General features: G+C 32.7%; 7 protein-coding genes, 1 long non-coding RNA gene and 1 pseudogene across 8 annotated transcripts in view; 4 read left to right on the plus strand and 5 right to left on the minus strand.

The window, feature by feature from the left end:
• Positions 1–44301: 44301 nt before the first annotated feature.
• KdelR (ER lumen protein-retaining receptor) lies at positions 44302–66177 on the minus strand. The gene is made up of 4 exons (XM_035372433.2): positions 66003–66177; positions 56863–57122; positions 48255–48507; positions 44302–45377 (listed from the first exon to the last, which is right to left on the minus strand). The coding sequence occupies exons 1-4, from the start codon at positions 66091–66093 to the stop codon at positions 45343–45345; spliced, it is 639 nt and encodes a 212-aa protein (XP_035228324.1). The 5' UTR covers positions 66094–66177; the 3' UTR covers positions 44302–45342.
• A 935-nt stretch (positions 66178–67112) lies between these two features.
• On the plus strand, positions 67113–112832 carry LOC118200477 (uncharacterized). The gene is made up of 6 exons (XM_035372432.2): positions 67113–67723; positions 83882–84089; positions 90734–90902; positions 100871–100957; positions 106270–106315; positions 111861–112832. Exons 1-6 carry the CDS (start codon positions 67216–67218, stop codon positions 112190–112192), a joined length of 1350 nt encoding a protein of 449 aa, XP_035228323.2. The 5' UTR covers positions 67113–67215; the 3' UTR covers positions 112193–112832.
• Positions 112833–115051: 2219 nt separating this feature from the next.
• On the minus strand, positions 115052–200630 carry LOC146996949 (uncharacterized). The gene is made up of 2 exons (XM_085817939.1): positions 200522–200630; positions 115052–115638 (listed from the first exon to the last, which is right to left on the minus strand). The coding sequence occupies exons 1-2, from the start codon at positions 200579–200581 to the stop codon at positions 115267–115269; spliced, it is 432 nt and encodes a 143-aa protein (XP_085674065.1). The 5' UTR covers positions 200582–200630; the 3' UTR covers positions 115052–115266.
• A 14949-nt stretch (positions 200631–215579) lies between these two features.
• On the plus strand, positions 215580–225109 carry LOC118200475 (uncharacterized). Its single transcript, XM_035372430.2, has 3 exons — positions 215580–215678; positions 222823–222882; positions 224131–225109. The coding sequence occupies exons 1-3, from the start codon at positions 215670–215672 to the stop codon at positions 224578–224580; spliced, it is 519 nt and encodes a 172-aa protein (XP_035228321.1). The 5' UTR covers positions 215580–215669; the 3' UTR covers positions 224581–225109.
• A 3182-nt stretch (positions 225110–228291) lies between these two features.
• On the minus strand, positions 228292–232926 carry LOC118200476 (uncharacterized). The gene is made up of 3 exons (XM_035372431.2): positions 232819–232926; positions 230304–230351; positions 228292–228869 (listed from the first exon to the last, which is right to left on the minus strand). The coding sequence occupies exons 1-3, from the start codon at positions 232822–232824 to the stop codon at positions 228438–228440; spliced, it is 486 nt and encodes a 161-aa protein (XP_035228322.1). The 5' UTR covers positions 232825–232926; the 3' UTR covers positions 228292–228437.
• A 19670-nt stretch (positions 232927–252596) lies between these two features.
• On the plus strand, positions 252597–253243 carry LOC146996950 (cuticle protein 10.9-like; annotated as a pseudogene).
• Positions 253244–256863: 3620 nt separating this feature from the next.
• LOC118205740 (uncharacterized) lies at positions 256864–261390 on the minus strand. The gene is made up of 3 exons (XM_085819385.1): positions 261282–261390; positions 258876–258923; positions 256864–257441 (listed from the first exon to the last, which is right to left on the minus strand). Exons 1-3 carry the CDS (start codon positions 261285–261287, stop codon positions 257010–257012), a joined length of 486 nt encoding a protein of 161 aa, XP_085675511.1. The 5' UTR covers positions 261288–261390; the 3' UTR covers positions 256864–257009.
• Positions 261391–269940: 8550 nt separating this feature from the next.
• The window catches only part of LOC146996951 (uncharacterized), a 311932-nt gene continuing 293514 nt past the window's right edge, over positions 269941–288358 (plus strand). The window contains exon 1 of the long non-coding RNA XR_015041818.1: positions 269941–270019. This is a non-coding gene — a long non-coding RNA (uncharacterized LOC146996951). The remainder of the gene's footprint in view (positions 270020–288358) is intronic.
• Positions 282259–286948, minus strand: LOC118193701 (cuticle protein 10.9-like). Its single transcript, XM_035364827.2, has 3 exons — positions 286840–286948; positions 284259–284306; positions 282259–282830 (listed from the first exon to the last, which is right to left on the minus strand). The coding sequence occupies exons 1-3, from the start codon at positions 286843–286845 to the stop codon at positions 282411–282413; spliced, it is 474 nt and encodes a 157-aa protein (XP_035220718.1). The 5' UTR covers positions 286846–286948; the 3' UTR covers positions 282259–282410.

The raw sequence follows: 288358 nt of genomic DNA on the forward strand, positions 1-288358 counted from the left end.
GCGCAGGCATTTTTGTGGCTTTTTTATTGTGTAATGTGTATACGAGCCAGTTTTCCATAGAACGTCCTCCAACGAATGTATCGCTTTTCTTAGGCACATAGCTCTCTTCTGCTTTGCCATAATCAAATATACCAAAACAAAACAAAACAAAATTTGATACTGATCATCATTTAAATTTCTATTTCTCAAACATTTTGACTTTACATATCATATTTCGAAAAAACTGAAGGCTCAGTTCCCGCGCCCTGGAAACCCGCGTGAATGTTTATCCAGTGGTATCTTAAGAATATAAAATGCTAATGATGAGGTTTCGTTATTTGCATATTGATTATATTAACACAAATACATGGTTAACTAAATTATGTAAATATTAAGCATACAAACAAAAGTAGAAGCCAAACCATAATCAAAAGGTTAACATACCACCTTAAATTTGCTAAAGTAATTGCTGCGGTTTAAGCGTATCGTTCAGATCAGTCCCTTTTGCACTTGCACACATTAACTTCACCACTATCTTCTTTACCAGTCGGACAGTAAAAGCGACAAATTATTTTATATATTTTTTTTTAAAACACAAGAAAAGTGGTAACTAATTGTTTGGAAATAATATTTTTAATATAAAGCATTAAAATTGGTTTGGAATATTTAATTTCAAAATCCATAGCCTCTCCTAGTGAAACTTATTATACAGAATTTTTCAATTCATTCTGATGTTTCATTTTCACTGAAGAATGCGACAAAAACAGGCGTCGTGTGTCAAAAAAGATAAATATGATCTTTCTGTTATCATGGATATTATAGTAGATTGTACATTGCTGCATACTATAGTAAGTTAATTATCTTAATTTTTACCTAATTTTGTAAAAAAACTTTGGAATTGATCCCTTAAAAATGAAATATTGAAAAGAATACAGATTTTTTTTTTACAATACCGTATAACAGATGAATTGAAACATTCCTTACTCTGCATCTTGTTCTCACATTCATCTGCATAATTTGCTGCACTCATAGGGATACATTGAGATAAAGTTGAGATTGCAGACTAAATGGAACGAAATAAATGAAAAAGGAGGATATACTACTTTAAATTAATACGTAAAAAATTTAAACACAGCATTAAAAATCTAATTCACTCAATTTCTACCAATGCCTTTAGTTTTTCTTATTTGCTAGCAATACCCTTAATTATAATTATTTTTTAGCAATGCGCGTTTCGTGCACAAACTTGCTCGCTCTGAACATGTTATTAACGAGCATAGGTTCGCAGGCACAGCGAATAGGCTTCTTGTAAGGGGCGTGATAATACAGAATTTATAGGGCGTGGTCTGATATTTTAATTTTCAGATTATTCAGATACTTATATATCGTATATAAGCTGCAAGAAGAAAATGGAAGTCAACTTTCATATTTTGGACTATTTTTTGATTTAATATTCGTAGTAATGTTTCCGATCCCTTTATTAGCATTTCTTGATATTTTCGTATTTATGAAAAAACGGAATCTGCAGCATTGAGATTTTTTCCATGTGTATCGTGTATACTGGGGAATTTCTCTTAGAAAGACCAGGAATGTATCCCTTCCCTTCGGCACATAACCCTTGAATTTGCCTTTATCAAATAAAACCAAACAAACCAAAATCTGACACTGAGCAAAATTTAAATCAGTGTTTTGCAAATATTTTGGGCTTTACCTCTTATCTTTAGTAAAAATTGAATGCTCTCCGCCCCCTCCCCCTGTAAACCTGCATCTATATTTGTACAGAGGTATCTAAGAAAATAAAACCGTAATAAAAAAAAAATCTGATAGGTTTCAGATTTTAAATTACGTCCAAAGGGGCGTTTTTTAACGTTTTGTGTGTTACCTTTATTTATTAAATATCATCATGTTCTTTGCACTTAAACCATAAAATTGAGTTAGATAGCAATGTCGCAAAATAATTTTAAAAATGAGCCTATCTTTATCTTTAGAATTTCCGAAACACAGTCCCGCGCGCTGGAGATAAAAAGATTTTTTACCCCCGCCGTAGAGTGTTGTCATTACTCGCTTTGAAATCGTTGAGTTTGTTAATCAAAAATTCATTCGATGGCTCTATGCACCGTTGTTTTATCACAATGCGAGAAATAGACATACATTTATGCATAATTTTCACCATTTAATTTCTTCAAATATAATGCAGGACTCTAAAATTTGCTGGCAAAAAACGGACATATAATAGTGATTCAACGCAAAATCGCAAAACGAAAACGATAGTCCTTCAGGGACAAAGCCCCTTTCGACTAATAAAATTCTGTAATTTGTATTGTAGAGTCATTAGGATTTTTTGAAGCAGAAAACGGGAAAAATAAGCAATATCCTCCCCGGAATTCGAACCTGGACTTCTCGAATACCCGCCGAGTGGACTACCATTACACCACGAAGACCTTGCTCGAAGGAGGGATGACGGAATACCTTATAATATATTGATGAATTTAGTACAAATTTGTAGTTAACTAAATTATATAAAGAATAAGAATACAGTCGCCCAGACCTTATAGTGGTTAGGAGAGCCCAATACGATACCGAAGGCCACGGGTTGAATCCCGGAAAAGACACGGATGTTTGTAAATGTATAGTGTCGGTGCGGCATGGGGGTACTCTAAATATGCAGGGAGGCAAATGTCCTCTCGTGTAGATTGATGGAAGGGGAGAGGTGTGGGAGGAAACACGTTTAAATGAAATGGAGCAAAAAAAATATGTATAATTTTATATGCCGTACAAGAAAGTCTTGTGGTGACCACGTCAGATATTTTACTGCTCATATCCGCTTTCCGCTAAATAAGCGACAGAAATACTAAATGGGAGTCTTTAATTAAAATTAGAATTATAGCTCGTCATTTACTCATAACTAAAATGCTTCTGAAGTTTGTCGATGCTTCTGAAATAACGTTGGAAAATGGGTTCGAAAGCTGATCAGTTAAATCCCGAAAGGTTATTAAAAAATCTTGAAATCATTTCTTTTAGTCACAGAAAAAAAAAAAAAAATCTGAAATGTTTCAGATTTTAAATTACGTCCAAAGGGGCGTTTTTTAACATTTTGTGTGTTACCTTTCTTTATTAAATATCATGTTCCTCGCACTTAAACCATAAGATCCAGTGCAACAGCAATATCGCAAAATAGTTTTAAAACGAGCATATCTTTAGAATTTCCTATACAGAGACTCACGCGCTGGAGATAAAAATGTTTTTTCTGCACAACGTTGCCATTGCTCGCTTTGAAATCCTTGAGTTTGTTAATCAAAAATTCGTCAAAGTTTTAAAAAATAGGAAATCGATCATAAAACAAATTTCAAATTTCAAATTTGGTCTTCCACATGCTCATATTCGTTGGAGGATTACGCTATTCAAAATTCGATGACTCTATGTACCGTTGTTTTATCACAATACGAGAAATATACATACATTTATGCAGATTTTTCATTATTTAATTTCTTCAAATATAATGCAGGACTCTAATATTTTGTGGCAACAGTTTGAAAAGTGAACCGACATTTATGAGTCCGACGCAAAATGACAAAACGAAACTAATAGTCCTTCGGGATTCAAATCCCTTTGAACTAAAAAATGTTATTATCGTTTTCAACAAATATGCCAAATTTCAAAACGTGCCAATATATAAATTCACGTATATCTTCTGAAAAACTCAATTTTTTTTTAAGTATGCTCGAATTTTATTTGGAATGAACCTAAATTTCAAAATGTGAAAGGAAGAATCAAATAAGTTTAATAATAATAATAAAAAGAGAGACTAAGTATATTCCAAATTTAATTAACATTGAGGAGCTAAAATTTTGCGAGCTAACTTTTTTAAACTACTCGTGCGAGTTTTACAAAACTTGCCAGTCTGGCATAACTTGAGTCGTAGAATCTAAATGTGGAAAAACATTGGCATGTCATTTCAGAAAAGTCCGATTTTGTGTCAAAATACCTATATTAGAACAACGCTATATATAAATCTAATACATATCCTAAGTCTCGCTTTTGAGTCATGAAAAACACAAGTTGAATTTCGAATTTCGCCAGTCGGCCCAGTAAAACAGGAGATATAGAACTGTAACTTTTTTTTTCGCAGTGTACTTATAATTATCATCTGTACCATACGTTTAAATATGAAGATTAGAAAACTTAAATTTTGTAAATGTTAAACGTGTTAATAATATTATCAACATATAGTCAGAGTATGGATTTAATGTATTTTTTAATATGTACGTAAAATAAATGTGTCCTTTACATGTGCGAAAAGAGGAAAAGAGTGGAAAAACTGTAGCGTCACTTATCACACCAGAATTAAAAATGCCGGTTTCCTCAGTGTCGCTTTTTAAAAGGTTTCCCATTGATATATACTATTTCACTCCTTTCTGAGAGGTTGAAGCAAATGAGAAAGTACTTCGAATATGTCAGATGATTTTTTTGCCATATCGTTTGAAAGTCTCATAAACTTTGTTTTGCACTTATCTTTAATTTTCCTTTAAAAAGTGATAAAAACAGAATGTTTCTGTTTCTTACTTCTTATATGTAGTTCATGTCCGTAAAACATGAATTCCAAAGACATGGAATTATAAAACTCCCTTTAAGTGATCATGTTATAAATAGCAACCTATTTTTCTTTCCTTTTTTTCATTGCGCACGAGTATAGGTTGCATCGCTCATACTTTCAAATAATTTTAACAATGCGCGTAAGCCACATTTGGCCTTATCATCGCTTATAACAAATATGCCAAATTTTAAAACGCTCCAATATGTAAATTCACGTATATCTTAGGAAGTTTTGAATAAAAAAAGTCTAATTTTTTGTAGGAATACATCTACTTTAAGATAATGATAAAACTTTTATAGGTTTTATTTCAAAATATTTATATAAAAATTATTTAAAATACAAATTATAAAAATAAATCATAAAAAATGGGCAAATGTTATTTGGAATGAACCTGAATTTTGAAATGCAAAAGGAAGAATCAAATAAGTTTAATAAAAAATGAGGTACTAATAAATATATACCAAATTCAATTAACATGGAAGAGCTAATTTTTTAAAAACTACTCGTGCGATTTTTATAAAACTTTGCACTTTGGCATAATTGGAGTCGTAGAATCGAAATATGGAAAATATTGGTATGTTATTTCAGAAAATGTCCGATTTTGTGTCAAAATACCTATGTTAGAACAACCGCTATATATAAATCTAATATATATTCTAAGTCGTGCTTTCGATACATGGAAAACGCAAGATAAATTTCGACAAGCGATTCCGTAGAACGACAGATACAGAACTGCACCATTTTATTTATTTAATTTGTGTGGGTGTGCGTGTGTGCAAAGTGTACATCATCGTTTTTGTTTTCCAAAGTTGAAAAATTTGGAAAGTGTCTGAATTCACCGGTTCTCAGGTTTCCTTTATGCATAATGGAACTCGGCCGCCAAACGTAGAAATTACCTATTTGGTTTTTATTAGATTCAGATCATCGCATAGTAATGGAAGGTTCGTTTCGTTGAATTTATTAAACCGTTTCTGATGGATAAATTACATGTTCTTCTGAAATTTTCAAATTTTCTTTTAAAGCATCATCTTTTTTCTTTCCCCAAAACTGTTTGGAAAAACGACTCAAATAGGTTACGTTTAACAGCCAATGAATTTTTTGTATGAACAAGCGAAGTCTGAAGTCTTTATTTTCATTACAGAATAATTCAAGTAACTTTCTGTTCACAAATTATTTATTATTTTATTCAATGCTTTGATTCTGAGATAGAGTGAACTAACTATGTAAGCGTTCACTGCCAATTTTCGTTACTAGATATTAACAATGAATAACACAACCTATGGCCAATATATGCTTCATATGTACTTTCAAAAATGTCATAAAACCACTCCACCGTCTAACTATTGCTGAAACAGCATCATTAGCAACTGACAATATTTTAATCAAGTGAGTTTCTTTTGAAAAATATCTTTCATAATATAAAATAATGATTCTCTTTTAGTATTAGTTGGTAATGTTCGGACAAATAATAATTGTTTGCACATATTTTATGCTTATTATACTCACATCATTAAGAAGTAAGACTCGATTTCTTGACGAAGTCAGCTCATCAATTTGTATTGAAAAATGAGATGATTTCCAAAGGCTACGTTAAGAGTTGGTAATGCTTTAAGCTATCTAACTTATACTTCCTTGAACTCTCTCGTTACATAACGTAACTTTTGTGTAGATCTCGACTCTTACATTATCTTATATTACATTATTAATTATCTTATCTTATCTTACATTATTAATGTAACGTCACGCGCGTGTGGATTCGTATTCTACTGAATTCACACAGAACCGATGATAGCTTGATAAAATTTATTTTCATAAAAGAAACACTTTACAGTTCGGGAACTTTTAACAAAAGTACTCGTACAGCTTTTCTCAGTATAACACAGCACAGTATTTACCATTTCAGATTAATAAGAACGTTAAACACAGTGCAACCCAAACCACCTCCCAAACAAAGTAGCATCGCTCCTTCTCAACGACAGCACATCCCGGGCTGTACGGTCCCTGGACAGGAAGCCATACTTACAACTAAAGAAAATTCATTCAGTGCCTAAAAGAATAATCTCAGTAAGTAATGTACAAAAGATCAAATACTAAATTAATAAATGAATCAATCAATCAATCATGAAATTACAAATATTTAGATACACATAGGATCATAGTCTTAATAAAACTAATTACATTTTTTACACTGTGGGGACTACATACTGTGGTGATAGTAAGAAGCTTGCCTGCCATAATGAACGAGTTTAGACCATGAACCTTATAAGAGATAGACTAACCCAGTGGACGGGTCGCGCGTCACCGACATGTCGGCAAGAAAGAGTAGGGACGATCTGGTTTACTTTAACACTGAAACCTATGGCGTCTGTATCACATAACTCTTTTTAATTATTAAATGTGATACGTTGTATAGTGATGAGGTTATGAAAGCCACAGTTTTTTCCAAATAGGATTTAATATATCTCATTAAAGCACTTTTTACTGCATTTCGCGCATTTTTTTCACGCGTAATTCTTGTAAAAACATCTTTACTTTGATAAAACTCTAAGCACAAAATTTATGAACTTAATTTTGTATAAAATTAAACTAAAATTAAATAAGATTGATAGTACGTGATGCTTTGAAATAAATAAGGTAAAATTAAACAAGATCTGATAATTTTTTTAAAAAATTTAATGAACGTTTTCAGGCAGTGATTTTTAAAACTATAATAACATTACAAAACGATCATATTTATTTGATTATATGATCATTAAATTATTAAAGTGGATTAGTTATTTTAATAATTCATAAATTTCGGAGCATAAAATTTTCTGAGAGTAACGAAGGGAAAGAAAAACGATAAAATTAAATCTAGAAGCACTAAGATTTTATATTACGCCCAAAAAGAAAATTTTTTTAAAGTTTTGTCTGTTATCCATATTTATTGGATATCATGTTCTTCGCCCGTAAACAACATACATTTGAAAACAGCGTATCTTTAGAATTTCCGCACTGGAGATAAAACTGAAATTTTCTATTAGTTCAGATTTAAAATATTATTTTTTAAAAGAAGTAGTTACAAATTTACTTACAGCATAGGAAAAGCTAAAGGAATATCCAGCCCTGAAAGCATGCAATAGCTTTATAATTATTTTGAACTTTAATTATGCTTGATAAATATGCTAAACTTTTAAAAATCAATAAAAATATCTATTCTAATTTGTGAAATGAGGCGCTGCAACCAGCTTTTTTTTTTTTTTTTTTTGACAATTATACAAGCTGCAATAGGTAACCAATGTTAAATTTCTGTAAGGTCGTCCCTACTCCTCCGGATGTGATCAAGGTGACAGCCGGCAACGCCTCAGACGAGGAAGAAAACCCGTTTGGGTTAGTCTATTTCTTATAAGGTCCATGGTTGCAAGGGAATGTGCTAATATTTATTTTCCAATGCTTTTCTAGAAGATTCAAAAACACTTTGAAAGAATCAAATATTGAATTTTAAATTCGGATATTTTAATCGAAATATCACCAAACTGAATTAGCATCCCCAATATTTTCAAGCTGAAGAAAAAGTTTGAAGCTGGTAATTATGCTATACGCAAGACCTGAAATTTTCTGCACAAAAACATACATTATATGTGAATATAGTACAGAAAATACATTATATGTGACATTAGAAATGTTCTTTCCTTAATTTAGTATTTTAAAATTGAAATATAAAGCATATTATTAAGAAATACGTATTTCATTTTTAAATCTCAGAGTTTATTACACGTAGATAATCACTATATTCATAATTTGAAGTCTAAATTAAAGATCTTTTATTACGTTCAATAGCAACATTTATCATAACTGGCATTTTGTCAGGTCATGTAAATTATCACAGCATATATGAAAATTAAATGTGTACATCAAAAAAGAAAATCATCTAAGAAGTTTTCTGCTATGCTTAGAAGCAAGGCAGACATTTCGCAGCGATGTAATTATGTACAGCATTTCTCTTAAAGGTCCTGCCCACATCAGCAAGAATATTTCGATTCCTGTGTATTTTATATTCTTTTTCGGTCGCTAACAGTTCCTGAGAAAAACGTTTGAAGTGTTATTGGCTAATGCTCCAAGACCGTTAGGGAAGAAATGCTTGTGCAAATGATGAAAACAAGGGTTTTTAGAAGCATATTACATGGCACTATATCCGTTCAATAATCTAGAGTGTGTCCATAATTTATTCATTGGAAATATATGTTTTAAATAATACAGAATAAGAGACGGGGGGAACTGACTGAATTTTATTTAGCACTTCAAATAATTTTATACTAATACACTTCAACATGAGCACCTTTAGTTAGTTGCTCGATAATACCAAGTCTGTTCTCGATCTCCCTCCAGATAGTATTAAGCTTTCGTGGAGTCACAGTAGTGGTTTCTGTGGTAATTCAATTTTTTAATTTTTTGATGCTGCGAATCTCAGCAGCTTAATCTTGTTCTTCAAATGTCTACAGAAAAAGAAGTCGAATAGTGTAGAAAATAGAAATCGACAGGAGAACGGGGTGGTCATGAAATTGGTCCACCTCTACCAGTCCAACGGTCTAGGAATGTTTCATGAAGGAAATCTCGCAATGTGTAACTCAGTGATAGAGGGACTATTTTCTGAAGAAATTGATCATTATTACTGATACGCTTAAGAATGGCTTTAGAAAACTTCTTACGAAGGAATGATTAGTTGGAAATCTGGCAACATATGAGCAGTCAGTTTCAACCGTTCATGAACAGACTAATCAATCTGAATTATGAATAGTCGACCTTAGAATTCTGTTTGCAGATTGGCACTGCGAATGGATTTACTGGAATTGCACACAAATACATCTCGAATGGCAGAAGCATTTTCATCACTGACGTTTGGCATACCTGCACCTCCATTATACAAAACGTGTCCTGTCTTTCGAAATTGTTTTACCATCTTTTAATTGATTGTTCCGTTGGTGGAGGTTTATTAAATTCTTATTCGAATCTCTCCTGTTTTCGGAGAGTTCGTGTTCCATAACCAGAGTAGTTCGATACACAATAGTCACTTACTCGTAGTTCGGATCCGTAAGTCATCAGATTCCAAGTCTAAACCATGGACCTTATAAGAAATAAACTAACCCAAAGGGGTTTTCTTCCTCGTCTGAGGCGTTGCCGGCTGTCACCTTGATCACACCCGGAGGAGTAGGGACGACCTTACAGAAATTTAACATTGGTTACCTATTGCAGCTTGTATAATTGTCAAAAAAAAAGCTGGTTGCAGCGCCTCATTTCACAAATTAGAATAGATATTTTTATTGATTTTTAAAAGTTTAGCATATTTATCAAGCATAATTAAAGTTCAAAATAATTATAAAGCTATTGCATGCTTTCAGGGCTGGATATTCCTTTAGCTTTTCCTATGCTGTAAGTAAATTTGTAACTACTTCTTTTAAAAAATAATATTTTAAATCTGAACTAATAGAAAATTTCAGTTTTATCTCCAGTGCGGAAATTCTAAAGATACGCTGTTTTCAAATGTATGTTGTTTACGGGCGAAGAACATGATATCCAATAAATATGGATAACAGACAAAACTTTAAAAAAATTTTCTTTTTGGGCGTAATATAAAATCTTAGTGCTTCTAGATTTAATTTTATCGTTTTTCTTTCCCTTCGTTACTCTCAGAAAATTTTATGCTCCGAAATTTATGAATTATTAAAATAACTAATCCACTTTAATAATTTAATGATCATATAATCAAATAAATATGATCGTTTTGTAATGTTATTATAGTTTTAAAAATCACTGCCTGAAAACGTTCATTAAATTTTTTAAAAAAATTATCAGATCTTGTTTAATTTTACCTTATTTATTTCAAAGCATCACGTACTATCAATCTTATTTAATTTTAGTTTAATTTTATACAAAATTAAGTTCATAAATTTTGTGCTTAGAGTTTTATCAAAGTAAAGATGTTTTTACAAGAATTACGCGTGAAAAAAATGCGCGAAATGCAGTAAAAAGTGCTTTAATGAGATATATTAAATCCTATTTGGAAAAAACTGTGGCTTTCATAACCTCATCACCATACAACGTATCACATTTAATAATTAAAAAGAGTTATGTGATACAGACGCCATAGGTTTCAGTGTTAAAGTAAACCAGATCGTCCCTACTCTTTCTTGCCGACATGTCGGTGACGCGCGACCCGTCTACTGAGTTAGTCTATCTCTTATAAGGTCCATACTTGCAACTGTAAAAATTCTCTCGCGAAATATTTCGCCTAGATTTGAAGATTTGTTGTACGCCATCTATGATTAATAAAGCGGACTAAAAGAATTAAGAAGGAATTGTTTGTATGAATTATTATTCTTTGGCTTCATTCTATATGCAGTTTCAATTTATGAAAATATCGTTAACTGCACTTGACGTTAAATACGTTTTGCATATGTATTTACACGGCCGGTACGAGAGTGAGGCAGGTGAGGCACTTGCTCAGGTGAACAAATAGAAGGGGCGCCAAATTAGCTATTCGATCAAAAGTTCAGAAATTTATTTTTAAAACTTATACTTTTTAACCTTTAATTTCGAAATACATCAGTTAATATTAAAAGAATTTTGTGTTACAATAAATGTTGTTGAATAAACAATCCAGCTAAAAAAAGAAAAAGAAAGCTAATAGCATTAATTTATTCTCAAAAGACATGAGATTTCACAGTAGTGTATATAATATTTCCTAACATTAAAATTTGTTATTAAAAATAGCTTTAAGGAACTAATTACACTTTGTGTAACGAATTGTATACGTAAATAAATAATCTTGCATTGTATACAGGGCCGCACATTTACTACAGTACCTCAGGTGAAAAAATATGTAGACACGGCTCTGTGTATTTACATATTTTTATCTTGCCAGCTATTGGTGCAATGATTGAGCTTTTTTGTTTTAAAATTTTCTTCAGTACCATAACATAATGTAATCCGACATATATTGATCAATCTAATAATTACTCAACTATTAGAATCAATTTGCACAAATCGTAAGCAAAGAATTATAAGAAATCTAAAACTTCTGAAATTATAACACCTCCATAAATTAGTTTTAACAACATCAATATTTTCGAGCTTGCAAATTTTTTATTTAATCATGATTCACATTTATGAAAATAGGCTTTTGTGTATTTTCACTTAAAACTTTTGATTTTTATGCCTTAAATACTATATTTAATCATTGTTAAGATCACCAACATTTGTATTTTAAAAGCTCTTTCTTTTTCAAATTCTAGTTTCAGGTATAAAATGTGCCATAGATACAATAATAAATTTGGCAGGAAGTATAATTTTTTTTTTTTTTTTTTTTTTTTTTGCAAAAAATTTACGTTCTTAACAGTTTTTAATTTCAATTAATGTTCTGTACAAACTTAAACCAGATTTTTTATAAATTTGATAAGTCATTCTACGTTAATATACATTTGCAGACTTAGGGAGTTTTTTTTAAAGGAATATTTTTAGAACAGTTAATTAAATATTTCTGCATGAACTGTTGAATGAGAATATGTTTTAATTGATTGAATGGGCTAAAAAAATTCCGTCCTTGTAAATAAAATTATTTGAACAATTAATATAATGAGAACAGTTTCACTGTAATTTTTATTTGATATGTCGTGTTGTTGTGACTTATCTCACTTGTCTGGCAGTAATATCAAAACCAGTCTGCGAATTTTATAGTGACAAGGAACTCAGTATTGGCATCTGTCGCTGGCATGGACCTTAAGCACCGTATAAGTGATAATAAGATTTTGCTCAGTCCGTTTCAGTTTTGAAGAACAAATTTCCCAGGGAGACGGATTAGAGGGTCTCTTCCCTCTCTTCCCTTACGACCAAACCACTCGAAAAAAACTTTTGACTCGCCAAGTATTTTGATTCCTCAAGTGCCACCAAAACTTTATACTCTTACAAAGATCCAAACATTCCCCAAGTTTCGAGCCCAGATCCATTGATATGGCATCCAAATTCGCTAACAACTATACCGATAAGGTTACCAGTTATTTAATATAACTGCAATATATTTTGTATATAATTTATATCTCCTATTCAGAATCAATTCGTTCAGTAAAATACTTTTTAATTAAATCTTAATTGATATCTTTATTATAAATACTGCGAAATCCCTTTATATAATATAAAATAATGAATATATAACAACGAATTATATCATAACAAATATTTGTACTGATTATTCACTTCAAGTGGCAAATAATTTTTTGCATCTCTCTTACATTTGCACAATAAATTCTATCAGTTACAATAAGATTTCGAACAACAACAAGCCATTCACTAACAACTCCGAGATTACTCAAAATGGAGATTGAATACACAGAACAATCAAAATTGGCATTTCAGCCAAATATTGAACTGCCCATTAATGCAAATGTGAGCATTTTTATATATACATTTGCAATACTTAGCATTTTTATATATACATTTGCATCAGTTGCCCATTAATGCAGCTGATGCAAATGTATATATAAAAATGCTAAGATAACCCAAACAAAATTTCTTGGAAAAGTCAGTAGTGAATTCCTAAAAATGATCCCCAAAGCTAAAGACGACTCACGCAACCTCACAATTACTCCAAAAGCATTGAATTTTATTCCCAGCCACCAAAAATACGTCAAACTGTCATTTGATGACTTTCGATCAACATTTATAAATCAGAAATGAATGCTGGAAACGTTTCGAATACGGAAACGGAAAACGTTTCCAGATACTTAAAGTAGCCCAAACGCACTAAAAAACCATACAAAAGCGTCCATCCGCATCTGTCAGGTTCAAGATTAGCCCACTAAAGATGTCTAAGAAACATGGGAAATTAATATCTATTAATGTTCTTAGGTACAATTTAAAAAATACATAGGAAAAGAACCTCTTCCCACAACTGTCAGAAATGGCATCATTCTTCCGATAATTATCACCTAAAATCATGTTGCGTTAAGAGCTCATTAGAGCACAATATCCAAATACACTCATGTCCATAAATTAAGGATAATTCGGAGTCACGCGGAAACTGAACTCTAAAATAAATATATCACCTGTAAAATCACTACACACATCTTCAAGAATCATATGCAAATTTCAGGAAGTAACCAGATGACACCGATGGTACGTCACAATGATGAGAGTGTAAGAGAGTGATATATAAGGAATACAGGCAAAGAAGTAAAATTGTTCGCAGGCGCTTTATAAGCAATTCAGTGCAATAACCGAATAGTTAGGACACAAAGGACGCATTTGGATGATTTTTTACGTGGTAGAATTATTGGCCGTCTGGAATGTGGGCGTACCCAACTGGAAGTGTCAGACGAATTGCCCACAGTGTCATCTCCAGGCTTTGGCAACGATTCCAAGATAATGGTAATGTGCGTAGACGTAGCACAGGTCGCCCCAGAGTTACAACGCCGAATGAGGACCGGTATTTGGCAGTTACTGCCAAAAGAAACAGGCGGAGCACAGCCTCAGACCTGTCTCGTCAGCTCTCTTCAGCCACTGGTACGACAATTTCAAGGCAGACCGTGTACAGACGCTTAGGGCAGATTGGTCTATATGCTCGTAGACTTGTCAGATGCGTTCCACTTACTGCAACTCACTGTCGTCTGCGGTTAGCCTGTAGTAGAGAGCATGCATTGTGCACACCGCAACAGTGGGCTTGTGTGATGTTTTCCTACGAGTCAAGGTTTAGCTTGCAGTCTGAATCTCGCCGGACGTTCATATGGAGAGCTCCAGGTACCCGTTACTACCAAGAAAACATCACTGAACGACACCATTACGGTGGTGCAGGAGTGCTCGTTTGTGGTGGAATTATTCTGGGTTCCAGAACTGACCTGCATGTTCAAATTGGAACCATGACAAGCCAAATCTATCGGGCCGTCATTCTGGAACAACATGTACGTTTGTTTCGGGGCGCCATGGGCGCACAATTTGTGTTTATGGATAACAACGCCCGTCCTCACCGTGCAAACATCGTAAGCGAATGCCTTCAATCGGAGGATACCGTATGGACCGGGCAGCATTCTCACCGGACTTGAATCTAGTAGAGCGCGTGTTGTGCAACAACATATACTGCATGCTGTATACCGCTAGTGTTTCACTTGTGGGTATTGCGCACATTCTGCGCAATGTGCCTAGTACTGCCACTGTAAAGTACTTTCCCTGAAACTATACTGAACTGCCACTATAACTGTGCACCTTATAAGTAGTTTTATGTGTTTAATGCAATGTGTGTGTTTAACGTAATGTTTATATATGTTTTATGCTGTTTAATGTCGTCTTGTGTGTACTTTGTATCATTGTACTGTTATGTTTTGTATATTTTGTGTTGAACTGTGTTTTCTCTATGTATATTTATTTGTCATGTATTTCAAATGTGTGTGCTTAATTATGTATCATATTAATGTGTAATGTGTATATGTAATAATGTATGTATATAATGTGTATGTAATTATGTATCATATTGATGTATAAGTAGTATTTTATGTGCAAGCAGTAACCCAAGTGTAAGCAGTAATTTATGAGTAATAATATGTAATGTAATGCATATATTTAAGTATATTAATGTGTAAGGTAATGGGTATATGTAATTATGTATCATATTAATACGTAAGCAGTATTGTCTGTACAAGCAGCAAATCATGTGTAAGCAGGAATAAGTGTGAGCAGTAACTTACGTGCAAGCAGTAATTAATGAGTATTTTTGTATCATACTAATGTGTAAGCAGTAATTAATGAGTATTTACGTATCACACTAATGTGTAAGCAGTAACTTATGTGTAAGGAGTAATTTATGAGTATTTATGTGTCATACTAATGTGTAAGCAGTATTTCATATGTAAACAGTAACTTATGCGTAAGCAGGTACTTATGCATCATCAGTAGGCAGCAATTCCTGTATACGTAGTAATTTACGTACAGTGCAACTGAATATGTATGTAATCTTATACATGTAATTTATGCATAAGCAGTAACAAGGTGCAAGCAGTAACTTATGCGTAGGCAGTAATGTATCATATTAATGTGTAAGCAGTATTTGTGTTATATTAATGTGTTATCATGTATCATATTAATGTGTAATGTAATGAGTATATGTAATTATGTATCATTTAAAGTGTAAGTAGCATTCTATGTGCAAGCATTAATTCAAGTGTAAGTAGTAATTTATGTGTAAACAGTAATTTAGGAAGAATAATGTGTAATATAATGCATATATTTATGTGCATATGTAAGTATATTAATGTGTAAGGTAATGTGTATATGTAATCATGTATCATATTAATATGTAAGTAGTATCTTCTGTGCAAGCAGCAAATCATGTGCAAGCAGCTTATGTGTAAGCAGTAATTAATGAGTATCTATTTAACATAATGTGCAAGCAGTATTTCATATGCAAGCAGTAACTTATGTGTAAGGAGTAATTTATGAGTATTTATGTATCATACTAGTCTGTAAGCAGTAACTTATGTGTAAGCAGGAACTTATGTATCATCAGTAGGCAGCAATTCATGAGTACGTAGTAATTTATGTACAATGCAACAGAATATGTATGTAATGCAATGGTATAACGCAACTATGCACAATGCAGCTATGTAATATACTCCCTGACTGAAACAGCATGCTGTTTCATACTCCGCACTGAATAACCAAATACGTGTAAACTGTGATCCGAATGTTGCGATATGTACAATGCTATATGTAATAATGTATCATATTAATGTGTAACCAGAATTTTAAGTGCAAGCAGTAACTTATATAAGTAATAATTTATGTGTCATCAGCAGGCAGTAACTTATGTGTAAAGTAGCAGTTATGTATAGTGCAACAGTATATGTGTGTAACGCAACGGTGCATTGGAACTATGTAGTATATTCTTTAACTGAAACAGCATTTTGTTTCATACTCCGCACATAACCCAATATGAGTGAACTGCGATCTGAATGTTGCCATATGTACAATGTATTATGCAATTGTGTATCATTGTGTTGCAATGTGTAAGCAGTATTTTTCAGTATTTGTATCATTATAATGTGTAATTATGTATCAAATTAACGTGTAATGTAGCATGTATATGTAACTGAGCATCATATTAATGCACCATATTAATGTAGTCATATTAATGTAAGCAGTATTTCATGTGTAAGCAGTATTTCATGTGTAAGCAGTAATTTATGTGTAAGCAGTAATTCAGGTACAAGAACAAGCAGTAACTTACGTGTATGCGATAATTTACGAAAAAGCAGAATTTATATGTTATCAGTAGGCAGTAATTTATGAGTAAGTAGTAATTTATGTTGAAGTATCGATAAACTCCCGGTGCGCCCTTATGGGGACACAGGGAGTTGTTGCGTCTGGATATGGGAGGGTGTGGGACTTATGCCTGTTTACCTCTGTTAGACGCCAGGCGTCCCCGTCCTCCGTCACCTGTCACCTGTGGAACATGTTTGGCCGACGATTTGCAGCCCGTCAACCTCCTCCTACATGTCTACCGGAACTTCGGAGAGCATAGCTTTTTGAGTGGTGTAATATCCCCCAAGATCAGATCGATATTTTGATATTCAGCAAGCCTAGGCGTTGTACGCATCGTCTGGGAGACATACAATGTATTAACAATCATACCAACCATGTAATATTGTTTTTTTGTAAATAGGTTTTTTTTTTTTTTTTTTTTTTTTTTTTTGTAATTTGCTCCAAGGAGACTCGCTAATTTGTTTAATAATATCAAACATATAGCATCTTTTTTTGCTCTTTACCTTTTGTTTAATAAATAAGCTTTACAAATAAGTCAAATTTGTTTTGCTTCTAACTTTTTCTTTGCCTGATTTTGCATTATCTTTAATTTATGGACATGAGTGTACTATAAGGATAAAAAATCCGAAGTGCATTAATTGCCAGTAAATAGAACATCCAGCTTCTCGTCTCGTTGCCCAAAATATATTAAAAGCAAATGATACCCAAACTCTTTTTCAAAACCATAATTAGTAAGGCTAACACATAATTAAAAAAAAAAAAAAAAAGACAAACCTTCACTCTGATCAAACAACAATTTACAATACAGGAAACATAATACCCCCCCCCCCGATTTAAAATGCAAATAGTATGCTTGAGGTTGCTAGCCTTAATCACTCATACAACTCTCTTGAATTTTTTAAAGCAATGAAAGAATTAAAATCTATCTTTGAATTATCACAGATTACACTTCTAATCACCAATTACCCAGAAATGCTGTAACATCAATGGACAAACTTTATACCTTATTCCTCATTCCTCATCTTCGAAGAGCTAAATATACTCCCGATTAATAATTAAGCACATCTCCTTTACCTTATTAATCATTCAAATACTAACTAACTAAGCGGCCATAACCAGATTCCCCATAATTTCTTCAAATTTAAGCAGTGAAAGACGCAATCAAAACTTCAGAATGTTATCCTCGAGTCTCAGAGAGAAGTTAAATGCGATTATTAGCAAACTTCTCAAGTTCTGACAGTTTCTTTATCTCCTTCATATTTTGTTACTTTATTAATACTGTTCGTTTTAATATTAAACAAATTTTTAAAAAAGAAAAGGAAAACTTTCCCCAATATTCTTTCAAAAATTAGTTCCCCTCAATATTCTATTGATTTCTGCTATGCCTTCAAACCACTTTGGACCCCATTAACACTTTTCCTCCACAATATTAATTTTTACTTGCCAGAGTCGTAGCTAGGGTTTTCAGCGCCCAGGGACAACTGAAGATTTCGCGCCCCCTACTGCTTGCCAAGGATGGAAAACATTTAATTCTAAAATGTCGTAACATCAGTTCGGCGCCCTTTGGATTCTGCGCCCGGACAGATGCCCCCCTCTAGCTACGCCCCTGTTACCTGCTTCAGTAATTTATCTTACCCCATCATTTCTAGTCGTCGCTTTCTATTCCTAGTCCACTGGAATGCCGATAGATGGCACCAGCTGCAATTTGCTTATCTCTTTCCAATTCTTACCCATCCATTCAGATCAGTAGTTTTAATTAACTTATCAGTAGTTAAATTTAACTTAAGTAACCTTTCAAATTGTGATCGTAATGTATTTTCTTTCTTATTTCACATACTAAATCAGAACTATGTTAGGTAAATTGTTTGAACAATGATTTGAGTACTGATTGCTATAGTGTCGAATTTGAACAAATTGATTTTAATTTTGTTATATTAATGCTGTCTTTCTTATATGAATTGGAGAGGCTCTCTATTGGTACGAATTAAAGGAGGATCCCCCCCCCCTTTAGCCGAAAGGGGCGTTAGACCCAAAGAGCTATTAGTCTCGAAACGGCATTTTGCATCGTTTCACTCTTTGCGTTGGTTCACTTTTCAAACTGTTGCGACCAAATATTATCGCCATGTATTATATTTAAAGAAATTATTTAATGAAGAATCTGCATGAATGCATAAATGTTTCTCCCATTGTGAAAAAAACAGCGGTACCTAGAGCCATCATATTTTGAATAAAGTAGTCCTCCAACCGAACATGGGCACTTGGAGAACCGAATGTTGAATTTCGAATTTGTTTTATTGTCTATCACAAATTTTATAAAACTTTAAATATTTTTAATTAACAAACTCAACGGTTTCAAAGCTAGCAATGGCAGCACTGTACGGGAAAAAGAAACATTTTTTTATCTACAGCGCTGTGTATCATAAATTCTAAAGATATGCTGTTCTTAAATATTGCTGTTGAATTTAATTTTATGTGTATTAATGTGTATTAATTTAATGTGTATTAATTTTATGTGTATTAAGTGCGAGGAACATGATATTTAATAAATAAATGTAACACGCAAAACTTTAAAAAAAATCATCCTTTTGGGCCTTTTTTTTTTTTTTTTTTTTTTTTTAATGAAGCGAGGGCATTCGCAGGCGCCAGCGCCGGATCTTTGATTTTTCTGATGTGGGTCAAAAGCTGAAACTGCCGCCCTCACCCATCATCCTTTAAGTTTCTTTAACAAGTTTTAATTTGTATAATAAATACAGAAATAGGTAGTGTTTGAGGTAAAAACTTAAGCTTCAATCCTAATCATAACTCTAATATTGAGTGCTTCCTAACCCTCCAGTCTCCGAAACCATTCGTTTTTCCGCTCTAGGGGAAACGGGCATCTCCTAAGCTTCTCACTATTACATGCTATTGCATACTGGTTAAATTATATGAATATATCAAAGACAGGAGGGCTGTCTGCTTAGAAGAGAGGTGCTTTCGTGGAGGAACTTTTTAAAGGAAACTGGCCTGTATTCACATGAGGAAATCCATGAAAACAAACCATGCAGCCAGCCCATTCTCCTGGGTTTGAACCCAAGCAAGGTCGAACTACCAGTATTCAGCGGTCTTAATCACTCGGCCACTGCTGAGAACATTTATCTGATGATTTACTATGTGTTTCGCCATTTGGCACTGCATGGAAAAGGAGGAATGCCCCGGGGAACAAAATTTGTAAGGGAAACTAGCTCGTATGTAATTACCTCAATTACACTCGGGGAAAATCACGGAAATGCTCATACAGCCAGCACATTCACATATACTTGGCCCTCGGACCGAACTACTAGTGGTCAGCGGCTTTTATTGCTCAGCCACTAATTCTGAAAAGATTATACAGAATATGGGCTATCACCGAGAGCATTCGTACTTCCTGTCTTGTTTTTCATACTTCCCATTTCATAAGTAATTTTAAGTTCTTACTTGCCTTAACGCTATTAAAATATCACGGAATTAACAACAAAAATTAAAATTTTACTCTGTAAGCCTTTTGTTCTGCAAACAAGTACATGGAATCGTCATAATTTGATCTGCGGTTTGATATTTCGGTTGCCAGAATCGCGATACTTGATAAACGCTCCTCGCTCACCGATGATCGTAGATATTATTTAATATGTTTTAATTTGCTGAAACTTCTATCTGAACAGGTTGAAGTGTTCGGGATTCGTCCTCAAACAGTTCATCAGATTGCTTTTTGTGCTTTGGAATTTTTTCTTTGTCAGAATAGACTCAATTGCAATTTTTTCGGCTACTGTTTTAGACTCTTGTCTCCAATATTCCATAGGATTTTTCTCTCATTTTTTATAATTCCTCAGTTTTGGTCAGTTCTTTCGTTAATTACGCAGAACGCGGAAGAGGAATTCCCTTTGAATTTCTATATTTACTCGATTGAATTCTGGAAAAATATTAGCTCAAATTTTCAGGTTGACAGTAAATTAAAAAATTTTCACAGCATGTACCAGATGTTCTACCTCGTGCTTTGATTCCGCATCAAGAGAAATATCTTTAATTTCTTTTAAATAATTTAATATTTCCGGTAAATTCATTAGAAGGAGTTTCACAGCCACATGTTTTGCCGACCACCTTGTCTGGGTGCTTCCTTTTAAGTTGAAATTTGTAAATTTTTTCATAATATACCATCGAGTAGTGAATCCGACAAAAATGCAAAATATTTTCTGAGTAATTCCAAACAGATCAACTGATTCCGGGCACGAAGAAGCAGAATGCACACCGACAAGATACGAGGAGTGAGCCAAACATGGCACGATTTCCTCCTGCTTATTCATTTCTGTAATCCTAGCTTGTACTGTTTTAGAAATGCCAGCCATATTAGACCCGTTGTCCTAAGACTACCACTGACGATTGTCCAATATCTAAACCCTCAAGTGTCAGTTAAGACAGTAAGTTTCTACAATGCATTGAGAAATACATTCTCCTCTCTTTCCACCAACTTCTATGAAATCAATTAAATTTTTCTTTATCTCACACACATCACCACACGTTTTTACGTATTGAATCAACTGGTTCATTTTTTTCTGTTTGAGACACATATGGAGCGCAATCGAACATTATTCTGTAGTATTTGGCTTTTTTAATATCGTTTAAAATACTACTTCAGACTGTTTTGCCTTTAAGTTAATAACTTCATTTTGAATAATCTTTGATAAATATGATTCCTTTCCCTTTGTTTGGTGCTTTGGTACTTAAGAGTTGAATTATGTTTGGCAAACGGAGAGATTAAATTCAGAAAATTTCCTTCGCTAGGTCGAGGACACTTTGTGAACAGTCTACTTTAGATATCATCAGACCCAAGAAAAGAATGACAGTTTGTTGAAGGATACAGTACCGCATCCATGACTATATAGAATGTCTCTCCATTTTTCTTTGTGTGAATGAGTCGCTCAGCTCATTCGCTGATCTTTGTGTGAATGAGTCGCATTAATCGTGTTAATGCCGTGATCGATGCCTTAACACGATTTCATTTGTTGTACTCGAATTTTTCACTTAATCGTGCACCTCTGTGGATTCCAGACGCTTCATGCTCAGTTAATCTTGCTAAAACTTTTTTCCAATTAATGAATCCTGTAGTATGGTGTAGCGGCAGCACCATATTTCTGATAAATCTTGCAGGGTGTACAAAAAATTGCATTTTTGTTTTTAGAATATGTAAACCAAGATTTTAAGCTTTTCATTATTTACTAATGGTCCGTATCACATGTCAAATGTCTGCCATCACGTTGAATGGGACTAAGGTTTAAGTTTTCTGGCTAATAATACTGATTCACTGCTTAAGAAAGATTGTTGGTGATCTTTTATTTTTTTCTATGACCAGCCAACTGCATGGGTCCTACAAATCAAAAATTTTTAGTTTTTCGTCTTTCTGCTGCCCGCCCCCATTTAAATGAAAAGATCTTTATATCATGGTTTATGTCCTCCAGCTATTCGTTTGATGTCAATGAAGAAGGTTGTTCTTTCAAATGCTGACTTGCAGATTGTTTGGGAATGATATATGCAGTCATGTTTGGTCGTGTAAATTGCAAGAAATGTTAATACCCTCTAGAATCTCAAAAAATCGGAATTGCGGCAGAGTCTGACAGTTTACTTCTTCCGTAAAGTTATTATTTCATTTAGCTGAAATTTGTTTTCTCTGTTTGGCCTTATCTTTGGCTCGTTTTCTATATTGCGTCTTTCTCCCCCTCGGCGCGTGGATGGTTTCTTTTAATCTAAATGAAATTCACTATGAATTACCTTAATAAGAATAACTAAGAATTGACGTAATTACACTGAACAGTCCTAAATAAATGGTCACTAATAAATGGCTATTAAAAGCAAGCATATCTAAAAAAAGAAAAAAGTACAGGAGAGACCTGAAAACTATATATATATATAAACATGATAAATCTAGCTTTAAAATCCAAAATGCGCTCCACTGTTCCGAGTCAAACCAAAGGTGAGCCTAAATTGCCGACTGTCTGCAAAAAAAACTAAATGTCTTGCTTCATCTTGAAGACATAATGATGGTGTCTTGTATATACTCGACGAATATTAATTTGAATTATTTCATTTCTCCAGGATGGCCCAAGGTTAATTTTTTTGGGTTAGCTTTTAGAAAATAGTTACAATGCTTCTCCATTTCCCAGTAGACTTTGCTATGGAAACCAGGCGACATTTTTAACAAGCTATCGTTCTGTTTCTTATTTATATACACCTCGCCCAGACAGGAAACGATAGAGGAACTTCAGACGTTACTGATAGGGTCAGTCTGATTCTATCAGTGACGCCTGGAGTCTCTCTATTTGCGTCTTTCTTATCTTATATTTATAGTTGTAATCGGCTGTACATAACTTTATCTTAATTTTTTAATACTAAGAACCCTTTAAAAGGGTAGTATTAATTATATACCCTTTTAAAGTATTTAATTATAAATATAATTAGTATTTAATTATAAATCTTCTTAAAAAAGGTTTTTAAACTTGGTCTTAAAACTATTAACATTGTACTAAAATTACAGAGCTGTTTTAGCGAACAGCATACCAAATACGATCCAGCGTTATATTTGAATTTGCCGCCCGGGGGCAAAAACCCCGGCTTGCCCCCCGCTAAATCCGGGACTGGCAGGCGTTTATTATAACCAAATGAACTATGGCTGAAATTCAGCCGGAGCCCACTAGAATTCGGAACCAGTGGTTCACGATTTTTGGGCGAAATTGCTAAACTTCCTGTAGTGATGAAACTGCATTTACACGTACCACAATGCAGAATAATGAATGAATGACAATGTTACACAGACAATTAATGAAATTCGATTTGAATATACGTCTAGTTAAGACACCTTGTATGTTTAATACCTCTTTATTTCATTATTTTTCACGAAATTTAAAGATAGAATTGAATACATAATATGCAGTTTTACAGTAATAGAGTTGTACTCTTTGAGGACTCTCTGGATAAACATACGAATTTTTCTTAAAATATACCAGTTATAAGTTTATTATAAGTTTATTTTAGTAATACAAACTACATTTTGACTTTCTTTCCCTATCGAAATTTAATTTCTTCTCTGATTTAATTTCGAAAGAAAGAGATTTTACTACTAAGACGTTCGTTATAACGATTTCCTGTGTGAAAGGATATTATAAAAAAAGTATTTAATGTAGTATCATCATTTTGAGATTTTGGCCCCGGCCATCGTTACGAAATTGTAATGAGTGTCGACTGTATTACTTCCTTCATCAAATGCGCTTTTAAAATGTTTAAACAGCTTTTGTATGAACAGAAGGAAGAGAGAGATACTAACTCATTTATTTATTGACAATGCTGAAAAGGCACAAGATAAATAAACGTAAAATATCAAATGAAGAAATATATGTCAAGGAAATGTATTTTGAGAGCCTAGTTAAATAATACTTATTTTCTAATTTAAAATCTGACTTTCATATAGGAATATATAATTCGAAATCGAAATTTGGATGGATACCCGCGGATTTCATCTTTAATTAAAACAAGATAATTTAAATTCTGATGTTCAGAAGTTGATGAGACAGGAATCTGCCACATACAGCTAGTATAAGGAGCGCTCCTTATGCTGAACAATAAAAATGATTTCAACTAATACTATAAAGATATACAAAATAAATAAAGTAATTAACAAAAAAAGAAAATCTGAAAGCTTTCAGATTTTATATTACGCCCAAAAGGACCTTTTCTTTAACGTTTTATGTGCTGCATTTATTTATTAAATCGCTTAAAAACCCTTAGTGCGATTTGCCGTAATTAAATGTACCAAATTATTAAAAGTATTTTAAGCCATTCCTAGCCATTTTTAGCCATGGCTATTGGAGGAAGGAAACATTTACTGACTCTGTCTTCTAGCATATCCCAAGGAAGTTCAGTGTTCTTGAGATCAGGGAATGATACCAGATATTCAAATACACTTTCTTTAAATCACTCTGCATCAGTTCTGTGGTATGAATTAGTGTCCTGTAATCCTGATAATAGGCATATAATACCTACTTCGCCTTCTTTGGAACTCACTGAAGCCGAGCTCCGACTGCTTTAAAGACCTGCATCCTGCGAAATACAAAATTTGAATAAATGGGTGGAGTTAGCTTATTCTTAGTTTTTGGCAGTGATGTGACCAAAAAAATGATAAATATTTCTAGGGTATTCCATGACACCGCATGCCGAAATGTCGCGAATTCACCTCTGTGCGAGAAACAATCCGCCTGTAAACTCCTCCAAAAATGAATTAAGATGGTGAAACAGCACCAACTGTTGTGCGTCAAAATACGAGCCTTCAGCCATTCCACTTACCATCCCGCAAAGTAATGTATCTTAACAATCAACACAAAAGCATCATCAGCTAGTCACTGGCTACGTCCATGACAAAGGCATGTGCGCCATGGATTTCTGCATATGTGGGGAATGAGGTAACCATGACCATTACAATTTTTGATTGTGATAAGACAGAGGGTATGCATCTGATAAAGCCACGCAATAATCTACTTCTCTTTAAAAAATATGCATTAAAGAATAGACATCTTAGAACCTATATTAGAGACATTATTTTACATATTCGGAGGATGGATATTTGTCAAGTGTGCAGAGACTGTTCGCACATTTTTTAGACGATTTTGCTTTGTTCTAAACAAATCGTGGACTTGGAAATCAGTTTAACTGCAACTATAATTTTTGAAGGTAAATAATCATATGCTACTTAACAGTTTGCTTTTATGCAAAATGGCACTTTTAAAGAAGCAATGGATGGAAGGCTATGCTTGTTCTTTTTCCAAAGAAAATTTTCTAGTTATTAAAATATGCTCTAAAAGCAATGGGTTTTAGGCAACTAATGTTACGGTAGGCAAAATTGTCAACTTTTCGTTGTGAAAAAAAAACCCTTAAAGTTTGGCTTTGTGAGGATAAATTGTTCCAGGTACACATCCAAGGGGAGAAAAAGGAATGTTTCGACTGTTGCAAAGGCAAGATTTTTAAATATTAAAAGAAAATCTGCCAAATCAAAGGAAAGATACAAAATCAACTGCTCAGTGTCAACTGTAAACAAAGTCGTTAATGCTTATTTGAATCTTAATATAATTTCATTTCCTTTCGAAAACTGCAATTGGGTCCAAACTGTCCGCTGCTTTTTGGCCGCAAAGGTTCATTTATAGTAATTCACAAACTCCATAACTCAATACTGATGGCGAAACTTCCAAGGACTTTACAACTTCCCCCTTAGAAAAGGCATTTGAATGAACATTTTGACACCTCAACTGCACAAGTTTTCAAAGGCAATCTCTTCTCTGAATTATTTGTCTAGCTATATGCTCAAAACTAACCAGCCTGTATAGCGGGCACCAACCAATTCTTTGGTACTAATTGCCGTGCCAACAGTCCAAGTTTGAAACTCGGAGAATTCATGGGGGCATTCAAACAGATGGCGAGCTGGAAATCCTCGACAGGTTGTGGTATGGGAAGATGAGTGGGAGACCCTTGGACTGGGTCCCCTGATGTGTTCTTTCTCAAAACTGGGAAGGAAGCTTAACAGTTAGCTAAGTTCAGCAATCCCGAATTACCTGTGGTACTGCTGAGGTGCTCACCTAGCTTCTAGCTTCTACAGTGAAGGTTAGTTGACAAGGGTTAAGTTACAAAGGGAGCTAAGTAAATAGAAAAATAATAAGATAAAAAGACAAAATATGCTAAATTCTAAAATGCTGTATAGCTTAAAAAATGTGCTGAACTTTTATTAATGGATTGAAAGATTACTTCCTTAGATTTTTATACTAGGAGATAAATTTTAATTTCATATAAAAAGTAAAATTTATAATTAAAAGTTTTATTATCTTTATTTAAAATATGCAAATGTATTAATTTTAAAGCATACAGTGTTTTTGTGATATTACATAATACAGCTTCAATGTACAATTCACATTTCGATAATTTATTCAATATTCCGCTTTCATTTTTAATAAAACTATATACGAGGGTAAGTTGAAAAATAAGTTTTCCCTGTCGACTGTGGTCAGAGTTGTGTATGAAAGTCAAAAAATAGAATGAGACATTAAAGATATGACATAGCTTTATTTTTCCACATAGGTACGAAGTACATTGAGGCATTTGTCATATCGCTTGATAAGCTTCAAAAAGCCCTCCAGGAAAAAATCAGGGCTTTGCATATGGAAGAAGTGTTGAACGGCTATGGGCGAAAGGCGAGACAGCAGTAAAACGCGCAAGTCACCGATACACCATTGGGTAAAGGTCGCTGCAAATCAAGCAGATGGCGCTGTTGCAGTGCCTGCGCAAAGCAGAGACCAGCCTCTCATTTGAGCCCCGGTAGGTATGGAGAGAAGGTGCATTTTGAATTCGTGATCAAAGGAGGAAGTGAGAGCGGTTATCCGCTATGAATGGGCACGTGGAGTATCAGGAACAGAAATTCATAACCGCCTCGTGGAAGTCTATGGGCCAGGTGTGATGTCGAAGCAAATGGTGCGGAGATGGTGTCGCACATTCAGTGATGGACGTCAGCAAGTGGAGGACATACCGAGAGCTGGACGGACGCGCACGGCCACTACAGATGCAAATGTGAGGAAGGTGGATGACATGATTAGAGCGAACCGGCGTATCACCATCGTTGAAGTAGCGGAAGAACTTGGAATCTCACATGAGCTCAAAACATCATCCACGACATTCTTCGATACAGAAAAGTGTCAGCACGATGGGTGCCCCGACAATTGATCTCGACACACAAGGAACAACGCATGGGGGTCAGCCTGGAACATCTCGTGCGCTACCATGAAGATGGCAATGACTTTCTGTTTCGGATTCTGACGGGAGATGAAACGTGGGTCCACCATTTCACGCCAGAATCGAAGGCCGCATCTATGGAGTGGAAACATCCGTCATCACCTGTCCGAAAGAAGTTCAAGACAACTCCCTCTGCAGGTAAAGTGCTCCTCACAGTTTTCTGGGACAACCAAGGAGTTTTATTGCTGGACTTTTTGGAGGTTGGAGCCATCAATGCTACGAGCTACTGTGACACCCTGTCGAAATTGAAAGAGGCGATTCGGGAAAAGCGGCCTGGCCTTCTCACATCTGGCGTTCTGCTGTTGGATGACAATGCCAAACCACATTCGGCGACTGCAACGCAAAACCATATTGCAACTCTTGGTTGGGAGCGCCTACACCATCCGCCATATAGTCCTGATCTCGCACCAAGCGACTTCCATCTGTTTCCGGCTTTGAAGAAAAATCTCGGGAGAAGGCGCTTTGGAAGCAATACTGAAGTGAAACAAGCCGTTCAACGCTTCTTCCATATGCAAAGCCCTGATTTTTTCCTGGAGGGCTTTTTGAAGCTTATCAAGCGATATGACAAATGTCTCAATGTACTTGGTACCTATGTGGAAAAATAAAAGTATGCCATATCTTTAATGTCTCATTCTATTTTTTGACTTTCATACACAACTCTGACCACAGTCGACAGGGGAAACTTATTTTTCAACTTACCTACGTAGTTAATTAAAAGTATTAATTCAGTAACTGTAATCTGAAACTTATTTTTAAGAGCTACATATTCAACTTTGTTTGGGTTTTAAGGAAAGTTTTCAACCACGGAAAACAGTTTGCGTTTTGTGTTCAGTTATATTTTGTCAAACGATTTTTGGCACTTGAAAGAATAAGACTTACTTTAGTGCCGTGCTGTGAAATTTGTAAAAAAATATTGTTATCGTTAAGTACAAGGTGAAATGGAACTATCATGCTACCAGATTAAAACCACCATTTACTTCCAGTTCTGTTGCAAAAAGTCAGCTACACAATGCCACGACATCATGTGTATAGCGTTAGATACTAATGTTGCATCATATGACACAGTGAAGGTTTGTTAGCATAGTTCAAATACAAGGACTATGACATTCAAGGAGCAGAGCGCTCTGGCCAGCATACTGATGCTGATGAGGCCCGCCCGCGAGAATGTATGGAAGATCAGTATGCAACCAATTCAAGAGCTTGTTAAGGAGTTAGACATTAGTTGCACTAAGCATAAACCTGACGTACAAGTTCAATCGCTGAGTGCTGTATCAGCTGACTCAAGCAGATAAGGACAGACATGTTAGGTCTGAACTAATCTGCTCTATCAATGCAAGGACAAAATTTTGGACCGGATCGTCACTTGTGATGTAAAGTGGATTTACTTCAACAACACAGGACGAAAAGGGCTTGGTCTGCTCTCGGTGAGCCCGTCGGCAGCATCGCAATTTGACTAACAAAAAGATCATGCTTTGTATCTGGTGGGATTGTCGTGGTATCCACAAAGAATATCTGGAAAGCGAAAACTCTCTATAGTAAGAAGCTAGTCTGTGATGATGCTGCTACCAAGGATAAATTTCAAACGGAGTTCCGATGCAAAAAGGTAATCAGGGTTGCCACTCAAACAGGAGAATGAAATTCCCTGATATTTCCAGGTGTGTTTTAAGAAAATTCCAGTCTATTCACATAATGCACGTTGGCTGTGCTAAGAGGTAAATTAATTATGGTACCACTTGAAAACACAAAAAATTTCAAATTACATACAATTTACAATTTATATACATATATAATTCCCAAAGCATTATTATTATAACAGCAGTTGTTTTCTCCACTGAAGACTGAGATTAGAATCTGCCAAATCTGGATTAAAAAAAATCTTTTTTTTCAGACATTTTGCAGCTAAATGAAAGAAAGAAATATATTTAATGACATTTTAAAATAAATTCGGATATTTTATATTTATTTAGTAGCATACATAAGCAAAAAATATGTGCATTAAATTTGGTGATGGTATTCCATCATGCTGCTAGAATTAGCTTCAGGATTATGCCAGAGAAAATTTCCCAAAATTTGGAAGTCTTATTTACTAATAATAAATAAATTTAGAGGGAAGAAGCAACATTAAATGATACGAATAACATTAAAATAAAGATACGAATTGAACTAGAATAATCAACGATATTTTGGCAAATATAGTTATATTAAATTAAATGGTTAGCCTAGGTGACTGACAACTATTTTTTTTATTTTACTGCAAAATGACAAATAAGGCATTTATTAAAATGGCAAAAAATGGTTTAAAAGAATTTGCAGTAAAATCCTATTATACACTACGGCCTTGGTACGATTTTGAAACTAGTCGCCAACACCAAAATGACCCGTTTATGGCTTATCGTACTGTCACCAAATCCCGTGTGTATCGTATATAGAGGGTAGAATAGAATACATGAAGGCAACTAACCTCCATAGTACCATATACTAGGATTAAACTAATTTTGTTTTATATGAGAATACGTATTTTTTTTAGTTCAACATGCATGTCTCCGATTCTTGAGGCTACTGGAAAGTTGCTTTGTCTTTCTAAAAGATCCAATGTCGGCACAAAACTCGCTTTTTTTGGGGGGGGAGGGGGGAATCGCCATATTAAATTTTCCGACTTTTCCAGATTTTAATTAAAATATTTAAATTCCCTGATTTTTTTGGTGAATTTTCGAATTCCCTGACTTTTCCATTTGCCGGGTAGCATGGCAACCCTGGTAATGTCCCTTCACGATAATGCAAGACCACATGCATCTGCTGAACTCTGTACGGACTGGGATCAAAATGGGATCTTTTGCCATACTCACCATATTACCCCTACATCGCTCCTTTGGACTTCTACTTTTTTTTTCACACCTCCAGCTACATCGTGCTGGTGCTATCTTCCGTTCTGCACAGGATGTCCGAAATGAGGTTGATATGATTTTGTACTCGTGGATACCAAGTTTCTGGGACGAAGGTTTTGAAACTATCAAAACATTGGCAGAAAATCAGATTTTGGTGGTGATTACTATGCATACTTAAAAAGTACAGCTTTTGTGTGTGTGTGTTTTTTTTTCCAACTTCATTAAGAATGTTTTATTGGCAAAAAACTTTCGTTACAACCAGATATTACATATATTTGTACCTGCTTAACTTTTAGCTCAATTCTGACCCCCTTCAAAAACTTTTAGGGAGAGCCCGCAGGGGAATGGGTCTCCCACTCATCTTCTACTACCAACCTGTCCAGAGGACTTTTGGCTTTTTGCATACTTAGAGTGCCCTTATAAATTTACAAACATCCATGCCTTCTTAGGGATTCACACCCATGCTCTTTGGTTGGCAGTCACAGTTACTAACCACTATCCCGGTTGGGTGGCTCTATTTCATTTAATTATCATATACCATAGAAACTTTCACTAAGTAAATAACTAATTAATTTTAGATAAAAATTAATTTGAGAAAAGTCTTAAATCAGGGTATTTTCTTCAAAATAATGTTAAAATGAAAAAGAATAATAATAATAATAATAATAATAATAATAGCACTTAAGAGCTGCTGAATGATTTTAAATTCCAAATCAAAAACTGAAGCAAGAAAAGAAAAATTATAATCAAAGAATAAATTAACTAACTCCATATTTAATATCCCTTTATCTCGTAAAACATCATTCTGGTTATGCTATTCTCTAACAGGAATAAAAAATGAATTAACTAACTCCATATTTATATCCCCTTATCTAAAAAACATAATTCTGGTTATGCTACTCTAATGGGAAGTAAAAATCTGAGTTTTACTCATATACGTATAGGGTCAAATCTCTACCACTTGACATTTCAGATAGTCTTGAATTCTTGGATCCTTGAAGTGAGATAGCAATGCCTTGCCATTTAGCAAACACTGCCTAAAAATGGGAGAGGGGAAGAAAAAAAAAAAAGAAAAGAAAACTGTTGTCCTGAGAGTATTTATTAATGGGAGGTTTGACTTGCCTTAAAAAGAAATTTTATTTATCCTCCAAAAAAGCATTATGTCTTAAAGGCACAAAATTATTTCAGGAATTATCACAGCTATAATGTATGTGCTGACTTAATAAATATACTACAGTTCCTTGAAAATACAGACAAGAATAATCAGGACATTTCTAACAAATCATGTTGCAAATCCTTTTGCCGTTTTACAATGGCAAAATAAATATTAGCGCTATATTTAGGAGTTTTTACTTAAAAAAGTGAATGAATGGGTTTAAATAACTAGTACTTATTTCCACTCATTAATTAAGTCACTTCTGAGGGAGATAACACACAAATATTACTGAAGCAAAGTCATGAATGAACAGGATTTCTAGAAAATGAACTCCAAGCAGCAGAGTCTTTCTGAAGATTCTTCTGGTAAAGTTATTAGAGATAATCTGTTAAATTACTGGACATAATAGAATTCTTTACATTCCATGAATCATTATCTTCTAGCAGTTTCTCATTTCCAACACATGTTAGTACACATACTTCAAGTCCTAAACTAATACTTTAATTATTAAGTAAAAAAAGGAATGTCTGTTGTTTATATCAAAATATCTTGCTCTTTACTCTAAACTAAGGCGAAGAAAAATACACTCAATAATATAAAAAGCAAGACACCAAGAAGAAATCTAAATGGGATGAAAATTGATAAAAGTGATGTACATGTATTGAAAATGAAATACTCACAGCATTATAGGAATTGCGTATTTTATACGGAAAATGCAGGTACAAGAGGAAGAAAAAATCACTAATGTGCTGGCCCTGATGTGCAAGCTGTTATTCAGTTGGGCACTGGCTCGTAGAATGGGCACATGTCCTCTTGTGAGATTGCTTGCCATACACATTCTGATCAGGGAGTTAGATCAGTGCAGACAGGATGGTCGATGCGTGCTTATCACAGCCAGGGGTGTTTGTGGGACCCCAAAAAATCCCCTGAAACTTTTACGGACTTATTACTGACATTTTGGAGTTTCGAGAAGGGGGGGAGAGAAATGAAAAATTACAATTATGAAGTATTGAATGACCTAATTATAAAAGTTCAATGAATTACTTTTTTTTGCAAAATTAATAACCATAAATTTTCAAACATATAAACTAATACATTTTATGTAAATATTTTAAATTACCTGAATTAATTCTTTAAAAAAAATTATCTAATTTCTGCTGCTTTTTTTTTATTTTCTGATGTTTGTGGGCTTGTCTTTCTTTTGTGGTGAACTTCATAATTGCAGGAAGGTTGACTTTTATTTTCCTCATTTGCAGTTGAAGAAATTTCTTCGAGAACTGCACATGCAGAGGTAGAAGCAGTTTGCTTTTCTGCTAATGTAGGTTTTTCAGAGACTTTTATAGGTGACTCATCTGAAATACATGTTTTTAAGTCCTCTTGATATGTTTTCCAACTTCTGTTCATATTCAATAAGAGATCTTTGTGAATTGGATCAGTCATTGGATTTTTTTAGCCATATTTTTCACATGAGGTTTCTTTAGAAGCCATTAAATCATATTTAATAGTCTGCACTGCATCTAGGGAATCAATCTTAAGAGAGGTTCTATAGTCAGTGACAAGTGTATCCATTAAGTTGAATGCACTTTCCACTAATGGGCCATGGAAGCAGCTAAGGCAGGCTTTGACCAATTTAGCCAATGCAGGATAATTATAATCATTTGTGAAATCATCTGTTAAATGAAAAACTTTAGACCAATATTTATCAATTGTACACTTGACTTGATTTCCACTTTCATCAGATGTGTAGAGCATTTTTTTGGTGATATCAATATCACTCTGGTATAACCTTATTTCAGCTTCTACTTTTGACTTTTCATTATCACTAAAAATATGGGACATAAAAGATGATAATTTTTCAAAAGCTAATATTGTACTGGTTTTACCTCTTAGCTCTGGATCTAATGCTGTAAAACTAATTAGATATGAATTTTTAAGGGGTAATTTCTGTTTCATATGCTGTGCTGTATTAGTATAAGCTTTCATCAGAAACATTTGGAATTCTTTTGCTATTGGATGATTTTTTGATAATTTCTTCAGGAGAGTGGAAGCTTCTGCACCAGTAAATATTGCTTTGCTAGGTAGATGGAATTCTGGATTTGTGACATCAACCTTTAATAAATCATTATAAGATGTACACTTTATATTTTCTGGCTTCATAAAAAAAGAGAAAAATTTTGCCATGAATTTATAAATACTGGAATGTATTAAATAAAGCATTTTTTTTTCAAATAATTTAATATATGTGTTGAACTCTGGTAATATTGCTGAATATAATGCCATATGCAATAAAGTTTTGTTTTGCATAACAAATAACCCATTTAGTATTATTTTTTTCTGAGCTAAAGCATCCTTTGTGAGTTGCTGGGAATGCAAGCAAGAATACACCCCTTCAATAATTTTTTTCTGAGCTGCAGAAATATTTCTTTTATTGTATACAGTTTCAACATAAGAAAAATAATCCCCTTTATCAGTTTTATCCAAGTAGTGAAAATAAAATGCAATAACAGCATCCCACAGATCTTTGATTCTTTCTAAAACACATAAAATGTACACCCACCTATGATCTGGTCTCTTCAAGGGCTTAAGTTTTTTAATGGCAAGGGATTCACAGATTTTGAAAACATTTTCTCTTTTACTGCAGCTTTTCATATCAAAATAGATGTCATCAAACAAATCTTCTAAGTATCTATCAAAACATGAAGCAAATTCTTTTGCACAGTTATTAGCTGTGTGACATGTGTCACCATCAATATCTAATAAGTGGGGTGCTTTGTTTGATCGTAGTCTGGTTTCAACACCCTTTTTTTTTCCACGCATGGTGTTACATGAGTCCATTAATACACTAATTAAGTTTGCCCATGGAATATTATTATTTTCAATAGTATTAACAACTGCTTTAAAAACAGCTTCTGAATTGCAAGATTCCATCTTTAGAGATGCAAAATGATGAACTACAACTTCATTTTGATTGTTGTCATAAAACTGCACCAATATAGCCAGTATACTTTCTTGAGCATTGCTAGTACTTTCATCCAAATTTAGAGAAAATGGAGTCTCCTTTAAAGTTTTAATGATATTTTCCTTAATAGTTTTTGCGAGCCCATATTTCATCTTATAACATGCAGTAGTCCTGGACATTTCCAATGAGTTTAGTGCCGTCTGATCGCGGCTCAACTGTTTGCAGAGTTCAATTAAATTGGGAGCTACATTGAAAGAAAGAGAATTCTCGGCGATAAACGAAGTTATTAATACCTCTTGGCGTGCTTTCCTTGTCACTATATCCAATGGCCGAGCATCAGTCTCCAGTAAGTCATCAGTATTTTTTGAATTAGCATAATTACTTAAAGTCATTGAATGTCTAATGCACTTTAAATATTTTATGTGCGTCACAGTTTTAGAATGATTTGTGAAAGCCTTGAATCCTTCCCCACCATACTTCAGCAGTGAGTTACAAAAAACACAATATGCTTGTCCAGCAGCATTTATTTTCTTGCACCATGTGCCGATGGTATCCCCATTACCATCTCTCCGTTCAATCCAATTCCACCTAAATGCATTCCGGACACCTTCTTCTAATTGTATAATATCACTATTTATATCGAGAAATTTCATAGTGAAATTCTCTTGCGTACATAAATAAAAAAATATTTCAATAAACGAAACGAAGAATTTACACGTGCATCAATAAATGAAACGAAAATTTTACACAGCGGAGAAAAAAAAGTTGAGGAGCGATCAATGACAAATAGCTAATACAGCGAAAAATCCCCCTTCTCTACTTATTGGCGCCATGCCAGGAGAAATAAGACCTTTGAACCCAGAGTCACGTGATCACATATCTGGTCAAACGAAGTCTCTCCCTTTTTTTTCTGCTGCGCCTACTTGCCGAAAAGAATCCAGAAGAGAATGTCCGAGAACTGGGGGAATGAGTCATAACTCGCAATAAGGAAAGAACAAAAAAGAAGTTTTTTCCCCCTTTTCACGCATTATCACTGCCTTTGGAGAAAGAAAGGAAAAGTTTTCACCACACACACTGACTTTGCGTTTTCTGCTTTCAAAGCAAACAAAATTACCCAGATCAAAATAAATAATTCATTATTATTCCTACTTCCTTTTGAACGGCCATCCCTGGAATTTCTGGGTATCGAAGTTCAAAATCCCGGGAATTCCGGGGTTTCCCCGGAGCACAAACACCCCTGCACAGCTCAAACATACTCCGTTGGGATGAGATATACCGATTGCGTTGGCCGAAGCAGTACTGTAGAAAGACAAAGACAAGCAGTAAAAAGGGATGCTATGTGCAACTAGGCATTATCCTGTTGAAGTGTATGTCCAGGGGTCAGGATTTACTTACATTTTCTATTTATTTACATTTTTAATATCAAAGATTAATTTTAGCATACAAATTTTATAGAAATATCATGACATAAAAAAGAAAATATATTTCTTCCTATTTAATAACATATCATAAAACATGCTAATAAAATAATCATTACCTTTTTAATTTATATTAAAAATAATAAGTTAGAAAGCATTAGTCATTAACATGTTTTAAATACTTTAATTAGTTTCTGAGAGTTATTGCCATCTGACAGTTTCTGCACCAGAAAGGCAGCCCTGATTGCTATTCATTATACCCCTCTTCGAATTATTAATGACATATCTGATACAATTTTAAAAATATAAAAGATACTTTGTACACTGCTCAAAAAAAAAAAAAAAAAAAAAAAATGGGACTGCTATATCTCCCGTTCTACTGGGGCGATTGACAAAATTCAAACTACGTTTTTCATGTCTCGAAAGCGCGACTTAGGATATATATTAGATTTATATATAGTACTATTCTAACATAGGTATTTTGACACAAAATCGGACTTTTTCTGAAATAACATACCAATTTTTTTACATATTTCGATTCTACGACTCAAATTATGCCAGAATACCAAGTTTTGTAAAAATCGTACGATTAGTTTTTAAAATATTAGCTCTCAAAATTTTAGCTCCTCAATGTTAATTGAATTTGGCAAATATTTATTAATATCTCTTTTTTTATTAAACTTTTTTGATTTTTTCTCTCACATTTCGAAATTTTGGTTCATTCCAAATAAACTTTACCCATTTTTTGCGTTTTATTTTTTAAATAATTTCTATAGATTTTTCGAAAAAAATTTTGAATTATAACCTATAAAATTTTTACCATCATCTTAAAGTAGGTGTATTTTTAAGCATATCTGCAAAAAATTGGACTTTTTTACTCAAAATTTTCTAAGATATACACGAATTTACATAATTTCGCGTTTTGAAATTTGGCACCTTTTTTTTTGAGCGATAATAACGCCAAATGTGGTCTATGGATTTTTGTTACACTGAACTGCCACAGCTATTTTAAACCTTAAACTTCAAGTAAAATTTTACGGAGAATTAATTATATGACATTTTTTCCCCTCAATGATGCGTAATAAATATTTATTAATACTATATGAAAGGCTATTTTTTAAACTATAGATGATATTATTCAAATTTTTAACTATTTTTTTTTAAATTTCTCTCGTATCTTTTTTTTTTTTAAAAAAATTTAAGAGTAAGTTTTTGTAAGAGTAAATTTTTACCTTCGGCGTTTTATCGTCTGCTACTTTACTTCGTTTAAATCGAATTGTCTAAAACTGAGAATTTTCGTTTGATATTTATTTGAATTTTATGACATTAACTGCATAATTTATTTCTAAACAAACTGTTGCTTTTGAAGTGGCTGAAAGAGCGGCTGATACTATTATCCATATTTTTATAGAATCATAATATTTAGAATAATCATTTTTTATAAAAGTCAAATTATGATATAAACATACAACCCTCTAGAGACTGAATTAATGGAAGTTCAATGGTTATGTAGAAATGATCTGCAGCTACTTAATGGCTGGATAAGTCAGCAGATTCTGTGGACAAGTAAGAATAATTATATAAACGACACCAACATTCTGGATTCAATAAACAACGAGGATACGATGTTTACTAAATGAATTAAGAAGTTTTAAAATATAAAAAATCAACTGATTTTTTTCCTAAAATGTATTTTTGTGCGTAGCGTATTTTCATTATATCCTTAAAATTCTAATTTAGAATGTAATTGTCAAGAACTGAATCCTAATCATCAGTAATATAATAAGTAATTATTGCTGTTATTAATAAATCCTTCTTATAAAGTAATTGCAAATATTTCAAAAAACTTTCTGTCTGAATGAAAATATTTTTCTATGCAAATATTTTTAATTTTATATTAATCAAGATTGCACACCATATTACTTATTTCCACTTCAATTCTTACCATCAGTTCTAGTAGAATTTACAAATCAATTATATTTAAGGATTGAATTGGATTATTTAATTATGGCAAAGCACATGAGGGCTATCTGCCTAAAGGGAGGGATGCCTTCGTGGAGGACTTTCTAAGGGAAACTGGCTCGTATACACGTTACACATGGGGAAAACCACGAAACCGCCCATGCGGCCAGCCCGTTCGCGGGATTCGAAACTCGAAGCGAACTACCAGTGTTCAGCGTCTTTACCGCTCGGCTGTTGGTGGGCTATTTAATTAAGGAATGACCATCTAAGTTAAGAAACAGCGTACCGTAACAACATTTCAATTATTGGTTCCGTATCTTTCATGTTACTCCCGATTGGCTAGCTACAGGATTTTTAACGAGTATTCGGATTTTACTAGTAACTTCACTTGGAAATCGCGCTTAAACTAGGTTAGTTGGTTATTTGAACATAGAAAGAACATGGGAGCTATTTGATTAAGATGCTTTCATAGAGAATCTTTGTAAAGAGAACCTAAAAAACTACAAAAACCAACCATGCAGCCTGGGTTAGACTGAGCAGCAAACAATTAGTATTTAACAATATTTTCTTTTTCAAATGCTAGGCAACTGATGAGGCTCCAATTAAATCTCCAATTTAATATTTTATTTGTAAATATTTAAAATATTGTTGTATTCTTTGACACAAAAAGCAGAATTTAAGTTTTGTTAACTCGTTAGTAAACTACCAAGCCGTAGTGCAAATGAATAATCAATTTCTTTGGCAATAATTGTATTCACTTAATATTCTTGGAATATGAGCTAAAGAAGGAACGTTCTCGGAAGAATAAAGAAGTGTTTAAATCCAGTGATATTAGGTTTGTCTTACAAGCTCAGGATCAAAACGATTCTGCAATTGCCCGAGTAGTTGACTTGTAAATGGATGTGAATTAAGCAGATGACTTTTAATCTTACGTTATTCAGCCAAAAAACGTATTCCAAATGTTTTGTATTGCATGACAATGCATCTTTTCATTATTCAATAACCAGTCGGAGAACTGCTTGTGTTCGGAAAATAAGTATGTATGTTCAATCGTCCTGCATGTTCTTCAAATTTGTCTTCTTGTGATTTTTTTTCTTTCTCAAAAACTAAAGTTGCCTCTCAAAGGAAAGTTTTTTGACATTGAAGAGACAAAATTAATATGACATCTACTTTTAGAGGCATGTCAAAAACAGATCTCTACAAACTTTCTCTTCCATTACATGTTGTGCAGTCAGACAAAAAGTTACATCAGCGTAAATTCTATAATCTATTTTTATTACACTCTGATTACTTTATTAACATACAGTGAATATATACTAAATCTTTTACATCAGCTTAAGTAATTCGGAATTTTTGACGGAATTGTTGTCGGAACTAGGACTTAGAAGATAAGTCAAATTAAATATTTCGATAACCCAGTAAATTCAAGTTCGAAATTTCAATATTTTATTTTCGGAGGGAGGGGAAATGTTTTCAGTTTTGGTCCATTATACTAAGTATATTTGCTTCGATTTTTTATTTTTCCATAAAAGCGAAAATTTTACGCATGGTATACATATAACACATAGCTTCAAATTAAAATTTAATAATATACAGAGTGGTTATAATTAAAGTTCCACATTGAAACGGTCATAAAAGGAAAACTACTGGATCAAATGTTACCAAACTTGGAAATCGTGTAAAGGAGGTCATGGGAATTTATTTTCCGCGAAAAAAGGAAGTTCGAAACCTCACCACCAGGGAGGGAAATGGCGCTGTATGCAATATTGTTAAACGAAATATGGGTCGGAATCTAACTTAACCTTTTGTTAAACGGGTTTAATATGTTGTATACCCTTAAGAAACTTTGAAGTAGGCAAATTATTATTTAAAGACGTTAAATTCGATAAATGTCGAGTGCGCCATCCCTGTAAGCGAGAATTTCGTCCGTGAAAACCACGAATTAGCGATTAGAAAATGTGAGATCGCACATCACTCTCACAAGTGCGTACAATCTGGAAATAGTTTTCTTACAGATCGCTAATTTGTAATTTTTTAAGCCTGAATTCGGCACTAAAACATGAAGATACTGATTCAAAACGCTTTTAATCGATTTGGGCCAAAGAAATCTCTCATGTTATCTATCTAGTTCCATTTCATTCTCCTATTGCATTCGATTGCATAACAATCATTTCACAGCGTTTACTGTTGAATGACAGCTAGTTTTATAACTGAACCATTTTTTTCTGAAGAGCAGTCGACAGCTGGACCACTGCGATTGCAGTTCCTTAGAGCCAATATTAAAATGTTTCGTGATACATGAACTGCAGTAACGTGGCATTTTAGATACTATGATTTTTATGCAGGGCTGGGCACCACCTCAAGAGTGTCGCATAGTTACTTAGGCAACATTTCACGAATGAACGTCTTATAGGCCAACACTTCCCTTCTTCCCACCAGACCTCAACCTCTGTGACTTTTGTCTATGAGGTTATTTCAAAAGCACTGTTTATGGTGATAATCTAAACAATTTGGCAGAAATGAAAAATGTGATACACCGATAACATTCCTCCTGATATGCTATGTGTAACGTGTATACGAGCCAGTTTCCCTTAAAAAGTCCTCCACGAAGGCATCCCTCCCTTAAGGCAGATAGCCCTCGAGTGCTTAGCCGTAATCTAATAAACCAAACCTGATATGCTAAGAGCTGCTGTTGAGAATGCAGTAACATGATTTAACTTGCTTTCGGAAAATGTTGGACGCTACATCGAACATGCTTTGTAACACGTTTCGGAAAATATTAAACACATTTTAAACAGATGTTTTCGTGTCTTATTTCATTTAACAATATTGTATACAGCGCCATTTTTTCCCTGATGGTGAGTTTTTGAACTCTTTTTTCTTTTTTCCGCCGAAAATAAATTCTCATAACCTCCTTTACTCGATTCCCAAGTTTGATAACATTTGGTCCGGTAGTTTTCCTTTTATGACCATTTCAAAGTGGAACTTTAATAATAACCACCATGTAAAATAAGCTTTAAAAGTCTGACAGTTTGGTTCAAGTCCCAACTTTAAAAATATATATATATATAAATATAAATTTTTATATTAATTCTCTTAGAAAGCATGTTTTAAGAAGCTAATTTTTTCTCTCGCGTTATAGATTGTATAAAAAAACATGATCTTTAATATGATTTAGATTGTTTCAGCCGATATAAGAATCGGGTTACTCTGTGGTACAGAATAAACCCTGCTGGACTGTTTTATTTCTTTGTCATTTAGCAAAAAGCTTTTAATTAAATTATTTATCCTTTGGACTTGGCTTTAAACTTTATTTATAGCTAAAATGACTAGAAAATTAAAAGCTGTCTTTAGCTGAAACGCAATTCATATAAATGATATTTTAAAAAATTGACAAGAATGCAAAATGTATGGAAGTCTAGCAGTCGAAAAATCTTAATTTTCTTGTGTGAGCACTGAAAATAACTGTAGAAGGAAAGAAGAAAATTAGGGAGAAAAGTAAGCAAAAATTTGCAGGGAAATTTGGCTGTCAGACGTACCAAGATGTTCAAAAAGTTGGACGCTTTCGAATATACTTTCAGGATACTTCAAAGAATTTAGGTGTTCAAAGAGAAAACATTTGGACGAGTACACCAGCAAATACCATCAATTGAGTTTGTGTTAACAGAAAAGACAAAACGATATCATTGCAGATTAAAGTGAAGAGCGACTGGTTTTAAACTATATGGTTGTGTAAATTACGTTATAGAACATCATATCGTATCATAAATGGGGAATCCCATGATTTCCTCAGTCGAATTATTTGAAGATTCAGGAGTTTATCCAGTGATGTATGTGGATGTCACTTAAAGATGTTTTTTTTCCCTTCCTGATGAAACAGCGGCCGAGCGGTAAAGTCACTGAACACTGGTAGTTCGGTCCGAGGTTCGAATCCCGCGAACGGGCTGGCTGCATGGGCGTTTTCGTGGTTTTCCCCATGTGTAACGTGTATGCGAGCCGGTTTCCCTTAGAAAGTTTTCCAGGAAGGCATCCCTCCCCTTAGGCAGATAGACGTAGTGTGCTTTGTCATAATAAAATAAACCAAAACCTTTTGATGAAACCAGTCTTTCCTTTCATCTCATAGCTTAAAATGTTTAGCCTCTAAAGACTGATAAAGACTCTGACGAAATACTTCGTGAAGAACTTTCTAAGGGAAACCAGCTGTCATACGCGGTACACATGAGAAAATCCACGAAAATGCCCATGCAACCAGCCCGTTTACCGGGGTTCGAACCCCGGAGTGAACTACCAGTGTTCAGCAACTTTACCGCTCGGCCATTTGTGGGCCTTTATGAAATGGAAGGCAATAACTTTATTTAAAATGATTGTCAGAAATACCAAAATGTTTCGAAAAGTTGGATACTTTTCAATATACTTTCAGAATGCTTAAAGAAAAGAGAAGAAAAATAAATTTTTTCGTAAAATTTAGTATTCGTATTTTTTTAAATTTAAAACTTTTCAATCTTATGATATTTGATTCTTGCGATTTCAAAAATAAAATATTTGACTAAAATATGAATAACATTTTAAGAAACCAAATGTAGGATAAAATTGTGTAAAGCAATGGGCACAATGATAAAACTGTTTAAAGCAGTCTATGCAAGTCAGCCTAAGTTAAAATATCGGTTATACATCTCTCTTATTTATATATATTTTTTCTGAACGGAACATTGAAAGGCGTGTAAAACTGTGCTTTACTGTATTTTCTCTTTTAATATAGTATGCAGTTTTCAAATGCATCGTAGTCTGGGTTACAAAGTATTCTTCCGAAAAAAACGCAGTTCAAATAAATAAAATCAAATTCTGGAAAATTGATATTAATAAATATATTTAAAATGCTCAGTTCGAAGGAATAAATAGAAAATTTTAAAACAATTATCTGAAGAGACAATGCAACACAAACAATTAAAATAAAAGTATAAAAATTTAAAAAGGACCTAAAATAATAGCCATGACGAAAAATATATATAAAGAAAACTATTTGGGGAAAAAAAATATATATATATATACGCTGCACCTTTATTTACGCAGTTCGAATAGGTAAATAGAAATTTTTAAAACAGTTATTCGAAAAAAAAAAAAAAAAAAAAAAAACGTGCAACTTAAACAATTAAAATGAAATTCGAAAAGAAAAAATTACTTAAAATAATAAGTTATAACTAAAAATATAATATAAAGAATATTATTTGGAAAAAAGGAACGATGGTGACTTTTTTCCTAAGGAAACTAGGTTGCCATATATTAAGAAGTTCGCCAAGTGAAGTATTCTTGGCGCAAACTGACAAAAAAGTGCCAACATAAATTTGTGAATTTCTCCGTAAATTTCGCTCCAAATTTTACAAAATTTCATATTTAGGCGTAATTTGAGTCGTAGAATCGAAATATGTAAAAAAATTGGTATGTTATTTCAGAAAAAGTCCGATTTTGTGTCAAAATACCTATGTTAGAATAGTGCTATATATAAATCTAATATATATCCTAAGTCGCGCTTTCGAGACATGAAGAACGCAATTTGAATTTTGTCAATCGGCCCAGTAGATCGGGAGATATAGGACTGTCCCATTTTTTTTTTTTGAGTAGTGTACATGTTTCATATACCTGGCAGAGAGAAATTTGCTTTCATTCTGTTTCAGAATACTGGCTATAGCCTTTACCAAATATATTTGGAAAAAATATTTAGCTGTTATTACATAATAAATGTAATGATAGAAATAAAGAAATTACATTGTGATTTTCATAAATTCATCAAAATTATAATGAGACACTAACAAGAATACTGAAATTCAGTTTATAGTTAAAAAAATTCTTCCTTTTAAAAAAAAATGTCATTCTTGAAGCAAAACAAATAATACTGGTCAAATATACAAGTGAAACTTTTCTTTTGAATAAATATGCAAAAGCGGGAAGCTAATTAATATTTTTCTAATTTTTTAGGGCTAACAATAAATGATATCAGTTAATTTCCAATTTGTTTATCAAAATTTAATTACATGAGTCCGTTATAAGTACACCGAAATTTTATTCACAAATTAGCTTCCTTGTATGACAACTCTAGAAATTTAGAATTTAAAAAATATTACAATGTGCAAACAGCTTTTTTTTTAGTTTCTTATAAATTTTTTACTGTACAAGTTAGGAAAATATATATACATAAAATAATGAGTAAACGTACTTTGTAATAAATAAAACTAGACTAATTTTCTCCATATAAATATTTTAACTTTATTTGCAAAGCTTTCATAAATTGATGATTATTACTAAATTTTAATACAAATTAACACATGCAATCAACTGCATACAGAAAACAGGTTTTTCAGGAACCTCATTCAGAAAATAAGGTACTGACATGTTATAAGTGATTGCTTTTGCAATTTTTATAGCAAACATTAAAACACACTATGCAGACTAGCTTTTATTTTCTGCATGTCTTTATTACACAAAATGTCAGATCAAAGAAACGAAACAAATTTTTAATATAATCTTCAAGCAATGCAACAGGAAAATTAGAAAAAAGAAAATGACTGAAATTTGCAAACACACACACATATTCAAAATTATTTAAACTTAACCACAAAATTAAAGCACATTAATAAAAGTTCTTTTTTTTTTTTTTCCATTATACACTTAGAACTCAATATACATTTTCCACATCAAGTGGAAGATTTGCTACTAAGTCCCCAACCTGTAAAATCTGTGCATTCATTGCCAAATACATGGTACCTATTCATTACATTTCAAACCAATTCACAAGAAACAACTTCATACACACTCCTATAATATAAACACAAATTTTTTAACTAATTCCATGTAAGCAACATAAACGCACTTAAAAATTAAATACAATTGTCCACTGCAGTGACTTAGCAGCTGTAACACATGTAGAAAAATGTTTCCAATATAAAATAAGGTAAAAAGTATATACTTTAAGAAATTACATAGCAGTTCAAGATTTCTGAATTAAATAATTTAAAAAAGAGATTAGAAATGTACAGAAGTGAAGAAATGTCATGAAAGTAATGTAAAGGTACCAATAATACACAGGTTCAAACCAGCACCACGGAATGAGGCGAGTTTCAAAATACAAAAACACTGGAGCACACAAACCAATGTTATGAAGATTTTTCACACTCTCATAAAATCTCAGTTTATGAATATCAAGAAAAGTCCTCAAAATGCCAACTCCTACTTCTGATGAGACATGTGCACAATAGCTTTGATACCAAGCATGAACACATTCCTTATGCAGGTAACTTCAGAGCTTTACCTTTAATAACTGAAAAATAAATCATATGCAATTAGAAAACAATTCTACATTTTCTATAATCAATTATAATTCAATACAAGAGTAAATTCTAAATAAAATGACAAGGAATGGTAAAATATTTCACACACATAAAATCACATCAAGCATATAACTATAAATAAATTTCAAAAAGATAGACTATTCAAATTAGAATCTTAGTGAATATTTTAATTCCCACAAACATAACATTTTTTATTGATTTGATCGCATTTAAGAATTTGTTATACTTCATGATTTTAACAAATTATTTACACAAATTCCAAATATCCATGTACCTTTCATGAACATGTATTCTACTATAAATCACACTAATAATACTTACCTTAAATGCAACTTACATACTCCGTTGCTTACAGAACTAGCAGAGAAACTCTCTAGTCATTGCCCAACTCTTTTTGTTTTACTGCACTCACATTTGAAAAAATAATTTCTTGTAGTCTTCTTGGAATCTTCCATCTTATGTCAATTTTTTAACATGTAAAATTACATCGGTACTATTCCGTTTTGAGGATCGTAAAAAAAATTGTACTAACAATTTGGGAATATCCCAGTGATGAAAAGTCTGCAATAGAATTTTTTCAAAGAAAAGGCATCATTCATTATAGAAAATTATATTTGAACAAACAACGAGATGAAATAATGCTTTAGCGATAACTCGGTACTGAAATAGCGATGCAGGAATCCACTCAGTTATGATTCGCCTATTTTTATATAAATTATAATAATGATCTGAAATAGTTATTTACTCTTATGCTTCCATTCAGTTATGTTTATCCATTTTTACATAAATTATAATAATAAAAAATTTTATGAAATTAATCTTTTATCTAAATTAAAACAAAATTAATCTTAGATAGTTATTTACTATTATAGTTCCTTTCTTGCGTTAGGGTTGCCACAATTATTTTTGGCAGCACTGGCATCAACAATAAATAGTCTGGCGATTTTTTACAATTCTCAAAACGGAATAGTACCACTACATCTTTTTAACATTACCACCCAAACATTTCTTGAATACTTTTGCTGAAAATTTTCATACCAAGCAACATATTTTACAAATATTTTAAGACTAAACGCTAGGCAAAATTTAAGACTGTGCCACAAAGAAATATATGATATAAAGTGTGAATACCTAATGAAATACATAACTGTTTCAGTATTGTACTATACGCTATATAAAAACTGTGTTACATGTTTATTTGAGTTGATAAAAAAATACATAAAGTTAGCTTCCATTATAGCTGATGCCCAAGCATTTGGATACTAAATTAAGACTTTTGCAAGACAGCAGCAAATGATGTACAGAAGACAATCTATAGACTTTGATTCCATATTAATAAATTATCATAAGAAGAAGCCACCTTCAGATAATTCTAATAGGTAGTATGTCCAGTTTTCAGAACATCTGAACAAATGCGAAAATAGAATCCTCCCCATTACATAAAATTGACAAAAGCCCAAAAATTCAAGTTTTTAAAATTTATTAGTCACAAATGCTAAATTCATAACTATTTATAAATGGAATTATGACAACTTTTTTATAAATTCAATATTAAAGAAAATTACATTTAGGGTGACAAGAACATGAAAAATCTGATATATGTGGAAAGCAAAGTAAAAGCTAGCTGGAATGTATATGCAATACAGTAAACTCTTTCTAAATGCGGGGTTACATCAGTAACACACTACACTGTTAATATTTTGTGGAAAAAAATGGGTTAGGTTTGGTTCAGATTACAAATTTATAAGAGCCCATATATTACTATATTTAGACAAGAAAAATGAAACAAATTTAACTGAAAGGATTTCTATTACTGCTTAAAAAGGAGGTATATCATACAATTATTTTTTTAAAAAGCTGGGGATTTCTGCTTGAGACAATGCCTGATTCAACTTGTTAAATGCTTCATAGCAAAGTTTTTCAATACCTCAAAGTTTTTTAATATAAGTTTCCTCTTTGCTTTTCATCTGTTTCAATCTCCATTATTAAATCAGAGAGTTCCTGTACCTTTTTTTTTAACAACTCATTTAATTTTTTCTATGTTAAATGCTCTTTATCTTATTCACTATTGCTGCTTTCACCATTATTTCTTGTTATACATTATCCAATTCATTTGTCACGACTGTCATTCTCCGCTAATTCACTTCAATATCTGAAAATTCTTCACCACCTATTGTGCTTTTTTAATTTGTATGATTTCCTTGGCTTCCTTTTCGATGGATGGAAATTCTCTAAAATTGTTGATAATTTCTGGCCAATACTGATGTCAGCAAACATGCATTTTTGATGAATTCATTTGCTCCTACGCAAGTTTAATCATTTCTGTGCAGTGATGAATTGCTTCCAAAATGTCATTAGTGTGTTCTGCTTTCTTTCATTTAGTGCTTTATAGTCTATTATGTCTGGCAAAACATGCATGTAAACATGCCAGAGATAACATGCATGTAAACATGCCAACAGACTGAATATTTTTATGATTTCTTGATTCATTGGTTAGATTAAGGCAGTGGTGTTCAAATGAAACCTCTACATTGGGATTAAATATTGTGAGGGCAGTTCAGTACCCTGTCTTGGAGCATTATCAAGAATGGGAAGAAAATTAAAGCTCAGGTTCTACATTTCTAAGTAATACTTTACTTTTTTAAAAAATGAATTTTTAAAGCAATCATTAAAGAGGACAATCGTAATGCAGGCGATACTCTGCACCATATCATGTAACTGAAATTCTCACAATAGGAAATAGTAAGCAATTATGAAAACGCATATATGCAAAACTGTATTCTTCAAGGGTTTACTGTATTACATTTATTCAAAACATTACTATTTATCTTAACATAAATCCTTACCTTTGGTAATATATAAATAGAAAAAGTCACAGTAGAGAACTGTCTGTACAACACCAGCTATGATAGCAATTAAATCATAGAATCCTTCTGAATAGTAACGGTACACCCAGTTCAGTATGTAGAGACCTCTGTATGAACCCAAGCAAAAGAGGTAATGTGAAGTGATGGTTTCTGCTTCTCCAGTTTTTGACACCATAAAAAGTTGAGGCAAAATAGCTACAGATTCCAAATAGATTGAAAATGTCCACAATATCTAAAGAACAATATGAATATATCACTAAAAATATTCTATAATATGAGAGGAGAATTAATAATACCACAAACTACACAATTTAACAAAAATATTTTCTACACTAGAATCTTCCAACATTTTTTTCCTTAATTAAAAAATAAATAAATAAACTTAAGGGGGGGAACCTGCTTCACTGAGATTGCTCTATTTAACAGGCATAACAGAAATTTTCGCACAAGACAACTTAACAAAATTAACAGCATAAATGTTTTAAAGTTATATACATAATTAATTTTCCTATTTTTAAAAATTAATTTCTATGACATATTTTAAATAGTACTTAGCATTAATTACTCTGGAGTAGAGCAAAACTGTTTTAAAATTTGTAAATTAATACTTTTACAAAAATTTGTTACTTGCCATTAGCAACACCACCTCAAGCGGATTTTGTGCTAAACCACCTCTTAGTGAGTTTTTGCTCAGTAAATTTTCTCACCAAAAGAAAAAGTGAGCACATTGTTTTAGATATTTTAATGCATGCAATATTCGTTTTAGGACTGTTTTGTCCAATTTTTAATTCATTTTATGTTTAAGCAAAACATATATAATTGTTTATTTATTTATTTTTTAAACTCTCATATAAACACTTAAAAAGTCTTGACATCATTTAAGACAGTAGTTTCAAGCTCTAATTGCATGTAGGTTGAACGTACAACCTGAAAACAGCTAACAAGCCAGAAACCATCTTTAAATAAAAAACTATACGAACAAAAAAACAAAAAAAAGTTTAAATAATTTTTAAATATTCCTCATTAAATATCTGTCAAAACATACATAAATAATAATACTATCGCAAAAGGAAAAAAAAAACTCAAATTTAGATTTATTTTCTATCTGAAATCTAATGTTGCTACATGTTAAAAAAAAAAAAAAAATCTTTGTTGGCTACACTTTTCTGAAATTCAAATATAGTGAGTGCTAAATATTTAAATTCTTATGCTGACATTTCTTTCGAATATTTCCACCTTGTTTAATTAATCATTAAGTAACTTGCTTTAAATTAAGCTAAAAAATAAACAAAATTCTGAGATCTTTAAGTTTTTAAGGAAATTTGTCAAGTAGTTCAAAACTTGAGAATAAATAAGTGTATTAATTTTTTCTTCAATGAATTCATAAAAATGCATACATTTGTATGTACATAATTACATTCTTTTTTTCTTATTAAATCTTAACATTTGATAGCATTTTGATTCTGATAAAATTTGTAGCCTCGGACAAAAAGTTTTAGAAATTACCTTCATTATGGACTGTACATGCGCATTGGTTAGTCTTGTTATTTCTTATGAATTTTCAGCTGGGTATAAAATCTCCTCACATATAAAGGTATTCTCAAACAAAATGATTATTCTTGGTGCAAACATTTGTAACCGAGCTTATTTATTTTTTAGCGAGTATGAATTAAATTCTGTATGTTCAAATCTTTGAATAAAATTTATATCACACTGTAAATTAATTAGCTGAATTTATAGATTTTCTACTGCGTTATTCATATTTGTTTTTAAATGAAATGAAAATCATATAAACTCAGACTTCAAATAACTAGAAAGTTGAAATCCTGCAACTATTAGACTTGAATTCGCAGCAGATGCATAGAACAGTTCGCACCTTTTTTCGGATACTTTCATTTTCAGCTTTATTTACAAATACCAGTTATTAAATGTCAACAAAAGGATTTTTTTTTTCACATATAGTGGTCAACTGTTTTAAAACCTGTTTGTTTTGAAAAACACTCAAAAACGATTTTGGATAAAACAATTTTTTTAAAAAAATTCTGAAACTGAACTCGTATAAGTATTCGGACAATTTTAGTACACTGTTTATATTTAATAAAAAACACAAAAATAATAGTACACTCAATATTTTGTTGGATATCCTTACTTTAAAATTGCATTTTTCATGTTCTATGGCATGGAGTCAACTAATGTTTTTTAATTCAACTAATGTGTAAAAAGGATCCATTTGTCCCATTCCTATGCAAGAATTGCTTTTATTACAGCTTTCGAAGAAGTTTTTTTGTTTCCTTAATCTTTTCTTTAATTCACTCCATACATATTCCACAGGATTTAACTCTAGAGAACAAGAAGTTTTGACAATTTCAGGAAAGTTATATAATAAACAAAAACAAACATTTAAAGGTGCATGTTTAAGATTGTTATCCTGATAGGATTTGAATGCATTTTACATTCCTAAGTTTTTTGCAGATGCTTTCAGATTTTCATTAAGAATATTTGTGTATTTATACCAACTCCTATTATTTTCAATAAACATTAAATTTCTTATTCTGAAGTCAGTGTAGCATCCCCAAAACATTATACCTCTACCCCCGTGCATAGCAAGATTTTAAAATTCAATCCTTAATTTGGATTTCACTGTATATTAATTTGGCTATAGAACCCAAATACATTAAATTTTGACTTTCCTGCAAATAAAATATTGCTCTAATATGATAAACTACAGCTACTACATGCTTTATGAATGTCAGGCATATTTTCTTTGTTGATGAAGAATTTTCTTCTTTCTGATCGCCAAGTGAAATCAATGACTCTATTAAAAGCTTCAGGGTTAACTTTTATTGCAAACTGTGTTTCTAAATTTGCTTAACGGTTTACAGTGTTAATTTTTGGGTCTTAGTTGATTTCTCATAGAATAAACGTCTGATTTGTTAATGTTAGTTTGGAATACAGTGAAGAATTTACTGCATTTCTGACAGTTTCATGAAATTTCCTACATTTAATTACTTTAAAGACAGTTAAATGCTTTAAATAAATTTTTTTTGACTATTTCAAATAATTTTATTATTTTTAAAAAGATTAAATTTCTAACAGAATTGATGAGATTACAGTGTGTTCCCTCGCCACTTCGAGCTTCATGTTTTACGGCTTCCGGGTTTTTCCAAAATATTCATCAAAAAATAAAAATGAAAAAATACAACCATTTCGGCAGCCACATTGTGAAAAGGAGTGTTGTTTCACGTTGATGTGTGAGAGAGAAGGATCCCTGCATGTCAAACAAAGAGATGAGTTGACTCAGAGTACATACCATGGGCTTTCATAAAGGTGCATGATTGGTTTCTGGTGTGACATCGACCAATGAGAGTACGAGTGGATTTATCCCTGTGAGTTGATTGTCTGCGCATCATGGCAGCTTCACCTAGCATATTCTTTTGCTGTATCTCGCCAGTCTTGTCCATGATGTTGACGGTCTCGCATACTGTATTTTAGCGTTGTGTTTTTTTATTAATTAAGCCCTTATAATGCCACCTAAGCACTGTGCCCCTGTGAAAGCTTACTCTGGGGTGCCCAAGAGGAAGAAGATGATGACCATCAGCGATAAAGTGGAACTTTTAGACATGATCGGAGAGGGCAGAAGTTATGCATCTGTGGCATGCCATTAGGGGGTGAATGAATCTACAGTGCGGTAGATAAAGAAGCAAAACGTGTGATAACTCCGTGTAATAAATGCCCGATGATGACAATGAAGAGGCTGAAGAAGGTGTTGACGAACCTCAAGCCAGTAATAGCGCTGCCAGGAGAGATTCGCCTCCTTGAGGACAAAGATTTTCAGCCAGCAAAGATTGGTTTGAAAAATTTCAAAAAAGATACGGCCTCAGAAACGTGCTTTTGTTTGGTGAGGCTTCTTCTGCTGACAACGATGCTGCTTGTCGTTATGCGGAGGAAGAGTTTCCTAACCTCATCAGTAAGGGAGGCTACCTCCCTGAACAAGTTTTCCACATGGATGAAACATGCCTTCGCATACATTCTCTTCAAGGACGAAGTGAAGCGGCCATGCTTCAAGGCTCACAAAGACCATATGACTGTATTGATGTAGATATCAAGACCATGGCTGGCAATGCTGCACGTTTTATGCTCAAGCCAGGCTTATTTATAAAGCCAAAAAATCCACGGGCATTAAAAACAAAAATACGGCTCTGTTGCCCATGCTCTGGATACCAAAAGCTCTGACCCTTGAATGGTTCCTCCATTGCTTCATTCCCCAGGTGAAGCTGTATCTGGCTGAAAAGGGCCTCCCCTTTAAGGTCCTTCTCCTGATGGACCGTGCAGGAGGCCATGCAACAAACCTGCAATATGATGGTGTGCAGATAGAGTTTTCTGCCCCAGAACACTACCTCTCTAATTCAGCCAATGGATCAAGGTGCCATTCGTGCCTTCAAGGCACTCTACACTCGCTCCACGATGGAGGGCCTCATCTTGGCAGTTGACGATGCCAATGACAAATTCACCTTAAAAGCATACTGACGCAGTTACGACATTGCCTCATGTTTGTCTAATATTCAGCGAGCATTAAAGGACATGAAGAGTGAGACCATAAATTCTAGCTGGAAGAAATTATGGCCGAACGTGATGCATGACGATCCAGGCTTCACTCCTAAAGAAGTTCATCACTCAGCAGTGGAAAAGGCAGCGAGGCTGGCTCTCACCATAAGGAATGCAGGATTTGTCGACATGACAAAAGAAGACATCAGCGCCCTTATCGATTGCCACTCAGACCCACTGACCAATAAAGACCTCGAGATGACAAAGTTTGCAAGTGAGGAAGAAAACGAAGAGTAAGACGAAGAAGAAACTGAAAAGCATGGTCTTACCCTGGAGAATCTGCAACACTGTTGAAAATGCAACAAATTGCACAAGACATTGACGGCAATATGGTTCAAGCTGTCGAGTTCAGCAATCGCGTTGACGAGTTATGTCCTTGTACGGGGAAATTTTGAAAGAAAAGAAAAAACAAAGACAACGACCCCAGCTCTACTGTCAGTGCCTTGAGCAGAAGAGTCTCCGAGTGAGCCTAAAGCTTTTACGAGTCAAGTGAGAGCCTCTCCTCCGCCACCAACACGAGACTCTTCGCCTCTCTCAGAAAACAATATTGATTATGTTTATTAATGTATAAGGTTTTGTAATTAACCTTATTAATTAGCACTGACACATTAAGTAAATGCATATACTGTTGTAATTTTTGTCTTAAATGTGTAAAGTATAAATACTGTTTACATATTTAAAACATTCTTGTACCCGCATACACGAAAATCCCTAGGGGCAAATCCTGCTTCGCAGTTTTATCAGCTTTAAAGGAAGGTTCTGGTCCTCATTAACCGTGAAAAACGAGGAATCACTGTAGTTTGTAGTGTATTAGCATGATCATTTTAGATATGGAACTGTTACTATACTTTGCTGAACACGTATAAATTTTCAAATGCAGGCTATATTCATATGAAGTATATTCATTTAAAACAAAAAACATTATCTACCAAAATATTTCCACAAAAATATGGAGCCTCCAAATTATTATACGAGCTACTGCTAAACACTTTTTGAACAAATTATTTTACTAAAAGGAATATATTGATAATATTTATTTTATAATATGCAAGGCTTAAAATAGAGAAGAAATGGAACTTGCATAGTAATGCAACCACCTTACAAGTCGCCAAATTTTCAGAATGTACTAAACTCTGAGAACCATGCACAAAACTATTCTTCCGGCAATCATACTCATAATGATCCTTCTACCAAGCACCGCAGCAATTTTCAAATGCATTCTTTTTTGTCATATTCCAAGTTCCAATGGTTTTTTAAACAAATTATGATATTTTTTTGTCTTCAACTTAGTTTTAAAATATAAGCTTATGGAATTTAACAGCAATGGATGAAACTGCAGTAAAATTTCTGCAGGCATACAGAATTTTACTGAACATTTTCTAAGGGGAACAAGGAAATATGTTTCTTTGATAACCACTGTTGCTAAGAGTTGCAAGAAGTCGAGCCTCCACAATTTTCAGTTGTTTTTTTAATCGAAAACATTGCTGTGTACTTTGGGAGAAGAGCACAAAAAATTACAAAAAGAGTTGAAGAAGAATGCGTTTTATTTCTTTAATGTATCATGTTATTCTTATTTAATAATTCAAATCTGTATTTTAAATTCCTAAAGTATGTTTTCTTTTCACATGTTGATAATGTTTATTAGTTTATGATAACTATTGATGGTTTGGGAAGCTTTCTAAAAAGAGGAAAGAAAGGCGTGAAAAACCACTCGCACCTGATACGTAATTTTTACATTTTCATCTGTAAAAAATCATCAGGTGGCTGTGTTAATACATAAGCTCTGAAAAAATAATATATTAGAAAAAATTCTGAAGTCTACCTTTCAGTACTTAGTATGTAAGAGCTATGGAAATAAATTTAAAAATACAAGTAAAAAAAAAATGTGAGCCATCATAAATGAAATGTCTTCACTAGCTGCCAGTTAAGGGGAAAAAAAAAAAAAATGATTATCAAGTTAACTATTTCACACACTATTCAGGCATCATTCTGAAGTAGTGTTACTCAAATGAATGCCAAAAATTGCCATATTTAAAAAATAAATAAATAAAAAGTGTCTTAAAAGTTTTTTTTAAATACTTCTTGAAATCTTCATCAATACAAATAACTGCTTTTCTAAGATACATATTACAGAATAAGCTATTAATTACTGCAGTTCATAAAATATTGTTAAGATAAAGAAATCATGATAAAATTAGTTAAAATTATGTGAAATTTATTAAAGTTTGGTCAAATAATGTAATAGCAGTACCATAGATTATGAATTCCATCTAATGCCAATATTCTAGGTAACAAGAATAATTTGATTCGATAATCCAATAAGTATTAATGCATAATTTAAAAGAAACCAAATGCCTTAGAATAAATGTTGCTCTGTTTCAAGTATCAAAAATTTTCTGGAAGATCCATTTAGTACAAAAGCTACATGAAAAATACAAACAGAAAATATGATACTAAGTACTAATAGGAGAATGTATGAAGCAATGGCACATATTAAAATTTAAAAAATTTATTCATTTTCAGACGCATCCCTACTGAATAATTAAAGCAAAAATTTTTAGCATTAAGATGTCCTACCTGTCCTTGAAACTTGCTTAATTATACTGTTCTTTACATTTACCATAATTCACATAATGTAAATAAAATTTTTTACTGATTCTCCACTATTACTGGATAAATCTGCTGATTTGAATTATAAATGGATACCAATATTCGATACAAAAAAATTTTATTATACAGGATGGGGGGGGGGAACACTAATTCCAACTAAACATGACCCAATTTAAGAAAGTTTAATCAATGCTGATTTCTTCAGTATTTAAAGAATGGATATTTATATTACAGCCATGCTCCATTTGATGCATTTTTGTTTGTTTTTTTTGGGAATATTTTCTCCACACCAGGTGACCACAGGTTCAGGCTTTTTTTTCATTTACCACCTAATCAATTTTTTTTTTTTTTTTTTTTTTTTTTTACCTGTCCTTTATCAAGAAACGAACAAATGACTATCTTATTTTTTTAAGAATGAGATATTTTTTATAAAGACAATCGAATAACCACCTCATGAAATTTTAATTCTGACAGGAAGGGGGGGGGAATTCTTAACACAAATGTGGTTTGTTGTTGGATCACACATTATTTAGTTACTGCTGAATCATTTACTTAACAGTGTCAAGAGTTACTATATGTTTAGTTTTGTGAACAAAACATCTTTCGAATGAACCAGTACTGTTCTGTTACCGGGACAAGACTCAGAAATGTATGAATGTATGTATGTGCATATGTATATGTAACCACACACATACATTCATGCTTACATATATACATGCATACATGAACACATATGTCCATCCATCCATACATATATATATCTTTCTGAATCCGGTCCTGATAACAGAACAGTACTAATGAATGAGAGTATAACTGCTGATTGGAGTAGTTACATGAAAAGCATGTTGCAATTTTTTGTTATATGTGTCATCTTTAAAATCATTCAAAAATGGTTGAAAACTTTTTATAAAAAGAAAGAAATTACATATGTCATGTTCTTCTCTCAAAAAGGGTTTTAGGAAGACTTTTTTTTTTTTATGAAATCACAGACTTTATTGTTGTTACCAATCCTAAAGGTGTGGAGAAAGAAATAAGCTAAAATATGTCAGTATTGCACATAGTACGGCTTTAAACAAAAAAGTAAAACCTTTAAAATTCAATTTTGTCAGCTGTTCAGCTAGGAAAACACCAAACAGGCTAAATAAATAGTACAATAGACTTAAAATTCTAGTATTATGATCGCAGCCTTCAGAGCTTTAGCTACATTAAGTCTAAGTTTTCAGTATATTAATATTTTCCCTCCAAACTGTTATTTTCCTCTGGATAGGGTATACATAGAATATCATTTCATTAGTGAAAATAAAACACTTAATTCACCAATACATAAACTTAAAATCCATGGAGAAAATAACTAGCAAATAAAGATAATTACCTCAAGCGGAGTAAAATCATGATTTACGACAAGTGACAGAATAACAACTGGTATGACAAGGAATTCAATTCGAAAAGTATCGTGATTACGATCATAGGTGGCCTTGAATTTAATGTACATCAAATATAGTGTTGCATATGAAGTGCCAATAAAGAAAACTTTCATGACTGAATTATACACAGATATAAAATTGCTGAAAAGATCCAAATAACGAGTCGTATACACAAGAGCAAAGAGGATTTGGCTCCTGCCCGATATACCTGCAAAAAAAAAAAAAAAAAAAAAAAAAAAAAAAAAAAAAAAAGGTTAAAAACAAATATTTACAACAACTTACAGTATTTAAACACAAAAATGTACTTGGCATTAGATCAAAATAATTACTTCTTCATCCTATTCAGAAAAATAATCAGACTGGAATATATTACCTAATTTATGACGCTACAATGTCATTTCTCATGACTATCACGTTCTGTAACAGTAATATCTGAAAGTGACAATACTTCTTACCAATGAATAGCAACTGTAAAGCAGTTATCCCAGTACACAACCTTATTATATATTAACTGTAAAGCAGTTATCTCCGTACGAAATCAAAATTGTCTAGAATCATTAAAGGGTGTCGTAGGGAGGTTTCACTGTGCTTCAAAAAATTAATACACCAATTATTATTATTATTTTTTGACTGGGGGGGCAAAAAGAATGAATGAAAATTATACCTATTTTTCCCCTCTCATAAAGCAAAATAATATTAACAAGCTCTAAGAAAATTGAACAATAAACCCTGAAGTTAGAATTTAATAAGTTTATTATCAGAATTCAGTAAGGTAAAATGACAGATAATCTGCCTGTATGTCTTATTTACTTAATAGGCAAAAATAGGGAAAAAAAAAAAAAAATTACACTAGTTATTAAATGACTGATAAAAGATTCAAAAATGGCAAATATTAAAAAGAAATTTTTACTAAATTATTCTAAAATAAAGGAATATTTAATACAGGCAAGGCTGTATATATTATGACCTAGAATATATATATTTTTTTAATGTCTATAAGAACATATATAGACATGCATCTTGAAATATGTCCAAAAAATTAAGGTAGTATTATTAAAAGTGCATAAATCAACATATAAAGTAACAGGGATATTTTGGCATTAAAAATCAAGAAACTAGCTCTTTCTCATGGCAGTTTTCGGAAATTTGGACTTTCTTAGGGAAATCCCGTGCCAGTCAGAGTGTTAAAAACCCCTCAACAAATCCAAGCATTGGCTATTAAATGGTAAAGTTTACTTCATTTCTGCACTTTATGACCTGATGCTAACACTGAGGAATAAATATTGGAATCTTGTATTCTGAACTTTCACAATACTACATTTTCAATAAGTCATCTCACGTTCTGAGAACATTTAAAATTTTCTAAAAATGGGCCATTTTCAAATTTTGCTTACATATGCTGTCCCAGAGGAAATGAAAGAAAATTCCAGCGTAAATTGATATTTAAAGTTAAATTTGAAAAATGCATTGCATAAAGAAGACTATAAATATATTCTTACAATTAAAAATATAAAAGAACCAATTGAAAAATTTTAGATAAAAACCTTAAAAAATGGGTTCTTAGGCAAAAATGCCTTCAAATTTTATGTAATTTAACCTCTTTGTTTTGTTAACTTAATTTAATTTTTTCAGTAAAAAAAATTTACTTTAAATATGAACTACTAGTGTGTTATATTTATGATAAAAATTAATTATAGAAGCTTTTTTCCTTTATAAAAATCTATAAAAATAATTCATTTTCCACTTTGTGTCAAGTGGGTTAGTTAACTGGATTGTTAAGTGAAGTCTGAAGCTGATTTAATATGCTTAAAAAATGTTTTTATCATTAATCAGCAGTTCTCAGCCTATAGAAAATCCAAAAATAATTTAGAATTCAACGAAGCTCTTCTATATATTGTTTTCTCAGAAAATTATGCCAACAAATTCAGTGCAGACTTTTCACTATGGTGCATCAAGAGCTCAGGCTACTCTTTGCTATACAGGTGTCCAATATATTGGTGAGGAAACTAAGCCCATTTCTTTTTATACATTCTTAACAATTATGACCACAGTTCAGCAGCAGAGTTCACCTGAAGTCAGTGCTGGAACTGTTGAATTTCAGGACACTTAATTTTTGAGTCCTCTCTTGGCCTTTGCATACAACATCAAAAAAGAATTTTATATCTCTTTTCACATTCCTTTCTCTTTCTCTCAGTTAGTCTATATTTTAGGGTACCCCTTGGATTATTGCCAAGTTATTGTTTCATTTATGATAACCTGAGTATTTTACGTTGAATGTTATGGAAACCATATTATGACATAATTGTGGTGATTTTAACTTTTGGGAAAATATTTCTCAGGACTTATTTGAGTTCAATGCTGGTTAGGAAGTATGTTGCTTATTTTGTGTTTCACACAATAAAATACCTGCTGGTGGTACGATTAACATGATGTTTATATACGCTTTGGAATGAATGAGAAAGAAAACATCTATTGACTGGCGTGTAAATTAAGATTTAAGCGCCTTATTTCACTTCTCAGTAAATTATGCAGTGAGATTTAATGATTTGGAAACCAGAATTCATATCAGCAATATGGAAGGTATGTGGGGTGTAATAAAAAAAGATTTTCAAAAGAAATGCTACCAACATGAATTTATGTGGTGAAGGCAGTAGCAGATTCTAGTTCAGATAATTTTAAACAGTTTTTGGATGCCGCTAAGGAATTCTATGTGCAACACACCGAAGATACAGAAATTTCTAAATTAGGCAAGTCGATATTTCCTTTTTGTACTGAGCAGATTAGATAACATGTACTTCCAATTTTATGTTATTTCCTTGCTTTATTTCGACTGACAGTACAGTTTATTGAGATTATAATTTTCTTATGTTTTAATTATGATTTATTGCATTATGTTTTGGAGGCTATTTTACTTGGGAGGGTGTTTCACATAAACAAGAGTGACACTAAAAAAACTGGTTGATCTTTACATTACGGTAACTGGTAGTTTGGCGATATTTTGGAGGCGATAAAGGTTACTACCTGGGACTTTGGTAATAATGTGAGCAGTACTGAGTTCCGATTACGCATTATTTTGTGTGGGGGAAATGAGAGATCATGGGATATGTCATGTGATATTAATGGACGAATTACGGTTCTTTAATCGGAAGAGATGATGGGATATGTCATGTGATTTTAATGGACGAATTACTGTTCTTTAATGGGGAAAAATCTGGGAATTTTGCATTTGGCTTTATTCTGTGTTGTGTGAAATAGTGTTTGTGAATTTTTGGATCCCATGGCCGTAAGTAAAGTGAATTCGAAATGGGTATTTAGTGGTATTGAAAAGGATAGTAAGAAATGTTTTTTAAGATTGTGTGAGAGAGAAATAAACATGTTTTATTATGTTATTTATTTTACGTGGTATCTTGCTTTGAAAGATAAGTATGATTTTAAAGATTCTGAAAGAGAATGAAGAAAAGTGTATCCGCCACGTAATGAAGATTCTGAAGGAGATTAGGTAAGTTAGTATTTTTAATTATTTTTATGCATTGTTGGAAATGTAAGAAGGAAAGGAATTTGGTATTATTGGGAAAATTGTTATTAGCAATGATTTAGTTTAAAGTAATTAGGATTGTAAGGTAATTTTTATTAATTGAATGTATGTGCTCATGTATATTTTAAGTGGTGTTTTTGAATTTAATTATATTTTAATGAAATGATAGTTATTTTGTGAATTTTATGCTTGTAGGAATTTGGTTTACGTTTAAGTTGAAATAAACGTGCATGGAAATAATTTAAATATTTGATACTAAATATTTGTAATGCTTCATGTATGAATTCGTTGGTGACGTGTATAATGTAATAGATGATTTAGAGGTAAAAGTTTTTGGATATTTTATTTATTTTATATGTGGAAATGTTCATATTTGTAAAGGGTAAATACTTTTTCGCGATCAGGTAATTTCATATATGTTCTTTTTACCGGGTTTAAAGATTGAGAAAATTGTCATGTATTTTCGTGAAATTTTTCGAATTTATGAGAAAAAAGCAGTGTACATGGATATAGTGAAGAGTGTGCGCAATGCCATTTTTGTGCAATTCTGGGATGTTTTTTTAAGTAAAAATAAGTCGGCGTGTACATGGTTTATGTGTATGTGTTATTTTGAAAAACGCGTAAGGTGTATGGTATTGTGCACTTTTTCCGAATTTTGCAGTGAATATTTGTCATGATTAAGCAGTTTTGTTTGATAAAATTTCTAGCATAAGTGTAATTCGGCTAGTAGATTGTTGGAAGAAGTGTTCAGTAGATAAGAAGAAAAGAAACATGTCTTTACTTCGTGAAGACAAAATGGCGGCGGGGAAAAAAAAATAAAGGGTTGCTGTAGGGGAGTTGGTCGCCAAAAAATCGCCAAGTTACCGTAATGTAAAGATCAACCAAAAAACTTGCTAATTTTCACCAAGGGGTACCCTGAAATATATTTTCCCCCAATCGGACACATTTCGAAGCTATCTATGGTAAAGCAGCTGTTGATGACATAAGGGTGGTAAGTAAAAGAACAGCCAATAGCTTGATATCTTATGAAGACATTTTTTGGAGCCCACAAACTTTATCGAAAAATTCAAAGAGAAAGACATGTCAAGGTTTTCTTCATTAAGACTTCATTTCAGTACATAAACTCATTTCATTAAGAAAAATCCTAAGTATTTTTTGCCTTTTTTTGGCCCTGATCCTTTGTATGTATAGGCTGCTCATCATGAGCTGTCCAACAGATGTGAACAACAATATTTCATGGATGGATGATAATACCAAGCCAGAGACCCATCTAGTGAAGGAAAGTTGCATTGGACTACCATCCCAAGAATTCCTGGATAATTCAGATATGGAATATATGAAAAATAGACTTAAGGAGTTGGAATAAAAAATTACTAGTATTACAGGGACATGATTATGATTTGTCAGCAGATGAAACCAGTCACCGATATGGATATCCTTACGGAACCGTTGATAAAGAATCTTCAAATCCTCAAGGCACTAGCTGCAGAGATACGAGGTAAGTGTAATCTTCCTTGCTCTTTAGGCATTGCCCCCAGATTAATTTATGCGTTAACCCTTTGCGGCACACTATATGTTAACGTCAGAATTTCAACAAAAAAAGTTTTATGCAGTCTATTTAGTCCTAAAGGAGTATACAGGTAAAATTTTGTAAAAATTGCACTTACCGTTTTAATTCTGCAAGTGTTCCATGAGGTGGAACACTGCGCCGCCAGAGCTTTTAAAAGTGCGACTAAGCGAGCATTGCAGTGAAGCATGAAAATTAGTAGAAGCGTTTGTATAAGAATGAAAAAACTCTGTATTATGGCTGTATACATGGTTTCCTGGATATACACAATATTCTTGAATATATACGGATAAATGAGATAAATATCTATATACACAAGTCCTATATACAAAAATATTCACAAATTTTTTGAAAGAGTTAGACCTCTCTGCGCCATTTATGGAAAATTAATAATAAAAAAATTAACTACGATTAATATTAAGAATAAAGAAAAACAAGCATATAATATATACATACACGAAAAATACCTACACATTTATTGAAAATAAATGGGAATGAGACTAAAATGCGACAGCAAAAAATTCGCACATGTCTAAGTACAGATGAGTCAAGCTACTAATAAAATTCCCGCCTAAAAACTACTCCCAAAATATTCGAGATGCCAATATTAGGGCTTTTATAACACAAAACACACCTCACCCCTCAATACTCCTTTGTTTGAATTCATCCTTCCCCAAAACAACGGAAACAGAAAACGTAAACGATGGATGTTCTCTCCTAAGCACAGATGTTCTGATTCGTAACAGCACGAGATTGCTAAAGGCGCAGTCTTCCCGCTAATGGAACACTCGGTTTCATTCAATGATTCTGCGTATGGTTTTTGTATGAAAGATTAAAAAAAATATAGAACAAATAATTTGGAGTACAGCGAGCAAAATTATGCCTAATTTTTTTTCCAAATAAAATTTTTTATATCATTAAAAAATAGAGAAAATTACTTGAAAAAAAGAGGATTTTAATAACACATAATAAATAAAAATTCTATGTCTCCTTGTGATATGCTGCCATCTACTGTTTAAAAAGAAAAGTTCAAAGTATATTATAAAGGCATTTTTATCTATTTACGGTTGAATTTAAAGGTTTCAGAAGCAATTCAATTTGGGTGTTCCATGTAGTGGAACACTGAGCCGCAAAGGGTTAATAGAAACAGAAGAGAGTAAAGCTAAACGTAAAATTTCTAATAATTCTAGTAATATTGACAATGAATGATTTCAGTTAGCCACCAAAACTGCTAAGCAGCAAAAAATTGAAAAAATAAAATTAATATTGAATCAACCAATAAATTTAACGTTCTTAACGAAATTAATGAGAAGAATAAATTACCTAGTTAAGAATAGATGGTGCAACAGCAGCCGACCACCAGCTAACCACAGGCTATTCCTCCAATTATGGTTAACCCTGGTGAAATATCAAAGATTTTCTAAAAGAATTATTTCAGAAAACCGAGACAAAATTTTTAGATAAACTAAAGGGAGATCTTCTGAAAATATTTCCACAAAGTGCAGATAATCATCAAAACTTTAGCTCACTGTTTACTGAACAAAAAGTAGAGCATTATGTAATTAACGCTAATTACGCAAAACCAATCAAAGTTTTTTTCCGAGGATTACCTTCCACCACAAAAACACAAAACATTGTAAATGCACTAACTGAAAACGCAAAGTGACCCAGTTAACAAAAAGAAAAACCATAGCATCCATGCCTCTTTTTCCTAGTTCAAGTTATGAAAAATGAAATTGCAGATCAAATTTTTTTATGTTACTGATTTATTACTGTTTTCTGTCACTGTGGAAAAATATATCTCAAAGAATCAGTTGCCACAGTGCTATAATTGCCAGAAGTGGCACCACTCGTCAGAAAACTTGTTTCTTCACATCCAGGTGTGTCAAATGTTCACTAGAGTACAAAACACTGGATTGTCCTAATAAAGGACGAATAGATCAACCTAAGTGCAGTAGTCGTGTCATATCATGGACGCATAAAGTTCTCCAAAAGTAGATCAAACCAATCAAAAGAAGATTATTCAGTCAAACAGGAAATTTCCTTCACTGACATGACCAAAAGTCAGAATACTTAATGCACATCAAATAATTACCAATGCCAAAGAAAATTCTTTACTAGGAGAATGTCAGCTGTTACTTTAAAAGAACAGGATTTTGTGAGTACTTTCTCATGGAGAAATATACTTTCAAAAAACATTCTAGACAAAAAAGGAAACATCAAATACAAAACATCTTCCATAAAAAGATCTATTCCAGTTTCCATTTCTACTTAATACATATGAAAAATGAAATTTGGGTAATGTTACATTTAGATCTACAATATGCACTTATTTCATGTATAAAGAATGCATTATTTTTTTATATAGTAAAGCCTCAGTTAAGTGAAATGCTATTTTATATTTATGCATTTAATTACATGAGTATTTTTTAATATTCAATTTCAATAGTAAGTCATTTGAATATGAACTATATTCAAACTCAATATTAATTCATTTGAATATGAAATAATAGTTATCCTATCTTGGTTGAAAGAAAATTATTAGAGTGAACAAAATATACATAAATTTAAAATGTAAACAATGACAGATTTGACATTTGTTAAGTGATTGGGATCAAATCCGTTACCACTAAGTTTTTAAAGATATTTTCCCAATAATATAATTTTTTTATATTCTTTTGTCTGCCTGTTGCTATGTTTTGTAAGTTAATTTTATAGCACGTTGACAAAGAAGTTCATAATAATTTGACAAAAAGTCTTCTATTAATCATATTCTGAAGATCATTCACAACATGAAGCAAAGAAATTTAGAAAGTCCAGATGCCAAACCTTGTTTTGATAAGATTATCAAAATTTTGTCATATAACAGAATTAACGAAAATTAAATTTAACCAGGACAAATAACTAAAATGAATTACGGAAAGATTACGAGCTACAGTGACTAAAGTAACAATATGCAATCCGACAAACAATGCCTCGAAAATTTTCCACTGGTCTCTCTGGGAACCATTATTTAGTAGCAAAAATCTTTTTGGTACTCTTCTGTTATCGAGATCGGATTCAGAAATGTATGTAGGCATGCATAGGTGCATGTGTGTTATGTATGTGCACATATGTGTACGTACAAACATACAGTGAGCACATAAACACATACATTTCTAAATCTGGTGCCGATAACAGAAAAGTACAAACTGAATCTAGTAACTTTCTTTTCCATAGTTACTCACAGTGACACTCTGGAGCAATACCAAAGTCAGAGGTAGTGGTGTTAATGTGAAGGTATGAACAATATGTATTCAAATATTTATACATTCAATGACTAATTTATTAATCAGAAGTTACTGAGCAGATTACAAAAGGTTCCTCCAGATGTTAGGGAATCTATAAAATACAATGCTTTGAGAAAATAATTAGGTGAAAATCATGCCAATGCTTTTAAAGTCCATCAGCTTAAAATTTGTTTATAATACATAATTCAGCATATGAATAATGCTAAGCAATCATCGTAACTATCGATTCATTAAATAACTTGAAAATAACCTTACACAGAAATAAAACTTTGGTAGACCAAAATATGCAGATGTACGAAAAGAATTCTTCACTACACAACCGAGTCGATAATACAAAATAAATAAAAATAAGATCTCTTCCAAATTTGAAGTCTTCCATCATTAATTAAATTATATTTTTTTGATATGGGAAAGGGTAAAATGTTTACACATGCACATAAAAAAATTTACCAATCTTAAAAATCCACTAAGCCTAAAAAAAATGGGAATTTAATGTTTTCATCATCCAAATTTTATTTGAGAAATAAAGAGAAGCTTCACAGATGACTCCTAAACATATTACAGATTTCTTCCTCTTACTCTTTTATTAATCTTCTATCAGGGGGAACTTATTAAAAGAATCAACTATCATACCGGCTACCGGTTCAGCATTTTAGCTTTAACTATCACTCTATAATATCAGAAACAAATTATTACCTGCACACGATCTTGTTTTCCATATTTTTAGTAATAAAATTATAATAGCGAGAAGGTGAGACAAATCTCCCGCTAATCGAAAAACATTCATTTTGTATTAACAATTTATTAACCAACAATCAAGTCGGCGGCAGAGTTGGCAGGCATTCACTACCGTGACGTGGCTTGACATAAACAAGCATTGTGGGTACAAAAGGCTTCTTCACGTAGCAAATGGCATCAAATTTTCAACTTTTTAAATTCTAATATTGCTCCCATTGTAAAATGTATCTAATCAGCGTCTGCAATGGATAGAGATGTTAAGGGTTTCTTGGAAACCGAAATCGCTAAAGAAATAAATATTCGAGAATAAATCTAAAAGTCTTGTTTAGCGCTCAGACCCGTGGATCTTTATTAACGTAACTCTTATTTCAGAAATCAAACTAAGGTAAAATTGAAAATGAGTTATCCAGCAAAATCATTTTAGAATGAGTGTAGAAAAAATATGTTATAAATTTCATATTTATTAAGATTTTCCACAGCCATCTGATTGGAATTTATGATATTTTCTGAGCCTACTATTACATGACATTTTGTACAGAATACTTAAGTTAACATACCATATTTTGTAAGTAAAAAAATAACTCCTCAGAATTCATAGAAATTCAGTCCAAGGATGGAGATTTCAAGTTGTTCTGCATCAGTTTCCGGAGGTTCCGTTCGTTTATTCCTGATGAGATTTGAAATTCGTCACTTATGGTAAATAAAACTTTAAGAAAAATCTCCTAGATAGAATAAATGATCGCTTTTTTACTTTTTAATTGTGAATGAAACTCAATTTTCTTTTTTAAATATATGAGGATGGAACAGTGAATTATTTATAAAGTTTAATATTCCCCTCCCCCTTCTGCTGACCTTTTTATTGTGTATTATTAAAATTAGCAAAATTAGCAAAGTAAGCAAACTTCAGTGAAAGTTGTTACATAAATTATCACTTGTGTAATATGTGTAACATGAATATGAACCTAGAAAATTCTACATAAGTAGTAAGGTCACCTTTTTGTGCTTTGTCATTTTCAAATCACAAAAAATAATTATCAAACCTATGCACCAAGTTTTAGAGATTGTATTTTGTTTTGTGGCAGCATATGCTATTCATTGATTATTTTGAATTTTATGGCGTGTGCTTTAAAGTGAATTTTTAAAACTTTACAAGTATTTCATAAGTTTTGCAATGGTTGTGTGCCGTTATTATTTACAGGGTATTTGCCGTTTTGGTGATAGATGCCGTTACGAGCATCCGGAACCTGATAATGCATTTAATAAATATGAATATCAGAATAGACAAAGTTATGATACGCAAAATCGGGCGATGCCCCGACAGCAGAGATCCAGTCGTTATGATCAGCATTTTAACCAAACTCAAAATTTTGAGTCATTCAGTAGGTATGGTCAAAATCAGCACTATAACTCACCTAATAGATACGATACGAATCAGCGTTATATCTCGCCAGACAGATATGTAGAAAGATATAGTTCACCTGCTTTTGTACAGAACGAAAGATACGTTTCATCGGACAAGTATTCACACAATAATTATAATCAAAATCGTCGGCAGGACACTGACAGATATGGATTACAAAGCACGGAAACTTACAGGTCTTGGAACAATCAGAATTATACAGCTGATAAAACTAATGAAGAAGTTCCTTATAGAAGACGGAATTTGTCTAATGATGGTTGTAAGTATTTGAGTTCATTAGTTTAGTTTTTTGGAACTAGTAATTTCAACTCATGGTATCTGAATATTAACCTTCTTTTTTAATAATTTCCGATTTGAATAAATTCGATTAATCTTTAGTTGGCGATTTTCGGCGAAATATTTATTTGACAACAATTATAAAGTGGATAATCAATGAAATATGGTAGCTTGTTTCAGTACTGAAAGAAGAAAGGGCTCTAGTGTACAATTGGGTGCCCCTTCGATTAGTGACAATTTTTTTTTTAAATTTTGGCTATGAAACCTCATTTCTGGTTACCATGATAGTTATAACTTTGTTTTAGCTTCTTGATTTTTTTAAATGAAAATGTATTGATGTGTCCATGGGCAAATTTAAGGCAGTCCGCAATGCCTAGTTTGTGCAATTCTGGGGCAATTTCATCCGCAGAGAACCCGTTGGCGCCATTGAATTTTTACTCACCAAGCTTGAGCCGAGCCATAAATGTGATATTTTGTAAACATGATTTTTAGTGCATGTAAATAGCAGACAAAAAAATATATTAAGCATATGGTAGTAAATCCCAGAATTGCACAAACTTGCATTGCGCACTGCCTTTACTTTGTCCATGTACACATCGATATATTTTCACTTAAAAAGTCAAAGGAGCACCAAAGTCTACAATATAGGCAAACAAAATATGCAAAATCTCTATAAAATACATTTTAAACCAAACAATAAAATAACATAAAAAAGGAAAAACATGTTATACATTTAAGCACTACCAAAAGCAAATATTCACTTACCATGATTTTCGAGTTCGCTTTGTGCACCCAGAGCCACGTAAAAATCAAAATATCAATCATACTCAAATGACTTTTTTCAAACCACATGCTCTTTCTGATCGAATGCTTTGCATAGTGACCATCTGAACCTTTCTTCCTACGAACCCATTCAAATCCATCTAAACGGTTTTTACGTTCGACTAAACGCATATCCTTCCTACATACAGGATACTTATAATGGCTACTAAGTTAACCTTCATTTACACATCACTCAATTAAAGCTCTTTTCCCCTTTCGCTCCAAATCATACAGAAATTTCAAATTAATCTTACTACGTTCGGCCATTCTACCGTCTAAAGAATCAAACCAACACACACCACAAAAACGCTTACAAAACATCACACGATTCAAAATTTCCCAGAATCATAGACCCGATTACGTCACAATAGGGTTTCCGTAACATTCAACTACTCAGGCTACCACAAATCAAACAACTTGGCGATAAATCAAACAACAATTTCGCCATAATACAAGGGGTACCTTAAAGTCTACTCTACCCAAAAATTTATCTTAAATTCCAGTTAGCGCAGAAAACAATATATTCCTTATACCAGCAATGGTTTGCTAATTTTGATGACCATGGGGATACATGAAACTATTCTGTCATCTTAAATAATCAATAATATTTTTTATTTCAATTTAATCATCTATTTATGCCATACCTACCATCATCTGAAAGGTTATTGTTAGAAAAGCATTAACAATATACACTAACTTCTAAAAGCATGAAGAGGAAAATGCTAATTTCCAGAAGCCAATCAGAATTGAAGAGGATGCAATTCACTGCAGAGGTAGGTGGAAGTATGCAAATATGTTAGGTAACAGCCAGTCATGCTTTCATATTAAGACATATGCAAAAAGAGGCAGTCTTATAAGAAGCCAGCTTACAGATGTTGATTGTAAGTGCTGATAGAAGTGTTTTAAACTTTCATACAATTTGTTTTCAAGACATACATGTTTCTACGACTTCCTGAAGACAAATGGAAGATTCTGAGCGCTGGCGTGCTGTGGGGCACATTGAAGCAGGACAGTCGATCACAGATGTTGCTCTTTTCTTCGGCGTTCATCATTCTGTAATTTCACGCTTATGGAAACAATTCCAAACTACACAGACAGTTGTCCGAAGGCCCAGTCGCCCAAGGGTTACAACCCCCGTGGAATATCTATATATTGCTATTGTAGCCAAGTGGAATCGCAGAGTAGCCTCCACACGTGTGACATCTATGGTTACAGCGCCCATTGGTAAGGCGATATCTGCAGCTACTGTATGCCGAAGATTACATATAAGTTTACGGTATGCCCGGGTACCTCGAGTTTGTGTTCCTCTATCCGTCCAATCAAGAGGGCCACGATTACAGTGGTGCCGGGAACATGTCAATTGGAATGTGTCTGACTGAGGCAATGTCATGTTTACTGATGAGTCACAATTTGCTCTGGAGCTAGATGACAAGCATATAAGATTATAGCGTGAACAAGGAACATGCAATCAGTCCCAAAACATCACCGAACATCACACATTCTAAGGCCCAAGCATTATGGTGTTTCTCAGGGATTTCATTAGGATACTGCACCGACCTGCACATCTTTAAACGGGGTTCTTTGATGGCTGTCCAGTATTGAGATGACGTCCTAGAATCCATTGTGAGATTGTACACTGCAGCAGTTGGTACTACTTTTGTTTTAATGGATGATAACACACGTCCCTATAGAGCTGACATCATCAATGGCTACTTGGAGAGTGAAGGGATTGCGCATATGGCGTGGCCAGCATATTCGCCTGACCTTAATCCCATTGAAAATCTTTGGGATGCTCTCAGCTGTGCTGTATCTTTATGTTTCCCACCTCCAACTACTCTTATTGAGCTGGAAACTGCTCTACAAGAAGAATAGCGATTGCTTAATTCTGCGGTGGTTGACCACCTAATTGAAAGGATGGTCATAAGGTGTAAACTTTGTATACAGATGAGGGGGATCACATACTATATCAATTTTATCAATCTATTTCATTTTGTGCTGTTTATTTTCACTTTATACGTAATTCTGTTTAAGTCTCCAGTATGTCATTATCTGATAACTTACACAAATTTAATATTGTTTTCATTTCTGTATATAATTATTGATTTTGTTTTATGCATAAATATATATGCTACTTTCCTGCCGAATTTTGTGTCAATCAAAGCAGTATTGTGGAAACCTCATGGTTCTGCAGGCTTACAGCTATTAATAATTAAGAACACAACATGAACAGCCGTGTTACAAATTAGCATTCACCCCTCCCGCCATATTTTCTCCCTTTCATCCTGAAATGACAAACCAAGAACTGACAGCTATCTACAAAACCTTCTTTACTTATACGAAAATATTTCTATCTATTCGTTGTTGAAAAATTCAGAAAAAATAACGTAGAAAATCAGAAAAAATAATAATGAATAAGAGAAGAATAATATAAATCTGCAAATGCGAACAACGACGGTGATAATTCAACAAAATGAATGCAAGAGGAATGGTTGTAACCTTCCAACAAGCGAATAAGATAAATCTGCTGGATTACCAGGTTTGAACTATTATCACCAAAGTTGGCGATGTTTACATTTACCGGGTTCTCTGTGGAAGTGCTTCCAGATTTTTAAGTGAAAAATGATTGATGTATACATGGACACAGAGTTTGTGCAGTTCTTTGACTTCTTATTTCTGCATTTATACTTGCAATCTGCAGCATCTAAAGTATGCAGTAGAGAGTGAATGATACTTCAGTTTAGATTCATTTCTTCATCCACCGGTGATTGCCAGTTAGTGAAAAGGAATGATTATAAATAACTGTTTCAAATTCTTGCAAATTTAATAAATGCCTCAACATCAACAAAACAACATCAGTTTTATTTTGTTGTTGAGTACAATTATATTTAAACTCCCGATTTGGCTGTCACAAGAGGAACTGCAAAATTCAGCAGGTTCTTTTTCCTTAAGTATTGGAACCAGTTTGAATGGCAGGTTTCCTCAAATAAGAGAATTTTTTTTTTTTTTTTCTCTGCGTTGGACCAGTCAAAAAGAGGAAAGAATCATGGGATCAAGTACATGTAATTCCTGCAAGATGTTTCATCTGATTAGTTGTGGGAGTTTGTTTTCCAGCCTGATACCAACTTCAATTTCCTTTGACTTTTGTTCTAGATTTCTGCAAGCATTGGAAACCTAGCAGGGTTTATTATGTTTTTGATTTTTATAAGCTTCGATTTTGTTGCTCATTTCAGATTTTTCCTCAATTTGGTCAGTGATAAGGGGGTCTTGCCCATACCCTTTGTTTAACCCTCTAAGCGGCAGGGCCGTATATATACGGCCTAGAATATTTATTGTGATATTTGTAAGAACGTATATATACGTGCATATTAAAATATGTCAACGAAATTAAGGCAATATATCAAAAGAAAACAAATCCAGGTATGAAATACCAGGAGGGTTTTTACATTAAAATAAAAAAATAATTTATTCTCATAGTAGTTTTGGGAAATTTGTGCTTTCTTAGCAAAAACCTTGGCCGCCCAGAGGGTTAAATTTGCCTCTAATTTGCTAATCTTTTGTTTCTGCTGTTTGCTTGTTTATTTGTTAAAAAATGTCTTGCATGTCATAATTACACTTAGACTTACTTTAGTCTTTCTGTGTCTTTCTGTGAATGAATTTTTTATGTCAGGTTTTCTTTTGTATTATTTCGGATAAGTTAGTATGCTCAATAAATGTTTCCAGTAATTAAAAATGTTCTTTGAGTATACAGGTTTCAGATATGATAACAACATCCTCAAATTATAAGCCTTTAAGAGAATTTAACTGAAACCTTATGTGAAATCTTTATGTAAAATCTTAGCTAAGCTTAACATTTAATTTGCAAAACTTTTTGTGCTAGACTAGAGGTTTGCTACGGGGCCACTATTACCTCCCAGGGGAGTCAATAATAATCAAGGGGTTGATAGCAGAATATGCTTTGTCAATTGGTCGTAATCTGGATCCCATTGATTACAAAAAGTTTTATTAACATATTTGATAATTGTTTGATATAAAGCTATATCATATAGTAAGTATAAATGGAAAATTATTTATTATATGGTGAAAATCGTTTAACACGAAATTGACGGGACTGAAATATTTTTTCGTGTTAAAGGGTATTTGGAAAATATATATATATGTATATATATATTCAACAAAATTAAGTGTATTAGAGTACATTTTACTTACGTAGATATGTATATATGCATGTATTTAATAAAAATCAATGAAACAAAAACATCCACAAGAACTTGATTTAATACAAAATTTTCAAGTTTTTTGAAAAATAAAACATTTATTGAGTTTTCGGAAAATAATCTGAAATATACATCTGAAATGTACAATCTCAAATATGCATTCTGAAAATTACATCTGAAATGTACAATCTGAAATATGCATTCTGAAAATAATCTAATATATATTTTGAAAATTCACACATTTGGAAAGAATAACGGAATAACATTTGACATGTAAATATGCTAAATCCAGCTATGTGTATAAACTATTCTTTGCATTGTCTTTTTTAGCATCATGTTTGATGTCATCCATTTCTGTTATTCATTTCACAATTGGAATGTGCATTTAAATAACTGCATATACTTTTCATGACTCACTGATTTTACACTCACTGTGATGTACTCTTCACCGAATTTCCAAAGCCAACTGATGAGAGATGCGGTGTTTTCGTGTGGCATTTATAGAGGTGGAGGGTGAAAGTAGCTGAGATAAACAAAATTGGCTCCTGTCAAAGGAATTGGCTATTCTGAGAATATTTCAAAGCCAAGTTAGCCACTTTTCTATGCAATATGTGAAACCACCTTTCATTTCGCACCCCTCTTAAATCTTGCCTACGCCACTGGTGTTTTCTGTATTTTCCGAAGGGAAATATTTTTGTGTTAAGGGATTTTCATTTTATGTTAAAAGAAAAAAAAAAAAAAAAAAAAAGTGCATGAAAATACATAGTAGTTTATCGGAACCTTTGTATTATTTCGTGTTAACTGATATTTCATCCTAAGCATTTTTGCGTTAAACGTAGTTCACTATATTTCTTAAATGTATATTATTATTATTATTATTATTTTTTTGGTACTTGTCTTCTATAGCGGCCTTAGTGAAAGAAAATGGCGTTGGCACAATTTGGGCTTAAGGAAGTGCGATTTCTTGCCAAATGTTATAAGCATCCATGAGAAAGAAATTGACTACAGTAAAATATAATTCCTTCAATATCTGCACAATGTAAGTTATTTAATAAATACATATAGAAGGAATTTAATATAAATTTATATTTATTTTAGTAATCAATAATTTTGTAATTTACATACTGTTTAATTAAACAAATTGTAAAATTCTGGGTAAAAGTATAGTTTAGGGTACCCCTTGGCTAAACTTGGTGGTACATGGATACCGTGCTTGTGCAATTCTTTGACTTGTTATAGTGGCGATTTTTAACAAGACAAGCAATTGCACAAACTCGGTATCCATGTACACGTCGACCTATTTCCCTTAAAAAAATCCCAGGATTGCACAAAAATGGCATTGTGCACTCCCTGTATCCATGTAACACATCAACCTATTTTCAGTTTAAAAAAAAATTCCCAGAATTGCACAAACTTGCATTGCGAACTTCCTCCACTTTGTCCATGTACACATCGATATATTTTCACTTAAAAAGTCAAAGGAGCATCCAGTTCTAGATTAGAGTCAAACTAAAAATACATAATCTCAACAAACTACATTTTAAACCAAACAATAACATATAAAAGGAAAAACCTCTTATGCATTACACAAAGCAAATATTCAATTCACTTACTTTATTTAGAAATTTCTTCGTCTTCAATCTGTGGCACACAAAATTCCTTAACAGCATCCCAAAACTTCCTAAAATTATCTGAACTCGAATCTGTATATCAGCATCGCCACATAAGTTACAAATAGATAGTTCAGATAGTGACCATCTGAATCTTTCTTCCTACAAACCTATTGAAATCCATCTGAACAGTCTTTACATTCGACCAGATATATTTCCTTCCTACATACAGGACACTTATAATGGCTGCTAAGTAAACCTTCATTTACACATTACTCAGTTAATGCTCTTTTCCCCTTTTGTTCCATATCGCACAGAAACTTCAAATTAATCTTAGTACATTCAGCCATTCTACTGTCTAACAATAAAACAAAACCAACACACACCACAAAAGCACCTACAAAACATCCCATGATTCAAAATTTCCCAAAACCATGCACCCGATTATGTTACAAAAGGGTTTCCATAGCATTCAACTACTCAGGCTACCATAAATGAAACAGCTTTTCGATAATACAAGGGGTACCTTAACCCTTTGCGGCATGGTGGGTCAATATATGTCCCACCTAATTAATATTTATTTTCTCAGTTAGCAGTTTCCGTTAGATATTTTCTAATCTTTTAAAAATAATCTATTTTAGTTATTATTTTTCTCAGTAGATGTTACTACTATACCAGGGCTTAAGTTTAAAGCAAAAAATATTCAGAATAGGATCACAAAAGTGATATCCATGTATCTCGCATTTTTCAATATTTTAAAAATTTTTGTATACAATTTATGATATGTATGATTCTTTTTAATATTCAAAGGTATTTTATTTTCAAAAATCTTAATTGGATTCAATATTTTATAACATTAATTTTGCAGTTGAAATAAGTGGGTTAAAATTTGTACCACCACACACTTGAATTTTCGCTCAATAGATGGCAGCACTCACGATTATTTTTTCTTTTCTTTTTTCGTGATTGTGCGCATTTTTACATCCGTTGTATGCTCTGATGTGCTAAAATGTCTAGGAAAAAATTAACAACTCAGGAAGCTTTGGATCTTTTTGCTGAACTGCCATCTGATTGCGACTCGTATGCTTCAGATGTAAGTTCTGATTCAGATGAAATTGAAATCCAGGAGAGAATAACTGAGGTTGAATTTAATGCTGAAGAAGAAAGGGAAGTAGTTATAATTTGTTTCACTTTTTAAAGACACAGACCCATCTATGCATGTGGCACTGTAAATATGAATCGGAAGTATCTACCCCAAAATTTAAAAGACAAATGTATGTCGAGAATATATAGACTTTTCAGTTAGCGATGATTCAATTTATTGCATAAAATGGAAGGATAAAAGATCTGTTTCCATCCTGTCTTGCTTGGAAAAGGCAACTGAAATGAAAGAAATTAATAGAAAAGAACGAGATGGAAAGAAACAAAAAAGTACTGTGCCCAAACAGCATTATTTCATACAATAAGAATATGGGATATGTCGACTGATTGATCAACTGAAAGTACTACATAAAATAGATCACAAAAGCAAGAAATAGTGGCACATGATTTTTATTTTTTTAAAAAAATTTTTAGATGCGAGTATAGTAAAGTTTGTTCGTGAACCCTATCATGATGTAAAAACAATGAAAGATTTTCTCTCATTTATAGAAAGTCTAATGGCACTTGCAGGCAAGAAAGAGCTGAAAAGCAAACTGAAATCCCCAGTTCAAATAAAAACTAAAACCCCGTTCGTACAACCAGAAAAGACTAAAAAATGTAATTCACATGCCAAAGAGAACGAGCAGGAGATGTGCATATTGCAGCACATCGAAAGAAGAACGACAAACATTTTGGATGTGTGAAACATGTGAAGTGCCTCCATGCTTACAAAAGAATGAAACAACATGTTTTTCAAAGTTTCATGAAAAATGACTTTTTTTTTTTTTCAATTTTAATCATATATAAATGTTTTTGAATCAAGTGCCAATTTTAATATTTTATTTAGTATCATATGTACAAGTATCAAATTTTAATCTTAAAATAATATTCAAGAAAATATTTTCTTTTGTTCCTAAAATTTAAAAATATTAAATATATATATGCAAAATGTGCATATGCAAATTTTACAAGCATATATGCAGTAAGTACAAAATGCATTTTATTGTGTTTATTATGAATATTTTAGAATGCACGCTTTATTTTGTTTATTCATTCCATATATGATTTTTTTTTTCCTGCTATACACCAATATGCTATAAGACATGTGCTAGTTGTATGGTGGGACAAACGGTATCCCACCTTCCCCCGTAAAAAATAAAAGCGCAGAATTTTTTTCAAGCCTTAAAGGCACTTAAGTTAAGTCCATCTGACTTATTCTAAGGCATTTCTTTAAAGATTAAAATATATTTTAAATATGCGTGTCACAAAGGGTTAAAGTCTAACTAAATTCTGTTTATTATTTTATTTAATATAATTTTGTAAGCAATTTATTTTGAAAAATAACAGGCTCTACTCTTATATGTGCCCTAATTTCACCAAATGTGGCGATTTATGTTCTGTGCTGGTTTTTGGCATGGTTGCGTGTTGTATGGCAACCCTGTTGATGTTGACAAATCTTTTCCTGGGTAAAAGTATAGTTTAGGGTACCCCTTGGCGATTTTTGGCGGTACATGGATACGGATTTTGTGCAATGCTTTGACTCGTTATTTTGGCTTGCGAAGCGACGATTTTTACGCCAAAAATTGCCGCTACACAAAACCAAAATAACAAGACAAAATTGCACAAACTCCGTATCCATGTACACATCGACTTATTTTAACTTACCCCCCCCCCCCCCCCCCCGAATTGCACAAAAATGGCATTGCGCACTCCTTTGACTTTATTCATGTACACGTCGACCTATTTTCACTTTAAAAAAATTACCAGAATTGCACAAACTGGCATTGCGAAGCTCCCTTTACTTTGTCCATGTACACATCGATATATTTTCACTTGAAAAGTCAAAAGAGCACCAAAGTCTACAATATAGGCAAACAAAAAATACGTAATCTCAGTTAAATACATTTTAAACCAAACAATAAAATAACATAAAAAAGGAAAAACGTGTTATACATTTAAGCACTACTAAAAGCAAATATTCACTTACCATGGTTTTCGGGTTCGCTTCGTACACCCAGAGCCACATAAAAATCAAAATATCAGTCATACTCAAATGACTTTTTTCAAACTAGGTACTCTTTCTGATCGAACGCTTCACATAGTGACCATCTGAACCTTTCTTCCTACAAACCCATTCAAATCCATCTAAACGGTTTTAACGCACACCACAAAAACGCTTACAAAACATCCCATGATTCAAAATTTCCCAGATGCACCCGATTACGTCACAATAGGATTTCCATAACATTTAACTACTCAGGCTACCATAAATGAAACAACAACTTGGCAATAAATGAAAAAATTTCGCCATAATACAAGGAGTACCTTAAAGTCTACTCTACCCCTTTTCCTGGAGTGGTTTAATTGCTCGCTGGTTCGTGTCGTGCGTGTTTTGAAATGGCCTATGTTGCAATGATAGACGTGGTGGAATGATTTCAGTCATGTAGTTTAGATTGTGTGGAAAGTAAATTTAGTATTAAAAGGTACAATGTTGGAGATGTTAACAAGTCTTTTGTTCACGGGTGTGTTTATGAGGATTGAAGTGTATTTTTGGAATTTCTGTGTGACTTTTAAAATGGAGTGCAAAATTTCGGTTCTGGTATGAGAACTTGGACAAAGAAGAGCATTTCTGATAGTTCTTGTGTGGATTTGCAGTCAAATGGTTCAGCAGAGTTTAAGATTTGGATTGTGGTTTTGGTGTAGTAAGCTAAATTTGGAGGAAGTTTTTATCGTTACTTTCGAAATTATTAATCTCAGAAAGGCATGTGATATAGCAAAATCATGGCACTTTTGTTCAGAGATATTGTGTGACAGGCGAAATTTTATTCAGGAATGTATCATGCTAAGTGCATTTTATTTTACTGTTTTTATTTTGTAGAATGTTATTTTCATTGTTTTTTTCCTATGAATTTTTGTTGTTGTTGTTTTTTGTTTTTTTGAATTGTTTGTAATTTAGTTTATTTGGTTGATTTGTGTGCCTAGATTGTGCAGTTCATAGATGTTTTTTTAAGTTTAAACATTATGCTGTGTACATGGTATTCTTTGAAATTTATTGTTGTTATGTTAATTTATTGAAGCGATGTTTGTGTAGTTCGTAAATTCCTTCGCTGCCTAAAATATGCAATTCGTAGATAGATGTTTTTTGAAGTTAAAATATATTGCTGTGTACATGGATTCTTGTCAAATATTTTTGGTTAGAAACTTTATGATTTTGCTATCTAAATTTTTTTTTTTTTTTTTGGTTTCGGACTTTTGGCTTAAATTGTGTACTCAAAACGTGGATTTTGGAGACATTTTAGGTTTAAAGTTCGAAATGTAGAGAAAAAATTTAGATTGTAATATGGCAGCGTGGAGTTTGTTTGGCGAGAAATTTGGTGACCTGAGGGTGCATATAAGAGTAGTTCCAAATAACATATATAATCGTACTGGAAAAGTCATTTTGTACAAATTCTTTATCGAGGCTACAATTCAACAATTGTTGTTAAAAATGCCTCAAACACATTATCACGGCTAACTGGATGTCTGAACATCACCAAACTGTTTTTTTCCAACATATGATTGCATGTTATACCCATTTTCATTAATTCTATGGACTGGGAAAATAAATTTCTGTGGGAAAAAACTGTTTCTATTTCTGTTCATGGTATGTTAAATATAATATGTATAATTAAATATTTGCAATGAAAAACCATTCTTTTTTGAAACAAAAAAAAATTGCTAAAAGTATATTTTAGGGTACCCCTTGGTGAATTTTGGTGGTACATGGACGCCGAGTTTGTGCAATTCTTCAACTTATTATTTTGGCTTGCACAATGGCAATTTTTGAGCCAAAAATCACCACTACACAAAGCCAAAATAACAAGAATTGCATAAACTCGATATCCATGTACACATCGACCTAATTTCATTTAAAAAAAAATCCCTGAATTGAACAAAAATGGCAATGCGCACTCCCTTGACTTTATCTATGTACACGTCGACCTATTTTCACTTAAAAAAAATTCAATAATTGCTTAAACTTGCATTGCGCACTCCCTTCACTTTGTCCATGTACACATCGATATATATTTTCACTTAAAAAGTCAAAGGAGCACCCAATTCTACAATACAGACAAACAAAAAAATACATAATCTCAATCAACTACATTTTAAACCAAACAATAAAATAACGTAAAAAAGGAAAAACAAGTTATACATTTAAGCGCTATAAAAAACAAATATCCACTCACCCTATTTAAAAGTTCTTTCGTCTTTAGTCTGTGGCCACAAAATTTCTTAACAGCATCCAAAAACTTCTTAAAATTATTTGAACTCGAATCCGTATTTCGGCATTGCCACATCTGAAGCTTTCTTCCTACCCTTGGCCCGAATGATTTTGGTTGGCGATGCATATCGATATGTACATGGGCAAAATCAAGGGAGTGTGCAATGCCAAGTTTGTGCAATTCTCTGATTTTTTTTAAATGAAAATAGGTCGATGTGTACAATGGTACCAAGTTTGTGCAATTCTTTGACTTGTTATTTTCAAGTTGGCGATTTTGAGAAACGTGCGAAGCAGTGGGTGATTATGCACTTTTTCAGTTTGTCGCCAAGGGTGTGGGTTCTTCTAGGATTTTACCCATCGATCTATATTCACATAAAATGTCAAAGGAGCAGCCAACAAAAAATATATAATTTCAATAAGCTAAATTTTAAATCAAACAATGAAATAACATAACAAAGGAAATTTATCTTACACAAAGGAGATATCCACTCATCTTATTGACAAATTTCTCTGTCTTATGTCAAACAAAATTCCTTAACAGCATCCAAAAAACTTATTAAAATTATATGAACTAGAATCCGTGTATATAAATTCACAAGAAAAAGATTAAAAAATATCCTCCGTAGTGACGGTATCGGCTGACATTCGACCACACGCATTTCCTTCCTACATCCAGAACACTTATAATGGCACTAAGTAAACCTTCATTTACACACCACTCAATTAATGCTCTTTCCCCCTTTCATTCTAAATCATAAAGAAACTTCAAATTAATCTTTCCACATTCAGTCATTTTACCATCTAAACCACTACAGAAACTTCAAATTAATTTTGCCACATTCAGACATTTTACCATCTAAACCACAAAGCAAGCAATGTACCTCCTGACCAACACACACCACAAGCCCTTACAAATCTTTTCCCAATCATTCAAAATGTACCGCAATCTTACGACCGATTACATCCTAATAGGGTTTTCATAACATTCAACTAATCAGGTTACCGTAAATGAAACAACAACTTCGCGATAATATAATGGACACCCTTCAATCTACTCTAAACCCTGCTAGTGCATTCTTCTAGTGTTAATGTTTATTATTGCTTCTCCTGGCCAACATCTTTTTCATTTAAGAAGCTGTAGCCGTACCATTTCGAGCATCATCTTTAAGAGAATCCCATCCATCATGAAACTATTTAAACCTTTCATGAGCACATTTAAAACATATACCTTCGTCTCTGTAATCTTGCTTCAACATGTCATGATTTTCTTTCACAGATTTACTAAGTTTGAAACAGAACTTAATTTTTTTTTGCTTTATTTATAGCCTTTGCATATTGAGTGTTACTAACAGAAATCTGTAACACTTATTACTCTCTCTCTCGTGTACTCTGTGTCTTTCAGACATGTTCAAACATGTTATGGAGTATCTTACCCACCCATCTATGACATCATTTACTGAACTTTATTGTCATATCTTGAAAGCTAATTATTAAGTCATACATTTGTTATCTAAATATCAATAAATGAATTGGCTAAAAATAAAATTTATCTTTTGTGAAAGTGCTGGCTGGAGAAATATGTCATTGGGATGAAATGCTGCCTTCCCTAATAATTACCCTAAAAATGATCAGCATAACAGTTTAGCAATTCCAGGATGATTTCTGGTCATTTAATAATTATAACTATTCAAATTGCTTATCCGTTTATACTAAAGTAAACATTTTATTATATGAACAAATGAAGACATTTGCTTCATACCAAAATTGGAAACATTGCTTTCAAATTTCGTGATCGTATTATTTTATTGCAATTGACGTTATTTATTGTAGCTAACCCTATTACTCTGTTGCAGTCTGTGCAATACATATACCTCTTTCCAACATACCCCAACATTTATTTGTCAAGAAAATATTCTGAATTTTAATATTTACATTGATTCAAGAAGTGTTTTGCTCTCATAAAATATTATCAGAAAAATTCAGTTTTTCAGAGTTTATCAGAAAAATTCTTAATTAAGTGTGAATTTTAAGAAATTTAAATACATTTGCAGTACAGTCAAAAGTCGTTAATTCGGACACCCATAACCCGAACCTCAAAGCTAAAATCTTTCTGTGCATGCGCATAGGCGTTTACGCGTGCGCACAAGACCTTTACCACTGTGCATATGGGTGTGCGCAAGAGCAGAATACGTTTTCGCGTGAGCGTTTAATGTATAACGGACGGTGTAAGCTAAAATTATCTAATTATCTATTTCAGTTAATGTTGATGATTGCGTTGTTCCTTAATCTTAGAATTGGATCTGGCTTATTATTTTTTGCAGACTGTAAGAGCAATTTTATAAAAGTAAGCTTGAACTTTCGATTATGTCAAACAGAATTTCCGATGCTGGAGCTCCCAAAGGATCTACAAAACGAAAGTATGTTTCGATGTCCATCAAACAAAAAGTGGAATTGCTGCAAAAGATGAATAAAGGCATATCCTTTATTTATTTAACCGTTCCGAAATCTGTTTATCAATTTCACGCTGCTCTGCGCGGGAGGGGGGGGACATCGCGGCGCGCAATGAACTGGAAGTTGATCTGTCAGCACTATCGTTATCTTTGGGGCAGATGTTTTTATTTTATTCGGCTTATAATTCCTTACTAAATGTAGTATTTCATCTCGATGTACTCCGTCTTTGATATGCTTTAAATCAAATTCCTCGTCATTATAAATATCACGAATACAAATCAAATAGTTTTCTGGATGCAATTTTCTAATTTCAGCTATGCGTAATGTATGCTTTACGCATGCGCGCATTGAAAGAAATGTTTAATAAAGTAAACAAATAAATATTAAGCTTTTTTTTTTTTTTTTTTTTTTTTTTTTTTTTGTAAATTTTGATACCCTTTAGATCATAATTGCTCATTATTTTATAAATTACGGTTTCATATTTTTAATTTTATAATTTCTGCATGCCATCTTACCAGATTTAAACTGATGATCTATAATCCGGAATCGCCGAAGTCCCGACGAGTCCGGATTAAAGACTTTTGACTGTACTTGTTATGTAGCGGCATAACATTTGCAACATCAGTATTAATAAAAGTATGTTCTTTTTTTAGTATTTCAAATATGCAGGATATAAACAGCAAAAAATCTAGTACTGTAATACTTGTCATCAAGCAATGTCAAAGCATACTTGTTAACAAAACTCTAATATTCTGAGTTATGAATTCTACTGCTGAAGTAACACGTTCGCTGCCGATCACACACTGGTGCATGACTGGCGTCATTGCTGAAAAGCCAATCGCGCTCTTGCGCATGTTGTAGTGTGATGTCCCAAGTGCCAGTCATGTGTTGGTGTGGGAAAAGCAATGTCTCATTGTTGATTTTTATGTTCAATCGGCATTACGTTTTGAATATATATGTTGGTATTAGCATGGAGTGAAAGTTGGAAACTAGTTGTAAATGTATGTGGTTTGGACTGGAAACAAAGTTTCATTTCCCACAAAGATCATACACGAATAACATTCTGAAGTATATAGTTTGCAATAATATGATTGTAACTAAACAGATTCATTTGTAATATATATATATATTTGTTTGTGATATAGTTTCACGCCAAAATAATGCATATTGTTACTTATTTTGATCCACTTTTAAATGCCATGCCGCAGTGCGTAATGTGGCATTGAAGAAGTAATTTTTCCTCTAGTGCCCTTCGCGCACTAGCGCGTAGTTATAAAATTTTATGCTTAAAGGCTTAGTAATCAATGTGGTACTCATAATAATCTTTTATTGGCTCTATTAAATCATATTTCTTGTAATAACTAAGTCGGCATATGGGTACAATCTATTTCTATGACACAGCATTAACTATCAATATAGCCTCACTTGACTGGCAGTGAAAGTGTTAAAACATCACTTGTGGGCAAATTATAGAAAATTGCATTTTTTTCCTTCCTGTTTTATTGGATTAAAAAATCTTCTTACTTTTCTGATTCATGAATTTATTTTTGCTAGATCAAAATGTATAATTACAAGAAGGAGTATCTATAATATGCAATTTGATTTTTAGCAATATTTATGATATATAAATTGATTTTTAGCATATATTGCTGAACGTCAGAACAGCTATCGATGGGTTTCAGATGACTATAAGAAAAAGCTAGAGACTACAAGACAAGTTTCCTCTGAGGAAGAAAGTGCCTACCAGTATTCAAGTACTCCGAAAAGTGGTGTTTCATTTAGTTTTAAGGTTCCAGATTCGGAACTGAAAAGAACTGTAATATCTGAAAATGATTCAGTCTATGCAGAGTAAGAATTATGATTTAATTTACACTTTTTTCCTTTTTAAATTTTCTTTTTATGATTTTTATTATCGAATATTTCTTATGATGTGTTGGACAGTAAAAATCTGACTATCCAGTGTTCAACTAATTAAAAATTTTAAGCAACCTGAATCTTTTAAAAGTTAATATTTCTTTTTCTTTAAGAATATTTAAGGAAATAACAGACTTGTCAGCCATCATAAAGCACTTATAAGCACTTATGGAACTATGACTTCGAACCTGCTTATAACATCTTAAATATGAATACAATTACAATGCTGTCTTTTAGATGATGAGATGTTGATTACCACCCTACTGTTGTACCCATAATAGCATTGTTCTAAGCATTCTTTAGTAGGGCATGGTTAGTATGGTGCAGAAACATATGAGATTACAAAGTTCAGAGCAAACATTTAGTGTGCTTAAAATAAGAATTATTTTCATCAGTATGTTTAACATTTTCAACAAATGGAAACTGTCTCCAGAAAGTGCAATTTAATGCCAATGATAGATAAGCATGATATGACAAAATTTCATTCTGCCTTAGTTTTCTATAAACCCATTTAATTCTCAATCAGTTTAGTTTTTGTTAAAAAATACTGTAAAGTCTGAGAAGATCATGAATGCTTTACTTCACGAACAAATTATCTGTTTATTCAAGAAGGCAGCAACAGTGAGACTCCAAATCTTGGCAATGTAGATCGATCATTCATGATAAAATGCATAAAGTACTTGCAGAAGTTACGTGAAAATCTTAGACAAAGATTTAGAAATGAGTATCTTGCTCTTTTAGTCTACAAGGGAGTCAGAAGAAATGATATTTTAAACATTCTGAATATTGTTCTTAATTGAGCATAATCATGTCTGACGCATTGATTTTCCTCTTGGAATAATTTAGAAATTTATCCTTGAAAAGGTAGTGTTCCGAGAGTTGAGAGAGTAAGAACCTACAAGGGTGAGAGGGTACATCCTTTTCAAAGTATCCATTTAGAAGTGTCAGCAAAAACTGATGTTGATGTCATGAAGTCTTCTAGAAAAAGTGACATATCTGTCAGAACTATTCCGACTCTTCTGTTGACGTGAGACATCCTCCCAGAAGTAGATCAGGAAGAACCATAATTCCTCATCAAATGGATTTATGAACTTAGTTTTTAATTTTTCAACTTTTGCAATTGTGTAGGACATAAGTTTTTCATTTACAAGTTTGAAAATTATGCTTATTCTAGGTTTGAATTGCACAGTTTGTAAATTTCACTTTGCAAGGTGGGAGTACATTAAAGATTGTACAATAATTAATATCATTATTTAAACTTAACTACTACTTCACCTATGATTTTCAACTTCTGTTTTTGTTATTACTTTTCTTTTTTGCTGAATGGCAACAATTATTACTGTTACAGTACAAAGTCTGTAATCCGGACTCATCGGGACTTCGGCGATTCCGGATTATAGATCATCAATTTAAATCTGGTAATATGGCATGCAGAAATTATACAATTAAAAATATGAAACCGTAATTTATAAAATAAAGAGCAATTATGATCTAAAGGGTATCAAAATTTACAAAAAAAAAAAAAAAAAAAAAGCTTAATATTTATTTGTTTACTTTATTAAACATTTCTTTCAATGTAAGTTGTTTAAGTTGCTTCATTTTTTGTGCTAATACTTTCTCTTTAATTCTATTAACAGACATAATTTCTTGTTCAGTTACAAGTCATGTAATTGCTGTGTCAAGAATACCGACTAACTTGTCAATCGAAATTTTTTCATTTTCAATAATTTCTCTGTCACTTTTTTCACTATTGGAAGCTCGCATGGGTAAACGCATGCGCAAGTTTGTGGCTTTGAGGTCCGGATAATGGATGTCCGGATTACGGACTTTGTACTGTATTAAGAAAATGTGCTTTTGTTTTTATGTAATGTGTTTTTATGTAATGCAGTGTTCTCTGCTTATTTTGATGTTGTTTATATTAGCAATGCTAATTTAAGGCTGCATTTTAACTGAATAAATAGTTGTTTGATTAATCTGGAGAACTTGTAGTTCATATGTGTGATTTGAAAGGCGTGCGTAACTTTTTGTCTGCCGTTGTTCTTTTCAATCACTCCAATAATGCAATTGCAAGCTGCAGCATAAGCATTTTCACTGACAATGTCATGCTTCAATTTAGAAATATTTTAAAACTTAGACAATAATAAATCAAAATTTGAGTGAAACAGAGGCCCATTGAGTCTCAAGCAGAGTGGCACAGAGAAAAGGTAAAAGATGTCTCCTAAATACAGTTATGTGATGTTTTTACAGAAGAGACTTTCTCATCCAAACAGTATCATCTTCTTCAGTTTCAACATATGTAGTTCACTCTTCTCTCACATTATAAGAATTTTGCTACTTATTTGTTTTACCCAAGCATTTTTTTTTTTTTTTTTTTTTTTTAAGTTATTAAAATTAGGAGCCTGTTTTCAATAAAACAATGTGCAATTGTGGAGTATTTTCAAAATTATGGGATCTTGGAATCAAAAAAGTATGAATTAATGAAATTTAAAAAAAAAATTGTTTTGTTTGGACCAATAAAGCTTCAATTTTGGTAAGCCTTTTTGTATTCAGCTATAATACTGAATGACATTGTATTTTGCATCTTTGTATCCAAGCATTACTGAATGTCAAATTATGTCAGTGACAGAAAATGTATTAAAAAAACTACATAATGACCAAGAAAACTCTTGTCTCTAAAAATATAGTGGCAGCTACTAAATAATGATAAATAAAGAATGAATAATGACATAATAAGAATTTCTATGTGACTGAAATATAAAATTTCTGGAAAAGCCAAACATTCCAATCAATATCTTTGATAAATTAAGATCACAGAATCACTGGTTAGCAGTGGTTGGTAGTAGAATCATCATCATATATAGCAGGGGTGGCCAAAGTGCGGCTTGCGAGCCTGATATGGCTCGCACAAGCAATTTGCGCGGCTCATGCATATAAAATATGTGTATTAAATATGGTAAACTAAAAGTACTCAGTGTCCAAAAGGAAGTAATTAATTAGTTTAGACTCATTTTACAAAGTTATCAGGGATTTCTTTCTATTTAAAACCTCCTCCACTACTTCCATAATGATGTAAATATAAACTTGTAGCTTTTAGAAAATCTAGATGCAGCTCTCAAACATTTCTGAATTCAAATGTGCGGCTCTTACTGACGTGAAGTTTGGCCAACCCTGATATATAGTATTCTGTAGTGAATACCCCCTTCCTCATTATATAGCATGATAACACATTCTTGTTATTTAATTAAAAGCACTTCATCACAGTTTCTCACTTTTATGGTAGCCAACATTACCAAAAAAAAAAGTTTATGGTAAAGTTTATGATATAATGCTTGAAGATAGAAGATTTACAATAACAATTATGAGCTATATTTAGGGACTCTATAATTTCTGTGTGAATAGTTTGCAAAATGCAGCTAGTTAATATAATAATATATTTATATTTTTAATAGCATTAAAAACAGATATTTGCACATGTTGATGGGAAGTGCTTTTGAAGTTGGCATAATTTAAAAAATTGTCCTAGATAATTTTCAATAGTTTGATAATGAATGTTTATGGTACTTGTGTATTATCCCGTTGGCCATGAAATTGTTCCAAGTCGTGTCTCAAGTATGGGTAAGCATGGTGTAACAAGCACTTTTGTTTGATGTAGTACAAGCTGATTCTCAATAACCAACTTTGATTTTATGAACAAAGATATAAATAAACTGTTGCTGAATTTTTTTCCCTTGCAAGAAAAATTAATAAGTGAATAAAATTTGGAACCTAATTATTTTTAAAGTTATGGGATCCCGCTTTAAAAAAATGTATGTATTAATGGACACTATATTGTGTTGTATTTGATAAACAGTAGTGATTCAATAAGAAGAATTGTGAGGAGAATATCTATTCAAAGATTGCAGTTTGAAGTCAGTAGATTTGTGACTGCACTTTTTTCAGTTTCAGTAGGAAGTGGAAATTATAAAAACCTTTCTCATGAAATTTATAAATGAAGCAAGTTGCATATTTACTGTTTATTGAATAAAAAGGCATCAGTTCCTTCAGAATTCTGAAGGAATAATTGGTGCCAACTGTAGCAGAATATCTAATAACTTTCTTGGTTTGATGGAGTCAGGTTTCATGGTCAAGGGATAATATGTGAGTACCTATTTATTTTAGTAATGAGTATTTCTTTTAGTCAAGTGTATATATCAGCATTTCTTAAACTGTAGGTCGTGACCCCTGTCGATGCTGCGGGACCTGCAGCAGGGAGTCGCTAAAAAATTTAGCAGTTTTGATATTTCTTTACCTTATTATAATAATTTTACAATTACCAAATCTTTTTACACAATGTATCTGAAAATAAAGATAAGACATTACAGACAAAGGAAAAAGGAAAATGTTTTGATGCATTCTTTTTATAATAGAAACATTCATTTTACTTTCTTTGCATGTAATGCTGTCATTTTGTCTGTTACTTATTTAAAATTTTCTCATTGTTCTATGTCTTAAAATTAGAAATTAAAGTTAATGACCTAAAACGCAATAGTGAAACAGCACAAGTGAAAAAACTGACAGTTTCACACACACACGTGTGTCGAATTTGCGCAATGTTTATGAGGTCGCACAAAATTTTCGTAAATATTATGGGGTTCTGGGGGGTCATGAAAAAATCTCGGTGATAAAAAAGGGATCGCGACTGAAAAAAGTTTAAGAAGCTCTGGTATATATATATATATATCCGAAATTCTTGTTCATTAATTTTTCTAATTTCTCATAATTATGTGTGAGCAAATTAAGTAACGAATTTTAAGCTATTTAAATTATTCATAGGGAAGGATATTAAGATATAAGTTTTTATGTTTTTGAAATTTTGTTAAGAATTTTGAATACGAATTTTATAATTATTTTAAAAATGAAGTAGGTGTAAAAAATAAGTGAAATTATTACAGATACGTAATATGAAATTATGGTAAATGCATGTTAAATGTATGGGTGATTTTATGTAAGTATAGTGTATGTCGAGGGAGTACTGGGTTCCTAAGCAGAGGCCTGTAATTGCCTCTGTACAGTTGTTCCCTTTACCCTCTTCAAGTAAGATAATGTTGGAGGCTCTCATTTTATTAGTGTGTAATTTTTTTATATTATTATTATTATATTTTTTTATTATGGAATGTATTAGTGCAGTTCTCAAAGGCCAGTTACCTTAATGCAAGGAACGGAGGCCTTTTCAAGTAACTGTCTAGGCACCCTGGGCCACCACCACCACTCTCATAGAACACACGGGTTAGCTCAAGAGGACAGCCCTATTGATGGATATGTTTGTTTAGAAGTATTGCGAGGCTTCCAGTTTGGTAAAATCAGGAATTGTAAATGAAAGATGATAACGGTGAAACCATAAATTCTGAAAATCTTAATCCTATTATTTATGATGTTAAATTATAATTTATCAGTATGGAAATAAGTATCATAAATATTTATGTGCATTACATTTAATTATAAGTAATGATTATGTAAAAGTTTATTTTGTGATACTCTGTGATAACAGGAACCTTCTCTGAAGAATTATGATTATGTGAACTCTCAAACAAAAAGACTTTTGGACTGAAATGCTGAAAAATTCAATAGGACTCTAAAAATTTAAAATTTATTTAAAAAATTGATATTTATAAATTATACTTTGCAGGACAAAAATTTATGATTTATTTATTTATTTTTTTTATTTTTATTTTTATTTATTATTTTTTTTTTTTTTTTACATTTGCTAGTGCTTTAACTCTTTCTCTTTAAAAAGGCTTCTCTGTCGCTACGCCTTTTTCTTTTTGAAGGGGTAATGTGTAAGTGTAAGATAAAAAATATGAAAGCAAACTTCTAAATTCAATTCGCTATAACCGCTTTTATTTTTTATTTCATTTGGAAACTTCATCTTTCTGCCCTAAAAATAGCTCTGTAGTTTAAACTGCGTCATTCAAATTAATTATGCCATCTTACGTAACCGCTAATGCAGATGCCTCTTAACCAATCACCAAATTGCAAACCAAAACGTTTTTCTTCGCCTTGCTTCCATCTTTCATAACTACGCATTTCAGCTTTTGCTCTCTACTGTGCTAAGATGTAATTTCGCTGGCTTGCTTTCTATCTCAACAATATCAAAAATGTAAATCTTCTGTGGAAAGGCACGACTAGAGTGCCAAGTGATTGTGGCCACAAATATCAGTTGCAAATAAAAATGTAATTAAAACTGCCTCGACTGCCAAGTTCTTTAGATATTACCAAGTTAGCATTACTAACGTACTACGCAATCGAAATCTTCTTCAATATAGGTCTAATCACGCATCTACAGTGTTCAGTCTTTTCCTTTTGCTTTTAATATGACATATATATAATAGTAAAATATTTTAAAGAAGTATATACATTCCTTAACCAGTGTTAATTAGTGCATTCTCTAAAAGCTAATAATTGTCAAGGTGATTTGATAAATTTGACATTTCTATTATTATGTTTAGTCATATATTTGAGGACATTATTGTTATAATGTGCATATAGAAAATAAAACAGTGTCATCTACATTTTTGAAATAAATATTTATTATATTTCAGAATGCTAAAAGAAGATGCCACTGCCTGGGAATTAGGAAATTCATGGCCATTTAGCTGTTATTTCCCATTTCCAGATAAACCAGGTTTTCCTGGCTTTACTGATATATCTCCTGAAGAACTTAGATATGAGGCTTATAAAGCAAAAGAAAATAATTCATTTGAATCATATGTAAGTTAGAAACTTGCTTTATGTTGTTCACACTGTTTACAGTTTTTCTGGTATACTAATTTTGGATATATTTTCTTAAAATTAGATGTTATTATTCTAAAATAGCTAGTTAGTTTCCTAGCTAGGAAACAGTAACAAATACATTGTTGTTGTTTTTGAAAGTTACAAGTTGATAAAATAAATTAGAATGCCATGCAAACTGATGACAAATGCCATGTATGTAAATTTGTATTGCGATGCAACACAAGCCTATTTCAAAGTAAGCCTATTTCTTTTTGGACTGTGGATAGAGTTTTGTCAAACCAGAGGAAAGTAATGTAAATGAATGAACATAGTTGATTTGTATAAATTTCTAAGTGATTGTTTGTCTCTGCTTGACATTCTACAATAATTTTTTCTGCCTTATAAGATTGAAGGAAATTTTTTTTCTTTATACAGTCAAAAGTCGTTAATTTGGACACCCATAATCCGGACCTCAAAACTAAAATCTTTCTGCGCATGCGCCGCGTTGACGCATGCGTGTAGGCGTTTATGCATGCGCACAAGACCTTTACGACTGCGCATATGCGTCTGTGCAAGCGCAGAATACGTTTTTGCGTGCGCGTTTAATGTATAACGGTAATAAGCTAAAATTATCTATTTCAGTTAATGTTGATGATTGCGTTGTTCCTTAATCTTCAAATTGGATCCGGCTTGTTATTTTTTGCAGACTGTAAGAGCAATTTTATAAAAGTAAGCTTGAACTTTCGATTATGTCAAATAGAATTTCCGATGCTGGAACTCCCAAAGGATCTACAAAACGAAAGTATGTTTCGATGTCCATCAAACAAAAAGTGGAATTGCTGCCAAAGATGAATAAAGGCATATCCTTTGTTTATTTACCGTTCCGAAATCTGTTTATCAATTTCACGCTGCTCTGCGCGCGGGGGGGGGGGGACATCGCGGCGCGCAATGAACTGGAAGTTGATCTGTCAGCACTGTCGTTATCTTCGGGGCAGATGTTTTTATTTTATTTGGCTTATAATTCCTTACTAAATGTAGTATTTCATCTCGATGTACTCCGTCTTTGATATGATTTAAATCAAATTCCTCATCATTATAAATATCACGAATACAAATCAAATAGTTTTCTGGTTGCAATTTTCTAATTTCAGATATGCGTAATGTATGCTTTACGCATGTGCGCGTTAAAAGAAATGTTTAATAAAGTAAACAAATAAATATTAAGCTTCTTTTTTTGTAAATTTTGATACCCTTTAGATCGTAATTGCTCATTATTTTATAAATTACGGTTTCATATTTTTAATTTTATAATTTCTGCATGCCATCTTACCAGATTTAAACTGATGATCTATAATCCGGAGAAATCGATAATCCGGAATCGCCGAAGTCCCGATGAGTCCGGATTAAAGACTTTTGACTGTATTAACTCCTTGGATAATATGGTAGTTATCAAAAGCAGAATGTCATGCTCTTGGGTACTATGAAACAAACATATCTGTGACTATATAGCATCTTTATGGGATACAGGCACTTAAAATCCATAAAACCTGAAATCCTCCAGAAATGTTAGTTATTGGGAAAGATAAGTTTAAAAACTTTTGTATTATATTCTATAGGGTGTATAAAAGAAGAGCTGTGATAAAATTACTACACTAATTATAATAAACATACCTGTATATTATAATAAATGTACTTTTTATTCATGTAAATTGCTATTCATTAATAAGTATGAATTTGCCATATATTTTGGTGTAAAACACACATTTAAAATAAAAAAAATAAGATCAAAAGTTACGGATGTGCATTATATGCTGGTTATAAAAACAATAGATTTAAAAATAAAGAAAAGATGAGCATACAAAGATTTAGATTTCTGCATGTACCTAAGTGTGTTTATTTAGAAGAAATGACATATTTTATGTGCTTGAAATTTTTTTTATTTAATAACATGAAACGTTCATCATATTCGTCTTCTCTTGTATCGTCAGGCACTTCACTGAGTTCTGTTTCATCTTCCATATCATTATTACTCTGATCCGTAAATAAATAATCATCTTCTATTTCATCTAGATTGTTAGATATGCTGCATTTTTTAAATGACTCTTGAATTATTTTGGTTTAATATCATTACATGTTTTTATTATCCACTCACACACTATTTCTAGATTGACATGATGCATTTGGCCTCCATTTGTAAATGTTTTTTTCTGCCTTCTAACATCCACATATTCCACTGCTGTTTAAAATTTTCTTTGAATGGTCTGTTGATAAAGGCTGAACTAATGACATTAATCTGCTTGGACTAGCTGCCATGTTCTGTATTACACACTTTTCAACAAATTTTTCGTATTATTCATTAGATGGGATCTGAACATGTCCAAAACTAAAAGATTTTCTGGATTCTTGAAGGCAACAAAACACTTTTGCCAAACATATCCTATTCACAATTTCACACCATTTTGTCCATCCATCCTTCCTCGTGAACATGAATAAAAGCACCGTTTGGGAAATTATATTTTGGCATCGTCTTTCTTTTAAAACTAATCATTGGTTTCAATTTTGTACATCTGCTAAACAGGAAAGCATTACAGCTAGGTGAAATTTTTCATTAACTGTTGTTTCTATGTGAATCATTTTGATTCCTTTTGCATCAGTTGCTTTCATATATCGTATTCATTTCCTATCATTCCTTCATATTCATTTCCTATCCTATCTGGTTATGACAAAAGTTTTCCAGCAAATAAACGTCCTTAATAAAATTAGGGAGGAAAAAATAAAAGTACTGCCTTTGGTGTGGGTAGTAATCACCACCCAAATCTATGATTTTATGCCAATGTTTTGGTAGTATTTCAAAGTCTTTGGCCCAGAAACTTGGTGGCCTAAGTCCAAAAACAAATCAACCTCATTTTAAACATCCTGTACAGAATGGAAGGTAGCACCAGCACAATGCAGCTGCAGGTTGAAAAAGGTAGAGGTCTGAAGGAGTGATGTCCGGGCTATATGATTGGTGTGTGGTAAAAGATCCATCCCATTTGAGTCCATACAGAATCCAACTGGTAAATGTAGACACATGTAGTCTTGCATTATTTTGATGGAACATTATCTTTTTGTGCTGGAACTCAATTTAATGATTTTCCTTATTGTAGAAAGTTTTACCTTTTTCCAAATTTTCTTTGTGTATAATACCACAGCAGTCCCACCGGGATACAAAGCATGATCTTGTTGTTAGTCAAATTGCACTTTGGAATGCTGCCGATGGGGTCACTGAGAGCAGACCAACCCCCTTTTCTGTTTGTATTGTTGAAGTAAATCCACTTTTGATCACAAGTGACGTTCAGAATTTTGCCCTTGTGTTGATATTCGAGCAGATTAGTGTGGGGCGAATATGTCTGTCCTTATCTACTTGAGTCAGCTCATGTGGCTACCAGTGATTGAACTTGTATGTCAAGTTTATGCGATGCATGGCGTGAGTAATGGACATGGCACTAACATTTACCTCCTTAGCAAGCTCTCGAGCTGTTGCATACTAATATTCTTCCACAATTTTTCGCAGATGGGCCTCATGAGCATCAGTAAGCCAACCAGAGTGCTCTGCTTCTTAGATATCATAATCCTTGTATCTGAGCTTTTGGTACTAAACTTTCACAGTGCCATAAGATACAACATTAGTACCTGATGCTATACACAGGATTTGGTGACATTCTGTAGCTGATGTTTTGCAACAGAACTAGAAGTGAATGATGGTTCTAACTAAGTAGTGTGAGAGTTCCATTTCAGACACCTTGTACTTAATGATAACAATATTTTTTTATTAAATTTCACAAGACATTGTTCTAAAGCAAGTCTCTTTCTTTCAAATGCCAAAAATCATTTGACAAAATATGTTTAAACACACCAACACGAACTGTTTGCATAGATGATAATTGCAGTGGCGAAAAACTTTCATTAAAACTCGATGTTAAACACTCCTGAAGTTTCATCCATATTTTCAATATGTGACGGTATTTTTTTTTTTTTTTTTTTTTTTGCATTAGTCAGAAATATGCTTCTAAAACTTATCAATTTGTTGCCTAAATCTTTCATAATCCTTTGCGAAACTTGTTTTTTTCGTAGAGCTAAATTTTTCCTTGCCATAAATCGACTATGCCAACACAGAGTTGCTTTAAATTTTTCACTTTGATTTGCATTCTTTTTTGTCCATTTTAAGGCAAATAAATATATAGTGTTTCTTGTAACAAATACTCCATTCTGACTATTTTCTAGGATCCAGTTCATGACACTTTCTTCTAGGATAGGCCATTTTGTTACTCCTTTACACAAAACACATTTATTCTTTGCATATTTATCATTATGATATTTTTTTTCCACTTGTGTGTGGAGCTTTCACCAGCACCAAACCTCCTTGCTGCAGCACAATTTGTATTTTTTTCCACAGGTTGAATGACTTTGCATCTGAAGCCAGTACTTTGTTTGTTTCGTTTGGCCAAAGTTATATTTTCTGAAAGAAACACTAGATCAACTGCATTTCAACTAAAGCAAATGCAATTTAACAAAGCCTTCAATGTTAACTTCAAAATCACAGCTTCAGATGACTACAGAAAGAGAAAACATCTGAATCCTAATTCTGCAAAGTTATTCAGATCAGAAGTGCATTCTTATTCCAAATTTTGACCCCTTTTCTTGAAGCCCAAGAATAACATTCTTCTGCACACCTGCATTACATACAAGACACTCTCTTTGCAGAATTATTTACTCCCTCAATCGTTTCTCCCACACTCATTTTGTTCCTCTTATTACTGTTCGATGCAGTATACTATTGTTCGAAAGCCTGGGAAAAATCTTTGAATGAATGGTTTCAAAAGATAAGAGCGTACATTATCTTTTGGGTTTCTTCATAAAGAAAAAGGTAAATGTACCTAAAAATTAATTAACATAGGTTGAAATTATAAGTGCATGTTATATGCCAGAATATGCAGAACATGTGAAGTAATGGTTAAAAATTGTTTGAAATTAAAAAAAGAAAATTTGTCACAAAATAATATGTATTAGTTAAAAATTTGCATTTTAGCATTTGAAGATTTTTGTAATAGAAACATTATTTCAGTTTCATTTCTTCACTACATTGTATAATGTGACAAACATGTTGTGAAAATTTAATTCAAAGTTGTTTGTTTGTTTATTTTTGTGCATACAGCGGTGAAGATAGGAAAAAATTTTATAACATAATATGAAAATGAAAGTGAAAGGTTTACATATATGATAGTAAATAATATTTAATACTTAAATGTAGGAAAGCATAGATGTATGTTTGTACACATGCAAGAAAAACTCTTCATTTATTATATTAAAATGCTAAAGCAGCATTAATATTGCTGATGATCTGTTAGTGAATTATGTGTTCAGTGAGTAATATGCTGTGTTACTTGCATATGTATTAAATTACTTTCCCGAGAGGTATTTAACTAGGTTTCACATAAATATACTAAGTATTGCATAGTCAATTGCTTTCTCTATATTTGCTTTAATATATATATAAATATACTAAGAATTTAATAAGAAAATTGTGTTTTTATGTAAAAAGATAAATCTTTTTTATGTCTTGCAGTAAGGTATTGCTCTTCTACAAAAAGAAGTCTACTCAGATTCACTCATAACTGCATGTGGCTTTTGATGAGGTACCATTTCAGTTTTCATTCAGGCCACAAGATAATACCAGCCTATTACAATTACTCCTTCCTTCCTTCCTCAATGGCGCGAAGCCCAGGGTGGGCCCTGGCCTTCTCAAGAAGCTTTTCTGGGCCAGTTGTCTTCAGTGTAGCATTTTCCAGTTTTTGGTAGGTCATTTTCTAAGCAGTCTAACCATCTTAAGATTTGGTCTGCTTTTTTTCCATGTGCCTGTTGGTTTGGCATTGAAGAATTTTTTTTTTTTGTTTTTTTGTTTTTGTTGTTGCATGGTCTTCATCTATTCTGATAACATGGCCTGCCCATTTTATTCCTTGGCATTTAATGAAATTAATGATTTCAGATTCATTATATGAGTGATCTAACTCCAAATTTGATCTTCTAAGCCACACACCATCTTTTTTTTTTATATCCCTCCAAAAGTACTTCTCAAAAACCTTCCTTTTTAAAATGCCCAACATATCCTCATTCGTGTGCATAATAGCCCAAGTTTCACATGCATATATCAAAATTGGTCTTATAAAGCTCTTATACAGTAAAACCTTTGTATTTCTTTGAATTACACTTGATTTCATATATTTTCGTATTCCATTGAACCATCTATTGGCTGCAGTGATTCTCTTTTGTATTTCTGTAGTAATATTGGTCCTGTTAGCTTCAGAACTTAAATATGTGAAGCTGTCAACAGTTTCAAATTTATATTCTCCAGTTTCTAAGTGAGTGTCTTTGAAGTCTGTTTTAGTGAAAGGTATATATTTTGTTTCATTTTCATTAATTCTCAGGTCCATCCTGAGAGCCTCCTTCTCTAGAGATATAAAAGCTTGTTCTAGCAATAATAATAATGCCATCAGCAAAAGCCAATAACTGTAGCAGTTTATTAAAGATATTTCCTCTGGTACTGATGTTTGAATTGCAGTTGTTCAGTATCATTTTATATGCTAGAACTTTTGTATTAAAGATGTTTCTTTTATTATTGATGTTTGAATTACAACTGTTCAGTAACATTTTATATGCTAGAACGTTTTTGCATGTAATATGAAAGTACTGATAATACACGTGTTTTGAACACAGTGAACAGTAAAGTTCACTGTGTTCAAAACACGAGAAGTAGTAAAGAAAATAGCCTTATATTTGTCTTCTAATACTGGTATTTGACATTCTTGTGATGTATTCTTAATGTCACTATTTAATATTCAGACATTTTAAAATGTATAAAAGTATGTTGTATACATTGGAACTATGACACATAATTTAGAATGTTCATGTTGCATTCTTTACAAATGCATTTTGCATATGTCATTATTGAACATTTTCTACACATTACAAGAAAGTAAATGCTAGTAATTTAGTATATGCTGTAGAAGTGTAACATGTTGATATAATTTAGAACATTCTCTCAAAATCTTTCTAACATATATTTCCAAAATATTATCTGTTTATTTCATGAATATTCTTGTGCTGATTGTGTGAAAATTATCAAGCATTTGATCAAAATTTCCCATTTCATTGAATTGTTTAATTGCCTGATCACACAAGTGGCACATGTATTCAATGTCATAAAACCATAAATACTGTATCACCAAATTATATTATACATTATCAAGTATTACTTGTATAAAAGTGTTATTAGATGATGGAATTTACTTTAGAATACAATAGTTTTATTTTGAAATTACTGAATACTGAATTGAAATTTACTGTGTTTAGTGAAAAAAGGCAATACATATTTTGTGTCATTATTGCTGTGAAAAAAGAGTACTTTCTGATTATCTGTCCAACCATCCCGAAAAGTTGCCAATCATTGATAAGTAATTTTTTGCAAACCAAAGACAAAAATGGCAAGAGCTGTTTTCAAAAATGGTGATACCTTCCCCCCCTTTCTTTGTTCTCATCATATGCACAGTTTTAGCTTCAAGAACATCAGAGAATTTGAGAAATGTAGCATCACACACAACATGGCACTGTGCATGTTTTTGTTTCTCCATGTACACAGTGATCTGTTTTTGCTTAATTGCATCTATTTGGCATCACACATACTGTTCCTCCCCCCCCCCCACACACACGCTCAGTGAATAAGCAAAAACAATGATCTGTTTTTGCTTAAAAAATTGGAGAATTGGGCAATTTGAAGCATCAGCACATAAGTACGATCACTTTTGAAGTGAAGTTTCTTGGAATAAAAATGCACAAACTCATCAAACACTTATCAGAACAAACACAAACAAAAAATTTGAAAATTTTGTGGTTTTTAGTTGAATTTCAAAAGCCAGAATCCCCATACATGTGCCTCATGAGCACACACAACTAAGTTGCCCCATAAATACTTTTCTGTAGCTTATGGGTTGCCTATCTTGACAAATCAGAGTGCTGCTCGGTGAACTATTTTTGAGATTCTGTGGGTTATCAGAAAGTACAGAAAAGTTTCAGACTATTTTTTTAAAAAAAATTTCGTTAACTTGTATATAGTAGGCAACACTTTATGTAATTCTGTTTACTCATGACTATTTCGGTAATATTAACCGAATGATAACATTAAATGATGAGAAAAATATCTTTCAAACTATCAGTAGACTTTAATTTAATACAAATATGACTAGAAACGTATAAAAACTTACTTTCACAGTATCTTGATTAGGGGAGAAAATATTAGTTTATTATCTGGAATTATTACACAAAATTTCAGTCGTGAACTGTTCATATTCATAGTTTTATAATTATATTCTGGAAATTTGTTCCAGATAGTGACAGGCATTTTCTTCTGTCATTGTTGGTGCAAATTTTTTTCCACCCAAGTGTTGAACCCCCTCAATCCATGTTTGTTTTAGACATATTTCTTTATTCAACTTCCTATATTTTATCATTTACTAAAAGGTTGGCATATTTAAAATGTATTTTTGTTTTTTCTGGGATGGGCTCCAAAACTTACACTTGTTACCTGAAATCAACAGAATATAAATTCTTTATCTTCCAAATAGTTAAACATTTAATATGCATTATTATCTTTCAATTAATAAATATTTAATATATATTAAATTTAAATTGTTATAAATTGTTTGATTTATCTTCCAATTTGATTTAAATTATTAAGAAATAATTGTATTTCTTAACAATTTAAATGTTTATTTTATATTTTAATTAAATTTCCAATTGATATAAATTATTTGCTACATTTTTGTAATTACTAAAAGATATTTCTGATACCATATATAATATATATATGTTGCAAAATTATTTAAATTTTCTCTCTTTGTTGCCTTTAACCTTTTAAAATCACTGATTCTTACCAAAATCACTGGAGCAGAAAAGTAGTTCTATGGTAAAGAGATGCAGTTTCATCTAGAGATTTTTAGAAATTACATAAAATATAATATTTAACTTAATAGTTGTAACAATATAATATGAATAATATTTTCAGTTACTCTGAACCCACAAATTTTTCTCAATATTTGTACATTTTAAAGAAAAAAAATAGTATGTTTATGTGTCTATTATTGTTTAATTTTTATTCATTTTCATAATCTCTTTAATATTCTTCCTTGTCTTTTTTGTAACTGTTTCTGTGTGTATGAGCAGTGCAAACAGGTGCTATTCCAAATATTTTTCTAGAGTTTCTGAATATTGTTAGTGCATTTATAATTTGTGATTTTTGTATCTTGCGTTAATACGTAGTAAAATTTTTGAATTTTTTATGAAATTCATTTTATATAGCTTTTTAATTCAGTTGAGAATTGAACGACACACTCAAATAATCTCGCACATGGTAATACTTAGACTCTGTAATTTGCTGATTCACTGTTACAAATTCACTTTACTTTTGCACTTTAGCGCTACATACTGTTACATTTCAGAACTGACACTAAGATGCTCTTTTCACTTAATGGAAAAAATCGTGCAATTTACACACAAAAATACATGTGGTGGTTTTCGCATATGGTGCAAATATACAGTAAAATTGTAATTAAACAAATTAATGACATAATCTGTTAATAACATAAAAATAAACTGACAAGCTTGGGAGCTTTTACAGATGTCTGCTTTTAGTTGAATCTAATTTAGTTGGACTTAATTTGAATAAACTTAATGAACTGATGCAGCAAATTCGTATTAAATATTCAGCTTCATTTTATTTCAGTTAATTATGCCATTGTAGAATTTTATAGTGCCCGCCAAAAAAAAAAAAAAGTTACTTTTCTGTTTTTTTTTTTTTTTTTTTTTTTTTTGTTATTATTATTATTTTTTTTTAATATGAAAATATAGTATTCAAAATTTCTTTTTCAATCTAGGTACAAACTGTTGCAAATGCCATTCATAATATTAAATTAAAAAGAGATGCATTAAAAGTTCCTACATTGCAGTTGTTTGATGTCCTTGTAAGTATAATAATGAAGAAACTTTCTTGTGTTTTATGTTATTATTATTTTTTTTTCCATTTTTCATTTTTGTTGATTAGATTAAAACTTGCCTATTAAATTTATTATCTCTTTAGTTACATTATGACTATCTACTTTCGTATTGATGAAAAAATGTTATGAAGGATAGCATGATGCATAATTTATAATGCCATTTTGAAATTCAGCATTCAAATTGGCATTAAGGACAGCTAAAATCTTAAAAACAGTTTTTTTTTTTTTGTTTCAAGTTATATGATCAGTGCAGTACTTTTGTATTAGCACAACTGCCTAGGCATGGTTTGGTGAATTTTATAGAAGAAAAAGAATGATCACTTACAACTGATAAAAAATTATTTATTACATACAAGCATATTATTATAGATATATTTTATATTTTAACTTGATATTTTTCTGTTGGAAATTTTGTGGCGATCTTTCTAAGAGATGCTAAGCAATTGCTTCCTGTATCAATTTTGTGCAAAATAATGTATAACTGCAAAATTTTAGCAGTTTCTTTCAATGCATGCAAATCCCACAAACACACATTTTGAAATTGAGTTTAAGGCAAAATATATCATGATTTTTCTCTAAAAGCAATTGAAATTTATAATGCAATAAAAAGAATGCATACAAAAATAAAGACATTGTTCTTTAAAACTGAAAAATTGTCATGCACATGTGGTTGCTAGAGTTTGATGTTTTTTAAAATAATAGTGATTTTTACTAAGGTGATTACGATAGCACATAAGTGGCCACCAGTGCCTGTCATTCATTGGGTAAAACTTTCAGTTAAGAAATACAATCTGAAATATCAAATTAGGTCTGAGTTTATTTGACAATTTTTGGTTATTATTGCTGCTGTGGAAATAGTTAAAACTGAATAATTTGTATAATGCAACAGTTAATTATTGTGGCAATTATACTTATTAAATATAGTAATTACAAATTATATGCATGATTTAGCATTGTTGAGTGGTGCTTAATCCGGTGATCTTTTTGATGAGGTAATAAATGCTGTTGTATTTCATTAAAGGTGTGTTGGAAATTTGTTAATTCCAAACAAACAGTATTAATACATGTTCAAATGTTCTAACCTCCCAATTTTGAACATAATTCTTTCTGTCAATCACAGCATATTTTTCCTGGTTTTCTCTTACTTCTGATTTTTATCTAACTTCATTTAATATTTCATTACTTGCACACAGAAACAAGATTTTTGAAATTTCTTTAAAACTCTCTCTCTTTTTTTTTTCCCATACCTTCTGTATTTTTTTTAATGACTTCATCAACAGGAAACTACTACTATGCATGTGAGAGTTGATATATCTAGAAATATTGTGTTTCAGTTCTTCAGTGAATATGTGGCATTGGTGAAAATCATCTTGTCACATGAACCAATTAACACAAAGCAAAATCAAAGCTTTTCTCTGCATTCCTGTCTGTCACAAAACCATGTGAATTTCTTGTGCTTGAGAAATTTTTAAGGGGTTATTGTAATAGTACTCAAAGAAGAGAAATGTAGCATTAAATCACAATTCAACTCAAACTGCTGCTGCTGAAGATATAACTGAAACTGTTAATATGGTGCATCAAAATATTTTGCTAACAGATTTTATTACTGACACCATGACTTAGGTTAGATAATGAAAGACTGGAGGGAGAATTGGCTATTCTCCTGTTAGTTCTTCTTCAGAATTGGAATGGAGCAGATCATGTCATTTATAAGGTGCTCATGGCCACGATCAAATTCATGAATATGATCTGATTTTACTATGAAACAAGTGAGATAAGAAATAAGTCACAATAATATTTTTCTATTGCTGCAAAGGGTATAAATAAAAGGGATTTAATAATATTAAAAGGATACAATTTGTCATCTCTTAAACAAGTTTCAAATATTTTTAAGATTGCACTTTATTTGGTCTACTTAATAGCTATAAAATCATTAAAAGTTAAACTTAATTTATATTATGAGATGTATTTATTATTTTTGATGATTGGACATTTTCCCAAAATGATTTGCCACATCATGCCACAAGAATAAGATATATTAGTGTTGCTGATGGTCACCAGCAGGCTGTATGTTATGTATGGCCAATTGTTTTTGATGACATGTGTATACGAGGTGCCCATAATTTAATCACCGGACGACAAAATTAAATTGAAACATATTTTTTACAAAGTAACATAAAATAATTTACATTGATATAAGCTTTAGTTCAAGGAATTCCTTTTATTCTAATTTTAGGAAATGGCAACAGGGAACTTGTTTGTTTTACAGACAGAATGACATCACGCCTTGAAAAAGCAATGTGTACTCTCCAGTTATGGGAAAGGAAATCTCTGAAAACAGTTTAGACTTAATTCTGATGTAAATTTAACAAATCTCTACCAATAGCACAAACAGTTAAATGATTGGGGGACGGGCCAGGCGTTAGTGATGGAAATGTTTCTGCCATTTGAGATGTGTTAGTGTGCAATCCTAGTAAAACTATTTGCCATGCCAGCCAGAAAACAGGAATTCCCAGGTCATAAAGTTGTTCAAGAAACTGACTTTGTATAAACTGCAGATTCGTCAACAAATCAAACCTATTCAGTAAACCTATTCAATTGAGTATATTGTAAGGAATTTTCTGTAGACATTCTTGACCGTATCAGTAATGATGACCAGTTCCTCAGAAAATCTTATTTAGCAAAGAAACAACACTTCATGTTTGAGGAGAGGTTAACGAAAATAATTGTAGGATTTTGGTGTCAAAAAACCCACATTTTGTAAAGGAAATTAAGCAAGGTAGCCCTAAGGCTCTGTTTAGACAATAGTATAAATGTCATAGAGGCATAGTCATAAAGCCTAAAAATGCAAGAATTCCATTCACACCTGTGAGACAATATCTAAGCTGCTGCGCATGCATGGATTGTGTGTACAGTTTTCCTGCTCGATAGGTTTTGTGTGTTTGCTGTGTTTGGTCAACTCTTTTTCCCAAGTCAGTATACAATTGAAAACTTCAAACCTAATGCCAAAAACCCTGAATCAGTTTCTGTGACATAGGTTTGGTTAGTGAAGCTTAACTTGAACCAGATATAGCATTTTTATCACCATCTGAATGGAGCCTTAAGTTAACGTTTAATGCACGCTAACTCATAAGAAAGTGATTGGTCTCTTCTTTTCTCTGAGCCATCAATTAATATGAATGATTACTTCGATATGCTGAGATTGTTTTCAGTACCACAATTAGAAGAAATTTAGCTAAACGTTTTTTTCTAACAGGATGGGGCCCCATGTCATTGGGCTACACATGTACATGTTCCTTGATAAAATATTCCCAAATCGTTGGATTGGTAGAGGTGGACCAATTTCATAGCCACCCTGTTGTCATGACATCACACCACTCTACTACATTTTCTGAGGATACCTGGAGAGCCAAGTTTGTGCTACAGAGATATTTGCCACATCAAAGAATTAAAAAATCCAGTCACCACAGAAATAACTGCTGTGACTCCACAAATTTCTTAATAACCTCTGGACAGGAATCGGGAATGGACTTTATATTCTCTGAGCAACTAATGGTGCTCATGTTGAAGTGTGTTAGAATAAAATTCTTTGAAATGCTAAGTAAAATTCAGACAGTCTCTTTCCCCTAGCTCTTATTCTGTATTATTTAAAACATATATTTGTCCGGTGAATAAATTATTGACACCCTGTATTATATTCAGTTAAGTTTATTGTTCTTTAAGTGGCTTTTGCTAGCATATTGAAAACATGTCTGAAAAAGTCTGTTTCATTTGCTCTATCTTTATATGGCGGCAGGTTCCATCATAGTAAAAAATAATTAAAATATTTTCCCAAAAAAGAATCTTTCTAAAAAAGTTCATGAAATGGTATGTGAAATTAGCTAGGGCAATTACATTTAGAGTTGTGTGGTGTTTAGTAAGGTCTAACATACTACACAGGCCAAAAATTCTAATTTAATTGCAGAAACAAAAGGGGAAAATTACCTGCAACAATTACCTACACACTGATTTTATTCTAAAAATTAAAAATTAATAAAAAATGAAAGCATTTTTGTGAATAGCATTCTGCCATAAATTTAATAATTTATTCATTGCACTATAATCTGCCCTAATGCAGTAGGAAAAATATGTATTTTACAGTTTACAATTAATTACAGTTTATAAATACATGCATACTAAATAAGCAGAAAAACTTTTAAAGTTCCTTTTTAGAAATTTTTAATGAAAAAATTGTATTATAAATTAAAAAGTAGTAATTTGAAATACCAAAGAACTATCGTTAAAATATGCATAAGAATTAATGAAAAAATCAGTTGTAGAAACCAAAGCTTCAAGAAAGTGCAAAAATTCCAAAGTATTATAAATATGGAAAAATGCAATAAATGGATGAACCAATGACCAATAAAACTACACCCCCCCCTTTTTTTTTAAAAAACGGAGTAACGCGAAGAAAGTAATAATAAAAATTTTATTTTAATTTACTTCTACTGCAAGATTAATTTTCAAGTTTCTGTTTCATGTTGTTTGCCATTTTTGATATATTTTTTTAATTCACATTAATTTTTCAGATTTTGCATGACGTCAATAATTTTTAATTAAGTATTTTTCAACCATTGTTTTTAATAATGTACATTTCAACCATATAAAACTAATAATTTTAGGGGCATTGACAATGTTGCCATGTATTGCAGATTTTGATACATAATTGCATGGCTTTTTTTTTTTTTTTTTTTTTTTTTTTTTTTTTTTTTTTTTCCTGAGGTGGCTAGAAGGTTTTATTTTCCTTGTTGTATAAATTTGACATATTCCTTTTTTTTTTTTTTTTACAGTACTATCAAACCTCTGTAAACTCTCACCTGTGCTATCCGAGTGACAGCTTAAAGACATTTGATTATAACAAATGCTTATCATGTTTCAAAGTTTTTTTTGTATATCGCATGATTTGTCAAATAAGCTAAAAGTTTTTATGCTTACTGAAAACAATATATTAATACTTTTTTGTTTATCACTGTACCAAGAATAATTATTACATCTTTTTTTTCAGTGTTCTAAAATGCCTCAGTAATTTTACTCATATAGCTAGCTTATTTTATTTATTTCAGTCAAATAGTGAGCTGTACTTAGTCACTAGTATTTTAATTATTGTATATTTATTAACAGATGGGTGTTAATACTAGTATGTGAAATTTTTTCGTTATTTACGTTTTTTTAAAAAAAATTTTAAATACTTTTTTGGAAAATTTCCTAATTGCAGCATAAAAATATTTTTTTATTTTTAGAGGAAAATAAAAAAAGGAGAAGACCTATGTGCAGATACTTCAAATGGTAATTTAATTACATATATTTTTTAACAGTATCCAGTATTTATTAGCAGTTGACATAAAAAGTGCGCATTTTTTACCTATATATTTTATTTTAATGAATTTCACACTTTATTCATATGAATGCTGTACTAGGAAATGTAGGCTACAAAAAAATTCTGATAAACTAACTTGCTGCTGTGTAAATAATTTTATAATGCTTTAAAACAATTAATATATTGAAGTATAAAGTAGAGATCACTGTATATAGCATTTTATGGTTAAGTGGTTATCTGCAGTCATTTGAACATTGATTTAACTAGTACTTATATATTAGCGCTTTCGTCTTGGCACATTTTGGGGATATGCTACAAATGAAAAGGTTGCTCACAAACTTGTCGTTGTACATGAGCTATTGACTGAATGCGTTTCATCATTGCACACAGAATATTTAAATTTAATCACAATCAAATTAATTCTCAATCACCATTGTAACTGAAACATTTTCCTTTTTTGTACTATATTTCTTCAGAAGTTTTACTGCAGTTCCTTCCATTGCTGTTAGATTCTGCAAGTGCATATTTTAAAAAAATGAGGTTAAGGCAAATCATTTGTCTAGAAACCATTAGAACTTGGAATAAACAAAAGATCATATGTGAAAATGGTGATGTTGCTTGACTGAAGTATTGTTATGTACATGGTTGCCTGAATTTGGCACATTTGGGTACATTCTGAGAATTTGGTGACTTCTACTAAAGTGGTTGTGAGACCATTTAGAAGGCAGTTTAAAGAAAATGCTCTATGCTAATGTAAAGAAACAAGAGTTACTTGATATCATTAAAAAAGATAGGTTCTAGAAAGTAATAAAGAACTTGACATTTTAATTTAGGATGACCATAATTGCTTGAAAATAAGACCACTTTACATTTTAGAATAAATGGTGTAAGAAATAAAAATGTAGGTGAATACTTGAAGAGAGCATGCTTCTAACAGAAACTCATTTGTTCCTGGTAAGAATGAAACCCAAGCTACTACTAAATACAATATTTTACTATGGTATAGGAAGAAAAACATTCCTATTTCTTTTCAGACATTCCAGCAACCAGTACAGCAAGTGCAAGCCTAAACTGAAGTCACTGAAATGGGTGTGATTATTATAAATTAGCTGAGTATAGTAATCACTAATCAGAATATATGCTTATATTTATTCAACAGCCTGGTTTTATCCAAACTTATTGCAGTAAACCCAAAGTAGTGAGGCCTGATTATAAAGTATACAAATAAAAGAGATTATTATTGCAGTTTTATCTTACAAATTAGTTAATTAATCATTTATTTAGGTAGGAAGAATAAATTTGAAACTGCACAAGAATTGTCTTTATATAAGGAATTATTAAACAGTATATATGTAATAATTGTTATTACCCACAATAACAAGTTGTTAAAATAATGGTACAATATGTAGGTAATAGTAATATTAAATCAAAGTAGACTAACTTTTAGATCTAAATATAGTTCTTACAGTTAGCAGTAATCTGTAGTGGGCAACTCTAGTTCTCTTTTAATTTATTTCCGCATGGTAAAGTTTTATAACCACTTCGATGAGCACAGTTGATTTGCCTTTTTATACACTTGTTTATTTTGTTTGACACTGAGTGTTTGCACATGCTGTACTCCTAGCTTCTAAATTTTGATTTCCCACTTAAATTTGAGTTGTCTAAATGGCTGCGATGTATTTTTGGGACATTTAACAAAATAAAATGTTCAATCATAATCACTTTCAGTTTCTTCCCAGTAGTTTCAACCAATTTTTTCACTCCTCTCTTCTGTTTTTCATGCACTTTTTAATGCTCCTTTATTTTTTCTTGGCTTTTGAAAATGTTGCAGTGATCGCTGGCATTATTCTCTCTGAAGCAATGCTTTGCTTTTAAGATGTGGGAATCTTCATATAACATGAACTCCATGATACATGTGAAGTTTCATTGAAATTGTGTGAACAAATATATGTCTTCTTTAAAGTTAGCAACTTGGTTTATTTTTTTTTCTCCCTTTGTGAATTCTCTTTCTTTACTACTGTTCCTAAACTGCTCCAAATTTTCTTTGCTGTCATTTCTTTCTAATATTATTGGTTAATAATCCTAACTTTAGTTCTGTTTCTGTGTCTATACAGACTTCATTCTATGACTGCTTTGAGCAGTTCCTTCTTTCTTCTTTTGGTCACTGAACAAAATGGTACTCTATTGCTCAATCTATGCTTAATTGTTGTATATCCAAGCACTAAAAACATATTCATTATCCTGGTTGCAGTGCTGCTTTCTTGTGATTGTAAATGCTGTGATCTTCCTAAACTGCTCCAAATTTCCTTTGCTGTCATTTCTTTCTAATATTATTGGTTAATAATCTTAATTCTTCTTCTGTTTCTGTGTGTATACAGACTTCACTCTGTGATTGCTTTGAGCAGTTCCTTCTTTCTTCTTCTGGTCTCTGAGTAAATGGTACTCTATTGCCCAATCTATGCTTAATTGTTGTATATCCGAGCACTAAAAATATTTTCATTAGCCTGGTTGCAGTGCTGCTTTCTTGTGATTGTAAATGCTGCGATCTTATGTATTATTTTACTGTCAGACTAAACATAGCTGAAATTTGCTTGATCAAATCTGCTGTTAAATGACATCTGTTAATCCCTTTGCAAAATATAAAGTGTATGGAAGAGCAGTTCCAGTGTCACTTTGGCAGCACATTTTGTTTTTAAAAAGGGAAGAAAATAATAATAAAAGAAATGTTGCATGATCTTGGTAGTTTGTTAATCATTTATATATTCCACATGCGGTTGGCCCACCAGCGGCCGAGCAGTAAAGTCGCTGAACACTGGTAGTTTGGTCCAAGGTTTGAATCCGCGAACGGGCTGGCTGCATGGGCGTTTTCGTGGTTTTCCCCATGTGTAACGTGTATATGAGCCAGTTTCCCTTAGAAAGTCCTCCACGAAGGCATCCTTCCCCTTAGGCAGATAGCCCTAGTGTGCTTTGCCATAATTAAATACACACACCACCACATGCGGTTGAGAGAAAGTCAGTGAAGTCAACTTAATATTTAAGATTAAAAATCTTTTATAATGCCTGGTCATATAGCAGTGTTACAGTGCTGAGATGTTTTTCATATTACACATTTTTGAAAATGATGAAAAATTCCAGCTGCTAATCTAGGAATATGTTAACTAAAATTTTCATGTAGCTGTATTGTGTCATCCATATTGCCTATTAGTCTAATTCCCCCTAGAATTGTTTGAATCTAAACTTGTTTTGCTTTTTAACCATATTGTCACTCTCTTTATTGGATTTCTTCAATTTATTATTAAAGTTTACCTTTGTGTAGTAAAGTTCATCTTGGGAATCATTATTTTTGTGGTTCTGCATACTGTTCTTCATACTCTTTTACATTTTTTTTAATATGCTAAAAGTTTTTCAGTCATGATGCTGACATGCAAGATGAAAGGAAAAAACATAATATCACCTAGGCTAATAAAAAAATATGGCCTGTGGCAAAGAGTAGTGAAGAAGAGGCATATTCAGTAAGCAGAATGCTGCATGGAATTCAGTATTTTGTTGCTTTGGTGAAGCAGGAGGGAAAATTTTTGCTATCTATCATTATAGAAATTTTGACAAGTGTGCCATAGCGTTGTTCATTACACTAAATGCCTAGAAATATCAAGCTTGTTAGAAAGTACCAGATAATTTTCCAGTTATCTAGTTCTAGCAACCAGGCACATTGCAAAATGATGGGAAAGTTTGAGTAACTTTGGAGTAAGTTAGATTGTTCAGTTAGCTTAAGATATATCCAAAAATTTTTTGCAGTTTTCTGCATTTGTGGGATATATAATCTTGATGAGACTATACAGTAAAGTTTATTGGTGAATCACTCCTCTATCAATCATACTTGAGATTGTATGAGACACAATATCATCAGCCAAGGGGATAATATTGATTTGCAAATTTTATACTGTGATTCTTGATATTGTACCTAGAGCAGAGGTAATAAATATGATTAACCTCAGCATGAAGTTTTTCCATTTCTTCCTGCTCGTTTCATTTTGAATGGTATTTCAAGTATTCAGTATTGAAAGTAAGAATAATTTTTACTTTACTTCATTTTATCTTTTGTTTATATCACTTGTATGGATAACTTTTAAGGCCATCTTGTGTTTTATGAAGTGTGTGTGTTTTATTAAGAACTTTAGCTCTTTAGCTTTATGAAGAACTTTAGCTCTTTTTTGTGAAAGTAGTTTCATTAATTTATCTGAAAAGGTGTTATGATATGTGAAATCTTAATAAGAAAGTTAGTTTTAATTTACTTTCTTAATCAGACATTGTGAAGGCAAAGATCAAGTATCATACTTTCTTTCTTTCTTTTTCTTTTCTTTTCTTTTCTTTTTTTTCTTTTCTTTTTTTTTTTTTTTTTTTTAATCTTGTCTTATATTGACATTTTTCCTTATAAGTAAGACTGATGAAAATGATATTTTCCATTTACTTAAATAGAAATTTTCAAGTCAAGGTAGTCTTATTTTAAATCATTTTAAGAGAGTATGTTAATAATTTTCACTAGTATATAAAAAAGTATATCAGTTAAAAGGGGAAATTTTGAATGAACTTTGTTTAAATGAGAGTAAACTTAACAGTGATACAAATCAATTTGCCAAGAAAGACACTAAGCCAAAAAGTAATCATGTTTACATTTAAACTGTAAACTTGTTGGCTTTGAAGGAAAGCAAATTGTTTTTTTATTTAATCCAACATTTTAAAAATACTAAGCAAATATATTCTAGCAAAATAAAAGAATATGACTATTTTATTGAAAAGTAACTATTTAGTTACAGTTTTGAATAGTATCTTAGGCAAACTAGGCAGGAAATTTCTCAAGTTGGCTTCAAATTCCTTAACCACTTTTTATTCTGTTGTCATTTTATTAATTTTCTATCAGTAACTGCTGATAGAGTTCATAATAATGTAAGTTGGTTAAGTCCATATTTTTGTGCTGATGTTAGTGTATTGTATGTAATAGTTTTATCTTTTATTATTTCAGTTGCTGTGTTAATCAAATTGTATATTTTCCTGAAGATAGGTTGCACTACATTACAAGGAATTTGGCAAAATTTCTTTATGTATTAGAAATCTGTTGCATGTTTTTGCTTGATAAGCCAATGTTCATCTACAATTATACCGTTTATATTACTCTTTTATGAAAGCTCCATGGGAATTTTAAAGAATCCAAGCAAAATGCCTCTTCTAGGTCATATACTTACAAATGAAGGAAGATTGCTGATCATTCTGCACTGTTCTGGTATATCCCTTGAAAATAAAGCTTATACCGTTCTTTTAGAAGCAATACATTTTTATACATAAATATATATTTTATATGCAGTTTTCTCACCATACTATCTTAGCATTTTGGACAAAAAGCATAAAACATATCTTTTATTATATAAATGGCTTAAAATTTTTGCTTTAGAATTTGTATTTATCCTTTTTTTTACAGTTGTATAATGAAAAATCTAATCTTGTTTGAAACTGTTTCAGCATTTTCTTTTGTCTTAAATAATGCAAGTTCTACAGAAAGTATGATTGCAGAGAGTATACCACCTGCATCGAATACCAGTGTTATATCTTCATTTAGTTTTAAGTTACCTACAGAAGTGGATTCAAGTTCTAAAATGAGTGCTTCAAATTTCAGTTTTAAATTGCCTTCAGATATGTCTACCATTCATGTGTCATCACCACAAGAAATAGAATCAACTATTTATACATCTTTAGAAAGACTTACAGCTGAAGAAAAAGAGCAATTTTCTGCATCTACTTTTACATTGGGAAAGATTCCCACAAACCCTCCTCCTTATACCATGTGTGTATGACTATATATATATTTTCTGTATATTATGTTTCTTAAGTTCAAATCTTCATTTGCATTCAAAGGAAGGGGTGTAATTTTAGAAGCAAATGAAGTCATAGTGAAAAATGTAAGAAAATAAAAGTATATACATCTTTTAAAAATTGAACATTTATCAGTCTCAAAAATTAGAACTGAAAGAAATCGGTATGTACCATGATAGCATAACTAGTCTTTCATTATGAACAGATTAGTCTTTCATTATGAAGCAAAATTAACTTATTGTTTTAAGCAGCTAACATGCAAATAAGACTTGATGAATTATACATTGAGTTTGTTTTAGAAAATAAAGATTCCTTATGACTTGCTAGGCTTGTTTTATTACTTAATTTGGAAGCAACCAGTTATGTCAGGTTGGAAAAGATCATTGTTGTCGAAATAAATGTATACATGAAGGTTCCATCCATTTTGCAGAAATGTTTTTAATTATTGTACATGGTAGAACCCAATCATCTTGTTTTCCTTTATTTAGGGAAAGGAAAAAAAAAAAAAAAAAAAACTATCCACATTTTTCCCCCTGGGTTATATCAAATAAAGTTTGTTGCCAATTTGTTAACATATTTCACATTTTTATGGATTAAAATATTTTACATAAAGTCTAATAATGAGTCTTAAATTGTTTTGTTATTATATAACAGGTAACACATAAGTTCCACATATGAAAAATTACAATAAATACATAATAAATAAATGTAAACTTACCTCAAAGTACAACAAATAAGCACAAAGCAGCTTTGTTTGACATTTCAGCAGAGACAAGTGTGCCTACAGCAGTGTACTGGACACGAATGGCACCACATCATCTTTTCAGACAAATCCTATTTTTGTGTGCAGTAACATGATTGATGTATCCATATGTAGAGGCACTGAGGAGGACCAATGTTGCCAGCTTGCATTTACCATCATATGATCACTGTACTTGACGTGCTGATAATGGGGTTCTATTTAGTAGACATCCCGGTTACCTCTTGTTCACATAGCTAGAAGATAATGCATGACCACGTGTTGCCCGCCCATGCTGTCCTGAACATTCCTCAATACAGAGGGTGTTCAACAGTTGTCCTGGCCAACACATTCTCCAGATCTTTTACTCATTGAAAATGTCTGGCATGGGTTGCTGAGAGAGAGATTGGCAAGGCACCACTTGCCAGTCATTATGATTGATGAAGTTGCATGAAATTATATTCTGATATCTGTCATCCAAACTCAGTATGACTGACTGATGCACCTCAGTTTGACCAGGTGGATTTGTTGCTGCCAGAGGTGGCCACTCTGTATACTGAATTCTGTATGATATGTATCATAAACAACCTGCAAATTTAATTATGTTTTCTTCGATTATACTCCAAATGTGCAATAAATAAGTTTCTTCTATTTCCTATCCTTCCTGATGTAGCAATTTTATTGGCCAGAAGTAAATTTTAAAAATGAAATTTCCATTAGAAATTCATAATGTTAACAGAAATTAATATTATGGGTTATCATAAATAATAACCATTTAAAATGTGGAATGTGATGGAGAAATATATTATGAATATGAAAATTTTTCTAGATGTTGCACAAAATAAGAGAAAGTTACAGCATTATTTTAAAATATTAGAAACTAGAAGAGTTCAGAGAGGAATTGAGATTAGCAATGCTGTAACAGATTGTCATAATTTTTATAGCAGGTACAATTCAAATTAACAATATGTAAATAACTAATCTGGGATCTTTAATTCTACTCTGATTATATACAGGAGTTTTGGTTTAGTAGATTATGGCAAAGCACACTAGGGCTATCTGTCTAAGGGGAGGGATGCCTTCGTGGAGGATTTTGTAAGGGAAACTGACTCGTATACATGTTACACATGGGGAAAACCGCGAAAACGCCCATGCAGCCAGCCCGTTCGCGGGATTTGAACCTCGGACCGAACTACCAGTGTTCAGCGACTTTACCGCTCGGCCACTGGTGGGCGCATCTGCCTAAAGGGAGGAATGCCTTTGTGGAGAACTTAAGGGAAACTGACTCCTATACATGTAAAGCATGGGGAAACACACAAGAACATCCATGTAATCAACCTATTCACCTGCGATCAAACCCATGCTGGAATTATTAGTGTAGAGCAATTTTACTGCTTGGCAATTGGTGGCCCTTTTGCAGAGAAGGAACTTTTGAACTAGTTTTACCATAACAGTATCCACAGATTGCCACTTTCATTAATTTTCAGAAATAGGCTTTGGTATAGGGGATGACTCAGATAATTCGCTATTTGCAAAAGAAGCATTTGTAATTAAAGTAGTTGGCATCAACCCTTAAGTGGAAAGTCAAAAATAACTCAGTTCTTCAAGATTTGTGCAGGTTTCTAGAAGTTGATGCAAATGTTACTAAGCTTTTGATGGCCTTTGATAGTCATCAATAAGCTCAGTTTGTATTCCAGTTATTTACCGCAGTAGGTGCAAACAAATAGTTCACATTGAAGTTTTATGACTGACAGATATCACACATATTTGGGAACAAAGAATTGCTGAATATTGAAACTGCCAAAGGGTTAATCACACATTTGATATAATTTCAATTAATAAAAGCACTATAAAAATTGTGGTGGTAAACTGAACAATACCAAACACTTAAAACACTCTTTAATCTTCCAAACATTATATGTCCAGTCACTGTTATGTTGGCTGTGTGTCACATGATAAAACCAATTAAAAGTACTTTGAACAAGAAAGCTCATACTGTAGATAATAATGGCATTTCCTCTTAATGGAATTTTTTCAAGTAATTGTATTATATAAGCTATGGGATCTTTATGTTTCTTTGAATAGCAAGTCCAGATAAACATGAACAATTTATTAGGAAAATATACACAATAAATAGTGCACAAAGCAGAATAATGGCTGGAAATAACTCAAGAACACGGATATTCACACATGTTCAATAATAATAACACATGTTCAAGGTCAGTAGCATGTTCCTCCGATAAATGTATTTCATGATGCCTTTCGATGAGTACAGCCATCTTGACCATCGTAAGAGCCTTCCTGAAGGTATAACCTTCAGATCTGTCTCTTTTGGCAGTCTTCAGGGCTGTATTCTGCTCCATCCTTTGATACTGCCTTTTTTTCACCTTTTCCCTTGGGTGTTTGAACCCAAGGACCTTTGGCAATTTTCAATTCTTGGGCATATTTTTTTTTTTTTTTTTTTTTTTTTTTTTTTTTTTTTTTTTGTGCACCGGACATTCTGTTTTTGATTTTATCAAGGGAGGCAGTCATTTTTTTAATAGCTTCTTGTCCTTCTCCAGACGTTGATGAGTAACTTGAGTAGAGATTATTTCTACCTCTCTGGATGAAGGATTGATTTCTGCTCCTTCGATTGATTTCCTCTGGGTTTCCTTGTTTTGAGAAGAAAAAAGCTACCTCAGGTTTTACCTGCAAAAGCAGAATTTCAAGTTATATTGTCATTTTCAGCCATATATAAACTACAGGATAAAAAAGGTCCACCCAATATTGCCTTTTGCTGGGTAATGCAAAATACTGTATAAGTTGCCAGGCATTCTCTATTAAGACACTATAACCGCAGTGTCATTCACCCTAGGCACGGGTCGCATAACATCAGTGTTGCAGAAGGGATTCTTGGCTTCTTATTTATTATTTGAAGCTATTCTGTCTGATAATAGAGGACATCCTTCTTACCTCAACCTGCCGACGTGCTTGGTAGCCACTCAAACCCCACGCTCCTCAGTTCTCTGACCCATATTTATATTCAATAGCACAGGCTCTGAAAAAACTGGTAGCAGGCCTTTGAAAATGTAATTCATGAATCGTACAGAAAGGCAGCGAGAAATTGCCAGATGTCGTCTTCAGGAACAGAATTGCCTAAATCTCGAGTTTTAATTGAGCTATTTTTAAAGTTCCAAGACCATTGCACTCAAAATTGAAAGATCTATAATTCTTTGCGAGAAATACAAGGCATGCAACTAAGATTGCGCCTGCAGGGCTAGGGGAAGTGAGGCAAATGTCTTACATTACGTTCTCAACCGCCCACGCACGGCAGCTCCTAGTCTCGAGCGCATTCCAAATTTCAAAACTATTCTGCTCAATACACTTTTTACTGACTTTTATTACTTAATAGATATCAAAGCTGTCGTAGCACTCACATCAGTGAAGTTCAGCTCATCCAATCAATGGACGAAGAGCAATGTAATAGGCAACAAGTCTGATGAGGATTGCATAGGCTGCGTCATGTGGATATGTAATATGTAAGGTACCGAAATATGGAGAAAAATTTATTACAAAATTAAACTGAATTGGAACCAATTGTCAATACGCTTTTAAGTTTATAATTTTTAATTAAACCCATCGCTTTTCAAGTATATGTTTTGTGTCAATCTGAAGCACGTTCTGTCACTATTTCTCTGCACTGCAAAAAAATTCTGTCCAGTCACTGCTCGGGATTAAAACAAAGACTCTCCGATCTTATAATTATGACTGCAGTTAGTATGCATCACTTTTTTGCAGGCTTGTTTTATCTGGGAAAGGCACGTCTCTTCGCTAAGCTTCTTTTAGTATCTAAAATGTAAACTGTATACATAGAAATTGTGGGATGCTTTTAGCATCTATAATATTACACAGATTTAAGCAAAAATGTATCTCTGAAACATATTTTCTGTTCAAAGCAAAAATGATGTTTTAATGATCAAGCCATTTGAGGTTTTCTTTTTCTTTCTTTCTTTTTTTTTTTTTTCCAGTCATATATATGCAACAGTTTTTTTCTTGTCTGTGTCTGAAACGTGACTTGGTTTCATCTTCTCCAGTCAACATTCTGCTAAACCCTATCAATGTGTAGAGTATCACCTTCTTTGGAAGCATATGCTAAAACGAGAGCCTAGCTGGACCTAAGTGACTTATTGCTATGTCCAGTAAGAAAATAGAGAAATAAGACTTTAAAATACCCTTTTATTGAGAGCTCGAATAGTTAGCAACAAGCCTGTGCCAAGCCTAATAGTTGCCGTTTTACAAATGTCTAGCGAGCGCCTTTACGCAGTGATGTCATTTGCTTATGGTTAACATTCAAAATGAAGCAGTATGAACATATGATATGAAGGAGAAAAAATTATCTTTTAATTTGTCTAAATATGCAAACATTTTGTGCTTTGTTGAAACCCACACTCTATTTATTGAAGAATTATACATGCATTTATGTTATAAAAAGCCGCCCAACCTGTATAGAGGTTAGCGTTGCTGACTGCGGTGCCGAAGGGCCCGGGTTCAAATCTCAGAGAAGACATGGATGTTTGTAAATGTATAATGTCTGTGCGGCACGGGGGCACTCTAAATATGCGAAGTGAAAGTCGACTTGAAAGGTTGGTGGTAGGGGAAGAGGGGAGGGAGACGCTTAGACCCGTGCCCCCAGGATGCTCTTCATCAAAATTGAGGGCGAAACTGAGCTAAAACACACCATCACCTGTAAGGTGCTCAAGGCTGCTGCCAACCACAGGCTTATCTTCTGCTTCTTTGCGTGGTTGCAGTAACAAGTTATTCAAAAGAAATAATAATTTTTTAAAGTGTATAGAAATGATCACAAAATTTGACCCTATCATGTCTGCATATATTTCAAACAAACAAACAAAAAATATGCTTCATTACCTTGAAGATAAAATTCAATATGAAACAATTAGATTATTAGGGAATAATATAAAGCAAATTATTTTAAGTAAGCTCAAACGGGCAAAGTATTTTTCTGTTTCACTTGACTGTATCCCCTGATGCCAGCCAGTTATTAATTTGTATCAGGTATCTTAATTTAGAAAGTACAGATATGAGGTACTGCAGAAAGGTTTTTAGTATTATGTGTTTCAACTGATACGAGCGGTGAATAACGAACAACATTCTTATTTAAGACTTTAGAGTAAAATGGCTTAGATATTAGTAATTTATGCAGCCAAGAATATGACAATGGTTCAGACAAGAGAGATAAACAGTTTTTGAGTAATTATGCCCAAATCGTTGCTTTTTCCGAATTAAAAAATTAACTTGCCTTTTTTATGTAGAAAAACAATAACAATAAGAAATCACAAAAAAGATAAATGTTGCACAAATTACTGCTATTGCAACAGTAGACACAAAATAAGGATTAATCAATTTGTTGAATGCGTCTTACATACTCATCGGCATCACGTATTTTCACGTTCAAATAAGACAGAAGAGAACACCAGAGACGAACTCCTGCCGTGGTTATAACGTTCGGTCAAATAAAACAGTGTGCTAGGAGGAAGGGGTACTCAGACCTGGCAAGCTCGAGGCCGCCTTAACCCCCTCTCGGATCACCTCTAATCTATCGGTCGAGCCGACGAGCTGAGTCGACAGGAATACTGAGCAAGTCACATTAGACGTCCCCGTTCTGGAGGGATGGTAAAAACATCTGCGATCAACAGGGGCTCCAACGCCGGACCGCAGAGAGAGAAGTCACTTAAACACTCTCAGACAGACCGGGCCACCAATCCGGCCTGCTAACAATCCATCATGGTATGTAGATGTCGGCACCCCCAGACGGAAACCATGGAAAGATGAATATGCAGTTTTGAGGTTCCAGGCGCGCACTGGAAACCTCGAAGCGATGACTCCAATCCTACGGAGACTGATTTTAAACACCCGTGGCCAAGACTGCGTAGGTACAGATCCTAATCAGTAGCTTCCCAGGTTTTATCTGAGTCGGCAGGCGTTTAAATAAGATAAGAATTTTCCTATTCAGAATTGCTTGTTTTAATGATTGCCCGGCGCCTTTTTGACTCGGCGTCGTCGTGCGCCGCACGACCTTGCACCTATTGTCGGTGTGGGCCTGGTTAGCACTTGTATTTAGAGTATGTGCATACTCTTTGTGTTTACAAACCAGCCAGCATTTGTGGCGTAATCCAAAAGTAAAGAATTACAAATTCAAATTAAATCTTAAGCTAGCCAAAGGCTACACAGAAATGAATAAGCGCGCAAGTTGGCTGAAACCTGTATTGGCATGACAAGCACAATTGGCAAGAATAAAGCAACGCCGAAGACAGACAATTATTGTTGGATTTCATATAGCAAAGTGGCCTCCAGTAGGCGAAACACGCTCTGGCTAAACAATCTAAAACCTTGTTTTAAATACTGTCACTTTCTGCCTCATTCGAATACCCGCGAACTAAAATTAGCATTCTGGCAGGGAAACGGAAAAGGAGAATGGCATTAAAGATACAAAACATATAATAACTGGCTAGATAAAAATAAATAAATCTTACAACCATACCATGTCTATGAACCTCTAAATTATCACATATATATTGCATATAGTGTTTATTAACATAGGATAAGATAACTACAGAAAACACTATGCTAATCAAGATTCCTGGTAGTGCCTAAATCAATTAGTCGAACCGGTAGAATAATAAACCAACACCATAAAAATATTTAAATTTTGAACGATCATTAGTCGGAAAGCTATGCAAGTATTTTTTTGGTCTCTAATACTGAAACTTACCTGATATTTTGAATCGGATGAAAATTATATATGTTAGGGCAAAATGAAAACTTAAGATTAAGTATCTTTTGCTCTGTTATAATTTTTACTTATTCATGAATTGCACTTTTTTTTTTTTTTTTGTTTGTTTATCCATCAGATAGAGTAAATGTTTTGTTATTTCTTATCATAAAAATCCAATTTACTTGTTATTTTCAGCTGATATTTTTTCTTTCATGTGAAGTTACACGTTTATTATATGTGTATATATTTTTAAGATATAGGTTGGAAATAAGGAAACTTTGGACTTAAAACCCTCTGGGCGGCCAGGGTTTTCGCTATGAAAGCACAAATTTCCCCAAACTACTATGAGAACAAATTATTTTTTTGAGTTTAATGAAAAAACTCTCCTGGTATTTCATACCTAGATTTGTTTTCTTTTGATATATTGCCTTAATTTCGTTGACATATTTTAATATGCACGTATATATACGTTCTTACAAATATCACAATAAATATTTTAGGCTGTATATATACGGCCTTACCGCTTAGAGGGTTAATTTAGTGAATGAAATCAAGAGAGGATTTCTAAGCCCGTTTTAATTTTAAAGCGTAACAAAGCAGAGTAGCAGGCATGTCTTGAACATTTAAGCAATAACTTGTTGCATATTTTACTTTCTTAAAATATTTTAGAGCGCTGAGTGTAACAAACTTAAAGTCAGAAGACCTCAGATTTGGAAGAAGAATGTGACCCATACATTGTGTCTCGCAGCTCTTCGTTTAAAATTTCGTAAGCCAGTATTTGGCACGCCATCTTGATATTTTTAAGACCACAAATTAAACTACTAAATTATTTGAACTGTTATAAAGATTTTAATGCCTAATCCAGTCACACATTTTCTTAAAAAACAGGCATAATCTGTAGAAAAATGTGGCTGAAACGTGATATTATTTATCTTGCAATTAAAAAAAAAATTTAATGAAACATCGAGGTGCTAAAGAAATATTCTAAAATGCTGTTAATGCTTTCACCAATAGCCTTGGAATTTTTTCGTGAGTGGCGTTAGAATAATCCGTTCACCACAGGTGTTCTATTCTATTCAAAACCACCTCACGGCTATTGAAATAATCGGGGAACAAGAAATTATATTCGTTTAACAAATCAATTATATAATGGTTGTAGAAAAGAGTGTTCGGTAACCTTTTGCTTGTAGGTCTTCATACATCAATGCCAAAAAGAAATGGAAGTTCGTTATAGCATCCTGTTACAGAATTTTGAAACATGTAAGGATTATATGCATGAGCAAGTTTAAAATGAATCTATTTATTTTTTATTCTTTGCAGAAAATGGCACTTCTCATTACATACAATTTTTAAACAAATAAAATATGGGAATTCCTCCAAATATGTCTCTGGCAAGGTTATTCTAATTGGTGAATTGCTAAAAAAGGTAAATAAGATTTTAACAGTTTAGATGTTCTTAAGCTTTAATACTGAAAGATCTAACGTTTAATAATGGTCTTTATCTTTCACGCATTTTAATGTTGTAAGGTGGTTTGATTTTATAACAGTTATTTTAATTTTAAAACCCTTTCCTTTCAATTCTTGTTTCCCACTTACAACTGTCTAGCACGATGAGTTTTATAATCGCGTTGAATGCAAATGAGTTAGAAGTAGCATTTATTGGAAGTTCAACTAACTTTGATAGGGAGTGCTAGAAGTTCTTAGTGGCGTGTGTTTGCCTTCTGGCTAATTCATTTATTGAGGATGTTACACTTCGCCGTATTATACATGCCTATTGATATTCGTCGAATAGTTTAACTACATTAAATAATTGTGTTTAGCCTCGGCTAAATCTGGTTTAGTTAATTATATATTAGTTTCTTATTCTGAGTTAAAGCCTGAGTAGAGGCTTTCCTGTTAACTTGAGAAGGGACCGACTATATTATTTATTTGAGTGAATAAAATGGTAATGTTGTGTAATTTGAAGAAAAAGGCTAGAGGGCGCTGTTGCTCGCTTAGTTGTAAGAGAATAAAGTTTGTTCATGTTGAAGGCGGCGGCCTAAGAATACGCTCTGTATATAGTAATTAAAATATTGTCAAAAATGAAAAAGTGTTAAAATGAGTGAACTCACTGAACCACCATCATCTGATTTGGAGATGCACAAAATTATTATATGGTGCATCGGCCGGGAATTAAGGCTTTGTGAAGATTTTAGGTGTTCGATCCAAGTGTTTCGATTTCAATGGATATTTCATATTCAAGGGCCAATGGAATTCCAAATAAAGGTAGGGAAATCTTAAATTAATTATTTAGTGATTATTTGTAGTACATTAGTAAGTATTTATTATTGCTGTCGTGGGTGTATTTAAATTAAATAAAATGGAAGAGAAGTTAGATAGATTGAAACGTAAACGTTCCACATTGAGATCGTCTGTTACTAGGTTAATTAAAGTGATTGAAGATAAATTAAAAATTGAAGGAGAGGAAAATTCGATTAAAGAATTACGAGAATTCTTTGAATTATTAACCGAAAAGAAAAATAATTTGAGAACGCTTGATGATGAAATACAAGAGTTAATTGATGTTAACTTAATTGAAGAAGATTGTAGTATAAGCGAAGAATACAATGACAAATGTATAATTGCTTGTAGTCAAATTAAGCAGTTTCTAGGTGCGATTACCGCAGTACCGCCAGCGAGGAATCCCCAAAGTTCTGATTTAAACCAGTCTAGTGGTAATTTAATTTTGCATGTAAGTTCCAGTTCTAGTGGGAGTAGTACGCTGAAATTACCAAAATTAATGATTGATAAATTTTGGGGAGACCCCAAACAATGGAATGAATTTTGGAATAGTTTCGAAAATTCGATACATAAAAACGAAACGCTTTCAAAAATACAAAAATTTGTATACTTAAAAACATTCTTAACGGGACAAGCTTCGAATGTTGTGTCAGGCTTTGAGTTAACAGAAAGTAATTATGATAGTTGTGTAGCATTACTAAAGGACAGATATGGTCGAAAAGACCTGATCATTAATTCATTCATGAATAAAATTCTCAATTTAGAAGCCGTTAAAAATTCTGCTAACGTAAAGGCTTTACGTAAATTATATGACGAATTAGAAGTTTCGATTCGTAATTTGGAAACTTTAGAAGTAACTTCTGGCTCATATGGACATTTATTAATTCCAATATTATTAAAATTAATTCCGGACGATTTAGTTTTGGAATTTAATCGGCAAAGAGGATCGAAAGATAAAGTTGAAGTTTTGGAATTAACACAATTTATTAAAACGGAAATAGAATGCAGGGAAGTTTCAAATCTAGTATTAAGCGAAAGGAAAAATCCTGTGCCTCCGCGAGTCGATCAATCAAAATATTAAACTAGAAAATATGTAAAAAATACACCCACGGCTGCATTTCATACTGCAGTTAATCGAAAATGCATCTTTTGTGATAATTTGCACGAGTCATTTAAATGCGAAGTGAATGTTTCTGATAAATTAAAGAAACTAAGATCCGAAAACCGCTGCTTTTTTTTGTTTTAAAAAATTCCATACATCAGAAAGGTGCAGAAATAAAACTAAATGTAATAAATGTGGCGGTATGTATCACAATGAATCGATTTGTACTAATAAATCCCTTGTAAACAAAAATTCGGAACAAGGTTATTCCGAAAATGCAACTGAATCTCTGACTTTGAATTCTGAGGAAAGAAATAAAGTTCAAAACTTAAAATTGATTGCTTCTGTTCCTCAAGGTGATAATAATAATGACTGTAATGCCAGGGAAATATTATTACAAACTTGTACAGTTTATGCTTGTTCTAAGTATAAATCAAAATTAACTAGATTAATTCTTGATCAAGGCAGTCACAGATCCTTTATAACGAAAAAGTTGGCCGACCATTTAAAACTTACTCCAATCCGTTATGAAAGACTTTCTGTTTATTCATTTGGTGCGACGAAGGCAATGAATCATTCCTATCCGGTCGTTGAAATCGAAATTCAGAATTGGAAACAAAATAATAAAATAAAAATTGAATGTTTGATCTCGGATGTTATTTCCTCGGCGTCCATCAGTGTGCCTAGTAAACAAATTGCAGACTTCATGGAGCATATGGGGTTGCAGATCGCCGATTGCGCAAGAAAAAATAACATAGATGTTGAGATATTAATTGGAGGGGATGAATTCTGGAATGTAGTTTATTCTGAAAGAATTAAAATATCTGAAGGGTTGTACGCAGTCAGTTCTGTGTTTGGTTGGGTTGCCGCAGGAATCGAGAAAAATAAAACAAACAAAAATTGTTCTGAAAATTTAGCGGTAATGACAAACACTGTTGTGTTGAAAGATTTAAAAGGTTTTTGGGAATTAGAACATATGGGAATTAATGATTCTGATGATTATTCCGATATTGACTGCGAAATAGTAGACCAGTTTGAAAGAAATTTGCAGTTTAAAAACGGAAGATATGAGGCAAATTTAATCTGGAAATACAGTCCGAATGATTTAGGAAATAATTTTGAGGTAGCTAAGAAACGATTCACAAACCTTCACAATAAACTAAGTAAAACTCCGGAGATTTTTCGGGAATATAAAAATATAATTGAGGACCAGATATTAGAAGGAATTGTGGAGGAATGTCCAAATAATGATACAAATTTGGGATATTTTATGCCGCACCGAGCAGTGATACGACCTAGTGAAACTACTAAGGTAAGAATTGTGTACGATGCTAGCTCAAGGACAGAGGACACGAATTCGTTAAATGACTGCCTTGAATCGGGACCTACTCTAAATCCAAATATACTAGACATTATGTTAAATTTTCGTAAGTTTAAGATAGCGTTTTGTGGAGACGCTGAAAATGCCTTTTTGATGATAGGAATTGCTGAAGGTGATAGAAAATTTCTAAAATTTCTTTGGTTTAATGAAAATAATGACTCCTTTAAGATTATGCAAATGTGTCGCGTAGCTTTCGGTTTGACTATATCTCCTTTCATTTTGGCCACCACTATAAAATATCACATTCGAAAATATAAAGATAAAATGCCGGACAGTTTCCAAATGTTAAATTCTTCTGCCTATGTCGATGACCTATATTTTGGAGCAGGAACGGTTGAAGATGCATATCGGTTATCTGTAGATGCGGTTAATATATTTAAGGATGCTGGGATGAATTTCAGAAAATTAAGAACTAATTCTAAAGCATTAAACGATTTATGGGTCTCAAATGGGATTAAGGAATCAGACAACAAATTAACTAGTGAATCGAATTTCTTAGGCATGATTTGGAATTCCATTGAAGACAATATAAAGTTAAATTTAAAAAATTTAATTGACTTTTCTACTGGAAACGATTTTGCTACAAAAAGGAAACTTTTGCAAAGCATCGCCCAAATATACGATCCATTTGGATTTATTGCACCCTTTGTTATTCGGGCAAAAATTATTATGCAAGAAATCTGGTGTTCCGGTTCTGACTGGGATGAGGTCCTTCCTGCAGAGATTAAGGACAAATTCAACATTTGGCGGGAGGAACTTAATGATTTAACTGAAATATCGATACAGAGAAATTTCTTTGATGACGATCCAATGAATATAAGCCTTCACCTATTTTCGGACGCTAGTCCTAAAGCATATGGGGCCATCGCATATTTCAGATATTGTACGAGTGATTCTAAAATTAAAACTTCCTTTATAATGTCGAAATGCAGAGTTGCACCTTTAAGAGCAATCACGCTTCCTCGTTTAGAGTTAATTGGAGCACTCATGACTGCTCGAATGTATAAATATTTGAAAAAATTGTTTGGTGATTTAATTGAGGATGTTTATTTTTGGAGTGATTCCGAAATCGCCATTACTTGGATTAAAGGTTCGCCAAATAATTGGAAACCATTTATCGCCAATCGTGTTACAGAAATACAGAGTATATGCAACAAAAAATTGTGGAACCATTGCGAAGGGAAACAAAATCCTTCCGATTTACTAACTCGAGGAATTAGTGCTCAGTCACTAATTAAGAATGATTTGTGGTGGCATGGGCCACACTGGTTACGTTTTTCTACTGAAAACTTTCCGAAACAAAAGAAATTAAAACCAAATTCAGAATCGTTGGAGTTAAGAAAAAGTATTATTTTGACTGCACCTGTAATTAACAATGAATCCCCAATTTTGCATATAGAAAAATTCAGTTCTTTAGGAAAATTACTTCGAATTACTGCCTATGTATTTAGATTTATTGGGAGGCTTCGGAAAAGGTCTACAGAGAATGGACCTTTAAGTGCTTTTGAGATTAAAGCAGCTGAACATTATTGGGTAAAAATTACGCAACGAGAATCGTATCAAGCGGAAATAATTAAGTTATCAGATAAAAAATCAATTCTCGATTCTTCCATCTACTCCCTTAATCCAAGGCTTGATGAGGAGGGAATTCTTCGGTTGAAAGGTCGCATTCAATTTGCAGACTGTCACGAGAATTTAAAACATCCTATTCTATTACCCTCAAAATGCAAGTTTACCGAGTTGATCATCATGGACTCGCATGAAAGGGTATTCCATGCTGGAGTTAATTCGACACTAACTCAGATCAGAGACAAATATTGGATCATTAAGGGAAGACAGCGTGTTAAGTCTATCATCAGAAAATGTGTGATATGCAAACGATATAGTGCTCGTCCTGGGGTACAGGATATCGCTCCACTTCCTCCAGACAGAATCCAAAAGTCGCCTCCATTTGCTGTGACCGGGTTGGACTTCGCCGGTCCATTTTTTACGAAAGACAGGCAAGGTAAAGTTTACATGCTGTTGTTAACGTGTGCGGTCACTCGTGCCTTACATATAGAGATAGTAACTGATCTCAGCACTGAAAGTTTTTTGCTAGCTTTCCGAAGATTTTTAGCTCGCCGAGGACTGTGTACCACCGTGTACTCCGATAATGCCAAGACTTTTAAAAGAGCTGATAAAGAACTAAAACATATTTTTAAAACTTTGAGTGATTCATCTGTGAAAGAATTATTTTCTGCTAGAGGCATAAATTGGAAATTTATTATTGAGAGGGGTCCATGGTGGGGAGGGTTTTGGGAGCGTATGGTACGAACCATAAAATCCAGCTTATGCAAAATTATTGGTCGAGCATCCCTTACTGTGAAAGAGCTTGAAATCCAGGCAATGATTAATTGTAGACCAATTACCTACGTGTTTACCGATCCCAATGAACCTTCTCCACTAACACCCTCTCATTTTCTGGTTGGTAGACGATTGCTATCTCTGCCTGCTAATAAAATAACATCAAATAATTTGACTGGGTCAAGAAATTCAATAATTAAACGATATAAATACCATCAAGATATTTTAAATCATTTTTGGAAGCGTTGGAGATCAGAGTATCTTTTTAATCTGAGATCTGCCAATATTTGTCCTCCACACTCTAACGCATCTCAGTTTAAAATCAACGATATTGTCTTGATTCATGACGACAAACATCCCAGAAATCTTTGGACAATAGGTAAAATTTTGGAATTAATGCCAGGCAGAGATGGTAAAATAAGATCTTGCATAATTAAAACACCTACTGGTACCTTAAAAAGGCCTATACAATTGTTATATAATATGGAACTTAACTAATGTTTGTATTTTGTATTTTTAGGTTTGATTCTCCTGACCTTGCTGATAGGTATCATTTAATGTTTTGTAAAATTTTATGTGCTTATAATTATGTATGCATGTGTTATATTTAACCATTTCTCCAGGATTTATTGTCGAAATATTAATTGAATATTCTAGAATATATTATTGAAAGATGAACTCTCCACCGAGTTCAGGTGGGGAGTGTTGTGTAATTTGAAGAAAAAGGCTAGAGGGCGCTGTTGCTCGCTTAGTTGTAAGAGAATAAAGTTTGTTCATGTTGAAGGCGGCGGCCTAAGAATACGCTCTGTATATAGTAATTAAAATATTGTCAAAAATGAAAAAGTGTTAAAATGAGTGAACTCACTGAACCACCCTCATCTGATTTGGAGATGCACAAAATTATTAGAGGTAATTTAACCCTTCTCGAGTCTACGTCTTAGTTGTGTGAACTCAGCGATAAATCGATATGTAGTTCGTTAGGTTGCTCGACGTTTTATCACAAACAAAGGGCGAAGGACATCACAATGTATTAAAATAAAAAAAAAATGTGCTATTCAATTTAGCGGTAAAATCGTAGATGATTCGCCTGTAACTTGTTATACTGATGGCAGCAAAATCGGTCTCTCATTTGTTGTCTTAAAAAATAGTTTTGAATTTGAGCACTTTGGATTAGAGATGAATGTACTGTTTTCATTTCATAGCTGAAATTTTGTGCATCAAATGAATCTATGAACAAAATAGTGTTATTTCAGACTATCTCATTTGTAACGATTACCTATCATCTTTGGTCATCCTAAAATGCATTTCTTCCTCTAATAATATCATCAGCGAGATTCAAAAACAACTTAAAACCTAAAAGATAAAAATATTTCGGTTGCGTTTTTATTTGTTCGTGGTCATACAGGCTGTGTTGGGAATGAGCGAGCCGATTTCCTTGCTAAGACTCCCACAAAGCCTGAAGTTGACATTTCTGTTAATATCCCTAATTCCTTCCCTAAGAAGATCATGCATGAAAGCACTGTGGAGTCGTGGAACCAAGAATTCATTAGCTCAAATGAAGAGAGCTTAACTAAGAGATTTTTCCTTTCCATCAAAATGAGATTGCCATGTCTTCACTTCTTCATAAACTGTAAATTAACCCAATTTCTTACTGGCCACGGAAACTCCAAAAGTTATCTGAGCAGATTTAAGTTGAGCCCAGAGTCTGTTTGTGATTGCAGCATCGGTGGCGAGGAGAATGTTGAACATGTGCTTCTTCCGTGTCCTAAATATGAGAACGAAAGAAAAATCTTGAAACTGGGACTGAAAAATTTTAATATTAACTGGCCTTCAGAATTTTACCAATTTATTTCTGAGAGAAGTGCCTTTAACAGTTTTTGTCATTATAAAGCTTTGTAATCCTTCTTAATTTTGTTTTTTCTCTTCTGTTCATTTTGTATTGTGTTTCATACTTACTTCTGTAAGCCCCATGTGATACTATGTGGTACATGGGGAACTCCTTGTGTTTCTTTTAATAAAAAAATAAGGAAAAAAAATTCATTGTCGATCACGCAAACACCAGGAAATGAATCGACTTCAAATTTTGCAACTGAACAATTCATTGCATTAGCACATATCATATCAAGCACTCTGAATTTCAATCCTATTTATGCAGTTTTGTGAATTTAAAATTAAATGGCTTTCGCAGATGATAAAAGAGTTCTGTATCTCGATAATGGCCAGAATGTTTTAAGGATTTGTAATAGAAAACATGATAATAATAGCTCTGCTTAAGATAAACTCTCCGCATGAGTGTATACGCTTCCTGGTACATTAGAAACTCCGCAATTCATCAAGAACTTAAAATTCAATACATCAATGGTTATGTTAAAAATAAACCATTAATTTGACCTCTGTGTTCTAAAATTCCTTTAAAAAATCCTACAATTTCTATTCAAAACACAGTTTATTTCTTTGTAAAAAATATGTTTATCCAGCTAACACCTTAATTATTTCAACCTGAAAACTTTTCATCTTAATTTTATCCTTTTCGCATTTATCAGTAGATTACCAAATAGTTCAAGATGGATCTCATCTTGGGAGCTGTACAACCGGATCAACAGCTTAATTGCGCTTTTGCATTCCAACCAATCACACTTAAAACATACTTTGATTATGGTATGGGCCAAAGGGAGTTTATTTCTGGTTACTCCATGAATATGTCGTCCAATCCAATCACAGTCCTGCTTAAGACAGAGTCATTATATGCGCTTTAAAAAAGCTAAATAAAATTTATTAATTTTACCACAGGCGCATTTTTATTAAGAAGCTGGATGATATTCAACGAGATGTTGAATGCCACTTTATGTTTATGTTTCTATTAAATAACAAACGAATTCCGAAGCGTCCGTGAATTCTTTCATAGAATCTTTTTTGAATACATTACGTTTTTTTTTTTAACATTTTAGATAGCGTTCCTCAAAACAAGCATGTTTAAAAATAGGTTATTAGTATCTGTGAAAGAAAAAATAGTTTGCCAATATTTAAAAACTGATATTATCAAATAAACCTGAAAAGCACAGATATCCGAAAACAGATGGGAGGCATTGAAAAAGAAGTTATTTTGACACATTTGGAACGCATATATTCAGAGAAAATAGAGCAGATTGTGCTTCCACTTGTAAGATGGAAGAAGTTCTTAGAATGATCAGCGAGATGATCCTTTTGGCTGGTCACTTGGAAGAGCAAAAGACTGCACAAGGAATCAATTGTTCTTCATTTTGGCCCATTGTCAATCAAGATGCGAAGAACTTCTGTGGGAACTGTAAGGTTCGTCAGTCGGGAAGGGTATATCATAAAGGGATCGAGTACCAGTCCAATCAGCTGTAAGATTGTAATTGATGCGATGTGGAGTGCACCATCTAAGCTTATCCCTCGCTATGTGATATACAGCGTATTTACTCACTTGGATGAGCTGAAGCCGTCTCCAAAACTTATCTGCAGTGTTTTTATGAGAGTAATTGCACAAGCAAGATTTCCGAAAGTAATACGCTCAGATAAAGAAAGCAAAGGTTATTTTAAAGCAAAATTAGCTGAAGTATTTTTAAAAACTATAGGAAGCTTTGTAAGCACTTTATTTTATTCTAATATTTTCCAATCTTTTTTTAGTTTCACTTTTCTTTCCATTCTTATTTCAGTTTCCTGCCGGAATGTAAATTTTTAAATGACGTAGTATGCTATTCTAAACGTGTTTCGGAAGCAGTATTTAAGCTGAGTTTCAAGAGTTCGTGAGGGGGAGTATAACGGAGTTAGTTCCGAGTTTATGCTGCTTGATTGAATTTAGCTCTCTAGACGGTGTTAGATACCTTTTAGTTTACATTGACGTTTCTAGGCTCGGCCTTTCTGTGTGCAACAGATTTAGCGTTAGTTAAGCTAAGGAGCCAGTCGTTAGCCATTCAAATCTATTATTGATTTTTTACATTTTTATTTTCTGTTAAATTTAAGTTAGCCACAGGTGGTGGTGAATTGTGAGCACCAAGTGCGTACATCTGTTTCTTTGAGTTCAAATAAAAAAGGTTATTTTAAACCTTCTTCTGCGGTATTTATTGTTAAAAAACATAGCGACTATTCGCTACTTCATCTTCTACGTAGAGTCTACATTGTATGCTTCCTAAAAGAAAACATAGACTGCACAGCTTTCCTCGATTTTCTACACCTGGACACTCCGAAAGCATGTAATGTGTAGTAAGATGGAACCGAATGTTGAAAGACATGTGGAATAAAAATATTCGAGAGCACAATCATTCAATGGGATGCACTATTACTTTTTATTATTCGCATATCGTTAAGTTCCTCATAGGATGATGGTAGTGTTCTAACTAGTTTACGGACGCATGCATTCCTTCAGAATCTCTGTCATTTATGGAAGAAAAAAGATCTAGAAATGGAAAATTCCAATTTCTCTTTCTATAGAAAATTACCTTCGGTACTCTAAGCTCAAAAGAGCTTATAGTAGCATTAAAAAATTATAAAAACTTTCTACAGAATTATGTATTCCATTTTAACTTAAGAGCAAGAAAAAGGTTCCATAATGTGTGCGATTTTAATGCACACTGCGCAAAAAAAGGGGGGTGGAGGGAGGGGACAGTTTCATATCTGTCCTTCTATTGGATCGATTGACGAAATTCAACTTGCTTTTTTCAAGTCTTTTTTCATGTTATAATATTGGTATTTTGACACAAAATCGAACTTTTTCTGAAATGATATTGCCAATGTTTTTCCATATTTCGATTCTACGACTCAAATTATGCCAAACTGCCAAGTTTGGCAAAAATCGAATAAGTAGTTTTCAAGACATTAGATCTCAAAATTTTAACTCCTCAATGTTAATTGAATTTGACATATATTTATTAATATCTCTTTTTTTATTAAACTTACTTGATTTCTTTATCCAGAATTCGAAATTTAGGTTCATTCCAAATAACATTCGCCCATTTTTTATGATTTATTTTTTAAATTTGTACTTTTAAATAATTTTCATAAATTTTTCGAAAAACATTTTGAATTATAATGTATAATATTTTTAACATCTTCTTAAAGTAGATATATTTCTAAGCTTACCTGGAAAAAATTACAGTTTTTTTTTTTCAAAATTTCCTAAGATATGCGTGAGTTAATATATTGGCGCATTTTAAAATTTGCCATATTTGTTGAAAGCGATGATAATATCAAATGTGGTTTAGGTACTTTGCGCCAAGATAAATGTTTGAATTTCTCCGTAAATTTCACACCAAATTATACAATGGAATATTTAGGTATAATTTGAGTCGTAGAATCGAAATATTGAAAAACATTGGCAGGTCATTTCAGAAAAGTCCGATTTTGTGTCAAAATACCTATATTAGAACGACGCTATGTATAAATCCAATACACATCCTAAGTCGCGCTTTTGAGACCTGAAAAAAGGGAAGTTGAATTTCGTCAATCGGCCCAATAGAACAAAAAATATAGAACTGTCCTCCTCCCCCCCTTTTTTTTTTCCAGTGTACTTTTTCTTTAATCCCCTCATAAACTGCTGAATACATGTCCTGTATCAGCTACAGTTGTTCAGTTAAACATCCCTCACACTCAGCTTAACAAGCTAACGGATGGAAGGATTAGTGAATTGCACATAAATAATTCAAAACTGTATATAACTAGATTATAACTTGTTGGTTTGACTTATAAATAATAAATAATAATAAGATAAAGCAGTGGCGTAGCTAAGGTGGGGCAAGGGAGGACAGCCGTCCCCGGGCGCAGCATCCAGGGGGCGCCAAATTGATGATACATATTTCAGAATGAAATGTTTTCCATTCTTGGAATACAGAAAGGGGCCCAAAATTCTTAGGTGTCCCCGGGCGCTTAAAACCTTAGCTACGCCTCTGAGATAAAGAGTCCGAGGATTTGCATTGTGCTCTTGCTGACACTGCCAGAAGAACTATTGAAGATATTAGAAATTACCTTTCTACTGCGAAAAGAAATTTGACCAATTATTAGCGTAGAAACCTTTTGGAATTCTAAATAAATATCCAAATGTATTTAACAGTAACAAGGGTCACGAAAAGTTGCAGGGACATTATTTGTGTGTTATTTCCGCTCGCTCTTCGTCATACCATGTTCTGTTTACTCTCCAATATGAAGTTAATCTGCAAATAAAAAATTGCATGATTGGAATCTAACTGAACCAAGTGAGAATGATCGGGGCCATCCAGTGGTTTTGTGTCTAAGAAAGATGGAAATGTTAGATTATGTAATAGTTTCAAACTCCTAAACAGTTTTATAATTCCTGACACATATCTTATTAAAGTTCAATATCATTTACTATTTGAGATTGGTAAAGCTCATATATTATCTGTACTAGGTCTAATTAAAAGTTATAGCCAAATTCTAATAAGAGAAGAAAACAGGCATTACAAAGCATTCATAACACAGTCTGGATACTGTTGTAGAGACAGTCTGGATACTATTGTAGGTATCTTTTTAAAGTAGAAGAGATGAAAAATGAGCAATGCCCTCGCCGAGACTCGAACCACGGACCTCTCGAATACGCGCCGAGCGTGCTGACCACTACGTCACGAAGGCATGCTAAAACTGCAGAATAATGCTCTCATTTTGAAACCGGCTGGAACTAGGTGATATTGGAAGTATTGAACCTGCATTAATTGCTAGATTGTGGGTATGCTATAGCAAAAAAAAAGAAGGGTCACTCAGTTTCATTTTCATTTGATGAGGTTCAAAATACTAAAAGATAGCCCTCAGGCATCAGTACTTGCTGATGGCTTAGCAGCTGTAGTGCTGTTCAAGAAGATTCCAAGATTCGACCACACAGTTTGTACCTTACGTTCACAAGACACTTCTCTGTAGCATGCAGATAATCCTATATTTGCTTTTCAGATTTTGTTTGCCCCCTGTGTGTGTCATATCTGGCAAATATTGTTAACTCGAAAATTAATCAAAATTCGTAATTAAAAGAAGAGTTTTCTCTGAATGAGTAGCAGGTTTGTGTCGTTATAAAGTTGAAAAATCATATACTGAATCATCATTAGGCGGGAAATATCTATGCGCACTGAAAGCATATTTCAAATATAAGAAGCTTAGACAGTGGTAGATGTCCTTTCGAAGATCTAAATGTAAATGGGGTCTAAATGTAATTTGAAATTTTTTTAATACTTTATGACCAGAGGCCAATTGCGTTTTTGAAAAGGCGTTCTAAATGCAACGTTTTTTACACGTCTCTAGCCTCTATCACTGGGGAAGGGAAGAACACATTTCTATTTTGGAAAAATTGGAATATTTGCGTATTTCAGCTTATCCGTTATCAGTACGAAGCCTTCATCATTATCATTATCCAAAACTAAATCGCTGTATAGCTAAACTCACTTTTTTAGTCATCTTCTAGGAACATGCAACAAAGTATCCACAGATTCAGGCAGGTTAAAATCCGATTTCAATTATGTGCCGGTAAATGCAGATGTTCTAAATATACTTTAAACAAATTCTTATGGCTTTAGTTATGGTTAACTATAAACTTTATTTGCGTTATGCAGTGTCAATAGTCCATCTGTGTTTATCTATGCTGCTGTCGAATGTATATCAGCGTATCTCAAGCGTTGATCATGCGCTGGTACCACACAGCCGGTATTGTGGCTAGTAACGCTGACTGCAGTACCGTTCCGGAGAAGGCATGGATGTTTGTAAGGATGTTGTTGTGCGTCAAGGTGCACTCCAAACATACACCGAGCCGAAAATCATCTCGGGAGGCTGGTGGTAGGGGATCCTTCTATTGCCTCCGGGGTGTTCTCCCTCAAAATTGGGGCGGAACTGCACAGTTAGTGCGATGGAACTTTACCTGTACGACCCAATTATGAGATTTTGGTGTCCCGACCACTTCTACTGGTACCTGCCGATCTTATTCATTATCGTTCTATGCCGCTACTGACACTACGTTGGTGTCGCTATATAGATTTTTCGAATGTTAATTTTTTATACTGTGTTACCTGATACTATGCTTAAAATTAGTCAAAATAGAAACCTTTACATTGGCAAAGACTTTCAATAAAACTCTGGATTTCCAGAGCGTTTAGACATAGGTTCCTTTTTTTCCAAAAGCACAAAGAAAAAAAAAATGTTCTTGCACAGATAGAAGAAGCAACAACCGAGAGTAATAAGCCGAATAAAGCGATAACGGACATAGTGCCGTCTGTTGAGGAAAATAATAATGAAATTAAGAAATTAGAATTTTGAAAGTGTTGAAAATCACTGAATTGGATAAACTAAAAATTGTTAGAAGATAAATTTTTGTGAGTGTGAAAGGCTTTAAGAAAATCCATTTCATTGAATGAATGAATCTTTATACAAGCGTTCATATTTGTAAAACAAGTCAGGAACGAAAGAACCCGTTTTTAGGATCCTTAATCCTATGGTTGGTTTAACGAATTGAAATGATATTCTTTTTATTGAAAATTTCCATCTACAACCTTCTGAAGATGAAAAGAACTAACGCAAGTTGATTTGACCTTCAGATGTCCAAGTGATGAGCTTTTAATGTCCTGATCAGAACCTGCGAGACCTTCAGAACAATTAGAGGAAATAAATCGCGTCACCCGGGAAAACATCAGTGTCACAACTAAGGAAATTAAAATTCTGTGAGATACTAAGTTAAAAATGTGTCTGTCTAAGTTGGAGTTAATCTCATTTATTTTCTTAATCTTCGTGATAAATTTGCTAGAGGTTCTGAATCAGTCACGGTTTTGAGAATCAGTTTACTTTGCAACAGTAAATACTTTCAAAGATTGTGCTGTAAAATAAACTTCTGATTTCACGTCGAAGATGTTCATTTCTGAGGTTAAAATGTTCTTTATTACAGTTAACTTTTGCATTCTGAGATCAGTTATTATTCTAAAAGCTATCGCAAACTATTTTTTTAAAGTGCCTGAGATTTTTAGCGTTAATTCTGAAACATTTTAATATTGCTTATTATAAATATCATAGGATATACCTTTCACCCGCAAGAATTGAGACTGTAAACATACACACGCATGCAAGATTTTGACGGGGACAGACATGGGTGAACAGATATGGTTCTTGAAATCTTTCACATGTTTTTTTTTTTTTTCTTGTTTTAATCATTGTAAATTTCAAGTAAAAGTAAACTAAAGAAAGAATGAAAACTTTAAAAATTTGAAAGGTTTCAGATTTTAACGGTCTCCCAAAAGGGTATTTAAGAGCTTTTACGCTCTCACTGAGATCGAAGTCTACCAGTCTGCTGTTGCACTCAGTCCTGCTAAACCATTTTCTTTTTGACTTTTTAGCTTTATTATTAAGCATAATTATCTTTATACTTACGTCATATACAATTCAACAACAAAATAAAAAAAAATTAAAAGCAGCATAGCAGTATATGTTTAGAATTTTCGATGCAGTGTTAAACGTTGGCATAATTGTCTTTATTTTTCTATTTTTCTCAGAACATCCTATCAATGTTCAGTTTAGTTTTAGCAAGATGGCTTGCAAAACTCTTTTTTTTTTTTTTTTTTTTTTTTTTGTCGTCTTTTCATTATTAACGTTTTGTGTAATAAAATTTGTTTATTAAGTATCACGTTCTTCGCCCTTACATCACATGAATTTCAATTCAGCAGCAAAATCGGAAAATGTTTAAAAAACAGTATATTATTGGAATTTCTGATATGCAGTCTCGCGTGCCGCAGTTAAAAATGTTTTATTCCGTACAATGTTGCCACTGCTCGCTTTAAAGTCGTTGAGTTTGTTAATCAAAAATTCGTTAAAGTTTTACAAAATATGAAATAAATAATAAAACAAATTCGAGATTCGAAATTTGGGCTTTCAGGTGCACATGTTCGGGCGGAGGACTACGTTACTCAAAATATGATGGCTCTAGTGTTGCTTTTTCACCGAGAAACATGCGGTGTCCGTCGAAAACATTGCGGCAAAAACGTCGCGGAGAAAACAACGCAAGGGGAAAACGTCGTGGTACAAAACATCGTGGGAGAAAATGAAGCACAGAAAAAACATCGCATTTCTAAAACATCGAGGTACAAAATATCGTCATCGAAAATAAAGCAGTTCAAAAACTTTGCATTTTAAAACATCGTCGTGGAAAATATCGTGGTAAAAATAAAGTACATACAAATCATCGCATGACGATAACATTGCAGACATGCGTTTTTCGGCTTTAATAATTGTAAAAGGATACTCGCATAATGATTTGTGAGCGCAAGATGGAAAGAAGGATAATGTTTACTTTCATATTGTTTTATTAACTAAAAAATATTTGCTGAAAATGTAAAATGGAAACTTAAGCATAGAAAATTAATGCAACTTATAGCACTTAATAGAATTTTAAACTAACATAGTTAACTAACAAAGGTCATTAATAAATTATTTTGTTATAGAGTTTTACTGGTAATTTTTCACGAAAAGTGTAACTAAAAAAGAATAGAAAAAGAAAGATAAGTAACTGCATGACCTTATTTATGAAAAAAAAAAAAAAAAAAGAAAAAAAAAAAAAAAAAAAAGAATTATAAAATTATTTTTTTCACTTTTGTTAATCTGATACTCTTACAGTAAAAATTATTCCCTGTTCTGTTTAAATTTCTTGTTCTGTTTTTCTAAAAAAAATATCAGTTAATTAAAAATATGAAAGTAAAAATTATTTTTCTTTCCATCTTGCGCTTAAACATCATTATGCGAATATCCATTTACAATTATTAAAGCCTGAAAAACGCATATCTGCGATGTTAGCGTCATGCGATGATTTGGATGTACTTTATTTTTTAACACGATATTTTCGACGACGATGTTTTTTAACTGCAAGGTTTTTGAGCCGCTTTATTTTCTCTCTGCTTTATTTTCTCACACGATGTTTTGTATCACGACGTTTTCGCCTTGCGTTGTTTTCTCGGCGATGTTTTCAGCTGTAACCAAACATGCATACATTCATGCAGGTTCTTCATTATTTAATTTCTTTAATTATAATACAGGGCGATAATATCTGGTGGCATCAATTTGAAAAGTAATACGCTGTTTATGTAACGCGAAATGTCTTTTCGAGGCTAATACACTCACTACCAATAAGTATTTGGACAAAGAGAAACTAACTTTAAAGAAACTAACTTTATTCAAAATCAATAGTTGGCAGAGCCTCCACGAGAGGTGGACCCTCCGGGGCATACTTTCCACAAGTCTTTGTATGACAGCTAGTGGTATTTTCTTCCACTCGGCTTGGCGAAGACATAGAAGTTCCTTCACCGATTTTGCACGGGTGTTGCACCCCTGAATTCGGCGATGCAACTTGTCCCAGAGATTCTCGATAGGGTTCAGGTCTGGACTCTGGGCAGGCCAGTTCATTCGATGAATTCCATTGGCACCATACCAAGCCTTGGTTAACGTCGAAACATGACAACTAGCATTGTCGTCCTGAAAGTAACAGGGGTTCAACCCGTAAAACTGCCACAACGTAGGAAGCACATTGTCATCCAAAATAGTGCAGTAGGCATCGGAGTTGAGCTTACCATGAATGGGGACCAAGGGTCCCAGCCCATACCAGGAGAAACGCCCCCAGACCATAATTCCACTTCCGCCGAACTTGACTGTTGGCACAATGCATTCTGGCAGGAGACGTTCTCCAGATAGACGCCAGACCCAGACCCTGCCATCCGAACGGTAATGGGTGAACCTTGATTCGTCACTCCAAAGAACCCGTTTCCACTGATCTACGGTCCAATTTCGATGTGCTTTGCACCACAGTAACCGAGCAGCGCGGTTGGACTTTGTGATCAAAGGTTTATGGGTAGCAGCACGACCATGAAAACCAAGCAGATGTGCTTCCTTACGGATGGTATACATTGAAAAAATACTCCCGGATGCCTGTTGAAACTCCTCGCGAATGAGGGCCATCGGTTGGGTGCGGTTCTTCCGAATTTCTCTGGACAGCACTCGTCGGTCTCTATCTCCCAGTTTCGTTGGTCTGCCGACTCAGGGCACATTCCGACAATCACCGCTCACCTTTCACTTCTTAATCACATAGGCCACTGCCGATTTTGGGTACTTCAGATCGCTAGATATGTCCCTTAAGGATCGGCCACATTTGTGATACCCGATAATTATACCTTTCTCGAAATCAGAGAGCTCCGTACTGCGAGGCATCTTGCATGCGACTAAAGCCGATGCTGTTTCCTAGACGATATATACCGGCGGAGTCCGTGACGAACCTTAGGATCGCAGATATCGTCATTTGCATAGATGTCCAAATACTTATTGGTAGTCAGTGTATACCGGGACTAGCGTTCATTTTAGGCTAAAAATAAATGCATGTTTTTTAAACACAGTAGAAATTTCTATGGCCTTTATTTTTGCAAAGATACAAGACATTTACAAGCAGTAAACATTCGACCTCAGATTACCATTAATATTTTCAGAGAGCTTTTCTAAAATAAAGTGCTGTTCTGAAAATAAATTGTATCTAATTTTAAAATTTAAACTGTCAAGTATTCTTTGCATTCATTAAAGTAGACGGTGTTTTGTTTCCGTAGATTCTTGAATTTTAAAAGAAAATTCTGAATATTTACTTTTATTGAATTCAAAGAGGGAAAGTTAAATAGATATATTTATATAATGGTATGAGTTTTTTCGTTACTTAAACATCATAATTAGTTTTTAAAGATAAAAGATGTTACGGCAAAAATAGTTAGGGCCGTCGAAACGATATAGTGTTTAGGGGGAACCTGCTGCGATACCGAATTTCCCCGGCTCAAATTACAGACAAGGCACAGGTGTTTGTAAATGTGGTGTGTTTGTGGCATGGGGGCACTGTAAACATACGGCTAGCCGAAAGTCCCTTCGTGTGCTTTGGTAGTAGGGAAGAGGGGTGGGAGACCCTTGGGCTGTTCTTCCTCAAACTTGTGGTGGAAGTAGGAACCCAACCTCCTTGAGGCTTTGGCAGCCATTCTTACATTAAATTCATGGACAAGACATAACAGCAGCATCATTGGTCAGTAGAGCCTTCATGAAGTTAGCCCCTTCATTCTCGGAAACTGGGCGTGTTGGTAGGGCCATTCTTCCATGAAATTCATGGACAAGACAACAACAACAGCAACATTGGTCAGTAGAAGCCTTCATGAAACTACCCCCTTCATTCTCGGAGACCGTGCCTGTTGGTAGGGCCTTTGTTTTTGTGCTACCTTCACAGACAGATGGTTAGTTAGAAAGTGCTCTAAATATTTATGTACAGAAGCTACAACAGCAAGTGTCCTAGAAGGAACCAGAATCTGCTCCCAAGTTCGACAATGAAGAGGTGACGCATCCTTCAGTCTTCTCGTTGAGTGAGAAGTTTCCTTATATCATGTTGAGATGTAAGGAAACTTCTTCACAACCATCACTGGAAGCGCGGGTAGCTTCCAGTGATGGTTGTGATACATACTTCCTTAACGTTTCAACATGACAAGTTTGACATCACTTGATATAGCAAGATAATTATTGTTATGATCTTATATAAATGCTGTTTATGTCTCACAATACCTATATGTCATCTATTTCTAACATTTATAATACTTAATTAATAATTATTTGTAATAGTTTGTTGGCAGCATTTGATGTTTCTATCAATACCACGCTTAATTTAAGAGATAATTTAAAATGAAAAAAATTTGAAAGATATACAACACTTGGAAATGAAATTTTATCTAAGCACTGTTAAAATAATAGGGAAAGTATAAAAAGGGAACTGAGTTTCGCAGTCAATAGTCAGCTCAACTTTGACTAAATGCCACAATCCTTTCATTCCAAATGGGCGCCAAACTGAGGTTGTATTTAACCCATTATTAAAATATGTTTTTCAATATTTTGGATTACATTTCATGTTAAGTAAATATGTGAAAATAATAATAACAATAGTAAATCAAGCTAATTAATAAAAATAAGCATATATATATACACGATATTTCTAGAACGTATTTTTATTATTAAAAAAAAGAGAGAGAGAGAATTGTGCAACTTTTCGGTATTCCTTTTCGAATCTTTAGCCAAGATTCACCTCGATCCACCTCTAAATGAACAAAGAAAAACTTATTAGAATGTCTATGCAAATCATATGCGTAATGTATTAGTTTTCTATGTACCCGCCCAAATATACAGAATTCGAAGGGAGGAATGGGAACTCGAGCTTCATTCTGCTACTGACACCCACCAGCTAATTTTGGATTATTATTTTCCGATTCTTTCCCACTGTTGTTTATTGTCACTGCTTTTGTTTCAGTCGTACTTGTAGCCTTGACAGAGGACAAATGAATGAATTCTTGTGAGAATGAAATCTCGAATGATTCCTACAATGCTAATGATAAATCCTTATACAATATTGCCTTGTTAAGGCGTGTTTTGGTACGGGCATAATGTATTCTAAATGTTAACATCCATTAAACACACTTTTCATTACAATAAAAAGACATGGGGAATCCCCTATTCTAGGTTTCCATGGTTAGCGTAAAAGTAGCCGAATTTTCTTCTCAGTTTTCCGGAAACACTGATTCTGTTTAATTTATTTCCTCAACATTTTTATTCTCTACGATGTTACGCATTTGTAACTTTTTAAACTTTTTTGTGCCCGACACATAGCAAGAGAAAATCATTACTTGTTCCTTTTTTGAACAAAAATTTGGGGGGGGGGTTTGATTGGAAAGAGGGAAAAAAAATAGCAGGAATTTTTAATCTTTTTTTATTTTGTAGATTTAGTACCTTTCATTAATCTAAACTTGCCTTTTGATGTTAGAAAGTTCTTAGAAGAAGATTTCTGAAATTCTTGGACCGTTTATGTTTCGAACTACCATACGTATATCATTCATTTTCCTTAGCAAGTGTTTCCGCTAGTTGGACCATGCATAATTTCTCACAATTATCGTTCACGCGGTCTGGCGCATGGTCAGTTTTTAGAGTACTGCCATTCTGTTGTAAGGTGATTTCTCCCTTATTTTTGGTTCGTGGTGTAAAGGTTAGTATACTCGTTGGGTATTCGAGAGGTTCCGTTTCGAGGCCGGAGAGGGCACAGCTCCTTTTTCGCGTTTCATGCTTCAAAATAACCTGATGTCTCTACAGTGGTCCCCAAACTAAAAAAGGTGATGGATGATGATTCTCCACCACCAGGAATTGGCGACTGGGTCCCCTAATCCCCAGTCGCCCTTTAAAGGGGGAGTATATAATATACTTCTCCCTCCTTCCAGCATACCTTCGTGTTGTAACAGTTAGCACACTCGGCGCGTATTCGAGAGGTCCAGGTTCGAGTCCTGGCGAGGGTATTGCATATTTCTTCAGTTTCCTGACATGAAAAATACTTAATGACTCTACAGTGGCGCCCGAACATAAAGGTAGTGGATGATGATTCTAGCGATTGGATTCCCTAATCCACAGTTGCCCTTCAAAAAGGGGGAGTATATAATGTATTTTCTTCCTCTTTCTGTATGCCTACGTGGTGCAATGGTTAGCACATTCTGCACATATTCGAGAGATCCAGGCTGGAGTCCCCGCAAGGGCATTGCTTATTTTTTCATGCTTCATGCTTCAATATAACCTAATGTCTCTACAGTGGTCCCCAAACTAAAAAAGGTGGTGGATGATGATTCTCCACCACCAGGATTTGGCGACTGGGTCCCCTGATCCCCAGTCACCCTTTAAAAGGAGGAGTATATAAGATACTTCTCCCTCCTTCCAGCATGTGTTGTAACAGTTAGCACACTCGGCGCGTATTCGAGAGGTCCAGGTTCGAGTCCTGGCGAGGGTATTGCATATTTCTTCAGTTTCCTGACATCAAAAGTACTTAATGACTCTACAGTGGCGGCCGAACAAAAAGGTAGTGGATGATGATTTCATAGTCTCTGCTCTGTAAAACAAAGGGTTCCCTTTTAAATTTTCTACATTCACGTAAAGAGTTGATTAGATTTAAGGTAAAATTAGACAACCGGAAGCTATACTTACTTTATATGCAGCCCATAACAGTCTTTACTGGACACCCTAAAGTGGACACCTTATGTGGAGCCCATAACTGATTTTAATAAAAGGCTATATTAAAAAACAAAATCTTTAAATTTTAGTATTTAAGACTTTTACATCAAATAAATTACTTTTGGACTGAATTGATAATTCTGTAGTGATAATTTACTTGAAGCTATGAAAGACTTTTGTAAAAATGTGTTATGAGCTAATCCAAAACTCCTCAAATTTGGTAATTAAAATAGGTATGTGATTCAGAACAACATATTATATTTATAAACACTAAATGTGTTTTCGGAATTGTGCTAAATGCACAGAGAAAAAATTCACTAGGAAGATAAGCTTTCATTATGAAGCAATTAAACGTATTAGACTCAAGTCTCAATTTTGTGTTCGTTTCACTTGTTCATATCAAATTGTTTTTCAAATATAAGGATGCTACTACCAAATGTTATCGCTAAGTTTTATTTTTAAAGAGATAATATAGCAAATGTAAATAATGTAGCATATGTAAAATTCTATGGCTTTCTATTGGAAATTTTAAAGATATGCTGATTTTTAAGATTTTGGGATTTTTTTGTTGGATTTTATATAATGTAAGGACGATGAAAGTGATGTATAATAAAACGGCTAAAATGATAAACAAAAATTTTGGCCATCTAATTAAGAAAACTGAATTTTGATAACGTAAACTGAGAAAAGACTGAAAAAGGTATGCATGTTTTAACATCGAATAGGGAGAATATCACATAAAAGTTTTCAAATTATAATTTTCTCCCTCGTACTTATTTTTATTCTTAGTTTTCTAAATAAATTCCTCATGTCTGTTAGATAGTCTCATTGGATATCAATTAACAGAAACTAATGCTAAATGTCTGGCGGATAATTCTAGCTTTCATTCTATGTTGCTGTTTAAAAAATAATATTACCATTTGAATGAAAAAACAATGTTCAGAAAGTTTGCACTCTAAATGTACTCTAAAATAATATCATCATTATCATTAAATTTTACTTTTCATTCAGATAAAAGTGAGGCAATTATTCGAAATTTTATAATACGATTCTCGGTAAGGTGAATGGTTTCAGGTAGTTAAGCGTTCGCCGAAAACATAGCGGCCAAAACATCACGGACGAAAACGTTGGTGATAAAACAACGAAAAGAAAGCAAGAAAAAAAAAAAAAAAAAAAAAAAAAAAAAAAATCCCAGTTCTAAAACATCGTGGTAGAAAACATTGTCAAAAAGTTATTCAAAAACTTCGCAGTTTAAATACATTGTGGTCGAAACTATCGTGATCAAAATCAAACCAACTGCAAATCATCGTATGACGATAACATCGCAGGCATGCATTTTTCATGTTTTAAACGTTGTAAATGCATATTCCCATAATGATTTTTGAGCTCAAGAAGGAATGAGGAATATTTTCACTTTCATATTTCATATTTTTGAACTAACTAATAAATTTTTGCTGAAAAAGTAGGCAAGAAACTTAAGAATTCAAAATCTGAAAATTATGTAAATACTGAAATTATGAATGACGTGTTTCGTCATAAGTAACAAATCTAAACGATTGACTGCATGTTGTACATGAAAATGTTAGTGACACTTTAAAAAGACGAATAAACTAAAACAAAACAAGGTTTAATTTCCTCCAAAAGAGTTTCAGATTAACAAAAGTGAAAAAAAAATAACTTTACAGTTTGATAATTAGTTAAACAATTTTAATTCAGGTAACGTCATGCAGATACTCATCTTCCTTTTTTTAATAATTTTTTCACGTTATTTTTCACGAGAAATTATCAAGAAAATATTATGAAGGAAATCAATTAAATAATGACTTTTGTTAGTTAATAACATAAGTTTAAAATTCTCTTAACTACTAGTACAAGCAGCATCAACCATTTTCAGTTTCTGAATGCTAAATTTTCTGCTTGCTTTTTTTTAACACATTTTATTAGTTTCATAGTTACAAAATGTGAAATATAAAAATTAAGATTTTCCCTACTCCTTCTTACACTCACAAATCATTATGCAATTAATTATACTTTTACAGCTTTTAAACCCTTTAAAACACAGACTGCAATGATTTGTAGCTGCTTTCTTTTTTATCACGATACTTTCGACAGCAAGGTTTTTACACTGTGAAGTTTTCAACGACCATATTTTGTACCACGATGTTTCAGAACTGTGATGTTTTCTTATTGCTTTCTTTTATCCCGCGATGTTTTGTCGCCGACGTTTTTGTCCACGATATTTTGGATGCGATGTTTTCACCTGTAACCGGTAGTTTTGGATAAGATAATCTTGGCTGCCCCGCCCCATGAACTAAATCACATTACGGGTCCACTCCCCCTTTGGGCACTTCATTTGAGGCAGCAGATCGTTTTTAATAATTTACTACATTTTGATACTTACTAAAAAACGTAGTTTATTAGTTCAAATGATTTATCGGATAGATGGAAAAGGATTAACAAGGGGCATTAATTAATTATTATTATGATAATTTATATCATCCCGAAAGCGTTAAAGGGTATGAATCTGAGAATATATCCTAACTTCATTTACAAAGCTGCATTTTTGATGATAGAAAAGTACGCTGGCAAGAAGAGTGAATGCATTAACTTGTGGTGTTGCGCAGCCCCAACCTGCACGCAACAATAGTAGTGACTGCTATGAACTGGAAAGTACACAAACTCTTAAGAAGGGTTTAACTCTCTTTTTATTCCACTTTAGAAGTTACAGATGCGTGCACTTGACGCTCACATACTACGCCGACCCGGCGGTAAAATAAAAATAAGAAAGTACAACTAAAATGAATAATAACAGGTCACTACCTACGAGTCTCTCTAAACGTAACTAACCTAACCGCGTTCTAAGATACAGCTGAGATTTCAGCAAACTTTCTGAATAAAAAGTTGAAAGATTCAACTATCTGCCGAAGCAAGCACACAGGCCGAAACGCGCGGTTCTTAAATTTCTACCTAGCAACCTTCACGCTCGTGAATCAAGAAAGCACACCTACAAACTCGTTTCCCTTCTATTTAACTCAAAATTACTTCTGCTAAAGATTTCAATACTTTGCGCGTTCTACTAAAATTTACATACTCTGGCATTGGCAATTCCAGGGGAAAGTAAGGCTTGACAGGAAAGATAGCTTAAACTTAAAATAAATGTTAGTTAAAATAAATATAAACTCTACAAACTATAGAATCTCGTGTTTGCAGGTTAGAAGATAGAACTTACCATAAGATCCTTTATTTTGTAGTCCTAACTTATCTTCACAATGTAGAAATGCCTGTTTTTGCAGAAAATAAATATAAATAAAAGAATACGTGGTAAATGCATAAAGTGAGGTAGGGAAAAGATAGTGTTACAATGTTTTAGAGATATAATGAGAACATTAATGTGATGTGTGATGGTGTGTGGTGACCATAATGCAAGTTTTACAGTGGTATCCCATGCTGTGTGTTAGGTTGTCCAAGAGTTCTTGCCGCAAAATAGCATGTTCACGAAAAAGAGCGCCAAGAAGGTACTAGAAGGTCCTAGGTGGGAGCTGCAGAGATGCAAATCGTGTCCTAGTGTGTTTCATACATTGATCTATGAAATTTAAGTCCGGGTAATATAAGAATCATTCCACCCACTTGATTCTTTCACCCTCAAGACAATCAATCTATAATGAAACACGACGAAGACGAGTGTTGCCATTAGAAGGAAGTTATTACCGACTGCACACATAAGCAAATTGATATAAAAATCAAGAACTTCATCTCTGCATATTTCAGCAAACATAGTGACGTTGGTAAAAATATGTAGGTCAATGTGTCCATTCAAAACGACATCCAACTGTACTATGAATCCTTCATTATTGTACCAATGTCTTCATGGATATTTTAAGGGTTATTGCGAATGTGTTGCTCGTTCCAGATTGTAACGTATCTAGAATATGTCTCTGAACAAAAACGAGATTTATCAGTAAAGGGGTCCACCAGCGGTAAAGTCGTTGAATATTGGTAATTCGGTCTGAGGTTCGAATCTCGCGAATGCGCTGGCTGCATGGGCGTTTTCGTGGTTTTGCCCATATGTAACTCGTATACGAGCGAGTTTCCCTTAAAAAATCCTCTCCCTAGTCCTAACGTGCTTTGCCGTAATTTCAATAAACCAAAACCATCAGTAAAGGAAACGCGGCTCCAGCATGGGGTATTCTAATTACGATGATCTTCGCACCACTGCAACCAAACGCATATCTCAGTCCTAATTAGTCAGGCACAAACCATGGATTTCCTTGCATATTACCATCTTTTATGCAGCCTATCACTCACAGTATATCTGGATAGTTTGGTAGCATTTTACGAGAAAAAAGGAATTTTATACTGAATTTTATACTCAGAATTTTTTTTATGTTAAAAAAAATTCTGACGCCGATATTGATACTGGATACTGTCTAGAGAAATGATGGCATCTAAAGGATAAAGCATGTAAATCTACGTTAAATTAAACACGCGTACGCACATGCGTGCATTCATACTAATATCGCAAGTATGATTGAAATACGCAAAAACATTGCATGTCTACCGTACGTCGAATGTGGAAGTGCAGATAATAAGTAAGTACCAATTTATCTTCTACGATAACTAGAAATTAGCTAGCTTTCAAAATGTTAACACACGATATAATATCTATAATTAATATTTTAGTTTATAATTGTATTGCATAACAAGTTAAATGATTTAAAAGCAATGAATGTGGTATTAATAATTAAAATTTGTATTCTTGTTTTGAAAATTTACCTAATTCGTTTAAATTAAAATGCATTGATTTTATATTACACGCAGTATATTATTATGAACATTTGCTAGACTTTTGTTACGAATAAGATATAGTTCTAATCGTATTTATTATGCAGAACTCTTTTCTCCCATAAAATGGGCAAAAACATTTTAATTCTCAAATAAGTGTAAATATCAAACAGCCAATAAAAAGCTGTTTCTTTTTTTTTTCAGCGATGTTACTTTTGCAAGCCATGTTGTTTGTAGCCGTGTTAGAGGGTTACTTCAATTCTCATTCACATAAATTTAAACGTCATTTCATCGCGTATTTTATCTTATTATACGCATGTCGCGATCTTCGAGATAACCTTTATTGTTTCATCGAAATACGTAAGCGAAAAGCAATGCAATCCATTAAAATAATATGCAGTATTCAGTTAACTGTGAAATGAGTGGCAGGACTCAAGTATACTGTTTAAATGGTGTCACTGCCCATTTTCATATCTTATTTGTTCAGAGATATAATTCATTTAAACCACAGCCGCCTTTGATTTCATAACTTGTTCTAGAAGATTCATATACACGTAGTATGGAGATACGGCTGCAGTTTTGAATGAAAGATAAGTGTGTGACCACTTACACGTTGGCTGCATATTAATTACTGGGTATTTCCGCATCAAGATAATTTGTAAAATTTCTCGCTATTGTTTTCTTTCTAAAACTCGCTATTGTTTGCTTTCTTCTGTTATTTAAAGGACTAGAGGGAAGTACCAAGTAAAATTCATAAACATTTTGTCAAATTAGCATCGTAAGTTTGTATAATATTAATAAAATAATAAAATATTGATGGGCGTATTTCGACAGAGAAAATGTTCTCAATGCAAACAATTTACTAATCATGAGAAATAGAAAACGATTACCTTGATGAAATATTTTCAGCAAGTTTATACAAATATTATGCAAATTTATACTTTCATTTTTATCATGATTTTTTAATGATGAATCTGAGAAAATCTTTTTCAAAGATGCATTTTTGACGTTAGAAAAGTACACTGGGGTTACAAATTAAAGTATTAACTATAGAATATCATGTAGTTTGAATGAATTTACAGGTAAGAAGATAGAACTTGCAAAAAATTCTTTATTTTGTAGTTCTGACATATCTTCGCAATGTAGAAATGTCTGGTTTTGAAAAACCTAAATGTAAATAAGAGCTTAAAATGAGGTAAAATAAGAGCTTAAAGTGCATAAAGTGAGGCAGGGAAAAGATAGTGTGACAGTGCTTTAGAAGTATGAAGAGAACATTAATATGCTATGGGGTGACCAAAATGCAAGTTTTACAATTATTTTCCATGCTTTATGATAGATTGTCTAGGAGTTTTTGCGCTAAAATAGAGTGTTCAAGTCGAAAAGTCGCTCCACAAAGTTTTTAAACGGTGCTGGATGAGGCCCGCGGTGATGCGGATCGGTGTCTTAGTGCATGAACATAATTATTTAACAAAGAACATAATTTATTTAACAATCAGACTTAACTAAAAATCTTAACATCTAGACTTAACTAAATCAGACTTAACTTAAGTTATGTCTGATTCTTAAATATTTTTTTTTTCTTTTTAAAGGGAAAAGGATTTCAGAAAATTTTTATTTTAGCGAAAGGTATATCTCTATCTGTAATTTAATAAATTTCAAATTTATTCTTAGATGCTCATCATTTCGTGACGTAAATATGCTACATAAATAAGTTATAACTTCAGCTATATTTAAAAAGGGCGTTAAGTTCAGTGAAAAACATTATTTCTCATTTTTATGAAGCAAAGATTATCTCAACACTTCATTTGTTTTATAAGAGGCAGTGAGAACAAATATGTTAAGGTCTCAGAGTTTTTTAATTTTGTGTTAAAAAGTAGTAACCGATTAGCTTAAATTTGGTAATATTAGTCAAAGAAGTTGTACAGACTTAGACTGAAATCTGCATACCAAGATTACATTGTGAGTACATTTAATTACATCGTGATTAACACTAAAAATTTTATATTTTAAATTTTTTTAAGTATTTTAAATGTTTTAAAATTTCATCAGTAAAATTCTTCAGTATGTTAGAGCCTAATTAAGTGTTATGATTGCAGTTTTATCTATTTATTTATGCATTTATTATTATTATATTTTTATCTTGAATTTGTACTAAGGCTATTTGCACATTTTTTAGATGATTTTCGTTGTATTTACAGAAATATTTTACTTAAAATTTTGTGTTTTAAATGTTTCATTTGATAATCCTTATTCTTTAATATATTTCTACACTGTAATGTTTAAGACAATAAAACTTTTCAGTAATGGAAGGGGTATTTTATTCCGTTTATCTTGAACAGCTTTTCGATGTCCAAGGAGGGTTGTAAGTATAGGTTTCGACTTTCCATTTTTTAAAAATCCCAAAAGCCCAAAACTCCGTGGATGATACATCAGGAGATTTAGTAGTGGTATGATGGAAGGTATAGCCTTAATGCACGCTTCTTGATCCATTTTTTTCCAGGAAATTAACAGTGGATTTGGACGTGCGACTGTTTGCTTTGTCTTGATGCAATTCTACTAATTGATGGCACCGTGGGTAAAGAGAAGGCATTTCATATTTCCAAATTAGGTATAAAATATGTTCCTGATAATATGTGGAATTGGTATTAACAGTTTTCTGCGCTCTGTATAATTTTTATTTGTAGTTATATCAAAAACTAGCAACAATCATAAATCCCTTTGAAAACTTTTCTATAAATTCTTTGAATCATATTCTAAGATTTTTTACTTCGCTTTGATGATAATAAATGAATCTCTTTTTAATGCTGTCATTTAAATATGCCCAAGATTATTCTATCGCCAAAACATTTTTCCATTTTCGTCCGAGTAATTTATTCTCATAGAGAATTCTGCAGTTCGTTCAGCTTTCGTATATATGTCGTGGAAAAAGATTACGTTACATTACGTTTTTTCGCCTTTTTAGGAGCCGAATTTTGATACAGAGCATTTTAAGGATTATGCAACTGTCTTTTGACTTCGAAGATTTTCTTTTAACATTAGAGTTCTTACCTTTGCCACATTTGAAAAATTCCGTTTTTTCCTTGGATATGCATTTTGAATAATTTCTCTCCTTGAAGCCAAACTTTGATCTTTTTTTCTTTCTTATTGACAATATTAACTCTCATTGCATTAGATACCGAAAAGACATGACTTTCACCGCATTTTTTAATAACTATATACGAATAATGTTTTTCGGAAAGAGCTCAAACATAACCTTCCATCCAATGCTTCTTCAAAAGCGTCATTTTGCATGAAAACAAAATTAGTAAATAGCAGATGATAATTTACTCTTTTAAAAATATAGTTGCAGTTAAAACATTTTTTTCCAAGCAAACGATTTTTTGTAGCACAGAAAAGTCGTCTAAAAAATATGCGATCAACCCCTGTAATTTATGCTTCAAGAAATAAGCATTTTACCAAATTTCAAAGTAATGCTGCCGTTCCTTAATTTTTGGCATTTAAGTAATGGGAATGTTTTTACATCAAGTGGGACGTCAAAGTCTTCTTAAGTGTGAAACTATATTGACAACATTTACTTACTTGTATGCACTCGAAATTATATCCACATTATCAAGGTACTTACAGACAAGTGGTTTCAATATGTTTACTGTATGAAATTTAATGGACCTACCTACAACAAGATTGAATAAACGGACAAGAAGATAATGTTTACACAAGAAGACAAGAAGATAATGTTTAAGACATTAGAATTTTCAAATAAATATGTTTGTAACATTGTACGCCTAATTATGAAGGAAATCAGACATATAAAATTGTTTCTATTGGAAATAGTATTGTAATTGGGAGGAAGAGATTAAAAATGGCAGATGATTGCTTACAGCAGATGCAGGAAATTTCTCAGAATTTTCTAGATGATTTTATAATAACTACGTTCGTCCTAAAAATGGATGGCATTGTCTAGTCATTAGATCACCTCTTTGTAAAACACAACATGTTTCGTAAAATTTATCTTATTTGACCTGCCAAAATTTAAAATTATTGCAGATAAAGTTCTGGAAGGTAAAGCACTAGAACGTACTGTTAAGCAGTCGGATTTCATTTGTCTCCCGGCAACCAATACTTTTAGACTTAGTCCGCCACTACTTATGGAGAATAAGCTAGAAAAATATTTGAATGTCTAAGTTCTAAGCCATCTGTATGATGTATAACTGACAGCAAATTTTGACCATCGACAACAGGGCGGACAGGCAGCTAACTTTGTAAGCATTAGATACCCGACTGTAGTGATGGATTAAAATTATTATAAGATGTTAATGGAAGATCCTGTTTGTCTCTATCCACTACATCAATCTTCTGTATCTGGCACGATTGTGAAGTACGCCAACACCCTATCACCCTGTCAGCCATCATCACGAATGCCACCTAATATCTTGTCACTGTAAATGCCACTCAGCACCCTAGCATCACGATTACCACCTCTGAACTTTCTAAAGTGCTTGCCATCTTCACGAATCTGGAGGCTGAAATCAAGATGCGTGTGCATTATATTTTCTTTATATAGGCGTATATTTATCACATTATTCCTATTTTTAATGACTTGATGATTGTATAGCATTTATGTTTGGTGTCAAGTATTATCAGTGTTAATTTTAAGTATTATTTAATATAGTAAGTTATTATTCGGTTTTAATAGCGTTTAAAATTTTTACTTTTTAAACTAATTCTAATCTTTATTTTACTGTATTTTACCTTACTAGAAGTTTCGTAAACTATATATTTTTGAACTGCAGTAGAAATTTGTACAAGCTTTGGTGCAAAACGTCATTTTTTCATATAAGAGTCGATCTTACCTGTCTACAAGTACGAAATTTACATGAAAAAAAAATTGTCTCTTATATTTCCAAATTCGTTTAATGAAAATGACAAAGAATGAGAACCATAAGCCCAAAAGCAAAAAGCGGAATTTTTTCGAAATTTAAATTTAATCCACTCCAAATTCTGTTGCATATTTTAAGTTCTATATCTCTATTAGACATAAATCTCGCGTGCTTTCTTTTGTTGTAGTGGTTATTAAATGCAGCCAGTAAAATTGGAAGATCCCTCTTTCAATTCCCAACAAGGACATGGTCGAATTTTTAATTTTCTTGTTATGAAACTTAATATTAATGACAGCAATTTAAAAACTTTTCAGTAAAGAACATTGGTCTTTTATCGTGTTGCATAATAGCCTCCATATCATAATTATAAACCCCGTTGTAGCGTTTAATATAAAAACCGCTCCAAAATTAATAGGAAAAATTGCATAATTTGAAAAGTACAGACAAATGTAGTACGATGCGGTATTCACAGAAATATACTGAAAGGCGCGATTTTTTAATAACGAACAAATTTATTGCCAAAATAGTATGCTTTTACTTGATACCACAGATGCCGCCTGACGTTAATCCATTTTGAAAGACATTATTTGCCATCACGCGACGAAAATTAGAGCTGAACCTTTTCCGATGCTGTACAGACTGCCATGCGACGGAGGTTTTCCATTCTCATCGATGATGGCCGTGATGCTGAACATTTGCAGTCCTAGCTGCATTGGAAACTGTGCTGCGCTACTGTGGGAACTGATGGCCATCTATATGGATGAAAAATGTAACTTTTCTGAAAATAAAATCTTTTATTAAAAAAAAAAAAAAAAAACTTCCATGCGTTTTTTGTGTAATTCTGTAAAAACCGCATCAGAGTGCTATCTACACTGTTCGAATTATTGAACTTTTACTTTTTCTGTTATTTTTGGTATAGGTATATAGATATAGGTATTGATTTATAGGTTCAAAACTTTAATTTAAATACATATATATAAGGATGACTCAGAAAAATATATAAACACTTTGAACCATCTGAACTATCACAGGAAATTTATTTTCCTATCTAACAAGGTTAAGTTTCTAAGAGAAAGTAATGCTATCTTTTCTCAATAGGTGGCAGCATAATCGTCGATCTAGCTGCGCATCCCAGTTATAGCCAAGAGAGTGACATCGACATGGTAGGTTTAAGTTTGAGCTTTCAAGAATGGAAGCAGAGTTTTAAGTGTTGCTGAATGTTTGAGAACGTTGCTGCGGTTCAGAGACTGTGGAGCTGTGAGTATGGGACTGATCCACTTTTAAGTTTAACAATTACATGTCTACGAGAAAAATTCGAGGTTCATGGAACAGTGTGTGATGTGCATAACGGGCAATTAGGGGGATCTCATACTGCTACAAGTGATAAATCCTTAGCTGCGGTGCTGGAACTCAGCGTTTATCCACACCTTCCAAAACAAAGCGCCAAGGCAAGGGCCACGTGAGCATGGTTAAGTGCTAGTAATGTGTTACGCATTCTGAAGAAAGGCAAGTAGTGTGTATACAATCCAAGCTTGATGCAACATCTGAAGATCACACAAATCGCCGGATACAGTTTTGTGAATGGGTTCAGGAGATATTTACATGGGAACAGGGATTTATGAATAGCATTGTTTGGTCGGATAAAACACAATTTAAAACCCTCTGACCGGCTAGGGGTTTCGCTAAGAAGCACAAATTTCCCAAAACTACTATGAGAAAAAATTATTTTCTTGATTTTAATGTGAACATTCTCCTGGTATTTTATATCTGGATTTGTGTACCTTTAATATATTGCTTTGACATATTTTAATATGCATGTATATATACGTTCTTACAGATATCAAGATATCACAAAAAATATTCTAAACCGTATATACGTATACGGCCTTGCCAGTTAGAGGGTTTTAAACTTAATGGAACTGTCAATAGCCATAATTGTGAGTACTGGGTTGTATCACATTTCTGTTGAGTAGGATGTGAACTTGCCTGAGGTAAATGCATGATGTGATTTGCTTCCTAGGGGGACTCACTGAACCTTTCCGTTTTGAAGGTATTATAATTCAAGAAAAGTACGTAACATTCTTGCTGATGCCACTTTCCCTGCAGTTCGAACAATGTACGGTAATGACGTGTTCTTTTACCAATAAGGTGGCCCCCCCCCCTCCGTATTATCATAGCGATGTACGAGCATGCCACTCGATTTCTTTTTATGGGACCCAGTAAAAGATGAGATGTACCGTCGTAAACCACGTAACCTTAACATACTTTGAGATGAGATTCAAGCGCTGTGCTTAGAAATTCCATTTGACACTTTAAAGTACGGAATCAGTTGTGACACGTACTCAAAAATGTTTGTATGTTGAAGGCCACCATTTTGAACATTTACTTTAACCACCATGTGGAACATTCAGTTTGACAGAAAAGGACACTTATGTTTCAAATTAGTCTTACTTTTTCCAGAAACCTTGTAGGTTTCCCTTGATATTTTTCTGACTCACCTTATATATATATATATGTGTGTGTGTGTGTAAGATATAATAAAATACGAAGGCTACGCTAAGAAATGATTGGCAACCTTAAAATTGACTATTTTAAATTTTATGTTCTCCCCACCTATGTAGTTTATCCTTTCTCCTAAATTCGAGATCTTTCCAAATTACATAACACTGCTTGAAAGAGGAACTAAAATCTAAAATTCACCAATAGCAGCTTAGTTTTATATATGCACCTTCGTAGTATAAATACTGCGTCGCGAGCAATGACGCCTTCCATTTTTCCTGACTTCTGCCATGCTACAATCTGCGCCGCTTATGCTTTCCTGTCTAAGATGTTAACATCGTACGTTTTAAACCAGTATGCATAAAAATGTTGTATTCAACTGTGATTGAAAAGTAATTTATCTGCCAAAGAAACCATTCGGTATGTGCAAAAATAAAGATTGTGATTCTTAAAATTCAATTTCGTTAGCTTCATCTGTATGCCTTTGCACTCAGTCATGTCTACAGCCAGAACATAGAAGTATCGGATTCCTCATGACAACTACGCAGTAAAATATGACATATGTATATATAAGAATATGGGAAACCTCTTCGGAAGTTTATATAAATTGCATCAATATTCTGTTTATAGTCATCAGGTCTCGTAGACTTGGGTAGCATAAACTAACAAGTCCTAGAAGACTGTGTGAAGAATTATCCTCAAGTCTTAAGTATAACAAGTTCAAAGAAGGGTATAAAGAACCGGCGTCCCACTGGGGTTATACGCAAAAGACAACACTTCTGGCGTAACTCAGACAGGTAACGATAAACTTAAAATTAAATGCATATTTAGTTTAGCCTAACGGCTAACAGGACAGTTTTACGCTCAGGAAGTTTCTGACTCGTAAAAATTTGATAGAAAACAAGCTGAATGACTAGAAGCACTCAAGCCACAGAAATTTAATCGCTAGAAATTCAAACTAGCAACGCGCCTTTCAAGCACGTATAGCACTCTTCTCTAACTAACTAAAATCACCTTCCCCTATATACTACTCTTTCTACCTCATTTAAATATACGCGCGCTAGCTTATTAACATTCTGGCAGAAAAGCGTTGGTTGGAAATAAGGATCAAAGGAAAGTTATTTTAAAATAAAAATTAACTGTTAGATAAATTAAATGAATCTCCACGTAGTAAATAATATAACACAGGCAGTTCGATGAATAAACATGATGGTCTGGAAGTTCAAAATTAAATAACTGGCATTTAGTTTGGGCATCAATAATTTTAGGGTGACTTGATTTTGATCCAAGAATACCCTGGGAGATGGAACTCAAGGACCTCGCAGTCCTCTTCTCTTTTCACCAACTGGTAGCGAGGAATTTCGAATCGTAAGATCTGAATTGTTTCTATCTCTCTACAATCGCAGGCATTTTCATACCTTATAAGGGATTCACATCCTAGTCTTTGATAAACTTGAGCCGAAATTTCTAAAAGTCTGTGTTGAGGTGACAGGTACATCATTTTCTGATATCTTCAAAATATGCACGTTTTACAATGATTAGGCATTGGACAATTGAATCGACATTGAATTGAAAATTGGACCACCCAGCTGGTATAGTGGTTAGTGACCTTGACTGCTGTAACAATGGGCCCGGGTTCGGTGGCCCCCAATTAGGTGCTTCCAGTATAAAATGGCTACCACTTCCGACCCTTGCATTGGCACAAGGCTAATGGCTATTAAATAATTGTGAGTACTGTCATTACCAAAAGAAAGCAATGATTAGAGACAACTCTTTAATTTAAATTTTATCCTTAGTTTTTGTTCATGGTCAGAATTCACTTAATGTGAAATCAAGTTTCCTTCAAAATGGAAGTTCAGTTGCGCTAAAGTCGACTGCTTTCCAAGAAGCGTGAATTAAATCAATAGATTTTAACTTCAGTTTTAGGTCACATTTTTTGTTTGAATAAGTTGAAAACAATCATTTTAATTGCAGATTTCTTAACAGATTATAAAACACTGGACGATGCTTTGCTCGAAGTGTTGCAGTTTAGAAGTGATGTTTGATGACGAGTGCAACAACTTGATTCAAGCCAGCGTTTACAGAAATTTTGTGAGCGTATAAGATATTTTCTCCCTACTTTCAGCATGCCTTCATGGTGTTATGGTAGCATATTGGACGCTTATTCGAGAGGTCCAGGGTTCGAGTCCCGGTGAGAGCATTGCTCATTTTTCACGTCTTCTGCTTCAAAATAGCCTAATAACTTTACAAGCGCTTAAACAGCTTTTTGTCCTGAGTGTTTCAGGATTACAGTAAACCTTTTAGAGTAAAATATACGTAAAAATGGTGGACTAGCAGACAAACTTAATTAAATTAGAGCCACCAATGGCTGAGTGATCATAACCGCCGAATATTTATATTTCAGCCAGCTTTGAATCCTGACGAATGGCGTGGTTGCATGTATGTTTATGTAATTTTCCCATATCTAATACAGGTACGACCAGTTTCCAACAGAAAGCCATCCACAAAGGCATTCTTTTCTGAGCCTTCACTCCTGTTGTTATAACTGATCAAACAAACAGTTTACTAACTTTGCCGTAACTGTAACCATACTTTTTGCATTTAATATAAAAATAAAATAGTTCTGTCCTTCAGTATTATTACATCTGCAATTTTTTATTTTTTCCTTATAATAACAAATTTCTTACCCGAGTTTCTTGCAATTTACTGTTAACTGTACTGTTAACTAAATAAGAATTTAATTGTATGCATTCTATACCGCTGACATTTTGAGTTCAGTTTCAGAAGTTTTGCAAAGAATGGAGACATAAAGAGATCATCAGAATATTTTGTGGATGTCAATCTTTGTAATCAGCTTTAGAACAGTTTTGTTTCTTTTTCCTTCCAACAGAAAATTATTCACACTTTTTTTCCTAGGGTCAGAGCTAGCAGGACCTTGTTGGTTGGTTTATAAATCTTTCCCAATGCTGTTGTTTTGACAATCACAAGTTTTCACCCATATCTTCGTGACTGGCTAAAAGCCTTATAGCAACAAGAATTGAGTCAGAAGATGGCAGACAGGAAATTCTACCTCCTTTCCTTTTTTATAGTGATGAGTTTTCTTTTTTAATGGAAATACCATTCTTTTGAAAAAGACAAGAAATGGTAGTTTTCGAATGAGAATAGTGGGATTTTAATGACAGCACGCTCCCATTTGTAAAATTTATCGACAAAGAATTATTCTGCTACCTAATTTGAACAAATTTGTTTTTTAGGTCGTATTTCTGTTTCTGTAGCATTCTTGAATATGAAAATATATTGTAACGATTTCCTCAGAACATCGCAAATAGTTTTCATCTTGAAATGTGACTATTTTGTTTTAATCTTTGCAAAAATTTGTCTTTTGTTTTTACCTGTTTCATAAACTGTACATCACTCTTCAAGAATAAGGATAAATAGGTGTTACTTTTACAGAAAACAATCATATCGAAATTATCGAAATTAAACCCATAATCAGCGGCGTTACTTTAGGTCATGCAACTATCCCAGTGGTGTCGAAAAGAACTCGAATAGTTGTTTATGGCACTTTTATTAGTGTTTTATGGCACTTTTATTGGATTCTTACATTATCTACCTACACGAGTTTATTGAATAATGGAACAACTTTATGGAATTTACATTTTCATTGAAAAATTGCTTTTGATTGCCTATTTGTGTGTTGTTGTGACTTATCCCACCCGATCCACAGCAACATCAGATCAAGTCTCTGATATCAAAGAAAACCCACAAAATTCATCATGGCAAGGGATCAAGACTGCGCTTGTCGTTGGCAAGAGCCTTGAGCACCATAGAGGTGACGGTACGACTTGGCTCAGTCCCCCCCCCCCGATTTTGATAAAGAATATACCGGGGGAGCGGGTCGGAGTGTTTTCCACCACCTCTTCCCTTACCAACAACTTCTCGAGAGGACTTTCGCCTCGCGACATATTTAGAGTACCCCCATGCCGCACAGGCACATCCGAGATTCAAACCCGGGCTCTTCGGTATGGCAGCCAGTGTCGCTAAACACTATCTCGGTTGGCGCGGCGCTTATTTGTTAAATTACGTTTTTACTTTACACATTATGTGATGCTGATTTTATTAAAGAAAGGAATTATTTTTATGGGGCTTATGCAACTAAAGTAAATGTAAATAAAATACTTTTATTATTCAGACTTCTTAGTTTTATGTCAAACTCAAAGTAATTTTAATCAAAGTAGATTTCACAAAGAATACTTTGGTGATACATGGGTAGTATCGATATTTTTAGCATTTTAATGACTCATTTCATTGCATATAGAATTACAAATAACTTATATAGTAATTACTCTAGTGTAAAAGTATTCGCCATATTATTAATCCCAAGAGAAGAGAGATGGTTAATTCTTAAGAGATAAAGAAGTGATTTATAACTCTTTATAAACGTTTTCTTATTCCATTTCACTTTATAGAAACTGTTAGATTTGAGGGAACAAGAAGCATAAAACCCAACTGTTCTCTGATCGGGATTCAAAATACGGATCTTCTAGAAGCCAGTAGCTTCGCATGCTAATCAATGAAGCATGTGTGCTCTAAATGTGGGGATTGGGTGCGTACTGTAAACATTCTTTTACATATTCTTCTTCACTGAAAGGATGATTGAGAAGAAGCTCAATCCTCCGCCTGTCAAATTCAGATGGTGGAGAGTTATTGTTTTCCACTTTTAGTTCGGGCGCCAGTATAGAAATTATTAAGTTTTCGGGAGAGAAAGAAATGAAAAATAAGCTAGACTTTGCTTGCTATTTTAACAATGACTTTACCAATCGCCTGAACATGTAACCTCTTGCAGGATGACCACAAGCATGGGGGTGGGTGAGATAATTCTTTACAACTATAAGGTATTTTTCCCACTTTCCTAGCGTGCCTTCGCGGTGTAGTGGTTCTGCATGCTGGGCCAGTATTCCAGAGGTCCGTGGTTCGATTCCCGGCGAAGGCGGTTGCTAATTTTTCATCTTTCTGGCTTTCGAAAAAACCTAATGTTTCTACAGTAGCGTTAAAAAGGGGAGTATATAAGGTATTTCTCCCACTTTCCTAGCGTGCCTTCGTGGTGTAGTGGTTCTGCACTCTAGGTCGGTATCCAGAGGTCCGTGGTTCGATTCCCGGCGAAGGCGGTTGCTAATTTTTTTATCTCTCTGGCTTTCAAAAATTCTAATGTTTCTACACAACTTTTACGAAAGATCTATATTTGCACTTTTATTGGTTAATGAAGAAAAATCCAATGAAGATTTTTGCTATTATGAGACAGGAAACACTTCTTTGCACGATATATTTGACATATTTTCGTGTAAAGATTTAAGAACAGTGATTCTGATTGTGAAAGTTTAAGGCAGTTTTGACTACTACTGAAAAATATGAGGTTTGAAGTTTGTCAATGGTGATTATAATTTCGTGGTCAATTTTTTTTTTGACTGAGATTCATTAATACCCAGAAAGCAGCCAAAATTTCATTTTAATATTTCATATTTCCATAGTGTTAATTTTTCTCAAAATTACTTCAGTTTTGATGATGATATAACGATATTCTCGGATGGACCTTGAAGAATTAAATTTAGAGAGTTCAATTTTTGAAACAAGTCCGAAAGATATTGAACTTAAGCCACCAAATCTCGTCCTGAAGAGAAAACTCAAAAGATGCTTTTTTCGACCTCCAAGAACCAAATTATATCTGCTTTCAAGTGTATGAGGTCGTTTCAAACCCTTTCCCGTCGAAAGCCAACGCTCGTGGGTGTGATATAAAACAATTTTGTAACTGAAACCATTTGCATTGCCTAACTGAGAGAAAATTCGGGGCTTAAATTGTCGTCTCTTGATGAAACTGACCACTTGCATGCTTATTCATAATAATCAACATATCTGGAGTTAATGATTTTCAAGCGAAAGATTTTCTGTGAATCACGCAGTGAAGGCTTATAGTATAAAGATTTTCTTGACTCGTAAGTGTGACAAATCCTTTTTTTGTTTCCCAACATTGATGTGATGTGCGCCTGTGCAAGCAGACGCAAACCAAAGATCGAAATATTTTCTTTTAGAAATTGAAATATGTCTTTCTGGTTGTCGTCATGCTCTTCAAATCTTTCCAGAAAAGGTACTTATTCAAGAATTTTTCACCTTTAACAAATTGAATGACAGCAAGAAGATGTGCTTTTTCACTGATATTCATCCATTCATCAGTATGAAGTGACCAGAGTTCATTGTTCTGCGATTCAAAATTCGCGACTCTTTGTTTTTTCTGAAGATAATCTGAAGTTCAAAATATGAAGATAAAACTTCGATTCTGCGTGATGTTATGTCATTGAATAATGGAACTTGATATTGGATGATGGTGCTAGATCACGGAGTACGTGGTAGTTTGATGAAGTTTGCGAACAAACATAGCTGTAAATATAATATATTTTACTAGGACGCATAATTTGATTCATACACCACTATGAGTACAATGCATCCCAAATTTTTGGAAACTTAGCATTCCTTAACATAATGGATGATACATAGAAGTGAGCTGCTTAGTATTAGCAGGTGGGAAGCAAGTGAGAAAGTGTCAACTCAATCCCAAGAAGCATAGAAAAGTGTCGAAATATTTTGACTTCAACGGAAATTTTGTTCAGTGATTGGCTAAAAGATATCAGCATTGCAGCATTATGTAAAATCGTATGATAGGGGATTAATTTGAAATGCCGCAGTATAGATTGATACCATGTTAATAGTAGTTACTATTTTCAGGAACAGAAAGGAGAAGTGCCCAAATTAAAATAAGAATAAAAAGGTCTTTTACTAAATAAAATGACATGTTTGCTTTCATATGTTATCTTACATGTACATAGAAAAAGCGGGTGGTAAATTGCTTTAAAGTTTATATTTTCTCAGTTTTCAGTTTTTCAATACTCCATTCTATTTAGAAAGGTAACATTTTAACAACAATTAATTAAATAAATTATTTGATCTTTTTACTCTGTATCGAATGTAAAAGGCTATTTACTCTGTGTTTTCTGTTAACACCTTAGCAGAATTAGAAATCGGATAAATATTATTAATTAAATAAAGAAATTCAAAAATTACACAATCCTCTTATCTCTGGTAAATAATATTCAGGTTTTTAAGCCAGTCTTTTTTTCAGTTTCAGTTTTTTTTTTTTTTTTTTTTTTTTTTTTTTTGTATTCAGTTTTTTTAGCCCAGAACGGCTATTAATTTCGTTTTGGGATTTTGTGTTATTTCACTTTTCAAATTGTTGTCACCAAATATTATCGCCCTATATTATATTTAAAAACATTCAATAGTGAGGAATCTGTATAAATGTATGTTTCTCGCATTGTGATAAAACAACGGTACCTAGAGCCATCAAATTTTGAATAATGTAATCCTCCACCGAATATGGGAATCCGAGAGCCCAAACTTGATATATGAAATTTTTATTGCATATTTAATATTTTTTAAAGCGTTTAAGAGTTTTTGATTGAGAAACTCAACTATTTTAAAGCAAGCAATGGCAACACTGTACGAAGACTGTACGGAAAATTCTAAAGATATGCTCTTTTTAAATTATTTTGAGATATTGCTGCTGAATTGAATTTTATGGTTTAAGTGCGAAGAACATGATATTTAATAAATAAAGGTAACACACAAAACGTTGAAAAATAGTCCGTTTGAAACGTAATATAAAATTTGAAAAATTTTCGGATTTTTTTTTTTTTTAAGTTCATTGCATTGAATGTAAAAGGCTATTTTTTTTTTTTTTTTGGTCTCATTCCACACGTTATAACAAGAAAGTAAGGGTAGAGATGCATACTAATTTATTATTGCCGACATAACAATTCTTTTTTTGGCAAATAATAAGGATATATAGTCGTGAATTTTTTTAAAACAGATCACATTGCAGTGTCTTAAACATAACGAAAAAACTCAACAGTGCATAAAACAGTATATGAAAATTTTGTGGAATGCTAACTTAGCATAGTCTTATGCAAAAATATGTAATTGTGAATTTCTTCTTAATTTTAGAAACGGAGCATATGTTACGTCAATTAATAAATCGCCACGCATAATTAAAAGCAATAAATTAGCAGCTAGAAAGTGAGAATGTATTTCGCTACCGTTTTTCACTTCATCCAGTTCTCTTCAAGCGGTCATACTCGTTTGGTAACGTACCCAACCTTCATTTCACTTCTTTCAAAGCATTTGATTTATGATGAGCTTTTCAATCTTTGGTGATCTTTAAACATCTGGAACATAGCGGATTCTTCCTTCCTTTCCAATTTCGTTTTTTACCCTGTCCTTGTTCTACCGTTAAAAATGAATAATCTGCTGCCATTTTTCAATTAACACCAAACCTTCTTTTGTTCCAAATTTTCCTGCATAAGCGTGAAGGTTTTTATTGTCACACATCTTTGTCTTCGAGGTATATACGTCAAACTTGGCTTTTTGACCTTTTAAAACCTTCGTACATCTGTAGGTATTTTTTAAACGTGACTGCGCATAGGTTTATTTGATATTTTTTCTGTCGACTCCAGGGATTCTCATTTATGCTACCAGTTTATTTTTCGGTACTATCAAAGCATCTTAATAAATTCGCTCAACAATATTGGTAAGTTTAGGAAAATAAGGATATACGTTTGCGTAAGTTATGAGACATTCCGGATTATACTGGAAAAACATAGATTTTAGTACCTCGAATCAGTATAAAACAAGAAAACTGTTTTGAGTTCTAAGTATTGCTTCGGAATTTGTAAGTATTCAATACGAAAATTTTACGTTTTGAGAAATTTGCTCTTGGAACTCACTAGACCTTCAGGATGAAAGCCTTCTGCAAGAAGGTTTTCATGCTTTCATTTTATCTGCGCTTCGTAAATGGTCAAATAGAAACGAAGCTCAATTAAATCTGAAATAGGAAACCGATAACACTAAACATATGCTAGAAAGGAAAAGTTTTAGCGCAGCTAATATTTTCTAGTTAAATCTTAATTTATAATTACAAACCTGAGGTTAAGTTTAATTTTTGAAGAAAGTAAATTTGAGGTATAATTAACTGATGATGAATTATTTGTTCGAAGAAGCTTCGGAATTGCTTCGGAATTTGTAAGTATTCAATACGAAAATTTTACGTTTTGAGAAAAATTGGTAATAGCTGCACAAATTTAGCTACGGTCCGAATAAAACTCATACTAAAAGTAGTAGATTCCGTTCATAGTAATCATTTTCTTTCAGAGTTGATAAATTAATTGAATTACATCTATGTTCATTGGAAGAAAAGGCTTCAACAGGTTTTCAACAGCACTTCAACAGCTTTTCCTGAAATGAACAATATATGGAGATCAGGATAAATAAGTTTTGGTTTGAACCCTGAAAACTGTGCAAAGTAATCACAAAATTTAACGATAATGAATCACACATAGCTATAAAAGAAGAGTCCATTAAAGAAAACATGCAAGTAATTACACAAGACTTTTAAAAACGCACTACGGCAGGTCTTTTAAAATACCTAAATGTTAAGTTTAGTTCTAGCCGGGAGAAGACATGAATGTAAATTGTCTGTACCTCATTCATAGGAGGCAATGGTAGCTTGCCTATTAGGTGCCTTCATTGTACAGGTTACGTTAAGTTTCTAACAGTTATTAGGAAGCAACGGTAGCCCGCCTATTAGGTGCCTTTCATTGTAGAGGTTACTTTAAGTTTCTAACAGTTATTTTAAGTATGAACATGCTTTACTGTCTATTCTCATTTCCCATCTACTATTCCCTACCAGAATAAGATTTTAGTATCGCGTTTTATGAAAATGAGTTAGAAGGAGTATTTAAAGGAAGTTCAACTTATTTCGAGAGAGTGCTTATGAGAAAAATTTGTATTTTATGCATTATATCTTGTCTCCAGGACTCACTTACGCACTTCTGTCCCTGCATCGCTACATGAAGAAACCAAATGAAGATAGCCGGTATACAGCTTGCAGCTCTACAAGCTAGACGTGGCGGCAACGGCAAACGGAACAGAAGGGAACTTCGAGAGAGAGAGAGAGAGAGCTTAAAAGTCCTTAGTAGCGGCAACGGCAAACGGAACAGAAGGGAACTTCGAGAGAGAGAGAGAGAGAGAGCTTAAAAGTCCTTAGTGGCGGCAACGGCAAACGGAACAGAAGGGAACTTCGAGAGAGAGCTTAAAAGTCCTTAGTGGCGGCAACGGCAAACGGAACAGAAGGGAACTTCGAGAGAGAGCTTAAAAGTCCTTAGTGGCGGCAACGGCAAACGGAACAGAAGGGAACTTCGAGAGAGAGAGAGAGAGAGCTTAAAAGTCCTTAGTGGCGGCAACGGCAAACGGAACAGAAGGGAACTTCGAGAGAGAGGGAGAGAGAGCTTAAAAGTCCTTAGTGGCGGCAACGGCAAACGGAACAGAAGGGAACTTCGAGAGAGAGAGAGAGAGAGAGAGCTTAAAAGTCCTTAGTGGCGGCAACGGCAAACGGAACAGAAGGGAACTTCGAGAGAGAGAGAGTGTTTAGGAGTTCTTAGTGGCGAGTATTTGCATTATGGCACTTCGTTCTTGAATCTACTGCTCTCGGCCTTTTTATTATGCCTGTTAATAATAGTCGTCTAGGTTAAATGAAGGGCCAACTACGTTAGATATTTGTATCTAGCTTCGGCTAAGTGCTATATTTAGTCTAGCATTAAATTGGTTTCTTATTTTCTTATCCTGATTTAAAAGCGCGAGTGGAGGTTTCCCTTTAAGCTCGAGAAGAGGGCCATCTGTTGTTATTTCTTTGAGTGAATAAAATGGTTTTAAACCTTCTTGAGACTCTGTTACAATTACTTGAACTCAGAGATAATTTGCTATATAGTTCACTTAGGTTCCTCTACATTTTAACCCAGACAAACTACTGAGGAACATTACACCATAATAAAGTGACCACAGCTTCCGACCTCAGTAATTACCAAAGCCTATAATGGCTGGTTGTAGTAAATCTTTGCTCGTTATTGTGAATTACAAAATAAGGATCTAGTAGGAAATGTTGAATGAAAACTCTGAAATAAAAACCAGCATTACATGAAATTTTCTTTCCAGACTTTTTTTTTGGAGACTAATGTCACCATGTCTTTTTCATGTCTAGCGTCTTAAAATTTTAATAATGTGATGTATATAGATATTAAATACTTCTGAATGAGAGAACATAAAACTCTAAAAAATAATGTAAACAATTATTTAAAAAGGAGAATGAATATGAGAATAAAATAGATTTCCATTTGCATAAAAAGTAATAAGAAGCAAAGTTATTGTCTTATTAAAAATTCATTTTAACAAAAATTACATTATTTTACCAATAGTAAAATCCTATAGCAACAGAGAAAGTGCTGAAATTTAATTTCAATTCGAGCGAGCAAAGGCTGATATGTTGTTTATAGCATTATTCACCTCCTCAAGTATACGAAGTTGATTAAAGAAACAAACGTTTCTCAGGTTTCTAAAAAAAGAGTTCTACCATGTAATTCATCCATCGCTTAATCTTTCAGGAAGAAACATTACGTGTCAGGTGACCAGAAAGGCTTAGCACTATATTTTGCGTATACATGAAAAAAAAATCCTAAAATTTCCGTGATCGTTTATTTATGAAAAAGTAATGCATAGTCAATAGAAATTTATGAGCCGAAAACCACATTGTCTAAATGTTGCTTGTTACACTGTATGCACGCTTCAAATAGTGAGATAAGATTATTGATAATATTTCCATATATTTCCTTCGAGATCCATTTTATTTGCTCCTCGATGTTTACCTTTAGCTAATTTTTATCAGCTGATATATTCTCGTAGACCTTACTTTTAAGGTAACCCCACAAGAAATAATCAATTAATCTCTTCTTGAAATCGCTTTATTAAAAAATAATTGCTGAACAGGTGCGATTGCCTTATTTGACGTGTGGCGTGTGAAATCAACTTGCTGAAACCAAGTTTCTAAATTAAAACCTTGTAGAAGTGGCGCAAGGAAATCTTGGAACATTGCACAATATAGCTAGTTATTAACTGTAAATGGCTGGTTCATTTTGATCATGAATAAAGTATGGTCCGATGATGGCTTTAAAAAATATAGCAGCCCATATGACTACATAGGAGCTGTGCAGTGGACGTTCATGGTTTCTGCAAGGATTACTATCAGACCAAACCTGCACAATTTTGCGTATTTGCCTGAGCGCTGAGATAAAAACTTAGCCTCATCGCTAAATAAAATGTTATCGAAACCGTCACATCGTTTTATCACCTCGTTGGCAGAACCAAGCCGTGCAGTTTAATATGTCGCTCTTAGTTTTTACCCCACCTACTTTTTACAGGCATGGAGAGGAAAGACTTTGGTCAAAATATTATGTAAAAATGATGTTTTAACATAAGTCATCTAACTTCGTTTCCGTTGAGATAATATTGGATTCTCTCTAACCTGATTTTAGTAAAATTTCTTACAGCTCATGCGCGGCTCGTTTGTGTATTTTCACTGTAGAACCAGTAGCTTCAAGCATTTGAGTCCATTTTCTAATAACAACAGAGCTAAGTGATAAGCTAGTGCCTCGCAACTGATACTGACGGCATGCGGTCACGAGAGAATTATTGTTTCGGTAAAAGGTTCGTACGCAAAAAGCGCGTTGCTCTCTCATAAATGGCTCCATTGCAACTAAAATTCCATGTACGTATACCACTTTACAGTTCGGTCCCTGCCACAAATGTCGCGATTGGTGCTGGCGCATTTTACAGTAAATAGCACTGCTTCGAACCGTAATTGTTTTGTTCCTGTTTTCGTTCCGATTCAACTAAGAAAAAAATATATCAGTTCAGTTCCGGTTTTCGTTCCGCCAAAAATAACGTTTTTCAGTTCAGTTCCGAATCAATAATTTTATTTTATGTATATTCTTGTTTGTACTAAAAATATAATTCTATCATAAACAAAAATGTAATTCTTACACGGAGAGCATTGGCATTGCTATCTATTATTGAAATCATATTTGACAACTTATAAGGTATTTCTTCCACCTTCTTAGCATGTTTCCTTGGTGTAGGGGTCAGTCGCCAGCGCATATTCGAGAGGTCCGTGGTTCGAATCCCGGCGAAGGCAGTGCTCATTTTTCACGTCTTCCTGCTTTAAAATAACTTCTACAGTCGCGCGCAAACTAATAAAAGTGGTGGGTGATGATTTTCCACTACCAGGATTTGACGATTGGATCCCCTATTCGCTAGTCGCTCTTTAAAAGGGTGAATATATAAGGTAATTCTCCCGTCTTCTCAGCATGCCTTCATTGTGTAGTGGTCAGCATGCTTGACTTGTATTCGAGAGTTTCGTATTTCGAGTCCTGGCGAGGACATTGCTCATTTTTCAAGTCTCTTGCTTCGAAATAACCTAATGTCTCCACAAACTAAGTTCCAAGTTATGTCGATTATGTGTACCCTCCTCGCTCACATCAAGCGCTTCGCTTTGCAAGAATTATGTAAAAATTAAGTTTATTTATTTATTTAACATATGAAAATTGGCTCTAATTATTAATACATCAGCTAACGTGGTTTCACGGAAATTACTTCTGTTGTCTCGGAGAATAAATTTCAAACCTTAAAACACCATTTCAACGCTTGTATAGCTGAAGCTTCCAGAACCACCATTGCAATCTTATACAAGGGTGGATAAGTAATTTTATTCCCTTCTCAGAAATCTAAAATATTATGTTTTATATCGAGTCTTCGTAGGTTGTCAAAATTATTTAAAATTAATTTAATGTGAATCTCGGGAGGAAATAGGGGATATATGTGTGTTTATTGCCAATTCTATACTTTTTAAAAAAGTCTCTAAATCGTCTTAATTTTCATTGCTTTCAGTAGAAGATTATGTATTTCCGTTCACAACTGAAAGGGATTAAATTAGTAAACATTGATAAGTTGGTTACAGTAACAAAATGACTGAAGATTTACTGAGCATAAATAAACTGGTATTTTTTTCTCGGTTCAGTTCCATTTTTCGTTCCGACCAAAATAACGGTTTTTCCTGTTTTCGGTTCAGTTCCTGATCGAAGCCCTAGTAAATAGTGAAACAAAACGCCGATATCCTTTTTGATAATCCGTAAGGTTACTTTGCTGGTTGGCCGCAGACACATGCCTCCGATTGCAAACATGTTTCAAACGATGGACTCATTGGCATTTCTAAATTTAAAAAAAAAAAAAAAAATTGTAAAAATTACTCCAATCGAGCGTTTTGTATGTTCTTCCGGTCCCTATACTTGCACTTAGAAAAATTTTATACATTATAAAAAATAAAATGTAAAAAGTTTGATTTCTGTACTGTAAAAATTGACAAGGATGTTTCATTTTAAAGTTGGAATTTATATTCAGGGCTTGCGTACAAACTGAAAAATAAAATGTTTGAATGTAACTAAAATATTAGTTTAGGTAAAGTTTTCTGATGTTTATACATTTAATGACGAGAATTTCTGTGCTGTTAATCGTAGATAATATTGATCAGAGCATTTCTATACAGTTTGCCGTGAAGCATAATTATCGGTAATTTGTTTTTTCAAAAAAGTTTTCTTATTCACAGAATTTTAAAATTTTAAATATTTCAAGTTTAATGAATTTTTTGTTTGGTTTTTAGATGAGTTAAAGTAAAAAAAAAAAAAAAAAAAAAAAAAAAAAAAAAAAAAAAAAAAACTTCCTAAAACCACTCATAATATATTTTGAGCATTTGAAATTTTATAAACTATATGAGTAAAAATTGTAACAAAATTGATTTGTAATAAAGCTGAAAATTAAAGACACTCACGTGAAAGTAAATCACAAAAGAATATCTTTAAATGGTATTTAAGGATAAAAAATCAACCTCAAAAAATTATTTAAATTATTTGTTAATAGACCCCTCAAGGTAAGTTGGAAAAGAATTAAAATATTTCGAATTTTAAAGTAAAGGTCAATTTGGAAATCAAACTTTTCTTAACGGGCACAAGGGTTTCCTAAATGTAAGTTTAGGGATCTTATAAAAAGCTAGATTTCGTAATTTTTATAAAACTCATTGTTCAAACTTGAAAATGCTAAAACATGAATACTTTCTTCATTTAAAAGCGTTTTTTTCGTTGGAAGTATGTGTTTCCGACCAACAACTGCGAAAATAATGGTTGGCTATAAGGACTTTTGTGTACATGATGTATATGGAAGGAACCATAGAAATCTCATGCTATCACTTCTCTCAACTGACTCAGGAAACACTACTAATGCTAATGAGTCTCATTACTCACTTACTGTGGGCTAGCAGGAAACGGTGAGAAAATTATCTTTAAGAGATAATTTATTGGTCATCATATTAATGTTACATTTTCATTTTGTTTCGGCAAAATTATAAGCAGAGGAGTATTTGAGTGGAATTTAAATAGTTCATGATAATTCTGAACTTATTCAGAAGGCTTCTCTATCACATAAAAGTTTTAATTTTGTAAGAAGTTATCGAAAGCCGTGAATGTTTGGAATATAAATAAGATTTTTATAAGCCATTCCGAGGGCAACGAACTTTAACAATTGTTTTCCTTCTCTTTTATCTTTCTTTTCTTTTTGTGACATTCTTCGTGTACGACAGCTCCTAACAGTTTGTAGGCCGGTTTTCGGAATTTTCCATTTTTTTTAAGATATGCTCGAGTTGTTTTCTTAAAATTGCTTTAAAATTATCGTTTTCTTCTAAGTTGCTTTGAAATGGTGACAGCAAATGCAATTAATCGCAGCTTTGAGTGCTAATTTTGTATTTTTGTAAAATTTGATCAGAAACACATACATATAAAATTTTTACTTAAATTAAAAGGAAATTTTTTTGAATAGTTGTATTTTTCTATAATTTAAAGTATACATAAATTTCAAATTATTTATTATCAACAATTAAAATTTAGTTAAATGGAAAAGACTAATGTAATTATCTTATTTTTCTCTAATAAAGTTTTTCTGCCAAATCTAAATAATGACTAGTTGGTTTGTACTAAATAAGGTACACACTAAATAAGTTTGTACTAAATAAGGTAGTTTGTATTAAATAAGGTAAGAAAGGTAAATGTACCTTAAAATGATGTTCAGAGAAAAATGAAATAATTTAGGGCAGCGGCTCTTCAAAGCTCAGATTGCATAAATTTACGAGTGTTAGAGAAAAAAAAGCTCAATCAAGATGTTGGGATTTTAATTTTTGAATAATTAAAAATACTTTGCTTCTTTGCGTACCACTTATTTTTCTCTTGCATACCACCAGCGGTACGCGTACCACCGGTTGAGAACCCCTGATTTGGGGGAACAAAAACGATTTTGTGTTGTGTCACTTTTTCTTCGAGTCTGTTAACATTCGGATAAACGTAGGATATATCTCTCTTTTATATTTGATCTGTCTGTTATTAATTAACAAACTAAACTATTTAAAAGCAATAGATGCAGTTCTTAAAGTATTATCATTATTATTATTTTACTTTTACCTGATTTAAATAGAAGTGCTTTGAATTCAATTTAAACCAAAATCCTCGTCTACCAAGGAAATATATTGATGGTTTTTAAATACAGCGATTTTTATAAAACCCTAAAACATGAATAAAACTAAAATTAACTTTTTTTCACAAAAAATGAAAAACAGCATAAATTTTCATTTGTATATTTCTTATTTGCAAAAGACGATTGCCTATGTAGTTAAAAATGATTCTTATACAGTAGCGACGCTAAAAAAGGAAGTGAGTTAATTGAACTTATAAAGTGTTTTTTTAATCCTTTCCGCAAGCATTCATGATGTAACTGGAAGCATGTTCGACGCTTATTCGGAAGGTTTGGAATTTGAATCCCGGCAAGGGCATGTTTTCTTCAGTTTCCGGTCATAAAAAAATTCTAAAAACCTCTACCAATGGGTTTCGAACTAAAAGAGGGTGTACGATAGTTCTTCGCCGCCAGAATTTGGCGATTGTGTTCCCCTAATCTCAAGTCGTCCTTTAAAAGGGGTAGTACTTAAGGCATTTTCTCCTTTTTTTTCAACATACGTTCGTAGTGTAACTGGAAGCACTTCGACACTTGATCGAGAGAACCGGAGGTGGGCATTGAGGATTTGTTCAGCTTCCTGACATCGAAATTTTTTTTTAAACTTTGCAAACTCATAGCAGTTTCTGTCGTTTAATGTTTTAATTTATATTCTCATTAACATTTTGTAATTTGTTTTTCAAAAAAGAAAAAAAAAAAAGAGTAAAAATGAAGAACTAGACTATTATACAAATTTATTGCATTATTTCAATATTTGACGGGCATTATTAGCAGGCTGGACGCATGCCATTTCAAAAGATAAAAAGTTATGTAAATACTCGTAAAAATTACGATATAAGCCTTGGCCTACATTTTGTTGAGTGCAGTATTAATTACACCAATTAACTATTTTAATTTTTCTGTAGATTGCTGTTCCATCAGAAATTAGCAGTTTGCCTTTAAGTTTCATACAGGCATTGTTGAACTGAATCGAAGTAGTAACTCTACACTTAAGGTCACTTTCATAACCAAATGAACACGTGGAACTAGAACGTGTTTGTAGTAGGAAATGAGAACTGAAAATTGTAGCGTACGTGATGACATTGTTCTAATGAGAAGAAGTCAATAACATAGAGAAGTTTAATTAAAATTTATTCGTATTTGAAAGTGACATTGAGTGTAACACAGTGATGTATGAGGTGAGAGTGGCAAATACCCTGTTACCTTTGCAGCTTTTAAAAATATGTGTTAACAACAATCATAGATTTTTCTTCTCTCTCTCTCTCTCTCTCTCTTTTTTTTTTTTTTTGTTTGTTTGTTTTTGTTTTTCATTGTATGTGCTTTTGGACTGAAACATTTTTTAATAATAGTTAAATGAACGTACTTGTGTGATGAAAACATTTTGAGAGCACTGTACTGTTAAATAGGAGAAAATAAAGATCCCTGAAATAAGAAAAGAGCTGATTATGCGTGTGTAAAATATTAAAAACGAGAAATACGATGTTGAACAAACATTGTTGTTTCTAATGCTCACCTATCTGACCTACAGTCAGCTCAAGCCCACGAAATTCCTCGTGGCAAGGAGCGCAACTTTAGACCGGTCGTTGGCAACAGCCTTGACCACCTTACAGGTGACAGTGCAATTTAGCTCAGTTCCGCCCTCAATTTTGATAGAGAGCACCCCGGGAGGGGGACCGGTCCGAGGGTCTCCCACCCCTCTTCTCCTGCCATTAACCTCTCTAGAGGACTTTCGGCTCGTCGTATATTTAGAGTGCCTCCAGGCCAAAAATACAACTATACAAACACGTTTATGTTAATTTTTCTTCAGAGTTTTATCTTTGATCTACTTGCTGCTTATTTTGATTTAAGTTACTGTTTGGATTATACAGGTAATAATACAATTAAGCGGTTCTCTTTATTCTGGTATTTTATGGATTTCTATACATCCTTATTCATGCCTTTATCTAAAATTCAGATTACAAGAGAAAACATCTCAGAAAAAGCATCGCGGACGAAAAGGTCGAAGAGAAAATAAAACAACGCAAAATAATCATAGCACTAAAAACATCGTGGGAGAAAAAGAAGCAAGAGAAAAAGATCTCATCATCTCATCTGTTCTACTCATCTTTCCTTTTCTAAATTTTTAGACTATAGTTTTCATGAAAAACTGTTAGTACAACTTTATAAAAGATATTAATTAAATAATGGCTTTTAATCGTTTAATACATAAATTTAAACTCTTTTAACTGCTGCACATAGCATAAATTTTCTACATATTTCCAGTTTTTCAATGCTCAAGTCTTTTTTTGCTTTTTTTAAATTGCTTTTCAGCAAAATCATAATTAATTAACCAATTAATCTATAAATATGAAATATAGAGGTAAAATATTCCTCATTCCTTATTGCTCTTATACATCATTATGCGAATACACATTTGCAACTTCTTATGCCTGACAAACACATGGTCCGTCATGCCGTGATTTGCAGGTGTTTCATTTTTTACCGTGATATTTTTTATGACGACATTTTTAAACTGCGATTTTGAACCACTTTGCGACGATGCTTTGTGCAAACTTCGATCTTTTCCCCTTGCTTTCTTTTCTCCTATGATGCTTAATACGAAGATGTTTTCTCCGCGACGTTTTCGTACGCGATGTTTTTGCTGTGATGTTTTCGCTTGTAATCCGCATTTTACATAAGGACGTGCATAAGGATATACAAAATTCCATAAAATATTAGGCAAAAGAGAGCCATATACTGGAAACGATTTTCCAGCATGATGATCCCCATAAAGACACAACACAGCAGAAGGAAATACGAACTAGTATTGAAGAATATTATACTTCGTCCATTGCTGATTCTGAGCCTCTTCCAACAAGTAAGGAACTGAATGACGTAATCAAAAAGTTGAACCCGAATAAAGCCCCAGGTCCGAATGGCTTGATAATGGAATTCTCAGAACTATGCAATAATACGCATCCGGCAATACTTTTCTCCTATTTACAGGCGTGCCGGAGAATTCGCCACTTTCCAGATGGCACAAAAATAGCAGAAGTTGCCCTCTTCTAAAAGGGAAATAAAGATCCAAACGAAGCTACTTCTTATAAGCCCATCTGCCTGCTCCTAGCCATGGGGAAAATCCTCGAAAGAATAGTATTTCAAAGACTGAATTTTTACATTCATGCTAATAAACTCATAAATACTAGGCAATATGGCTTTATAGCAGGAAAGTCAGTGGATCACGCTTTGAATCACCTACGGAACACGGTTCTTAAGCAGAATAAACTGCATAGTGTTGTCATCAGCATAGACATTCAAGGTGCCTTCGATTCGTTGTGGTGGCAGGATGTTTTGAAATGTCTCAAAGCTATCAATTGCCGAAAGACTTTATTTGATTTGATCTACAGCTACCTGAGTGAAAGACGAATTCAAGCTACATCGTACGGAGGCGTCCACATGCAAAAGGTGGCGGAAGGCTGCCCGCAGGGCACCTGCTTGGGTCCACTTCTATGGAACCTGGTAGCAGATACCGCGCTCAACTTGTTTGATGATGATGAAACATCAGAAATAATAGCGTATGCTGACGACTTCTTGCTTATTTCAAACGGTGACAGCCGTAAAAGTTACGAGGGAAATCCCCAAAAAGCCTTAGATAAAATAGTCCACTGGGCCAGTGAACATAAGCTCACAATTTCAAGAGCAAAAGCAAAAGGAATGCTGATTAGCCCAGGAAAAAGGCAAACCTTCATGGCAGAAACATACAATTCGTGAGATATTTCGCTATTTGGGTGTTATTATATTATAGACGACAGATTCTCCTGGTTCCCTCACATTAAGGATCTTAAAGAAAGGCTGCATAAATTGTCTAATACAATGCTGAGAACAGCTGCTGCTAGCTGGGGTGTCTGCTCGCAGTTGCTCAAGATATGGTATGCCACAGTCGCTGAGCGTATAGCTCTTCACGGAGTTTCCATTGGGGCGTCAATGTGATGATTAACATGCAACATGCATTGAATTCTGCGCAAAGACCCTTTCTTCTGGGCATCTGCACAGGATTCCGTAACTCTCCAAGAATTGCATTAAATGTATTGGCAGGGCTTCCGTCCCTGCACTTGATAGTACAGAGCGAGAGTGTTGTGGTGAGAGCGATCAGACTAAAACAAGACGGATTAAAACTATTTGGATTAAGACTTATGTATCATCGGACTACGAGAAGGTTTGTATTTTAACTGTGTAATTGTTGCTAAATCAAAATATAATTAACAACAACTAATAATTAAAAAAAATCTGAAAGGTTTCAGATTTTAAATTACGTCCAAAGGGGCGTTTTTTTAAAGTTTTGTATGCTCCCTTTATTTATTAAATATCATGTTCTTCGCACTTAAACCATAAATTTTAGTTCAATAACAATGTCGCAAAATAATTTTAAAATGAGCATATCTTCAGGATTTCCGATACACAGTTCCGCGCGCTGGAGATAAAAAGGTTTCCCCTCCCCCCGTAGAGTGTTGCCATTGCTCGCTTTTAAATCGTTGAGTTTGTTACTCAAAAATTCGTTAAAGTTTTACAAATATGAAATCGATCATAAAACAAACTCCAAATTTCAAAACTGGTTTTCCACATGCCCATATTCGTAGGAGGATGACGTCATTCAAACTTCGATGGCTCTATGTACCGTTGTTTTATCACAATGCGAGAAATAGACGTACATTTATGCAGATTTTTCATTATTTAATTTCTTCAAATATAATGCGGGACTCTAATATTTGGTGGCAACAGTTTGAAAAGTGAAACGACATTTAGAGTGATTCAACGCAAAATCCCAAAACGAAAACAATAGTCCTTCAGGGAGAAAGCCCCTTTTCACTAATAATCGAGAGCTGCCTCCAAGGGATATTAGGGAACCTTCGGAATCTACTATCTTATTACAGTATCATTCGATATCAAGCACAAAATGAAGTTTGTTCTGCCTTTTTACCAGTCCGGCTAATTAGAGGCCATTAAAGGGCTGTACCAACATATTTTCAGCTGTTTTAAAATGAAGGAAACTTGAAATTAAGACAGTTCTCTCTCATTCATTGTTGTCAGTTCGTTATAAATTTAGTCATGCCTCATACAACTGTTGTCATTTTGTTATTAATTTAGTCCTGTCCCATTCATATTGTCAGTTGGTTATTAATTTAGTTCTGTCCCATTCATATTGTCAGTTGATTATTAATTTAGTTCTGTCCCATTCATATTGTCAGTTGGTTATTAATTTAGTTCTGTCCTATACACTGTTGTCAGTTCTTTACTAATTTACGTCTAAGAGATTTATTTTTTTATTTATTACGGAAAGAACAGTATTTAAGAAAGATAAATTTCGTTATTAAAGTTTCACTTACGAAATGTAAATATTTTCGCTAATTTCATCTATTCATTTTATCCGAATCTACAACGCACATGAAATTTCAAGGAATTCTGAAGATAAATTACATCAGAATGCTATTTAGTGTTTTGTTTTATAGGCTAAAGGTTTGGAAGGTGTGGCTAAGATCACTATAAGCCATCTTTGAAAAATGTCATTGTCTTTTCTGAAAGCATCAATTAAAAAACACACAAAAGAAATGTATAACATTTGAATAATGATGCGTGGGAAGCTAACGCCGTTACTTTTATGAGGTCATGGTGACAAGGCTGGATGTGTTTTTTATGTTTGTTTTCACTTGGAGCACAGAGCCTCGCATACAACTTTCAATGTCTTCCGAAGAGATTTCGTAATGAAGAATATGGTTACTACTGTTAAAATTGATGCCCTCTGTCTTTGAGATTTTTCAAGTTAATTTAAGTTTCTATATGATAAACAATTTTTAAAGCTTTTTGAAGATTAATGTAAGCTGATATGCATCTTAATTCAAAGCAGGGCAGCCTACAATGTTTTAGTAGCAAATTATGCAAACAGTTAAGCGATTAAGGCCAATCTTAGGAAATATGAATGTGTATTTAGTTACATGCATATTAAATAAGATAAGAATTCCTTTGTGGAAACTAAGATTTCCATAAAGGAATGTTTCCCTGCATTGCGATGGAATATCCCTTTACATAAGAAACAAAAATGGCTACTTGTCGCCCAGATGGTATAGTGGTTAGGGAAGCCTGCTACGGTGCCGAAAGGCCCGGGTTCGAATCCCCGAGAAGACATGGATGTTTGTAAATGTATAGTGGAAGCACTCTAAATATGCTATGAGCCGTAAATGCCCTCGTGTGGATTGGTGGAAAGAGAGAGAGGGGTGGGAGACCCCAAAATTGGGGTGTAAAATAGAAGTCCAACATCTCTTCGGAGTAGGCTGTGGCAACCCTTGTTCCATCTGATACGGACAAGACAACAACAACCACAAAAATGTCTACGTGAAATAAGACAAAATTATTTAATCGGAGAACAAAACGCGTGCTTATGTAGTCTTATTGCACTTCAGTGTATGACGTTTCTAAAATATATACACTGCGCAAAAAAAAGGGGGGGCAGTTCTATATCTTTCGTTCTACTGGGCCGATTGACGAAACTCAGCTTATGTTTTTCATGTCTCGAAAGCGTGACGATATGCATTTAGATTTATATATAGTGTTGTGCTAATATAGGTATTTTTGACACCAAATCGGACTTTTTTCTGAAATAACATACCATTTGTTTTCCATATTTCGATTCTACGACTCAAACTACGCCAAACTGCCAAGTTTTGCAAAAATCGCACGAGTAGTTTTAAAAAATTAGCTCTCAAAATTTTAGCTCCTCAATGTTAATTGAGTTTGGTATATATTTATTAATCTCCCTTTTTTATTAAACTTATTTGATTCTTCCTTTCACATTTCGAAATTCAGGTTCGTTCCAAATATATTCACCCATTTTTTAGGATTTATTTTTAAAATTTGTATTTTTAAATAATTTTTATAAATTTTTCAAAAAATTTTTGAATTATAATCTATAAAACTTTTACCATCATCTTAAATTAGACGTATTTCTAAGCATACCTACAAAAAATTACAGTTTTTTATTCAAAATTTCCGAAGATATACGTGAATTTATATATTATTGGCGCGTTTTGAACTTTGGCATATTTGTTGAAAGGAATAAAACATCAAATGTGGTTTAGACACTTTGCTAAAATTATTTGAAAGTAGAGAAAGGTGTAACTTTTTTTTCCACTCCCACGCAACGTAAAAAGATAGGAAAGAGATGCCTTTTTTTTCCGCTCCATAATGGAAGGAAAAGGAAAACTGGTTGCCTATATTAAGTTCGCCAAGTGAATTATTCATGGCGCAAATTGAAAAAATTACGCCAAGATAAATTTTTGAATTTCTCCGTAAATTTCGCACCAAATTTTACAAAATTTAGTATCTAGGCATAATTTGAGTCGTAGAATCGAAATATGAAAAAATATTAGTATGTTATTTCAGAAAAAGTCCGATTTTGTGTTAAAAATACCTATGCTACAACAATGCTATATATAAATCTAATATATATCCTAAGTCGCGCTTTCGTGACATGAAAAGGCCCAGTAGAGTGGGAGATATAGAACTGTCCATTTTGTTTTTCGCTTTGTACCTTTTTATAAATTGAGAGTTTGTGACTAGTACTCATCGAGCCAAATCGGCGACGTCTTGCCTCTGATATTTTCTTTTTTCTAGTCTCGGTATCACATCCTGGAGAATTTTCAAATTGCTTTATTAATTTTACGTTAGAGTTATCCCTAATCCTAGTTGCACCTGTGCTTGTGATTAAAGACATCAAAAGATTAATATTTTCATCTAGCATTAAAATTTTTCACCTCATAAATTTTTCTTTAAAATTTTTCTTTGTGGGATTTTATTCTATTTTTCCCAGCAGTTAATTTTATTTTGGAAACAGCATTTCTTTTATAGTACTTTATAAACTCCCATTTTTTAACCCACGTCTTTCTATCAGAATGAGATTGTAGTTTCGAGAGTTATGCAAAGTAGAGAAGAAAGCTACTATTTAAGATGAGGTCTGAGTTTTTTCAGAACAGAGCGTGTTCTGACTTACGACCACGTTGTTTACGAACGTGAATATTAATTGCCTGTTAATCTACGTCGGTGATGTTAGCCGAGAGCTAACTACGCGTTAAATAGCTCTGTTAAGCTTCGTCTGATTGTTCAATTTAGATTTAGTTTTAAATTTACATTCTATTTCTGAATTACTGTTAAAAAATATTGGCGGGATACTGTAAACACGAGAAGTGCCTTCTTTGAACTGTTCTTGAGTGAATAAAAGGGTCTTTTTACCTTTCGTTTTGAGTTGTTACTGATAGAATAGAACTTAGCGAATCGTCTCTTTGCAGATCTAGCAAGAGCAAGTTCTAGCTTCAAAGTACTTAGCTAAAATATTTTAAGGATAATATAGTAATTTTAAAACTTTCGCACATTTTCTCCAGCAAATGTTAATTCTTGCAATATTTCAAACTTTTTTTATTAATAATATATTGCAATCAGCTTTACTAGCAAATGTGCAGTTGCTCTAAATATTCGAAGGAGAGACTGATTCATACATCTTACAAAGGCCATTCCATAAAGCAGGAAATATTTTTTTTTTTCCGAATTGGCAACAATGTAAATGTGGAAACTGAAACTACAGAAGCCTTTCGAAATTATGAAGAACATAGAGAAGAATACATGACCGTGGCAAGCAATTCTTTTATTACCGTTGAAAAATTATTTAAAGAAAGATTAGAATTTTGCATGAAGCAATGAAGATAAGTGATTCGAAGTTAAGGAATTAATAGCATTGTGCGATATAATTTTGCTGACGCTTTGAAAAGAAAAAGGCTCTAGAAACAGCTGAATTAACGAAACAGCTTGCAAAAGACAAATGTTTAATGAGTTGACAGCTTTAAGATAGATCATGATTTCGAAAAAAGACATTTGTCGACGGAACTCGCTTTTAGGCCTGGTCGACCTAAAAGTTGTATTACACAGCTTAATGTTAATACTCGCAGTGCGTCTTGTAAGGACTAGATACTTAGCAACATCAACTAATATTTCATAAGCGTCGAAATTTCTCACCTCTGTATCATACATTTGCAATACATACTCTTTCAACATATATATTCCGGATGAGTTTCTTGTCGCCTTAGGACAGAACAAATGTTATTCTGAATTTCGTCAGTGTTATGCATGATGAATTTTCATTTAGAATGAGAAATTCTAACGCGTTCGAAATATTAATTGATGTTTTACTGTCTTCAAATGATATTCACAAATGGTCGAAAAGGTTCCAGTTGTATTGAAGATGATAATAACGAACGATGAAACATAAGTTCAACATTTTGACATACTTAGAAGTCGCAAAGGATCTATGTTATTTTTCAGAATATTTTCCTCTTGGGGGAAAAAACAACAAAGCAATGCTGGATTAATTTTTGTTTATTGCAAGTTCGTTAGCCGTCTTTACGATTCGATCTCTTGCAGCATTGAACATTATCACAATTCTAGAGAAATCGTTAAAAATTTCAGAAAGAAAAAATTAACATAAGCATATTTATAAATTTTATAAATCTTTGTTAAATTCTCAGAAAGCTAAAACCATTACAGCGGAAGAAGGTTTTGGTAAAACCGCGAGAATTTATTAAAGATTTACAGTTTCTCTCAATAGAACAGTATATGAAAAATAGAAACTTAAATGGTTATTATATGTTTAATACTATATAAAAGAATAAAAAGAAAAACAAAATGCCATTAATAAACTTATTAACAGTTCACCCTTCAAAATATATTTGCTTGGGTGCTCGTCTGCAGGACTTGGAATGCAGCTTTTAAAGAAATTAAATTCTGATTTATTTTATAAAGAATGGTCTAAAAGCCTATAAAGAAAGTGGAGGAAACAGCATACACACATGATGTTTAAAAATACAGATAAGAAGCCTAGAAATAATGTATGTGATAAAATTATGATAGAAGCTTTAGACGCCATAACAAATCCCACAGTGTGTGAAAGAATAGAAAGAGGGATCATTAGACCTATTATACAAACAAAGAAGACATCGAATGGGGTGCTGTTTGAAATGCAAATAAGCCTATAAATAAAAAAATAATTTTAATAAATAAAATTCGCATGAAGCCCTTTTTAAAAACAACAAACCCATATTGAAAGATAGTTGCGATGTTTGCGGCTGTAAAAGAAGTACGGCTCAACCGGCTAAAAGAAATAGCAAAAATTTTAAAAGATGAATATTATAACCCTGAAACAGCTTATTGCGGCATGAAACTGCAGAGGAATACCAAAGAACTGCAGAGGAAAACCCAAATACCTCAGATAAAAGGTGAAACCTTTTTATATCAACAAAACGTTTAAAAAAAAATATAAACTACTCATTAGAAATTTTAAAAGGAGGAGGATATATATTCTTAGCATTGACTGTCAATGGCAAGCAGATTTGCTATTTTTAAAGCCCTTTAGTGAATATAACAGAGGAACGAATTATCTATTCATTGTAACTGACTGTTTTAATAAATACACGTGGGTTATTCACATATAGAAAAACAGCAGAGGAGGTCATGAACACGTTTAAAAAGATTTTTGAAGAACGAATTTACAGGATTATTCGAAAAAAGTGCTATTTGAAATCGCCGTACACAACTTTTATTCGGATAAATGAAGATCTACTGGATTTAAAAGCGAAACTGTGACGTAGAAATTTCCAGTAAGCACTCTTTAAATAAAGTATTAGAGCAAAACATACGGGATCTGTCTGCCTAAGGTAAGGGATATCTTCGTGGAGAACTTTTTAAAGAGATTCTGTTTCGTATTCACGTTAAAGAATGAGAAAAACCACGCAAACTCCCACATAGCTAGCTCGTTATAAGGTAGCACAGGTTATAAGGTATTTATCCCTTCTTAGCATGCCTTCATAGTGTAGTGTTCAGCACGCTCGACGCGCATTCGAGAGGTCCGTGGTTCGAGTCCCGGCGAGGGCATTGCTCTTTTTTCATGCCTCCTGCTTCCAAAAATCCTAATGTCTGTACAAGGTCAATACACCCATTCTCAGTGATTTTACAGCTCAATCGCTGTTTGGCCTCCTGTCATAAAAGAAAATTATTTTAGAGTTAGCTTTATGATAATGCTTTCAGAACTTTGATAGCACTGTATTGCTTATTTCAAAATCTTTACTTTCCAACTCATTTTTAAGCATTTTAATGCTATTTAAATTTAACGGGCCAATATAACAGGTACCATTCTTACTCGTTAAAACAAGCAAAAATAATGCCAATCAAATATGAAAACTAAAAGAAACAGAATTTGATAGTAGTATCAACTTTAATTGTATCTCCATAAATATGTCGGCGGCTAATAGTACAATTCTTTCATCGAATGAAAATAACAGCATTTATTCTTTGACCTTTGCGTAGCATTACAACTTTTTTTGCAAATAATCGTAGATGTTCGAGGCAGTTAATATCTTGAATTACGAAACGAGTGACAAGTTAATCTCCAGGATATTTAAATACTCAGCTTTAAAAAAAGTGCCCGAGTAATATACTACTAGGAAATTTAGTTAAAAATATTTGGCAGCTTTCGATTTGTTTCTTTAAACTTTTTGATTTTTTCTTCTATCCAGAGATTTGTATGCAGAATGGTTTTAATACAGTCACGAATTTTATTTTGATTTTCGTATCGCGCGATGAATTTTAATAAGATGATTTGGCATTTGAAAAGGAAATAGGACTATGATGGATTTTTAAATGAAGATTCTAATGATGTATACCTGTTTCAGATGTTGAATAAGTAATCTTCCATATGTGCATCTTGACGCCTTTCATTGAAAACTACTACAAAGTTTTCATTGAGAAGCACATAACAGAAGTGTGATTCACGTTTTTTGTACGTATGCATTTTAATTGTACATTATCCTTACAGAATACACATATCCATGTACACAAATAATATCCATACAAAATATTACATAAAAGGTAAAGTTGCGTAACTCGTTCTCCTAAAAAATAAGTATAAATCATAGGATCTATCAAAAAAGTAAATATTATGTGTAGTAATAATATATTGTGTTGTCGTTGTTGATAATTATTACAATAAAATTCCATACAGGCTACTTTGTTGGATAAAATTGATAAAATTTCTGAAGACGGACTTAATACGACTTAGACAACCAATATTCTAAGTCATATACCACTTATAGCTTGAGTCTTACTACGTTTAAACTTAGACATTTATAATAAAATTTTCTTTCGTTTAATTAATTTGATTATACAATTAATTACAGCAATGATCACAAAGATATTTTTTCATTTTCTTGTCAACTCCGCTCGTTAATCGTGTACAACCTTTGCATTTTAAGCACTGAATCATATCCTCATCGCTATCTTTCTCACAAATACTACAGGAGACCGGAGACCACTGGGTGAGTAGCTGTGCCGCCAATGAAGACTTTCAGCTTTATTGCTCACTCAGTGGGGCCACGTTTATTTAAAATTTTATATTATAATAAAAATTTTGATTTTGATGTATACATAATTTTGACATATACGTGACATACATTGAGAGAATTCATATAGATATTGACAGAAATTTTGATGGTACGTACATAGAATATAGAATGCATAATATAGAATGCAAATAAAGATTTAGATACAAAATTTTGGTTATATACATAATAAATAAAATAGGATTTTGATAATCACAAATACTACAGGAAGACGAACATGGTGAGATACAACAGTTTTGACAAGTGTGTAACAAAATTTTGCTGAAAGAAGCACAGATGGCGTGATATTACGCCGAATACTTAAAAAGTGCGACTTAAGTGGTAGTTCTACTTAAACAACCTTACCAAGGCAATATTTTTTAAAGATCTTCTCTAATAGTTTTCGAAAAAAGAAATCTGAAGGAAAAGATTCCAGTTTTTCATTCATTCAAAGAAAACATGAGTCATTCAGTACATAATAATTGCCATCTAATTCCGTAGAAAAATTTTTTGATAGTTATACGTATACTTTTTTTAACATCCGTAAATGTGATACGCTGTTTTCATGATAATTCATAAATTATTTGGCAGCGATTTCGACACAACCGCGCGGATATTATCTGTGATATTCCTCGTACTGATGATATAAATGCTATCGTATTTTGCTCATTTACGACTGAAAAAAAGGGCTTCATTAAACAATAGTTTAATGCTGATGAGAATGATGAACATTGTGAAAACGAACTTGGAATTTGTGTTAAAAAAATGAAAACTGTGTTTTGAAATCTTTAACTTGCAATATAAATCCTCGACAATGTTTACTAATAAAAGTTTTTAAAGTTAAAAATTACAATCAGACATAAAAGTAAACAAATATAAAGCCTCAATGTAAATATTTGCCTCCCCTTCTTAAATAGGAATAATATTTACATATCTAATAAACAATCTTTATCATAATAATAATAATAAAACATATCTTTGTTGTTGAAAAACATTAAAACTGAACTGATAAAATAATTCAATTTTAGAAGCTCCAATTTTATTTTAGCACTTCCCATTTAAGCATCAAAACAGAGAAATAACAAACTATTAAAAATGTGTTTCCCCATTCGAAGAAAATTAAAGGAAAAGAAATACATAAAAAGACTGCAATTCATATACTAATATAAAATTTCATCATAGCCATTAGATTTTGCTTTTAATGCAAATTATACGTGAGAAGTACAGTTAGAAAAAAAATAAATTAGGACAGAATTGTATGAGAAATCTGTTTTATTAATTTCATTCACTGTATGCATTAGCAATTATTATAAAATATTAAGAAGAAGAATGAACTTTTGGATGGTTCATTTAGCAATCATTAAGCAATGTACACTTTTAATCACCAATGTAAATGAAAGTGTTTACTCATCATTGACGTCGGACCCGATTTTATAAATATTGGAAATAATAACACACTGAAAATTAAAAAATCGAGTTACCTCAAGTTATTAAAAAAATTTTATACTGAGGTAAACTAAATGGAGCATTGGAAAACTTTTTTTATTAATTACAATAACGCTACAAATATTCATACATTTAATGGATGGATATCTTATAAATTAAAGGGTTTTTTAAATCGGTTGTTATTCTTGTGACTTATCTCACTTGTCTGACAGTAACCTCAGACCAAGGCCACGAGGATCACCGTGGCAAGGGGCGCATTATTTGCGCCTGTCGTTGGCAAGAGCCCTGAACACATACAAGTGACGGAACGACTTCAGTTCCGCTTCCAATTTTGATGAAAAGCACCCCGGGGGACGAGTCCCAGGGTCTCTCGCTCCTCTTTCCCTATCCACAACCTCTCGCGAGGACTTAAGGTTCCCTGCATATTTAGAGTGCCACCATGTCGCACAAATACTATACATTTGCAAATATACATGCCTTCTCTGCGATTCGAACCAATGGCTTTCGGTACGGCCCTCAGCGTCGCTAAACGCTATTCCTGGTTGGGCGACTTTATTGTTGTTGTTGGCCTTATTATACAAGTTTAATAAATTGAAGGGTAAAGGAAAGATTTCACGCTTTCTTTAATTACAACATTTTTTAAACTAGTCATTTGCAAAGAATTTAGAATGAAAAATACAGTAAATATCATATTTCTTGCAGTGGCATTAATTGCCGAATTTTGCGGTTGATAAATGCATGGTAGTGTAACGCGACGTAAATTGATGACCTAAATATTTTGGAAAGACTTTCTGAAGAAGTTTTCAATTTTAAAACTCTACTAAGATTAAAAGAATGAAAAGATGAATTGTACTAAAAATACTAATTTTTTTATTAATTATTATTATTATTTTTAGTTACACTAGCAAATATGTCATTCGTTTAAAATCATGACTACAGCATTACGCAGAGTGCAATAGCATTAATGGTTACAACATTAAAAAGTGGTAGAATATAGCATAAGTAACAGTTTTCGCCATATGGTGCGGGCTGGAATGTGAATGTGAACGCAGAAACGCAATAATTGCAAACAACATGGAGACCGACAAGTCATTTTCAGCATAGATACTTATAGAAAATAATGTCTGATAGTTATAAGAACTGTTCAAGTGAACAACCACCAACATGCATCACAATGATGAAGAAATGATTGATGCTGAACACTAGTTCCGACCTGCCCTGCATGGCTTTTTCGTGGTTTTCGCCATGTGTAAAGCGTATACGAGCCAGTTTGCCTTAGAAAGTCCTCCACGGAGACATCCCTTCCCTTAGGCAAATAGTCTTAGTATGCTTTTCCGTGATAAACTAAACCAAATCAAACGAGAAATGGATTTGTCGTTGCTGAAATGCACGTATTCCAGTTGCTGATCGTTCATCGAAACAATTTATTCTTGTAAATATCCGTGATACAGAAACGACTTCTTGTTTTACATGTTTCTCGTACTCATTGTGTTTCCGCGTTCATATTTCATGTTCCTCCATATGTTGCATTAAGAATATTATTGATTTTGCTATAAAACTTAAACCTTCCCCCTTACAGTTGAGCCATCAGTTCTGTTATACACTGTATGTTATTGCCAAATATTCCCTGAATTGCAATATCAGAAAGGAATATAGACTTCAAATCGTTTGCAAAATATTTTGAAAAACATTATAATCAAAGTAAAGGACGCATCAGATTATTTCAAAACTTAATTATTACAAGTTATTTAAAAATGTATAATAATAAAGTTTAAATGAGATTAAAATTTTTTTAAAAAAGGTTTTAGTCTAAATATTAACTCCTAGCATGCATAGGTTTACTACTGAATTCGAGTATATAAGAGAATTTATAAGTTCTGATAACAAATTTTATGATTTGGTGAGATTCTATTAATTTTAATTGGGCATCAACGATAAAAGGCAGCATAGTGACAGAAAAATGTTTCTAATCAGAAAACTTTTATATTTATATTCATCTAAAAAAATTAATGCAAAAATAATCATTTGAGTTTGTTATTTAGTTGCAGAATATCTTCAATGAAAATCTGTACTAAACAGATTTAACTTATGCCTTTTATTTTCTTGTACAAAGTAAAGGATGTATTGTACTCGCGAAAAATTTCGGGTATCATATTTCAACGGAAATATCCATTTTGAACGTCCCCGAATCTATTTTAGCCATTTTTTGAGTGACATCTATGCGTACAAATAGAAAAAAAAAAACCTTCTTTTTTCCAAAACGCATTGTAAAATGGATTTTTTCAGGGCGTCTGTGTGTATGTATCTCGTATAGCTCAAAAACGATTAGCCATAGAATATTGAAATTTTGTATATGCTATAACATCTAGTTATGCACTGCATTTATATTGCAGTCGGCAGTATTATATATGTGTGTGTGTGTGTGTGTAAAATATAAAAAATACGATGGCTTTGTTCTAAGCGAAAAGGCAACTTCTAATAAACTTTCCGCAATTTCAGGAACTCCCCTTAGTCCAGTACTTTCGAGAACATTCTGGCATGTTATGTAGGCGCTACTATAAATGCAGAGTTCGCGCCATTTTATGTAATAAAAATGTTCCATTAAATGTAAAAAAAAAAAAAAAAAAAACTGCGTTAGTATTGAAATAAAACTGCATTATTAGATGAAATAAATGACTTGGTAATAGACTTTAGCATGTTTAGTTAATGATTTTAAGTCCAATCCAGTCCTTCCTAATGCCTTTAAAATTCTACTATCTTAATTCAGTTATTTTTGCCGATAGATAGCGTTACCTCCTCGCGTTTGGTACTACCAGAGGGTATAAAAATTCGTTCAGTGGTTGCTTTCCATTATTCGAAGTTCAGATTTTGAGCGTGAAGGTGCATTTGCCCCTCGCTCCCTATTTTTAACTTCGCCATTTTTCTTGTTCTTTGTGTTACATGTTTGATCAGATAGCCTGGCTCAGTAAAAGTAGGCGGCCAGTGAAACTCTGATTAAAAAATCCGGTTACTACCACGTGCAGTGCTGATAAGGACCACGTGTTTCTAAGACTCCTTCCCCTTTATTTTTCTTCTTTCTAGGTATTTCTTTCTCCTGATGAGGAAGGACCTTTAGCTGCCCTCGAAATCGATTGAGTGTTTCAATTACTTACGCTAAATACAAGGTTGTTTTTACGATTTTGACTTGGTAATAGTTGCACGGACTCGCTTGGAGAGGACGGCGACTTTGCCGCGTAATTAGCAAGATGACATTCGATGAAAACACATAACGGAAAATTCCACACATTATTTTATTTTTCGATAATGCACATTATCGCTATCTGTGCTCTATGTAAGCTGAACAATGGATACATTTAGGAAAGGAAACTTTGTATAGCTAGCGGCACAGCCGAAAGCAGCGTAAGAGACAAGCGAAGAGAAGAAGAGGAAGTTGCGACGTAATTAAGCTTTTTAAATACCGAATTCCATTTCAGATCACGTGACACTTTAATGTACAGGATTTTGGGTTCAGATTTCATCGGCAAGTGCGCATCAGAACTGCAGCGAGTAAAAATTTATTGCTGTTATTTTTAGAATGAAAAGGAAGTTAAAGGGCTATTAATTTATTATTTGAAAGCTAGATTTTATATTTTACATCTTTAAGTATATATATATATATGTACCACCCCCTCTCCTTTTACGGTTTTAAAAGTCCATACTCAGCCTTTATTTCCTCATATATACTTCCACTTACCGTAACGCTTTAAATGACGAAAATATTTGTATTTTGGCCACGTGAAATTTAAGAAAATTATTTTTGGACAAATAACGAAGTCTAACTTTTAATGTGGTACCCCGGTTTTAATATACTTATAGTTATAAAAGTTTGACTCCATAAAAATTAATCAGGATATTTAATTTTAAAATTTGTAATTTTTTATGTTATTTACAACTTTCCTTGAGGAGTAAAGAGTCCTCTAATTGCTTAAGTTACAGCAATTAGAGGAAATTAGTTTAAATGAAGTGCACCAAGAAATGTCTATAATTTAATATGCTGTACATGGAGGTCATGTTGTGTGCTCATCAGATTTTTTTTTCATTATTTTGAAAAATGTTGCTACAGGATTAGAAAGCATCTTTTTTTTTTTTTTTTTTTTTTTTTTCTTTTTATGAAAGATTTCTGATCTGGATTCAATAAAAGTTCAAAATTCTTCAGCTTATTTCTTTTGGAATATTGTTTCACATACAATGGGTTACAATTCTAAAAGAATCTTTCAGACTACTACACCCATATCTTAATCGAAAGTCGAAAACAACACTTGAATGAAAAGTTGCAGAACTAACCACCCTACTATCAAGGACGATGGCAACATTTTCTGTCAGTTTGCTGAATGGCAGAGAGAAAACAAAAGCAGGAAAGGAGCATTTCAGCTATTCAAACCATTTTATCCTTTCTTGGCTATGAGCTTGTTTTCTTTGTTGAGTTTTGTTAACATTTTTAACGGGTAGCTTTTTGCAACCGTGTCATCCACTTTCGTAAGATCACCCATGTCAAAAATCATAAAATTTTTAATGTTGCAGTACATTTTGCTATTTCACACGAGAAAGTTTAAAAGATAATTATTTGAGACTTTTTCTTACCTTATAAGGTTGCTGTTGTTGTTGCGTGGGGTAAAACCCCTGACCCCCGGACCGAAACAAGTTCAGCCATCAGGCCATAACAGGAGCCAACCCTTCACCTTATAAGGTATTTTCTCCTTCCTTTCTGCATGCCTTCGTGGTGTAACGCTAGCACACTCCGCGTGTATTCGAGAGGTCCAGGTTCGAGTCCAGGCGAGAGCATTGCACATTTTTCACATGTCTTGCTACAACAATCTTAATGACACTACAGTGGCGCCTTAACTAAAAGGTAGTGGATGATGATTCTTCACCACCAGGATTTGGTGACTGAGTTCCCTCATCGCCAGTTGCGCTTTAAAAGGGGAAGTATATAAGAAATTTTCTCCCTCGTTTCTGCATGCTTTCTTAGTGTAACCAGTAGCACACTCGGCGCATAGTTGAGAGGTCCAGGTTCGAGTCCAGCGGGGGGGAGCAAGGCAGATTTTTACATGTCCTGCTACAAAAATCCTAATCACTGCAACCTCATAGGGTTGCATTCTTCTTCTGTATTAAAGCGAAATTTAACAATTTTTAGATTTATTATGCTACTTAATTTCAGTAGTCAAACAACAAGTAGCATCAAAAGTATCTGACTTTGTATCTTTACATCTGTAAAAGTATCTGATCTTAATAGTCTTTATGTTTTTAACACCGATCATTAAGTTATCCAGCTAGGCCATTTTTTTATTGTTCTGCCCTTCCTTCTTTATATTTTATTATGAAAAAAACTTGATGTGAATCACCGTATTTTCATGTTATTTACTTTACTCATGTTTATTTCAAATGAAAGTTATGTAAAATTAATTAGCCATCTCCCGGTTTTCAAAAAGTTTTAAATTTTTTAAACTTCGTAGTCTCCTTTTTAACATTTATTTTTAAACCATGATTCTAATATGAGGCTCTTCACTTCTTGGAATACCAAAATATGCGTATTGTGTAAAAGCTGCTCATAAATGTATGTAAAATATTAATGCTACCAAAATATGTGCGTGGTTTTGAAATAAGTTCTTTTAACAGAACAGAAAACGGAAGACGCCCAACCTGGATAGTGGTTAGCGACGCTGACTGCCGTAACGAAGGTCTTGGTTTCGAATCCCGGAGAAGTCATGGATGTTTATAAATACATAGTGTCTGTGCGCTATGGGGCCACTCTAGATATGTGGTGAGCCAAAAGTCCTCTCGGAAGGTAGATTGTAGGGGAAGAAGTGTGGTAGATATTCGGACCCGTCCCCCGTCTTTCAAAATTGGCCTGGAACAGAGCACTGTCAACCGTATGATGGTGCTCAAGGCTCTTGCCAACGCGCACCCTTTTCTTTACGAAGGAACAAGAAAAAACAAGCGCGATACTCTTAGCTTTTGAAATACACTCATTCGAAGATTTTCCCTAGGCTTTCGAACTATGGTATACTGAAATGACAAAGCGATAAGAGGAACAATATGTGCGTGGGGAGAAATGCTTGAGGGATAACAAATTCTGCAAAGAAGGTGTATTGTATTCAATGCAGGGGTGCACATGCATGTTATTCTAATGTTTCGAGGAAGGGATTTTTAAGAAAGGAATGTCATTTCTTTTAAACATATAGCATTTAGGTACATGTAGAAATAAAATTTTGTATACTCGCCCTTTTTTTTAAATATATCATTTTTATATCCGACGTATTATATCGGCTCGCCGCATATTTACAGTGCCCTCCCATGCCGCACAAACACTACACGTTTTTATATTAGACGTTTTATATTCACACCCTGCAAATTTCAGTCTTATTTATTTTTGTATTAAAAGTGTTTACGCTGGAGTATACAGTAAATCCCCATGCTTTCATTTAAAAATATGGTGAAAGGTTTTCCTTAATTTGGATTTTTGATAAATTCTTCTGTTCCCTATTCCACTATCAGCTTTTAATATAGCTGATATTTATAGACTCTTCCCTCATTGTGGACTCTTCCTTCATTCAGAAATAATTTTACTCTCAGTCTTAAAAAAATTAAATCAGTAAATTTCCGAGGCAATAATTTTTATTCTAAGTTTACCCACTCAATGCATTTTCAGATTTTGAAAACAATATTAAAGCTTAAGAAACTTAAAAATATAATAATAATAATGGATGAAAAGATATAATGTCCAGGGAAAAGTACCGAGTTTAAATCTTCAGTAAGTTCTAAAGTACTTGGCTTTTTGATCTTATTCGTTTATACGCTATAAGAATTTATAGTGTCGGTTTCGTGTTTCAACAAAGTGTTAATGGAATATATATATGTAGGTTAGGTCACAGGTTAAATCGTAGCTGTATTTTGTAATAAGATTGCAGTGAAAAGTAACGCGTAAAAGTGTAACAATTTATTGTGGTCTTCGCAAATAAAATTTTGCATTAGGGGAGAAAGAAACATTTTTAAGTTCTAAAATATATGTCGTACGTGACAAATTTCTAAACAGTTTAATCCTTAAGAATTGCTTCCATTAAATACAACCACGACCTTCGATTAATCAGAATGTAAAGTTTAATTTAAATGCGGTACTTTCCACGATAACTGCATATTGACTTTTTCCTTTCCTTTTTTTTTAGCCCAAAGGGCATTATCCCAAATGGGTTATTAATTTCGTTTTGGCATTTTGCGCTGGTCCACTAAAAGTCTGAATCACTTTTCAAATCGTTGCCACCAAATGTTACAGCCCTTCATTATACTTAAAGAAATTAAATAATGAAGAATCTGCATGACTATATGTATGTTTCTCGTATTGGGAAAAAACAACGGTATCTAGGAACATCAAATTTTGAAAAATGTAGTCCTCCGCTCGAATACGGACATCTGGAAGCCCAAATTTAGAATTTGGGATTTGTTTAATAATCTATTTTATGTTTTGTAAAACTTTAACGAATTTTTGATTAACAAACTCGACGATTTCAAAGCGAGCAATGGCAACAGTGTACGGAAAAATAACTTTTATCTCCAGGGCGCGAGACTGAGTATCAAAGTGTGTGTGTGATTATGGCAAAGCCTCGAGAGCTATCTACCTAAGGAGAGGGATGCCTTTGTGGAGGGCTTTCTAAGGGAAACTGTCTCGTATACACGTTACACATGGGGAAAACCACGAAAACGCCCATGCAGCCAGTCCGTTCGCGGGATTCGAACTTTGGACCGAACTCCCCGTGTTCAGCGACTTTACCGCTCGGCCGCTGGTGGGCGTTTGAGTATCAGAAATTCTAAAGAAATGCTCGTTTTAAATTATTTTGTGATATTGCTGTTGAATTGAATTTTATGTTTTAAGCGCGAAAAATATGATATTTAATAAATAAAGGTAACACACAAAACGTAAAAAAATGTCCCTTTGGGCTTAATGTAAAATATGGAAACTCAGTTTTTTTTTAATAATTGCAATTTTTTTATTTAATTAAAATTAAAAATAGGATTATGTGTAAATTTTGGAGCCTACAAAAATAAATAAAAGTAATATTTTCATTGTTTTATTTTAGTTGAAATAAAAATAGCTGTATGCTTAAGAACGCGATAAATAACGCCATTGCATAATTCTATGGGAAAAAAATTAGTATTTTAACTGTATAATTGTCGCTAAATTAAAATGTAATAAACAAAAAATAAATTTCCCTCATTTGCATTTTAGTGTAGGCTTATTTGCACTGGATATACTGCAGCTTTAGTTAGTTTTAATATTTTGTCTTCCACTTACAGTATGTATTAAATACCTATCACATTGCGAAAATATTTAGAAACAACGAGCCTAAAGAAAAATCTGAGGGAAGGTTTCTGTTAGGAAATGCTTCTAAAAAATTGCACTAAAAAACGTATTATACATTTGAGTGGTTAATTAATTACGATAATTTATGTGAGGATTATTTGCACTAAGAGAAATGTTTTCGCCAAAGATTTCCTAAAGGCATTTTCTCATACTTGTGTTGCACATTGAATAAACATTGAAACATGAATAAACATTGAACATTGAAAAATAAAAGTAAAAATGTTACGCTCAAAGGGGCATTTTTATTATTTACACACATACACATTTTGAGAGCATTTGGACTAACATTCCTTTGGGCTAAAAATATTTGAAAGCAGCATATCTTTAGATTTCCGATAGAAGGTCTACCTCAAAGAGGATAAAAATATTTTTTTTTCCTTACAGTATTGCTATAGTTCGATTTGAAATCACCGAGTTCTTAATCAAAAATTCATTAAAGTTTTATAAAATATGAAATAGAAAATAAAACAAATTCCACATTCCAATTGCAGTCTCCCAGGTGCTTATATTCAGGTGAACCACTACATTATTCAAAACTAGATGGTTTTAGGTACCGTTGTTCTTTCACAATATGAGAAACATGCATACATTCTCGCAGGTTTTTCATTATTGAATTTCTTTAAATATAATGCCTGGTGGCAATAATTTGAAAAGTGATACAACGCGTTTAGTGGTTCAGCGCAAAATCCGTTTCTAGACAAACATCTCTTCAGGGCTAATGCCCATTTTAGGAAAAAAAAAAATAATAATAAATAAAATAAAGCCTTCAGATTTTATACAACTCCCAAAAGTGCGTTTATTTCATTTACAAACACATATAAGTTTCAAGGGCATTTGGGCTAACGCCACATCGATCTAAAAATATTTAAAAATAGCATATCATTAGAATTTCCGCTAGACAGCCTGGCGCGCTGGAGATAAAAGTTTTTAATTCCTTACAGTGTTGGCCCTACCCGCTTTCAAAATGTCGAGTTTTTTAATCAAAAATTTGTTAAAATTTTATAAAACATGAAGTAGACAATTAAAAAAATTCATATTCAAAATTTGGGGTTCTAAGCGTCATGCTCGGGTGGAGGACTACGTTATTAAAAATTTGATGACTCTAGGTACAACAGCAACATACTGGAATGTCCTACCCCGCGTGCCTCTAAGTGGTCCGCGCTACAGGTGTCCCCACTCCTCAGAACCAGGCGCAGATATTCAACTTCCGCTCTGGCTCCTTGGAGAGAGAGGAGCACCACCTGAGACCGATTTCCCAGACGGCACTGGTCCTTAATTTGATACCTACCAGTCGCTCGGGCTGCCCGTCGTAGCGGGACATTACCCAGAGTACCCGGGGACGCTACCCCAGAGCTACCAGAACCGGGCCGCGCTATTACGTGTCAGGCCACCTGGCCGACCAATAAGTGACCTTTCCGGGGTCTCCAGCACCACCAGGTTCACGCATTTTATACCCCCGTGGCCGAGACTGCCTGGGTACAGATCCTAGCCAGTAGCTTCGCAGAGTTCTCTACGTCGACCCCCGGGGTAAGACTCTAGGTAGAGTTGTTTTTTCACGTTGAGAGAAACATACATACGTTCATGTAGATTTTTCATTATTTAGTTTCTTTAAATACACTACAAGGCGGTAATGTATGATATCAAAAATCTGAAATATGATTCGGATGTTTAAAGTGATTCGACATAAAATGCCGTTTCGAGACTAAGAGCCCATGGGGCGTGACGCCCATTGGAGTTACAAACCCCTTGATTTGCTGCTAAACTTATGGAGTATTCGGTAGTCTTAACCGCTAGGCATTGCTAGACTCTTAGTATACCTTTAAACATTTCTAAAAATAAATTCGTAACATTTAATAAATAAAAATGTTATAATATGCACTTCATAATTAAGCAATAAAATAAAGGTAACAGAGCTGATAGTTTATATTCATACTGTGCAAAAAATATCGATGAATCATTCTTTGTTGGCAATCTGATATCATACCAGGAGAGACGGCCCTGTTGAACGTGTTTCATTCTTTGTTTCGTTAACCTCCTTCGTTGAATTGCCACTTGACGACTCCACACATTTCTAAAGATGAAACCAAGCCTTTAGACTTGTTTTGTAGGTTGTGGTTAATAGCAAGCCAGCTTATTTCGGCTTAATAATTGGCGTTTGCAGTATTGTTATTAAAGTGGTTTTGGAATATTTTCTTTATGCATCCGTTCTTTAGAGATGCACATCTTCATCTTTCGGTTAAGGAAAAAAGGAGAAAATATTCTCGAAAAATAAGCTCTTGGGAAATAGGTATTCTGAGTTGTTTTCAAAAGTTGCATAGTTGTATATAACGTATGTATCTTCGAATTAAACGTGGGTTTTCTTGAAACTACCTTAACAGTTGGAAGTGTTTCCGATCAGCAGCAATGTTTTCGATACTTTGAAGGAAAAGCGTTTTTTTAAATTTAAATAAATTTTAAATGTAAATAATACATCCAAAAATTGTTTTGCATTGTTCTAAGGTTAGAAAGGGAGCTGTACATTTTTATTTTAAAACATTTCTGAAAAAACTAAAATTGTAACCAATTCTTTAATATAAATTCTGCTGTTAATATAAACTATGTTGGGCTAACTGTAGCAACGAGGGTGCCCTCTGGTGAGTAGCTAGAGAAAAACTTCAGTAAAAGCCGAGTGATGAACCTGTTAGGTTGTATCAGACTCTGACTCTGTAATATTTTGAAAATTATATGTGATGTCCGTGTTTTATTTAAACATGTTTATAAAATACTGTTGCATTATAAAGGACTCTTTTATGACGCCATCCAAAACACCCCCCCACACAAAATCACATTAAAAGTTGAAATAAATTCCATTCTAACTAATATTTTATTAGCTAATGATTTTGCGTAATATTAATGAATTTATAGGGATCTTCTCATTTAATTAACCACTTGACTATTGAGACTCTCAGGTGACATATCGCTCCGTCTATGAAAATAACTTGAGGCACAAAAAAAGGTTAAAACATACTCTTTTAGTTCCTTGTACGAAGCAATGGAATTGCATATTGTAATCGCGAAAAATTTCGGGTATCATATTTCAACGAAAATACCCATTTTGACTGCTCTCCAATCCATCTGAATAATTTTTTGAGCAACATCTGTACGTAAGGGAAGAATAAAGGACCTTTCCAAAACGGTTTGTAAAATGGATTCAGAAGAGAGTTTTTCGAGGTGTCTGTACGTACTTGTGTACGTATGTATGTATCTCGCATAACACAAACACGAATGGCCGTAGAACGTTAAAATTTTGTATACGGAACTACTATAACATCTATTTGTGCACCTCCTTTTATTGTTGCAATCCACGACAGTAAACGTGTATATAAAGTAAATATTAGTAATTAATTACCTAATACTTGCGCTTAAGCTGTAAAGTAATAAAATAATAATTTATTTTCTAGTATATTATTGAATATATTATCTCTTTTGAAAAAAATTATTTAGAATTCTGTTGAAATGGATTTAATCATTAGCATATTTAAAATGGAATTATTAAAATGCAATAATTAAAAGCGAAATTGCAATATTAGTTGTAGAATTATCAACAATTAAAATTGGCGCTAAGCCTAAAGAGGTCGCCATTTGTTTACATTTGAAACTCTTTGTAGAATAGTGAATTCAGTTAGCGCACCCTCTTCAGTGATTTTTTTTTTTTTTTTTTTTTTTTTTTTTTTTGCACAGAGGGATCAAAAATAAACTTTTAGTTTTGTGCACTGAAAATTGTCTTCCTGCCCATTCGTCGTATTGCTTTTTTATTTATAAAAATTGTTAACTGTTTTTAACTGTATTTAGAATTAGGTTTTTCTATATTTTACAATTTTTAATGAGCATGATTTGAGTTTTTATGTATTTTTGCCTTGCGAAAATTTAGAACCAAATTGGATGAATGATAAATCTGTCTCTAATGAAATACGAGGAAATAAATTTAAATGAAGTGCAGAAAAATGTGTTTAATTTAATAAACCATGCAATGAAGTCATGTGGTGACCACATGACATTTTTTAGAGCCAGGAAACCGAAGAAATTAGTTACGCCCACATTTTTTTTCGAACTCCAGACTTCCTGATCTCTAACTGGATGTGCTTCCAATAACAGCACGAAGGCTTTGGTGCAGATTGAAAACCCCTTAATAAGAAAAATAAGCCAGAATACTGAGCAGATCATACTGAGTATCGACGAATTTGCTTGAGTACGCAGGTAACTAGCAGGGTGTTCATAGGGCGGAATCAATTCAGTTACGATTGAGAAAAGGACTTATTGATATTTATTGTAATTACATTTTGAATTTATTTGCTGCAGGTAAAATTCATTTGTTCAGAGCCTGAAACTTGGAAAAGAGTGTAAGAGTGAATAAAAATTTTCGGTAATAAGTTTCGCATAATTGTTTCTTCCATTAAAGTAGCAGTCGTTTTTAAGTGCAACTATTTTCAGTTGATGTTACAGACAACTTATAAATCACTATTAACCACTAACATTTGATCAGTGCCGTTTGGAATAAGATAAACGTCAGTAATTATACAGATCGATAAAGGTAATTAGAAAGATAGTTTATTAAGTATTAAAGTAAGGGATTTCTTTAAGTGTTAAAGTATGGGAGAGATACTATGGGATAATTGAATGATATCACAACTAGTACCTCCAACGAAGGAACAGTTCAGGATTAGACAAGTTTCGTTTAGTTTACTTTAAAACTGAACTTGGCTCAGGCTTACTTTAAAAATTAAAATTACGTAACAAAATTTTATTTTGAAGGTTACTAAGTTTTTACTTAGAAATCGATTCTTACTCATTAAGTAGAAAAAAACTAACTGAGTCCATAAGACTCACTGACTCCATTAGTTATTTCTTGTCTTCAAGCCCACTCAGTCTTTCGCTGTCATGGGAAAGCCTACAAACAAAAGACACGGTCCTTTACAAACTTTTCACATAGAAACTGATGTTTTTTGCGCGTATAACAAATCAATAGATCTTATACAGTACCGATTCTTAACCGGTGAAGGAATAATCGATGTAATGTATGATTTAGTGAAAAAGATATACAGAGACAGATATGAACTAAGACAGGTTTGTGTTCCTTTCTCAATTGCACCTTTATCCCAATGTTTTAGAACATCTGAAAAATTATAGTACTGCAGAAACTTGTTGCATATCATTAAAAGTTACGTTTACAATACAAAACTTATAAGGCATTTTTTCCCTCTTTCCAGCGTGCCTTCAGAGTGTAACGGCAGTATATCGACTCGTATTCGAGAAGTCCAGAGTCGAGTCGCGGCCGAGGGCACTGCATTTTTTTTTTCATTTCTCCAGTATATAAAAACGAAAACCTAATGACCCAGCAAACTCAGATACATTTAAGATGATGTATGTTTGATAAACAACATATAATCGCTATTCGTTACATACGGTAATCAGTAATCAATAAAAATGTTTAATTTAAAATATTAAAATGTTTTAAATATCTTAATTATAATTAAATTGATAAGTATGAAATTCATTGTTTGAATATTCAGGATAATTTATTAAAATTTTTAATCAATTTAAACCGCGCTTTGTAGTTACCTTAAACAAATGTTAACGCACTTTGTCTCATAATTTTATAATCTAATAATAAAAAACTCATAATTTTTCAACCCCGTTTTGAATTCAGAATTCAAAATCGCATTAAAAGCAACTCAGATCTTAAAAGTATTTTTTCAAGCTACAACAGCATTATTTTTATAAAACTGTTAGAATACAGAAAATAATTTTATATAAGTATTCATTGATCTTGTAAATGTGTAGAGACATTAGGTTATTTTTGGAAGCCGGAGAGATGAAAAATGAGCAATCGCCTTCGCCGGGAATCGAACCACGGACCTCTGAAATACCGGCTGAGTGTGCAAACCACTACACCACGAAGACACGCTAGGAAGGCGAGAGAAATACCTTATAAATGTGCATACACTTATGCATTTGTTCTAGAAACATGATTTAGAGTACAGAAAACTTTTAAAATTATTTTTTTATAACAAGGGTTAAATTTTCTTTGAATATCGGAATTCATAAATTTTAATATTTGCATTTCACCACAATGCATTTTATGAAACCTTTTCGAAATTGGGGAAATTTTCAAATTTTATTAGTACCATATGTTGTCGAGTCATTAGGCTATTTTGAAGCAGGAGACATGGAAAATGAGCGATGCCCTCCCCACGACTCGAAGGTGGACCTCTCGAAATACGCTCCGAGTGTGCTATCTTATATACTCTCCCTTTTAAACCGTGACTGGGGATTAGGATACCCAATCGCCAAATCCTAGTGGTGAATCCTGGTGATCCAACCACTACCTTTTATAATTCGGGCGCCACTGTCGAATCATTCAGTTTTTTTGGAAAAAGGATGTATGAAAAATGAACAATGCCCTCGCCGGGACTAGAACCTAGACCTCTCGAAATATAAGCTGAATGTGCTAACGGTTACCCCACGAATGGTGTAACGGCAGTATCAAAAATAACCTTATAATGTAAGCAAAAATTATAATTGACATTAATTCGAGAAAGGTAACCTATTTTTTTTCTATTTTATAATGCAAACTTCACAATAAAATGTTATCTATGGTTCCCCCCCCCCTAATCTAATTTTATTGCTGGAAAATCACTTACCACTTGCTGAAGATACAAGTACAGGTGTGCTCCTGTAATGAAAATTCTTATCTGAGCCATTTTAACAAATGGAATATTTCCCGGTTCTTGGTCATTAATTTTTATGTGAATCGTATGCAAATAGTTTCATGTCACTTCTCTATTTCCCTTACTTTTTATAGCATTTCATTTCCTTTTGGGAAATTCCTGATTCGTTTAGCAGTAAAATATGGCTTTCGGGATTGTCCTTGAAAAACATGAAGCATTCTTGTACAGCTGTGATTTTTACAAATGACACTAAAAATCTTTTTTTTAACCGATTTTTCTGGACGATGAGTCATGTTTGGTACTTCCTTTATCCCTTTAAAAGCTCACAGGAAACTTACAATGAATTTATTTACAGTGAATGATAAATGTCAGGTAACTTTTTAATGCAAAACAAAAATTTTAGAATAGGAATAATTTCATCAAGTGTCATCAACGCTTTCGTGTAATGGTGCTTATATAATTACTACAACTGCTCGAATATCAGACAGCTCATTTAAAATATTCCTATTCTTTAAAGCTATTTTGCTAAGTAGAAAATGATTTTATGCTGATATATTAAAGATAAGTAATAAACCATTCTAAATGCTATATTCTAAGACAAAATTAGATAAATATGATCTCTTTTATTGTAAAAATTTGGGAAATAGACGATAAATTAAATTAATGTAGTTTTCAAATGTTAGGCTAGCGTATAAGATAGGTATGGTTGTCAGAAGGCTATCTGAAATAAACAACATAACTATTTCGGAAAATATTGTAAAGTAACCTCTTAACTAAATTAAGTTTATTAATAACAACATTCAAAGAGCAATACATAAAGCTCCCCCCCCCCTCAATGGCGGATCCTCAGTTGACTTCTGCTTTACTACTACTAAGGCCGGAGGGTGTGATCACTTTATTATGGAAGCACCTAATAGGTGGGCCACCTTGCCTCCTATGAAGATGGACAGTTACAACCATGCCTTCTCCGGGATTTGAGCCCGGGCCTTTTGGTATCCCAGTCGGCTCCCCTAACCACTATATCGCCTGGGCAGCCCAAATACGTGAGGTATAATGTAGAAAATTATTTCTGTAATAAATTCACATTAAAATGAAATCAAAATCACTCAAATTAACTTTATTAATTAAAAATATTTCTATCACATAAATTAGAAATACCACGAATATTTTCCTGCACAGGAATTTATTCTATAATTCTCTTTCAACACATAAGAGTGCGCTGAAAGCAATACTTTTTAAATTGTAATTCCTTTATTATTAACTCAAAATGTAAACCCTTTAATGCATCTGGGAAATAAATCTTCGGCTACTACATAAAAATATCAATAATCAGTGCAATGAGGACTCGTTTTCACGAAACTGTAATAACTACTCTGGGCTGGTTGTGGTTGGCAGTTGATAGTCATGGACCTCTAATAACCAGAATTGTTTTCTTTAAATTTTCAAACTGTCTTTTCATGTATATTACATCAACTGCCGTTTCACTCTACGCGCTTCTCTGACGCTATCTGTAATCAAGGACTAAGATCCAAAGATAAATCAAAGTGGCAGGTCTTGGTTCATGCTTTGTAGTTACTATTTTGCAAAACCTGGAACTAATGTTTTGTGCAAAACTTAAAAACTTCATGAAATCATTGGTATAAGCGAAACATTTTTGAGGAATTATACGATTAATTTTTCTCTATAAATCTTATAAAGAATATTCTGTTGCAGTGGCACTTTCTATATCACAACATTTTAAAAGGAGAAAATGGATTTTTGAAGGAAAATAGTTCACTGAAAGATTCATAAAAGCCTGCTTGAGGATTTACCAGCTAAGATCAGTGCTAGAAGAGCATATTTTTAGCATCTTATTGGCCTATTTAATCTGTTGGTTTGCCAGAAAAAGCTGTTGTTGTCACTGATCTCACTTGTCTGACTTTATCAGAACAAGCCTATGCAATTCACCGTGGTAAGGAGTACAAGATTGGCAAGAGCCTTGAACACCATATAGGTGTCAGCACGTCTTTGGCTCAGTTCCGCTTCAATTTTGAGAAAGAGCACCCTGGGTACGGATTCAAGGTTCTCCCACCCCTCTCCCGCTACCACCAAACCACACGAGAGGAGTTTCGGTTTGCCATGTACTTAGAATGCCTCCATGCCACAAAGATATTACACATTTGCAAGCATCCACACCTTCTTCGGGATTTTAACATGGTCCCTTCGGTACAGTAGTCAGCGTCACTAACCCATTTAGACGGCTACAGGAAAATCTTGAAGTTGATAGAAGAAATATAATGAACTGGCAGAAAGTAAACACATTAACAAAGATAAATGCATTTTCTTTTTCTAGTATGTGATTAAATTGATAAATCCTTCAAAATAACAGTTCAAGTAATGTACCTAATATAAGACTGTAGTACTTTAAGCACAAAATATGAGTCTGCCATAATTCCGGCACAACCATGCCTTTTTGAGACTCAGATCATGCAAAATAACTTTTACTTCCGTTTGCAAGATCAAAGAAATAATATTTCTTAACGGGAAAGAAAATTCAATTGTTATAATTCCGAAGATGAATTAAAGATATTATTCGCAAAAGGATGGGTAATAGTTTTCAGTGCCAGGGATTAACTCTCTGATCGGCACAGGGCTTCACTATCCCAAAAGTATTCCGAAAGCATTGCCGAAGCTATATATAAATGTAAATATATACGTAATCATCAAATATAAAAATATAATCAAATATAAAGATTTAACCAATGATTTATCAGTTAATATTTGCATTTGATTTTGTTTTACATCAATATACGACAAAAATATTTACACTCCGAAAAAAAAGAAAGGGCCAGTTCTATATCTCCCGTTATACTCGGCCGATTGACGAAATTAAGTTTGTGTTTTTCATGGCTCGAAAGTGCAACTTCGGATATATATTAGATTTAAATATAGCATTCTTGTAATACAGGTATTTTAACTTTTTTCTGAAATAATATGCCACTTTTATTCCATATTTCGATTCTTCCACTCAAATTATGCCAAACTGTCAAGTGTTGTAAAAATCGCACGAGTAGTTTTTAATTATCGCTGAAAATTTTAGTTCACCTATATTAATTGAATTTTATATATATTCATTAATATCTATTTTTTTATTAAACGTACTTGATTCCTTCTTCCATAATTCGAAATTTAGGCTCATTCTAAATAAAATTCACCCACTTTCATGATTTATTTTTTAAATTTGTATTTTATATAATTTTTACAAATTTTTCGGAAACAAATTTGAATTATAACACACGGAATTTTTACCATCATCTTAAAGTAGATGTATTTCTAAGCGTACTTGCAAAAAAATAGAGCTTTTTATTCAAAATTTCCTTAGACATACATGAATTTACATTCTGGCGCGTTTTGAAATTTGGCGTATTTAATATAAGCAATAACGAAAATGTGGTTTACGTGCTTTTTTAAAATTACTTGAAAGAATGAACGAAGGACCCTTTTTTCTCCCGTGCATCAATGAAAATAAAAGGAAAGTAATAGGTTACCATAAATTAAGAATTCCGCCAAGTGAATTATTCTTGGAGCAAATTGAAAAAAAAAAAAAAAATGCCCCAAGATAAATTTTTAAATTTCTGCATAAATTTCTCACCAAAAATTATAAAATTTAAAATCTAGGCATAATTTGAATTATAGAACCAAAATATGGAAAAATATTGATGTGTTATTTCAGAAAAAGTTCGATTTTGTGTCAAAATACCTATGTTAGAATAGAGCCATATATAAATTTAATATATATCCTAAGTCGCGCTTTCGAGACATATAAAAAACGAAATTTGAATTTCTTCAGTCGGCCGTAGAGCGGGAGATATAGAACTGCTCCTTTTTTTTGGCGCAGTGTACATCAATTATTAATCTTATTTTTACCGTATTTGAAAGCATTTTAATAAAGGATGCCGAACAAATGCCTCTTAACTTGATGGTGCCTTACTTTTTATTTTCAAGGTTCAAAATGGAAACAAATGCCCTTTCGTCCTTTTATCAATTTTTTTATCAAAATGTTTTTCAAACTATCCATTTGAGAATTGATGAAGTTTATTGTCATTGAAAAAGGAACCAATCTAAGCTCATCTTACAGGTACACATGGATTTGTTGCCATAAAGTGTTGCCCTTTTGAGACGCTTATGTTTTTAGTATATGTATGCTTACAAAATGAGGAATATATAAAGCAGAATATAAGTAATTATTTTAATTCTTACAATTTCTTTTTAAATATTTTTTTTAAAATTGTGTCATAAAGTTTTATAATAAATACCTTTAAGTAAATAATTTTGGGCCTGACATATGAGTTAGAATTTATTCCAAAAAAAAAAAAAGTAATGTTTTGTTGGTAGTCATTTTATCTTCTTCTCCAACGTTATGTTTATTGCTTTAAAATTGTCCCTCCTACGTTAAAAATATATAAGACCTTTCTTAATTAAGACACAATAACACGCCGAATAAATACTAATTCAGAAGTCAAACAACAAAAATCAGCGTTAATTTGCAAAATTTTCACAGTAAATTTTCACACTGTGAAAATTTTGCAAATTAACGCTGATTTTTGTTGTTTGACTTCTGAAGACCTTTCTTATTTATTAGCGCCTATGAAAATCAAGACATCCATTTCGATGACATCATTAATGTCAATTATTCTTCTGTATGTATATATTGGTAAATTTTCAAATACATAATAATAAAATTTCAAAATTCAGGTGCATAAATGAGTAAAATTTGGTACAAGAAGCTGGAAATGAAACTTTGTAAAGTCATTAGGTTTCTTTTTTTTTTTTTTTTTTTTTTTTTTTTTAAGAAAGAGACTTGAAAATCTTCTACTACTACGTTAAAAGGTATTTCTCCCCGCCTTCTTAACTTGCCTTCGTGGAGCACACTCTGCGCGTATTCGAGAGGTTCGAGTCCCGGAGAAGGCATTGCTCATTTTCATGTCACCTGCTTCGAAATAACCTAATGTTTCTACAATGTCTTAATTTTTTATTGTATTTATCAAATTTTGGCTTTATGCAGCCAGTTTATACTTTATAATATACATATATATATATATATATATATGTACATACAAGGTGAAACCGAAAAGTAAGGTGACTGATGTCATAATACACTGGTTATCATAAATTAAGGAAAAATCACAAAAATAGCGATAACTCCCTCAAAAATAAGCCAAAACGTGTAAAATTTGAATATGTTGCCAAGTAAGAGTAGCTGAATAAAACTGCAACATGCAAATTAGTGGCGCTGCACTCGGAATACGTTATCTGCGAGGAGAATAAAAGTCTACGTTTGAGAGCAAGCCACATATTTCACTGTGATAGTGACATCAGAAATCTGAGATAGCCAATTCGTAACAATGACCTCCAGGCATCATTTGCCTGCAGAACTTCGATGGAGAGCCATTGGGAGACTAGAGGCAGGGTAAAGTTAAACAGAAGTGGCTAGATGGCTAAATGTGAGTTCTTCTGTTGTTCATAGACTTTGGAGGCGATTTCAAACCACAGATTCGGCATCTAGGAGGTTCAGCCAAGTACGGCCAACTGCTACGATGAGCGCCGATGACCGATATTTGACATTATGTGCACTCAGGAATAGAACCGCTACTCCGACCCTTCTTAGATCCTCCCTTGCTGCAGCCACCGGAAGGTTGGTGTCAACGTCAACTGTGCGTAGAAGGCTTCAGGAAGGTGGTCTGTATGCGAGCCGACCAGCCATTTGCGTGCCGCTCACGTCACGCCATAGGAGGGACCGTTCGCAGTAGGCACAACATGTCTACTGGACGCCTGATCAGTGGAGGGCTGTTCTCTTTACAGATGAGTCTAGGTTTAGTCTAGAAAGCGATAGTAGGCGTTATTTGATATGGAGAGAACCTGGAACCCGTTATCATCCATCAAACATCCGTTAAAGAAATGCATACGGAAGAGGCAGAGTCTGTGTTTGGGGTGGCATCTCTTTGGGTGCACGCACAGACCTCCATGTCTTTCTAACGGAAATCGTGAATGCTCAGGTTTATAGAGATGACATCCTTGATGCTTATGTGCGCTCATGTGCCGGGGCAATAGGTGATGCTTTCCTGTTACAGGACGATAACGCAAGACCACACAGGGTTCGTATCGTAGACGATTATCTTCAACAGGAAACAATTATGCGCATGAAGTGGCCAACTCGATCCCCGGACTTGAATCCTATCGAGCGCGTTTGGGATGCTTTAGGGAGACGTCTAGCTGCTCTCAATCCGCCCCCTTAGACCCTTGCCGCGCTTGCAACTGCTTTGCAAGAGCTATGGCTCTCGCTTCCTATGGAACTGATAGACCGCATAATTGAAAGCATCACGCATCGCTGTATGTGCTGTATTCATTCTAGAGGCGACCATATTCCATATTGAAGGTACTTTTCCTATAGCAAACTGCCACCTTCAATTTGTTCATTTTATACATGTGCTAATTTCTCTACTACCATAATTGTCTGGTAATTTCTTTTTATGTTATTTGATACCTTACTATGTGTTGTATATTGTGGGTAAGTTTCATAAAATTCTACATGTAACGCTTTCAGTATATATTTACATATAAATGCATCACTGTCCTTCGAAGTAGTTCCCGCCGCCTACAATACACTTCTGACAACGTTCATACAAGTTCTGTAAACTTTTGAAAAAGTCCTTTCAGACTGTGTGTCCCTTAGTAACAGCAGTCTGGGAGATGCTTGAAAATCGATGTCCCTTTAGTGCCAATTTCAGTCGCGGAAAAAGGAAAAGTTAAGGGAGTTATTTCACCCTCCTTATTCCCCTGATCTTGTGTCAGCAGACTTTTTCCACGAATGAAATTGGCACCAAAGGGATACCGATTTTCAAGCTGCTTGTTACCAAGGGACTTAACACAGTCTCAAAGGAGGACCTTTTTCAAAAATTTCCAGAACTTGTATGAACATTGTCAGAAGTGTATTGTAGGCGGCGGGAACAAATTTGAAGGACAGTGATGTATTTATATGTAAATACATAATGCAGTTATTATTATGACATCGTCATCTAACCTTTCGGTCTTACCTTGTATATATATATATACAATAATATTGGAATTTTTAAAAATATGTCTAAACTCTTGAAGACAAAAATATTGAATTTTTTATCTTTTATTTACTGTGTAACAGATAACTTAAAAACACACATTTTTTTACTTATAATCTTTACATAATATGTTTTACAAACTTGGAAATTCATAATATTCATATATATTATTCACTGAAAAATTCATTGCGCAGGTGTATTGCTCGAAAGAACTGAGTTTATCATATCTACTATGTAATATGAAATATTCATGACTAGTCATCATTTAACTATTTGCCCAACACGACCTCTGAAATAATTTCTTTCACAGATGAAAAATGCTTTTAAGATGCTGATTAGCATCACCTGCTTGCGTAAAGGAAATAATAGAGAAACATATTGAATATTTCAAACCTACAGAAATAAGGCAAGAATTTTGCCAATTCTTAAAGCTCTTTCCAATTTTATTAATCCAAAGGGGCTTTAGCCCTGAAGGGTTATTAGTCTCGTAACAGCACTTTGCGTTGAACTACTAAAATCATTGAATCGCTTTTCAATTTGTTGCCACCAAATTTTATCGCCCTGTATTATATTTAAAGAAATTAAATAATGACGAATCTATATCAATGTACGTATGTTTCTGGCATTGCGAAAAAACAACTGTACCTAGAGCCATCAAATTTTGAATCCGAATATGGGCACCTGAAAATCCAAGATTTGAATTTCGAATTTGTTTTATTATCTATTTCATATTTTGTAACACGTTGACGAATTTTTGGTTAACAAACTCAACAATTTCAAAGCAAGCAGTCACAGCACTGTACAAAGAGAAACATTTTCATCTCCAGTGCGTCAGCCTGTTTATCGAAAATTCTAAAGATATGCTGTTTTTAAATAATATTTTGTAATTTTGCTGTTAAATTGAATTTTATGTGGCGCAAGCGCCAAGAGCGTAATATTTAATACATAAAGTAAACACGCAAAGCATTTATAATAAAAAGAAAAAAAGATTTTGTCATCTTAATAAGAATGGTGTAAGTGCGAAGAAAATGATGCTCAGATGCTAAAAAGGAAAAAAAAATGTTTAATAAAAGTGTGTAACATTAGATTGATAAACTGCGAGCTCAGCGAGAGAGCAAAAACCTTAACAAAGCCTTTTGTGCAACCGTTAAAATCCGAAACCTTTCAGATTATTTTTTCAGTTATATAAAAAATTTAAGCTAGTGAAGATTTAAAAATTTTCTCTGGTTTAAAAGAGTTACTTCTATATCTATATTTTGTTTGTCTTATATACCTATTGCAGTTAAGTTTTGAAATATGCAAGCTCAGCGACAGCATGAGAAACCTTAACAAAATCTTTTGGGTGACCATTAAATTTTGAAACCTTTCAGATTTTCATTATTTTTTATTTAAAATTTTATGTGATATTAGTCAGTCTAAAAGGAGGGCTTACTTGGAGATGAAATATCAAACGCTCAGCATTTAGTTTCATTAACTCGCGGAGATCCAGAGCAGAGAGTTAAAAAAACGTGAAATTTAAGGACAGTCTTTTAGCATTCATTATGGATTTTTGCAAGCCGTAGAAGGTAACGTTTTTATCCCATACAAAATGTAATTGACCTGTAGGTGAGAAAGAAATCGAGTTGTTGATCAATGCAAAAACATACTGACACAATGAGGGCAGACTTCTGCCATTTGACTACCAACTGGATTCTAGAAGGATAAATCATGTATTAGCAGTATTTTAGATTTTTACAACGTCATGAAGGATATTGTTAAGGGCAAATAATACGCTATATTTATTGATTTCTCTAAATCTTTTGACACGATTTCTTTTTCGTTTTATTTCTAAGCCACAGAAACAGAAACATAATATTGAGTAACAAGCCACGTCTGCAGTTAATTTGCAATTTTATTTGGACTAAATTTTATTGAAAATTATAGTAAGATTCCAGACAGATCCTAATCTCTGCATTAGAAAGAATATTAGCACAGTTGCTTATTATATATTGTAGAGTTCCTCACTGTGTAATTTATAAGTTACTGTTGGAAGTGAAGAATCTTAAGAACTGATAAGCGAATAATCTCTTGAGTTCGTGTGACAGGAAACAACAAGATAGAAGGGTAAACTAATCCTTTATTATTCCAACTAAGGTTTAACAAAACTCCGTCTTGGAGTGTCTCAAAATTTAACTGTTGATAAAATTAACATAATACTTACAGCATCAACTTAATATTACAGCATCAACTTAATAATTACAGCAACAACTTAATATTTCTTTGATAAACTATTGAATAAACGATTGATATACTCTTTTTATATATCAAGTAACCATAAACTAAAGAGAAAAAAACTGAAACAGAAACATGGAAGATATTATTTATCCTGATATATTATTCCTGAAAGATTAGATGATTCCTGAAGATGTTTTTATTTCTGGAATCCCCTTTATGTTTTTAAAATAGGGATATGTGTTGAAAGTGGTTTTCGAAATTAAAAGTTCCTGAAGAAAAGCAAAATATGAATTTATTTGGTAACGAAGAAATTCTTCATATTCTTCGGAAAAGAAATGCAGAATACAGCTTTCAAAACTCGTATTTTAAATTGCCCTAAAAGGAAATGATTTATAAAATGACATACAGTTTTACAGGAACACTTCTCATGCAAAGAGTTTCTTGTTTAGCTTGAAAAATCATGAAATTGCAAACTTTTCTGCTAGCCATACAGATGACGCTTTCTTAGATTAAAACCCATGTACTTTCAAATATATAATAGTCGTCTTTTATAGCGATAACTTTTACATATCTATGGGAAGTATTCACAACCATTTATAGCACTTTTTAACACAAACTTAAGTTATAAAAAAAAGCTGCTATCATTTTCTCTAGTATATCTTTCCATATAAAAATTTAATACTTGAAATAAAGTCCATAAATAATGGCTGCGTTTTTTGTTCATTCTGCGTAAATAAAACTGTTTTTTTTTTCACTATTCCATTACTGGTGAAACAACTGTATTGTTACGAGGTTTGTACATAGATAGATGATTTTAGTGCAGCTATGTGAAATTGTACTTTTCTGCGTAATGTAACGCGAAACAAATTCTAAAGAGAAGCTATGCCGGAAACATAGGAATACAGGGGTAAGTGCATTTAACATTGAGTAAATGGGTATCTTGGTAATTTGGCGAGACATCGCCAGGCTGACAACGGTTTCGGTCACTTAGTTTACCTACAAATTTGGCGAGAAATCGCCAAAAGCAGCCCTACGTAGCGACCGTTTGCTGACATTTTGGTCCGATTCCCTGTATCACCGTAATATGTATTTACAATGAATAAATGTAATTGACCTTTATGTTAGCTGTAACCGTAATTCCACCGTTGTATTGGTTTCCAGTAATTACGAGAAGCAGAAATATCTCGTCGGGGAAGGGGGTTGGGAAAACTAAGGTCGGAGAGAGAGAGCATCTGCTCTCAGTTGCTTAGTAATTGTTGTGCGAGTCGTTAGTTCTGCGTGAACTGAGATATATCCGAGTAGCTTTCTCTTTAGATGCGCTTTGCATTGCGTTGTGTTTAACGTTTTTAGTAGTTTGAAGCGCAACTTCTGATTGTACTCTGTGATACTGCGACACCTGTATGAGTATTTCTGCAGAAAGTTCCAGAACTTTCAAGAATTTATTTTGGTAAAATCAATTTTTATTAACCTACCAGAGGACTTTTGTGCATTCAATCAATTACGAACTCGCACGCATGCATATTATAGCTAAGTGACATTGCGTGCCATATAGAGCTAAATGTTAATACCAATGCTGCAATAATGCACTGCTGGTATTGCGAAGTTTCAGAGATGTAAAAACTTGAAATGAAAAGCCTCGTGATGTTAAATGTATTAAGGAAAGCTATTTTTACATTTAAAGAGACTGAAGTTTTGCATACAAAAACAGAAAAAGACGGAAGCCGATAGAAAACATAACCGTAGCGATGGAAATGGTCAAATGGTTTGCATTTAGAGTTTCATGCTCTAGTTGAAATAAATGACAAATGCCCCTGGAACATCTATTGGACAAACCTACCTTTGTATATAAGGCTACATAAGTAAACTCCATGCTACTCAAGAAATTCCGCTTTCTTTCTGGGAATTAATATTGGTGAAGTTTCTATTCAGAAACTAACTACAGGTTTGGTAAAACTTTGTAACGCCGATTTGTAGCCGCCGACTGTAGCCAAAGGACGGCCTCCCTCCCAATTAGTTACTGTTAATAACTATGTAATAGTAATTACTATAATAAATTAAAAGTAATTTTATAGTACAATTAAATCAATATATAGCAAAATAATTTAATATTTGACAAAATTAAATTAATATATAGCAAATAATTATTTGGCAAAATAAATTAATATGTAGCAAATTAAATTAATATTTAGCAGAATTAAATTGATGTATACCAAATTAAAAAGCAGTTTATATATGAAAAAATATTAAGCCACAATCTCATTAGCATTCAACTTAGCCACTGGATAATGGTTTCTGTCATAGAAAAGTTTAAAAAAAAGTACTAGATTTGAAGTCAGCCACTATTTGTTATACTTAGGTTATCTGAAGTTACTACTTAGTCACTAGCAAGCCTTCTGTTGTTATAATTCGTTAATAGAAAGATTACAGTCCATAGGAAACAATTGCTCACCTAAAATATACTGCTGTTAATAGGAGAAATGTACTGAAGAGCTCAAACACGAAAGATAAAGTTAACGTTATAAACTTTATAACTAGAAATAACAGTACTGGTATGGTTAGTTTTCACTCGGTTTTTATGAGATGAATTATTATTTTTTTACTTTAATTCTGCAAAATGTCTTTCTTAATTTAATGAGGAAAAAATCTCAAATGATATAATTTTTCAAACCAGAGAAATGCTACTTGCGAGAGAAATACTCATGCAAAGTTTTTCTTCGTTTTCATGAATACTTTTGTTTATAAATCCATTTAAAAAATTATCTATGAGGGGCACTTATCACATGAGTTACTTTCGCTTTTGGGATATTTCTTTAAGATCTCAGTCTGGTTCTGCAGAGGCATATTGTGTTTAGTGTATTTATTTTATAAAAGAATGTTTCAGTTTTAAAAGTGATAACTAACTGCATTTATCCGTTAAATGCAGTTATTTATCCGTTAAATGCAGTTAGTTATCAGTTTCAAAATCTTTGAAAGTTTAAAAAACCGTTTCAAAATCGGAAGGTAACGAGAATCATACAATATATATATACTAAGAACAATTTGGGCCAGTAAACTTATACACGCCCAGTATTACGCACAGCCCAAGAAACCATTAAGAAGACTGGATTATTTAATTTAAGTGAAGCTTATGAGATTCGTCTGCCCAAACTCCTTCCCAGTTCTGATAGAGGGGTTTGTTGAGAAGGGACTCCAAAGTTCTCATGCTAAACCACCACCAAGCTCTCAAAAGGTTGATTGGTACTTGATAAATTTTAATTGCCTCAAAAACACTGCTATCTCAAATGGCAGAGCATTATTTGACTTTACTCAATGGTGTGAAAGTCATTTAGTTTGCGGAAATCACTATACCATCAGAACAGGCTTCCGTCCTATTCCGAAACAGTTCGAACTTCCGGTATTGTACTCAATACTAAACAAATAAGCGATTTTAAAATTAAAAAAAAAAAAAAAGAAAATCTGAAAGGTTTCAGATTTTAAATTACGTCCAAAGGGGGCGTTTTTTTTTAACGTTTTGTGTGTTACCTTTATTTATTAAATGTCATGTTCAATGTACTCAAACTATAAAATTCAGTTCAACAGCAATATCGCATATTAATTTTATATTGAACATATCTTTAGAATTTCCGATAGAGCCTGGCACGCTGCAGATAATTTTTTTTTTTTTTTTTTTTTCCGTACAGTGTTGCTATTGCTCGCTTTGAAACCGTTGACTTTGTTAATCCAAAATTCCTTAAAGTTTTACAAAATATGAAATAGATAATAAACAAATTCAAAATTCGGGCGTGCAGGTGCTCATATTCGGGTGGGGGACTACGTTATTCAAAATTTGATGGCTCTAGGTACCGTTGTTTTATCACAATGCGAGAAACATACATACATTTATGCAGATTTTTCATTATTTAATTTCTTTAAATATAAGACAGGGCGATAATATATGGTGGCAACGACTTAAAAAGTAATACAGCCTTTTTTAAGTTTTTAACGCAAAATGCAAAAACGAAATTAATAGTCCTACAGGGCAAATTGCCCCTTTGGACTAATTATTCTCTAGACGATTATTCTGTATATGAATGCATTAATTCAGTTTTGCCAAAACTTAAAAAAAAATTAGATTATTCAATTGAAATATATGTTTTTTTTTAAATAAAATTTCCATTTTAATAGCCTGTTTGTTTCACAGCAACACAAAGTTATTAAACTGGAGAGGGAGAATAAACACACATGCCAGCAATAGGTAGAAAATATCAGTGCTTATTTCTATTCCCCTTCTTCTATTATACTATCGACTGCTAGCTGTGTTGTGACTTATCTCACTTGTCTGATGGTAACATCAGAACAAGCCTGCGAAATTCATCGGGGCAAGGAGTGCAAGACTGCTCCTATCTTTGGCAAGAGCTTTGAGCACCATTCGGGTACGACTTTGCTCAGTTCCATCCTTCCCCAATTTTGATGGAGAGCAACCCGAGAGAGACGGGTCCGAGAATCTCCCACACCTCTTCCTCTATCACCTACCTCTCGAGAGGGCTTACAGTTCGTCGCATATGTAAGGTTCCCCCTTGCCGCACAGTCGCTATACATTTACAAATATCCATGCCACCCGGGCACTTCGGTATGGCAATCAGGGTCGCTAACCACTATCCCGGTTTGGATGCTTTGTTGTTGGAGAACACATATTTATTTTCTTGAGAGAAACTTTAAGGGATTTTTCTGCTTACATATCTGAATTCTTTTGAGATTTTTCTGCTTACATATCTGAATGATTAACTTAGTGTGGTTTTCATCTATGTAGTTCATTTGAAGTTTGCGCATTGCTTTAATAGTCTTAACCGAATTTTTATTGATTTTATATTGAGTTTTAAAGCCGTTACACATTTTAAACTGCCAGAAAAAATCTGACTGAACTGTTAGACAGAAAACTGCATTTCCAGTATGTATGCGTCAAAAAATTTTGTGCAGGTTAAGTAATAAGTAATAATCACACGCAGCTAAAACTTTATATTATTATAATAATTGTAAATTTATACTTCACTGATATTTTACTAATATAGCCGGGAATATCTTAATAACAGTTGCTAGTAATCATATTTTCAACCTTCTAGATTATATTATCACTAAGAGGTCTTCTGTGGATATTAGAATTGCAGAATCTTAACTATGGGCTATATTTAAATAAGATTTGAACTACCAATTGCTTACTTGTATTGCTTTCTTAATTTATATTTTTATATTATGTGCGAGAGTGAGATGAAGGCAAACAATTAATTGTTACATTTTATTTATCACAAAAACCAATGCCTTCGATTCTAAATAGAAAAGGCGTATATCAAACGGTCGTTACTCATCCATCCGGGTTCCTTTCTTTGTGTTCCTCCCGAGCAATCACATCTTGAGGCAGGAGTTATTGATAAACGGTCGTGCCTCGTCAGGAAGACCTGCCTATAAATCTGCCACTCGGAAGCGGCTATGCAAATGCAATTGGGCACGTTTTTCTTCCCCTGTGACCTGGTCACCTGTTGCTTCACTTTCACGCCGACCCTCCCCTCTTCGTCAGCGGATTTGAAAGCCAAAAGTTCTGCCAAGGACGAATAATCGCGCCTTCATTAATTCCGGGCCTTGAGTGGTTTGTCTTCTGCTCTTCCTCCCTCTTTTGGTCTACTGATATTTTGACCTTTTTGATCATTCATCATGTGGATCCATACTGGAGAAAAGTTGTCAAAAGGAGGGTATATAAACGGATGCCCGGCGAGATGAGGTGCATCATTTTCAGCTGAAGCATCTTCGGGCATCCTCCAGCAAAGAACAGCATCGTCATCATGATCTTCGTAAGTTATTGATACTTCGTATTTTATTTATTAAAACGCAGCTTGAACGTCAGCCACTATCTTGCTTTTAGCTATTTGCTTAAACCCTCAGCGATCAATTGTTCAAATAGGGGCCCAAATATTATAAAAAGTTTTCTATCTATTAGTCCGTATCTCTTTTAATGCGTTTCATAGTATATAACTAATACATGACTTCATCCACTCCATGGCGTTTCGTGTTTTTCCTCATGCATAAAGTCAGAGTCAGGTAGTTCTCCTTTCGTTAAAAAGGTAATCCTTCTGTTCTTAAAAAGTACTTCTTGTGTATCTTTCTTAAAGTATTACTCCTCCGAAAAGTATTCTCATAGCTGCAGCGTGTGCAACAGTTATTATTTTGGAGAAATTTAAATTTTACACGTTTAGTATTAAACTGAGTTAATCGTTGAAATAATCCCCTTACATTCTAAATTTGCTCTTATTTAGAACGATTATGAAAATATATAAAAACATGAAATCAGATAATTATATGGAATTATATATTATTTACAAATTATACGGAAAAAATTAAAAATTCTAAGTTCAAGATTTTTGATTATGTACGCCAGGCAATGCATTTTATTTTCATCCTTTTAATAAATATAATTAGAAAGATGTATTTTTTATAATGCATTCTCAAATTTGTTTTTAATTAAACGAAGATTCAAACATTGTTTTAATTAACATCATTTAATATCAAAGTTTTTTTTTTCCTTTTATTCCTTTTATACGAAGGATTCGCGAGAATTCATAGAAATGGGTTAGAGAAAACTTAGGATTAATTTAATCTTAAGTAAGTAAGTAACAGTAATAGTAACTAACAATATTACAGCATTTCATTTTTTTATTTTAAATAAAATTTAAAAGCAAATAAGAGAGAACTTTTCCTGCTTTAATAGTCCATAGTTCTCAGGAGCGATTTAAACGGGCAAAGATATAAATTTTATTCATGAGTTAGCTCTAGATTTTGCATATAAAATTTATTTTCCATTCATAGAAAGACTCCTAAATGCTGATAACTTTTTAACGTAGCGAAGCGGACAACATAGGGCAAAAATGCATTCTCATAGGAAATAAAAGAAAAATACCTCAAATACTAAATTAGGCTAGAAAGATGCCTTATTTTGGAGTAGCTTTCGAAAAACCTTTATCTATTTCACCAAGCTATCAGACACAGGTCTCTTCTTCAGGAGCAGATTTTTTTTTTTTTTTTTTTTTTTTTTTTTTGCTTGACTTATTTCATAATGACCGCCCGGTGGCGAAGTGGCTAGCGCGTCGCGCAGCTGCACCACAGGTCCGGGGTTCGATCTCCGGGCTGGGCAAGCTTGACTCAGCCTTTCATCCCTAAAGTGGGTCGATAAAATGAGTACAAAGTTCGTTTGGGGAATAAACACAGAGAGTCCTGCGACAAGCTGACCATTTGCCTAGGCCACAGGCTGATACACTTCAGGGTCCAAAGGTCAAGAAAGCAGAAAAGGGGCACTGCGAGCCGTGGCCCACTAGGGCTGTTGCACCACTGAGGTTTAGTTTTTTAGTTTACTTCATAATTTCATAAGCTTTTCGTCTCTTAATTCTTCTTTTCTTGAGAGATTCTGTTACCATTATTGTTTCCTTTCCTATTATTATTTAGTTTAAATTATTTTGATTTTTTTTATTTGAATGATGCATTTTTAGTCTTCGGAGCCGAAAAATCAAGAAATCAACTATGCAGGCAGCCGGTTTGCTAGTTAAAATCCGCATTGGACCTTCTTTGTTTGGTGATTTTAATCCCTTCTGCCACTGGCTACGATAGCCGGCGATTGCTTCAGCAAGATTTCAGCAGTGGTAAATTAGGATCAAGATAATAAAATTTTCCTAACATGCTTAGTGTAACTAAAACCTATCTCAAAGCTGTTTTCTATTGTAGTTAGCTGAAAATAGTAATATTCCCTTATTTATACTTTTTATCTACCTGTGGAGAGCACACCGAGAAGACGGGTCCGATGGACTCCCATCTCTCTTCCCCTACCATCAACTGCTCGAGAGGACTTTCGGCTCACCGCATATTTAGAGTGCCCAAGACACTATACAATTACAAATATCCATGTCTTCTCTGGGATTCGAACTGGTACGGCAGTCAGCGTCACTAACCACTATCCTGGTTGGAAGGCAAAGTTAACTTCTGAGTTAACTTACTGAGTTAAAGAAATTTGACTTATCAAAAAAGTTATCATTAGCTTTTATTACATTTCATCAGTAGGGAATATTCAGTTCCATTTAATTTCAAATTATCAATGATCGATTCATTGATACTCTACTCGGAATCAAAATTCAAATTTTAATAAGCATGGTATTAATTAACAAACGGAGAGTTTTTTTCTTTTGTTTTACGAAATGCGAGGAAGAGACAGTGGTAACCAAAGCAAAAATAATGTTAGATTTGCCAATTATTCTTGCATGATTAAAATATTTTACAGTTAATATTTATGAACTATTTGAATTTACTCATAAATTGAATTTTTTATCATTATCTGAATTTGTATGAATACGTTAATAAAGAACTGTATCTATAAATCAATCTAAAAACTAAGAATAATTTTAAGATAGCTCGTTCCCCTTAAAAGTATTTTCTGTGTAAGGTATATTTTAATTTTACAAAAGATAGCTTAATTTCGAAACCCTTTCCTATCAGTTCTTTTTTCTACTTACAACTCCCTACCAAAATGAGTTTTTAGAATCGCGTTGAATGCAAATGAGTTAGAAGAGGTATTTAGGAAGCCTAAGTCACTCTTGAAGCTGTTAGGCTCGGTCGTATTATGCGTGGCTATTGATATTCACCGAGTAATTTAATTTAAGGACCAACTACGTTACATACTTGTGTTTAGCTTCGGCTAAGTCTCGTTTAGTTAATTAAAGTTTAATTTCTTATTTTCTTATCCTGAGTTAAAGCCCGAGAAGAGGCCGACTGTTATTCTTATTTGAGTGAATAAAAGGGTATTTTAACTCTTCTCGATTCTACGTCTTAGTTACTTTCCACTCAGTCGCTACATAATTCACTAGATTCCGCGACGTTCATCTTAGACAAATGAGTTAGTTAGGAACCTTATAACTACATAAGCTTAAAGTGCACAAAACTGACAAATAATAAAATGAAAATGTAATGAAGCAGGTAAGACATAATCTTGTTGCATAATTTCGTTTTCCATTTTATGTTTAATAAAGTTCAAATCAATTGAATTGCGTACAAAATTAAATATTTCTTCTTCTATATTGGATAAATTATCCCTCTGTAAAATAAAAAATAATAATACAAAATAAAAATATTCTTTCTTTGTAAAATATAGAATAATTTATTTCCATTAGCTGTATCTCCTCAGAAAAGCTTTGTTGCCAAAAATCGCGAAATATTGTTCGAAACTGAAAGGAAGATAAGATTTCCATTATATCTATAAATTTCATATTTTCGGGTTTTAATTGGTAACTTAATTTCTCTGAAAGTATGAATAGTGTTTAATATATGAGTGAATAACTTTATATAATTATAATGACTTTTAATTAATCGATTTTGAATATGGAAATGTAGGCATTTGAAATAATTAAATGACTGCAATGTAGCACGCGCAGTTTAAGAATTAAATAATAGAACAGCACTTTAAAAAGAATCTTATAAAGCTGCCGTTGAAACATACATAGCATTCTTTTAAAAAAACTTTCATCACCTAGCACAGTAAACAATTTATAACTCTAAGAATCAAGCACAGTTTTTAATCACTGCATTTTACATCATTTACTGAATGGGAAACCACTACCTCAAACGCGTTATACTGAACCTTGACATCAGTAAGTATATGTACAGATGATTTTGGCCCTAAAACAAGGTTTAGATTCAACCACACCTCTGTTTTGTTGATTTTTGACTTACTCCCTTTATCAAAACTGAAACCTTCTTTCAAGAGAACATTTTTTCATTTTTTATAATTGACTCCGTAAAGAATCGCTCTTCAAACCACATCAAAAACGTGCCTCAGCAAGACTTTCTCGTTCTTTACTTGATGGAGCCGTTGCTTGACGAAAGTGGATTCCGCCGTGGCTTTAACGAAAGTAACAGAAGCCGTTGCTTAGCGAAAGAGGATCGCATTTTAAATAATACAATATGTAAAACTCTAGACCTTCTCTATTTTAAAACTACTCTTCTGTATTTCTAGAAGTACACTGCGGGAAAAAAAGGGGGGGAGGACAGTTTTATATCTTCCATTCTACGGGGACCGATTGATGAAATTCAACTTGCGTTTTTCATGTCTCCAAAGCGCGACTTAGGATATATATTAGATTTATGTATAGCATTTGCTCTAATACAGGTATTTTGACACAAATCGGAAGTTTTCTGAAGTGACCAATATTTTTCCGTATTTCGGATTCTACGACTGAATTTATGCTAAACTGCCAAGTTTCGTAAAAGTCGCACGAGTGGTTTTTAAAATCTACCTCTCAAAATTTTAGCTGTCAATGTTAATCGAATTTGACATATATTTATTAATCTCCGTATTTTACTTACTTGATTCCTTCTTCCAGAATTCGAAATTTACGCCGCTTAATCCAAATATAATTCGCACATTTTTGTGATTTATTTTTAAAATTTGTATTTTTAAATATTTTTTATAATTATTTCGAAAAGATTTTTGTATCATAACCTATAAAATTCTTAACATCGTCTTAAAGTAGATGTGTTTCTAGGCGGCACACCTGCAAAAAATTATATTTTTTTATTCAAAATTTTCTAAGATATACATAAATTTACATATTGGAGCGTTCTGAGATTTCTCATCTTGTTTTTGAGCGATAATAACGCCAAATGTGGTTTACACACTTTGTTAAAATCATTTGACGATGATTTTTTTTTCCGCTCGTCTGCAATAGAAAAAAAAAAAAAAAAAAAGGTGGGGGAATAGGTTGCTATAAATTTAGAAGTTCGCCAAATAAATTATTCTTGGCTCAAAAACTGAAAAAAGTACGCCAAAATAAATTTTTGAATTTATCAGTAAATTTCGCACCAAATTTTACAAAATTTAATATTTACGCATAATTTGAGACCTAGAATCGAAATACGGAAAAGAATTCACCATTTCAAAAATAGTCCGATTTTGTGTCAAAATACCTATACTAGAATGATGCTATATATAAATATAATATGTATGCTAAATTGCGCTCTCGAGGCATGGAGAACGCAATTTGAATTTCGTCAATTGGCCTAGTAGAGCGAGAGGTATGGAACTGCCCCCCCCCTTTTTGCTCAGTGTACATGTACTTATTATATAATTATCATGTATGTCATACGTTTAAATGTGAAGATTAGAAAAATTAAATTTTGTAAATGTTAAACATGTTAATAATACTGTCAACACATAATTACGGTATGTATGTAGTAGTAGGTAAATGTAATTTTTAAAGTAATGTGTATAAATTAAATGTATTTTTTACATTTGCGAAAAGAGTGAACAAATCATACCGTCACTTAACAGAATTAAAAATGGCGATTTCCTCACCGTCGTTTTCTGAAAGTTTTCCCATTTGATATATACTGTTTCACTCCTCTCTGAGAGGTTGAAACCAAATGAGAAAGTACTTCGAATATGATAGATGATTTTTTTTTCCATATCATTTGAAATTATCATAAACTTCGTTTTGCGCTCATCTTTAATTTTTCTTTAAAAAATGATAAAAACAAGATGTTTCTTACTTCTTATACGTAATTCATGTCTCTAAAATATTAATTCCCCAAAACATGGAATTAGAAATCTCTCTGAAATGAACATGTTATAAATACAGGTAACTCATAAATCTTAATGCATTTGAAAAAATCATAGAAAAATGGCAGGCTAGAGTATTAGAATGCAATTAGCAGTTGAAAAGTTATACAAGCAGATTATTTTTAGCATAAGATTCATTTAATTCAAATTTGCATTCATAAATGACGCTTTTAGAACAGAAAAAGAAAAATTAGGTATACACAACGTTTATTTAATTGCGTTTACGAATATGTTAGAGTACTGCTAAAAATGTAGCAGTTTATTATTATAATTCCTGTTGCATGTTTTCTTTTTAAGGATTTAAATGTGCTCATTTTGCCATATCAATATAATACGAGTAGTATCATCCATCGATGAAAATTTGAACGATAATAGATCTTAGATAAAAGTCGCGCATAATACACCAGTTTGGTTGATATTGTGTGAATTTATCTAAATATACTAGACGTTTTCTAAATGTTAGAATTAGGGTTAGAATTAAAATTTTTACTTTTTAGGACAGAACGATATTATTATTAAGCTTTCTTTACATTACGAAAATTTAGAAAATTTAATGCTTTGAAAACTTTAAGCAAACCTCGCAAAAAACTTTCATAATTATAAAAACTATTTCTTAATAAATAATTAATTTAATACTTAAATTAATGCTTATTTTATACTGAAAATTTTTCAGTTTAAAAATTAGGAAAGACGGCTTTATTATTCAGTCGTTTACTCAAGTGAAGATGTGTTATTCACTGTTTCAGTTTCATTTCTTTCGGAGAAAGTCTTATTTACGCTAAAATAATTTTAATGCGAATTTTATAAGAATTGCAGTTGAAAATTAAATTTTTCTGTTTAAGCGAAATTTTCAAATCTTCAATAATCTTTAAGGAAATACAGCTACTAATTGTAATATTGAATGTCACCCCCACATTGTTTCTTACAAATGTTATTTCTGAATGTAAAACAACTAGAACTAATTAATTTGCAATTAATATTATCCGATAATTTACAAACAGGCTATAGTTACCGGTCAGGGTTACAAAGCCCGAGCTTCATGCTTCAAACTGTCGTGACTATTCGCGACTAAATATCTCTTAAAATTTTCGAAAATTTCTCCGATTAAATATTTCTTAAACATCTCAGTCTTAAATTAAAACATGAAAATTTAGTTCCAAATTAAGAAATATAAAAAATGAAGTAGACTTTCAGGTTGCGAAAAGTTTGTCAAATATCTCTCAGTTTACAGAGATATTTATTTTTAAAGGCTTAAAAGCAGAAATTTTAATGAAAAAATAGAAATATTAATAGAATAATTAAAGTTGCTTAAGTATTTAACATTAAATATTTTTTAATTACAGGTTCTTGTATTGGCAGCAGCTGTTGCTCTGGTTAATGGTCAAGCCGCAGTGCCTGTACGGGTAAGAATATGCTTTATATTCTTTTTTAAAACCGTTAAATTACCTTTAAACATAAGGATCTCGAAAACTTGAAAGTAGGAGGATATAAAACTACATTTTGTTGGAAATTTTCTAAAATAGAAAATCTTCTTTTTGCCCTGTTCTCAAATGACAAGTAAATTAATTTTGTCTTTCTTAAAATTTATTTTCTGATAAAAGATTTGAATAATGAATTATTGTTCATTTAAATTATAAATGATTTTTTTAGAATTTTCAATGAATATTTAGACTTTTCTTTTAAAAGGTAAACATGTCAGTATAATACTTATCTAAATGGTATTAGTAACATTTATTCGAATAAATTATCATTAGTAGATTTTACCTTCCGAAAATAATAATTAAAAATAGTTCACAATCTGTAACATATGCCGTAGGGTTTGCTATTCATTGCAATTTAATCTGCAAACCAAACATGAAACTGCCCTCATTTTTAAAAATGATAGAATGCAGTTTGTTAATTATTCATCAGTTTTATTATCTGTATTATATTACAGCTTAAATTATGTCGGAACTTCAACTAAGACGGAATGGGCTTGGTTTTAATTCAGTGTTTAACCCATATGGAATCGAGAAGAATTCCGTATGTCTAACATGAAACCCGAGATTAGTTGAATAAACTGCACCTGTATCGACCAGACAGAGGAATTAGATTAGAATATAAATTTTATGGACAAGTTGTTCAGCTTTTCCAATTATCAAAAAAATAACATCAGACAAGATATAAGAATTTCATATTATTTTGAATTGATTATATTATCATTGATTGATTATATTGAAGATAATAAATAAAATAATGCGAAATATTTCAGGTTAACAACAGATTTTAAAGAAGAAAAGGTTAATATATTTTAGAAGAAGTTAATATATTTTAAAACTTACTTTTAAAAATAAATGTTAAAAATTATATTATATACCTAGCACTGTATACTGCGAATTTAAAAATTAAATGGTTATCAAAAACATAGCTGAAATTTATCTTAAAAATGTTTTAATTATCTATGCTCTTTCTTTGGTCAGCTCATATTTTGAGAAAAATTTAACTGCAGAATTCGAAGCTAGAGATGATGCGTGAAGAGGCATGGTCGCTGATTGTTACTGCTGCCAATATATAAAATTTTATGAGAAAAATTATACTTTTTTGACAGCTTGAAATTTTGAGTTTCATCTGGTGACTTGAAATTTAAATTAACAGTTCCATTTTTAATTTAGGATTATCGCATCAATCCATACTATTACGATGAAAGTCCCAAGCCGTACTCCTTCAGCTACAATGCTCCCCTAGATGACGGCGTAGGCCAGAGTTCTAGAAGTGAAACAGCTGATGGTACAGGACGCGTTGAAGGATCCTATTCCCTCAATAATGATGAAGGTCACTTCAGGGTTGTTGACTATGTTGCCGACCGAGATGGGTTCCGTGCTTCTATCCGCACCAATGAGCCAGGAACAGATAACAAGAATCCAGCTGATGTCATCATTGAATCTTCTGCTGTGCCCTATAGTGGACCTTATTATCCACGAGGTGTACGACGTCCAGTTCTCAACGCCCCAGTTGAACCAGTTGCACCAGTTGTACCAGCACCTGAAGCTCCAGTTGTTCCACCACCAGTCAGAAGACCACCAGTGTACCGTAGACCGGTACCCTATAGGCGTCCTTACTAAATAGATTAACGTAGACTGGAAACTAATTGGCAAAGTCTTAATAAACATCCTGATATAACTTTCCCAGTGGTATAGATTGTTGCATTTTTACGAATTTCCTTACGAAATGGAAATTTGTTCCGGTTACTGGTGGGGGTTACTATAATGAGAGAACGACTGAACTCGTAAATAAAGCTTTCTGACGCATTTGAGAACATTTGCATTATATGTTAAAATTTTGTCTTTCTAATAAAATATTTGTTCATCAAAAGAATTTTTTTAATCAATGTTAATAATTTTTAGAATTTCTTATAAAAGACGAAGCTAGGAAGTGTTTTTTTTAATTAATGTCGCATTCCTAGTTTTGCTTATGCTAATGTTGTTAAAATATAATTTTATGTTAACTAAGAAGTGGTAAAAATGGTTGTATTCCTCCTTAAATTCTCCCTTTACTTTGAATGCTTACACATGTATTGCTTGTTGTAAATTATTAGCTGATGCTTCAGTATTGTATTTGTGAGTTTTGTAATAAAGATCATGGAGAATATGAGTTAAATGTTTGGTTTCCATATACATTTTTCTTCAAACGATAACCTACCAGCTTTCATGTATGAATTGACTTCTTACACACTGCGAACGTAAGCTGGGAAAAGATTGGAATATATTAGAATATTAGTATTATTATCAAAATTTAAAAATTTGTAAAATATAAAATGAAAACTGCACTTTCTAAATTTAATTTCTATGTGCATTTATTCTGGGACAACAATGTACGAATGGTAGTACAGTAATCGAGCTTGTACTCATAGCTAACACAAAATGAAAAGTCATTAAAACATTAGTATTTAGAGTTTTTAAACTCACATAATGAAACGAAAATAAAGTATTTTCGTCATTGTGCACTTAACGATCCTTGCCATGTACAGTTATTATATCTTAAATCAAGTTGCAAAATAAAGATTGGAGGAAAGCAAATAAAATTAAATATGCCAAAATTAAATTTTTTTAAGAAAATTACCTCAAATGTAATTAGCTTATAGGAAAATTTAATTTCTTTTTTTCACCTAGGAGATAATTATAAATATAAAATTAGTAATTAAATTGACATTTTTAGTCCTAGCAGCGATAGTGCTAGATTTTCGCTTTCAAAATCCATTTATGGCTTTTAATTTTAACTTCTTATTTTTTATGTTAAATTATATGAAATATCTATACTATTAAAAATTTGCGCGTGTCTGTTTGTTTGTGGTTGTGGCATTATCTCTTCCCGAAAGGTGGGTACTTGAGTTTTGGAAGAGGTAACCCAGATTCCAAAAATTAGTGGGAAGCCATTTCGGCCATTCTCATCTTCATAGGACTTTAATCAGCCAAGGTATAAGTTAAAAACTCCGTAATCTCTAATTTTCGCCCTCATTTTTTAGGAGTGACAACAGTTGTGCAACCTGGAGACAAAAATCTGCTTTATTTCGAAGTGTTGACACTGATCGCTATGAAACTTAGAGTTTGTTAATAAAAAAGTGTATGTTTTACAAAATATCAATTAAAAATAGCATTGCCAAAAACTAAGCAAAATATTATTTTTATATAATGTCATATTCTGACGTTGAAAAGAGCAAGCGATTGCATTGCACGTCGAACATTTTTCGTTAAAGTCATCATTTTAAAAAACTTTCTGCTATTGGTAACTTTTTTTTTCAAGTTACGATAACTGATACAATATGTTATTTGCCATATTAATTCAAATATTGGTAATAAGGAAAAGCTGTTACATTACATTAAATTTAAATCATGACATCCTACATGATCTGAAATGTTTTCGTTCAGATTGGAATTTTTTTACATTTTCTTTTCAGATGTATGCAGAAGTTATAAATCTTGCTTTGGCCGCATGCCTCTCTCCCGGCGGTCTTGACAGCTAGTATAATATCAAAATAAGTATTAACTAAATTTCAAAGGGACAAAGTAAGTTAATATATTTGCATAGAATGCAGATGCAGATCTTATCTTAAAAATATTGTCATAAATCATGCAGAACTAAATAAATGTAATGCTATAAAGAGAGCATTTTAAAGACTAGCTTTATTTATTATATCGGAGAGTTCTGTCATATACTAATATCTGCTGGCTAAAGGTGCTCTTAACATTTCTGTGCTTAGTAAACCCCTCTAAAAAAACAAAGAAATTCTTAAAGTTTTGTTACTGATGAGTGTTATCAGTATTTATTACAGTAAAAACTAACGCAGATTTTTTTTATTTTTAGCCCAAAGGGCGTTAGTTCAGGAACGCTAAATTTCGTTTTGCGTTGATTTACTTTTCAAACTGTTGCCACCAAATATTTAAGCCCTGTTTTATATATTTAAAGAAATTAAATAATGAAGAATCTGCATAAATGTATGTATGCTTCTCGCACTGTAAGAAACCAACGGATCTTAGTGGCTTCAAATTTTGAATAACGTAATCCTCCACCCGAACTTGAGCACTTGCACGCCCGAATTTTGAATTTGTTTACTATATATTTTATTTTATATAACTTTAAGGAATTTCTGTTTAACAAACTCAACGATTTCAGAGCGAGTAATGGCAACACTGCACGGAATGAGAACTTTTTTTACCTCCAGCGTATGAGATTGTGTATCGAAAATTCTAAAGATATGCTGTTTTTAAATATTTTGCGATATTGTTGTTGAATTGAATTTTATGTGGTTGAAGTGCAAAGAACATGATATTTGATAGATAAAGATAACGCACAAAAGGTTAAAAAAAGCCCCTTTGGGAGTAAAATAAATTTTTTGTCCTTTTATGTGAGAGTGTTTATCTGTCAATTTAAATTGAGAAAAAGTTGGAATTTTGACAACCATACTAGTATTTTCCTAGCTTGCTTGATTTATTATACACTTAACAACTACTGATACATATATATATATATATATATATAAACTATCATCTCTATCAATATATACTTACCTATCTTTCTGTCTCATACGCGCATTTATATGTATAAATAAGTCTGTATGTGAACTATTTGGAATATGTAGTGGGATACAGTTTCAACTATGTGAAAAAATCCAATAAATTAGTCTTTCAAACTATCAAGAATAATGCCAACTTTACACATTTCTTACTTTTAACTGTCACTATAAAATATACCCTATGTTTTACACTGAGAATACAATAATAACATTGACCGCTCAATGTTTAATTTTTTCATACTAGATATGAAAATCACCAGATGTTTTGAAACGTATTCATTTGCAGAAATAAAGCAGTTGAAATAAGTAAGTTATTATTTACTGAGTGCATGCAGAAATCACTTTGGAAGTGCATTAGCATTGATGATGGAAAAACGTACTACCATTATTTACTAAACTATGACAACATTGATTTAAACATTTAAATTGAGGTGTCCTGTCTATTGAAGCCATGCTTGGAAATATATATTTTTTTACATATGATTTTAATTGACCATTGAATGATGCCATAGAAAATATTTCGTTACGAAAGAGGTTACTACAAGGAATTTCTACTAGCGCTTATAACTCCCAAAATGCATTTACTGGGCCACTTCCACTATACACTCCATATATGTAGAGGGATGAGAATAACCAGTGGATTTTACACATTACTCTTGATTGTATTCCATATTATCTTCTTTTCAGAATTAAGGATGTTTTTGCATTAGGATATAAAAATATTTCGTATATGAAAATTTTGCAAGATAAATAAACTAAAAGCTTTTGTAAAAAATATAATTTTATTAAAATATAAGTCATAAAGCTATAGGAGGTATAAAAAATTTGCTAGGAAACATTTTTGTCAAATTTTTTTGTTAGTATCTAATTTGGAAGCAAGTGATTAGAGTATAACTACAGTGCCATTATTTAGACAGGGATTCCACGAGCAGCTCTGGGATCGGTATCAGGGACCAAAACGTATCGGACTCCAGTTCTGGGGTCTGTAACGGTATTTGCGCCAGCGGAAGCTGGAACTGGGCGAGCAGCTAGAGCAGAAACTGGTGCGGAGTATGACCTAGCAGCAGCAGGGGCTGCGGCTCCATCAGCGGAAGATTCAATCACGACATCAGCGGGAGCGGCGTTGTCTGTGCCTGGTTCGTTGGTCCTGATGTTGGCTCGGAATCCACCTTCATCAGCAACGTATTCGACAACTCTAGCGTGTCCTTCCAGATTATTGACGGTGTAAGATCCACTCACTCGTCCTGCACCATCCCCAGATTCTTCGTGAGAACTTCTTCCACCGTCTTCAAGTTCGGCGACGTAGTTGAATGAATAGGGGACGGGTTGGTACTGCAGTTCCTGCGCAGAGAAATGGACACACATAAATAAGCTAACATATTGTACCACAAAATTTGCAAATTTTTAATCCTGTTTCTTTAACTTTAGGCCATATTAAAATTAATGTTGAAGAAAACTGAAATCTAAAAAAGGATTAACCTGATTTCAAATAAGCGTGATGTCGTACGTGTTAAAAGACTATTAATTCGATGTGCAGCAAATTGAGATGGAAATATTTCAGAACACTACTAAAATATGCCAGTAGATTGTCAACTGTCTTAATGTGTGTTTAAATATTAATGTGTGTTAACATTTTTTAAGTTCTTAATGCGCAGTACAGCCGATGGATGTTCTTCATAACTTGCTTGGTATTTCTCCTGGAATTTTACCTTTTGGGTAAATGCGAGATGACATGTTCTTTCCACAGTTTCCTACGAGCCTATATAATTCCAGAAATTGCACAATTCGTTGTTGCAGAGCTAATAGTAAAGATAAACAGGAGCAAGGAAAGCAAGAGTTTCACCATCGTTTTAACATTGTTCTTATGAGAAAAGTGAGTAACATTCAGCCTTAAACGTCATTTAGAAACGTTCTAAGTAAAACTCGTATTATTTCCATTACATTTCATGCAACAGTGCCAACTTAATTTCTTAAATTAAAAGCATAAGTATGTTTGAAATCATTTGAATAGTAATCAATAATCTGTATTACTACGTAAACTGCTTAAGTAAAGTAAATTGGGCGGTACATTTCAAGCGATTGATTTCAATGCAAAATGAGTAATATTGTAAATATGGAGAGATAAAAGCAACGTTGATTAAATAAATCGGATAGGAATCAGGGCAAATGGGTTTTCAATAACGAAGAATTTTTCTGAAATATATCTTAAAACTAAACATTTAACTAACACGCATAATAGAAGTGTGACAGTAGTAGCGGTAGTTGATATTCTGGACTGAGTAATTTGAGATATTGCTGCTTCATTATTTACTTGCAGTTAAAATTAATTTCGGGCAATTTTCCTCCACTCCTTTTTCAAAATTTATGTTAATTTGAATTAATAAAGGAAAACTACACGACAATACATAAATATATTCGAATAGTTTATATATAACTGAGCTAAAATTGCAATTAAAAATATTCGACCATTATCCCTAATATAAGACGTTTTATTTCTTTAAACACACCTTTAAAAATTAATCTTGCCTCATATGTGCCGAAAAATATTTAAGAAATATTTAAGGTAATTTCTTAATACGTTACCCTTCTGCTTAAAAAGCATATGTTTACTTAATTTTAAGTCAAGACGTGATATTTAAGCTAATTTTTAATCTTTCTTGTGAAATGTCTTAACTTTATCAGCATCGTATATGCAAGCGTTTTTCTTCTTTATAAAATTCAAATTCATGTAAAAATCAAGTATTATCAACTAAAATCAATGTAAAAGATACTTACAGCTCGTTGGGCAGCAGCAGCAGCAACGAGACAAAGAATGATGAAGACCTGAAAAAAAAAAAAGAAAGGATATTTTTAATGAAATGGGACCCAAAAAAAATATTGAAGTCGGCAATAATTTTATGTATTCTTCATTATTCCGTATTAATTAAATAAAAAAGGAAGTCATCTAAAAACGTGTTTTTTTGAAAATGAAATGAACGAAATGTCAAAAATTTACTAATTTCTTTCCTTCTATTCTCTTTTTAAATTCAAATTAATAGCAAATATAGTCGTTTTATTAAACGTCAATAAATATAATCATTTAATTGATCCTGACTATAGATAAATAAATCTATAGTCAGATAGATTTATTGATGATAGAAAAAATAAACAGGTGATAGAAAAAATAAACTTTTAATGATGAATAAAGAGCACATTATAGTAAATCAACATTTGGCACTAGAGGATTAATTTTTGAATTTCATATTATTTCAGGATTAATATTATTCAATACGCAAAATATATTTTTTTTTCTGCTCTTCGTACATATATCCTTATACCAGTTTCAGTCATATTACATTTAAATGGAGCAGTATTACAATTGGAGGTTAGGTTAAGTTATGTAAAATGTAAAAGAAAATTTTATGTAGCGGTTCGATCAAGTTAAATGGACGGACGTTCACAAAAGAGAATCTTTTGTGTTATAACAAAAAATGTCGATACCAGACTTAGTTTGTAGAAGGCAGAAATATTGTGAAATAGAGCTGAAACAAAAAGCAATATTTGTGATTTTTTTGGGGGGGGATTTGTGAGAATTTATGAAAAGATTAACTGCCATTACAATTTTTGGAAGAAGACAGAACGTAATATTATCATAATTTGTTACGTTACCCAAAAGAAAATAAATAAATTATCTGTCTTTCCGTTTTGTCAAAAAGAGGGACAAATGCCTGATAGTTTAATTGTCATATTTTTATTACACAGAAAAAACACTGAGATTTCAAAGTGCCTTCCGCAATTTCTGCCTATTCCATTTATGTATATCAAATGTATTATTACCGATCTCTTATTACTCTAATATGCGACATCTTTTATTTTATTCTACAGGCCTTTTTACATAACTTAACCTAAACTACTGGAAGACCTTTCAGTTTTATTATCCTAAAAGGGACGTTAATCCAGGATGGGATATGACTTCGAAACGGCATTTTTCGTTGATTCACTATAAACTGCGTATCTCTTTTTAAATATTTACAACCAAATGATATTGCCAAGTATTATATTTAAAGTGATTAAATAATGAAGAATTTGCACGAATATATGTACGTTTCTCGCAGTGTGAAAAAACAATGGTATCTAAGGTCGTCAAATTCTGAATAACGTAGTCCTCCACACAATCATGGGCACACAGAAGTCCGAATTTTGAATTTGTTTTATCATCTATTTCATATTTTATGAAACGTTAACGAATTTTTGATTATAAAACTCAACGATTTCAAAGAGAGCAATGGCAGCACTGCTCGGAATAAAACATTTTTATCTCCAGCGCGCGAGACTGTCTACCGGAAATTTTAAAGATATGCTGTTTTTAAATATATTGTAATACTGCTGTTGAACTGGATTTTTTTCGGTTTAATAAATAAAGATAACCAACAAAACGTTAAAAAAAGACGCTCTTTTGGGCGCAATTTGAAATATTAATATTAAAGCTAAACTTAATATTAAAGCTAAAAAGAGCAAAAATTAACGGGGGGGAATAGGTGTCAGACATGCAGACTGTTAGACTGTGATTTCAGCAAGAGCGTAAGAAAACTTAATAAACCATTTTGGATCATGTTAAAATCTGAAACCTTTAAAACATTTTTTTCAGTTATACGAAACATTTAATCCAATAAAAATTAAAAATTATTCTCTGCTAATGACGTTACTGCTACGTTCGTATCTTGTTTCTCTTATATACGTATTATAGTTAAGTTTTGAAGTGATATTGGGGGTCTGAAAGTTTTACTGCATTTTCTCAAACATCTCTCTACATGGAGCTTCGAGCTTGCTTATTAAAGCAATAGATCTTTCCAAGATGGCTTCTATCGCAAATGTTGCCACTAAGAGTATTATAATAAATATCATATAAAATTAAGCAAAGGATTGAAAAATTTTAAAATTTCTTAAATCAAGTGTATTAAAATATAATTTTTTTAATTACTTAAAATAAAGTTAAATACACAAAATGGAAATAATTTCAATTTTTATAGAAGAATAGCATTAATAAAATAATCAAAAATTTTAAAGATTTTGATATATATGAATTTAAGTAAAGGCAGTAAGTAATACTGCTGTGGTATTTCAGAAACACTGAAGTTAAAACATATGATTCAAATAATAACTTGCACCGAGTAACAACATTGCGCTTTAATAAAATTAATTACTTTACATAAAATTAGTAAATATACAATTAGAATTTTTTGTAGAGCAGGAAGCAGCCCAGTTGATATAAACTTAACTGAGGATAAGGTTTCTAGCAAAGAATAATTACCTTCATTGTTAGATGAGAGAGCTGGAGATGGGACTGGATGTACAAGGGATGGTCACCACGAGGACTGTGTGTGGATTGGCTTTCGTTCGCTCGACCTTATATACATCCCCAAAGAAAGGGGAGGTATGCGGATGGAATATTAATAATTATCATCGGATGAGAACATATCCAATGACCCAGAGCCAGTAAATGAGCGGCCAATATGCTGTGAATCTTTTCCATTAAGAACACGTGTCCTTGAATGTTTTCATTTTTTATTATTTGTCTTTCATCCCGCGGCTAGATCCGAAGTCTAGAATCCCTGTCACGTAAATTTTGGCAAGAGGAATATAATGTAACATTTGATCCATTTATGCGACAAATTATATTTCGAATTAATTCTCAGGCATTTTGTAATTTGTCATTCATGATATGCATAGTTCTCGATAAATTTTGCTTACTTTCGTTTAACTAATAAGATTAGCTTTACGAAAAAAATCAAAAACTGAATCTTAGAAATGAATTTCGTTGTTGCATACTTGGAAATTTGATCCAAATGAACTGAGATTGAAATTAATTACTATTTTAAGTGGTATATTATTAGTCCAAAGGGTGTTAGTTCAGAACGGCTGTTAATTTCGTTTCGGCATTCTGTGGCGTTTCACTATAAACGGCGTTTCATTTTTCAGATCATATCCACCAAATATTATCGCACTGTACTATATGTAAAAAATTTAAATAACGAAAAATCTGCATGAATGTACACTGCGAAAAAAATCTGAAAGGTTTCAAATTTTATATGGCTTCCAATGAGGCGGTTTTTTTTTTTTTTTTTTTTTTTTTTTTAACGTTTTGGTTGTTACTTATAAAATATCACGTTCTTCGCACTTAAAGCATAAAATTCAGCTCAAGAGCAATATCGCAAAATATAGATTGAAATCGAGCATACTTTAGAATTTTCGATACAAGATAAAAATGTTTTTTCTGTACTACGTTGTCATTGCTCGCTTTGAAATCCTTGATTTTCTTAATCAAAAATTCGTTAAGGTATTACAAAATATGAAATGGATATAAAGATAAATTCCAAATTTCAAATTTGTTCTTCCACATGCCCATATTCGTAAGAGGATTACGTCATTCAAAATTCGATGGCTTTTTATCACAATGCGAGAAACATACATACTTTTATGCAGATTCTGCATTATTTAATTTCTTCAAATATAATACAGGACTCTAAAATTTGGTGGCAACAGTTTGAAAAATGAAACGGACATTTATATTGTACCAACGCAAAATCGCAAAACGAAAACAATATTCATTCAGGGTCAAAGCCTCTTTGAACTAAAAAGAAAAATGAAAATCTTACACTATGCCCAAAGAGGAGTTTTTTTAACGTTTTGCTTGTTACCTTTATTTATTAAATATCATGTTCTTTGCACTTAAACATTAAAATTCAGTTCAACAGCAATATCGCCAAATAATTTTAAAATGAGAATATCTTTAGAATTTCCTATACACAAGTCCGTTCGCTGAAGATAAAATGGTTCCCCCCCCCGTAGAGTGTTGCTATTGCTCGCTTTTAAATCTTTGAGTATGTTAATTAAAAATTCGTTAAATTTTCACAAAGTATGAGATATATAATAAAACAAATTCCGAATTATTCCAAATTTGGGCTTCCAGATGCCCATATTCGGGGGAAAACGTATGTTATTCAAAATTGAACTGCTTTAGGCGCAGTTGTTTTATCACAGTGCAAGAAATATATATACATTTATGCAAATTCTTCATTATTTAATTTCTTTAAACATAACACAGGGCGGTAATATTTGGCGGCAGCAATTTGAAAAGTGAATCGGACATTTATACTGAACCTACGCAAAACGGATTAATAGTCCTTGAAGGCAAATTGCGCCTTTGGACAAAAAAATGAAATTAAATTCTTTTTTTTTTAAAAAAAAAAAGAGACATTTCCTACATCTCCCGTTCAACTGGGTCGATTGAGAAAATTCAAATTGCGTTTTCCATGTGTCGAAAGCGCGACTTAGGACATATAACAGATTTATATATAGAGAATTGTTCTAATATAAGTATTTCGACACAAAATTGGACTTTTTCTGAAATGACATGCCAATGTTCTTACATAATTCGATTCTACGACTCAAATTATGCCAAAATGCTAGATTTTCTAAAATTTGTTCCGAAATTTACGGAGAAATGTAAAAATTTAACTTGGCGTATTTGTTTCAGTGCTCGCCAAGAATAATTCATTTGGCGAACTTGTTAATTAATAGCAACTCATTTTCCTTTCCTTCTTTTCATTGCAGACGAGCGGGGGAAAAAATCTGATGTGTTCACCACATGACTTCCTTGTAAGGAATATTAAATTATACGCATTTTATTTAAACTTAATAGATTGAATTAAGCCTACTTCGCCGACAGCGCATAAACCACAATAGAATAAATGCATTCTTTAAAATCCACTTTGTTTACCATAGCTACACTCTGGCGCTAGGTTTACTTAACAGTATTATATTTCGTTCATATTATAACTCTGAATGCACAAAATTCACATATCATTTAAAGAATTATCTAATCGTTGCCATATGTACTATTCAAATACTATAATAAAGCTAGAACTATGTATAAAAGAAATTAAAGCAAACAAAACAAAAAAGAAACAGTCTTTCACAGACGATTGAGTATTTCTCATTCAATTAATCCAGTTCTCACTTCGCGACAAGGCAAAAATACATAAAAACTCAAAATATCTGTTTTAAAAATTATGAAGTAAATCTTAAACGCTTATTTCCTCGAAAAAATTCAAGAAAGGATTAAGTATGATTTAATTGGAAATAATAAATGAATGCGTTATCTTTGTTGTTGCGATGCTAAGTATCTCTAGATTGGCAACAAATCCACTAGTCTCCTGTTTCAAATGTAAGCATCAATGGCCGCCATCAAATTAGGCTTAGCGGCACTTAAACAATTTTAAAATTGTTGATAATTCTAAAAATATTGCGTACATATTTACTAAAGGCATAAAACCCTCAACCGGAATATAAAAACAACATAATTCAATCATTTTTAAAGCAAAAAATGTACAATTTACAAACATATAAGAGTAAAGAAACTGAGATTACTGAGCCGGGTCTCCAGCGAGATCTCCAGCGCATCGGAACTGCGCATCCAGGAGATATACACTGCGCAAAAAATAAAATGTGACTGTCTCCTGTTCTACTGGGCCGATTGACGGAATTCAACTTGCGTTTTTCCCGTCTCCAAAGCGAAGCTTAGGATATGTTTTAGATTTATATATAGCATTTTTCTAATATAGATATTTTGACACAAAATCGGACTTTTTCTAAAATAACATGCGAATTTTTTCCATATTTCGATTCTATGACTGATATTTTGCCTGGATTTTAAATTTTGTAATTTTTGGTGAGAAATTTATGGAGAAATTTAAAACTTTCCCTTTCCCTTTTTTTCAGTTTGCGCCAAAGTATAATTCACTTGGCGAACTTCTTAATATATGCCAACTTATTTTCCTTTCCTTTTTTATATTGTGCATAGGTCCCATTGTTCTTACTTTCAAATAATTTTAACAAAGTGCCGAAACCACATCTGATGTTATTATCACTTTCAACAAATATGTCAGATTTCAGAACTTGCCAATATATAAATTCAAGTATATCTTCGGAAAGTTTGAACAAAAAAACTCTAATTTTTTGTAGGTATAGTTAGAAATACATCTACTTCAAGATGATGGTAAAAATTTTATAGATTATAATTGAAAATGTTTGTCGAAAAATTTATAAAAATTATATAAAAATACAAATTTTAAAAATAAATTATAAAAATGGTGGAATTTTATTTGGAATGAACCTAAATTTCGAAATGTGAAAGGCAAAATTAAATGAGTTCTGTAAAAAAAGAAAGATTAATAAGTATATACCAAATTCAATTGACATTGAGGAGCTAAAATTTTGAGAGCTAATTTTTTGAAAACTAATTGTGCGAGTTTTACAAAACTTGCCAGTTTGGCATAATTTGAGTCGTATAACTGAAAAATAGAAAATCATTGGCATGTCATTTCAGAAAAGTCCGATTTTGTGTCAAAATACCTGTATTAGAAAAACGCTACAAAAAAATCTAATATACATCCTAAGCCTCGCTTTCGAGACATGAAAAATGCGAAATCGGCCCAGTAGAACGGAAGATATAGGACTATCACATTTTTTTTTCTGTGTGTGTGCAATGTTCTTATTATATAATTATCATGTGTACCATACGTTTAAATATGAAGATTAGAAAAATTAAATTTTTTAGATGTTAAACATGTTAATAATATTATCAACATATAATCAGAGTATGTATTTAATGTATTGTATGTAAAATCAATCTGTCTTTTACATCTGCGAAAAAAGTGAAAAAATCGTAGCGTCATTTGGCAACAGAAGTAGAAATGCTGGTTTCCTCACTGTTACTTTCTGAAAGGTTTCCATTTGATATATACTGTTTCACTCCTCTCTTAGAGGTTGAAAGAAATGAGAAAGTGCTTCGAATATGTTAGATGATTTTTTTCCATATCGTTTTAAATTATAATAAACTTCGTTAATTTTTCTTTAAAAAGTGATAAAAACAAGGTGTTTCTTTCTTCTTATATGTAATTCCTCTCTGTAAAATATTAATTCTTAAAAACACGGAATTAGAAATCTTTCTGAAATGATCATGATATAATGCCGATAACTGATAAATCTTAATGCATTTAACAATCATATAAAAACGTCAGGCCAGAGAGTTAGAATGCAATTTGCACCCAAAAGCATATACAACGAGATTGCTTTTAGCATCATGTACATTTAATTCAAATTTGCATTCATAAATGACGCTTTTAGAAAAGAAAAATTAAGAATACACAATGTTTGTTTAATTGCGTTTACGAATATATTACAGTACTGCTAATAATATAGCAGTTTATTTTTATCTTTCCTGTTGCATGTTTTCTTTTTAAGGATTTAAATGTGCTCATTTTGTCATATTAACATGATAGCATCTTCTGTCGTTGAAACTTTGAACGATAATATATCTTAGATAAAAGCCGCCGCATAATACACCAATTTGTTGATATTCTATGAATTTATCTAGATGTACGAGATGTTTTCTAAACTTAAAGAATGGGTTAAAAATAAAATTTTCATTTTTTTTGGACAAAACAATGCTGTTACTAAGCATTTTTTACATTATGAAAATTTAGAAACTGCTTTAAAAACTTTCACTAAACCTCGCAAAAAAAAAAAAAACTTTGATAATTACAAAAACTATTTCTTAATAAATAGTTAACTTAACACTTAATTTAATGCTTATTTTTTACTGAACATTTTTCAGTTTAAAAATTAGGAAAGACGGTTTTATTACTCAGTCTTTTACTCAAATGAAGATGTGTTGCTCACTGTTTCAGTTTCATTACTTTCGGATAAAGACTTATTTAAGCTAAAATAATTTTAACGCGAATTTTATAAGAAATACAGTTGAAAAATAAATGTTTCTGTTTAAGCAAAATTTTCAAATCTTCAATAATTGTGATACTGAATGCCACTCAAACACATTTTATTACAAATGTTATTTCTAAATGTAAAACAATTAGAAAATTAGAAATAATTAATTTCCAATCAATATTCTCCGGTAATTTACAAGCAGGCTATAGTTACCGGTCAGGGTTACAAACCCCAAGCTTCATGTTTCAAAGTGTAGTGACTATTCTCGACTAAATATCTCTTAAAAAGTTCGAAATTTTCTCCGATTAAATATTTCTTAGATGTCTGATTCTTAAATTAAACCATGAAAATTTGGTTCCAAATTAACAAATATAATAAATGAAGTAGACTTTCAGGTTGCGAAAAGTTGGTCAAATATCTCTCAATTTACAGAGATATTTATTTTTAAAGACTTAAAAAGCAGAAATTTTAATTGAAAAAATAGAAATATTAATAGAATAATTAAAGTTCCTTACGCATTTAACATTAAATAACATTTAACACTCAATGTTTTTACTTCCTTGTACGAAGTAACAAGGAAGTCTTGTAATGGCGAAAAGTTTCAGGCAGCATATTTCAACGAAAATATCCATTTTGACCGCTATCGAATGTAATTTAACGATGCTTTTGCGTGATATCCGTACATAAGGACAGAATAAAATACTATTTTCCTTCAAAAAAATTATAAAACTGCTTTAAAATTAATTCTGAAGAGAATTTTTCGTGGCGTCTGTACGAACGTATGTACGTAAGTACGTACGTATCTCGCATAACTCGAAAACGAGTAGCCTCAAAACGTTGAAATTTTGTATATAGGACTGGTATAACATGTAGATGCGCACCTCGTATTTTGGTTGCTATCGGCCGCACCAAACGTACATAAATATATTTATATATCTATCCACTCTATTACCCGGCCCAGTAATCTCAGTTTCTTTACTCTTATATGTTTGTAAATTGTACATATTTTGCTTTAAGAATGATTGAATTATGTTGTTTTTATATTCCGGTTAAGGATTTTATGCCTTTAGTAAATCTGTGAGCAATATTTTTAGAATTATCAGTAATTTTTAAGTTGTTTAATTGCCGCTAAGCCTGTTTTTAATGGCGGCCATTGATGTTTACATTTGAAACAGGAGACTAATGGATTTGTTGCCAATCTAGAGAAACTTAGCTTCGCAGCAACAAAGATTACGCATTCATTTATTATTGCCAATTAAATCATGCTTAATTCTTTCTGGAATTTTTTCGAGGAAATAAGCGTTTGAGATTTACTTCGTAAATTTTAATATAGATATTTTTAGTTTTTATGTATTTTTGCCTTCTCGCGAAGTGAGAACTGAATTAATTAAATGAGAATTAATCAATCGTCTGTGAAAAACCGTTTCTTTTTGTTTTGTTTGCTTAATTTCTTTTATACATAGTTCTAGCTTTATTATAGTATTTGAATAGAACATGTGGCAACGATTAGATAATTCTTTAAATGATATACATTTTGTGCATTCTGAGTTATAATATGAATGAAATATAATACTGTTAAGGAAACCTAGCGCCATAGTGTCGCTATGGTAAACAAAGTGAATAAAGAATGCATTTACTCTATTGTGGTTTATGCGCTGTCGGCGAAGCAGGTTTAATTCAATCTAATAAGTTTAAATAAAATGCAAGAAAAATGCGTATAATTCAATATTCCGTACAAGGGAGTCATGTGGTGTACACATCAGATTTTTTAATTACAGGTTCTTGTATTGGCAGCAGCTATTGCGCTTGTTAATGGTTAAGCCGCAGTGCCTGTACGGGTAAGATTATAGTTTATATTCTTCCTTAAAATTGCTAATTTACTTTGAAATATAAGGATATCGGAAAGTTTAGAGCACCGAGGATATCACTCTAAATACCGCAGAGGGGAAATTGCAGAATGGCGGGAGCTTTTGCTCCGTTTCGCGTTAAAGAACGCAGGTTTACTGTCTTGGTAACAGAATATGTTTCGTCACCTGCAATTATGACAATGGAGACGGGAGTCATTTGAGAGACAGAATGACCCCTTGTCGAGACAAAGTGCCCGAATAAATTCTGAAGCTTGCCATTTCAAGGAAGGACAGTCGTAATAATGGATGCACCGCCTTTGCCAAAAGTAAGTTCGCTTTAAGATCGCATTTATAACATTCATATGTACAGTTATTTCTTAATATCAATATCTTAAGCATTATAAACTATAGTCTTATAGTTAGATTTATGTGGAAAAAATTGGAGGATGTAATGAAAAGTAGTTTTAGTTTGCTCTTTTTTTAAGGTATCTGTAAATTTGCTTTAGATTGTAAGGCTGTAACGTAGATTTTATTACATACTGCTAACGTGATGAAAGCTATTCGCATTGATGGTACTTTTTGTAAACACTTCTTAAAATTATTTTTATTTTTGTACAATTTACACAACACTATCGATTTTAATTATTTAAATTCAGTTTTGCATGCATTTTTTAATTCAAATAGGAAGAACAGAGGTGAAGTCCACCAGCGGCCGAGCGGTAAAATCGCTGAACACTGGTAGTTCGGTCCGAGGTTCGAATCCCGCGAAACGGACTGGCTGCATGGGCGTTTTCGTGGTTTTCCCCATGTGTAACGTGTATACGAGCCAGTTTCCCTTAGAAAGTCCTCCACGAAAGGCATCCCTCCCCTTAGGCAGATAGCCCTAGTGTGCTTTGCCGTATTCTCAATACACCAGAACAGAGGTGAAAAAGAAATCCATACTTATGTATTTTATTATACTTATGTATTTATTTATAGTTTTGATTTTTTATAACATAAGTCAGCAAATTATATAGTAGAATTGCAGCATGTCAGCAAGAAATAAAAATCGTATACTTTACTGAATTCTCTGGTGAAGCCGTATCGTTTTCAACTTATAGTACTTTTTAATAGATTTTTTAATTTTTAATGTCATTTTTTGTCATGTCATTTTATTGCCATATTTTTAGTGTCATATTGTCCATTTATATATATGTGTACATACATTTCGTAATAAAAAGTATAAATTTTTCATGCATTGCTTGTTTTCATTTATATTTAAATTACTTTGTTCATGGAAATTATTATAATTTTGCAGTTATGTTAATGATTTCTACTTAGATTTAATCAATAAATAAAATACATAAGAATTTTCGGCAGAATTATGAAAAATGAACTTTTATCTTACACATGTGTGCTAATCCATATTATTTAACTTTAAAATTTACTTTATTCTTTGCATATGAGACTTAGAATTAGATTTAGCGTATATAAAAATAAGTTATAGTCTAAAAATATATGTAAACACTTGTAATAATTAATGTACAGGAATTTGTATGCATATAACTTCTCAAAAGTAAAAATAAGTTATAAGTTAACTGAAGATTTTAAGCTTCATTCATAATTTGGGTTTAATGGGTTAATTATTAATTTAGAAGTCAGACAATAAAAATCAGTGTTATATTTTCAAATTTTCACAGGACTAGTTTCCATAGTTTTATCGAAACGTCAGCCTCAGCTGCAAAAGCGCATATAAACGAGATAAAATATAATGATTAGATAAGATAAGAAAGATAATGGTTTTGTAAAAAAATCGAAACTAGTCCTGTGAAAATTTGAAAATATAACGCTGATTTTTGTTGTTTGACATTTGTTCAACATAAATCAACATTTGTTCGGCGTGTTATTGTATCTTAGGTTAATTAATTTTAAACTCTCCATAATTTTGTAATAAGAAATAGAAACATTTCTTTCTCAACATTTTGTGCAATATATGAAGTTAAAAACAATTGCATGAAAGTATTTTATGGTTACTTATTTTCTGAATGTCATATATTGCAAGTAAAACTGAATAATTTTCATGTAAGAGAAATTAAATTCACTTTTTTTTTCTTATTTCAATGTGTATTAAAATTTATTATTCGATTTTTTATGCATATTATGCTCAAGTAGACAATAAGTTTAACTATTGTTAACTATCATTAACTTCTATACACAAATTGTATTAAAATATTCATTTATAAGTAGTATTGTAAGTTAAATCTAGCAGATCATAGTACAGGTTTACTGAGACATATCAGCTGTTTTAACACATTCAAATTTTTATGATTATAAAATTTTTCAAGAAATATTTTTAGTAAATTAATTTTCGACTATTATGATTATTTAATGGAAAATTTATCTTACATGATTGTATATTCTAATCTTGTGAATGAAAGCTATGAATAATCCTAATTTGCTTTTTAAAATTAAAACATGCATACAAAATTCAGAATGGGTACAACTCTGATATACGTCCTAATTTCACCAAATGTGGCGATATGCGTTCTACGCTGGTTTTTGGCGCGATTGCGTGTTGTATGGAAACCCTGTTAATATTGAAAAATCTTTCGCTGAAGCTCGTTGGTTCGCGTCATGCTCTGTATCTGAGAAAATATGGTGGAAAGATAAAATGGTGGAAGTAGTTGGCAAAAGGAAATATCATCGTGGCCATCCTGTTGAGGGGCAGTGGGTATTTGGAGATGTGGAAAGAGGGTCTTGGAGCTTATTTTTAGTGGCTGTGCATGATAGAAGTAGGGATTTGTGATTATTTGTGACTTTATTTATTTGTGAACCATAGTGTGAATTTTCTTGCTAGTGTGTGTACCTGTCATTTAAATATAGTGATTACGTGGTTATATGTTAAAGGCGGTATGAAATTGGTATTTCTGCTGTTCCAAAAAGCATTAATTTATGGTAAGTGCATTTTATTTTATTCTTGGTCTTATTTTGTAGAATGTTATGTTCATTGCTTTTTTAGTATGAATTTCTGTCGTTATTGTTGTTGTTTTGAATTGTTTGAAATTTATTTTAGTTTATTTTGTTGATTAGTGCGTAGCGTCTAGATTGTGCAATTCGTAGATGTTTTTAAAGTTGAAACAGTTTTGAAAGGACATGGTATTCTTCGAAATTTATTGTTATTATCTTAATTTAGTAAATGAGATGTGTGTACTTCGTAGATTCGTTTGTTACCTAGATTGTGCAATTCAAAGGTTTTTTTTTAAGTTTAAAAAGGATGCTGTGTACACGGTATTCTTCGAAATTTATTGTTGTTGTTTGTTAAAGCGAGGTGTGCGTAGTTCATAGATTCGTTCGTTGTATAGATTGTGCCATTCGTAGATGTTTTTTTAAGTTAAAACATATCGTAGTAGATGATAAAACATAACATAAGTAGATGGATTCTTTTCAAATATTTTTGGTTAAAAACTTTACGTTTTCGCTATCTAAATTTTTTGTTTTTGTTTCGGATTTTTAGCTTAAATTGTGTGTTCAAAACGTGGTTTTTTTCATGTGCGAAAATTTTTGGCTTAAAGTTCGAAATGCAGACACAAAATTTAGATCGTAATAAGGCAGCGTGAAGTTTCTCGCAAAAAATGCTTGGCGAGAAATTTGGCGACTTGAAGGCGCATATCAGAATATTTCCTCAGAATGTATATCACTATATATGATTTTTAAATTTCTTTTATGGAACTTGTAGAGACATTAGGTATTTTTTTGGAAGCAGGCAAGATGAAAAATATGCAACCGCCTTCGCCGAGAGACCACCACACCACAAAGGTGGGAGAAATACCTTATAAACTAAGCATTTTTGATTTCTCATATCAAAGTTTGAAAATTTCTGAAATATTTATTCTAAGTTTTAAGTACCTGAAAGACATTATTTTTTATTCTAAACCCAAGTTTTCAGTCCGAATTTCTTGTTATTCCAGTTTTTATATATATGTTGCATTGATTTCCTTAGTTTTATTACTTACTACACATACATAAAGGCAAAAACCACGTTTCTGTAAAATAAAACATATTCTATGTATTCAAAGTAATTTCATATCAGAAGTACTGTGAGATAGTGATAGTGTTAAGTATTTCAAAATGTTAAATACTGTAACATGATACCGAATTTCCAATACATTAATGTGGATGTAATTTTTTGAAATATATATTTCGTTAGATTTGAAAAGAAAAACTATATGTCCAAACAATGAAGATATGAATCTCTTTAAACTATGCTTTTTATTTCAGTGATGGTCTACTTTGATTCACAATCTTCTTCATCACCAATAAATGTTTTGTAAGTACATAGGTAACAAATCTAAAACAGATATTTAAAATCAAAATAACATGTTAAAAAGTACTATAAAACATTTTTTCAAGACATAATATTAACGAAAAATCTAAAACATTACCTCAGCCATAAACTTTACATACAGCAAATACCAATTTTCAGTTTCCAAATAAAATAAATATAAAATAAGTATTTGAATATCATACCATCAAGGAGTGAGCAGAGTATTATAACTCCTTGTAGTATGTGTGGTTTCACCCGAATATCGGCCGATATCTTGCTGTCGAGAAGAGCGAACAAAGAAAAGGGGACTCCTTAAGAAGGGACCGCTTTTTACTAGAGCGAAAAGTCGCTCCATCGAGGTTGGTGCCATTTGGGCATTAAAGCGTTATCACATTAGCTGTTTGTTGCCGGGACAAAACGCTTGTAGCAACAGTTCTGAGAAACGGCTTTTGGCGAAATAGGGTTACCATCTTCACTTGGCAAACAGGCTGAAAGCCAAACAAGAATCAGTTATCACTCAGATTGGCGAAAGTGACGTTTCCTTTCAAGTGACATTCGCTTCTTCGTGTTGTTTTGTATCGCTCACACGCTTTTCGTTTTAAACTTTATTGTTAGTAATGGAAGATAATAGAAAGGTGATTGCTATCAAGTTAATCACTTTGATCTCCACTCTGGCACTTCATGTAACAGATAAACACACTTCTGGTTATAGCAATCAATTACATCAGTAATAGCCAAATTCTGTATACACTAAGAATAGTTTAAAAAGATGTGCTGGATAAGTCTATTTATCACACATCGCTTATGTGTATTTTCTGTTGTCTGCATTTCAATGAAAATTTGATGGCTCACTCGAAAATTTGTGACCTGGTGAAGGCATTTTCTGACTAACTTTATAGCTCATAATTACTGTTCTGTCCATTCAAATGACAAAAATCTATATGGCTGATATTTACCTCCTCACAGCCAGCAGATACTATTCAGCAAAATGAAGATACAATAAAGCATATGAATACATAAGCAATCAAACATGTGCAAGTTAGAACACTGAGCGAGTTCTCAGTTCTGTACACTGAGTAGTTCTATGCGAGCCATAGAACACTCGGTAATATACCTAAAATACATTAATTATACCAACTCTAGAAATTAGGTGTTCACATCATGAGTTTGTTTTATGGTTTGGTTTATTGAGATTACAGCAAAGCACACTAGGGCTATCTGCCTAAGGGAAGGGATGCCTTCGGGGAGGAACTTTCTAAGGGAAACTGGCTCGTATACACGTTACACTTGGGGAAAACCACGAAAGCGTCCATGCAGCCAGCCCGTTCGCGGGATTCGAACCTCGGACCGAACTACCAGTGTTCAGCGACTTTACCGCTCGGCCGCTGGTGGGCTCAGTTGGTTTTATGTGATTACCGCAAAGCCTCGAGGGATAACAACAGGAGGGATCCCTTTGTAGAAGAATTTTTAAAACTGGCTCGTATACCAGTTACAAATGGGGCAAACCAAGGAAACGTCATGTAGCCAGCCCGGTCGCGGCATTCTAACCTGAGACAGAACTACCAGTGTTCAACGACGCTTCGGCCACTAGTAGGCCCGTGCACTTAATTGGAAAGTGCAATTCATTATGTAAAAAGACATGAAGGTGATAATCAGTTGTGCGCTGTTTTAAGTAATCCAATGTTATAAATGCGCAGCTGTTACATTTCTTATTATTTATTAGTCATGTTTTTATTACGTAGATCACACGTATGATATAATTATGAATTAACCCAATAACAAAATGTGTACACTCTTTAGTACTCAAATACTCATAAATTATTTTTCAACTGATTATTACATACCCATAATAATTTGCAAAGAACTGAAAACTATAGTTGCTGCCAATTACATAATCGTTATCTGAATTAAAAGTAATTTCAAATAAACTTCTTGGCAATGTTCATTTTTGTATTCATACATACATATATAAATACACATCTGATAAGTCATATATTTACATACAGATAGAAAGATGCGATGTCTTAGAAGTTGTTAATATATATTTATTAGTATTAATGTAATGATTAAGATTTGTATTAATGAATGTATATACAAATGTTTTTCATCATGCATAATAATAAATCCATAAATTTTCAATGTTTCAATATGTAGCATTTACAATAAAAGTATAGTTTCTAATGTATTTATAATCCAAAAAGTATTTCATTAATAACATGAAAATAATAGACAAATTTAATGAGTATTCTCATTAATACATAAGCTATGCTTTTCTTTTTTTATGCATCTTTTATGCTGTTTAAAATGTGTCACTGATTATGCAATTAACAATTTAAAAGATAAATAATTAGGAGAAAAGCCACGCATATACAAACGGATTTTAAAAAATTATTCAACTTAAATTTAAGAAATAAAATTCTATTATATAACAGTGTTATAATACACGATCAGCACGAAATACGACAAATTTGGCGAACTGTTGGCTACGAACAATTTGTAAACAATTCCGAAATGCAAGAACGTCGTAAAATACTGTCAACTCTGAAATTTCCACGATTATATAATTAATGAATATATACACATTTAAAAAATGACTCAGGCAGTTGTATTACAACAATACAGCAATAATTAAATCGGCCTCTATATCCACCGTCCATCACTTCACAGTGAGAGCCATCGCCATATTGAAAGTTACCCGTGATCCTTCAGAAGCTGACCTTTCGTCTGATTGGTTGAACGTTCGAGGAACAGGTCTCCAGCCGGAACATTTTGGGAAAAGTTTTAAAATGTTGCTCGTCGCCGGGACACTTTCCTCCTAGCTAGACGAAACATTTCTCGGAAGCCTGCCGCTTAAAGCCGTGCTACTAGAATCTCGTTTCTCGGAATTGTCCCGGGTAAGCGCGCGCGTCTATAGATGTGATAACAGCATGATTCTAGTAGCACGGCTTTAAGCGGCAGGCTTCCGAGAAATGTTTCGTCTAGCTAGGAGGAACGTGTCCCAGCGACGAGCAACATTTTAAAACTTTTCCCAAAATGTTCCGGCTGGAGACCTGTTCCTCGAACGTTCAACCAATCAGACGAAAGGTCAGCTTCTGAAGGATCACGGGTAACTTTCAATATGGCGATGGCTCTCACTGTGAAGTGATGGACGGTGGAAATAGAGGCCGATTTAATTATTGCTGTTTTGTTGTAATACAACTGCCTGAGTCATTTTTTAAATGTGTATATATTCATTAAATATGTAATCGTAGAAATTTCAGAGTTGACAGTATTTTACGACGTTCTTGCATTTCGGATTTGTTTACAAATTGTTCGTAGCCAAAAGTTCGCCAAATTTGTCGTATTTCGTGCTGATCGTGTATTATAACACTGTTATATAATAGAATTTTATTTCTTAAATTTAAGTTGAATAATTTTTTAAAATCCGTTTGTATATGCGCGGCTTTTCTCCTAATTACTTATCTTTTAAATTGTTAATTGCATAATCAGTGACACATTTTAAACAGCATAAAAGATGCATAAAAAAAGAAAAGCATAGCTTATGTAATAATGAGAATACTCATTAAATTTGTCTATTATTTTCATGTTATTAATGAAATACTTTTTGGATTATAAATACATTAGAAACTATACTTTTATTGTAAATGCTACATATTGAAATATTGAAAATTTATGGATTTATTATTATGCATGATGAAAAACATTTGTATATACATTCATTAATACAAATCTTAATCATTACATTAATACTAATAAATATATATTAACAACTTCTAAAACATCGCATCTCTCTATCTGTATGTAAATATATGACTTATTAGATGTGTATTTATATATGTATGTATGAATACAAAAATGAACATTTCCAAGAATCATGCAAATCATTTCAAGCAACTTAAAACATTCGCTTATCCCATCTGTTGCGAATTGTGCCAGATTATATGCTCTTCCCAAAATTCATAAAAGTGGTATTCCTTTCCGCCCTATTGTATCAAATTTAGGTACTGCCTCGTATCCTTTAGCTAAATATTTAGTTTCTAGATTTTCCACTCTATTAGACAATAACATTTACACCATAAAAAATTCAATAGAGTTTGTAAAAAAGGTTAAAAACATTTCTCCTAGTAATTTACTCATGGTTTCTTTTGATGTAAAATCATTATTCACCAATGTCCCAGTGGAGGGTGCATTAAGATGTCTAGAAACCAGACTTCGCGAATTTCATTTCTCTTGCATCGAAATTGATGAGCTAATTTCTCTCACTCAACTCTGTTTGAAACAAACACATTTTGTTTTCCAAAATAAATATTACAAGCAAACTGAGGGATTAGCCATGGGAAGTCCCCTCAGTCCCATCCTGGCTGATATCTACATGCATTATTATGAATCAAAATTGTTTGAAACTTTAAACTTCCCGGCATGGTTCCGCTACGTAGACGATACTTTTACCCTGTTTGAAGGTAATAAAGATGATTTAAATAAAGTTCTTTCAACAATGAATTCTATTGATCCTGCTATTCAGTTCACTTTTGAACTTGAGACTTGCAATTCTCTTCCGTTTCTCGACATTCTGGTCACACGTAACACATCCAACTTCAGTATTACAGTTTACCGTAAACCTTCATCGGTTTGCCTTCCACCACACTTTAAATTATGTCATCCGACTAAACAAAAGTTAGCTTCATTTTATTCCTATGTTTTCCGTGCTCTTCAAGTTTGCTCCTCCAAACTAGCCCTTGATGAAGAACTAAATTATTTAAAAGCAATAGCTATTGACAGGGGCTTTTCACCCAACATTATTAATCAAGCAGTTAAAAAATTCTCATCTCAACACACTAAAAGCCACACTCTTATTTTAGGAGATTATAAAAATTCTGTTGTCATTCCCTTCTTTCCATCAATTAGCTATAAAGTTGCACATATTTTGCAGAAATTTAACTTTCGGGTTGTTTTTTCTCCCATCAATAAAATTCCAACTTCTATACTCAAGGACCCCATTCCGGATATGAATTCCTGGGGTATTTATAGGATTCCTTGCCAGTGTGGTTTAATTTACATTGGCCAAACTAAGAGAGCCTTAAAATTTCGCGTCAAAGAACATGAGGCATATGTTAGAAAAAAGGAAACACAGAGGTCTTCTGTTGCTCAACATTGTTGGTCCGAAAATCACACTTTCAATTTTTCTGCTGCCAAAATTATTCAAAAAACATCTTCCATTGGAGAACTGGATTTTCTAGAGGCATTTCACATTCATAAAAATCTTTCTGTCCTAGTTAACGATCCTAATTCCAATCCAAATTTGCCTTCGGCTTTTAGAGAAATTATGTTTTAGTTCTGGTTTCGCCAACAGATGGCGCCACTTGCTTATTCTTGTCCAGGCTTTCTTATCTTATCTAATCATTATTTCCTATCTTGTTCATTTGCGGTTTTGCAGCTGAAGATGATGGTTCGGTAAAACCATCGAAACTAGTCCTGTGAAAATTTTGTAGGTATAACGCTGATTTTTGTTGTTTGACTTCTGAATTAGTATTTATTCGGCGTGTTATATTGTCTTAATTGCCAAGAAGTTTATTTGAAGTTACTTTTAATTCAGATAACGATTATGTAATTGGCAGCAACTATAGTTATCAGTTCTTTGCAAATTATTATGGGTATGTAATAATCAGTTGAAAAATAATTGATGAGTATTTGAGTACTAAAGAGTGTACACATTTTGTTATTGGGTTAATTCATAATTATATCATACGTATGATCTACGTAATAAAAACATGAGTAATAAATAATAAGAAATGTAACAGCTGCGCATTTATAACATTGGATTACTTAAAACAGCGCACAACTGATTATCACCTTCGTGTCTGTTTACATAATGAATTGCACTTTCCAATTAAGTGCACGGGCCTACTAGTGGCCGAAGCGTCGTTGAACACTGGTAGTTCTGTCTCAGGTTAGAATGCCGCGAACGGGCTGGCTACATGACGTTTCCTTGGTTTGCCCCATTTGTAACTGGTATACGAGCCAGTTTTAAAAAATCTTCTACAAAGGGATCCCTCCTGTTGTTATCCCTCGAGGCTTTGCGGTAATCACATAAAACCAACTGAGCCCACCAGCGGCCGAGCGGTAAAGTCGCTGAACACTGGTAGTTCGGTCCGAGGTTCGAATCCCGCGAACGGGCTGGCTGCATGGACGCTTTCGTGGTTTTCCCCAAGTGTAACGTGTATACGAGCCAGTTTCCCTTAGAAAGTTCTTCCCCGAAGGCATCCCTTCCCTTAGGCAGATAGCCCTAGTGTGCTTTGCTGTAATCTCAATAAACCAAACCATAAAACAAACTCATGATGTGAACACCTAATTTCTAGAGTTGGTATAATTAATGTATTTTAGGTATATTACCGAGTGTTCTATGGCTCGCATAGAACTACTCAGTGTACAGAACTGAGAACTCGCTCAATGTTCTAACTTGCACATGTTTGATTGCTCATGTATTCATATGCTTTATTTGATCTTCATTTTGCTGAATAGTATCTGCTGGCTGTGAGGAGGTAAATATCAGCCATATAGATTTTTGTCATTTGAATGGACAGAACAGTAATTATGAGCTATAAAGTTAGTCAGAAAATGCTTTCACCAGGTCACAAATTTTCCAGTGAGCCATCAAATTTTCATTGAATTGCAGACAACAGAAAATACACATAAGCGATGTGTGATAAATAGACTTATCCAGCACATCTTTTTAAACTATTCTTAGTGTATACAGAATTTGGCTATTACTGATGTAATTGATTGCTATAACCAGAAGTGTGTTTATCTGTTACATGAAGTGCCAGAGTGGAGATCAAAGTGATTAACTTGATAGCAATCACCTTTCTATTATCTTCCATTACTAACAATAAAGTTTAAAACGAAAAGCGTGTGAGCGATACAAAACAACACGAAGAAGCGAATGTCACTTGAAAGGAAACGTCACTTTCGCCAATCTGAGTGATAACTGATTCTTGTTTGGCTTTCAGCCTGTTTGCCAAGTGAAGATGGTAACCCTATTTCGCCAAAAGCCGTTTCTCAGAACTGTTGCTACAAGCGTTTTGTCCCGGCAACAAACAGCTAATGTGATAACGCTTTTAGAGGGAGGTGTGTATCACTCCTTTGGAGTCGGATACAACTCTTTCGAATTTAGAGTGTAAAATTACATTTTGTCGGGAATTTTCTAAAATAGAAAATCTTCTTTATAACCTGTTCTCAAATGATAAGTAGAATAATTTCGTCTTTCTTAAAATTTATTTCCTGATAAAAGATGAGAATAATAATTAATTGTTTATTTAAATTTTAAAGGATTCTCTTAGAATTTTCAATCAATATTTAGACTTTTCTTTCAAAAATTAAACGTGTCAGAATAATACTTATCTATATGGTATCTATGACATTTATTCGAATAAATTACTATTAGTAGATTTTACCTCTATGAAAGTAATAGTGCACAATCTGTAATATATGCCGTAATGTTCGCTGTTCATTGCAATTTAATCTGCAAACCAAATATGAGCCTGACCTCATTTTTAAATATGATAGAAGGCAGTTTGTTAATTATTCATCAGTTCTATTATCTGTACTATATTGCAGCTTAAATTATGTCGGATTTTTAACTAAGACACGAGGAAGGGGCTTGATTTTAACTCAGTGTTCAACCCATATGGAGTCGAGAAGAATTCCAGGTCCACCAGCGGTCAAGCGGTAAAGAGGCTGAACACTAGTAGTTCGGTCCGAGGTTCGAATCCAGCGAACGGGCTGGCTGCATGGGCGTTTTTGTGGTTGTCCCCATGTGTAATGTGTATACGAGCCAGTTTCCCTTAGAAAGTCCCCCACGAAAGCATCCCTCCCTTTAGGCAGTAAAAATTATATTACATACCTAGCACTGTATACTGCGAATTTAAAAATTTAAATGGTTATCATAAACATAGCTGAAATTGATCTTGAAAAAAGATTTAATTTTCTATGCTCTTACTTTGGTCGTCTCATATATTTCGAAAAATATATATCAGAAATCGAAGCTACAGATGATGCGAGAAGAGGCATTTTCGCTGATTGTTACTGCTGCAAATATATAAAATTTTATAAGAGAAAAATTATATATTTTGACAGCTTAAAATTTTGAGTTTTATGTTGCAATTTGAATTTTTAACAGTTCCAATTTCAATGTAGGATTATCGCATGAATCCATACTATTACGATGAAAGTCCCAAGCCGTATTCCATCAGCTACGATGCACCCCTAGATGACGGCGTAGGCCAGAGTTCCAGAAGTGAAACAGCTGATGGCACAGGACGCGTTGAAGGATCCTATTCTCTCAATAATGATGAAGGTCACTTCAGGGTTGTGGACTATGTTGCCGACCGAGATGGGTTGCGTTCTTCTATCCGCATCATAAAGCCAGGAACAGATAACAAGAACCCAGCTGATGTCATCATTGAATCTTCTGCTGTGCCATATAGTGGAACTTATTATCCACAAGGTGTACGACGTCCAGTTCTCAACGCCCCCGTTGAACCAGTTGTACCAGTACCTGAAGCTCCAGTTATTCCACCAACAGTCAGAAGATCACCATTGTACTGTAGACCGGTACCCTATAGGCGTCCTTACTGAGTAGGTTAACGTAGACAGGAAAATAATTGGCAAAGTTTTAATAAACATCCTGATATAACTTTCCCAGTGTTATAGATTGGTGCATTTTTACGAATTTCCTTACGAAATGGGAATTTGTTCCGGTTACTGGTGGGGGTTACTACAGTGAGAGAACGAATGAACTTGTAAATAAAGCTTTTTGACGCATTTGAGAAAATTTGCATTATATGTTAAAATTTTGTGTTTCTAAATAAAAAAATTGTTCATCAAAAGAATTTCTTTTAATCAATGTTGCTAATTTTTAGAATTTCCTATAAAAGATGAAGCCAGTAAGATATTTTTAATTAATGTCGCATTCCTAGTTTTGCTGATGCTAAAGTTGTTGAAATATAATTTTATGTTAACTAAGAAGTGGTAAAATTTGTTGTATTCCTCCTTAACTTCTCCCTTTACTTTGAATGCTTACAAATGTCTTGCTTATTTTAAATTATTAGCTAATACTCACAAATAAATACTTAAGCATAATGATTGTATTTGTGAGTTTTGTAATAAAGATCATGGAGAATAGGAGTTAAATCTTCAGTTTCCATATACATTTTTATATAAACGATAACCTGCCAGCTTTCATATATGAATTGACTTCTTACACACTGCGAACGTAAGCTGGGAAAAGATTTGAATGTATTAGAATATTAGTATTATTATCAAAATATAAATTTTGTAAAATATAAAATGAAAACTGCACTTTCTAAATTTAATTTCTATGTGCATTTATTCTGGGACAACAATGTGCGAATGGTAGTACAGTAATCGAGCTTGTACTCATAGCTAACACAAACTGAAAAGTCATTAAAACATTAGTGTTTAGAGTTTTTAAACTCACATAATGAAACGAAAATAAAGTATTTTCGTCATTGTGTACTTAACGATCCTTGCCATGTATAGCTATTATATCTTAAGTTAAGTTTCAAAATAAAGATTGGAGGAAAGCAAATAAAATTAAATATGCCAAAATTAAATTTTCTTAAGAAAACTACCTCAAATGTAATTAGTTTATAGGAAAACTTAATTTCATTTTTTCACCTAGAAGATAATTATAAATATAAAATTAGTAATTAAATTGACATTTTTAGTCCTAGCAGCGATAGTGCTAGATTTTCGTTTCCAAAATCCATTTATGGCTTTAACTTCTTAATTTTTGAGTTAAATATCTATACTATTAAAAATTTGCGCGTGTCTGTTTGTTTGTGGTTGTGGCATTATCTCTTCCCGAAAGGCGGGTACTTGAGTTTTGGAAGAGGTAACCCAGATTCCAAAAATTAGTGTGAAGCCATTTCGGCCATTCTCATCTTTATAGGACTTTAATTAGCCGACTTTAATTATAAGTTAAAAACTCCGTAATCTCTAATTTTTGCACTACCTTTTTTAGGAGTGAACATAGTTGTGCACCCTGGAGACAAAAATCTGCTTTATTTCGGAGTGTTGCCACTGATCGCTGTGAAACTTAGAGTTTGTTAATAAAAAAGTATATGTTTTACAAAATATCAATTAAAAATAGCATTGCCAAACATTAAACATAATATTATTTTTATATAATGTTGTATTCTGACGTTGAAAAAAGCAAGCGATTGCATTGCACGTCGAACATTTTTCGTTAATGTCATCATTTTAAATAACTTTCTGCTATTGGTAACATTTTTTTTCAAGTTACGATAACTGATACGATATGTTATTTGCCATATTAATTCAAATATTGATAATAAGGAAAAGCTGTTACATTACATTAAATTTAAATCATGACATCCTACATGATCTGAAATGTGTTTGTTTCCTTGTTTAGCAACAAAAAGTCATTTACGAATTGGTTGTTGGTTGGAAAGAATGAACTGATTTCGTTCAGTTTGGAATTTTTTTACATTTTCTTTTCAGGTGTACGCAGAAGTTATAAATTTTGCTTTGGCCGCAGTCCTCTCTCCCAGCGGTCTTGACCGCTAATATAATATCAAAAGTTTTAACTAAATTTCAAAGAGGAAATAAGTTAATATATTTGCATAGAATGCAGATGCAGATCTTATCTTAAAAACATTGTCATAAATCATGCAGAACTAAATAAATGTAATGCTATAAAGAGAGCATTTTAAAGACTAGTTTTATTTATTATATCGGAGAGTTCTGTCATATACTAATATCTGCTGGCTAAAGTTGCTCTTAACATTTCTGTGCTTAGTAAACCCCTGTAAAAAACCAAAAGAAATTCTTAAAGTTTTGTTACTGATGAGTTTTATCAGTATTTATTACAGTAAAAACTAACGCAGATTTTTTTACTTTTAGCCCAAAGGGCGTTAGTCCAGAAACGCTAAATTTCGTTTTGCCGTTTTGCGTTGATTTACTTTTCAAACTGTTGCCACCAAATATTTAAGTCCTGTTTTATATATTTAAAGAAATTAAATAATGAAGAATCTGCATAAATGTATGTATGCTTCTCGCACTGTAAGAAACCAACGGATCTTAGTGGCTTCAAATTTTGAATAACGTAATCCTCCACCCGAACTTGAGCACTTGCACGCCCGAATTTTGAATTTGTTTACTATATATTTTATTTTATATAACTTTAAGGAATTTCTGTTTAACAAACTCAACGATTTCAGAGCGAGTAATGGCAACACTGCACGGAATGAGAACTTTCTTTACCTCCAGGGTGTGAGATTGTGTATCGAAAATTCTAAAGATATGCTGATTTTAAATATTTTGCGATATTGCTGTTGAATTGAATTTTATGTGGTTCAAGTGCAAAGAACATGATATTTGATAAATAAAGATTACGCACAAAAGGTTAAAAAAGCCCCTTTGGGAGTAAAATAAATTTTTTTTTGTCGTTTTAAGTGAGAGTGTTTATCTGTCAATTTAAATTGAGAAAAAGTTGGAATCTTGACAACCATACTAGTATTTTCTTAGCTTGCTTGATTAATTATATACTTAACAACTACTGATATATATATATATATATAAACTATCATATCTATCAGTATATGCTTACCTATCTTTCTGTCTCATACGCGCATTTATATGTATAAATAAGTCTGTATGTGAACTAGTTGGAATATGTAGTGGGATACAGTTTCAACTATGTGAAAAAATCCAATAAATTAGTCTTTCAAACTATCAAGAATAATGCCAACTTTACACATTTCTTACTTTTAACTGTCACTATAAAATATACCCTATGTTTTACACTGAGAATACAATAATAACATTGACCGCTCAATGTTTAATTTTTTCATACTAGATATGAAAATCACCAGATGTTTTGAAACGTATTCATTTGCAGAAATAAAGCAGTTGAAATAAGTAAGTTATTATTTACTGAGTGCATGCAGAAATCACTTTGGAAGTGCATTAGCATTGATGATGGAAAAACGTACTACCATTATTTACTAAACTATGACAACATTGATTTAAACATTTAAATTGAGGTGTCCTGTCTATTGAAGCCATGCTTGGAAATATATATTTTTTTACATATGATTTTAATTGACCATTGAATGATGCCATAGAAAATATTTCGTTACGAAAGAGGTTACTACAAGGAATTTCTACTAGCGCTTATAACTCCCAAAATGCATTTACTGGGTGACTTCCACTATACACTCCATATATGTAGAGGGATGAGAATAACCAGTGGATTTTACACATTACTCTTGATTGTATTCCATATTATCTTCTTTTCAGAATTAAGGATGTTTTTGCATTAGGATATAAAAATATTTCGTATATGAAAATTTTGCAAGATAAATAAACTAAAAGCTTTTGTAAAAAATATAATTTTATTAAAATATAAGTCATAAAGCTATAGGAGGTATAAAAAATTTGCTAGGAAACATTTTTGTCAAATTTTTTTGTTAGTATCTAATTTGGAAGCAAGTGATTAGAGTATAACTACAGTGCCATTATTTAGACAGGGATTCCACGAGCAGCTCTGGGATCGGTATCAGGGACCAAAACGTATCGGACTCCAGTTCTGGGGTCTGTAACGGTATTTGCGCCAGCGGAAGCTGGAACTGGGCGAGCAGCTAGAGCAGAAACTGGTGCGGAGTATGACCTAGCAGCAGCAGGGGCTGCGGCTCCATCAGCGGAAGATTCAATCACGACATCAGCGGGAGCGGCGTTGTCTGTGCCTGGTTCGTTGGTCCTGATGTTGGCTCGGAATCCACCTTCATCAGCAACGTATTCGACAACTCTAGCGTGTCCTTCCAGATTATTGACGGTGTAAGATCCACTCACTCGTCCTGCACCATCCCCAGATTCTTCGTGAGAACTTCTTCCACCGTCTTCAAGTTCGGCGACGTAGTTGAATGAATAGGGGACGGGTTGGTACTGCAGTTCCTGCGCAGAGAAATGGACACACATAAATAAGCTAACATATTGTACCACAAAATTTGCAAATTTTTAATCCTGTTTCTTTAACTTTAGGCCATATTAAAATTAATGTTGAAGAAAACTGAAATCTAAAAAAGGATTAACCTGATTTCAAATAAGCGTGATGTCGTACGTGTTAAAAGACTATTAATTCGATGTGCAGCAAATTGAGATGGAAATATTTCAGAACATTACTAAAATATGCCAGTAGATTGTCAACTGTCTTAATGTGTGTTTAAGTATTAATGTGTGTTAACATTTTTTAAGTTCTTAATGCGCAGTACAGCCGATGGATGTTCTTCATAACTTGCTTGGTATTTCTCCTGGAATTTTACCTTTTGGGTAAACGCGAGATGACATGTTCTTTCCACAGTTTCCTACGAGCCTATATAATTCCAGAAATTGCACAATTCGTTGTTGCAGAGCTAATAGTAAAGATAAACAGGAGCAAGGAAAGCAAGAGTTTCACCATCGTTTTAACATTGTTCTTATGAGAAAAGTGAGTAACATTCAGCCTTAAACGTCATTTAGAAACGTTCTAAGTAAAACTCGTATTATTTCCATTACATTTCATGCAACAGTGCCAACTTAATTTCTTAAATTAAAAGCATAAGTATGTTTGAAATCATTTGAATAGTAATCAATAATCTGTATTACTACGTAAACTGCTTAAGTAAAGTAAATTGGGCGGTACATTTCAAGCGATTGATTTCAATGCAAAATGAGTAATATTGTAAATATGGAGAGATAAAAGCAACGTTGATTAAATAAATCGGATAGGAATCAGGGCAAATGGGTTTTCAATAACGAAGAATTTTTCTGAAATATATCTTAAAACTAAACATTTAACTAACACGCATAATAGAAGTGTGACAGTAGTAGCGGTAGTTGATATTCTGGACTGAGTAATTTGAGATATTGCTGCTTCATTATTTACTTGCAGTTAAAATTAATTTCGGGCAATTTTCCTCCACTCCTTTTTCAAAATTTATGTTAATTTGAATTAATAAAGGAAAACTACACGACAATACATAAATATATTCGAATAGTTTATATATAACTGAGCTAAAATTGCAATTAAAAATATTCGACCATTATCCCTAATATAAGACGTTTTATTTCTTTAAACACACCTTTAAAAATTAATCTTGCCTCATATGTGCCGAAAAATATTTAAGAAATATTTAAGGTAATTTCTTAATACGTTACCCTTCTGCTTAAAAAGCATATGTTTACTTAATTTTAAGTCAAGACGTGATATTTAAGCTAATTTTTAATCTTTCTTGTGAAATGTCTTAACTTTATCAGCATCGTATATGCAAGCGTTTTTCTTCTTTATAAAATTCAAATTCATGTAAAAATCAAGTATTATCAACTAAAATCAATGTAAAAGATACTTACAGCTCGTTGGGCAGCAGCAGCAGCAACGAGACAAAGAATGATGAAGACCTGAAAAAAAAAAAAGAAAGGATATTTTTAATGAAATGGGACCCAAAAAAAATATTGAAGTCGGCAATAATTTTATGTATTCTTCATTATTCCGTATTAATTAAATAAAAAAGGAAGTCATCTAAAAACGTGTTTTTTTGAAAATGAAATGAACGAAATGTCAAAAATTTACTAATTTCTTTCCTTCTATTCTCTTTTTAAATTCAAATTAATAGCAAATATAGTCGTTTTATTAAACGTCAATAAATATAATCATTTAATTGATCCTGACTATAGATAAATAAATCTATAGTCAGATAGATTTATTGATGATAGAAAAAATAAACAGGTGATAGAAAAAATAAACTTTTAATGATGAATAAAGAGCACATTATAGTAAATCAACATTTGGCACTAGAGGATTAATTTTTGAATTTCATATTATTTCAGGATTAATATTATTCAATACGCAAAATATATTTTTTTTTCTGCTCTTCGTACATATATCCTTATACCAGTTTCAGTCATATTACATTTAAATGGAGCAGTATTACAATTGGAGGTTAGGTTAAGTTATGTAAAATGTAAAAGAAAATTTTATGTAGCGGTTCGATCAAGTTAAATGGACGGACGTTCACAAAAGAGAATCTTTTGTGTTATAACAAAAAATGTCGATACCAGACTTAGTTTGTAGAAGGCAGAAATATTGTGAAATAGAGCTAAAACAAAAAGCAATATTTGTGAATTTTTTTTTTTTTTTTTTTTGGATTCGTGAGAATTTATGAAAAGATTAACTGCCATTACAATTTTTGGAAGAAGACAGAAGGTAATATTATCATAATTTGTTACGTTACCCAAAAGAAAATAAATAAGTTGTCTGTGTTTCCGAAACGCAAGAAGAGGGGAAAATGCCTGGTAATTGAATTGCCATATATTTATTACAGAGAAAATACACCGAGATTTCAAAGAAGCTTGCTGGAAGACCTTTCAGATTTATTATCCTAAAGGGACGTTAATCCAGAATGGGATATGACCTCGAAACGGCATTTTGCGTTGATTCACTATAAACTGCGTATCCTTTTTTAAATATTTGCAAACAAATATTATTGCCAAGTATTATATTTAAAGTGATTAAATAATGAAGAATTTGCACGAATATATGTACGTTTCTCGCAGTGTGAAAAAACAATGGTATCTAAGGTCTACAAATTCTGAATAACGTAGTCCTCTACACAAAGATGGGCACCTTGAAGTCCGAATTTCAAATTTGTTTTATCATCTATTTCATATTTTATAAAACGTTAACGAATTTTTGATTACAAAACGAATTCAAAGCGAGCAATGGCATCACTGCTCGGAATAAAACATTTTTATCTCCAGCGCACGAGACTATCTACCGGAAATTTTAAAGATATGCTGTTTTTAAATATACTCTAATACTGCTGTTGAACTGAATTTTTACGGTTTAAACGCGAAGAATATAATATTTAATAAATAAAGGCAACCAACAAAACTTTAAAAAAAGACGCTCCTTTGGGCGCAATTTGAAATATTAATATTTAAGCTAAACATAATATTAAAGCTAAAAAGAGCAAAAATAAACGGGGGGAATAGGTGTCAGACATGCAGACTGTTAGACTGGGAGTTCAGCAAGAGCGTAAGAAACCTTAATAAGCCATTTTGGATGATGTTAAAATCTGAAACCTTTAAAACATTTTTTTCAGTCATACGAAACATTTAAGCCAATAAAAATTAAAAATTATTCTCTGCTAATGACGTTACTGCTACGTCAGTACCTTGTTTCTCTTATATACGTATTATAGTTAAGTTTTGAAGTGATATTGGGGTCCGAAACTTTTATTGCATTTTCTCAAACATGGAGCTTCGAGCTTGCTTATTCAGCAATAGATCCAAGATGGCTTCTGTAGCAAATGTTGCCACTAAGAGTATTATAATAAATATCATATAAAATTATGCAAAGGATTGGAAAGTTTTAAAATTTCTTAAATCAAGAGTATTAAAATAAAAACTTTTTAATTACTTAAAATAAAGTTAAATACACAAAATTGAAATAATTTCAATATTTATAGAAGAATAGCATTAATAAAATAATAAAAATTTTTAATGATTTTGATATATATGAATTTAAGTAAAGGCAGTAAGTAATACTGCTGTGGTATTTCAGAAACACTGAAGTTAAAAAATATGATTCAAATAATAACTTGCACCGAGTAACATACCTTGCTCTTTAATAAAATTAATTACTTTACATAAAATTAGTAAATATACAATTAGAATTTTTCTAGAGCAGGAAGCAGCCCAGTTGATATAAACTCAACTGATATCCTCAGGATAAGTTTTCTAGCAAAGAATAATTACCTTCATTGTTAGATGAGAGAGCTGGAGATGGAACTGGATGCACAAGAGATGATCACCACGAGGACTGTGTGTGGATTGGCTCTCATTCGCTGGACTTTATATACATCCCCAAAGAAAGGGGAGGTATGCGGATGGAATATTAATAATTATCATCGGATGAGAACATATCCAATGACCCAGAGGCAGTAAATGAGCTGCCAATATTCTCTGAATCTTTTCCATTAAGAACACGTGTCCTTGAATGTTTTCATTTTTTATTATTTGTCTTTCATCCCGCGGCTAGATCCGAAGTCTAGAATCCCTGTCACGTAAGTTTTGGCAAGACGAATATAATTTAACATTTGCTCCATTTATGCGCAAATTATATTTCGAATTAATTCTCAGGCATTTTGTAATTTGTCATTCATGATATGCATAGTTCTCGATAAATTTTGCTTACTTTCGTTTAACTAATAAGATTAGCTTTACGAAAAAAATCAAAAACTGAATCTTAGAAATGAATTTCGTTGTTGCATACTTGGAAATTTGATCCAAATGAACTGAGATTGAAATTAATTACTATTTTAAGTGATATATTATTAGTCCAAAGGGTGTTAGTTCAGAACGGCTATTAATTTCGTTTTGGCATTTTGTGGCGTTTCACTATAAACGGCGTTTCATTTTTCAGATCATATCCACCAAATATTATCGCACTGTACTATATGTAAAAAATTTAAATAACGAAAAATCTGCATGAATGTACACTGCGAAAAAAATCTGAAAGGTTTCAAATTTTATATGGCTTCCAATGAGGCGGTTTTTTTTTTTTTTTTTTTTTTTTTTTTTTTTTTTTTTAACGTTTTGGTTGTTACTTATAAAATATCACGTTCTTCGCACTTAAAGCATAAAATTCAGCTCAAGAGCAATATCGCAAAATATAGATTGAAATCGAGCATACTTTAGAATTTTCGATACAAGATAAAAATGTTTTTTCTGTACTACGTTGTCATTGCTCGCTTTGAAATCCTTGAGTTTCTTAATCAAAAATTCGTTAAAGTATTACAAATTATGAAATGGATAATAAAATAAATTCCAAATTTCAAATTTGTTCTTCCACATGCCCATATTAGTAAGAGGATTACGTCATTCAAAATTTGATGGCTGTAGGTAACGTTGTTTTATCACAATACAAGAAACATACATACTTTTATGCAGATTCTTCATTATTTAATTTCTTCAAATATAATACAGGACTCTAAAATTTGGTGGCAACAGTTTGAAAAGTGAAACGGACATTTATATTGTATCAACGCAAAATCGCAAAACGAAAACAATATTCATTCAGGGTCAAAGCCTCTTTGAACTAAAAAGAAAAATGAAAATCTTACACTATGCCCAAAGAGGAGTTTTTTTTAACGTTTTGCTTGTTACCTTTATTTATTAAATATCATGTTCTTTGCACTTAAACATTAAAATTCAGTTCAACAGCAATATCGCAAAATAATTTTAAAATGAGAATATCTTTAGAATTTCCTATACACAAGTCCGTTCGCTGAAGATAAAATGGTTCCCCCCCCCCCCTCGTAGAGTGTTGCTATTGCTCGCTTTTAAATCTTCGAGTATGTTAATTAAAAATTCGTTAAATTTTCACAAAGTATAAGATATATAATAAAACAAATTCCGAATTATTCCAAATTTGGGCTTGCAGATGCCCATATTCCGGGGAAAACGTATGTTATTCAAAATTGAACTGCTTTAGGCGCCGTTGTTTTATCACAGTGCAAAAAACGTATATACATTTATGCAATTTCTTCATTATTTAATTTCTTTAAACATAACACAGGGCTGTAATATGTGGCGTCAACAATTTGAAAAATGAATCAGACATTTATACTGAACCTATGCAAAACGGAATTAATAGTCCTTGAAGGTAAATTGCGCCTTTGGACTAAAAAATGTAATTAAAAAAAATTTTTTTTTTAAAAGAAACGTTTCCTACATCTCCGGTTCTACTGGGTCGATTGACAAAATTCAAATTGCGTTTTACATGTGTCGAAAGCGCGACTTAGGATATATATCAGATTTATATATACGGAATTGTTCTAATATAAGTTGTTTGAGAGAAAATCGGACTTTTTCTGAAATGACATACGAATTGTTTTACATAATTCGATTCTAGGACTCAAATTATGCCAAAATGCTAGATTTTCTAAAATTTGTTCTGAAATTTACGAAGAAATGTAAAAATTTAACTTAACATATTTGTTTCACGGCTCGCCAAGAATAATTCACTTGGAGAACTTATTAATTTATAGCAATCCATTTTCCTTTCCTTCTTTTCATTGCAGACGAGCGGGAAAAAAAAAAAAAAAAAAAAAAAAACGCTTAGAACGAATCTACCAAATTTCAAAACGCGCCAATATGTAAATTCATGTATATCTTATCTTAGAAAAACTCTGATTTTTTTGCAGGTGTGCCTAGAAATACAGCTAATCTAAAATGATGTTAAAAATTTTATAAGTTGTAATTCATTTTTTTTTCGAAAAATTTATAAAAATTATTTAAAAATACAAATTTTTAAAATAAATCATAAAAATGGGCGAATTTTATTTCGAATGAACCTAAATTTCGAAATTTGAAAGGAAGAATAATATAAGTTTTACAAAAAAATAAAAAGAGATACTAAGAAATACATTATAAAAAAAGAGAAAAATTTATAAAAAAATTATAAAAAAAGAGATACTAATAAATACATTATATAACAGAAAATCTCGACGCAGCAAGAAGGAATCATCCGATTGTTTTGAAATTTCGTATGCAAAAATGTTTTGACCAAATATGCGAATGGTTAAAATTTGGTGTCCAATGAATGAATAGTGCGATCTCCAGCGCATCGGAGTTGAGCATATAGAAGATGTACACTCACAAAAAATAAAATGGGACAGTTCTATGCCTCCTCTTCTACTGGGCCGATTGACAGAATTCAACTTGCGTTTTTCCTGTCTCGAAAGCAAGACTTAGGATATGTATTAGATTTATATATAGCTTTTTTCTAATATAGGTATTTTGACACAAAATCGGACTTTTTCTGAAATAACATACCAATTTTTTTCCATATTTCAATTCTATGACTCATATTTTCCCTGGATATTAAATTTTGTAATTTTTGGTGAGAAATTTATGGAAAAATTTAAAACTTTCCCTTGGCGAATTTTTTTCAGTTTGCGCCAAAGTATAATTCACTTGGTGAACTTCTTAATATATGCCAACTTATTTTCCTTTCCTTTTTTACATTGTGCATAGGTCACATCGTTCTTACTTTCAAATAATTTTAAAAAAGTGCCGAAACCACATTTGATGTTATTATCGCTTTCAACAAATATGTCAGATTTCAAAACTTGCCAATATATAAATTCAAGTATATCTTCGGAAAGTTTGAACAAAAGAAATCTAATTTTTTGTAGGTATGATTAGAAATACATCTACTTCAAGGTGATGGTAAAATTTTTATAGATTATAATTGAAAATGTTTCTCGAAAAATTTATAAAAATTATATAAAAGTGCAAATTTAAAAAATAAATTATAAAAATGGTGAAATTTTATTTGGAATGAACCTAAATTTCGAAATGTGAAAGGAAGAATCAAATAAGTTCAGTAAAAGAAGAAAGATTAATAAGTTCAATTGACATTGAGGAGCTAAAATTTTGAGAGCTAATTTTTTGAAAATAACTGTGCGAGTTTTACAAAACTTGCCAGTTTTGCATAATTTGAGTCGTATAACTGAAAAATAGAAAATCATTGGCATGTCATTTCAGAAAAGTCGGATTTTGTGTCAAAATACGTGTATTAGAAAAACGCTACAAAAAAATCTAATATATATCCTAAGTCTCGCTTTCGAGACATGAAAAATGGAAAATCGGTCCAGTAGAAAGGGAGATATAGAACTATCACATTTTTTTATGTGTGTGTGTGTGCAATACTCTTATTATATAATTATCATGTGTACCATACGTTTAAATATGAAGATTAGAAAAATTAAATTTTGCAGATGTTAAACATGTTAATAATATTATCAACATATAATCAGAGTATGTATTTAATGTATTTTTTATGTATTGTATTTAAAATCAATTCGTCTTTTACATCTGCGGAAAGAGTGAAAAAATCGTAGCGTCACTTGACAACAGAATTAGAAATGCCGGTTTCCTCACTGTCGCTTTCTCAAAGGTTTCCCATTTGATATACAGTGTCTCACAAAAGTGATGGGACACTTGTGCTTTACAAAAGGAAACTGTAGTAAAATAAGTTAAAAAAAATTGTAAAACTTTTTTGAGGGTGTGTTTCATACTTAAATTTAGTAACAATTATTACATAACATACATTTTCTCAAAATATTAAAATATTAATTTAATAAAAATACAATTGTTTAGAGCGGAGCAAAAAGTTGTTGGATTTTTGTTGGATTTCCTTTCACTTTAAAAACAGGATTTAATCTTCTTGGGATGGATTCGACTAATTTTTTTGTGATTTTTGAAGAGATTGTACCCCATTCGTTTTGAAGCACCGATTTTAATTGTTGTTTTGAAGAAATGGTGTGTTTGCGAATTCTTGATTCCAATTCTTGCCAAATATTCTCTATGGGATTTAAGTCTGGAGATTGTGGTGGTGTTTTCATTATTTCAGGACAGTTATACAGCAGCCAGGGTCTACGTTCAAAGCAGTGTGCTTGGGGTCATTATCCTGGTAGAATTTAAAATCGTTATGAAGGTTCAATTTTCGTGCTGAAGATTTCAAATTTTGATTTAAAATGTCAATATACTTGTAATGATCCATTATACTGTCAATAAAAACAAGATTACCAACCCTAGCAGACGGCATACACCCCCATACCATAACTCCCTCCAGCATGTTTTACTGTTGGCACCAAGTTCTGTTTGCGAAATTCTTCCCTGGGTTTTGGGCCCACCAGCGGCTGAGCGGTAAAGTCGCTGAACACTGGTAGTTCGGTCCGAGGTTCGAATCCCGCGAAACGGACTGGCTGCATGGGCGTTTTCGTGGTTTTCCCCATGTGTAACGTGTATACGAGCCAGTTTCCCTTAGAAAGTCCTCCCCGAAAGGCATCCTTTCCCCTAGGCAGATAGCCCTAGTGTGCTTTGCCATAATTAAATACACCAACACCACACACTTCCCTGGGTTTTCTCCAAACCAAGATTCTACCGTCAGAACCAAATATATTAAATTTACTCTCATAAGCAAATATAATTTCATTTCAGCAATCAGAATTCTTATTTATGTTGGATTTTGCGAAAGCCAGTCTGAGTTTTCTATTCTTTTCACTTACGAAGAATTTTTTCCTGGCTTCTCTACCGTGATATCCAGCAGATCGATTTACTCTTCTAATAGTCTCAGGATTAACAATTACTCCATATAATGCTTGTAAATCAGCAGCAACTTTAGGAGCACTCATTCTTGGATTTTTCTTTTTAATATTTCGAACAATAATTAGCTTTATTCCATTAGATAGTTTTGATGGTCGGCCAGGTTTTCTTTTATCCTGAATCATATGATTTTTTTTTATCATTTAATGATATTGAAAACTGTTGAATGACTCAAGTTAACTGTTTAAGCAGTTTCTCTAATAGATTTTCCACGTTCAATATGCAAATTAATAACTAATTTTTGAATTTCAGGCAAAGTTTCTTTTCGTTTAGCATTCATGGCCGCACAAAGCTAAAAAACACAAAGATTCCAAAACAAACTCGAGAAAAATACTGCAGACGATTTTTTGTTGAGAAAAATAAAAAAAACCCCAAAAATATTTTTAATGTAGTACGTAGTAGTATCTAATGATGTCCCATTACTTATGTGAGTCATTTTTTGCTCCGTTCTAAACAATTGTATTTTTATTAAATTAATATTTTAATATTTTGAGAAAATGTATGTTATGTAATAATTGTTACTAAATTTAAGTATGAAACACACCCACAAAAAATTTTTACATGTTTTTTTTTTTTTTTTTAATTTATTTTATTACAGTTTCCTTTTGTAAATCACAAGTGTCCCATCACTTTTGTGAGACACTGTATACTGTTTCACTCCTCTCTTAGAGGTTGAAACAAATGAGAAAGTACTTCGAATATGTTAGATGATTTTTTTTTCCATATCATTTGAAATTATCATAAACTTCGTTTTGCGCTCATCTTTAATTTTTCTTTAAAAAATGATAAAAACAAGATGTTTCTTACTTCTTATACGTAATTCATGTCTCTAAAATATTAATTCCCCAAAACATGGAATTAGAAATCTCTCTGAAATGAACATTTTATAAATACAGGTAACTCATGAATCTTAATGCATTTGAAAAAAATCATGGAAAAACGGTAGGCTAGCGTATTAGATGCAATTTTCACCTAAAAAGTTATACAAGCAGATTGGTTTTAGCATAAGATACATTTAATTCCAATTTGCATTGATAAATGACGCTTTTAGAACAGAAAAAGAAAAATTAAGTATATACAACGTTTATTTAATTGCATTTACGAATATGTTACCAGTACTGCTAATACTATAGCACTTTATGTTTATCTTTCCTGTTGCATGTTTTCATTCTAAGGATTTAAATGTGCTCATTTCGTCATATTAACATGATAGCATCATCTGTCGGTGAAAATTTGAACGATAATATATCTTAGATAAAGCCGCCGCATAATACACCAATTTGTTGATATTGTATGAATTTATCTAGATATACGAGTTGTTTTCTAAATGTAAAGAATGGGTTAAAAATAAAATTTTCATTTTTTTGGACAAAACAATGCTGTTACTAAGCATTCTTTACATTATGAAAATTTAGAAAATGCTTTAAAAACTTTCACTAAACCTCGCAAAAAAACTTTCATAATTAAAAAAACTATTTCTTAATAAATTTAGCATCATGTACATTAACACTTAATTTAATGCTTATTTTTTACTAAAAATTTTTCAGTTTAAAAATTTGGAAAGACGGTTTTATTACTCAGTCTTTTACTCAAATGAAGATGTGTTGCTCACTGTTTCAGTTTCATTACTTTCGGATAAAGACTTATTTAAGCTAAAATAATTTTAACGCGAATTTTATAAGAAATACAGTTGAAAAATAAATGTTTCTGTTTAAGCAAAATTTTCAAATCTTCAATAATTGTGATACTGAATGCCACTCAAACACATTTTATTACAAATGTTATTTCTAAATGTAAAACAATTAGAAAATTAGAAATAATTAATTTCCAATCAATATTCTCCGGTAATTTACAAGCAGGCTATAGTTACCGGTCAGGGTTACAAACCCCAAGCTTCATGCTTCAAACTGTAGTGACTATTCTCGACTAAATATTTCTTAAAAATTTCGAAATTTTCTCCGATTAAATATTTCTTAGACGTCTGATTCTTAAATTAAAACATGAGAATTTGGTTCCAAATTAAGAAATATAGTAAATGAAGTAGACTTTCAGGTTGCGAAAAGTTGGTCAAATATCTCTCAATTTGCAGAGATATTTATTTTTAAAGACTTAAAAAGCAGAAATTTTAATTTAAAAAATAGAAATATTAATAGAATAATTAAAGTTGCTTACGATATTAACATTAAATAACATTTAACATTCAATATTTTTAAATTACAGGTTCTTGTATTGGCAGCAGCTATTGCGCTTGTTAATGGTTAAGCCGCAGTGGTAAGATTATAGTTTATAATGGCGGCCATTGATGTTTACATTTGAAACAGGAGACTAATGGATTTGTTGCCAATCTAGAGAAACTTAGCTTCGCAGCAACAAAGATTACGCATTCATTTATTATTGCCAATTAAATCATGCTTAATTCTTTCTGGAATTTTTTCGAGGAAATAAGCGTTTGAGATTTACTTCGTAAATTTTAATATAGATATTTTTAGTTTTTATGTATTTTTGCCTTCTCGCGAAGTGAGAACTGAATTAATTAAATGAGAATTAATCAATCGTCTGTGAAAAACCGTTTCTTTTTGTTTTGTTTGCTTAATTTCTTTTATACATAGTTCTAGCTTTATTATAGTATTTGAATAGAACATGTGGCAACGATTAGATAATTCTTTAAATGATATACATTTTGTGCATTCTGAGTTATAATATGAATGAAATATAATACTGTTAAGGAAACCTAGCGCCATAGTGTCGCTATGGTAAACAAAGTGAATAAAGAATGCATTTACTCTATTGTGGTTTATGCGCTGTCGGCGAAGCAGGTTTAATTCAATCTAATAAGTTTAAATAAAATGCAAGAAAAATGCGTATAATTCAATATTCCGTACAAGGGAGTCATGTGGTGTACACATCAGATTTTTTAATTACAGGTTCTTGTATTGGCAGCAGCTATTGCGCTTGTTAATGGTTAAGCCGCAGTGCCTGTACGGGTAAGATTATAGTTTATATTCTTCCTTAAAATTGTTAATTTACTTACAAATATAAGGATATCGGAAAGTTTAGAGCACCGAGGATATCACTCTAAATCCCTCGGAGGGGGATTTGCAGAATGACAGGAGCTTTTGCTCCGTTTCGAGTTAAAGAACGCTAGTTTACTGTCTTGGTAACAGAATATGTTTCGCCACCTGCAATTATGACAATGGAGAAGGGAGTCGGTTGAGAGACAAAATGATCCCCTGTCGAGACAGATTTTTCGAACATGTGACAGAAGCTCGCCATTTCAAGCGAGGACAGTCGTAACAATGGATGCATCTCCTTTGCCAAAAGTAAGTTCGCTTTTAAAACATATGTACAGTTATTTCTTAATATCAATATCTTAAGTATTATAAATTATAGTCTTATAGTTAGATTCATGTGGGAAAAAATTGAAGGATGTAATGAAAAGTAGTTTTAGTTTGCACTTTTTAAAGGTATCTTTAAATTTGCTTTAGAGCGTAATGCTGTAACGTAGATTTATTTATTACATACTGCTAACGTGATAAAAGCTATATGCATGGATGGTACTTTTTGTAAACACTTCTTAAAATTATTTTTATTTTTGTACAATTAACACAACACTATCGATTTTAATTATTTAAATTCAGTTTTGCATGCATTTTTAATTCAAATAGGAAGAACAGAGGTGAAAAAGAAATCCATACTGTAGTTTTGAATTTTTATAACAGAAGTGAGAAAATTGTTTGGTAGAATTGCAGCATGCGAGCAAGAAATAAAAATCGTATACTTTACTGAATTCTCTGGTGAACTCATATCGTTTTCAACTTATAATACTTTTTAATAGATTTTTTTAATTTTTAGATTTTTAATGTCATTTTTTTGGTCATGTCATTTTATTGCCATATTTTTAGTGTCATATTGTCCATTTATATATGTGTGTACATACATTTCGTAATAAAAAGTAAAAGTAAATATTTCATGCGTTGCTTGTTTTCATTTATATTTAAATTATTTTGTTCATGGAAATTATTATAATTCTGCAGTTATGTTAAAATGATTTCTACTTAGATTTAATCAATAAATAAAATACATAAGAATTTTCGACAGAATTATAAAAAATGAATTTTTATCTTACACATGTGAGCTAATCCATATTATTTAACTTTAAAATTTACTTTATTTTTTGCATATGAGACTTAGAATTAGAATTAGCATACATAAAAATAAGCTCTAAATAATAGTTATAAAAATATATGTAAACATTTATTCACTTGTAATAATTAATGTACAGGAATTTGTATGCATATAACTTTTCAAAATTAAAAAAGCGTTATAAGCTAACTGAAGATTTTAAGTTTTATTCATAATTTGGGCTTAATGAGTTAATTATTACTTTAGAAGTCAAACAACAAAAATCTGTGTTATATTTTCCAATTTTCACAGGACTAGTTTCGATGGTTTTACCGAACCATCATCCTCAGCTGCAAAAACGCGAATAAAAGAGATAATATTTAATGGTTAGATAAGATAAGAAAGCCTGGACAGGAGCTAAGCCACTGGCGCCATCTGTTGATAAAACCAGAACTAAAACATAATTTCTTAAAAGGCTGAAGGCAAAGATGGATTGGAATTAGGGTCGTTAACTAGAACAGAGAGATTTTTTTGAATGTGAAATGCCTCTAGAAAATCCAGTTCACCAATGGAGGATGTTTTTTGAATAATTTTGGCCGCAGAAAAATTGAAAATGTGATTTTCGGACCAACAATGTTGGGCAACAGAAGACTTCTGTGTTTCCTTTTTTCTAACATATGCTTCATGTTCCTTAACGCTAAATTTTAAGGCTCTCTTAGTTTGGCCAATGCAAATTAAGCCTCACTGGCAAGGAATTCTGTAAATACAACAGGAATTCATATCCGGAATGGGGTCCTTGAGTACTGAACTCGGATCTTTCTGTTCTAGTTAACGACCCTAATTCCAATCCATTTTTGTCTGCAGCCTTTAAAGAAATTATGTTTTAGTTGTAGTTTCATCAACAGATGGCGCAAGTGGCTTATCTCCTGTCCAGACTTTCTTATCTTATCTAATCATTATATCTTATATCGTTCATTTGCGCTTTTGCAGCTGAGGATGATGGCTTATCTCCTGTCCAGACTTTCTTATCTTATCTAATCATTATATCTTATATCGTTCATTTGCGCTTTTGCAGCTGAGGATGATGGTTTGGTAAAACCATCGAAACTAGTCCTGTGAAAATTTTAAAACATAACGCTGATTTTTGTTGTTTGACTTCTAAATCAATATTTGTTCGGCGTGTTATTGTATCTTAGGTTAATTAATTTTAAGCTCTAATAATTTTGTAATAAGAAATAGAAATATTTCTTTCTCAACATTTCTGCAAAATATGAAGTTAAAAACAATTGTATGATAGTAATTTATGGTTATTGCTTTTCTGAATGTCATACATTGCAAATATAGCCGAATAATTTTCATGTAAGAGAAATTAAATTCACATTTTTTTTTATTTGAATGTATATTAAAATTTATTATTCGATTTTTTATGCATATTATGCTCAAGTAGACAAACTATCAGTAACATCAATACACAAATTGTATTAAAATATTCATTTATAAGTAGTATTGTATGAAGTTAAATCTAGCAGATCATAGTACAGGTATACTGAGACATATCAGCTGTTTTAACACATTCAAATTTTTATGATTATAAAATTTTTCAAGAAATATTTTTAATAAATTAATTTTCGACTATTATGATTATTTAATGGAAAATTTATCTTACATGATTGTATATTCTAATCTTGTGAATGAAAGCTATGAATAATCCTAATTTGCTTTTTAAAATTAAAACATGCATACAAAATTCAGAATGGCTACAACTCTGATATACTTCCTAATTTCACCAAATGTGGCGATATGTGTTCTACGCTGGTTTTTGGCGCGATTGCGTGTTGTATGGCAACAATGTTAATATTGAAAAATCTTTCGCTGAAGCTCGTTCGCGTCATGCTCTGTATCTGAGAAGATATGGTGGAAAGATAAAATGGTGGAAGTTGTTGAATTGAAGTTCGGCAAAAGGAAATATCATCGTGGCCATCCTGTTGAGGGGCAGTGGGTATTTGGAGAGATGTGGAAAGAGGGTCTGGGAGATTATTTTTAGTGGCTGTACATGATAGAAGTAGGGATTTGTGATTATTTGTGAACCATAGTGTGAATTTTCTGCATAGTGTGTCTAGCTGTCATATAAATACGATAGTGATTACGTGGCGGCATGTTGAAGGCGGTATGATATTGGTATTTCTGCTATTCGAAAAAGCATTAATTCATGGTAAGTGCATTTTATTTTATTCTTGTTCTTATTTTGTAGAATGTAATGTTCATTGTTTTTTTAGTATGAATTTCTGTCGTTATTGTTGTTTTTTCTAATTGTTTGAAATTTATTTTAGTTTATTTTATTGATTAGTGCGTAGCGTCTAGATTGTGCAATTCGTAGATGTTTTTAAAGTTGAAACAGTTTCTAAAGTACATGGTATTCTTCGAAATTTATTGTTATTATGTTAATTTATTAAATGAGATGTGCGTACTTCGGAGATTTGTTTGTTACCTAGATTGTGCAATTCATAGATTTCTTTTAAAGTTTAAAAAGGATTCAGTGTACACGGTATTCTTCGAAATTTATAGTTGTTATGGTTATTTGTTAAAGCGAGGTGTGCGTAGTTCATAGATTCGTTCGTTGCCTAGATTGTGCCATTCGTAGATTTTTTTTTTTTTTTTGAGTTAAAACATATCGCTGTGTAATTGGATTCTTTTCAAATATTTTTGGTTAGAAACTTTACGTTTTTACTATCTAAATTTTTTGTTTTTGTTTCGGATTTTTAGCTTAAATTGCGTGTTCAAATCGTGGTTTTTTTATGTGCGAAAATTTTTGGCTTAAAGTTCGAAATGCAGACACAAAATTTAGATCGTAATAAGGAAGCGTGGAGTTTCTCGCAAAAAATGCTTGGCGAGAAATTTGGCGACTTGAAGGCGCATATCAGAGTATTTCCTCAGAATGTATATCACTATATATGATTTTTAAATTTCTTTTATGGAGCTTGTAGAGACATTAGGTCCGAATGAATTTCAGTCGGAATTTCTTGTTATTCCAGTTTTTATGTATATGTTGCATTGATTTCCTTATTTTTATTACTTACTACACATACATAAAGGCAAAAACCACGTTTCTGTAAAATAAAACATATTCTATGTATTTAAAGTAATTTCATATCAGAAGTACTATGAGATAGTGATAGTGTTAAGTATTTCAGAATGTTAAATATTGTAACATGACACCGAATTTCCAATATTTTAATGTGGATGTAATTTTTTGAAATATATATTTCGTTAGGTTTGAAAGGAAAACTATATGTCCAAACAATGAAGATATGATTCTATTTAAACTATGCTTTTTATTTCAGTGATGGTCTACTTTGATTCACAATCTTCTTCATCACCAATAAATGTTTTGTAAGTACATAGGTAACAAATCTAAAACAGATGTATATGTCAGATATTTAAAATCACAATAACATGTTAAAAAGTACTGTAAAACATTTTTTCAAGAGATAATATTAACCAAAATTCTAAAACTTTACCTCAGCCATAAACTTTACATACAGCAAATACCAATTTTCAGTTTCCAAATAAAATAAATATAAAATAAGTATTTAAATATCATACCATCAAGGAGTGAGCAGAGTATTATAACTCCTTGTAGTATGTGTGGTTTCACCCGAATATCGGCCGATATCTTGCTGTGGAGAAGAGCGAACAAAGAAAGGGTCACTCCTTTTTTTTTGTGTAAGAAGAGACCGCTTTTTACTAGAGCGAAAAGTTGCTCCATTGAGGTTGGTGCCATTTGGGCATTAGAGGGAGGTGGAATATCACTCCTTTGGAGTCGGATACAACTCTTCCGAATTTAGAGTGTAAAATTACATTTTGTCGGGAATTTTCTAAAATAGAAAATCTTCTTTATAACCTGTTCTCAAATGATAAGTAGAATAATTTCGTCTTTCTTAAAATTTATTTCCTGATAAAAGATGAGAATAATAATTAATTGTTTATTTAAATTTTAAAGGATTCTTTTAGAATTTTCAATCTATATTTAGACTTTTCTTTCAAAACGTAAACGTGTCAGAATAATACTTACCTATATGGTATCTATAACATTTATTCGAATAAATTACTATTAGTAGATTTGACCTCTATGAAAGTAATAGTTCACAATCTGTCACATATGCCGTAGTGTTCGCTATTCATTGCAATTTAATGTGCAAACGAAACATGAGCAGGCCCTCATTTTTAAAAATGATAGACGGCAGTCTGTTAATTATTGATCAGTTCTGTTATCTGTACTATATTACAGCTTAAATTATGACGGAAATTTAACTAAGACATGAGGAAGAGGCTTGGTTTTTAACTCACTTTTCAACTCATATGGAGTCGAGAAGAATTCCATATGTCTAACATGAAACTGAAATTAATTAAGACACAACAACACGCCGAATAAATACTAATTCAGAAGTCAAACAACAAAAATCAGCGTTAATTTACAAAATTTTCACAGGACTAGTTTCGATGGTTTTACCGAACCATCATCTTCAGCTGCAAAACCGCAAATGAACAAGATAGGAAATAAGGTATAGAAATAAATTTGCGGTTTTGCAGCTGAAGATGATGGTTCGGTAAAACCATCGAAACTAGTCCTGTGAAAATTTTGTAAATTAACGCTGATTTTTGTTGTTTGACTTCTGAATTAGTATTTATTCGGCTGTGTTATTGTGTCTTAATTATAGAAGCCCCAAACAGGCTTATATTTTGCTTTCTTTTTTGCACGTGGTGTGGCCGCCATTTTGTGATTGTAGGAGTTTCGGTGAGTACATTTTTGCAATTTTCAAGTTATGTTTATGTTTTGTACATTTGGATATTGTGCTTTGTTTGTCTGATTTCATGCATTTTGCTTACAAACATTTTGTTTTCTATTCATTTCAGTGAGGGATTTTTCTGCTATTTTCTGTGTACTTTATTATTGCTCAGTTAATTTAGTTTGATTTTCTCCATTGTTTATCATGCCTTCATCCGTTAATCGTTTCACTAAATTACGCCTGAAACGGCAAAAATTCCTGAATCATCTTGACTTTTTACTTAAATGTAAATGTAAAAAATTGATCCCCAATTTTATTCAAATCAAATCTAATCAAAAACCTTCGAGTCGCGTTTCAAGAATTCTGTTAAATTGCAAACTTGCCTTACTTCGGTCCGTGATAAGGGATACACGTCAACAATTGTCCAAAATTGAACATGAACTCTATAAGCTTCATCTGGAACTCGCTAAAACATATCCAAAATTCACTTCCCTTGAACAAAAGTCTTGGTCTAGAACGGAGAATGCAGTTAACCGTCATAAAATCACCCTTGCAGTTAAATTCGAAAAACTTCTTTTACAGTCCTCCAGTCCAAGTAGTTCAAAAAATCTTCCCATTGTAAACATCAAGCCAATAGTTAATATTTCTAATGTTAGTCTTTCAGAAGAACAAGAGAGAATTCTAAAATATAATTTTAACTTCTCACAAACCTGTAAACCCTCGATTCCAAAGATTTTGGCTCCTATCGAAAAAGCTTTCAAGTTCAGTAAAGTTTCAGATTCACAGAAAGAAATGATTAGGCATCTTATCGCTCATAATGTGAAATTCAATAATAAACCTTTGAAACCAAATCTAACAGCGAGAGAAAGAGCTACAATGCGCGAGATTCATTCTAACCCGGATATTGTCATTTCAAAGGCCGACAAAGGCGGCCAGATAGTCGTCATGGATAAGAACACTTACATCGATGGTGTCACTAAACTCTTAAACGAAGGACCATATAATCCGATCCCTAAAGATCCTTCACCTTCGGACTTATCCAAAATAAAAACTGCGATCAAATCTTCGCAAATCATTTCAAGCAACTTAAAGCATTCGCTTATCCCATCTGTTGCGAATTGTGCCAGATTATATGCTCTTCCCAAAATTCATAAAAGTGGTATTCCTTTCCGCCCTATTGTATCAAATTTAGGTACTGCCTCGTATCCATTAGCTAAATATTTAGTTTCTAGATTTTCCACTCTATTAGACAATAACATTTACACCATAAAAAATTCAATAGAGTTTGTAAAAAAGGTTAAAAACATTTCTCCTAGTAATTTACTCATGGTTTCTTTTGATGTAAAATCATTATTCACCAATGTCCCAGTGGAGGGTGCATTAAGATGTCTAGAAACCAGACTTCGCGAATTTCATTTCTCTTGCTTCGAAATTGATGAGCTAATTTCTCTCACTCAACTCTGTTTGAAACAAACACATTTTGTTTTCCAAAATAAATATTACAAGCAAACTGAGGGATTAGCCATGGGAAGCCCCCTCACTCCCATCCTGGCTGATATCTACATGCATTATTATGAATCAAAATTGTTTGAAACTTTAAACTTCCCGGCATGGTTCCGCTACGTAGACGATACATTTACCCTGTTTGAAGGTAATAAAGATGATTTAAATAGAGTTCTTTCAACAATGAATTCTATTGATCCTGCTATTCAGTTCACTTTTGAACTTGAGACTTGCAATTCTCTTCCGTTTCTCGACATTCTGGTCACACGTAACACATCCAACTTCAGTACTACAGTTTACCGTAAACCTTCATCGGTTTGCCTTCCACCACACTTTAAATCATGTCATCCGACTAAACAAAAGTTAGCTTCATTTTATTCCTATGTTTTCCGTGCTCTTCAAGTTTGCTCCTCCAAACTAGCCCTTGATGAAGAACTAAATTATTTAAAAGCAATAGCTATTGACAGGGGCATTTCACCCAACATTATTAATCAAGCAGTTAAAAAATTCTCATCTCAACACACTAAAAGCCACACTCTTATTTTAGGAGATTATAAAAATTCTGTTGTCATTCCCTTCTTTCCATCAATTAGCTATAAAGTTGCACATATTTTGCAGAAATTTAACTTTCGGGTTGTTTACTCTCCCATCAATAAAATTCCAACTTCTATACTCAAGGACCCCATTCCGGATATGAATTCCTGGGGTATTTATAGGATTCCTTGCCAGTGCGGTTTAATTTACATTGGCCAAACTAAGAGAGCCTTAAAATTTCGCGTCAAAGAACATGAGGCATATGTTAGAAAAAAGGAAACACAGAAGTCTTCTGTTGCTCAACATTGTTGGTCCGAAAATCACACTTTCAATTTTTCTGCTGCCAAAATTATTCAAAAAACATCTTCCATTGGAGAACTGGATTTTCTAGAGGCATTTCACATTCAAAAAAATCTTTCTGTTCTAGTTAACGATCCTAATTCCAATCCAAATTTGCCTTCGGCTTTTAGAGAAATTATGTTTTAGTTCTGGTTTCGCCAACAGATGGCGCCACTTGCTTATTCTTGTCCAGGCTTTCTTATCTTATCTAAACATTATTTCCTATCTTGTTCATTTGCGGTTTTGCAGCTGAAGATGATGGTTCGGTAAAACCATCGAAACTAGTCCTGTGAAAATTTTGTAAATTAACGCTGATTTTTGTTGTTTGACTTCTGAATTAGTAAACTGAGATTAGTTGAATAAATTGCATCTGTCTCGATCAGACAGCTCCAGTTGCTCCAGTTGTTTCACCACCAGTCAGAAGACCACCAGTGTACCGTAGACAGATACCCTATAGGCGTCCTTACTGAGTACGTTAACGTAGACTGGAAACTAATTGGCGAAATTTTAATAAACATCCTGATATAACTTTCCCAGTAATATAGATTGTTACATTTTTTACGAATTTCCTTACGAAATGGGAATTTGTTCCGGTTACTGGTGAGGGTTACTACAATGAGAGAACGACTGAACTTGTAAATAAAGCTTTTTGACGCATTTGAGAAAAATTTGCATCATATGTTAAAATTTTGTCTTTCTAATAAAACATTTGTTCATCAAAAGGATTTCTTTTAATCAATGTTGCTAATTTTTAGAATTTCCTATAAAAGATGAAACTAGTAAAATATTTTTAATTAATGTCGCATTCCTAGTTTTGCTCATGTTAAAGTTATTGAAATATAATTTTTATGTTAACTAAGAAGTAGTGAATTTTGTTGTATTCCTCGTTAACTTCTCCCTTTAATTTGAATGCTTACGCATGTAATGCTTATTGTAAATTATTAGCTAATACTCACAAATACAATACTTAAGCATAAGTCTTGTATTTGTGAGTTTTGTAATAAAGATCATGGAGAATATGAGTTAAATGCTTAGTTTCCATGTACATTTTTATTTCAACGATAACCTGCCAGCTTTCATATATGAATTGACTTCTTACGCACTGCGAACGTAATCTGGGAAAAGATTGGAATATATTAGAATATTAGTATTATAATAAAAATTTAAAATTTTGTAAAATATAAAATAAAAACTGCACTTTCTAAATTTAATTTCTATGTGCATTTATTCTGGGACAACAATGTGCGAATGGTTGTACAGTAATCGAGCTTGTAGTCATAGCTAACACAAACTGAAAAGTCTTGGAAACATTAGTGTTTAGAGTTTTTAAATTCACATAATAAAACGAAAATAAAGTTAAATACGAATTAATAAACGAAAATAAATATTTTCTTCATTGTGGACTTATCGATCCTTGCGATGTATAGCTATTATATCTTAAATTAAGTTGCAAAGTAAAGACTGGAGCAAAGCAAATTAAACTAAATATGTCAAAATTATATTTTCATAAGAAACCTGCATCAAAGTCATTAATTTATATTAAAATTTAATTTCTTTTTCTTTCCCTAGGAGATAAACATAAATAGAAAATTAGTAATTAAGTTTACATTTTTAGTCCTAGCAGTGATATTGCTAGATTTCCCTTTCAAAATTCATTTATGGCCATAACTTCTTATTTTGTGAGTTAAGTTATATGAAATATCTATAGATATTTAGTATATATATATACTATTAAAGTATATATACTAATAGTATATATACTAATATATATATACTATTAAAAATTTGCGTGTGTCTGTTTGTTTTGTTGTGGCATTATCTTCTACCGAACGGTATGGAGTTGAGTTTTGGGAGAAGTAATCCAGATTCCAAAAATTGGTGGGAAGCCATTTCGACCATTCTCATCTTCATAGGACTTTAATCAGACGAGGTATAAGTTAAAAATTCCGTAATCTCTAATTTTCGCACTCATTGTTGAGGAGTGACAACACTTTTGCACCCTGGAGACAAAAATGTTCTTTATTTCGAAGTGTTTCCACTGATCGCTGTCAAACTTAGAGTTCGTTAATAAAAAATGTTTATATTTTACAAAATATGAATTAGAAATAGCATTGCCAAACATTAAACATATTACTATTTTTATATAAGGTCATATTCCGACGTGGAAGATAGCAAGCAAACGCATTGCACGTCGAACATATTTCGTTAATGTCATCATTTTAAATAACTAAGTGCTATTGGTAACATTTTTTCTTTCAAGTTACGATAACAGGCTCAATATGTTATTTGCCATATTAATTCAAATATTGATAATAAGCTGTTACATTACATTAAATTTAAATCATGACATCCTAGTTGGTCTGAAAGTCTTTTGTTTCCCAGTTTAGCAACAAAAAATTATTTACTAATTGGTTGTTGGTTGGAAAGAATGAACTGATTTTATTCAGATTGGAATTTTTTTACATTTTCTTGTCAGGAGTACACAGAAGTTACAAATCTTGCTTTGGCCGCAGTCCTTTCTGCTGGCGGCCTAAGTTTCAAAGAGGAAATAAGTTAATACATTTGCACAGAATGCAGATGCAAAACCTTTCTTAAAAATATTGCCATAAATCATGCAGAACTTAATAAATGTAATGCTATAAAGAGAGTATTTTTAAAGACTAGCTTCATTTATTAAATCAGAGACTTTATCATTTATTCAATCATTAACTAATATATGTTGGCTAAGGTGGGTCTTAACATTTCTCTGCTTAGTAAACGCATGTAAAAAACCAAAAGATATTTTAAAAGGTTTGTTACTGATGAGTTCTATCAGTACTTATTACAGTAAAAACTAACGCAGATTTATTTATTTTTATAAAGGGCGTTAGTCCAGAAAGGCTAAATTTCGTTTTGATATTTTGCGTTGATTTACTTTTCAAAATTGCCGCCAAATATTGCATTCCTGTATTATATTTAAAGAAATTAAGTAATAAAATATCCGCATAAATGTATGTATGTTTCTTCCTCTGTTAAAACTTTACATTTTGAATAACTCAATCCTCCACCCGAACATAAGCACCTGCACGCCCGAATTTTGAATTTCAAATTTGTTTATTATCTATTTAACATTTTGTAAATCTTTAAGGAATTTTTAATTAAGAAATTCAAAGCTTTCAGAGCGAGTAATGGCAATACTACACGGAAGGAAAATTTCTTTTTATCCCCAGCGTGTGACGCTATGTATCTAAAATTCTAAAGATATGCTGTTTTTAAATATTTCGTGATGTTGTTGTTGAATTGAATTTTATGTGGTTTAAGTTTTTTATAGGGTTACATGATATTTGATAAATAAAGGTTATACGCAAAAGGTTAAAGAAGCCCGTTTTGGCGTAATATAAGAATATAAGAAGTTTTTCTGTCGTTTTGAGTTGAGAGTGTTTATCTGTCAATTTAAATTGAGAAAAATTTGGTATTTTAACAACCATACTATTATTTTCCTAGCTTGTTTGATTAATTATACATTTAACAACTACTGATATATATATAAAATATATCTGTATCAGTATCTACTTATGTATTTATTCCGCATTTAGTATATGTATAAATAAGTCTGCATGTGAACTAGTTGGAATATATAATGAGATACAGTTTCAACTATGCGAAAACTCCAATAAAACAGTCTTTCATCCTATAAAGAGGAATGTAAATTTTATACATTTCTTACTTGCACAGGGTCTGATTTTTTCATACTAGATATGAAAATCCCCAGATGTTTTGAAACGTATTCATTTGCAGAAATAAAGCAGTTGAAACAAGCAACTCATTTATTATTTACTGACTGCATGCAGAAATCACTTTGCAAGTGCATTAGCATTGATCATGGAAAACTGTACTACCATTACTTACTAAACTATGACTACATTGACATAAGCATTTAAATTGAGGTTTATTTGAGGTGTATTGTCTATTGAAGCCATGCTTCGAAATATATCTTTTTTCATGTTATGATTTTAATTGACCATTGACTGATGCAGTAGAAAATACTTCGTTACGAAAGACTTAGATTACTACAATGAATTTCTACTACCGCTTATAACTCACAAAATGCATTTACTGCGCCGCTTCCACTGTACACTCCATATAAGTAGATTGATGAGAATAACCAGTGGATTTTACACATTACTCTTGATTGTATTCCATATTATCTTCTCTTCCCAATTAATTATGTTTTTGCATTAGCATATGAAAATATTTCGTATATGAAAATTTTGCAAGATAAATAAAATAAAAGCTTTTATAAAAAATATAATTTTATTAAAATATAAGTAATAAAGCTATAGGAGGTATAAAGAATTTGGTAGGAAACATTTTTGCCAATATTTTTCGTTAGTATCTAATTTGAAGCAAGTGTTTAGAGTACAACCACAAGAAACAGTTCCATTATTTAGACAGGGATTCCACGAGCAGCTCTGGGATCGGTGTCAGGGACCAAAACGTATCGGACTCCAGTTCTGGGGTCCGTAACGGTATTTGCGCCAGCGGAAGGTCGAGCTGGACGAGCAGCTGGAGCAGAGTATGATCTAGCGGCAGCAGGGGCTGCGGCTCCAGCAGCGGAAGATTCAATCACGACATCAGCGGGAGCGGCGTTGTCAGTGCCTGGTTCATTGGTCCTGATGTTGGCTCGGAATCCACCTTCGTCAGCAACGTACTCAACAACTCTAGCGTGTCCTTCCAGATCATTGACGGTGTAAGATCCACTCACTCGTCCTGCACCATCCCCAGATTCTTGGTGAGAACTTTTTCCACCGTCTTCAAGTTCGGCGACGTAGTTGAATGAATAGGGGATGGGTTGGTACTGCAGTTCCTGCGCAGAGAAATGGAGACACATAAATAAGGCAACATATTGCACCACAAAATTTGCAAATTTTTAATTCTGTTTCTTTAACTTTAGGCCATATTAAAATTAATGTTGAAGAAAACTGAAATCTAAAAAAGGATTAACTTGATTTCAAATAAGCGTGATGTCGTACGTGTTAAAAGACTATTAATTCGATGTGCAGCAAATTGAGATGGAAATATTTCAGAACATTACTAAAATATGGCAGTAGATTGTCAACTGTCTTAATGTGTGTTTAAGTATTAATGTGTGTTAACATTTTTTAAGTTCTTAATGCGCAGTACAGCCGATGGATGTTCTTCATAACTTGCTTGGTATTTCTCCTGGAATTTTACCTTTTGGGTAAATGAGAGATGACATGGTCTTTCCACAGTTTCCTACGAGCATATATAATTCCAGAAATTGCATAATTCGTTATTGCAGAGCTATTAGTAAAGATAAACAGGAGCAAGGAAAGCAAGAGATTGACCATCGTTTTAACATTGTTCGTATTAGAAAAGTGAGTAACATTCAGCCCTTAAACGTCATTTAGAAGCGTTGTAAGTGAAACTCGTATTATTTCCATTACATTTCATGCAACAGTACCAATTTATTTTCTAAAATTAAAAACATAAGTATGTTGGAAATCATTTGAATAGTAATCAATAATCTGTATTACTACGTAAACTGCTTAAGTAACTAAATTGGGCGGTACATTTCAAGCGATTGATTTCAATGCAAAATGAGTAATATTGTAAATATGGAGAGATAATAACAACGTTGATTAAATAAATCGGAGAGGAATCAGGGCAAATGGGTTTTCAATAAAGAATAATTTTTCTGAGTATATCTTAAAACTAAACATTTAACTAACACGCATAATAGAAGTGTGACAGTAGTAGCGGTAGTTGATATTCTGAGTAATTTGAGATATTGCTGCTTCATTATTTACTTGCAGTTAAAATTAATTTCGGGCAATTTTCCTCCACTCCGTTTTCAAAATTTATGTTAATTTGAATTAATAAAGAAAAACTACACGACAATACATAAATATATTCGAATAGTTTATATATAACTGAGCTAAAATTGCAATGAAATATATTCGACCATTATCCCTAATATAAGACGCTTTATTCCTTTAAACACACCTTTAAAAATGAATCGTGCCTCATATGCGCAGAAAAATATTTAAGAAATATTTAAGGTAATTTCTTAATACTTTACCCTTTTGCTTAAATAGCATATGTTTACTTAATTTTAAATCAAGATGTGGTATTTGAGCTATTTTTTAATCTTTCTTGCGAAATGTCCTAACTTTATCAGCATCGTATATGCAAGCTTTTTTCTTCTTTATAAAATTCAAATTCATGTAAAAATCAAGTATTATCAACTAAAATCAATGTGAAAGATACTTACAGCTCGTTGGGCAACAGCAGCAGCAACAAGACAAAGAATGATGAAGACCTGAAATAAAGGAAAGGATATTTTTAATGAAATGCTACCAAAACAACAACCAAAAAATAAATAAATAAATAAATAAAAAATAAATAAATAAATAAAAATTAAAGAAAGAAAAAAGAAAATATTATTACAAAACGTGAAGTCGGCAATAATTTTATGTATTCTACATTATTCCGTATTAATTAAATAAAAGAGAAGTCATCTAAAAACGTGTTTTTTCGAACATGAAATGAACGAACTGCCAAAAATGTACTGATTTCTTTCCTTCCTTTCCTTTTTTAAATTCAAACTAATAGCAAATAAAGTCTTTTCATTAAACTTAAATAAATATTATCATTTAATTGATCCTGACATTGGTGATATCAACTTCTAATTATGAATAAAGAGCACATTTTAGTAAATCAACATTTGACACTAGAAAATTAATTTTTGAATTCCCTAATTATTACAGTATTAATATTATTTAATACTGCTCTTCGTACATATATCCTTACACCAGTTTCAGTAATATTACGCTATCTTTTCTGCTCTTCGTACATATATCCTTACACCAGTTTCAGTAATATTACGTTTTAAATGAAGCAATATAACAATTGCAGTTTAGGTAAAATTATGTAAACTGTAAAAGAAACATTTTCTGTAGCGGTTCGATCAAGTTAAATGAGCGGAAGTTTCAGCTCTTGAACTTTCAGACACCTTTCATACATTTCTCAAAAGAGAATCTTTTGTGCTATTTGTACAAGACAATTTTTATACGCCTTTGATATAAGACAGAAATATTGTGAAATCGAGCTAAAACAAAAAGCAAAATTTGTGAAAAAATTTTATTTTTATTTATTTTAGCTTCGTAAGAATTTAAGAAATGATTAACTGCTATTACAATTTTTGGAAGAAGACAGAACGTAATATTATCATAATTTGTTACGTTACCCAAAAGCAAATAAATAAATTATATCTGTCTTTTCCGAAATGCAAAAAGAGGGAAAAATACTTGATAATTTAGTTGTCATATTTTTACTATAGCGAAAAAACACTGAGATTTCAAAGCGCCTTCCGCATTTTCTGTCTATTCCATTTATTTTATATCAAATGTATTATTACCGGTCTCTTATTACTCTAATATGCGACATCTTTTGTTTCATTCTGCAGGCCTTGGAGACGAAAGCTTGCTGGAAGACCTCTCATTCTTATTATCCCAAAAGGGACATTAATCCCGAATGGGATAAGGCTTCCACACGGCATTTTGCGTTTATTCACTATAAAGGGCGTATCACTTTTTAAATATTTGCAACCAAATATTGTTGGCAAGTATTTTATTTAAAGAAATTAAATAATGAAGAATTTGCATAAATATATGTATGTTTCTCTCAATGTGAAAAACAATGATATCTATGGACGTCAAATTTTGAATAGCGTCGTCCTCAACAGAAACAAGGGCACCTGGAAGTCCGAATTTCAAATTTGTTTTACCACGTATTTCCGCGAAGAGCATAATATTTAATAAATATACTATTTAATAAATAAATATAACCATCAAAACGTTAATAAAACGCCTCTTTGGGCACAATATGAAATTGCGCAGAATATAAAATATAAATTGAACATTGATATAATAAACTAAGGAGAGACTGAAAAAAAAAAAAAAAAAAAAAAAAAAAAAAAACAGGAAATGTAGACCAACATTTAACGCAGCATCGAGAATTCTAAACGTATGCTTCTTTTAAAATTTTGTAATTTTGCTGTTGCATCGCATATGGCGTAAGAGCGAGGGAATGCTTAATAATAAAGCTAAAAAGATGAAAAAAAAAAAAAAAAACGGGTGTTCTAGCAGCTGTGAGGTAACTGCGGACTGGTAAACTGGGAGCGCAGCAAGAGCGAGAGAAGCCTTAAAAAACCCTTTTGGGTGACATTAAAATTTCAAAACCTTCAGACATTTGTTTTCAGTTGTACATTTAAGTAAATTAAAATTAAAAATTATTCTCTACTAATGACGTTACTGCTACGTCTGTATCTTGTTTCTCTAATATACGTATTATAGTTAAGTTTTGAAGTGATATTGGACTCTGAAATTTTTTCTAAGATGGCTCCTTCAGCAAATGTTGCCACTAAGGGTATTATAATAAATATCATATAAAAATAAGCAAAGGATTGAAAAGTTTTAAAATTTCTTAAATCAAGTGTATTAAAATATAAACATTTTTAATTACTTAAAAATAGGTTAAATACACAAAATGGGAATATTTTCACTTTTTATAACAGTGTAGCATGAATAAAATAACTAAACATTTTAAGGATTTTTTAGATATATGAATTTAATAAAGGCAGTACGTAATACTGCTGTGGTATTTCAGAAGAAAGTTAAAAAAATATGATTCAAATAACAACTTGCACCGGATAACATATATTGCGCTTTAATAAAATTAATTACTTCACATAAAATTAGTAAATATAGAATTAGAATTTTTTTCTAGAGAAGGAAGCAGCCCAGTTGATATAAGGTGAACTGAGGATAAGTTTTTTAGGAATGAATAATTACCTTCATTGTTAGAAGAGAGAGCTGGAGATGGAACTGGATGCACAAGAGATGATCACCACGAGGACTGTGTGTGGATTGGCTCTCATTCGCTGGACTTTATATACATCCCCAAAGAAAGGGGAGGTATGCGGATGGAATATTAATAATTATCATCGGATGAGAACATATCCAATGACCCAGAGAGAGAGTAAATGAGCGCCCAGTATGGTGTGAATCTTTTTCTTTAAGAACACGTGTCCTTGAATTTTTTCATTTTTTATTGTTTACCTTTCATCCCGCGGCTAGATCCGAAGTCTAGAATCCCTGTCACGTAAATTTTGGCAAGAGGGATATAATTTAACATTTGTTCCATTTATGCGACAGGTTATATCTCGAATTACTTCTCAAGCATTTTTTAATTTGCCATTCATGATATGCATGTTTCTCGACAACTTTTGCTTACTTTCGTTTAAGTAATAAGATTAGCTTTACGTAAAAATTCAAAAACTGAATCTTAGAAAGGAATTTCGTTGCTGCATATTTTGAAATTTGGTCCAAATGAACTGAGATTGAAATTAATTAATATTTTAAGTGATATAGTCGAGAGGGCATTAGTTCAGAAAGGCTATTAGTTTCGTTTCGGCATTTTGTGGAGTTTCACTATAAACGCCGTTTCACTTTTCAGATCATTGCTACCAAATATTATCGCCCTGTAGTATATTTAAAAAAATTAAATACTGAAGAATCTGCATGAATGTACACTGCGAAAAAAAAATCTGAAATCTGAAAGGTTTCAGATTTTATATTTATTCCGAAAAGGCGTTTTTTTAATGTTTTGCGTGTTATCTTTATTTATTAAATATCACGTTCTTCGCACTTAAGGGAACATATGATATAGAAATTTTTAAATATACAAATTTGCAGTTTTGGGGTAAAAAAATAAAGTAGCTTGAGACGATTCCAAAAATATATAATTTATCCATGTTCAGGAATTTTAAGACCGAAATCTTTCATCAAATATGTAAAGAAGCACTAGCAAAGCCCCCCAGTTGAGAAGGGACAGGTGTCTGGTGTATCAAAAATAAAGCCATATCAGCTGGTAAAAAGTATGTCCATAAATATTCTTTGTTAGAACCTGCTTTATTAACTGAGAAGAAATCTTTAGAAATCTCTTTGACAAAAAAACTGCTGTCAAATAGCATTCATGGAAGAAGTCAAAACCCAACGCTCAACCGGTATATTGGTTAGCGACGCTGCCGTGCCGAAGGGCCTGGGTTCGAATATCGGAGAAGGCATTGATGTTTGTAAATGTATAGCGTCCGTGCAGCATGGAAGCACCCGAAATATGCGGCGAGTCGAAAGTTCTGTCGAGAGGTGGATGGTAGGGAAAGAAGGGTGGAGCCCTTCGGACTCGTGCCCCCCTGGTTTGCTCTCCATCAAAATTGGGGCGGAACTGAGCTAAATCGCACTGACACCTGTAAGGTGCTCACGGCTGTTTCCAACGACAGGTGCTCCTTGTGCTGTTATACGTCAGACAAGT

This window comes from Stegodyphus dumicola, chromosome 6, assembly GCF_044657685.1.
Source record: "Stegodyphus dumicola isolate Sdum_Otavi_A_Nest chromosome 6, ASM4465768v1".
Classification (NCBI taxonomy): Eukaryota; Metazoa; Arthropoda; class Arachnida; order Araneae; family Eresidae; genus Stegodyphus; species Stegodyphus dumicola.

What these genes read in the sequence shown, in the direction of transcription:
- LOC118200477 (XM_035372432.2), top strand. Translation starts at nt 67,216, where the DNA reads ATGGTTGTGTGCCGTTATTATTTACAGGGTATTTGCCGTTTTGGTGAT. An exon ending in ATAATTCATTTGAATCATAT is followed by an intron (nt 90,903 to 100,870) that starts GTAAGTTAGAAA and finishes TTTTCAATCTAG; the next exon opens with GTACAAACTGTTGCAAATGC. An exon ending in TGCAGTTGTTTGATGTCCTT is followed by an intron (nt 100,958 to 106,269) that starts GTAAGTATAATA and finishes TTTTATTTTTAG; the next exon opens with AGGAAAATAAAAAAAGGAGA.
- KdelR (XM_035372433.2), bottom strand. Translation starts at nt 66,093, where the DNA reads ATGAATGTTTTTCGATTAGCGGGAGATTTGTCTCACCTTCTCGCTATT. An exon ending in GAAAACAAGATCGTGTGCAG is followed by an intron (nt 57,123 to 66,002) that starts GTAATAATTTGT and finishes TTTTTTTTGCAG; the next exon opens with GTATATCGGGCAGGAGCCAA. An exon ending in ATGATTTTACTCCGCTTGAG is followed by an intron (nt 48,508 to 56,862) that starts GTAATTATCTTT and finishes ATTGTTCTTTAG; the next exon opens with ATATTGTGGACATTTTCAAT.
- LOC118205740 (XM_085819385.1), bottom strand. An exon ending in CTGCTGCTGCCCAACGAGCT is followed by an intron (nt 257,442 to 258,875) that starts GTAAGTATCTTT and finishes TTCTCTGCGCAG; the next exon opens with GAACTGCAGTACCAACCCGT.
- LOC146996949 (XM_085817939.1), bottom strand. Translation starts at nt 200,581, where the DNA reads ATGGCTCAGATAAGAATTTTCATTACAGGAGCACACCTGTACTTGTAT. An exon ending in ACTTGTATCTTCAGCAAGTG is followed by an intron (nt 115,639 to 200,521) that starts GTAAGTGATTTT and finishes CTGCTTTTGCAG; the next exon opens with GTAAAACCTGAGGTAGCTTT.
- LOC118193701 (XM_035364827.2), bottom strand. An exon ending in CTGCTGTTGCCCAACGAGCT is followed by an intron (nt 282,831 to 284,258) that starts GTAAGTATCTTT and finishes TTCTCTGCGCAG; the next exon opens with GAACTGCAGTACCAACCCAT.
- LOC118200476 (XM_035372431.2), bottom strand. An exon ending in CTGCTGCTGCCCAACGAGCT is followed by an intron (nt 228,870 to 230,303) that starts GTAAGTATCTTT and finishes TTCTCTGCGCAG; the next exon opens with GAACTGCAGTACCAACCCGT.
- LOC118200475 (XM_035372430.2), top strand. An exon ending in AAGCCGCAGTGCCTGTACGG is followed by an intron (nt 222,883 to 224,130) that starts GTAAGAATATGC and finishes TTTTTAATTTAG; the next exon opens with GATTATCGCATCAATCCATA.